A 283,008-nucleotide genomic window follows, 5' to 3' on the forward strand; every position below is an offset into this window, starting at 1 on the left:
CAAACGATAAAAATATCCCGCGCATGAAGTTCATAAAAACATTAACATTTTAAAATATATATTTTTCAATATTAAATAGTAACATTAAATATTATTTTTTAAAATGTATTGCGTCTTATATTTATCCGTTTTAAAGTAAAGATAATAAACTATATGGTTAATTAAATATTGAAAGCTTTAATTATATCCTAGCGAAAATGTGAATAAATATATTTCCTTCTCTAAAACTATATCAAATAATTAAATTTATCAACTTAATCAACTAGCATATACATCAATTACTAACAAAATTGGAATTTAACTCAATCAACAAGCATGTACACTAATTACTAACAAAATCAAAATATAAAACGTGAATATTATAATAATTGAAATACCTTTCCAAAGTTAAATATATCTCCATAAGTAAAAAATAATAGTGCAATAATAATTTCATTTCAAAACTTTAATAGATTATTTTGAGCTCAACAATTAGTGGTTATATTCAGTATAATTTTTTTTCCTATGATTTAATTACCATTGGAGTCTCTCACAACACAACAAATTCCTCTATTATTGTCTTTATGATAAGTGGAGTGATGAGATTTCTAATAATTAATTTTTTTTTTCTTTATAATATCGTCTTTGTTAAATAAAATATTATATGACAAAATTAAATTATACAATAATCTATAAAATGAAACAAACTTTCTCTAATCTCCTTCCCTCTTTGTATTAATATACATAGTGTATTGTCATTACAATGACTTTTTCTCCAATCTTCTTTAAAAAATAATGAAATTTTGATACATCACCAAATAAAAACAATAACATCAATAAGAATCTATTTGAATTGATTGTCTTATAAATTAAATAAAAGTTATAAGTTACTTTTTTAACATATTAAGCAAATCTTAATTTCTTATGATATTTATGAGCGTGTATAAATTATGTATACACCATATATTCATGTATACATAAACGTGCTGTATCAATATTATCAAAGTTAAAAGGACTGTAAAAATAACTTAGTACTTCTTAAAACATGCACATTAATGGCAGAAAAAATAGCGTATAAATAACTTTTAATTTCGGTAAAAGAAGAAGCATATTGCATGAAATTCAATTTTTAAAAAAATATATATCAAAATAACAATTTTTTCTAAAACTATCGTGCATGAGATGATTCTACAATTTTCTTGGTATGTATTTATATTATTCATCGACGTTATAATGATAAATAAATAGTAAATATTACAATAACTATAATATCTTTTTAGAGTCCATTCTCAATGTTACATGTTTGAATTTAATCGAATAAACAAGAAAAAATATCATAAAGTTACAAAAATGAAACCCGTTTCATCTCTTATTTTCCCTCCCATACAAATACACAATACAAAATAACGAACTTTTAAGACATCTTTCAACGAACATTTCACGTTAAAAGTGTGCACACAACTTTTTCTTTCTTCTCAAATTATACTACATTAGAAGAATCTCGAACCTCTTCAACATGCACCTTCACTCATTATCATAGATTGACAAATTATTGTAATTATTATAATAACAATAATATTTTTATAAAATCAATTTTAGTCCCAATATAGAAGAAATTGTTATATAAGAGCCAAATCCAAATTTTTATAAATAACTTTAAATTTCATAACAAGGTATACGATAATCATTTAATTTTTATCATCACTTCTTTCATTTGTTGTCTTAATTGTGAAAATTTTTGTCCATGACAAAGTGAAAAATATATATTTTTTATTTTATATTTCTTAATAAAAAATTATTTGACTCCTAAGAGTATGAAACCATATTTCTAAAAAAAAAATGGTTTCATTATTATGTGAATCTACAAAATTGAAACATGACACCTTCTTCCCTCTCCATATAAATACGCCGTGCATCTCAGTTGCGGCGGGAAACGCCATTCTCCCTTAATCCGCCGTTCTATCGAACCCTAGAAACCCAAATTCCAGTGCCAATTCAGTTAAAAATCTATCCTTTTTGACGGAATCAAAGAGAAAAATCAAATTAATTTGGTTTTGTGCATCTTTTTGTTCAATTATGGCTTTTCCGCTAACTGATTCAACTCTTTCGCCCAATGATGATACGAATGCTAAGCAGTTGTTGGAAGAGGAGGAACGAAATCAACAGGTGGATGGAGAGGATGACGATCGAGAGAGAGTTACTCCTTTGAGATATGTCCCATTGTGCGATGTGTACTCCGCTACTTCCCCTTACGTGGGCGCTAGTGGGTCGAAAAAAGTTAAAGCTGCTCGCAAAATCCTCCCACATTTGGAGACCGAAGATCACCACAAGCATTCGCTAACACATCACATTTCTTCAATGTCTGGAAGGGAACTCCCTATTATTCACTTCTACACTCGCCGTCGCAAAAGGAAACGACACGAACCTTCTTTTTACGACTCGTTAATCTCTCGATCGGTGAAATTAGCTAATGGTGACAGAGAAAGTGGGGTTGATGACGGTGAAGGAAATGAAGTGGGTGTGAAATTTAAAGAGAATCAGAGGAGAAAGGAGCGTTATTCAAACCCATTTTCTCCGCAGATGAAATTAGGGAATTTCTCCAATGGAAATAGAGAAGACGAGGGAAGAGACCATGAAATGGTTTTAAATAATAAGCAGAAGCGAAAAGTGGGCAATTCGAACCAAGTTCCTCACCCGAAAAAATTAGCCAATATCTTCAATGGAAACATAGAAGATGAGAGTGAAGACAAGGAGAAGCTTATAAAGAGTAGGGATAAGCAGAATAAGAATGTAGGAGATTTAAAGCTAGTTTCTCACTCTGTCAGATTAGCCAATTCTTCCAAGGGAAACAGAATAGACGAGGGGGAAACTGAGGACGGAGAAGAGGAAGTGGTTATTAAGAATAAGGAGAAGGTGGAAAATTTAGAAGTAGTGGATTTTTGCATCGAGAGTGAGCGGGATGACCATGGAGAATATGATGGAGCAGTGGTTGTGAAACATATTATGAAGAAGGAGAAGAAGAGGAGTAAGGTGGTTAATTCAGAGCTGGAAAAAAATTTGGGGGTAGAAGCTAATGTAATTAGTCTGTTGGATGAGTCTTGTTCGAGAGGAACTCGAAATAATGCTGGTAAAAATAAAATCGACACCAATCATGGTAGCAATTCCAAAGATTTTAACTCAACGGGCAACATGAAGGAACAAAAAGAACATTGTATTTTGGGGAATAGTTTGAATAAAAAATGCTTAGGGTCAATTCGGACAAAGAAATGGGTTTGGTACTTTTTTTTTTCCCTGCTCAATTTTGTGTTTTATATACGTGTGCTGTCATGAATAGAAGTGTTCTTTTATGTGTACTACAGGCTGAGTTTTGAAGGAGTTGATCCCAAGAAATTTATTGGACTACAATGTAAGGTGTGAATTGATCAAACTTGGAATAATTAGAATTTACTATTGTTATTATCAGTTTAAACAACTAATTGAGGAGTCTTATTTCATAGGCGTATTGGCCATTAGATGCTGTTTGGTACACTGGTCGTATAACTGGGTACAACTCAGAGACTGGACGACATCATGTAATTGATTTTCTGGTTCCTTTTTATATAAATTATGTTTGATCTTTTGATGGTCGAGTGTATGAAACATGTTCCGTGTTCGAGTCCATTGCAGGTGAAATATGTAGATGGGGATGAAGAAGATCTGCTCTTATCAAATGAAAGGATCAAGTTTTCTGTTACACTTGAGGAAATGAATCGTCTGAAGTTGAGACCCCGCGATACGAGTCCTGAAACTGATGTAATCGGTGTTGATGAAATGATTGTATTAGCTGCTAGTTTGGCTGATTGTGAAGCTCTTGAGCCTGGAGATATTATATGGGCCAAGCTGACTGGTAAATTATGGCTTCCCTTTTCTACTTCTGACTATCGATCAGGTCTTATTTGTAACTTTATCACATCCACTCGTGGTTATGCACAAATTAGATAGCAGCCTGAGCTCTCGAAGAAGAATTAATAACAAAGATAAAATCTTTTTACCAACTCAATTATGCATGATCTTTTACTTCCTGGAACATAATGGGAGATCAAAATCTCTCAAATGTAGCAACTATCTATTTTTTCATTGATTTTCTTTGTCAATACAGGTCATGCCATGTGGCCTGCCATTGTTTTAGATGAATCTTGTGCTGGCGGGTGTAAAGGTCTAAACAAAGTTTCAGGGGAAAAATCAGTTCTTGTGCAGTTTTTTGGCACGCATGATTTTGCTAGGTGTGTTAATTGGAAGTTTGTTGTGGATCTAATTGGAGTTCTATTTACCATTTAAGCAGCAGTATGCTCAGCTTTTCCTTGTGCGCTTATGAAACTTTATTATTGGATTTCAGGGTCAAGTTAAAGCAAGTTATCTCTTTCTTAAGAGGGCTTCTTTCTTCCTTTCACCTCAAGTGCAAAAAGCCAAAATTTATTCAAAGTTTGGAGGAAGCAAAAATGTGAGCCTTGTCGATCTGAATTCAATTTTAGTAGTTTTCCCTCTTTCAGGCCCTTTGCTGATTTTGTTGATCTTTCCCATTTTCTGACTGTCAATACTTGAATTGGGGGAAAAACTTGTAGAAATAATTGTCTCAATAAATAAACTGTATTCCTTTCCAGTGAGAGCTTTGATGATTATAACTGTGGTAGCACTGGTTGTATTTTTTGCATTGTTGATCCTTTTTTTTGATGACCATAGTGTCTCGTGTCCAGGCTAGCTTTTGTGCACCTCGACTAATTCCATGGGATACCTCCACCTCCCCAGCAACAAGTATGAGGTAACTTTGTCCACTAGGGCTGCCAATGCTAGGATAGATTGGAAGAATCACCTAGTGTTTGTTTTCTCCGCTAGGATTTTAACATGAGACCTCATGGCTCCGAACCACTTCATTAACCACTAGTCCACACCCTTGGGTGCCATTTTTTGATCCTTCTTTCTCACACACATTGAACTTTATGGGCCCAGTATACACTATTCAACATGATCTTAGATCTTAAGGTATCTAATTGGTATATGGATAGTATTATTCTTTAAATAAAGCGAAGCCAAATAATTGAATTTGTTTCTCGCAGAATAGTTAGGTCTTAGTTCAACCTTGATCTAAGCTCAACATAGCAATCCAAAACATTAAACAAACAGACAACATACCCAGCATAAACCGACAAATGGGGTCTGGAGAGGGTAGGATATACAGAACCTTACCCTACTTTTGTAGGATAGAGAGACTGTTTCGGATAGATCCGTGACTCAAGACCTCAACATAGCAACCCACTTGTACCAATTTTCAGATGTTTGTGTTATATAATTTCCTTCTGTCCATAAGAATGTATTAGAATTCCAGTCAAAACATTGTGATCATGTGCATTTTACTTGGAAAAACAAAATGTAATAGCACCTACATCTTTTGGTATTCTATTCTGGATTGCATAAAAAATTAGGATTCCCAAGGCCCAGTGTTATACATTTCTGATGTCTATGATGGTTTACTGAAATCAGCCCCTGGTTCACTGAAGTGGCAGTTTGTGGGAGGGTAGCTTGCTGCTATATCAATTTGCTGCAGGCCTTTGGCCTTTTTGGTTCTTCAACTTTGGACTGCTGCTCTTTGATAAACCAGGCAGTGAAACTGCTTGCACCTTACGGATTTTGTCTTTAACAATTCTTTGTAAAAAAATTATTTGACCTTAAAATTACACCCTCCGAGCATCCCTATTTGTTCAGTACCCTGGGAAGAAAAATTCTTTCCCGTTTGTTAAACACATTATTATTCGTTTCCATCTCCTTAAGTTCTCATGCGAAGTAGATATGTTACACCCATTCAGACCCAAAATCTACTCTAGAATCATTACTTTCCTCAGCTTATGGAGTTCAAGGGTTTCTTTTGTCCTTCATGAAACATGCTGTCTTATAAATCAAAGTTGTGATTGAAGTTTAGAGATTTGTTCTGCCTTTTCCTTTCTTCTGGTTGCAAAGAAGTTTCCTTTTACCTTCCCAGCTGAGGCACAAACACTAGGTGCTTTCTTCCCATTCGTTCAAGCTTTGATTAACAATGTTACCCAGTCCTTCTGCTGGTGGGGATAACAAGTAGCTCCTGGAATTAGTCAAGCTGTTGACAAGCTGGCTCGTACACCACAGTTAGTTTTTGATCAAGAAGTCCCTTTTCCCTGTATCCTGGTTGCTATGTTTGTTCTGATTTCATATTCTTAACTTTCTTGATCAGGTATCTCTCTGAACAAAAGCTCTCAGAGGGGATGCTGTGGTTGCAGAATAGTATTAATGCAGATAATAATAATGAAAACGAAGAAAATGAAGGCAGTTCTGATTCAGAGGATGAGGGGTTGAGGAAAAAGCTTGAAGAAGTCAGAAGTTGCCCACTTGAATTGGGGGACTTGAAAATAGTTAGCCTTGGTATTTTCTTTCTTCAAATCTAAGCTAAATACTGATTAGAGAGCAAAAAGAATGCAATAATATTCTATTGAAACACCAAAGTACTGTGGTCTTCATTTTTTTTCCTGTTTTGACGAGTAACATTCCCTATTGTCATAACTTAGGTTGATGTTCTCTGCTCACTTAATCAATAACTGTGATATATCAATTCTTCAATGTGCGAATGTCTTATTTAGGAAAAATAGTAGAAGATTCGGAGCTCTTTCGAGATGAGGAATTTATCTGGCCAGAAGGTTATACTGCTGTGAGGAAGTTGCCATCAGTAACAGGTGACTGTTTTCCATTTCTGCTGTGCCTTTGGTTGAATTTAGTGGTATAAAATTGATCATTTCTTCTACTCCTTAATTGAGTCAGATCCCAGTGTACGTGTATCATATAAGATGGAGGTACTGAGAGATCCTGATTTCCGGACACGACCTTTATTTAGAGTTACATCGGATAGTCGAGAACAGGTATTCTGCAATTTTATGATGTCAAGTGAAGTTTTTATTTTTCTGTATTCAATTTGATGATGTCGAATCAAGTTCTTATTTCTCTCTTTAATTACTTCAGTTGCTCACCTGTATGCTATATACTCCTTTGATTATAATTCAGTTTTTGAATGCTGTATAGTTCTGTGGTCTCTTATCTGACTGAGACACTGACTATATTATCTCATGTCTAATATTATAGCTCACTTATGGTAGATACAGATCAGATTGTAGATTTGATAGGAAGTTTGTAATTGACACTTTTTATTGGTGGCCAGCATGCCCTTAATGCTGAAGAATACAACCTTACCAGTTTTTTAAAAAAAGTAAAATATTATAGCTCACTTTTAAAATAGTGGGTTCCTTGTTCAGATTGTGGATATCCTTTCATGAAAACTTCTGCTCCATAGCTTTTGAGAGGAACTGTTCTTTTTCACATTTTGCTGAGAAATATTGTGTTAAACAAACTACTGCTTGTGATCTTTAAGCATTGGACAAAAGTTATCCTTGGATGTAATAAAGAACTAATTGAGCTATTGAAGCTCATTAAGGTTTTCAGTTAGATGGAAATGACACTGTACTGTTCTCTCTTATGAGATAGATGGATACCCAAAGGTTAAAAGGGTAAATCAAAACTACTTATAAAAGAAAGGGTAATTAAGAAACCAAACTGAAGTTTTCAAGGTTGTCATAAAAGTAGATAAATTGCATTGAACTATGATATGCTCATTTTCTTTTTGATAAGGTTAACTGTATATTCACACCAAAAGACCCATCAGGTAAAAACTGATGGGGTGGGATTTACTCACCCAGGGGTATCATCAAGATCAAAAACTACACATGAGACTTGATAATTGTCCCATGAAATCGACTAAACTATCTATCTCTCCCACTATATCCTCTTTACACCAAAAATACAAAAGCTAAGGCTCCTCATCTTGGTATTCTGGAAACTGCTGGCTATTCCATCATGACCTCTTTCATTTCTCTCTCTTCATAATGTCCACCAAATGCATGCTGAAATGCTCCTCCAGCAGTCTTCTTCTGGCCCTCTTCTCACCACTCCTTCCCAATTTTTCAGCAAATCAAAGGATCACCCAATTTATGCCTAGTATACAAAAGAACATGTTCCACAAATTTGCAGCTGTCCGGCAGTGCAAGAACAAGTGGCTATTTATCTGCCTTTTTCTCACACATCGAACACCTTGAGCAAAATAGGGTCAAGCACACTCTAAGATGAAATAAATGAATGCACATAAGCTGGCTTGAATCGCCATGGTGATAAAAAAATGGTTAAGGTGAAGGACTACACGATGGAGGATAAGACCAAATAGGTTGCAACAACAACAACATACAAGTGGAATCCCATAAGTGACTAGCGAGGGTAGAATGTATGCAAGCCTTACCCTGACTTTTGTGTGGCAGAGAGAGATCCTCAACTCAGAAGAGAAAACAAGAAATGGAAACAATTGGAAAAGAAGGAAGAGAGGAAAAAAGAACAGGAAGAATGCATGCATGGAGAAAATATATGACAACATATATAGCAGATATAGAGCAAAGGAGATTGTAAAACACATCACAAAATAATAAGTTATGCTAATCCTAAACAATACTACTATTGTGAAGAACTGTAGAGGAGGCTAGTCTCCTTCCTATCCTACCTAAAGTGTGACATTATTCAGCTACCTGCTAACCTTATATCTCAACCTTCATCATTTATGTTGCCTATCCCACATAAGACAAGATGAGTTACATTCCATTAAAATGTCAACTACGGATCTCAAGCACTTTGAGATTTCATAGGAATATCTGGAGAAGAGCATGAGTTCACTTTGTGTTCTATATAGGTATTTTTGATGAACGCTTAAAACTGTACTTTGTTTACCCTGATCCATATGGAGTAATAAATTCATTTATTTGGTTTGTACACATCTCATACGCAAAACGTTTCTATATCTAATCGAAGATATGACTCTCTACAAGTAAGACATTTTTATCTCACAGAGGTTTAAAAGTTAAAACCATATTTTTTGGGTAAGGGAAAACAATTTTCTTGACGATGGGAAGAAAAACTCATGTTTACAAGTGATATATCAAAAGATAGAGGATTCACAAAGAATATGATTCTCTGTGAAAGACACCCCAAAATTTACAGAAACTAGATTCTCACTGGTGCATCAATAAGAAATAATAGACAAGAACATATTACCTCAAACATAAAACTAGTAATCACTGCATTTCATGCGGTTATAAACATAGATAAATGAATTTTAAAAGCTCTCTTTATAATTTTAATTCTATAAATTGTGATATATTATATTTTTTTTGGGTTGGCTCTAACATTTCTCATATAATTTGTTTCACAAAAGAAAATATTGATATTAAGACTACATCAATATTATACATAGTAACTTTACATATACAATCACTAGGTGATGAAGTTTTTTTTGTTTTTGTTGTATAAGTAACAAATATCAACAATAAAGATACATTTGGCAATATTTTGTTGATTATAAATTGTGAAAGCCTTTTTCTTGGATAAATTAGTTAATGTTTAAATCACCTTATACATTTCTATAGCCCATGTGTTGTTGTTCTTCTTCAATGAATCATCATCAATAATTTACAACAAGACCCTTCATTTACTTTTCGATTACTAAAAGGAAAAAAAAGAGGAAATTTTACTCACTTTAGTCAAATTCATTTATAACCTAAGATTATAAAAACAATCTTATAATGGATAAACTTCGATCAAAATGTCTATATTTTGAGTTATTATCAAGTAGAAAATTATATCTCTAGATAAACAACTTTTTTGATGCATACTTTTTAAAAGTTTTTTAATAAGAAAATTTTAGCATTCAAGTTAGGTGTACTTCCATCATTTTTTTTGAAAAATTTTCTGAAGAGGGAATGAGGAGGATTAAAAGTCAGGAAACATTATTGTCTAGTAAAGGGTCTTTAAATAAGAGAAAGTAAGAAAGGACAAATTCAATTTGAAATCTTATCACAAAATGCTGGGATTAAAATGGAACAATAAATTTATATTTTGATGCCAGAGATATGTCGCATCATTTTACCAACCTTATTCATATATACACAACATTCATACATATATTGCTCTTTGTATCTTTCAATTTTCTAGTAGTTATTTTAGATGAAAGAGAATTACAAATTATGCCATCAATGAGGAACAATAATGGGAGGAAGTTTAAAAAGTGAAAAAAGAAAATTAAGACACAAATTCAAATGTTTCATATTAGTTAAATAAGGAAAAGAGAACTGTGTACACTCTTTTCTGTTTTGTATACATTCAACACATTTCCATCTTTCCTTTTTTTCTCTACTTTCCTTCTCTTTATTATTAATAATCATAAAAAAAGCTCATTTTTCGTTAACAAATAAAGATAGAGATGTAGTATGTCTTTAAAAAAGTGAGATAATTACATTTTGATTAGATGGAAAAAATTGAGCACCTCGACAACATCCCCACACATGATATAAGACATTTCTAAATTAAAGTTATCCCGTTAAGGATTTATCTCCCAAATTTACTTTTAAGTTTTATAGGATGAAGAGAAGGAATATTATTAACAAGGCAATTCGCGAAATTGGGAAGAAAATTTGAGAAAAGAAGAAGTGGAAGAAAATGGAATTTGGTTTGAAATTTAAAAGAAAGGAAATGGTGCGGCGTTGTAGTGAAATATGGAACCCCTTTCCGAAAGATTATAAATGGTACCTAATAATGAGGAAAGAGATAAATATTAAAAATTATATTAGGTGAAATTTAAGAAAACAAATTTAGAACTATAGGAAATTAGATAAATAAATGGAAGTTAATGCAAAAATCTATTAAATTAGATAATAGCAACCCTAGCCTAGGATAGTGCCTTCTCACATGGCCGAAGTCCTTTTATATAGATATATAGATTATTCTCTACCCTTTCAAAAGCTTCTTTATCTTTCTTTCCTGATGTCTAGCTTAACAAGTCCTTCTTGACATTGTTGGCATCACCCATTGCAAGCCAAATTACCTAGAGATTTTCCACCTTTAGTGAGATATTATTCGACAATGTAAAGGTGATGATCCATTGTGCATCCACACTCTTACACATAAAATACCAAATAAGATATGTAATCCTCAAATTCTTAATTTTCGAAATCATTGTCCTTGTTGGCAACCAACTTAAGAAACACACCTTTCTTGGAACCTTGGAGTCCAAATCGGTGGATAGGGAAAGGCCGACTGTTATGTAATTAAGAATTCTAGTTGTCATACTAGGAATTTATTTATGGAGCAATCGAAGTCTTGAAATTCAGTATTAGACTACTTCCTAGTATTAAAGGTTTCTTCTGACTCTTAAGTTTTGTTGGATCTCTTTCATGTAAAATCTGAACTACCCGTCGTAGTGTAGCCAATCTAGCATTGTATTCTGTAGATGTGTGAAACTTATAAAACAAAAAATGTTAGGAGATGAATCTCAATATGCATATACTCTACCTTAAGAAGTTATGCTACTACTAAACTCTTCACCACCACTTCAAAATATTGCTCCACAGTTTGCTCGCGAAGGGAAGTGTGATATTTTAGTCCTCCAACCCCCTCTCCATAATCTATGTTGCTCAGACTCCCCGAAAATATTGTGGCACCCATGTCTGATCCTCCAAAAGTCACTACTTTTGAAGGATCTGTCATTCACACCGTCAAATTTTTTGAAGAGTTCGAGCAACGTAGACCACAATCCCATATCTTTCTTTTATCACCTAGATCTTGATGCTCTATTTAAATCACGACATCCTTTTTCTTGATGGAGTCTTGTTAATAACCCATAGATCTTTCACCTTCACACTATCCAACTCTTTGGGGTCGTAATAGTCTCCTATGAACCAACTGCAACTTCTTGGCACTTTATATCGACTTCTACAAATAGTTTCTTTGAAGTCTTTTAATTTTCATTAAACAAATAGCTGGTACTTGTAACCTAAAGTATGGCAATTGACAATAGTGCTCTTAAGTCTTGATTAGTACTCCATTTCTCCTTTTGGTTAGTGGTATTGTCTATTGCTGCAAGATACAAGTAAATAGTTTTTTACAATTTCCATAAGATCTCAGGTTCAGATCCCAGTGGAGGAAAAAAACACTACGCGAGTGCTTTTCACAACACCTGTCAGTCTGATGTATTTCATGTTGTAAGACTATGAACAAGACAACTTATTCTTGCAAAACATCTGAGGCCTTTTTGGTTAATTTATATGGCAGCCTCTTCAGGTTTGACTTGGGTGTGCAAAGTGTCTCAGCTTGAACTTTGGAACTTGGAAGACTATTACCAGCTAAATTGTAGAAGTCTCTACCTTCCATCATCCTTGTTTGAAGTATTGGTTTGTGAAATGTTGAACCTCTGATGAATCGTCTAGTATCTACGCTGTCATATATCAACTTCTTGGCTCTGATGTCTTCTGCTCTTTTTCCTAATAGGGGTTAATTTGACACATTAGTGTGTAAGTTTTTCTTTTTTTTTTGATGAAGTAACTTTGTATTCATAAAAAATCATCATCAAAAGAATGATGAGTTGGGGCACTTACAACGCACAATGGGTGGAACACATCCTTTAGAAAAACTAAAAAGCTTTACAGTTTGCCTAAGAAATCAACTAGAGTTACTACCTCCCCCCACCATATTCTGTTTACACCAAAAAAATAAAAGGCTTAGGCATTTCATTTTGATCTTATGTGCATTACAGCTTTTGCCTTTAAAACATCTGGTATTCTTTCCTTCCATAAAGTCCACTAGATACAAATTGGAATGTTCATCCACCAATCTTCGCTCTGGCCTCTTCTTCCAATTCCCTTCCATCTGTTGAGTAGCTCCAGGTTTTTTTGACCTAGTAACATTTGTATTTCAGTCAGTACTTAGGTAGTACTGAAAAACCATATTTACAAAAAGAAGAAAAAGATTAAAGTCCTTCCAATGCGAAGCCTGGAACTAGATGGACCCTAAACCATCTATGATTGACTCAGTCTCATTGGTGTAGACATTTGTACACCAAAAACAGAACAACAAATACATTTAAGCTTGTCTTGCCTCAGGTTGTTGTCCCTATTTTCAAGACATCTATCATTTCTCTCTCTCCATATAGTCCACCATATACAAGCAGGGATCATCCTCCATCTTTCTTTGTTTGTACCCAACTCCAGCCTCCTCCCAACTGAAAAGAGTCTCATCAATCTTACTAGGCATCTTCCAAGAAATGCCTCTGAAATTAAGGAAAATCTGCCACAGATGGTCAGTGAAATTGCAGTGTACAAAGAGGTGTTTTACTGTCTCTGTATCCTTACCACAGCTCCAGGATGGTTTTAGGCATTACCCAACTTACTTCCAGAATACGTAAGAACACGTTCCACATATTTGCAGCTGTATTGCAGTGTAGAAACAAATGACTATTTACCTCTGTTTCCTGATCACACATTAATCACCTTGAGCAAATCTGTGAATCTTAGGATATGGGTGATAGATTTTGTTTTGGATGTCCCTTCATATTTTTGATGTAACTACTTAGGAGCACACTATTGGTGTACTTCCTTCTGTTTATAATACCGTGTTAACTTTCTCAAAAAAATCTGTGAATCTCTTCTTTGTAACATCTCAAGAGTTAGACATGCTCTTCTGATCATAAGCCAAGCGAAACATGGTCTCTACCGCATCAGCTTGTTACCATTTTCCCTCTTTAATTTGATACATTAGTGTCTAATTAACATTTCATGGTCTCTACCGCAATCTTGGAAAACCTAGTTGATCTGTTCTTTTAATTAGCTGGTATTTTTTGCTTAGACATTAATTTTAGTCCATTAATGTTCAGAGAAGTGCTAATGTTAGTCATTGTGGTGCACTTGTTTTGCAGTTTAAGGGATCTTCACCATCTGCTTGCTGGAATAAAGTTTACAAACAGATGAGGAAGACACAAGTTGACAATTTTGATGAATCAATATCTAGCCGTAAAAGTGAAAGGACCTTTGGATCAGGTTCTCATATGTTTGGCTTTTCTCATCCTGAAATTTCGAAACTTATAAAGGTATTATTAGTTTTCTTCTGTTCAACTTTATCTTTTGGTGGTTCTGTTCTTTCGATTTCTGTTCACCATCTTATTATTGAAAAATCCGAGCATGTTTGATATTATTAAGACCATTGACTTTGCAGTTGTCTTATTACAGTCTTATTTTTCTTTGAATACGATCTAAGTGATTATATTATCTTCTGGTTTGTTTCCTCATTCAACACTTTGAAACCGAATCATATCAATTGATAAGATGAGACAGACATTCTATAAACAAATAAGACCATTAAAATGCACTCTATCTTCAAGTGAAGCTGAATATGGTGGAAAGCATCAATTGACAAATGTTATGCCATATAACTATAATAGAATGTATGAAGAGAACAGACTATCCCATTATCTTGTCGCAATGGAAGGCAGCAGATTCTTGTTATGCCTTCGATGATGCATAAATCAAATATAAGTCTATCTTGAATATTTAGAGTTCTTCTTAAATGTGTCTTTATGTATGGATCACAATCTTTATAAATGTGTCTTTATGTATGGATCACAATCTTTAGTTGACCGACCTCAACTTGTTTGGGATTGAGGTCTAGTTGATTGATTGGTAGATAACTACCATATGTCTGCTTATGTACATACTTTTCTCTTCAGACATCGGACCATATGCTTTTTATTTGGCAGTTACATATCTGATTTCATTTTTTTGCGTGGAAAATCACAGTTTTTCTAGTAGCGCAATATGAACGGGAAGTAAGTCATGGTGGTAAAATAAAAGTTGGTTAGTTTTAGGGGAAGAAATGGCTTGAGATGAAAAAATGCAATTTTTTTCTAGAGCCTGTATGACGTAGTGCAACCTTTCCAAAATGTTGGGTCCTGTATTGGTTCACTGCTTTGTTTGGTGTATGCTTATCTTATGTAATTTAGAACCAAGGGTATGGCTGGTTCATTCATAATTGTTTGTTTCTATATGTTAGAACAGGAAGAGGTTTATATAATCGTATTGAAATAGGAATAGGTTTATACAATTCTATTAGAATAGGAATATGTTTATACAATCCTATTAGAATAGGAATATGTCTATACAATCCTATTAGAATAGGAATAGGAATACTAAACAGAATCCTTCTTGATAAAGGATTGTATCCTAGGGTCTATAAATAGGGTCTCAATGTAATAATGTAGACATAACAACAATTCAATAATATTCTTTTTCTATATTTCTCTCACTATATTTGTTGAGAACACTAATTCTTTGCTCATTTAGGCCTTGCTTTCACAAACCTAAGAGTTATGTATTGTTTCAGTTGAACATGTTTTATGAGGTTATTTCTGCAGGTGTTGACAAACATATATTTCTCATTGGAGCAATTTTTATAAGATGTTTATATTATATATATAACGTTAAGCTCACTATGATTTAGAAGCCCTTGAGATGTTTCCATTTGCAGTCGCTCTCTCTCTCTTTTTTTTTTTTTTGAAATTAGTTTCCATTTGCAGTCTTCTATTGATATATATAAGAGTTTTCTGGACATAATATGTTGCATTGTGAAGGTAGGAAGAGATGCACGGACTGAACAGATTTACGGATTTAACTTTATTATGAAGCGATTAATTATTAATTTGTGTCAGAATTATAGGGCATAGGTTCAGAAGAAGCTTGGTAGACGAATAATAACAAGTTGATGGGCATTTAATTCAGGATGTAATGATCATATGACTGTATAACTGTTGACTGGAGAGCGATTAATCTGTGCATGACTTACTTGTATCAGAAAGCTTTGTTCTATATTTTGCTTATGTTTTTTTCCAGTTTCTAAAGCTTATATTATGCTGTCAGGAGTTATCAAAGTCCAAGATTCTTGCAAAATCCTTGAAATTGGCGTCTTCAAAAAATCAAGACTTGCCGGCTGGTTATAGGTCTGTCCGTGTTAAATGGAAAGATCTGGACAAATGCAACGTTTGCCATATGGATGAGGTTAGGAACTGCTTTCATTACTTATGCTCTTTCTTTTTCAGCTTATGCGCTATTTTTGGAGGACTCTTTTACCTATTTTGGTGTTCTTGTTATATATTACTAGTGAAGTTGCATCTGGATAATCTGTATCTTTTTGACTTTGCCTAATTGAGTAGTAACTACGAAATAGTTATTTTGGATCATGCTGATGTAGGTTTATTTCTTACAGGAGTATGAGAATAATTTGTTTTTGCAGTGTGACAAATGCCGAATGATGGTGAGTGGACTCATCTCTGTCTCTCCATCCTTTTGGGACCAAAATGTAGTAGTATCTTCCTTTTCCTCTTTTGAATCAGGGTTTTTCCAGCTTGCTATTTCTCTTATCCACACATCTATTGTGCAGGATGTTTTAATTGTCTGTTTTCAGTTAACTCTGCATTAGTTGTTTTTTTTTTTTTTTACATTTATTGAGCAAAATGATTATTTACATTTTATGTCAAAAAGGCCTATTGGATGCTTCCATTTTGTCTCAACTGAAAATTAGGTGAGAACTTTCCTGACGTTAAATCCCTTCTTTTACCTTTGAGAGATTTGTCTGCATATTGCTGCACCTTGGCACTTGCACTTGCACTTGCACTTGCACTTGGTGGTCATAAAATTTTGGTGGAGTGATATGAATAAACTTATCTATGATTTGGTTTGACTCTGTTGTTCCTCCCTATGGATGCTAAAACTTTGTTGCAATTTTCTATGCTGGTTGACAATCTCTTTTACTTTTGATATTAGAGTGAGCTGTTTGTGTTCTTACTTCTTAGTAGAGTTTGAATATTTGGTTCTATTCTTCCGGTTCAAAATTCTTTGCTGGTGATGATGTGTTCAGGTTCACGCTAGATGCTATGGTGAGCGGGAGCCTATGGATGGAGTACTTTGGTTATGCAATTTGTGTCGTCCAGGGGCTCCAGTAGTCCCTCCCCCTTGTTGCCTGTGCCCTGTTATTGGTACTTCCTTTTGCTTGCATTTGTCACTTCATTTACCCTGCTTGTTTCCTGCTTGTGTATCTTACTTTAAATGTTCTTTTTTTTAAAGAATATCTTACTTTAAATGTTAATTAGGTGGTGCTATGAAGCCTACAACTGATGGACGTTGGGCTCATCTTGCTTGTGCCATTTGGATACCAGGTTATTATTGTTTTTCTTTTTTCACATTGCTGACTTGTTATTTTCGTAGATGGGTGAATTTCACTGATTTTCTTTACCATGATTCAGAAACTTGCTTATCCGACATAAAGAAAATGGAGCCAATTGATGGTTTGAGCAGGATCAACAAGGTACTATTACTGTTTTATTTTACTTTTATCATTGTCTAAACACCCCTCAGTATTGCCCTCTTCTGTTGTTTGCACTTCTAAAGGGGCCCAACCATGTTTTGTTCAGGAATCAAGTCATAGTTGTCTTTTATGACTCAATGATAATGCATGAATAGACTTCACTCTACATTGACAAACGTCTTATTTTATGTGGCTATACTACTGATAATGGCCAAGCCCCATAAAATAACTTCGTTAGTGTCTCATAATTATGTACCAGCTATCGTCCCTATGTTATTATTACCTTGAATAGTGATGAACTGATGATTCCGCTATGCCTACTTTACTATTTTTAGCCATTGTGCTCTGTTTCTATTTTAAAGATTTTCTTGAGATCACTAGCCATTTGCATTTTTGATTCTTAGCAATATATGTAAAAGGCACGATTTGTACCTGTCATTATATCAGATCTTGCTGATTTATGCAATTAGTTTTCATTGCTTGGTTATCAAAAGAAAAAGTCTTTTTTTTGTGGACCCTATCCACATAGATAGGGTTTGCCGCAATCTCTTCTGATTTTTTTTTTTTTTTTTTTGCTATTTTGTGAAGGACCGCTGGAAGCTCTTGTGTAGTATCTGTTCTGTTCCTTATGGAGCTTGCATTCAGGTAACCTTGTGGTTGTTTTTCATCCTAACCTCATGTAATGTTTTAGGAGATTACAATATAGCTGTAATTTTTTAATCCGTGTTCTATTTTTTTAGGATCATCTTTTAATAATTGCGCTCAAATATTAAAGAATAGCAATGCTAATTGGTAGTCTACAAATTTATTAGAAATGTTAAGTGCGGTTGGATGAGTTGTCTTGCATTCTACTGTGCCTCTGAAGAGAATCAGAGATGTACTTTTCAGAAAAAATAGTCATTAGGACTTCTATCAATTGATTAGTAAAAAACTTGATATAAATTTAGCTTATATACGATAAACAATGACTGATCAACGACCATTTATCTTTATTGAAATGGAGTCTCTGTTCTTTTTTCTGCATCTTGTCTATAAGTTCCGCCTTCTCGATTTCTCTCTCGCACTATCTTTCTTCCTTTCTTTATATCATTATTCTCTTCTTTTCGTTCGTTTCTATATACTATTAATTTGACCTTTTTGGGGAGGCACTTGTATCCATATCACAATGATTGAGTAGTACTCTGTATATGCTTATTCAACTGCTCGTTAATTTGTTGACCTTCTTATCTTGTGATGTAGTGCTCAAACCCTGTGTGTAGGGTGGCTTATCATCCTCTTTGTGCACGTGCTGCTGGCTTCTGTGTTGAGGTGATCTCTTCTTGATGTAGTGCTCCTTTTTTTTAATGTATTGTATGAATTCTTTTTGTTATTTTATCGCATGTTTGTTATGCTAACCTATCTTCTGTTGATGTTAATGTTTTATAGCTTGAGGATGAAGACAGATTGCATTTAATCCCTATGGATGACGATGAACTAGATCAGTGCATTCGGTTGCTTTCTTTCTGCAAGAAGCATAGAGCTGTATCTAATGAGCGTCCTGCTGTTGATGAGTGTGTGGGACAAAAAGCTTGTGAATATTCAGACTATGTTCCTCCACCAAATCCTTCTGGATGTGCTCGCAGTGGTGTGCTATTCTTTCTTGTTCTCCATTAGTATTTATGTGTCATTATTCTAATATCTGTAATTATATGAATGATTTTGGTTTATGCTTTATATTGATGGCATCTTTTTGTACTATTTTCTGTGTGCAAACTGTGTAACAAAGCATTTCATGATTCCTGATTTCTGGTTCGTTATTGAATAGAGCCTTACAATTATTTTGGAAGAAGAGGAAGAAAAGAACCTGAAGTCCTTACAGCTGCATCGTTGAAGCGATTGTATGTAGAAAATAGGCCATATTTGGTTGGTGGCCATAGTCAACATGATCAATCGAGCAACACATTGTCTTCCTCATGTGCTGGTTCTAAACACACTTTTGACCTTCAAAAGTTGAGGTGTTCACAGCTTACGTCGAGGAGCATTGTTTCAATGGTTGAGAAATACAACTACATGAAAGAAACGTTAGGCCAAAGACTAGCCTTCGGTAAGCTAAATATCTTGTAACCTTGTGTGAAGCAAAAATGAAAATTGTCTTGGTATATGGATGTGTTCTGTGTACAGCTGCGATCTTATTCTATCCTCTAATATTGCCTTTCACTTTTAGGGACTTCTGTCGTGTTATAACTCATGGTAGAAATAGAGTAACTGATTAAGTAAAGCTTAAAGTAGATCGATTTGAATATTCTGAATCCCTAACTAGATTATGTTGCTAGCTGATGCTACTTTGAGCCTCCTTTTGTGCTCTTGGTATCACCACTATTCCCCCTCTCTTACAGGTTATAATTTATTTTTGACATTGTCATTACCTCCAGGGAAATCCGGAATACATGGGTTTGGCATCTTTGCGAAGCTCCCTCAGAAAGCAGGAGACATGGTAATTTGTCCCTTTATCTTTTTATTACAGTTATATGATTTTGAGCAACTACAACATATTCCCTGTTATCCACAAGTAGGTTCTGGGGGTGGTGTTGTGTATGCAATCTTTCCCCTTACCACTTGTGTGCAAGTAGCCATATTGGTATATTCATGCTTATATTCTTTTGTTTGAGAGTTTCAAGACCAAGGACTGATAATTCCTTTATTTGATAGGTAATTGAATACACTGGAGAACTCGTTAGACCTCCTATTGCCGACCGAAGGGAGCACCTAATTTACAACTCACTAGTGGTAAGAACTATATCCTGGCTTATGATGTTTATGTGTTACTTGGTCAGTCTTGTGGTTTCTAATAATCCTTTTGATTTCCGTAGTAGCAGTTATTTGTGGTTATTGAAGTTATAGTTTTAAATACTGGTGGAGAGAAATGTAATCTTTATCACTTACAAGAAGTGTAAGCTGTAAAACACAACATTTGCCGCCAAATACACCTTCCTAACTTGAATACGCGGATTCCAAACACACTCACTATTATTGGGCTGTTATTGGGAGTAATTGATGGAAGTACCATTAATCGCTGCAAACCTCTATAATGGCATCTTCTCTGTTTCTTTAGCCACAGATAGGATACAAGTTCACTAATATGATGCGTATCAGAAGGAAAGGTTACATTCCATGAATACCTGCTGTACGAAAGCTGTTCGTTCCGTAAATAAACTTCTTCGTAAGTAAGGCTTGAAAATTGTACTTACAAAAGTAATACCCCTAAGTTCCATTGCTCTGCGTAGGACATTTAGTCACAAGGAATGAATTTTTGGTGATCATGTTACTTGTTCTTGTCAAAGGTCAATGCTTAATACCTAGTAGCTGGAGTATCTATTGAAGGAAGTTAGACATCTGTGTGCTGAGTTTGTGATAAGTACATACTTATGCACTTCATAGCCATCACTTTTCAATTTTGGTTGTTCCATTTTCTTGCACTAGCTTGATGAAGGATCTAAGCTGCCCCAGTTGGTGATTTGGTGGAAAATATATTGTTTCACCATATTATAACATGATTTTTACTTTCAGGGGGCTGGAACATACATGTTCCGAATTGATGATCAGCGTGTTATAGATGCCACAAGGGCTGGAAGCATTGCACATTTGATCAACCATTCATGTGAAGTACGATTCTTCCTTACCTATTTCCCTGTTCCTTGGATGGCTTTGTACCCTTGGGGTCAACTTTTGTCTCCACACTAGATGGAAAACACCCGCATTGAAAGGTTATTTATTATGTTGGGAGCAACATTTATCTAATAAGTCTTAAGCTTTCCTGTTGTGTTTTTCGGGAAAGCAAAAGCAAGAAGTTCATCCATTGATGTTGAAGTAGTTTCAGTACTTTATCAATTTTAGTTTCATGAGAATGCCACAGTGGGCTGATATATAAATCTTTGCCTGACATGTCAATTATTACTCTCTCCATTCCCTTATTATATGTCTCTCTTTTCTTTAAGTCCGTCCGAAAAGAATGTCACCTTTCTATATATAGTGACGATCTGACTTTAAACATTCCATTTTATTGTTGGTGAAATGATTAAGCCTCAAAAGTATCTGTTGGCTTTTAGGCCACAAATTTCAAGTCTTTCTTTCCTTTCAGAACTCCATGCCTGTTTGTTATGGGAGTGGCATCTAAGCATAATACATCAGATAGATAATCACATGTAGATTCCTCAGTGAGATCCGGATGTATATTTCATTGGCCTAGTCAATGAGTTTATTTAGAAAGAATGTTACAATTGAAAATGTGTTCGTGTTTTTAGTTGTTTGTACTTAAGAAGACATTCTGTGATTGAGCAACAATTCACAACTTGCACTTTTTGTGCAGCCAAATTGCTACTCAAGAGTTATAAGTGTCAACAGCATTGACCATATAATCATATTTTCCAAACGAGATATTGAACAATGGGAAGAACTGACATATGATTACAGGTTTTTCACTCATCTTACTCTAGACTAGTATTTCTCACTCCATCTGTTGGGTGCTAAATTGTATTTGTTCATGTTGCAGATTCTTATCTATCGATGAACAACTTGCGTGTTATTGTGGGTTCCCAAGATGCCGAGGTGTAGTAAATGATACTGAAGCTGAGGAACGAATGGCAAAGCTGTATGCGCCACGCAGTGAGTTAATAGATTGGGAAGGAGAATAAAAGAGGTTTGTAAATATCTTGATCTTCTTCTTTTTATTTATCATCATGAATGTACAGATTATCTCAAACTGTCTGATGGTGGTTATTGCTTTGTCATGTTATTTCTATAGTTTTACATGTATGTTAGTTCTGGCTAGTAATGATATACAAAGTTAGTAGCATGAAATATCAATTTGTTCGATTGCAGCTCTTTGAGAAAATTCTGTTCAGCTCGTTCTATTCTCTACCTCACAGCCAACTCACGGTACACCCCCTTTTTTTAAAATGCAATCGTGTGTAGAAAATATAATGAAATTCATAGTTGATATATCAATAGCTTGCCATAAAGCTATATAAAAGGGAACTGTCAATAGTGTAGGAATAACAGGAGACCAAAAGAATATATACTATGGTGGGTTCACCAAAGTTTGGTACTGTCTCTGTACGTGTTTACCCTTGTTATGCATGAGCTATCTAAAGAATATAGGATGAGGTCCCTATGGTGTATGCTTTTTGTAGTCAATGTTGAGTTAGTTTACAAAGTTAGCAAGAGTGTCTAGTGTCAACCAAAAGCTTGAACTATGGAAACTACTCTAAAGTTTTAAGTTAAGTAGAAGTAAAAGACTCAACATATGGATTTCAAGGTTAGCTAGCATAAGAAGAGTGAAGTTGAGGTGAGATGAGATAGAATTGCGGTGCATAAATGCAATCACTTCGGATGTTTAGAGTAGATGTTCCCAGAGGACGGTATGATGAAAATGGTACACATAGAATCAAGTAGGACTGGCAATGTGATGGGTGTGAATGGGCCTCTCAAGTCCAATATATCACAAGATAAGTGAAATGTAGATGTTTAATGACAACAACATCATGCCCAGTGTAGGTATAGTCATATAAGTGGGGTCTGGGGAGGGTAGGATGTAGACAAGCCTTACCCTGGTCTTTCTGTGGTAGGGAGACTGTGTCCGACAGACCTTCGGCTCGAAGGAGAAGATATCAAAGTAGTGATGCAAGAAAATATGACAACAAAAATAGCAAGGTGTTAGGCAAATGAAACAACAACAATAGTACACATCGGAGAATAAGAAACCACTGGACTGCTACATACTACTACTAAAAAGGAAGAGGGGAGATGAGGCTAGCCCCTGTCTCTCCCACATGAAGTGTGACAACACTCGGCTGCATGCTTACCTTGTACGGTAATCCTTGACCTCCACACCTTCTTGTCTAGGTTCATATCCTCACCTCAATAAGCTGATGTCTACAACTCTCTTTCACAATTTTACTTTTAATGATGGCGGTACTGTTCACGTTTGGTTGTGTACTCCTCGATTAATCCACCGAACCACTTACTACACCAAGAGATGAATGCATACTGTGTACTCAGTTAAGTATTCCTCTTTCTTCACTCTCAGTATCCCAAAATAAAACCGTGCCAGTTCTTGTTAGAAAGGTACATTTTGATTATAACATCAAGCAAGGTACTATACCATGTATTTATGACATATTTAGCTCTACAGAACGTAAAAGTTTTTCCTGTTTTCTCCACTTCCAATATTCCAATATCCACGGGTGCTGATCTCCTGCATTAGATTATAATATCAAGCTATGAGGCAGCATTCCAAGAGTTTTGTACGTGCCCTACTTTATACCAGAAGTCCTAAACACATTTGTGAAGTCTTGTATTAGAAACTTTTGAATTCATCTATTGTGAAAGACAGTCATTAGTAGTGCTTGAGTGGTGTAACAAACTAGAGGCACCTTTTGGAATTTAAGCCGGAGCTCTGATGCTTCCGGCTTCAATATGCTAGTATTTCCTGTAATGAGGGTGACATTATTGTGAAACTATAGGATCACCAAAAATGGTGATTAGTTTTTTTTTTTTTTAAAATTCCGATCTTGATGAGAACTACCCGTCCATTGACCTTCTGTACAGGGAACCATGTACCGGAACATTAGTGAGTTTTCTCTTTTCCACCTTCTGTTATCCGGTTTCTGGTGTCTTGTTTTTATTCTCCCAATTTTTCACTGTCCTTACCGGAGTCATATTCCGGTCTGTCTAACGCATCGATTCATGTGTTTACCAAGTGCCGGTTGTTGAAAGTAGCCTCATTCTTTATCTTTTAATCAGCTTTTCACTCATTATCATGATGGCGTTTCCCTTATACTAATAACAGTTACCTCTTGTGCAGAAGTCTTTCCCTCGAAGTGAGGTGCCTTTGGTTGCTTGCTTACTCTCGCGGCTTGCCTACTTCTACCAGTTCAGATGTCCTATTGCTCCAGGACTTGTAATTTTCTTCTGCCTTTGTACAAAGTCTAGTGTTGCTCTGGAGCTTCTTTTGCGGCTTTATAAATTCCTTCACCTATCATTCTGATCATGAATGTCTATGTACAAAATTGCCCAATTATTCTGTCTATACTTCCAATTCAATTTTTTCTTCCTTAGTACCCAATTCTCTGTAGAAAATTAAATGCAATGAAGATGCCATTATCTGAAGCTCGAGTTTTTTTTTTTGGGAAAGTGTTCATCAACCATGTGTACAAGTTATAAGCCTTAATTTTCTTCAATTACCATGAGCTAAGGCCTCCTTGTAGAGGGGAAAAGACTGGTTGAAGAAGATGTGTCTTCTTTAGCTCATAGTTCCTTGAATAATTGCCTTTCCCCTCAGAGATATGTAATACTGATGGGATGTTAGAATGTAGCGGGCTTACCTTAAATTGTAGTTCTAATATAATTCTGTGTAAATCATGCTTCACAAGTAAACATGCATTGTGCATGTAAAACTAACAAAATTACGTTTTAGGTCAAAACCATGACATTTTTTAAGGATATAGTGCCCTGTGCCTTGCATCATTTTGATGATGGATGGTTTTCAGGATGATCTACGGGTAGAAGTGGTTTGAATCTATCAGTTAATTGCTTTTGCATTGTACTGTTTTGATTAGTCTGCTGACAGGTAATTCTTTTGGGAAAAGAAGTTTGGGTGTGTTACTGTTTGTAACTATAGTCAGTTGGAGATGTATGCGTCCTCATTACTATGTTTTGTGCTAAGTTAATAAAGCTTAAGGATGTATAACAAGACCTGTTATTTGTTTGGGTTTCCATTTGGAAAGAGTATTAGAGGTTGAGTTGAGAAGTCGTGTAGTTTGGTTGGAAATCCTAAGCCCCATGACTAAGTTTTGTTAAAGAATATAGTGCTTGAATAGGTTAAACATTAAACTGCTAGTCAATTTTGGAACTATGAAGAATCTTACCTTCTTGCCAAATTGAGTAAGAACGTGTTTCGTCTGAGTTGATTGCAACCTATATAGTCAGACATTATTATCAATTGGAATCACATCTAGAACTTGAAGAATTTATTGCTCCTCTTTACTATCCACCCTAGTAGGAGTAGAATCTCTTTCATGATGCTTTTATTATGCTAGTTAACTTATGCATAACTAGGGTAAACAAGTAAGGGTTAATGTTGATCCTCAGTATAAACCCACAATTATGAGGAATCTTGAATTTTCTACTACTGTTTTCACATCAATAACATTCATATTTGTAACATGAATTCCTTTTGTTTGCAACATTCACCAAAGAGTTTTTCTTGGTGTTCGATCATATGCTTTTTCTAGGTAAATAAATGAATATCATCCATAGTTTGTTTTCCACTAGATATGTAAGTTCCTTCCATTTTCTTAGTAAGGATATGGCCTTTGTTGTAATTCCATCAAGGCATAAATCCAAATTGGTTCAATGTTACTCTTGTAGTGTCCTCATGTCTACACTCAATAAGTTCAATGCCATCATTATTTGCCATGCTTTGAGTGTCTCCATCATATATATTGGAATTAATGTGCTTTACTACAATCACCTCTCTGAGACACAGTTCTGAAGCTAAATGAGGGGAAGAAAGTCTAAATGGACCAAAGTGAGGTGCAAAAAGAAGTAAACCATCTGTTAGTTCTTTTTTGAATTTTTATTCTGATTTTTTACATATTTTTCAAACTGTCAGTCTTTTGGTGATTTTTATTATTCTTTTGTTATATTTCTTATGTTGATGAGTTAACAATCAATGTGTATTTTTTAGACAACTAATTTTCTAAGTCTTGCTTTTTAAACTTTTTTTCCATATCAAGTCAAATGGTGCCACATAAATTGGGACGGAGGGAGTAATATTTACCTTTATATGTACAAATTAGTTACTTTTATACAACCTTCACACAACCTTATGCTTTTAGCATATTTGTCGTCCTTAGGGTCATAATAGGGGTGTGAAATACAAATTGAGTTGAGTCCTAACCCGCCCAAGTTTACTTGGGCTTAAATGAGTTTTTTCATGACCTGCCTGGTTTAACCCACTTAATCTCAATAATTTTAGTATATTGTTATCTAACTTTTATAACCACAATTTGAATTTCAACTCAAGAAAATAAAATAAGAAGTTACAAAAGAAAAGATAAATCCTAGAAGATATAAAATGAATAATAATTTATACCTTCTATATAGGAACATATATTACATCAATGTAAAAAAACTTTGAAAATGGGTTGAAATTGGAAATTGGAAATTGAATTGGGCTCAATTGAAGATTCTTCTAAAATGGGTTAAGGCTTGAATGAGTTGATATTGTACCCAATTCAAATTATCTTGAGCTCAACCATAAGCTTTTGGGCGGATTACGTATATAGTAGCTAGCTCATTTTGACACTCCTAGGTCATACCATCCCCATAACCCATGCAATCTTGGTCATAGCTAGGGTCATCCTAGTAGAATGCTCTAAGCCATGATCGTCACACCAAGCATGTCCCCTTCACGTCTTCAGATTGATTGGACTGCCCCATTCTTTATATTGGTCACAAGAAATCTACCGCATCAAAGAGATTAACAACAATGTTAACTCATCAGAAGAAGAGCTCGCATGTGCAGAAAGATGAAGCTGCAAAAACAACAAACCTATTGGTCCTACAAGTGGGGTTTGGGAGGGTGTGCCGTACACAAACCTTACCCCTAACACGTGTCGTGGTGGAGTCATAAGCATGGTCCAAGCGAAGTTACAAAGTTTAATTTAAATAAATACCTACTAACTTAAACTAATATTGAACATGTATTGATATGAATTAAATATTATTAGAAGTTTAACCTGTGTCTTGATGTTGTCTTAGGCAGATGGCTTGAAAGCATTTCATTGATGGAAAATCGATGAATTTTAATGTATGCACGAACTATAAAACTATAAGTACTTCTTTGTAATAAATGATACATATTTTAATATGTATTTTAATCTTTAAAGACTAATTGCGAATCGACAGATAATCTACAAAGCAGTTGGCACAAATGAAACTCTACCGTCTTGCACCCTTCACATCTCAACCAGTGGTTTGGAAAGCGAGAAGCGGTAAAAAGCAATAAGGGTTCCCTTCGTGGAAGGGACAACCAAATCACACTTTTCTTTTTCAACTAAAGCACAGTTTCATACAATAATAAAAAAATATTGAACTCATATATATAAATAACCAAAAACTCTATAGAAGCAGCATAATAATCAAATCTTTAAAATTTAAAAATATTATGTAAATAATATATACTAGAACTAAATTAAAAAAGCTACAAATGTTCACTACAATCACTAGCAAAAAGATATTTTGAATATTTGTAAGTCACAAAAACAGAAAAAAACTAACAAAAGAAGAAATAACAAAGCAGAGCACAAAGAAGCTGCAGTAATCTAACAGAGGAGGAGGAGAGTAGAAAAAATTGAAAGGAGGAGAAGAAGTGAAGAATAGAAAAAAGAAGGGGAAAATATTGAAAAAAAAGGAATAGAAATTAGAGGTGAAAAGAGAAGGAGAAAAGATCAAAAAAAGGAGAAGAGAAAAGGAATAGAAAACAAAGGAGAACAAAGAGAGAGAAGAAGAAAAATGAAAAAATAGGAGAAGACAAAAACTTACCTTGATACCCTAGAAGTGGGGAAGAGCAGCAACATGGAAAATCAAGAAAATATGCAAGAATGTGGCAATTATTTTTTTAAAAATAGAGCTAAATGATAGGTTCCTTGTGAAGCTGTAGTCCATAGGATTGTTGGGTTTTTGTAATTGTAGATAGCATTGTCATGGTGCAGATCTAATTCCATATATATATACACACACACACACACACACACGCGCGCACACGCACACTCTCACACACACACACACGTTACCAGTTTCAAAAAATAAATAAATTAAAAATAGACCTAAAATATCATCCCCCATAAAAGCAATACTTTATGCTCCTCGCTTGCTTATTTTGCTGAACTGAGCGCTTTTTCCATCTCACTTGCGTTTGACCCTCGACTTGCATCATGTTTTAAGCGCTGAAACGAGCACTTTTAATAAGAGTGTCTCAACGTTGATTGTTTCTTCGTAGTACATATAACCCACAATCATCTATGTTGAAAGAAGCCCAATCAATGTTATTATGCAGATGGATGTAGGCATCTTGGTTTTAGTAAAAGAGTGAGCCAAGGTTGAGGTAGATCATGAAATGAGCCTGTCAGAGTCAATTAATTCGATAGGTTTGTTAAAATTAAGAGACTCACAAAACCTATCAGAGTAGACAGTTATGTGGGAGCGGCACATACATCATCAGCCTCATCAATTGGGCAATGATCATCGTATATGATGTTTTGATCATGTTCGCGTTCGCCACTATTTCTACTCTCGACACCTCCATCACGAGCAGGTGCCACCTCAAGTGCATGTCGGTATTCACTTATAGGAACATATCCGTGTCATATGTGAAAGCCACCCACCCTCTTACGTGGCTTGTGACTTCTAACTTGATCTAAGAATGCATAAAATCCAATTCATATAATAGCGTTGCAACATCTACTGCAACACTTTGTACTTGTAACACCTACACATTTAACCCTATCTAGTGCACACAAGTAGGCCTCTAGCATGCATGCATTTTGAATATTAATTAGTAATAGGAAATTTATTTTCTAAGACAAATACTAAGTGAAATTTAGTAAGTGAAATTTAGTAAACTTAATCCTCAATGACCCGATCCATGTGGTTGCTAATCAGTGTGTATTTTGTATGGCGATACCACACCATGTGGTTGTCCTCATCAACCATAAAGCTTACATGTTCGACAACATGCATGATTCTATCGAGCCTTGTATCCCAATTCAAGATCTACAATTCTATATCCCACTAACCTAGAAACTTATGATTAGCTTTCTATGGGATGGTGCGTGGTCAACTAACTAGTAGGGTTAGGTACACGTTGTGCATACTTGACTAGTTACAAGACACACTACCCAATGACCTCGATTGAAACTCTATGTATATTAAGCTTGGCATCCACACGTACGGAACATTAAATGATGCAGAGACAGTTCATTACAATAAGGGCAATGGTTGGATATTTGAAACTAGGTTCCTTCATTTTTCTTCTTGCAAGCTTTCTTTGCCTTCCTTTTCAGTTTTTGTCTCGATTTTTTGAGTTCTTTTTAGTTGTTATTCTTCATTAATCCAAATTAACTTTTTTTGCATTAATTAATCTTTGCTTTTTAAAAAATCCATTGCTATGTTGTTTTTGTTGTTATTAGAGTTGTATGGGTTGGCCTACCCTATCTGGGCTAGCCAATATATGCTTTAAAATTTGATGGGCTAGTCTAGCGTGACTCATCGTTTTGTGGGCCGAGAAATGGTTAGCCCAACCCATAGGTACGTAGGCGGTTATGCCGGGCCAACTCACTTTTTTAAAAGTATATTTTTTAAATCATGTATACATATGAAAGAGTAGTGTCCAGGGAAACGTGAAGCGGAAAAAAATCGATAAGGCTATGCTTCACGCTTTAAGCCATGAATCGCTTGCTTTAAGCAATGAAGTGCTCACATACTCATTCTAGTTTGTGAAGCGTAGAAGGCTCGCACTGCTTCGCTTCATCGCTTTAAGCGATGAAGCGCTCGCCTTCCTGAACACTGAGAATTCTAGACTCGCCTATGTGGCGCCACCACAAATGAGGATTTCCTTTTAATTTTTTTATTTTCAAAACTAGCATTTCCTTTTCGTGAAAAGTTGTAATTTTTATGAAGAGTTGCGATTTTTATGAGAGGTTATAACCTTTTTGAAAGGTTGTAACTTTTTCAAAGAGTTTGTGACCATTCTGATAAGCACAATATTATTTGTTGTCTATAAATAAAGGGAGTTTCTCTTATTTTAAAATAAGGAAAATTTTGCATTCTTTTTCTGCACAATTAAATATTTCTTTACTTTTCCCCTGATTAGTGGCTCACTGACACCATTGTTGTTTGTATCAGTACACTGGTGAATAGAATTATTATATCGTGGGAAGAACTATTCATTTAAACCTCGGGTACTAAGAGAGAATAATTTTCTTAAGGGGATACCGTGCATTCGTGGGGCTCGATTTTTTTCTTTGTTGTTTCATTCTATTGTTACATATCCTTGTATGTTTTTTTACAATCATTAATTTATGCTTATGTAATTAATTGTTGTTTTTGACTACATGTTTTAAACTTTGATGTTTATGTTTTTGAAAAGTTATTAGTATAAGTATTTGTTAGTACAAATTAAATAACACACCTTAATTGAGTATTTTGTGCAAGTTTTCTCTAATGAAATTGTTAAAAGGTATAAGAAAAGAACTCTTAACGATCTATACTACAATATCTTGAAGACTTAGGCCTGCCTACGTGGCACAACCACAAATAAGATTTTTTTTTAAATTTCCAAAAGTAGCCTTCCCTTTTTGTAAAAAGTTGTGACTTTTATGAAGAGTTGCGACTTTTATGAAAGGTTGTGACTTTTTTGAAGGGTTGTAACTTTTTCAAAGAGTTGTGACCTTTCCGATAACGCGCAATAAATATTTGTTCTCATTACCTTTGTTGTCTATAACTGAGGATTTCCTCTCATTTGAAAACAACGAAAAATTCTGCACTTCTACACAATAAGATATTCGTGTACTTTGCTCCTGTTGAGTGACTCACTAACACCATTGTTTTTGTATCAATACACTTGTGAATAGAATCGTTCTATCGTGAGAGGATCTATTTTTTTTTGAACCTCGGGTACTAGATGAGAATAATTTCCTTAAAGGGATATTGTGCATTCAATGGACTTAGTTTTTTTCCTTTTTGTTTCATCCTATTGTTACAACGCCTGATATGTTTATTACCGCCATTAATTGTTGTTTTTGAGTACATGTTTTAAACTTTGTTGCATATGTTTCTGTAAAGTTACTGTTATAAGTATTTGTTAGTACAGAGAGTATTCATGCAAGTTTTCTCTAGTGAAATTGGTGAAGGTATAATGAAAGAACTCTTAAAGATCTATACTACCATCTCTTGAAGATAAAATCCATATTTCGTATGTCATTGTAAGGTCATAAAGACCTTAAAAACTTTATCGCACCTTGATGTGTGAAGTGAATGGGAAAAGAAGACAAGAAGTATTATACTTTTGATATATGTTCAAGGATGTGTCAGATGACTTATACAGGAATATGATTAGACTTGAGCCTCTTTTAATCCCAAAGACATAGATAACTACACAATAAATTAATTGTTTATATTCAATGTGAAGTATGGACATATTTTTAAATTTACTGCAAGTTGTAAATACTTTTCTTGAAGTAATACATGTGTTCCTTGACATTGCAATTGGAATAGAAATAGAAGTGTAGTTTCAATTTGAACTTCATCACTTTGGTATGTTTTTTTAATGAACACCCAAATAAAGTGAATAGATTTGTATAATATTTATAATAAGTTGAAATGTTGTCCAATATGATACATTCTTTTAATTCTTCATTGTAATAATTACTTGTGACACATTTAAATGGGGAACTTTAAAATGATATATGTAAAGAAAAAAGTGAGCTGAACTTTCTACACGTTAGAATTAGAATATTTGTTCACTTTTTCAGCCTTTTAAAATTTATTTATCCTTCACCGACGATTATCTATTTATTAGAAAATTTAGTATCTCATGTTTATATTAATTTGGCTCCCCAAAAATATCAAATAGTAACACTTCCTTAAAGCAAAAGGATAAATTATGAAATCACATTAAAGATGATAGATTGATGGATAAATGAAAGATGTTATAATTATCATTTTACTTTACATTATTAATGTTTGTTACTACGTAATCTTGTGTGTAAGATAATATAGTGTTTTAGTTTTAATTGCGGATAGGTTTTAAGTTTTATTTTATAAATTTCGTGATATTGAATTTCCGCACGAGGCACGTCTAATTTTATATGTTAAATTATAATTTAAAAGTATTATTATAAATATTGACAAGATAATATTAAATAGTTTGGTGTTACTACTTCTTAATCCATGAATAAATTATCTTTATGATATTTATTAAGTTTGATTCAAGTAAAAGTATAAATGGCTAAGTTGAAATATTTACCTAATTGTTTTTTAATTATCATAATAAAACACAAAAAAAATGTTCCATATTTATAGCCTATGTAGTGATTCGCTGGAAATTTTAGAAAAAAATTATTTTATGTAGTACGTAGTTTATAAACATAATTTGTATTTTTTTTTCAAAAAAAAAAACATTAATTTTAACTTGTTTTTGATCTGTACAGTTTGCTTATTTATATCTTTATCTTATTGGGATCAAACTCCAGATGCAGCGTCAAGAACATCCATGTTTAAAGCTACAGGGTGAATCTGAACCAAGTGACTAGCCTGGGTGCCTCAGATTTGTTCATATGCTCAGGTGAATTGTCACACTATTTCATAATGTATTCATCTACTGAGCTCTTGTTGAAATTTAGTTTTGATAAATTATGTAAATCCACAAGACATGCATGTAAATATTGTAAGTGTTTTTAACTTGTAAGTACCTTACTTAATAAACGACAATAACTAAGTCTTGGTCCTAAAAAAGGTTGGAGTCGTCTCTATGAGTCCTCATTGACTATATTTCTCCATTTAAGGTCAACTCATGTCATCTTAATAAAAATAGAAGTGAAAAATAAATTAAAATATAAATAAATTAATAATATTATTAGAGTTGTTTGTATTGGAGTATAAGTCTGATAAAAATACGCCTAGATAAGTGAAAGGTTCAACATTAACATACTAACAAAGACTAAACCCATGTAGTATATGATACTTATTTATTTTATTTATTTTTGATAACATAAAGGGTTATTGACTAACTATCAAGAAGGTACCAAAATCAAAAGTTACAACAGACTGCTGGGAATATACATACAGTCAATTACAACATCTCCCTAGCAGCTCCAAATACTCCATATTTTGATCTATATTATCAAGGAAACTACTTTTTACACCAACAAAACAAATTATTTAAATACTTGTTTTAACTCTAGAAATATGGTCTTTTTGCCCATCAAAACAAGCTTTATTTCTTTGTAGTCAGATAGTCCAGAATATGCACAGTGGTATAGTTCTCCAGATTTGCTTCAAAGCTTTCCGTGTTCTCTGGTGCTGCCAACTCTCCAATAATTCCTTCACTCGTTGAGGCATGATTCAAGAGATCCCGCAAATATTGAAGAAAAATTCCTAACATGGTCTAGCTATTTTGCAATGCAAAAGAAGGGTATTCAGTCTCCAACTCTTCTTCACATAAGTAACATCTATTACTTAGAGCAAAACCCTTTTTCTGAAGATTATCCCGAGTAACACAAGCTCCCCATGCTGCAATCCAACCACAAGCTACCTTTATAGGTGTTTTAGTTCTCCAAATCCCTTCCAATGACCAACTAGTATCCCAAAATCTTGTTTTCTTCATTAGAAGGCTATAACACTTTTTTTACTTGAAAGGTTCCATCATTACTAGCTATCCGTACTAGTGAGTCCCATTTACTCTGATCAATGCAAGTGTAATCCAGTTGAAGGAGCAGTTGACAAAAGTCATCAATTTCCCAATCATTCAAATTCCTTCTATGATTCATTTGCCATCCCGTGTTGGCATAATAATCAGCCACAACTCCATCTTTGTTATTGTAACAACTGAAAAAATAGGAAACCTTGATTTCAAGCACTCATCACCTGTTCATAAGTCAATCTAAAATTTAATTTTTGCTCCATTCCCCACCTCCAATTTGGTGAATTGTTGAAACTCGGCCCATGATTTACAAATCCTTTTCCATACTCCCCTCTAGTGTATGAAATATTTGAAGGGGGATTCCGGCCTTGTCTGTTACCATAGATTGCTTCAATTATTTTGATCCAGACCTCCCCTTCCTTCCTGCTAAATCTCCAAGCCACTTAAACAACATGCTTTTATTGTGCAATCTCAAGTTTCTAATTCCCAATCCACTCCCTTCCTTTGCACTAGTGACCACTTGCTATCTAACTAAGTGAACTTTTTATTGCTACTATTTTCTTCCCATAAGAACTTATTCCTCATAAGTCATAGAGTTCATCTTTCTTTCAATTGCATCAGGCATAGCAAATAATGAAATGTTAGAAATGTTACTAAATACATTGAGAAGTATGAAATAATAAGATAGCGGTGTAAGACAATTCTTTCAGGCATTCACTTAGGGGTTGTTTGGTAACTAATTAGGAGAAATATTATACATACATTAGAGTCTGGTAGTTGGTTAGGATTGTGTATAGAATTTATGTGATGTTTAGTTTGCAATTAGGAACCTGCATAATTAATACATATATAAGTTATGGGGGAATCTATATATAATTTTATGCAGCATAGAAGATGAAATTGTTGATACACGAATAACTAAACCTTGCTTAAAATAATACTTAAATTTTCTCATAACTAATTCATTTATCACTAATACCTGCATAACCCAGCTACCAAATGACCCCTTAGTTTTTTTCCTCGTCTTGTTTGTTCATGGCAATAAAACTTTGGTGATGATTTACTTTATGTACATTTTATCAGCAATGTCGGCAAAAATCTTGCCACCGTGCAATTTCCTTTGATTGTGAGTGACTCTCGAGTTGTATTGTGTTTTGTGACCACAACTTTACAATTAGCATGTACTAGAGACTCGAGGTACAATAATTCATGCCTACACATGCATGTAATTGTTTGTGACTTCTCCAATATAAAGTGCCTCTCGCGTTGGCATGTCATTATCTTCTCTTACCGAATGTTGGTGAGCTTCTGTCTCAATTAGAATAAGATTCCTTTGTAAGCAGTAAAACACGAGAAAAATATCCGTCTCATTTTATGTGGTAATGTTTAACTTGGCGCACAATGTTTAAGAAAAAAAGGGAAGATGTTTGTGTCGTTGAAAATCATTTCATTAAGCGTAAAAATATTATTTTAACTAAAAAGAAAAGGGTGCCACATAAAATGGGAAGGAGGGAGTACTAAGATGCAAATCACATGATTACAACAACTCCCATTCATAGTTCTACTCTATCTTACATAATAATCCTTTTCCATACAAGACAATATATACATAAGTATTCTGACCCCTCACCTCTTCAAACTTGTGCATATAAGTCACATTTACCAAATTTGTTATTAATGTAACTAATACGAGGATCAATGAGAGACTTGACTTGATGAAATTATCTACAAGCTGATTATTTGACGTAAACGTTGTAACTTCTATGAGAATATCATCTTTTATCTGAGGAAGTGATAGTCCATTCAATTTGCTTAGTGCTCTCATGGAACACCGAATTTAACACTGTATGAATGACAACTTAATTATCATTCGGAAGTTCCATATGACTGATTTTCAGTTTCCTTAGCAATTTTGATCCAAACTAGCTCATATGTTGCGTTAGCCATTGCTTGATATTCTACTTTTGCATTAGATTTAACAACCACACTTTATTTCTTGATTTTCTAAGTCACCAAATTACCTCCCACTAAAACACAATATCTTGACGTAGAAGGTTATTAGAAGTTGAAGTTGCCAAATGATTTTGGTCCTCATAGTCCTTTGCATAGGGCTGATTGTGAGTACTAGAGAATGCAAACAACTACATCTTGCTGACTATCACTAGGAGAATCAATAAACTAACATACAATACTCACGAGAAATGAAATACGTGAGGTCAAATCGTTGTGAGATAATTCAACTTAACTATAGTCGCCTATATCTTATAGGATCCCTTAAATGATGGAAACTTGAACTCTGGGTCCGAATGAGTGTTAATGGGTCTACACGCCATTAATGTCTCCTTAAGAATGTCTAAAACATACTTCATTGTAAAATTACAATACTTGATCTAGATTGTGTGGCCTCAATGCTCGGAAAAACTTTATTCTGCCTAAATCCTTAATTTGGAAATGTTGACAAAAGTCCTATATGGTTAATGAGATGAGTGGATTCCTTATAATGTCTGGACATACCTCCTTCTTTTTGAACCAACTTATGTGGTGTGAGTTAAACCGAAGACGTAATTTTATATGGTATTAGAGTAGGACCAGTCTCACCTAATGTTGGAACCCCAAAATTAAAATTGTCAACGCAACAGATGCTAAGCACGGGGCATGAGGTGGGGTGTTGAAGAATGACAAAAGTTCCACATTGGTCGTTAATGAGATGAATGAATTCTTTATAAGGTTTGTGCAATCCTCCTCCCTTTGAGCTAGCTTTTGGGGTATGAGTTAGGCCTAAGACCTAAATTTGCAGATACTCTCAAGTAATTGCTCATAGATCTTATATCTAAACATTAACCACCTAATAAATACACAAATTGGGAGTCAAAGATGGATAAAACACAGAGTGGTCAACTTCACTACGACGAGTCATGCTAAACTCATGAATAATTATGCTTAACTTACCAAACATGGCTCATGGAGAATGTTCGAGACATTAAAATGATGTGTGCAATTCGAAATGTAAAACAAAATCAATGTGGTTGCTCCATATAAAATATAAACCTCAAAATTGCACTACAGAACGGATGAATATAGACATACATTCGATGAAAAACACAACATACCTAGTGTGGCTCTGGAGAGGCTAGATGCTCACAGATGTTAACATACTTTTGTGGACTTGTGATGCTTTTGATAGACCCTCGCTTCAAAAACACATAATGAAAATTCAAAATCATCTCAAAATAAAATAAACGACCTTTTCCAACTTCATTTTGTGAGCCTCAAACAATACATGTTCTTGTTGGGTAGGGTTGGGGGTAAGGTTGGGCAACGGAACGGATGTACCGGTACCGGTCCTGTTCGGTTGCCTACGGGATGGAACACGACATCTTGAATCGGGACACGGAACGGAACGGAGCCGAGGTTTGGTACCGGTGTACACAGTATCGATTTATCCGGATTTAGTCCGGTTCCGATTAATTAATATTTATTAATTAATTTATATTATATATTTATAGATTATAATTTATATTTTATATGAAATAATAAATACTATCCAATTAACCCAACTACCCTCTATTAGTATTACATTCGAGACTTAGTTGAAATAGAACCCTTCCTAGAAGGTGTCTGCGTAAACTATGCACTCTACTAATAGTTGTAAATTGAAATTGTAATTTGTAATACAAATTTAAATAAATTAAATTGATATTTTTTAATTTGTGTAATTATTTTGTATTGTTTATTTAATTTTTTAAAATTACAAATTTAATTTATTTAAATTACAAGTTATAAATATAACTTATAATTTATAACATATTAATAAATAATAAGTAATAACTTATAAACTTCAAAAGATTTAAATCTTGAAAACTTAATTAGACTTAACTTGCAAACTTATTAAGTGCAAAAATTTAAAAAATATCTTTAAGATAAACTTAAGTAAAAATTACATTATAAATTTAAAAACTATTAATTTAAACTTAGAAAAAAAATATTCATATTTTCGTAATTCGAAAAAATCATTTTCTAAAATAACTAGATTTGTCATCCCGTTTATCCAATCCTGTTCAATTCCGGTTCCATGCCGGTGTATATTGGAACGGGACGGAACCAAGTATCTGTCCTGATAATTCCGGTCCGATTCATTCCGGTACCGGTCAACAAACCGGTCAACTTGTCCCGTTCCGGTCCGATAGCGGTTCATTCTGGTCCGGTGGTCCCGTTCCGGTCCGTTGCCCAGTCTTAATTGGGGGTGAGGAGCCTAAATTTGAAACTCTTTAGAGCTTGAGTTTTTGTCTTAGGTATCTGTTCCAATATTTCTTCTGGTTTTTATATGGGTTCTTGATGTACCACTTGCTTCCTGCATTTGGATTGCTTTTCTAGATTTTATCACCTTATTTATGTTCTCTATCATCATCCACTTGAAGACTACATATATCAGCCAACTATTTGCTCTGGCTTCGAAATTGAGAATTGCAATTGAATCTGATATATATCTGCATAACTTTGAGTTTGTGAAAACCTCCAATCTCTGGGTGCCCCGTAAAATGCATTTTCTTTCTGCTTTTAGGACCTCAAGTGCATAATCTATTTGTATCACTCCATGCAAACCTTGTATTTGACAAACTGAACTTTTTCAGTTTGCATGGTGACTTGAAGAACACTAAGAGGAAAGATGAAGAATTAGCTCATGGAGTTAACATCATTCAGGTGCTCCTATTGTTCAATTTGTATTCCATTATTTGAGAGTGTCGATTCTGTAAGTAGATTACACATAAATGTGATTCAAGAGAAGTGTGTGTTGGTATCCCACATTGGGAGACGTATTATGTGTATCTAAAAGGATTCAAGCATAACACATTATCTTCGTTTTTCACTCTCAATAAAAGGATTCAAGCATAGCACATTGTCTTTATTACTTACTCTCAATCTACTTTTCTGTTTTACTTCTCACATTAAGCATATCAGTGGATCATGTTTCTGTAAAAATCAATTTCATATTCGAAATGATGATTTGAATAAACTCGAGAAGATTGTATGAAAAGAATGGTGTTATTGTATTGTGTCGTCTGGCGACTAGCAGATACAATAATGTTTTCTCCAAGTTAGTTGTTAGTTTGATAATTGTAACTAAAGTAGTACAGTGGTTAACCCAGAAAATTTGATAGCTAATATCGGTTTATTCGTAGTATAGATAATATGGTCAAGATTACGCCTGAAATCTCTCTATTTTTTGTTGCAAGTTTCCTATTTGAATTACCGTGTATTTGTGTTTTCTATTTAAACTATCACCAACTATTTATCAATTCACATTGGTGAGTATTTGAAAATGTGCGGTGTACACTTTTTTTTGTGGTTTAATAGTGGTGCCTAAAAGCATTGCTCACATATAATTAGCGACATATTCACATGATCTTTATCGAGAGATAAGAGCATTTGGTTGAATCAGTGAACTACACTTGTGTCTGGATAGATGTGGGACAAAGAGCTCGTGGTACTTGCTTCCCACCCTTCCTCTACTTTCAAATTAAAATTAGACATTATACATAAACGTGCCCTTTAACTTGGCTTCAGATCACAGTTATGCTCTTCAACTTTGAATGTGCACAAATAGACAGTTAATCTTGTATAAAGTTAAACAAATAGACACATATGTCCAACATGTCATTCTATATATCATTTTGTCTTATGTGGTGTTCTACGTGTATTATGTCATGTAGGACTCATGTATTTATTTATTTAAAAGTTGAATAGTTAAAGTGTATTTGTGCATTATGAAAGTTAGAGGTCAAAGTTAAAATCTGAAGCCAAATTTAGGATCCAATATATGTATTATACCTAAAAAAAAAAAGAGGAAAAGATAGTAGTAAATCACTTTTTGTGAGTTTCTAAACTGAATTATCACCATTTTTTTTAATCAAACCATACTTCAAAGATAATGAGTTAATTATCACGTAGATGAAGTTTTATAAGTAGATTAAGTTATCATGCATGTTCTGACGATTATATTCTAGCACTTGAGTTTCAAGATGTGTTTTCTTCTTCAAACTATTCTGTACTAACATGATGAGAAACCTAAGATGACTAATACCTTATCCTGGAAAGATATTACTATACGAAGATAGTGTGTATACGATCTATCCTTGTCTTGTGAAGATAAAAACGTTTTTTTAAGAAATACATTCAAAAATAAGTATGTAAGACAAAATAAAGAAAGCAACAAAGTTAATATTGTCAAAAGGATTTTACTTTTGCACACTATTTTATATTATGTTATCATGTGCACTTTTTGAATTTAAGAAAATCTTAAATACCAAAGGAACCGAAAGTTGAAAGTCAATTTGAAATAAAATGACACTTCCTTTCTCATAATTTATGTTGCATTTTATAAATTTCAATATGATGTTTCCATCGTAAATTTTTCACATTATCTCTTAGTATCTTCAAATTTTAATTATTTTAATCTAAATTTTTTTAACATAATTTTCAAGTATGTTAATTTAGTTTTCAAATTTTCAAGATCTCAATTCATGGTTTTAACTTTCAAAATTCAAATTATGCTACACAAATACAATTAAATATTAGTTTTGCATGAGAATATATTGTATATCTTTCTCTTCACGTTTAAGTTTGTTCCTCTACTTACTTTCTTATGTTCCATTTTGGAGTTCGTTCAATAATTTCAACTATCACCACCTCCCACTTATTCTACACATAGACCATTATCAAGTTATAGTTAAAGTGCGTGAAATTTATAGTCTAATCGTTGGTATTTTTCACAAAAAATTTAATATTACGAAATCCAATTTGAAAATAATGAGGGAATCGTTAAATCATCCATACAAATCAGATCAATGAAATAAAATAGTTATCTCTTGATGATCCAATAGTTTAAATATTTTTTTAACATAGAGCTAACTTTTCGAAATTAAGTGGACCTTTGAACTTGGCAACTTTCTGACAAATAATTAAACTAAAACTTATAAGCATTTTGACTAATAATGAATACCAAAGTGGATTTATGTATTCTGAGAAGTAAAGCAAAGATCTCAACAAAAAAAATAAAGTTTAATCTTACACTTTAAGTAGGGATATGTAGAAAAATTGCAACAACTTTTATCTACTTACAAGCCAAGCAATATAATACCTCCACTAAATCCTCCAATTTTCACCACTAAATACACCTCATATAAATATTAATACTATGGTTTCCACTTGATTTATCCAAAATCATAGGCAAAGAAACAAAAAAAAAAAAAATCACAAAACACTAATAAATTAAGACATAATGGTTAAGACAGAGACAAAGATAATCTTCATTGTGTTTCTTGTTTTTCTTGTGGAGTCTCTTGGAAGTGCACATGATGGTGAGAAGATAAATATTCTTGAAGAAAAAATTTTGTCAGATTTTGATGACATAATTTATAATGAAGATGAAGATGAAATATTTGATGTATGGAGAAATGGTAGAGGCAATAAAAATCTTGTTAATGTAGATACTTGTGGTGCAATTGGTGATGGAACTTCAGATGACACTAAGGTGACAAATTGATATTTTTTTAGCTTTTGGTAAAAATGATAATTATATGTACGAATGATATAAAAATGTCTTATTTTCGAGATTACTAATATAGCTTAGTCATGCAGTTTATGGTACTGAGTTCATATGGACTTAATACTTTTGGTCAATTTTACTTACCAATGCCAAAATTAATAGTTAATATAATTTAAATCTTGAGAACGTTGCTCATTGTATAATCTACTTCTATACAAATGGAAAATATAGTGTGTATAAGAGTCTATTATATAAATTAAATAATTGTGGTCAGATCCTTAATAAATAACATTTTATGAATTCTAACGTGAGTGTGACCATTATTTTTTAGGATCTGAGCAATATCTCCTTTCACTTTCTAAAATTTGGTATTATTATTTCAGGCATTTGAAGATGCATGGAAAGAAGCTTGTTCAAAACGGAGATCAGTTTTTATGGTCCCTTCAGGACTCACTTATCTAGTAAATGCAACCAAGTTCAATGGACCTTGTGCTAACGGATTGATCATCCAGGTTACTATCCGATTGATTTCACATATGATCATTGAATTTTATTTACTATTAATTGAAGTGTTACTGAACTATGCGAGTCTTAAATTATTTTTGTGATAAATTTGAAAATGTAATTTATTTTATTTAACAGATTGATGGAACTATTGTAGCACCAAGTGATCCAGAAAATTGGGATCCAAAGAGTCCAAAAGCTTGGCTTGTGTTTTCCAATTTAACAGGTGTTACATTCCAAGGAAATGGAATTATTGATGGATCAGGGAGCAAATGGTGGGAAGCATCATGCAAGAAGAACAAGTCCAATGTAATATAACATAACACATTATTTCCTTTTAACTTTTTACGCGAATCTAGGACTGGTTCTGCATGTTCAACTGAACTCGTTGATTTCTGTTTGACTATGTATACATATAATATGGTTCGCCTCTATTGACATACAACTATTTTTAGGTGACGTTCTAACTTTCTTTTTTGTTGTTGTCGATAACAGCCATGCAAATCAGCACCAAGAGTAAGAACATTTTTATTATATTTTTATTAGTACTCTTAACCTTTTAATCAACTTATAATGAGAAATTAACTTCAAATTTCAGGCATTAACCATAGATTTAAGCTCAGGTATAAGGGTGAAAGGACTTACATTCCAGAATAGCCAACAGATGCATTTTGTAATTTCGCGATCAAATTCTGTACGTGTAAATGGTGTTATGGTTTCCTCTCCTGAAGATAGTCCTAACACCGATGGAATTCATATAACTGAATCAACAAATGTTGTACTCCAAGACTGCAAAATTGGAACAGGTGACTCTTTCACTCTATGCTATGTTGCTCGAGCTCTTCAAAAATATCGTCAATACATGTCAGATCCTTCAAAAGTTATGCATTTTCAAAGGATCCAACATGAATGTTGCAACATTTTTGAAGAGTCCGAGCAACATAACCTATATGTCATGTTATTTATGTTCATTTTCCTTATTGCTAGTTTTGCAATTTTACAAGTTTCGCCTATATGATTTACTTGCAGTGTGTAATGAATATGATTGACTTGTTTTTGATATATGCATGTAGGTGATGATTGTATATCAATTGTAAATGCTAGTTCCAATATCAAGATGAAGAAAATTTACTGTGGTCCTGGCCATGGAATCAGGTAGTTTATTATACACATGTTCGCGTATTCATCTATTTTGATCAATCTCAATAAAACATGTTCTCAAACATGATTTTCCGCTGTTGAACATTGAATAGCTCGTGGACAAGATCATTGTGAAATATGTTTCATTTACTAATTTTGTTACATGATTAATCCCTGTCTAGCATTGGGAGCCTTGGTAAAGACGATTCCATCGGTGTAGTGAACAGAGTAGTTCTGGATACAGCATTCCTCAAAGGTACCACAAATGGCCTCAGGATCAAAACATGGCAGGTAAATTACACACAAAAAAAATGTAGTGTATTGTTCATATTGCATTTAGATTGAAAAAAGATAGATGTTTAGTCCTTAATTTTCATAGGGAGGATCAGGTTATGTTCGATCAGTTCGATTTCAAAATGTACAAATGGAAGATGTTTCGAATCCAATCATTATAGATCAATTCTACTGCGACTCACAAAAGCCTTGTCAAAATCAGGTAGATATACTTCCTCCGTTTCAACATGTTTGTCTTACTTCCCTTTTTAGTCTGTTTTAAAAAGACTTGTAAGAGAAGTATGACAAAATGTGTGTTGTTTATTTGACATTACAGACATCTGCAGTTGAGATAAGTGAAGTACTCTATCGTAACGTTAGTGGAACAACAAAGAGCAAAAAGGCAATGAAATTCGCGTGTAGTGACACTGTGCCTTGTAGCCATATTACTCTGGACAATGTTAACTTAGAGGCTAGAGATGGCACTGCTGAAGTATACTGTAACTCCGCCACGGGCATTATAGCTGGTTATGTTCATCCAGAAGCAGAGTGTCTCAACTCAAATGACAAGAAAATTGAGCAGAAAATTGAAGAATGTAATGTTCATGATGAACTATGATTTAGGTTCATTTGTCTTCAATATAGAATCAAATATTGAAGCCTATATTTTGATGATTACAAAGCAAATAGTATTGTAAGTATTCATTTGTGTTATCTCAGATTTATGAGATTCCTAGCTTAGATATAAGCTAGATAAATATTGTATTTTTTTTTCCCACTAAAGATGCCTTTTGAGGCTAATGTTTTTATGTAATATATACTTCTACTTATTGGAGTTATGTTTGTATGATTGAGAAGTTCTATAATGAAATTCAGATATATTTGCTAGAACTTTAGGCAAGTTTAACCATTTTTATTTGGAGTTTATACATATATGATTGAACTCAAATATATCACATATTCAACTAATTTTAATAAACTTCCGCTACATATAGATGGAGTACAAACATATTTATGCCATAAGTACATATGAACAAACTATTACCTAGAAACAATAATTTGTTATTCAAATTTCTAACAATAAAACATATCATTCAAGCGTAAATTAACTCTTGATAAGCACAGATTTAAAAATACAAGTTCTACATATCATAAAAATAAAACAAAATCGTAACGATAATGATAATTTACCGATTAATTTTCAAGTTTTCTCAATAACACCACTTCATTTAAAAATTAACTTTTCATAAACACACATTTTTGTTAGTTTTTGCCAAAACTAGCTGCAAATTAAATAATTTTTATTTTATAATTAAGTACTACAAGTTAAATAGTGTGTTTTATCCAATCCAATCCTTGTATTGCAAGGAGTGGGCTGGCCCATTAATAGTAATTGCCGCTTTCGTCTCGTCTCCTCATTTTGTTCCTCCAGCAATTAGGGTTTTGGATTTTGGATTTGCTTCTTGTAGAATTGCTCCGAAGTCGAGAAGCTTCGGATTCAGTCAATTTTCTGCTCAATTTCTATCATCATGGCAAATCGTACGCATAATTTTCCTTATTTGATTCTTTGCGAGGAATTTTTTGGGTACAATATGTGTAGTTAGCGATTAACCCCTTCAATTTGATTGATACAGCTACAGGACGGTCGTTTTTGCAAGTGGCAGCTACAGAGGAGGCTGTTGCGCCACCACTCAGAGTTGTTCAGATTGAAGGACTGGTACTATGCACTACTATCTATCTCTTTTTTTGTTTTTAGTATCTGTGCTGTCCGGGTCAGCTTATATGTGATTCCTGGGGTATCGGGTGCCTGATACATCCCATTGTGCTAAACGGGTAACTATGTCCACCAAGGTTTGGACAGGTGTGAAAAGATCAACTTTGTGTTTTTCTTTGGGGGAATTGAACTTGATACGTGATAGTTCCGTACACACTTTATTCACCTCTAGGTTCACCAATAGGTGTACTATCTCTTCATTTTTTAAAAAAAGATTTTTTTTTGTTTATGTGTATTTAGTTTGTGGAATCATAGATTAAGAAGTTGAGATTTCAATTGAAGCTCAAGAGCTACCTAGTTAGGTTCAGTGACAATCCCAGAAATCCAACTCAAAAGTAGAAACAAAAGGAAAAGAACTGAGTGATCTCTTGCCCTAATGGGGTGGTTTGCAGTCTTCTTGAAAATCAAGTTTCGAATCCCAGAACAGAGAATAATAGGTGAATTGTTACCTCTGCCTAAACTTGGGTGGATTTGATGTTTCTTCCCTGATGGGAGGTAGCATGTACCCTGTGTGTTAGCTTGCTCTTACTAATTTCACTGATGCTAACTGAACTAGCTACCACAACTTCCTGCTAATTGCCTAACTATAGCTGCATATTAGGCTATTAGCTCTTCTATTCCCCAACTATTGTTTGATATGCTGACCTTTCTCCTGTTCTTTCCTCCATATTCTTTAGATTATTTTTTTAGTTATTTATGCATCTGTACCATCCTTGTTGTTTACCCTTTGTTCACAAGAATGACCATTTGGCAAGAATACTTTTCGTCTAAACCATGAGTTATGCAATCAATCCTCAATGTCAATTGCTGCATTACCTTTAACCTTGATGTCTCCTACAAAATAATGTAGATAATTTCTTTGCAAGGATCAAACAAATTATACCCTGCATGCATACATTGCACCCACATAGTTGATAGAATTGTAGTCATCCCAAACTCTGCAAGAGGGGTACAAAAGACTCACAAGCAAAAGAGGGTGAAAAAGCCAATTGATGTAAGGAGCAAGATTGTGGGATGAACTTGCTGCAACTACTTAGCCGTACTTGTCTGTTATTTGTTGTTTCTAACAGCATCATTGTGAAAAGTTAGTTCATAGACTAGTAGAGGTTCTTAAGTATCCCGGGCATGCAGAGTTCTTCCTTATACTGATGTTAGCTTCTGCAACTTTCTTCTATTGAGAGAGGTGGAGCATCAAACCTTTTTCTTTTGATTTAAGTGGACACACTATTTTGGACAAACCACAAGGCATAGTTGGACATGTAAAAAGGGATCAAAGGAGTAATATTAATTTATGACCTTAATTTTGTATTACAATGTTCCAAGAGATGTGACGTTGCACAGCAATGGGTGGGAAAAAAGTGATTTGTTCTATCTTCTTAGAGTAATAAAATGTATCTGCATCCGTTGACTGCCTTCTCATGTGTAGTTTCCTGAAGTTAACTCTGTAATACAGGTTATTTTGAAAATAATCAAGCATTGCCAAGAGTTTTCACCGGCTTTGGTCACTGGACAACTCCTTGGATTGGATGTTGGAAGTGTTCTTGAAGTCACTAACTGTTTTCCTTTTCCGGTATGGTGAAGTCTGGTGTTTCTTGCTTCTTCTTTATACAGTTTCGATATTATTTGAACTAACTCTTTTTCACATCTATTTTACTCAGGTTCGCGAGGAAGATGAGGAGATTGAAGCCGAGGGTGCTAATTATCAACTTGAAATGATGCGATGCCTGAGGGAGGTTAATGTTGACAACAACACCGTTGGTTGGTAAGAGAGCTTTTTGACTATTAAGCCATCATTTAATCTGGTTAGAACTATGAGGTTCCTTCTTTCTAATTAAGAAATTATTTTTGTCTTTGTGCTAGTTCTCTATTATACTCATTGCTAACCTTTTATTCAGGCAAACATTCTTTTTCTGGGCTGGTGGTACTGTGTGATATGCATTTTCTTTCATCACTATTTCATTTATATTTAAGTATAAACATCTTTTTTCTTGAAATGCTTAGAATATGTATATCTATACCCTTAAGTCTAGAAATGGACAATGTACGACATTTGATGGCCTGATTGCATTTCCGCAGCCTAAAAAGTTACAGTGTTTAAATTTTGCCAGCTCCAAGGCAGTGAAGAGAAAGTTATTATCAAAAAAGGGAGTAACAAAACTGTCATACATGTTAACAATAATAAAACTGTCTTACTTGTTACACAGTAGTGAGAAAGACATGAAAAGCTTGCTCTACCTTTCTTTCCTACATAATTGTCATCTTAACTTTTACTATTACTAATTTGCTCATAATATGGACCTCATTGATGGTTATTTTCCAGGTATCAATCAACTTTGTTTGGTTCATATCAGACAGTGGAACTGATAGAGACCTTCATGAATTACCAGGTATCCATCTCTATGTCCATCTCTCATTGTTGGATTCTGAACTTTCAGTTTCTGCAGCGACCTTAGGTATAATGCACTTATCCTGCAAGTCATTTTCAGTTTAGATAATGTCATGTGGCAACCCCCTTTGTGCTGGCCCTAGGAAGAAAAGGGAGAAAGGATGAAATTAACAACACTGTAGAACTGTTTTTTGTAGTGATGCTAAATGAGTCCAAGGCATTCCAAACTGTGTTACCATTTTAGTAAAGTTTAAATACCTGGGCTCTATGCGTGATAGACCAGTGCATCATGCAAATGACCTGCAGATTAGCAAGACTAATGCCCTGAAGTTCTTTAACCACCCGTTTGCAGCTTAAGACTCGAACAAAATCTAGTGACTGATCAGACCGCCAACATATGTTAGGTAAAAGATAACTAAAACCTTGTTGCTCTAGTGGAATAACAAATGCAAAATGGTTTTTTTGTTAGCCTTTAATGAATGTAATTAGCTAAGGACAATGTAAATATACTTATCTTTCAATGGATGTAACCGTTTTGATTGGCAAGGATGAGGAAAAGCTCATGGAACCAGATCAAACCTATATGCAGGGAACGAGTCAAGTTTGAGTGTGAGCCTTGTAAATTTCAGATTCCAACAATCAATCATGTTGGATAGTGAACTTTGAAGAAATTAGAAAGTGATCATCCATTACCCAAAATTAGATAGTTTATGCCCCACACTTCAACAGGTACTGAAGGAGTAAATGATTTTTTTTGCGATAATGGAGGTATCTGGTTACCTAGCAAGGCAAGCCCCAAAGACAAGGATATGGAGTCCTTATTATTAAATGTAGCATGGAAATGTAGTTCATGTTGGAATTTGAGGGGTAAAATTGCTGCTCAAGGTCCACTGTGATCAATTGCTTGAGTCAAACATCCATGAATAAGATCTTAAAGTCAAATGCCACTAGCTGTTGTCAATTCTTGCCTGAGTTATTTATTATCCTTTGCATGGAAAACCTACTAGCGTTCCTCATTTGTTGATCTTTTAAATATATAACACTTGGTACTGTAAATAAAGTAATATTCTTTCTGATTTTTTTCTTAATCTTTTTTCTTAAGATGTTGGCTTGAATAGGTGCTTCTGTATTTTTCATTAGTTGGTATTGGATGTGAACAATTCATTGTACTTAGACTCTGATGTTTGTGATTGCAGGAGAATATAAAACGTTGTGTCTGCATAATCTATGATCCTTCTAGATCCAACCAAGGTGTCTTAGCTTTGAAAGCCTTGAAGCTTTCTGATTCTTTCATGGAACTCTACAAGAGTAACAACTTTACTGGAGAGAAGTATGTTTATTCTCGAGTTGCTCCTTTTTTACATTCCCTCTCGAAATAGTTGTTGGTACTAGTTTAAGTAAAAGTAAACTCATTTTAATTTCTGATATTTGTTTTTTGGTTTTAGGCTGAGAGAAAAGAATCTTTCATGGGTTGACATCTTTGAAGAGATACCAGTATGATTCTTCTAACCATTTGTATTCTGTTTTCTCTTTGGCACTTGCATCATCATATGTAGATTCTTTTTCAAGTGACATTCTCTGCTTCAAAACCTGTTACCATTCTGCATGTCAGAGACAGTTGTATTCGTTTGGAGATCGGTTGTTTGAGAAAATAAAAATATAGTTCTGATACATTAGCCTTTTTTCCCTAGGGGACCCTTTTTCTTTTTTCCTTCGTTGTGGTCTTGAAAATAGTTCTTCCTCCTTTAAGATTTGATACGTGCATTGCTGCCACACATTTTCTTGGTTTGAACATTATTTTGAGTAATACCATCATCATATAGTGATTCTACCTGCCTGGTGTTAGTATAGGTACATTGTTCATAGGTTAGTAATTCAGCAGAAGTCTTCAACTTTACTGCAGAAGTTAATTTCGTCTTTTTTTTACAGATAAAAGTTTCGAATTCTGCACTCATTAGTGCCTTTATGACTGAATTGGAACCCGATACACCTGTAACTCAGGTAATGTAACTTAAGTTTGGCAGAATACTGAATATTTATATATGTGGCCAATCTGTAATACTGACAATTTTCTTTCTTTTGTCAGTGTGATTATGAACGCTTACAATTATCAACCAATCCATATTTGGAGAGGAATGTGGAATTTTTGATTGAATGCATGGATGACTTGTCGATGGAGCAGCAAAAGGTTTGTCTTTCCTCTTCCTGGGTCAATCTTTCCTTTTATTGTGTTGTGATTGTTTACTAACACTAGTGCTTTATTTGCAGTTCCAATTCTATTACCGGAATCTTTCTCGTCAACAAGCTCAGCAGCAAGCTTGGCTTCAGAAGAGGAGGTATCTTTTTTATAATGGCATATTCGAGTAGTTTGTCACTTATTTAGATCCTCAGATGCTTTGTCACCTTGCGGTTAAGCTTGAATCTTTTGCTGTGCTATAATTCTGGCGAACTTTGTATATTATAATTCTTTATGATTAAAGATGCTTCGCTGTTCACATTTTGTACTGGCCTCTGTTATTTACAGGACTGAGAACATGGCACGTAAAGCTGCAGGAGAAGAGCTACTGCCAGAAGAGGATCCCTCTAATCCTGTCTTTAAGCCACTCCCAGAGCCCTCACGGTTGGATAGCTTTCTCATAACTAATCAAATTTCAAATTACTGCAACCAGATTAATGGGTAAGTTGCGGTCTTGTTTGCCATTATCTTTTCTGTTGCTGGGTTTTTTTTTCTACCCTGTGATATTTCGTTTCTTCTTGTATGAACTTGTTTATATGTTGATTGCAGAGTTGCGGGACAAAGCCTCAGTAGACTACATCTGATGAAGGCTTTGCACGAGAACTGAGCAAGTTTTGCGTTGGCAATTTGTACCTTAGATTTTTGTGCCTTTTTTTCAACTTTACTGATGTGAGAGGGAAAGAGAATGACCTTTATCTCTGTTAGGTGTCTTTAGTTTTTGCTTTTACATTCTTCTATGATTGGCAATCAAGTGTAGCCTACCTTGAATCATATATGTGAAGATTTACATCTAGTCCACAGAGAAGGAATAGGGATCTATGTATCGATGACCTTATTGTTTTTTGATCGATTGTGTGGAAATGGAAGATTAAAAATCTCTCAGTTACCCTCATTAATGCTGTGAGTAAAGAAGAGTGTTTTATATCTCATATGTTTTAAGCTTGCTTGGTCAAGCTTTTAAAATCCGTTTATTTTAGCAAGTTCTCTCTCGAAAATTACTTCCGCGGAGAAGTTATTTATGTTGAAATAATCAAATTTAAAATAACCGTTCGATCAGAAATTTTGAAGTGAAAAGAGAAGCTTGTTCTATTTATTTTTTTGTGTGTATTACCACGTTATAACTGTATTCAAAATTGTGATGTCTTGGCAGTAGTGTGTATATATATATATCAATCACATGGAAAACATACTAACTTATACATATTATAATAGTCAATGAATGATTATGACACCCAAATCTCAAAGTTTTGTTCTGCTAACAGCCAAGAGAATATAAAATCTACGTTCTTGGTGATTTCTGTCAAAGGCTTTAGGCTCAAACAATAAGGGGTGGAGCTGGGTGGTTCATTGGGATTTTATATTAATATATGATTAGTATTATTGTTATGCATAGTAGGTATTGAATTCACTTGGTTTATTCGATGTGTGTACTTCTATATATTTTGAATCCCGCAAGTGAAAGTTTGACTCTGCCATTACAAACAACCACACACACAAGTATATACTTCCAAAACATAAATGAAGTGAGAATGCATAAAAGAAGAACAAACATGATTGAAGTCATTGAACCAACCTCTCATATATTTCATCAAATGACAGAGAAGTACAAAACTCTCTCTATCACTATCTAGTCCAAAAACATCAGATTAGGAGGTTAAGATAACAACAATAGGATATGATAGAAAGTCAAAGAGAAAGGGAAATTCATCAAGTTTGTAACAAGTTTTAGTATGCTTCCATTCTTTGAGGAACAGGTGTTTTGATGACCTGCAAGATTTGAACCACTTCAGCCATTGAAGGCCTACTTGATGGTATTTGAGAAGTGCACACCAATGCCAACTTCAGAACAGGCAAAACTTCCTCTTCAGGATAAGTATTCATAGTTGGATCAACACACTCCAACACATTGCCTTGCTCAAGCAAAACTCTCACATGATCATTGAGTATCAACACATTGTCCTCTCCATACTCAACTGGCCTTCTCCCAGTGACAATTTCAAGAATCAACATCCCAAAACCATAAACGTCACACTTCTCATTCACCCTTAAGCTCTGGCATGCCAATTCAGGGGCTACATAGCCTAGTGCACTCTGGAACCTGCTGCTTATCATGTGCTTATCGAGCTTTGTCACTAGCCTTGCCAGCCCGAAATCAGATATTCTCGGGTTGAAGTTCTCATCAAGGAGAATGTTGCTAGGCTTTATGTTGTAGTGTATGATTGCTGGCCTAAACGCGTGGTGCAAATGTGCTAGTCCCTTGGCTGTTCCAAGCACAATGTTGAATCGAGTGGACCAAGACAGGGGAAGGGAAGTTGAAGACGAAGGCCTTTCGTGCAGTATGGCTTGTAAACTTCCTTCTGGTGCATAATCTGATACTAGAAGCTGAAGTTGAGGAGTCCAGTAATACCCTTTTAAGGATATTAGATTTGGATGCCTTGCTTTTGCTAAAACTCTAACTTCTCTATCGAAGTCCTCAGGATATTGGAGGATTTTTGATGTTACAAGCTTCTTGACAGCTACTATTCTTCCTTCCCCTCCCAATGGGGCTTTGTAAACAGTCCCAAAGACACCTTCACCGATTTGAGATGCCTTGTCTAGGATTGATTCAAGACTGCTATTAGTCCAATCCGGGGAAGATTTGGTGTCCAATAACACAAGTTTTCCAGTGGCTAGGGTCCCTGATTTAGAAGAACTTGAGCACATACTCTCCAAGGCGTTGTCTACGAACGTGATCCTCCTTCGAACAGAAGCATTGAGTAAGGTTATTATCATTACTCCAACCGCGATCACAGCTGCAGCAGAGATTGCAACAATGGATGAAACACTGAGGAATCTATGGTTCTTGAAACTTTTGTTATTGCTTCTTGAAGCTCCATCATCCCCGTTTTGACCTCCCCGGCTCTGGTTTCCATAAGCATAAGGATCAAGAACCAAAGGCTTTGGCACATTCATCTTACAAGGACCTTTCAACAAGGGTGAACAAATGCCCAAATTCCCTTCCAATGAACTCTGGTCTAAATTCTGGAATATACTACTCATTGGAAGGCGTCCCACGAGCCTGTTGTAGGATATATTAACAGCCAGAAGATTTTCTAACTTGCCAAGTTCTTGTGGTATTTCACCACTCAATTGGTTATACTCTAGCTTCAAAATCTTGAGCTTCTTCAACATTGAAAGGGACCTTGGTATTGAGCCACTTAAATTATTATGTGACAAACTCCTGCATTTAACAAATTTGACCTTCAATTCAAGAACTATAGGAAAATAAACAAAGCATAAGTGATACAGAACCTCATTTTCAGATTAACATGTCCCTTTCTACCTCTCTATAAAAGCATTGTTTGTTCCAATATTTTTTTGGCTGCTATAGCAACATGTTGTAATAGATAACATATAATATAACATAACATGAAATACTATAATGAGATAATCTGAATAAATATACTTACAACAAGTAGAGGGATGAACAATTTCCAATCTCATCAGGAATAGGTCCAGTGAATGAATTTCCATCAAGCTGAAGAATTCCCAAGCTACCAGAATCACATATATCACCAGGAATTGATCCAACTAAAGCACTGTGTCGAAGATCCAACACCGTTAGATTCTGAAAGTATCCAACCTCAGGAGGCAATCTTGATTGAAAATTGTTCCAAGAAAGATTCAAGTATCTCAGCTTGGAGAAGAGTCCCACTTCAGCTGGGATATTCCCAGTAAGATTGTTTCCTGATAGATCAAGAACTTGAAGTGATTCAAAGAATTTACCAGAACCAGGAGGGATTGAACCAGCTAACTCATTTCTTGAGAAATCTGCTTCTTCCAATCCTATACCAAACAATCCTTCAGGAATGCTACCAGTAAATGCATTTTCTTTTATCCGAATAGTCGATAAACTAGTACAATACACCATAGACTTTGGAATGTTTCCACTCAATTTGTTACCAGATAAACTCAAGTACTTCAGCATTTTCAAATCCCCTATAGAATCAGGCAATGCCCCTTCTAAACTATTGCCTGAAAGATCCAAGTACTCCAAGCTGCTCATGTTACTTATCCATTGAGGGAAATCTCCATTTATCATATTGTTTGATAAACTGAGAAAAGAAAGAGCATTCACCTTTTGAAGTGACATTGGAATTTGTCCTGTGAATTGATTATTACTCAAATCTAATCTATTCAAATGTGGACAATATCCAATATCAGCTGGTAAATCTCCACTGAAATGATTCCCTTGTAACAAACACTCTTTCAACTGATGTAAAACTGAAACACCAATTGGTACTAATCCAGAGAGTTCATTATGTGAAAGATCTAATGTTCTAAGCCTTGTCAATCCCCATATTCCCTCGGAAAATCCAGGGTCACCAGAAAAATGGTTTCTTGAAAGATTGAGATGGTTCAAACTAGTACATTTTGAAACTGTTTTAGGAAATGAACCTTCAAGATAATTCCCGGATAGAGAAAGATAACGTAACGAATCACTACAGTTATCAAACATGGTATCAGAGACAGGTCCAGATAACGCATTCTCAGAGAGATCAAGAAACTGTAAAGATGTCATTTTCGAAAAAGATCCAGGGATATTCCCTGATAAGCCATTATGACTAAAGTTGAGATTTTCAAGATTTGTCAACAAGGCTAACTCAGGGCTAATTGCACCAGTAAAGTTGTTGTTTGACAAAGATAGTACCTTTAAAGATTGCAACTTCTCGAGCCCCCTACCGATCTTTCCTGATAAACTTAAACCATTTAAGTTGAGCTCATTGACTCTACCATTCATTGGATTGCATTTGATGTATTCCCATGCACAAGGAGAGTTATCATCTTCACTCCATGATAAGAGTTTTGAGTAAGGATCAAGAAGAGCTGATTTGAACACAATGAGGCCTAAAACATCATCATTAAGCTGCATAGTAGTATCATCAGCTAATAAAGATCCATACAATAAGCCAAAATGAAGTATTAGAACTAAAAAAAGATTAAAAGATCTCATTTTTATGATGGTGTTTTTAGTTCCTACAACAAGAGAAGCAAACAAATGTTTTTCTCAGAGTAGTTAGAGAAGGGAATGGAAATGAAAAAGGGAAAAAGATGTGAATTTTAGGTAATGGAGTACAAGTTTCATTGGATGAATGTTGAGTTTGGGATTATTGTTAGATATTCATGTGTACAAGGTGGAAAGGAAAATGAAGTAACTGTATTTCACAAGAGTGATAATAGATAGAGAAATAAAGACTAAGAATGGTAGTGTAGTGGACTTGTGAGTTTTGTGGTGGTCCTTGTGAGTTAAAGGAGTGATAAAGAAAAGTTTTTTTTTCCTCTTTCCTTTTTGGTTTCTAGTCCCCCATCACCCCCACCTATTTTTGGATTCTTGGAAAAAGAGAGAAAGTGGAGTGAGAGTAGGGTAAGGGTTGGGGAGAGTAAGAGTTGGATCAGTATTTTCACACAAGGTGGAGTAAGGTTGCGTACACACTATTATCTGCAGATTATACAAGGTAGGAGTAAGGTTGCGTACACACTATTATCTGCAGATTATACTTATGTTGTTGACGGTATAAAGCAAGAATGTGCATTGTATCTACTATTATAGTTAAGTTTAAGGGTATGTACATACTAGACTTTCCAAGATTTGTTGTTGACCGTATAAAGTAGAAGGTAAATTATATTTATTATTAGAGTGTTAAGTCAGTGTACACGCTATTCACTTCAAATTTCACTTAATATATTGTTGACCGCAAACACACTTACAATTAATAATCAAATCTCACTGATATGTTGTTGACCGTATAAAGTAAGAAGGTAAATTATATTTATTATTAGAGTGTTAAGTCAGTGTACACGCTATTCACTTCAAATTTCACTTAATATATTGTTGACCGCAAACACACTTACAATTAATAATCAAATCTCACTGATATGTTGTTGACCGTATAAAGTAAGAAGGTAAATTATATTTATTATTAGAGTGTTAAGTCAGTGTACACGCTATTCACTTCAAATTTCACTTAATATATTGTTGACCGCAAACACACTTACAATTAATAATCAAATCTCACTGATATGTTGTTGACCGTATAAAGTAAGAAGGTAAATTATATTTATTATTAGAGTGTTAAGTCAGTGTACACGCTATTCACTTCAAATTTCACTTAATATATTGTTGACCGCAAACACACTTACAATTAATTATCAAATCTCACTGATATGTTGTTGACCGTATAAAATAAGAATTTATATTTACTATTAGAGTTTTTAGACCGCGTACACACTACCGGTCTCTAGATCGCACTAGATATTTTGTTGACCGTATAAAATAAGAATCTAAATGATATGTACTATTACAATGTTAAGGTCACATACACACTATCTTCTCTAGACCCACTGAATATGACGTCGTTGATCGTATATAATAAGAAGGTAAGTTATATCTATTATTAGAGTGTTAAGATCATATATACATTACCCTCACCAAACTTCATTAATGCATTATACTAAATATATAATTATTGATCAAAGAAAATAAGAATATCAGTTGTATATATTATTAGAATGTAAGGACTTTATATCATCATCAATTTACTTAGAGTAAAAAAAATATTTATACTAATGATGTATGTATAGATTAAACTTAGTATTTAAATTGTCACATCACCTGCTATCACAAAGATAAATTTAATACACTTTTTGTATATATATATATATAAGTTTCTAAATCCTAGTTCAAGTTGATTTTTCTAGTATAACTCAAATAGTACTATGTACATTAATAATTTATTTACTTTTTTCTGTATATCTTCAGATTGTTAAACACACACACACACACGCATATATATATATATATATATATATATATATATCACGTCAAGAGAAAAAACAAACATTAACATGTGTTACATAAACCATATATCTAAGATTCATATTACAATAATAGGAACAGACAAAATTATAACTTATAACAAAGAAGTAAAATTTGAAATTTGAAATTCAATACATGACTTAAGAAAAATGAAAATACAAAAACTCATTGGATTGTGGATATGTAGTTCAAGAAAGCACAGAGAATGTATAGATATGATTTCTTCGACGTTAATCAAAAGTTCTCGATTTAAGTTTTGAGACTGGACTTTCATGTGTAATAGGCTTTACATTGATACGAATTTAAATTAATTAGTATCCTAAAGAAAAATATGATCAACATGATATGAATTTAAATTTGACATTTTAATATATTGTACGCTCTCTATAATGGATTTTAATCTTTTATAGGACATGAATTTTTCTTTAAGACCTTAAAACAAATATCAAAATTTCTATTCAATGAATATTATATAATATGATTTTAATTTAATCTGAATTTAAATATTAAATATGAAACCAACCGACAAAAGAAAAAGAAGAATGTAATTGGAAAATATATAACTATTTTTATAAGATAAAGTTTGAAATAAAAAAGGAAAGATAAATGGAATCTAATGAGAATGTTATGGTTGTTTGTACAAAAAAAAGACACCAAGCTGTGAAAAAATGATGAGACAATCAACAATATGGTCCAATGTGACACATTTCCCCACAAATTCCCAAAGACTTGTTATTTTCACTCTTTTTATCTTCTTTTTTTTTTATAATTTTATAATTAAAAAAAACTTTTATTTTTGTATTATTGTTTAGGGCTTCTCAACCATGTGTCCTTTGTCACATCATCTATTACTTTGTCATTTCATTTTCTCTGTCAATAATTTTTCAAAAAATATGGAAAATACAAAATCATTTCATTTGTTGTGTTTCACATCCAAGAATATTTTATTTTTTTGATCTACTTGCACTTTTTAGAGCATATTTCGATGAAATAAACAATTTTACACTTTCTAAAACATGTTATTTGTCGTGATTAAACTTTTTGACCATCAATTAATATCTATTTGAAAGATGATGTTATATAAATAATTTTAATAAAATACACTTTCACATAATCACAAGAAACAAATGAAGATCACGGGTGCAACTTAAAATTTTGACTGTGATAGTAGGTCCCATGTTTTGTTCTTTTGTCATTATCATCTTTGTCTTAAAATTATAAATTAATAGTTTTGAAAATAATCCGTAATTTGAAGTTTGTTATTTGGTGTTTAATATTTGTATTAAGACATAATTTATATATAGCTTTGAACAGTAGTAATTTTATATATTAAAAGTAAAGAGCATTCAACTTCATACTTGAAGTTAGGATTTGATCAAATTCAAAATAATCTCTGATTAAAATATTTTATTATTTCATCTCAAATTTTGTTAATTACCTCAAATGACTCCTACGTGAACTTTAAGCTTTATGATTTATGCATATGATATATTATTAGTTGTTTTTTCCTTTAATTTCGAATTTATTTACCTCAAAAGAATGTATTTGTTGTCCGATAGTTCGATGTTTGATTCTCCAATTTACTGGGGTTATTATTATTATATATATACAATATTTCTTTAGTCTCTAAGCTTTATTAATGTAACTGTTTTATCTGTCTAGTATTATTTTTTTAAATTCATTTAACCAATTATGTAGTTTTTGATAAAGAGGCAAACTTTATAATACACTTTGTAGTCCGATTTACGTTTTTTTTGTTGATATTATATGAAGGTGAACACACAAGTTTAATTAACTAGTATAATATAGATAATTGTAAACTTTTATAATAATAAAAAAAAATAGTAGTTGAAAAGTAACATTTGAAAGACAATTATTCATGTGTGTGTTCATTATTTCAAACCTCAAACTCATGGCAAATTTAAACGTCAATTTAAAACGAATTCATGTATGCTCAGTTATAATACATTATTATAATATTAATTATTAACTTAAAATCGTTACAAAAATTTATATATATTAAATTAGTGACAGAACATCACAATATGTTGTTACTATGAAATGCGTAGTTAATTTCAATTTTTTTTGTTCTCTTAATGTAACGGTGATATATATGTGTGTGTGAGGGCTTAATATAATATAATTAGTGAAGGATTATTGTTAGGTTCCTATATATAAAATTAAATTTTGTTAGCTACGAACAAAATAACGATGAGTGATTGTGTGACATAAGGATTATTCGTAGGTTCCTAGCTGCTATACAGGCAGAATCTAAGAGTGATGGGTTGTTGTATATATGATTAAGATTTGAAGAATGAAGAATGGGTATCTTGTGACTCATTTTCATTTCTCATCTGTGAGTTTTTGTCAGCTTCGATCTACACAATACCTCATCACATGCACCTCAATATCCCCCGCACAACATCAATCAAACCGTTTGCGTGATAAATTTTTGATTATAATCGCAAATATATTACCATATTAAAGAATATTTGTGACTAGCGAGAGTATTTATTTTCTTCTCCGAAATTGATTCGAGCATAATATTTAATTTTTTTGTGAATAACTAAGTATATACCCAGGAATATATGGGATATAACTAATCTTTGTGTTGATTTTAAGTTTTTGCTTAAAGGAAAAAAGATTAACAAGTGTCATGTAGGTTTTTGTTTGTTAATTATGTTTAGCTCTAACATTATCATACTTTTATATTTGTTTGTTTTACATAAATATTCAAACATGTATGAAAATGGAAATGATTTTTTCTTCCAACTTTACCCCTATATTCTGATAATGCCTTGTGGCAACACTCCACTTTAGTTTTGGCTTTAATTGATTTCTTGTTTGGATGTGGTATGTGTGGACACCCTCAATTTTGGCTCAATCCTTGCTTGATCAATGAAACTTTTTGTTTTGCAAGATCTGTTAAGATTAAGGGCTTGAGACATTTTGCTAACACAACAAGTGAATGGGATTAATACATTCATTCAAATCTATATAATTCGATTTTTGTAAAATATTATGTCTTTGTTACTAGCGCGAAAGTATAATGAAATCTTAATACATTTCAAGCAAATGAACATTTTGCTAATTAATATATTTATTTTTATAGAGGAAAAAAAAATTTAAAAATTTCCATTTTCAGTAGCATACAAGACAAGAAAAAAAAAGTAGAATATAAAGTTTTGGAGTAAAGAATTAGAAATTAAAGTACACAGAACTTTAAGGTTAAGATTCGTCTTGTACAAATCATCAGAGGTACTTCAAATGCATATAGACACCAAGGCAAAGACAAGAATATATTACATTAGGTCACTAAAAATATTTTTTCTTTTTTCAATTTCTTGATTTTTTTTTTTTGTTTTCTTGTTTAATTTAGGTTAAAAGTTTTTCCAAATAAATCATTATTATCGGATTAATAATAATTCACTATTGCACGTTATTAAAGCGTATAAAGAGGTTCTACCCTTCTCTATTGTGAAATATGAAATGATTTTCCACTCATTCAAATAACAAGTTTATGGAGAATATTCTATTGAAATTCGAACAAAAGCTTTGATGCAATTTAAGTTGACAAATCGGAAGCAAAGAGGAAAAGGTTTCTAGATTTTAAGGGCCAAGTCTTATTTAGGGCCCAACCCAACATCCTAATGGGTCATCTGCTGAAGAAAATCTCAAAGGCCATTCACATAAATGGGCCTACTTTTGGGGTGGTCTTTTGAGTTTTGCTTGTCTTTAATTTTTATAACCTTTGATTGTTTTTAGTAAAGTAACAAGAAATACTCCTTTATATATGAATCTATGGCGCAAAAAAACCTATTTCTATTGCTTCTTCAAGTGTCGTATCTTCGATTTTGACAACCTATTCGGTTTGCATAAGCACAAGGATCAAGAACTAACGGCTGAGTCCAAGTCTGATTGTGCTCACCTCGACTAGTTCTACAAAATATATGTCACCTGCCCACCAACAAAACATAAGATGAAGGACTAAAGGTTTTGGCGGACTTTCATTATGGTCTAAATTAAGAAACATACTAGGCACCCCCCACAAGCCTGTTGTAGGATATACTTACACCCAGAAGATTTTACAACTTGCCAACTTCTTGAGGTATTTCACCACTCAATTGGTTATACTTTGGGCGTCTAACAAGTCAGTATAATAAACTTAAAACCCAAAAAATGGTAATCGCCCACACAGTAAATAGAAATCAGCAGCATATATAACCTAAGAGCAAGGTCGCATTCACATATAGACAACCAAGATAAAAAAAAATAAAATAGAATCTCTTGCATTGCACAATAATGTATAAATTGGCAAATAGACACTTGAATTCTCCAACCATAACAAGGTGCATCGTCATATTTAATATCAAATTATTTATCAAGGACAGTACAGGACACCAAGGACAACACAAAAAGAGAAAGTCTAGACTATGATAGAATTGGTTTAATAAACTTTTGCCATCAACACATGGCACAGATCATTTACAGCATCAAAAGCATGCATCCAAGAGACAGCAACAGCACAGAGCAGCCAAACTGCAAAAAAAAAAAATATAACAACCAATGATTAGTCCCACCGGAAATAAGAAATACAGCAAGCTCACCACTATATTCTATGAAAAATTAGGGTAGCCAAGACCACGTCCATTGTCTAATTGGTTCACTGGCACTGCGATAACTTAAACGTGTGATTAATATGACAATTATGTGATTGTTTTGCAAGATCAGTGAATTACTTATCTTACAGTGGAATGGAGCATCAATAAGGATACTCCCATGGTCTATTACAACGAAGAAACAATTAACGTGACAGTGTAGATTTCTTTGATAAGAGGTCATTATTGTCTTATTGCAGCAGCAACAGTGGAAAACCTATAGCTATAGACAAAGCAACACAAGTTATGTCTAGGCAATGCACCCACCTTCCTGTCTGAAGTAAGTTAGGGGGCGCGATTTCAGCAGCCAGAGATAAAATCGAAGGTGTGGCAAGGCCTGGACTATGTTTGCACATAGAGAAACATTCAGGCATTCTGATTGTCTCTCCTGCTCGCGTTAATGTTCAACTAGACATACAAATGATAAGGACCCCTTCTAGTTCGCGTCCAGAGCCATAGTTATTAAATACAAGTGCTCACAAAGTAAACATCAAACAGACCAATAATAATTCGAGAAATCATGTTTTGACAAGACACACCAAATCAACAAGAAACACACACATAGTAACAGATAAACAATCTCCTCAACCGCTCTACAAAAAACCAATATCAATACAGATCTCTCTCAAACAAAATCATACAAATTACTGTAACTGAATCATAACATATGAACATAAAAATTGAGTCTTTAAGGTTCATACCATCCTTCCATGAAACCAGTACCAGATTGCTGTTGTTGTTGATGAGGAGGTGGAGCACCATACTGAGGTGCATACTGTGGAGGGTACCCTTGAGGTGGGTAACCTTGTTGAGGGTAACCCTGCTGTGGGTACCCTGGTGGTGGGTATGCATCTTTTGGGTAACCTTCTGGTGGATATCCTACAAAAATTCAAAACCCCATCAGATCTAATCATCAAAAAAACATATAAAAACATCAACTTTACCAAAATAAAATCAGAAAAAAAGGAATTGAAGTGATTTACCTTGTGGTGGTGGCACACCAACAGGGGGTTGTTGTTGATTGTAGTAACTCATTGTTGAATTAATGAAGAATTTGGGTTGGATCTAACTGTAGAGAGAGTTTCTGTTGGTGCTTTTGCTTAGACACAAAGAAAGATAATGGGCTGCACAGTGGAGAAGGGATATTTATAAGGCAAATCAAAGTGGACACAACGAGGACCAGCAAAAAAGCGCATTCCAAGAAATCCTAATTTGATTTTACTGCCAAATCTTTTTCCGACTCAATTCAAATTTTATTCAATTTTAATCGAGCTGTTATATAAATATCGAAAAGAAATTGAATATTTTTTCAGTGTTATGTTTGTAAAAAAGAAATTGAATATTTCATAATTTTTTTTCAGCTATTTAACTTTTCATGTTATTTTAATTTGTTATTTTCATTAGTTATTGACAAACTGTTTACATCTTTTGATGATTTTTTAATTTAGATATGACCTACACTGTATTATTAGTTCTCCCAAAGAAAAGTTGATCAACGATTTTTTCTAGAAGAATTAATGTTTAACCTGTCTTTATTGAAATGTTTTTTTTTATGACCATATAAATAAACCTCCATAGTTTATTAAATTTTTTTAATAGCGATTGATGAAGTCATGAGTTTTGTTGGGATGCTATAGTGGGTGGATCTGTATAACTACACACTTAAAAAGGCATAATTTATGGACAAACAGATTTTAAAAATATAAACATTTTCTTCTTTTGTATATCTAAGTTTTTTTTATGAAATAGAGAAAAAGAAATTCACTTTATATCTCATCCTCTTTCATAATGCTATTTCTTTTGCTTTGTCTAAGGACTTCAAATCTTAGTGGACAACGCCTTTGGGAAGAAAAAAAAAATTACAAAGAAATAATGCTTTTGAGATGGATGAAAATTACTTTTAGAATTTGTGATTTTAAATATATATTTATTTATGCATTAGTAAGAATTTGATGAGAATTTTATAGCTCCAATGAGTCGATTATTTAAACTTTTATCTTATTAATGAGATTTTGATTTTTCATACTTAAATATTCAGATGCTTCACAATATATTTTATTTGTAAAAATTTGTTCCACATTATTTTAACTCATCCAACTAAAACTGATCGACCCTAATTTTATTACTTGTATAGTTAAAATTTGTTTTTATTTTGTACTTACTGCATCAACCTTTTTTTAAGCTAGATTTCAAATTGAATTTTGCAATAAGATGGGGTTTTTTGAAGTGTCTTAATCATAGTTAGACTTTGAGAACATGAAAACTTTTATTGCCATAAGCTATTGGAGTGGGAATGCATAAGAATGAAAAAACATGTCATGGTGCTCCACCCCTAGTCCCCTCTCCATAACTCAGCAGTGATACGGGGTGGAGTCAAAATTTTTAGTAATAAGCTTATAATATAATTAAATAACAAACGAACGAATAAGCTTACAAAAATTAAGCACCTACTATATGTTATATATTTAACAATTTGGATAAAACTTTTATTCTTATTCTAATAAGTGATTTCATAAATCGTTAATAAACTCTAAAATATACTATATAACACAAATTCCTAAAAATAATATACGACGGAGGAAACACTTTTTCTCTTCCTTTTCGATCGTGAATCAAATAATTTAAAATTTAATCAAACCTATAAAATTTTACTTCCTTTCTCAACAATATTATAAATAGGTAGTTTATTTTTATTTATTCAAATTTAAATAATTAAAAATAATTTAATTACTCATCTATAATATATTTTTAACTATAGAATTCTCTAAATATTAAATTTATTACTCTTTTTATACTTTATAAATAGATTTTCACTTTCATTATCATTTTTATCATATTAAAAAAAACTTTTATTTTTATTTTTATTTCATCCTCAATATTAATTAGTTCTTCTTCAAATCATTAATTATAATTTAAGTCTATGCACTGATTAATATAGAAAATTATTATTTTTATTTAGGAGTACTTATTTAGGTGAATATAGCCAGTCAATATATGATAATAAATTAAAATAAACATAAGAGTAATAATATATATAGAAAAATAATTTTCTGACACTTTACGCGCATCACACACGGGGTACTTTTCTAGTACCTATAACAACCTTGGAAAAGATCACATAATAAATTAATAAATTACTAAGGCCTTGTTGGATTTAACAAATTATCTCTGAAATAAATTTTAAAATTAATTATTTCACAATTACTGGATATAAGATAAAAAAAATAGAATAATTAATTTCAACTATATAAATAAATTTTGATTTTAATTATTTCTTATCCGTCTGTAGCAACAGAGTCGGAGAGTTTCTTGGAATATGCTGGGCTTAGTCCTTGTTTGACTTGCTCTATAAAACCTAACAAATAAACCCCATTTCTTTGTGCATAAGCAAAAACTCAAAACTCTCTTCAACAAGAAATTTCAATTATGAGTTACTACAATCAGCAGCAACCCCCTGTTGGTGTACCACCACCACAAGGTAAATTGCTTCAATTTCATTTTTTTTTTTGATGATTTATGGTAAAGTTCATATTTTTATATATTGTTTTGATGATTTATGGTGAAGTTGATGTTTTTATATGTTGTTTTGATGATTTGTGGTAAAGTTGATGTTTTTATATGTTATTTTGATGATTAGATCTGATGGGGTTTTGGGGAATTTTGTAATTAGGTTATCCACCAGAAGGTTACTCTAAAGATGCATATCCACCACCAGGGTATCCTCAGCAAGGGTATCCACCACAGGGTTATCCTCAACAAGGGTATCCACCTCCACAGTATGCACCTCAGTATGGTGCTCCACCTCCTCAACAACATCAACAGCAATCTAGTAGCACTGGATTAATGCAAGGATGGTATGCATCTTTACACTCGTGATGTTTTGTTATGATTTAGTTGTGTTGTTGAATTGTATGATCTGAGATTTTTTGGATTGAGTTGACTATGGATGATAAGGTGTGTAATGATTTGATTTTATCAACTGAATTGGGTGAGGTTGGTATCATCTCGGGTTTTGTTGACTAAGTTGCCGAGAGACTTGTTCATATGTGTGTGTTTTTCCTTGTTTGTTTCGAAAAGATCTTTTGATCATCAAAGGGGGAAAGTAGAAGCAAGGGGGGCTAGACCTCTAGACCTCCCCGGATCACTTTGTTGATTTTCTTTGAATGTTTTAGCGACCTGTGGATTCGATATAAGCAATCTAGGTATGTTTGGATGAATTTCTTGACCAGTTTTAGCCGAGAGAAGATCAGAGGAATTTGGACAAGAAATGTCCTTTTGGGGCAGAAGATCGAGCAATGGAATATCCCTCGTGTGTTACACATTAACACGAGTTGGAGATCCAACCAATTCTAATGCGTGAATATTTTTTATGTGCCACCATAGTCCGGTCCTTTCCATTACTGTTATCAACGCCCTTCATTTTGTCTCTTGTTTTCATTATATCTACTGATTCATCACCAGTAGCATGCAATGGAATTTTCAACTTGCTGCACAATATCATGTTTCTCATTAAAATTCTGCTCTGAATACACTGCTCAAATTGCCGGTTTAGACTTAACTTGCTTTGTCTATAGCTATTGTTTTCCAACTGCTGCTCCTATAGATAAAATAATGACCTCTTAGCCAAATAAGTCTAGAGCTAAGTTTGGCAAAGTAATCCACACTGCCGCCTTAGTTGTTGTTTCTACCTCCAATATCCTATATTGATGCTCCTTCCCATTGATCAAACCTTTAAGCTGTCGCAGTGCCAATGAACTAGTCAGACAATGATTCTTGATTCCGTGATGTTTCAGTAGCCCTTTTTTCTTTTAGCACTTTGTCATATTATTTCGAATTTCCAGTGGGACTAATAATGGTTTGTGGTATTGTTTTGCAGTTTGGCTGCTCTGTGCTGTTGCTGTCTCTTGGATGCATGCTTTTGAGGGTGTAAATGATCTGTGCCATGTGTTGATGGCAAAAGTTGATTGAATCAATTATATCATAGTCTAGACTTTTTCTTTCTGTGTTTTGTCCTATACTTACTTTGATAAATAATTTGATCTTTGATGTGCTGAAGATTCCAAAGTGTTTGTTTTGCCAAATTATAGGTGGTTGGTTATGTACAATGTGACGGATTCTATTTTTATTTTTTTCAATGTTTTGGACCTCAAATATTATATGTGAATCAATGCACCTTGCTCTGGTTACAAATTTATGCTCCTGTTGTATTAAATGTGTTGCGAACACAACGTTTGGGTTAAAGCCCCGATGGTTAACCCAAAAGTTCTTTTCGAATAAGAGTGTACACTAGGCACTATCAAATAAGTATAAGCTGAGCTGACGTGATTTTTGATAAATAATTAGTGATAATTTAAATACTTGAGAGACGATAAAGTCAGTTTGGATATAAAAGAATAAAATGAAATAAGACATTAAAAACCCCTTTTCTTTAAACTACTAGTATAAATGTGTATGCACATGGTGTGTTTTAACTTGTTTTCTTACTAGGTAATTAGTGAAGGGGTAAATAATAGGGGAGAAAATAAGTTAATTTAAGATTTTCGCACAATTTTATTATTTTTAGATGTGTTTCTATGCCTAAAACCTGAAAATCAAAAATGATATTTTTTTAACAGAGTAGTGATGCCACCAATGACGAGGAACAGATCATATAATAACACTCCACAGCCACATGCTATTGAATATTATGCTCAAAGAGCCACATGCTATTGAATATTATACTCGATATACACTATAACATATATCGGAGTATACCTAATGTTTGAAGCCATCATGTTATGTTATTCATGCTTCAAACGTTCAGACTTAATTATTTATTAATAGAGTTTTTTAGAAAAAGTGTAATGTATATAATATTGTGTACTTGCTAAGTAGTGTATATATCTTATGATGGTGCGTGCATGGAACCAACAATAAGGCAATTAAGCACTTGTGAACTCGCTCACATTGTCGATGATTTTAGAATGGAAAATTTAGCTAACTAGTCAAAAAAACCAACTTATTTAGTGATAACCTTCAGACTTTAATAATATTAGTAAACATGTCAAAAATGTCATTATTCTAAAAAAAAAAAAAATTGATACAAATCATGTTTTCTCTCTCATAGATTACACAGGCCCCTATATTTCGGTAATTTGCTAGATATTAAAGTCCTTTAATTATACTTTTTTTCAATTTCTCTCTCTAAGATTAATCCAAATAAAACGATCCACAGATTTTCAGATTTAATATATTTTTATGTTAGATTATTTTCCTTTGCTTTCGTTTCAAGATTAGATTTGAAGATTAACATTGATTTGGGTATTCATGTTTATCATATTCTTTATTATTTGCTTACTGATTTTACTGTTTTTTAAAATCTTTTTGATTTGTTGTTGTTCTTAAAACCTCTTTTAAGGATTGATAATCCAAAATTCTCTCTTTAATGGATGATTTCAAGAGTTAGTAGAGGTATCAGACAAAATAATCAAACTTCTTCTGATTTCCCATCATTTACTCTTTTTTTCACTCAAGAAATAAATAACAATGTAGGTTCCGCTTCTAAATCTATGGAGGATAGACGACGGGAAAAATTGTAGGACTCCGTCGGCGTGCAAAATCCCACATAAATTCATAACGACGAAGTTGAAGAAGATCAAATTGTTGGAGAAGAGATATTTTATTTTTTTTGCATGTTTTGTGTCTTGCATGTTTAGTTGAATTTGTTTAATAACTTTTAAGATTCAAATAAATACATGTTACAATGCGTTTGTACTATTATAGAATATATTTAGAAGTGTATATAGAATTTTGATTCTGTTATAGTTAGTATGTATTTATGTATTTCATAGATTTATTGTATTTTGTATTCTAATTTTTTTTTGTGTTAGTTATGTCAATTTAACACATATTTTGTGTAAGTGTATATGGAATTTTGATTCTGTTATAGTTAGTATGCATTTTTGTATTTCATAGATTTAATGTATTTTGTATTCATAGATTTGAAAGTGTATATGGTATTTTGATTCTGTTATAATTAGTATGTATTTTATATTTTATAGATTTATTGTATTTTGGATTCATAGATTTGGAAGTGTATATGAAATTTTGATTTTGTTATAGTTGGTATGTATTTTTGTATTCCATAGATTTAATGTATTTTGTATTCTATTTTTTTTTTTTGTGTGTGTGTGTCTGTGTTGCATAATTATAAAATTAATACTCCTCATATTATTTTTGTATTCAAACTAAAAAAGGTAAAATGTTGGAGTTATTAAATAAATACATTATTAGAGATGTTAAGAGTTCTTTTTGTATCCAAGTTAAAAAAAATGTATGCATTTACAATAGCCCTTGCATCAAGAAGTATAAAACATCTATTGAAACATGAAAAAATTTGAACAAAACTGTATTTTTCATAGTTCAATGTAGTCTGTCAACATTTATATATAAAAAATAAATATTGAACCATTAAAAACAAAACGGCCAATCAAAAATCTTCGAACAATCTATTATCATTTTTCGGAATCAATAACAAAAAAATTAAACAAATCCAAGGAAAATAATATTTCTTACGTCGTTCATACTATATATAATTTTCAATGATAACAGAAGCCGTTTACAATTATTTACAAATTTTAATATCAAAATTTTATAATCAATTAGAAAAAGATTAAGGATGAAGCAATTAACTAATACATGATCAAATTTGTATTCAATTAATTTAATCAAACTCCCGATAGAAAAATCTTTCTCTACGGTTGTTTGTCGATGATTTTGTTGTTCTATTTCGTTAAAAATAATACTCAACAAACTAATTTTTTAAAATTAAAATATATTAATAATCGATAATAAGAGTACTCATCAGCTATGGAGAAGACCGATTAGTGTTTAGATTTTAAATTTTGTAACCGCTGATATTTTCAAGCTATTCTTCCTTTTTTAAAAGATTTTTCTCCCCTAAATTTCTCCTTTTTGTTATCTAATAATTGTATCCATTCAATTAAAACAAATAATAAAAATTTAAATAAAATACATAATAAATTAAAATTTTGATATTTTTACTAAATACTGAAAGTGTTGACATTGATCCTATTAAATGTTAAAATATTAACATTTTGAAAAATTTCTCTTTTAGAATTGCAGCTCGCAATGCTATCGAAGCTGGTGAGTTTTCTATTTAATTATGTAAATATTCGTTTTATAAATTTGTTATTATTATTTAAAAAAATCATGAAATAAACTTTTTAGGATTCGATGGAGTTGAGATTAACTCAGCAAACAGCTACATAATTGAACAATTTTTTAATATTGAAGTCAACGATAGGAGTGATGAATATGGTGGGAGCATAGAGAATCGTTGTAGATTTGCTCTTGAAGTTATAGGAGCAATTGTGAATGAAATTGGAGGAGATAGAGTTGGAAGAAAACTCGGAAAAAAAGACTCGAACTCAGAAGCTCTGTTGACTTATTTGGCTAGTCAATTGACTAAGCTCGGAGTTTTATATCTTCATGCGTTCGAGCCAAAGGACGAACCTTGTCTTCAATTTATAAGGAGGTCATTTAAAGGAACGCTAATTGCTTCAGGTGGCTATAATAAAAATGAAGGAGATGTGGCTATTTCTGAAACTGTACTTGTAAAATTTCACTGGATATATTATTCGAGATTTGTGGTTGGTGTTATACATGTATCATTCCAGATATCATTTATCACTAACTTTAGTATCCCTGTAATAGTGACAGAAATATACTGTCCTTTTATATCACTTTGAACAAAAATTTCAAAGTACAAGTTTAGCAAAATGGTACATGAGAGAGATTGTATATAACCAGAAACAAAGTTCAATCTCAAGGTGTAACTGTACATAGTAATGCCAAGATCAAGAACTGATATAAAATAATCGGGGACGAATTTGTGCAAAATATTGGGACTCAATGTGAATGAACTGTAGAACCCTTGGGTTGAAGATTACACGAACGAATCAAGATATCTACAACTACGCCTTCTGTTGTATTCTAGCAAGCTTCCATATGTTCGATCCCAGATACCAATGTAAAGAGATTCGTCGTCTGGGCTCAGAGATACCCCTGATATCTCACCAAAAAGATCAATTTCCTGACGTTTCTTGTAGTCTGACTTGGTACCGTAGATATGGACAAAATCTGCAGGTTCAGCCACAACAAGGAACTGTCCATCGGATGAGAAACGGATAGATCGAGCAGCACCGATGTTTCCCTTCAGAATGGCTGTAGACGAGGATAAGTTTCTCAAGTCCCAAATTCGACATGTCTTATCTTGATTCCCAGTGGCAAATGTACGCCCATCTGGATGCCACGCACAAGCAAAAGAGTAGTCTAAATGACCAACGATTGAAGCCACCGTCTGTTAACAGTAAACAAGCTGCCTTAGATAAGATTTTGCAAGTTCAGCAAATGGGAAACTCATACGAAAGCCAAAATATGGAGAGACGTCTCTGAAGGAAAAAGAAATTGAACTTGGGAATAATTTTGCCAAATAATGGCCTCACCACAAATATAGTAACTATATTGACCTATCATGATTCAGACTTAAAAAACTGACAGGCTGTATTTACATAATCAAAAAGTTGAACGTCATCCGATTTTGCTGTAGATTCAGAATAACTGAGCTAAATGTATTCATTTCCCTCTGAATTTAATGATCAATACAACTATCAGAGTGAAACAACAGACTAAAGAAGGTAATGGTAAAAAAATTATAATACCTTTCCATTGCGGGAATCAACAAGTAAACCATCTAGATCATCCCCAACAACAGTAAAAAACTTGCAATCTGGGCTTACCGAGGTGTGCTGCATCAATTACCAGTGAAATAATAAATACATGAGCTCATGAAGGATGCAACTTCAAACAAAATTGAAATATCTGTTCACATAAAGAATGTAGACAGGAAGAAATAATTCTTAATCCGGATCAAAATTGGAGAGAAATGAAAATCTATTACGATATATCCCCTACTTGTTACTTTCTTATAATCTCTGAGGATATGCGATTCAAACTGGATGACGGACAAGGTCCTGAGTCCAATTAATAAAATCCTTGCTTATTAATTGCCAAATCTCATACTAGACTGAAGAAACTAGAGGAAGTTGAATGGAACTTCTTGATAGTAGACAACAGCCTGTGGGTTTCCACTATCTACATGCCAGTTCATCCCTCAAGTAGGGGGTATTATTATCTATGGACGTGATATTCTTCTATCAGTGTAAGCAAAAGAAGAGCTGAAGATTCTATAACAAAAGAAAACGCCACTCGCACTTGGCAACTAGAAAAAAAAAAGCTTTCTATTTATGATATGAATACCTGGTTGATTGAATCAACATATGATGTTGGCTTATAAATCTTAAAAGAGAAATGAAGTCCAGAGAGAGGCAGCTTGTTGATGATTGATCTCAACTTCAAATAAGAGGAAATATAGATCCAAAGGTGTTGTAACTACTTATATGAAGTACAAAAACTACTACTACAACAACAACAACATACCACTATGTGCGTTGATGATGACTGACTTCAGGCAAATGAAAAAACTTCAATAACCCATTGAAGCACGACAAAATAATTGCTCGCTAGAAACAAGTTCCGAAGTTAAATAGTAGATCAACAAATACAACCATGAGCAGCATACAAGTTAAGAATATGAACATGAAATTGAGCATAAAAGAGTATCTCAGGGGTATTCCAGAATGTCAGAGCAAAAAAGGCAATCATGTTGGCAATCTACTATATAATAAGTTGCACCATCAGCCACAGCAATTGTACTCATTGCAAATCTTTATAGCACTGCCAAATCTCAAATATTCAACCCCCCATAAATTGGTCCTCTAAGATGAAACAAATGAGAATGATGGGATTTATCTTCAAACGCTTGGCCTTCATCTAGCCTATCTAATCAACCAACAAACTCAACCTGAATGTATAAAACCCATTGAGGTCACTCAGATACTAAAAGCCCCTTGTTGGGATGTCACAATACAAGGTCGTACAAGAAAGAATTATTAAATAACCACTTCCAGCCTCAATTTAAATCAGAAAACTGCAGTCCATCTAAAGCCTCATATTAGAATTGCATTTGATTAAAGAAAGAACTTACACTAGAAATTCATGAAACCATTCTATCCCACTAACACCCAATACATGAGAATGTTGATGATGAAGAGGAGAATAATGACAATGACCAGTTTGGAACTTTTCCACAACCTGCCAGTTCTCTTATTTGAAAAAGCAAGTATATTTATACTTCACGGACAACCAAAACTACTCAGTAACTAATGATAGGAAATCAAAAAAAGCAAAGAAGTGTTATATGGTGGGCTATTTGGAAAGAGAGGAATTCAAGATGGTTTGAGAGCTTAGTGAACAGTATGCAGAAAGTTAAACTGAACTGATGCCTTTTTCTAGTTTTTTGGTGTAACCAGCTATACTCAAATGATACAATCTTTATTATTGATGTCCTAGCTCAATCTAGTCATAGTGAAGTGAAATTGGGAGTACATTTGTATATAAGGTTTCAATACAACACATATTGTTTTGTGGTATATTACAGAGTTACCAGGTTCAAAAAAAAAAAAAAAAGCAAAGAGAAGAGAACAAAAATTTGCAGCAAAAGCACGTAAAAAACTGACATTCACTGGCCAAGGGAAGCGGAAGTGGTTCATCTGCTGAAACTTCTCCATGTCATACACCCTCACACCACAGTCGTTGTTGGCTGCCATAAAACGAGGCCCACAACTGCACAATGTTCATACTTAATTCCATCAATTGAAGTTTCAAGCAAGCTCAACAGCTGATTATGACATTCATACTACCTGACGCTTTCATATATCTCAACGGCATTTGTGATAGCATTATCCTCATAAGTGGTCCTCGCACAGAAGCTAACCCCTGGCTTATCCAAACTCTGCAATATTTGAAATAAAGTAAAGAAAATACCACAAATAATGCAAGGATGAACATAATAATCAGTAAGACTAAATCGTTTAATAGCTCATAATGTTAAGCCAACCATTTAGTACAGACATAATAGCTTCCAGTAAGTTATAGCCACGTTATTTAATAATTAGATGGTGGGAGAGAAAAGTAGATTTTCACTTACACTGCAAAAGCTCTTTTTAACTGACTGGCTAGTCTCAGATATTAGCAGCCATGAAGAGAAGGAAAATACCCCAACTTACCTTACAAATGAGCTCTCCTTGGAAGCCTCCAGCAACCACAAAACGGTTCTTCACCGCCATTGTGCTGATTTGGGTCAGTGTCAGACCCTCTAACAAATTTCCTGCATATTTCTAGAGGACCAAAACAACAGAAAGTATAGGTAAAAACGAAACAGAAAGAGAAGAAATAGTTATAGACCTAATGAAGCAAAGAGAAAAATGTTTTAAAAGGAAAAAATGGGGATAAACTTCTTTTTCCCTCCTGTGTTGAGGCGGGGTACAGTCAGGGTATGTGTCTCATACCCCACAACAAAGCCAATAAATCAGAGTACTGAAAAGGCATTGCACATAAGAGACATTTTTTCCAGGCTATATCACGCATAAGAGGAGAGAAAGAAGCCAGAGCAAAGCAAAACAAAGTAAAGGACCATCACTAAATACTTTTCAATTACCTCTGTCGGTACTATACGTCCAGAGAAGTTGAGAACTTCTGAGAGGTTGCGGGAAATTGATGACCAATGCATAAGAGAATCATTTGAAATCAAGTACACATCATGTTTTGAAGTTGCCCAGACCAAGTTTCTTAGCTGCAAACAAGAGGCATAAGAAGTGTCATTGAAAGATCTCCGCATAGCAAATTGAACCCACCCAAACCCAAAAAAGTTAGGTGACATATATCACAGAAAAAAAATGAACTTTGAAACTATTACTAAAGATGCTAGCCCCCGAAAGCATCACATATGTTATCTAACCACTTACAAGATAACAATTGACATGAATAGCAAAATAGAGATATAATTCATTTGGAAACCTAATCACTCTTACGAGTTTATCTATCGCTGGAGGAACAAAATAAATGGCATCTTGTTTTTATTTGAATATGAAAGGAAAAAAAATACAACACAAGAAAACCGTGTCAGGCATAGAACAGGAAAATTTGTAAGAGTGATCTTTCTCTTTAACTCTTTTTCTTCTTCATGCTGATTCCCATAGAAAGAGTCCAAAATAAATCTCTGCTGTAGCATTAGGAATCCAGCGTTTTAGACATTTGGCATGTCAACTTTAAGTAGGTGAGTATAACACTAATCTTTTAAAATTCTAAAGGATAGAGAAACCAAAGCATCTTAATCTAAGATATTGCAGACAGGAAGTGCCCTGAGTACATCTGTTTTTTTACTCAATCAAGATGACAATGATGTTACTTCCACTAAAAAGTCTTCCTGAGTTATAAAAGCTAAAAGGAATTCAAACTGGAAGTAAAGTAGGTCCTACACAGCAACCTGAGATGAGTATTCATCGCATCTAGAAGTTAGGACAGGGTTACACAGTATATCCAGCATCTGCAGCACGGGCTTATCATATGGTATGCTTAATATACAGAATAAATGCAGACCTGAAAATGGAGTATCGTAGGCTTTACGGATCTTGCATTGTAAAAGAATTCGTAGTAGTTACCACCCTTCTCCACTTGTTCGCATACCTGAAAATGTGTAAATGACCAGCAATGATGATAATTTTACCCAAATGGAGGCCTTTTAGCTCAATGAAATATAGATATTGCAGTGCAGAGACCTTATCCACAGCTTCTCCTGACAAAGGGATGTTCTCATAGTTTCTGTACTGTTCGAGCCTCGTCAATCTGTAGCTTTGCCTGGTTACATTCAATCCCTCCCATGTGATACCTTGTATATCCTTCCCTTTTCTTGCTTGTGCAGCTGATGTATCAGTCACTTTTGTTGGCTAAAAAAAATATCAAAAATGCCTGATTTATCCCATAATGATATCAATACATCCAGGTAGCTCAAAATACAAATGATCTATCAAATATAAATAAATCTGACTTGACCAACCAAATTGGACAAATGAAAAGAAACATGATTGGGTCAATAGTTTGCCTACCTTGAGTGTTCAAGATTTGTAAAAGAGAAGAATATTCACAAACATGGACCGTTAGCGCAACATAAATATCAACAAGGAGACAAGTCTAAAATATGCTAAAGCAATAATCAGCTGAGCTACAAAAAACCAATGAGGAACTAATGTAGAACAAGAGAACATTTCAAGTTATGTTTTTACTAACCATATCATCGTCATCAAGGTTTATCTCCTCATTATCGAAGTCCCCCTCAAATTCATCACATGAATCAGTCCCCTCCCGGTCATCTGCCATGTAATCCAATTGCTCAACCCTTTCAATAGGCATCCCTTCCCAAACCTTTCAACCTGCATAAAAGAAAGTCAAATAAAACCCAATACATTGTTCCCAAATAGAACTTGTCGATTAAACTTCAAAGCAAGTCCCAAAAACAGAACAAAGGGCAAAGGAAAAAATGGGGAACATTGAAATTCTTCACAGGAAAATGCATTAAGAAATCCCGCAGACAGACAACCATGAAAAAGGTATAACATTAGCCCTCCCACCATCTCCTACCCCACCCCTAAAAACTTCTACAGTTAAACTGCTATGAAAGATTCTAATGCTGAGTTATCATCAATGTTAGTATCAATACATCTCTCTGAAATAAACAACCCTCACTCAAAAAGTTTCACAAAAATAAAAAGAAAAAAAGAACATTTATTTTAACTAACAAGAAACTCCTAAGAGTAAAAAAGCATTGAAGAACACAATGTTGTGACTATCATCAATTCTACAACCTTTTTTTTTTTTTTTTTTGACAGATTGCAAAAACCAGAAAACCATTCCACAAAAGAAAAAAAAATCTTTATATCACCCAGAGAAACACCTAATACTAAACCACAAAAAGTATGATGCTGAGATTACTGCTAATAGCTCCATAAACCCACGTTAATTTTCAATTCTACTAGTAATTACCTATCACTTGTCATACATAGTCAAACCCGGAAAACCATTCTACCAAACAAAATAGTAGAAAAGGTCTTTCTTTGAACTCCACAGAACCAATACACAAACAATTGAACACTTAAATGCTGAGATTACTGATAAAAAGTAAAAACTCCATAAATCCAAAAAACAAGAACACAACAAACAAAGAAATAGTAGAAGTAGAAGAAAATACCTTTCTTTGAACTACCCAGAACCAAACCAAAACCAATGAAAACTATAATGCTGAGATTACAGCTAAATCCTCCATAAACCCATAAAAAATAATAACAAACAAAGAAATAGCAAAAATAGTAAGAAAAATTCTTTCTTTGAACCACCAGAACCAAACCAGAACAATTGAACACTCTAATGCTGCGATTACTGCTGAAAAGCTCCATAAACCAAACAAAACAAATCACAACAAACAAAGAAATAGTAAAAACACAATCTTGGAATCTGTGCATAAGTAGGAAAACTAACCAAAAGATTGTCTTTTTTCTGGATCAAAATAGCTCGTTCGAAAATACCCAAAAAAGATTTTTTCTTCTGCTGCTGCAATGTATAACTATTATTATATATATGTGTGGCTTAATTTGCCGCTATGATGCATTTCTTCAAGTTTGGGGTATATAATTGTGCAAGTGTCTAGGCTTTTTTTTTTTCCATACATATTGCAGTTATATTAAGTATTATTTTTATTTTATTTAATGATAATCTAAGAGTGTTCATACAATACATTTTTAAGTATATTTTTGAGTTTTGACTCTATTTTATCTTTTTTATTAATAATTATTAAAGATCACAAATTTAAGTTACGATATTATATTAGACATTCAATAAATTAATTGAGCTACATACTTTTTAATATATTTTAGATAATTTTGATCGACTTAGTCTAATTGATGGCCTTTTCCATGATTAAATATTGGATTACTTGGTCCTTTGGTAATCAAGGAGTAAGTAAACACAAATGCATGACTATTACCTCTAATTTAGTGTAAACGAGAGAAAAGGTCCAAATTTGTCTCGGTGTAATTAGAAATTATTTAATTCCATTAGTTCTCTAAGTATAATCATGATTTTAATAAGATTTTTTAAAGTAACGTAACATAGTATCTCGAGAGCAAATTCCAAGAGTCTAGCTTTTCTTCTCACAATAGTTTGTTAGCAAGTCACGTATTTTTTGTTATTATCAAGACTTCATGAAATATATAACAAATTCTATTGTCTAAATTCTTCAAGGAAAAGAGAATAAATTTATTGTTTGGTCGAGATTAAAAGTTAAGGGTGCAAAATTAAGACACCAAATTTAGGTGCTATGAACATTTTTGTTAGGTGCTATGTACCATACTTATCAATCATACCAAAAATGTTGTCTAGCTAACTCATCATGAGTCATGACTAGTCTTCTCTATCCCCACACCACATATATACATCTAATATAGCAACACATTTGCCAGCTTCATTTGAAATATGATATGATTGACCCCACATTTGGGACTGCTAATATATAGTAGTAATTATTATTTCAATTCTTTAATTTGAGTGCAACACCTCTACTAATTATTGAAATGTTGCATATACAAATGTCATAATCATTTTGATGGTTGTTCTTGGAACAAAGGATTTATAATTGTATGGATGTAACCAGTAAGAACCTTAATAATGATTTTGATCTAGAAATCTAAGTATCACACTATCAAGAAAAAGAAAATTAGAGTTGTTTTACTTGATATAAATTTTTCATATATTAAGAGTATGTAATATGTATAAAAAAAATTTATCAACATAGTCGATATGTTAAGCAAAAGATAAAAAGCGCATATCAATGCAGTTATACCAAATGTCCAAACAACTCAAAAACTATAAGATATTATAAAAAGACAACACAAGAACAAAAGTGTCTACCCATATATGTTGCTAGAACACAACCGTCCATATTTTTGAAGAGTCCGAATTTTGCTCGTAAGATTATGTACAGAGATCTATTTACATCATGCGTTTTACAACCCAACTTCATATAAAAATGGAGTGGTCTATTAATTGTTCTATAAAGCAAACAAAAAGGCACCTTCCCAAGTTCAGTATCTTAGTTTTCCTGTCATCAGCCAATCATGTATGTAAAATATGCACACTCCTACTTGATATCCAGTGAATTGATGTGCTGTGTCCATACTTGAAGAATCCCTTTCAGTATAAATGCTTCTTAACCTGCTGTGTCTCAAGTACTGGAAGCAACTATTCATGTCAGCTTTCCCCGTTAAATAGTGAGTAGTGCAGCAGAGCTACTAATAACAACAAGGTTAGAGCCATTTGAGCAGTCAAACTAGAAGCACCAGAAAGGGAATGAGCTCCTACTAAATGTACTGAACCAGTAATTTCATCCTTCAATCCGATGCTCGACGAGCCTGTAGTAAACCACAAATTAGATTTTGATGAGTTGGTATGGAGACTAAATGTTGGAGGCAACAATATGATAGATCTCTTTAAACTCAATTTTCAAGCAGACCCGCAGCATCATTCAGTTTGTCAAATGTAAAGGAGTTACTGATATTACTAGAGATGGTTTCTGTAGTGACAGGCACTTGTCAATGTGAAACTCAGATCAACTGCACGAGTAGTTCCCGTTTAAAATTTCGTTTACAACATCGGAACCGGGAAGCAGCATGAAAATGTAATGAGAATCCCAACGCTAACCAGGCACAACCTATAGAACTGCCGGGAAGTATATTATTACCAATATCCCATTGTCAGAACTCAAAAGGCATGATTTTTCTTCTTTTCTGGTGCGTCTTTAAAAATGAACACTGGAGTAGCTAATTTTCCCGAAAAAAGTATGAGCTCATAACCGGAAGACTAGAATTATTGATCTTTTCTTTTTTAAAATACAACTATATTTATTAATCATTTGACCTCCAGATTAATCAATGAACAAACTACCCAAGTCGGAGAATTTTTTTTTCAGGATTAGCAGAAATCAACACAAACAGAGAAGCACGACATCTAATTGTAATATATCAAAACATATTTAGGAGTCAAAGTAGTACAACTTACAGTTATATTCGGTCCAACCAATGGACTGCTTTACAAGATCATACAACACTAGCTTATTTGAAAGAACCAAATCTGCAAACACCAGTTTACTTCAAGGCTTCATAAGTAAAGAAGACATCATTTACTGCAAATAACAATTATCATGTTTAAGTACAGAAAGGTCCAAGAACACCTAAGAGCATGATTGAAAGAAGTCACGTGCATCTTCAATCAGATAATCATAGCATACAATACTATAAAAAGATCTTGGAGAGAACCCGAGGTTAAAACACACTACAATAGAATGGAAAGAACGGCTACCAACAATGTCAAAATACTTACTTCCTCCCTCCAATTTGCCCACTCAGTCTATCCCAAAAGATTATTGTTGTAGGCCCAACTGGACAAGCAAAAATGGTTTCGAATAAAGGTATTTTTCGTTTTTTATGCATATTTAGCTTATGTAGATCTTCCTTTAATGTTAAATGCCACATCCAATTAAGTACCGCCAAACAAATTAGGACGGAGGAAGTAGAAATAGAAGGTAGTTTAAGATATCAATAGAGTTTTTACAACAGACAGCAACTGAGGTCTCATATGTTGGCATTCCCTCCACAATCATTTGGTAAACCACGAAGCGAACAAGTGATATAGCTATGTTTAAGTATCGAAAAGAAAATGATGACTCTGACAATGATGGTCATTAAACATCAATGCAACAAGAATGTTTCAACAGTAACAATTTCCCAAGAATTTGGAATGCATTGAGTTGCAAAAGTCAAAAAAACATCAACTAGGCGAAAATAACACGCCTTAAGTTAGCCATTAACCATGAAATTATCATCAGTAAAACCTAATAGGAGATATCAGAAGTACATAAATGGACGAGAGGTACAGCACAACCGAATTATTTAAACTGTCAGCGAGGATATTCGTGAAAGTACTGAGTTATTATACGCTGCCACCAAACTAAATGGAAAATTAAACCAAACTTCCTCCAGTTTAAAGACAGACGGATAATTTGCAATCAAAACAAAATGAGCAAGAAGTAGGAAAAACACACCTCCAAAAACCGTGAGGTTCCATTTGTCACGAGATAGACTGCCACTATTCTGCCATCCGATGCAAAATAAATCTTCCTAAAAAGAATAAATAGGAATCAAATCTCCTGTTGTGTCTAAACAAAATATATTGAAGTAATAAATAAGTGTGACCAACAATAATATGAAATGACTGGTGGGAAGAGCGGCAGTTGTATAGAAAAAAGGGATGATCCACTTTGATTCTATTACCACTTCCACCACCTAAACTGTAAATGCTAAATTTATAGAAAAATTGAGTGGCAATCAATTTCAATACAAAAATTACGCATCTCATTATACAAGAAACACATTATCTACACTAAATCAATTCATCGAAGACATGAATGTGTCCTGCTAAATTGGTTTTATCCAACATAACAATATGGAGCATGTAATGCCACAGTTCCAACTTTCACAATCTATCATAAGCAAAGAAACAAGCATCTTTTATCAATTATTGCAATAGATCAAATATCCCAACAAGATTCTTAGGTGTACTGAAAGTTCAATAGCTGACACCAAAGAAGGAATACTGCAAAGGGCTTTGCGCCTTTTGGCAACATCTCTAAGTACCAAAAAGCTCCACTTGAATAAAACTTTGCAAATTTGGAAGTGGATATATCTGTAATAAGTTACGAGGCGAGCATAATATAATCTGATTATCTCTCTTGATGTTGATAATTGAATTTTCCTTCTTGATGGGTGAAGATCTTGTAGCAAAGATGATTGAAAGATGGAGAATTTTCTTCGAGGATGATAAAATAGATGGCTTGCTGACCCCAAATTGCTTACGCTTGAGGTTTAGTTGCTGCTGTAGTTGTCGTATGTCAGCAGATGGCTATGCTTAGACAAGTTGATATAAACCTATGCTTCAGAGGAATTGTTTGCTTTAATTTACAGCTATTAGTTAGGAATACCGAATGGACTGAGGCGTATTGGTTGTAGATAGGGAAATAAATTGAAGCATGGAATCTGCCTATATTGCTAAGACATCATGTAACTGAAATATGTTCAGATGATAAAAGAGAAGTTGCCGCCTATTGCAGCTCAGTAATAAATACGCTCTACTGCTTTGGAATTATGCAACATTGAGCAATTGACAGTATATGCTTCCAACAATCTGTTATGGTCCTAGACTGATCATGTATTATAACTTGCCAAGTCTATTACAGAAAGACAAAGACTCCAAAGCCACTACATTAATAAGTACCAAGCAAAAATAGAATTTGAACCATTTAATGAGAAAATAGATGATTAGTAAAGTAAAAAAATACTTACGAAAGGGAATAGATACTCATGTGGACGAACTCTTAAAGAAAGAAAATTTTCAAAATGAAAATTGACTTGAGGGAATCCATCATCAACACTGCAAGTTGAACACCGAAGTTGTATTTAAGTTAATGAATTTGAAGGGCTCAAGAAACTGCACATACACATAACTGCAAGAGAAACCTTAGAAAGCATGGTAGCTTGTATCAAGTTGGTGCATGTTTTATAGATAATATACAATTATACATATGGAAACATAGCTTCTTTAGAATCCAGAAGTGCGAAAAAATTTCAGGGTAATGATTGGACTACATATAGACCAGGCTGAAAGAATGAAACGTAGAAGTAGAATTGAACAACGCTTCCATTATCATCGTATTTCCACTAAATAGATAATCAATGTGGCATTAACGTAAACAGCTTTATCTTGACTTGAGATAGAATTGGCAGTCACTATACTTTTAATCAGATAAAAAAATTAAGACCCATCTTTAGAAGTACAAATATAATGTAATTTCCAAATGCCACTGTTTCTGGATAAGCCAATGTCAATCATAAAGTATCTACCTATTGAACGAATTACACAGATAATCAGCAGACACAGCAAAAAAGCAAATCCACGCAGTATGCACCATACCTTCCAGAGTATCCAAAGCATGTATACTCATCATTAACTGTACGCAATCTCAGATCAGGTTGCCAGGACAGTATCTAATAATAATTTAAAATATACAAATGCAAAAATGTTAAAAAAAAACATTTATGATTCATTTTAAAAACGGAAGGACCTCCAATTGGATTAAGAGAGGATAGCTGACTACCTTTTTCACTAGTGGCCCATAAATCACCTCAGGAAGATAAGCCAAGGTTGTTCCACTGTCAATAATAACTCCCTTGTTCACTCCATTTGTAAATACTTCAGCAGAAAGGTTTAGAAATTGAAAACCAACTTCAACAGCTGTCATATTGACATTGTAGTGTTGCCTAAATTATATCATGATAATGTCAGTACAAAGCATTAACTTCATCTTGATTTTTTGCCGAACTAAAGTGCAGATAAGGTGATGCTGAATTACTCACAAAAATTTGAAAAGAGAAGAATGTTTACTGGGAAGAACAGTTGTAATAGAGATCTTATTATAGTTAAGGGTTTTGATAGATATACAGGGAGATAAACAAAAACGAAGACAGACTAACAGTTTAAGCCACATCAAGTAAACTCATTTATTGATATTTGCACATATAGGAGATTTAAAGAACCATGAAATAGTTCAAGTTACAAGGGTGTTCCTCAGACGGATCAAATGTACATGGTTCACACCATTGGAAGAAGCATAGAGGATATTACCTATCCACTCCACCATGGCTATAAGAAATTCTTTTAGTGAAAGTTTTTTACTTCGGCAAAAAGGATCTTACTGTATCTATTTCCTTGACTCTGAATCTAAACGCGAACCAAGTTCTCTGAATTCAAAGGACAGACAACAAGTAAATGACTTAACTAATTATATCTTCCAGTAGAAGGGAGTCTAAAAATAAGCAAGTTTCATAAAACAAATGTTCACAAGGTCCCTAGATGTTACTCAAAGTCAAAATCAAATTAGCTGGAATCTTTGAAGATAAACTATAATGCAGAATATAGTAGAGTAAAGGATCCTCTGTTTCATTTTTTATTTTGTTATTTTTTTGAATCCATTTAACACATATGTTGATTAAAATATTAAAATCCACAATATCTGCATTGAAATAACTAAAATATAATAGAACCTAGCAGGAAAATTCACATACTGGTTCGGTACTAATGGTGTCATGGTTACTTTTGGTTTGACAACGTTCCCAATGGCAAATATACCACCACCATTTACACCATCCAAGCAATGAGCAAACATTTTCTTCACTTTTCCAGATGAAGCCAGCTGGGAAAGCATGGATGAATTCGATTTCCCAAATCCCAAAACCCCATCAAGAGCGTCATCTGCGGACCTTAGATCTACAGATTGTGTACCCCCACACCTGCCCAAACAAGAGGAAGAATGTCAATAAACTAAACCTAAGAGAAAAATAACAAATATAAATGAAAATATGCCACTAGATATCAACCCAACATAGAGGTAGTTCAACCAAGCTTCTGATCTGTTTAGTTTGAAATGTACTTTTGTCAAATGTAGTTTGAGAAAAAGTACTGTAGAACTCCTGTTTAATATTATAACAGCAGTTTGCATTTGGACGATCTTTCTGGAAGTGTTTGAGTCAAATTACTAAAAGAAAAGAACATCTAAAGAATCACTTTTCAATTCGTACTAACAAAAAAGATGGTTTCAAATCTCTCCTTATCCACTCCAGGCCCACCAAAAATATCTCCAAATTCCTGAAAGGCTGAAAAAGTATAGTCTACAGAATGTTCTGCTCTGCAGAGAAGGAAAATAAGGCTAAATCCAAGTTAAATTATGAACAATTCAAGAATATAAAAGACGAGGGCATCAAGTAAAAACTGAAAACAGAATAAGACCGACAGCTAGGGTTGTTCAAAGTTTCTTCGTAGGACTTCTCCTTTAACTAATAAGGATCTAGACAGCAAGTTTCAGTTAAGGATTATATGATTTCAACAAGCAACTGAAGTTGGTCCAGTTCTCAGAATACATCCAACATACATCTTACCCAAAAATTACAGTTCCATTTGTTGAGTTAGTTTGGAGATCACCAGACACCAGATCATATTGAACAACGTCCTCCACAAAGTAGCCCATACTATAGCTTCCATCTCCGTAATTTTCATTAAAATAACATGAATTATTACCATAGCAGCCTGATACCGAGCCTCCATTTACGTCCTTGCAGAACTGGTGTCCACAAGAAATTAATTTACCAGAGAGAGAATCCTTTCGATTGTAGAATGCTAGCTCCAGCTGCCAAAAAATATGTTTACATTAAAAGGGAGGAAGAGCGCATAACACATCAAACTTCTCTTTTTTCTGGGAGCAAGTAAATCCATAAAGCTGAATAAGGATATACAATCAGAAAACGTAAGAAACGTACACCATGATATCCTCTTCTGGGGCATTGATCGCATCCAACACAGTTAACCCACATTATGTCGCTTCCGGTATCCACTTGCACATAATAATCATTTGATGGTGTTCCGATTCCAATCTTAGCATAGTAAAGCCTAAAATATATTAAGATTCAGATTACAACTACAATAGCACGCATAAAATGACCCAACATGGTAAAAAGGTAAGGTTTTCCAGAGAAATTTACTATATAAGTTATATAGTTTGTGTCAAACTGAAACTTGCACAAAAAGTCCATAGAATCATTCTTCAATAATTCAAGAACCAAGGTTGTAAGCCTTAGCACTGAAATACTATTTTCAACCATGGACTTCTATGCCTGCACAAGATTATTCAACATCAACCAACTTCTTAAAACTAATATTTCACTACATGAATAGACTTTTGTCAAATATTTACAAGCTAGGGAATTTAATCATCCGGGAACTTCAAGGAAACTTTGTCAAGTCAACCAGATATTCAAAATCAACAACAACAACGACCTACCCAGTGTAATCCCACAAGTAGGGTCTAAGAACAAGTGTGTACACATACCATACCCCTACCTTAAAAGGAAGAGAAATTGCTTTTGATAGACCCTCGGCTCAAAACAAGAAATTCAAAATCCAAAGCACTAATCAAGTTTCTACTAACATATTTAAGAAAATATTTCCAGTCACCACCAAAATAAGCATTAATATATCCCTATCATATCATTACTGGGAAAACATATATACTCAAGCAATTGCTCTTCAATGAGATGATTAGCTACCATGGTCCATGAACTCCAAGCTTCTCAACCAGTTACATTCCCACAATGTAGCAAGGTACAAGAAACCACCATCATACAAGTGCCAACTTGATGCTATTCACCAATAGAATTACAAATTGTGTTCAAAACTCCCAGAACAGTACAATAGTTCAATAGCAGTTTGGATACCATCTTTGCAATCCAAACTATTATTCTTTTCTTTTACAACTTTGCCACTAAACTCAACTAGACTTTAGAAAAACCCATGTTAAAAAATAAACTATTTTAGCAAATTAACTGTCAAATAGCAACAACTTGCAAACTCATTCCTATTTAACAAACCAAAACAATCAAAAGTATAACATAACATAATAGAAGTCTATAACTAAAATGGATTAGAAGACATGTAACACCACATTCAGGTTAACTTCCACAAATAGGAGAAAGTAACAAAATATAAGCAATAACACTACATGCAGTAAAGCCCAAAGTACAGTGCATCAAACTAACAGACTAAAGTAGATGTGTTATACTTCAGCCTCAACTATCAATATTACAGATACACCTTATATAACATGAAGTTTTCCTTTGTTAACTAGTCTCTTAACATGTGTAACATGCCCATTGCAAGGGCGAAGACAGAGGGGTGCGAGGCATTTCAATTTGTCAAAAATTATTATTTTTTTGAACAAGAAATATTATACTATGTGGAAAGGAAAAACTGATTTTTTTTCTTGCATATATATCTGTTAATGTATCCCTTTAGCATAAGTTCTTCTTTAATCCCCTTGTTGAATTCTTGGCTCTACCACTGCACATACCCATATCTAATGTACAAGTATACAAGCCTAACAGTACAAAATTACTCCCAACAAGTAAAAAGAGAAATTCTTTTTAATCCTCTTGTAGAATCTTGGCTCCGCCACCTCACATACACATACCTTATGTACAAGTATGCAAGCCAAAAGTACACACACAGAACAAAAGTAAAAAAGAAGTTTTTTTTAAATTCCCTAGTTGAATTCCTGGCTTCATACCTAATATACAAGTGTGCGGGCAAGCTTTTGGCGCAACTCGACTAACTACACAGGACTCCTAGCACCCACTAGTAATAGGTACCAGGTAATCTACACAGGCTACGCAAATGGGAAAAATCACTAAGTGTTTTTTGTTGTGATGGAATTAAAATCAAATACAGTTCTCTGGTGCATACCTAATGTACAAAATATGCAAGCCTAAAGTACACACAGTACAATAATTACTCCCAGCAAGTAAAACAAAAAAGTATATACATAAGAAGTGCATACCCGACGGAATCAGGACGGCCGGTGCCGCCGATAGGTAGGTCGACGCCGGCGAGAAGTCTGAGATGGCGCTTTTCATCATGGGCTTTTAGGGCAGTGAGAGTCCGTTCAGAACCGGAAAACTTGTAATTCACTTTGATTACTCCTTCAATTCCCCCATTTGCAGTTCCAATAATCAAAATGAAGAATAAAAAGTAACCCAATTCGAATTTCACCATTATAGCTACTCCCAAAAAGCTCTATTGTTGAAATCAGTAAGTGGAAAGTGGGATTGAAATTTAGGAATTGGGTGTTGACTGTTGACCTCTGATGGATTGGTGGAGGTCGTAGTCTTCTATTGGTTGTTTTCGAAAATGGAATTTTGGTACTAAAATCAGAAGAGACCTTTTCGTATTATATTTCCCAATATACCCCTAGTGTACCAATAGTTGGTTTTCTTAACATCTACGAAGCCCACAGAAACTCAACCCAAACCTCTGTTCTCCACCACCACCACCACCGGCGCCGCTGTCCCTGCTTCTGCCAGAACTGCTCTAAATCGTTGAGGCGGCAAATATGAAAGCTACTCGAAGCAAAAATCTTGACAAGTGGAAACAACAACCCAAAAAGGTACCTTTTTACCATAATTTCATCTAATATATTTGATACAATATCCTATAGCATTGCAAATTTCAGATTAGGTTTGGTCAATTTTGAATTTTTAGTTGGAGTTAAGTCCGTTAAATAGCTGGAGGATGGATTCGTTGTCAGAATTAAAAATTTCAGCACAATTTTTGATTTTTTTGTTAGAGTTGGGTTGATTAATTTGTTGAACATATCTTGAATCCTTTTGTTTGTTAATTTCTTTATAGTTGGTTTAGCGAAGGTTTAATATTTTAATGCTGATATTGCAGAAGTCTAACAAGAAGATGAAAATATCAGGAAAAAGAAGTAATGAGGAATGGAATTATGCAAATATTGACTACTTCAATAAGCTATCTGATGATGTTATAACCTTTGTTTTTCTGAGATGCACCCTCAAGTCATTATCCATGTTAAGATGTACATCCAAGTTGTGGAATAACTTTATTACTACTCCTTCTTTCATTCATTCTCACCTCACACAATCAACACAAAATGGCCCCAAACTTGTTTTTTTGCAAGAAAAATGTCTTTACCGGTCAAATTCGTCCAGGTTACAGTTTGTTTCAGTTGACATGGATGGAAGCAAGGAGGAGTTATACACAGTTACTGTCCCTGATATCCAACTCGTATGTTCCGTAATGGAAGTAAGCTTCGGGTTGGTTTGCCTTTCAACAGATTGTCGTCTATATTTGTGCAATCCTGCCTTGCAACAATTGTGTGAATTGCCAGAATATTCAGTTTCCTCTACCCCTGGATATAGACATTTTGGGTTTGGATATCTTCCCTCAAGGAAGGAATACAAAGTGGTGCATTTTTTCTATACTACTCCTACAATGACTAAAAGGTATTGTTATCCTGGCATGCTTCGGGTTTCACATCTAAAATGTGAGGTTCTTACCATAAACAAGTTTGGTGGTGTTTCTTTTAATAGATGGAAAGAAATTGCAGACCGGTCTCCTTGTCTTCCGCTATCTCAAGGACTGTTAGTAAATGAGTGTATGTATTGGTGCACTTATTCTTTTCCTCGTCTCCTTATTAATCCAATTCTTTCATTTGATTTTGAAAGTGAAAAGTTCCTAGTTATATCTCCTCCATCATCTTTTGAAGATTATGTGGGCTTGTCTATGATGGATTTGAAAGGGATGTTTTGCTTGCCAGACGTTGGACGCCTCCGCAAGAGTTCAATTCTAGACTTGTGGATACTCAAGGATAAAAAAAGTTGCAGTTGGGTAAAGGAATGTAGCATCCGTTTGATTGACTTTGGGTATAACAATATTAAGTCCGCCTGCAAGTCATGCAATGAAGAAATAATATTCCGACATTTGGATAAAGTGGTCTTCTATGACCTTAAAAAAAAATCCTTCAGAGAAATGGAAGCACTTTCACCTTCTTACAATCGTTATGGAATTTACTCAAAAAGCTTGTTTTCTTTAGGAACCATATAATAAAGTTCTCCACAAAAGCACTGGCCACCCTCCACTTGATTTTCTTGCCAAATCTTGATTCTCAATCAATGACCTTTATTAGTGGCTAAGCTTGAAATTAGCTCAAGTGTGTTAGAGCTAATCTTGGCTTCAGCTGGCATTTTCTTTTCCTAATTTAATTTCTTGTTTTCTGTTATATTATTTTGAGTACAAGTACTGAGCATAGCAGGTAGTATAGTCAGATACTTGTATTGCACCATGATTACTGCTAGTTTTCTCCCTAAACTGTCTTCTCAATTCTCATTTATTAATAGCAGCCATCTGCAGAACTAGAGCCAAACCTTGTTCTAAAATCGCTGTGATCACAGATTCACCTGCTATACAAGATGGTTATGGTGTTACAATGTGAGTGCATTTTCTTATACTAGTGAGATTGGCTTGACCATAACTTTTCAAGAGAACATATGCTATTAAAGTAGATATAAATTGCTTTTACGTAGGATCTTATAAAATTTAACATTCAAGTTAGGAAATATATATGTAAAAGAACGGGCGGAGCTACAACCTACTAAGGTTGGTCAAACAAACATCCTTCCTCTGAAAATTATACTCGATATATAGATAAATACTGTCGAATATCTGTATTTTTAATAAATTGAACACTATTACTCATAATAACATAAGTTGTTGGTCTGTATTTATTAATAAATTGAACACTGTTACTCATGCTAGTTTAGGTCTTTGAGGTCCCTGGTTCAATTCACTTCAAACACAATAGTTTTCTGGGCCAATTAAAGCCTTCTAAGTTCAGTGGTTCAATCATCCTTAGTTGCGTTGTTTAACACAACATTTTTTTAAAAAAGAAGTAGCACCCCACCCCCTCCCCCCATATCTTCTTTATGTTTTTAGTATTAAATTTGACCTAATAATTAACCTTAAATTTAATTAACCTAATAACTAAGATTTTTTAAAAATATATTTTCGATCTGTATTAAGTGAATTATTAGGTATAATACACTCTCAAGAAATTATTTTTAAAGATAAAATTAAATATCACTATCCACGATTATATCTTTTTTATTATTTATGAAATATTCTTTTAGAAAAATATAAAATAGTTAAGAATGTTACTAAAATAAAAGGTAAATATAGGGAAAAAAAGTTTCTACATTTTTCTTGAACTTCAAAATATTTAGTTATTATGTATCATAAAAAGGTAACAACATTTACTGAATATGAACCAGAGGGAGTTATATTCAACTAGTAGTTAAAATTGCTTTTTCTCCACTAGTTTAAATTTATACTATTTATAATTTTAAGTTTTTGTATAAAAAAAAAGTTCTTGTATGATCTAGTAATTTAGTATTATGTAATTTAATTCTTAAATTAGGGTTCACCCACTCATCAGTAAATACAAATATTTTGTGCACCCACTTTGCCAAAAAAATTATCAACTCTTTTAAAGTTTAAACACCCTTGACGGAATTTCTAGCTTTGCCACTGTTAATAAAAGATAGATAGATATAAAACAAATTGAACCGAACCAACACACCCTTTATTTTGGGTACATTTTGGTTGTCACGTGGATTTTCATATACTTATATATATAAAAAGGAAAATTTTCATGTATAACCACTTAAAAATAGTCTAATTACTCTCCATAGTTATAGTTTGATTACTATAATTTGTAGCTACACATTATATCGAGGAGAGAGGTGAGCGTACTGGGGGAGAGAGGAGAAAGGCGAGAGAGAGGGGAAAAGAGTGGGAGAAAGGTGAATTGTATATATATATTGGTTAGATAATTGTATACTATACATTTGTATTTGTATATATGAAAATAGAGATTGGGAGAGGGAGGAGAGAGGCGAGCGAGATCGAGAAAGGGAGGAGAGAGGTGAGTGAGAGAGGGAGGAGAGTGGGAGAGAGGTGAATTGTATATGTATCTAATTGTATATAATTATATGTTATACATATGTTAGTTGCAAGTGATAATTATACCAAACAATAGCTATAAGAAATATTAAATAGTATAAATTTGCTAAGTCCGTTAGCGGCGTAATTCCCCACCCCCAAAAAAAAAAAATTAATCAATTCTAAAGGTGTTTTTCCTTACACCGACCCGGTTACTTTATGGCCCAACCCGCACTCACCGACCCGTACCCATTTATGTATGCAAAAACCCTTTAAGTAAAAAGAAATTAGGGTTTTTCTCATCCTCTCAATCTCTTTCTCTGTCCAACCGTAGCCATGGTTAGTTCTCTAAGCCGTACAACAAATTCAACTTCATGAATCTTATGTTTTTCCAAGTTTTTACGATTATCTTAAGCATTATTATATACTGATGATTTTTAAATGTTTTTCTTTGTGATGTGAAAATTGGCAAACAACAGCCTCAGGGAGATTACATAGAGTTGCACAGGAAGAGATTTGGGCGTCGCCCTGATCACTTTGAGCGTAAACGTAAGAAGGATGCTCGTGAAGTTCACAAGCGATCCCAAATTGCCCAAAAGGTCCCTTTTTGTTCGAAATTACTCTAACATCTTTTCATTTTTCTGTTTTAATATTCTTATATGCTGTATTACATGAAATTTGAGCTAAAGTTATGTTCTTTTATGCTCAAAATAGGCTTTGGGTATCAAGGGTAAGATGTTTGCTAAGAAGCGTTATGCTGAGAAGGCCCAAATGAAGAAAACGTGAGTTTTTAATTGTGTAATTACTATTTTAGGCATGTTGGTTTGGATCTTTTACGAAGTTGTTCACTTTGATTTTAGTATGTTTGTGATCTTGTTGTCAAATGATAGTTGTGATTAGCACAGTCTAAATGTAGCTGAATGAATATTGTGTCATTTATAGTGCTGGCCTAGTCTAGTCAGGGTTGGGGGTTTGTTTTGTTTTATATACATACTTGTCTAATATATTAAATTGATTATCGAATATATAGGAACACTGAATTTTTAAAGAGTATGCTCATGCTACTCCATTAAGTTATTTGACTATTCCATAATTTTCTATTTGAATAATCAGAATTAGTTTCGAAGCCCAAATTGAATAGGAAGCATTGTCCATTATTGGTGACATAGTTCCTCTTTTGTAATATTTCTGAGATTTTGATATGGTAGTGAGAATAATTAATGCTCCTAGGATTGGTTGTTATTCAGAATTTCAGATTTGGCTGCTTGTTGGGTACTGAAAATATTGGGGCTTACTGAATTTTTCTATGTCATTGGTTTTAGTATTTGCTTTTGAGTTGGAAACAGAACCAACTCTTCTTTACGTTGCCAGCTTACTTGGTGTTTGTTTGGATCAGTAAAAAAGGTTTCCCACATCTGAATCTCGCGTTGTCGATTCAATTTAGAGAGTGATGCTCAGTCCATAGCTATTTGCAGTTGCTATTCTCTATACACATACTCTTGGTTTGAAACTTCAGATTTTATCTATATTGAAGTAGGGTGTATGTGGGTGTGGAGTGTGACTAGAGGTATAAGATATATATTGGTTGAACTGTAACTCAGGAGCAAGCAATTGCGTTTCTATTGACCTGTGTGAAAAAGGTTACTGAAGGATAGTCTGAAGGATCTACACATATTCATTATTTTCTAAGCTCAAGTGGATTCTACTTTCTCAAAAAAAGATCAAGTGGATTCTACTTTCTCAAAAAAAGATCCAAGTGGATTCTGCTAATTTGTTGTGGATTTGCTTTAGTAAATCACACAACTGAGCAAATTTTTTTATACCTTGAGGTCTCAACCTACATGCTCTTTAGCATGGGATTTTGAGTCTCGCTTTTCTTTATCATGGTCTGATGGGTGATGAAGTAAATCATTGGTTCACATCCAGCTATACATTGGCTGAAGTACAATTCATACCACTTATAGATAGTTTTAGACAAGTTGAATCCCTTTACTACTACTAATTGTTCCACTTAAAGGTTATTTAAATGTTAGACATAGTTTTTCTAGCATTTTGCAGTCGTCGATTGAGATAGTTTGACTTCTATCTTCTAATGAGGTTAGCTTTGATGTCAGTTAGATTCTGGTAGGTGTAATTGTTAGACAATTAATTCAGATAACTGTATGCTCTATATTGATTTACGTCGTATAGTAAAAAAAGAAGATAAGAATTAGGAAGTTTCAGCCTTTTACGGCAAAGTTACATCTCCATCCGACTATTGTTGTTGGAATGTATGGCTGATGCTATATATGGCGGGTTAGATTTTCTGAACTACTAATAGAATACTTGGTGCATTTATTTGGTCCTTATGGATGAGGCATGTGATAAACTGATGATTCTTTAGTCACCAAAGACTTTAACCGTTCCTAAATGATTTCTTTTTGAAATTTCTGATATTCTAGCCAATTCACATTTACTTTGTTTGCCTTGAATAGATTGGCTATGCATGAAGAGTCATCATCCCGGCGCAAGGTTGATGATGATGTGCATGAGGGTGCTGTCCCTGCATATCTGATGGATCGTGAGACTACCACAAGAGCTAAGGCATGTTGAGTTTGATGCAGTGTTGAACTTGTCGTTAGTTGTTCAATTGGTGGTACAATGACCATAGACTGATTATCCTGTTTTTAAATTTCAAACCTTTTATGTAGATTCTTAGCAACACAATAAAGCAAAAGAGGAAAGAGAAAGCTGGAAAATGGGAGGTGCCTCTGCCCAAGGTAAATTCAGAATATCCTTCATTAGTAAATTTTTTACCTTATCCAAAATAAAGAAGGTAAAGTTTGAATAACATGGTAGTTTTTGTCCTTGCACCATGTGTTTCAATACTATCTCTTCCTGCCTGTATGCTGGTTCTTCACTCATGTCCGTTGTGCACATAATTTTTGCTAAATATGTTTGTGTGATTGAAGGGTCACTCCCGTGTCTCTCTGTTTGACTGGTTACAAATAAGGATACTTCACACTTCAGTTTGTGCTCTTGAAAAAAGAACTCGTGGATCTAGGGACGATTCTTATTTGTTGGTCTTAGATAGGTACAGAGATTTCTCTGTAAATATATGACCCACAAAGGGTTGCCATCCAATATCATATGAGCATCACTGTTCCTTTTGTTTAAATGTTTATGATATTTTCGTTTACAGAAATTGCTTTCTAACAAAGATACTTCACCTACAGGTTAGGCCTGTGGCTGAGGATGAGATGTTCAGAGTGATAAGATCTGGCAAAAGGAAGAGTAAGTATCTTCAGTTACCTAATTTCGTTTTCTGTTGGTTAGCCTACATCTACAAGTTCTTAATTTCAGCTGCTTATGCTTGTCCTTTGTTGTATTATTTGTTGCCTTTGGGATCGTTAAGAGTGATTTCTTTGACCATTTTGATTCGTCTCATCTTTGCAGCCAAGCAGTGGAAGAGAATGGTTACGAAAGCCACCTTTGTCGGAGCAGGGTTTACCAGGAAACCTCCAAAGTATGAGCGGTTCATCCGCCCGTCTGGATTACGGTTTACTAAAGCCCACGTGACACATCCTGAACTTAAATGTACGTTCAATCTTGAGATCATTGGGGTGAAGAAGAATCCTAATGGTCCAATGTACACTTCTCTAGGTGTTATAACCAAGGGAACCATCATTGAGGTAATCTTTCTGTTTCAATAGTGCATTTTGAAGTTTATCTAATTTAGCTCGCATTCACTAATCATCTTGCTATAAAATCCAGGTTAATGTCAGCGAACTTGGTCTTGTCACTCCTGCTGGGAAAGTTGTATGGGGTAAGATATGCTTTACCTTAGATGTTACACTTCGGGGATTCTTTTGTCCTTCGAATTCTGATCATTCATTTTTTTTGTGGATGGTTGAATGCCAGGTAAATATGCTCAAGTGACGAATAATCCTGAAAATGATGGTTGCATCAATGCAGTTCTCCTAGTGTAGTACTTTTTAACAGAGAAGAAACTGTACCCTTTTTGTTTGTGAATCGAGTGCATAATTTTGTGTATCGCTTCGGTACACTGCTTGATGCTGGTTGTGACAGAGTTGTAGAATAGGAGAGGCGAAATGAAGTAGTGATTTGTTGGAACTTGCAACTGTACCGATGATATTAGTCTTGTTATGCTGTTGGCTTCCATGTTTATTGAATTCCTTGAGGTGGAACGTAGCAAGTAGATTCATTTACCAGGAAAAATTAAGTTATTCATCAGAAATGTCCCAAAACCTTTTTATTGCTATAATCATTAAATCCTTAAGTTGATCAACAATTCTAACTTTTAAGCATGTTGTAGTATATCATATTTTGTAACCGTAGCAACTCAAGGCTATTGCAAAAGTCAAGGTATACCAATTTCCTATTGAAATTGTTTGTACTTATCACACTCAATTAAGTAAACAAACAAGTATATCGTGGCCATAAAATCAATTTTGAAAATATGGACATTAAGTTTTTGACAAATAAAAGTGAAAGGAAGGGGTTATATGAAACTGTATTAATCAAAATGTTATTTTAATATATTTGAACTTTGATTAAATTTGGCCAAAGTTTGAACCTTTTTTCTGTGTTTAATTTTTTGAATTATAAAATCCTCCTCCTTTGTCCTTTTGGCTAAGTGGTAAAGAAAAAGAAAATGGTTTGTACGTTGGCGGGAGTCAATTACCTCTATAAATATGTCTCCATGAACTGAACCTCCTCTCGAAAATCTTCCTTCCAGCGAAAGCTGCTAGATCCAGATTAGGGCTTTTTTCTATGATGCTTAAAGGTAGAGAAAGTTTGATCAGATTAATAGGTCGGCGTCGGCGATTTCTCCGTCTCCGTTCTCTTATCACTTCATCTGTTCCTCAGGTACTAGTTTTTCCAGTCACCATTTTACACAATATGTCATTCTCTGTCTATATAGATTCACTGTTAAACAATTGTATCCGATGATTTACAGATTGGTTATAAAGAAGATAAGGATGAGGTAAACACTGAAAGTGGAAATGGAAATGGTGATGAGCAATGGGTTGATTGTCCTGTTTGTGGGGCGAAGGTTCGAGGTGAAGAACCTGTTATTAACTCTCATTTAGGTACGTACAAGTTCCTTCTGTTCTTGATGTTAGTATTTTAATTTTTTTTTTGAGTAGTTTAGGATACTTTCGTCTATACTTAGCGTAAAAATGGTATCTTGTTATGTTTTTATGTGTGTTGTTCAATTGTGCTTTGGATTTAAGGGAAGTGCTCAAGTTGCTGGAGAAGTTCTGATGGTGGAATTCAGTCAATCCAGTAGTTCTGTTTCAAAATCAATATGTGAAAAAAATCCACAAAGTTCAAATGATAAGATTTTGAAACCAGTGAATCAAATGGATTGTGGTTTAATTTTGAAATTAAACATGTTAAGTTTAAATTTTTGATCTGCTTTTGTGGATGTATTTGAAATTTTAAATTTCTTGGATACCAATTTGTCAGATGAGTTATGAACTTATTTCCAGAATGTTGATGAGTTGAGCTAGGATTGTGAATGCATGTGCTACTAATGGTACTGAAATTTCTTGCTTTCAAAATGTAAAAAATTCATTTTGAAATTGTTGAGTGAGTACTCCTTTTGCTGTGTTTATTTAATCGGCATCACAAAGAAAAGAAATCTCAAGAAAGAACATTTAAATTAAGAGGAACCTGTTCGCTACTTGGGCATCGTGTGAATTCAATGATTTGGCATTGCCACTAGACTACTATTTCTCATTTTTCCCAGTAGACATAAAACCCAATTTTACAAGGTAAAATACAACTGCAAAAAGAGAACCATGAAATTCAGTCCACTTGTTTACCCCTATTCCCTTTGTAAAGTGTACTAAGAAGCTTGTATTAGTTGCAGCTTTAGTGCCACGTTAATTGTTTTGTTTTTAATCTTTTCAATTAATCTGTTCTGTTATTTGTTTGACTTTTGAGCTATATGTAAACTTACAATGGAACATTATTTTTCAGATAAATGCCTTGCTAGAGGAACTAAACGCAAATTAAGTCAGTGCACCCTTTTCCAGTTGAAATTTTGCGCACGACCTAAAGTTACAGCCTCATTCATTGATTCAGACTTGACAAGGACAGAGTTCGGTTCAAGTGCAAATGATGGTAATATCCATGCTCTGGCTTCTGAAATGAGAAACTCAGATGTTTCAAAAAATAACGTCCAAGATGAATCCAGTTCATCTTCAGTCTCACTTACTTTGGCAACCAGCAGATCCAATATTCTCACAAGAAATAGTAGTCTCTGTAGTAGGGTTGATCGAGCGGAAAACTTAGATGGTCTCCCTGATTTCGATGATGAATGCAAATCTCTGTCTGGTGCAAAGTCGATGCAAATTGTGGGGCTAGAGGGTTTTCCTCACCACCAAATAAGTGATGATAAAATTGACAACTTCACAGGCTCACCTTTGTCACTTTCTGAAAACAGGACTCCTACATATGTGGAACCTTTGGAAGATGATGATAACTCTAAGATTTTGCTTGATACTTTCATTGTTGGCCGTAAGTTTGCTGATGACACAGAGTTAATTATTGGAGCAATGGTGATGCTTTCAAGAGATTCCGAGAATGTCAAGGATCCAAACGCAATCAAGGTTGATCTTCACGTACCTTCTTAAAAAACTTTGGTAACATTGTATCTCAAGACGTGGGTAAAAAGCATTGCTCGTATGTTCTGGCAGGTTTTAACAAAAGATACTGGTCACAGTAAAGAGCTAGGTTTTATCCCCAGGGAATTGGCACAATATGTATCTCCATTGATTGACAATTTCCAGATGACGTTTGAGGTAATAATACTAGACATTTTGTGGTCATATTCTAAGTTTTCCGTTTTCCATACAAGCTTCAACTTGTCTTACCTTTGCTCTTATTGTATTTAAATATGTAAAAGCATATTTAGTATGAGTATTTTGAAAGGACAAGTATATATGAACCATTTCAATGTCTGCTGAAGCATTTTAAAAATATCTTGGTTAAATAGTAGGACTTCTTGTGGAGAACTTTTTGTGGTAACACACAAAGAACTTAAAATATATAGGGTGATTAGCTATTTCAAATTTTATCAGTGGGGGATTTGGGAAAGAATGAGGAGTCCAACCATCAAATCTTGGTTTAATGGTTGTGATTAGCTATATCATGCTTGGAATATTTAGGGTTTTGTAAAAATAACATTCTGAATATTTAGGGTTTTGTAAAAATAACATTCTATGTGCCTTGTATGGATGGAAGTTGGATGTGAAAATTCCCTTGCAGGTGCCTTTGCTTTTGGAAGAATGAAAAATGATCAACTTTAAGAAGTAGGGTCTATATATAAGCACTGGTATTATATACTTAAGCGTAGTAGGGTCTATATATAAGCACTGGTATTTATACTGAAGCGTAGTTGTATGTCAGTTCATTCTGTCTGGCACTGAACAAGTATTCTGCATTCATCTGTAACTGTACATAGATTTGGTCTTGCACACTATTTGGTTCCAGCATAAAAACCAACTTACAAGTACAAATAATTATAAACCGTTTAGCCACTTCAATATAAACCGTTTAGCCGCTTCAAAATCAGCTACATTTATTTGCTAGTGAGGCTATTGGACCAGTTAAAGGTTGTTCAATAACCTTCCAATACAATAAAATGTATACAATATATAAGTAGCATTTTAACGAATAAAGAAAAGCAATGTGAGCTCCAGCTAGCTGTAAATTCTAGAAAATATCTTTGTGTTCTCCCGGCCGTTTGTATTCTTTTAACTATTTACTTGTGTCAATTGATATTATGGATTTTCGTAAGTATGGACTGATCACTAGCTTGCATGGATTTAGGGCCATATAACTTCTATTCCACGGCATCCTCATGCAGTTGTCCCAATTCAGATATATTCCTCTAGCATTGCTTCTTTTGGTGAAAAGGACTCCTCTAGTTTCCAAGAATTTAATTCCTTTAGGAAAAATGCTCTATGTGCTGCTGAATTCTCGAAGACTCACCCTCCTGTCCCTGCAAAATACCAGCATAACCTTCTATTATTACTAAAGGAGGTTTTGAAGATCAATGCACATCTTTTTGCTGAAGGCGAGAAGACCTTATTGAGTATGATCGTCTTCATTAATTGGATCATCCCAGATAATCTTTGATAAATTTGCATATATAACTCCGTTTTTATCCTCTGTTGGTACAGAAGCTTTTTTATCACTCTCAGATGATAGTCAGAGGCTCTTTGCTCGGCTTTATGCACGTAAAGGTATTCAACTTCAATAGCTCTTTTGGCTTGCAACTTTAATATTCTAGAGTTGGTTAATTTCTAGATCTTATCCACTTCAGCTTGGTTACTGCCACTTCTTGTAGATGACAAAATCTGTATTTATGGAGTCCAGATGTGCTGCTTGTTTATTAATCAAAAGGCCTTTCAATGTCTGCTAAAAGATTGAAATGTGAAACTCAGCTGTGCTTTCCATCTCATTGGAAATGACTTATTGCAGTGTTCTTATTTCTTGGTCTTTTCATGATAATGTTTGTGTGTGGGTCAGCTTGCCTCAACTATTCTACCGGGTCCTGGCGTCCTTCTATTAGAATAGATTTCATATAATATTGCTACCACGACTTGAGCAGATGTGAAAAAATCACCTACCTACCTTTGCTAAAATTAGAACCTTGGTCAACTTTGGTTTATTCCAGCTTCAGCTACCGCTAGATCACACATGTGGTTCAACTAGTTTCTATTTTCATGATACCATTTTTTTGTGGGCACTCCTTTTCCTGACTGCTAGAGACCCATAATGAGTAGTCTACCTTATATATGAGACCATGCTAGTAATGAATTGGCTTGTTCTACTTAATGTTACATCACTTACTCTACATTCACTGATAATTTGGTTGCTATCCAGAATCGTATTAGAAGGGCGTGGTTTCAAGTTCTTCTATTTGTACAACTAAAGCTTATCATGTTGTGTTTTTCTTCTTTTACTCTGTATTCATGAAAAATTGAATTATTCATTGCTGGATGATTCAAGAAGTTTCTTGATCTTATTAGGTTCATTGTTTTTTCTTAACTCAGGGCCATGGTTTCGGACAGCTAGCATATCATATGCTGAAATATGTGATTATAAAGAAGCTGTTAAGGGTCTTTCTGGTAGACAAATTCTATAATGCTGTGGTAAATTCTATATAGTCTTGCTCTAAGAGAAGCTGAATGCAACATCATTTAAGTCATCCTCTTTTACTTTGCAGAAGCAGAATGTGTTACTTTATTCGAATCAATTGATAAACTACAAATTGGTGACTTGAAGGAGGTATTGGATGTTCTAAATGTTGGTGAACTGCGGGACCTCTACAGTCTTAACAAGGTTCTTGTTTCTTTCTTTATTTTTTTTATGTTCCATACGCCTTGAAGAAAGAAGTGATTCTTTATGGTGAAAAACTTCATGTATTAAAACGAGGTTAATTTTGGAAGAATAAGATCAATTCCTTCTTGAAAACTAGAATACCACTTATTTTGAAACAAATGAGAAGGCTAAAACACCACCGCTTATTTTGGAACTGAGGGAGTAGTACATGGTGGAAACTAGAGCTTTATTGGAATATATTACTCTTAACTATGTAACACAAAAGCTATACAGCTTGAAAGATGGAGAGTTAAAAGATTGGGAACTAGTAGAATAGTTATTGAGACCAAACATGTGGGGGATTATTCCTTATAGAAAACCTTTTGAAAATTGTTGCAATTTTTTCTTTTTTTTTTCTATAACATATTAAATTTCCATCCACTCTTTAAGATAATCTATCCCTACTTCAAAGCTTATCTTGATACACATCATTCTCCTTTTGGTAATTATGTATTGACTTTCATCATTATGGGAGTTTCTTTTCTGTTACTGTAAGGTGGATGTTTAGTTAACTTGTATGTGCCTTGACATTGCTGATTTAATCTCCAAGCAATCAGAAGATTTATTAGATGAAATTCAGTCTTGTTAATGCATTTGCAATATCATTTAATATATCTTCCTAGTAGACTGTCTTGTGAGTTTAAAGAAGAAGCTATCTTTAGGTCATGAAAGGCTTGGAGCATTATGGAAGGCTCCTTCTAAATTTGACTGATGCCATAGTTAATGCTCCAATAACGAGATTGGCTTCTGATGACTACACAGAAACAGGATACTGTGTGGACAGATACGGGCCATACAGTTCTTAGCACTAAAAAAAGAATCAAGGTAAATAAATAACTAATCTTCCGCCACCCCAACTTTGGTGGTCAGCTATCACCAAAATTTTTTACTCAGATCTGTACACCCATTTCAGCATCATTTTAATATCGCCTTCTTATTTTTTTTCAATCAATCGTGTTTCTTTTCTTGTATGTAGATACCATAACATGTTTATTGAGATTCGTCCATCCTAATTAATTGGACCACTGAAACTAAGTCTTAAAATTGTAGGAATTACTGCTCTTGTATGTTTGTGTATTAATTGCTAATAACATGGTCACACTCTACTTACAATTGATTATCTGGATGATGTATGTTGCATTTTTAACACTTCATCAAAAAGGAAAATATAAAAAAGGAATATGTTGCCTTACAATAGGGGTTAAGCTTTGTTTTATTTTAAAATATTCTCAAAGTAGAAGGGAAAATGTGGTACTTTCATGCCCTTGTCAGAGCTTGTGCTTTGGCTTCGGTCTTCTCTGGATATGTGTTCAGTTCTTAATTTCTGTCTGACTAAGCTTGCTTTGCACAAGGAAAGAAGAGTAATTGTCTCAATGCAATTGAGGGAAGTGAAAAATGTAAGTTAAAAAGAAATAAATAAATAGATACAGTTAGGGTGGTATAGCAAAAAGTTCCATTTTGCCTCTCCACCTGCTGTCATCATAGCTGTGCTGCAAGCAATTTGACAGTTGTAATTTTTTAGTTGTTGCTTTTCTGAGGTGTTCCGTTGATTAATTGCATCTAGTGTTTCCTTCCAAAGATCTGCCAAAAAGTAGTTGTAGTCAGATCAGGATCTCTTAGAAGATTAGGGTTAACGGTTTTATGTGTCTCTACAACAACATGCCCAGTATAATCCCACTTAGTGGGGCCTGGAGATGGTAGAGTGTTATGCAGAGATTACCGCTATTTTCAATAGACACTCTGCCGATTTGATGCGTCTCTTGAAGTAAAAAATTCTAGATGCTTCCTTAGTTGTTCATTGCATTCTTCCCTTTGTTTGTGGGACTTCCATGTTCAATGATAATGGCCTTCCAATTGTCTTGTTTGAGTTACATACATCTTTCTTACAAGCGTGTTTTATTTTGAGATTTAGTTCAGTCACATAAGAAGATTGTACGGAACTCTGATCATGGTACAAGAAAGCAAGATTACATTGCTCGGCTTCTTGGTGCATATGAAAGTGGTTTATGGTAGGTTGTTTTTGAAGTTCTTTATCCCGCTGCTGTCACTCTGTACCACACCTTAATGCTCTTTCATGTAATTGCTCCAAAATGACATCACTGCAGCCCCAATCTTCAAAGTATGATTCTAAGAAAAACTGGAAGCTGTATCAGGATATCTGCATTGGCTGAATCTGTCTTTTGGCGTGCTGAGGTGATTTTGGAGAAATCTCTATTATGTCGTCTAGCCTTTTTATAATAAACATTGTTTGGCATGTACCCTTCTAACTTTTTCTTCCTTCAGAGGCTATTTTTTCTGAATGGAGAGCAGGACCTGTCAGCATTCTTACTTGTTGACTTGGGCATTGTAAAATATCCTGCTTATAACTGCATATTCACAGACCAGATTTTTCCAGACAGAAGTGACCTGTTGTCTTATGAGGAGGTATGCTAACTCTTGTGAAAAGATACTTTCTGCCCTTATTAGCTGCTGTCAAAAGAGCAAAAACTTTTTTCTTTATTTAGTTTGAATTTAATGCCCTTAGGCCATTGAGGTTGCACAAGTTATGGATGAGTCTCTTGACGAGAACAACAATGAGTTGGTATCAAGATGCATTGAGATTTCTGCCTCTCAAGTATCTAGCTTTGTGGAGGAAGATAGATCATCACTTTTGGGGTCGATGACTGCATTTTTATCTTGCTTTTCAGCCAGTTGGGTATATTCTAAGGTGATCCTGTTGGGTGTTTCTTTCCTGGAGCATGAACGTAGGTGAGGAGGTCCAACATGCTTGATTAGAAGTTAATTCTCTGATGAATCTTACATTTTGTGAACTTGCAACTGAGTTCATTCTTTCAAACACTAAATCAATAGTATTATTATTTTTTAAATAAAACGCTATGTCAATATTATCGCAGATTGTTCTGGAAATCAGCTTCATCCCCTAGTAAACTAAAGTTGCAATTGAGATCTTCCACGATCCACGAGGAAGAAGAATTTTACAGTATAGTGGCTAATTCTACTTAATGAGAATGTAATGATTATTTGAAAAATAAAAAATCTTCTAGAGGAATGAGACGATTAGAGAACTAGTGTTTTGCTTGTTCAGATGCATAAAACAAAAAAGACGCGGGGGGGCTTTCTATAGTGAAGAGAGTTAGTGCCCTCCCTCTTCTTGGGGTTGTCTTTTTTTTTTTGGCAGCAAAAGTAGGGGATAGTGGTGCGTGTCACGACTGAAAGTCAAAAGAAAAAGTTTTATAAGGTAACTGTTCGTGAAAGAAGAATATAAAATTTGTCACATGGTAAGATCTTGTAAATAGGTTTATGGTTTATGTTCAGTTCCATAAGCTGGTTAATTTCTGATATGTTGTGTTTCCATAATTGGGGAAATCAGTGAGTTGTATTTGGACAGTCAATTTTCGTAGAGGTTTGTCTTTCACTAAGTTGTGAGGAGTTCTCTACTTCATGACATCATACTTGTCTTAAAAGTTCAGTACTTAGATTTTTGTAAGTCAGTCTCATTCTCCTAAGATCAGGTTATCTTTTCTGGAACCTTCAAGTACTCATTTTGTCATCTTACTCACTAGAGTTATGGAGCACATATTCATTTATTTTATTATTTATTACGAGAAAGTCCAAATATACTCCCAAGTATTAGAAACAATTTATCCTTGAGTATCTCATTAATACACAGCAAAGATAGGAGTGAATCTATGAATCACACTTCTAGAAGGTTACACGTCTTATTGTCTTCATCATGACTGAGTTGGGTATTCTGAGGACAGCTGTTTGACATTCTTCAACCATTTTTTTCCTTCTATCGTTTGACATTACAGAGTTTAGTCACTGATATGTGTTGTATATCAATCAACGAAAGAGGGAAAAGAAAAATGGTAGAGGTAAAGCATAGATCTTTATATTGGTATTGTTGAACGTAGATATCATTTAATTGGCCCTTTCTGGGCGATAGATGCCATCTAATTGTCTTTAAAGTTGGAGAATACACTTGTCCCTCATTGATTGTGTAAGGATTACCAAAGGGGTTAGTAAAATCATGGGATGCTCTGCCCATTGCTCAAGGGTTTGGGTTAGTTCAATATCTTTCTCATGGTATCAGAGCAAGCTTTAGTGAATCCTACTCTCTCAATGCTTTCTCTCTTCATATTCTGTCAACTCAACCCATAAAGTTGTCTGGGCTTCTCTCTTTTATTTAGCAGCTCTTTGAGCCACTAACTTTGCTCCAAGTTCACTTTAGCCTGCTCGCTGTCCAGGCAATCTTTTCAGCCAGTTGAACATCTTTTCTACGTCAGGTCAGCTTTTCAATCTCCTCAAAAGGAAAACCCAAAAAAACAAAAACAATTCAGTGTTCACTCATGTGAAAACCCAAGAACAGGGTTACATGTGTGGGAGGGTGTTAGAGAATACACTTATCCCTTGTTGATTGTGTAGGGTTGCCAAAGAGGTTACAATGTCCGAGGCAGCTCCATAACTGCCTTATGGTCTTAGGTTGGATTCTGAGATTCTTTCAGAATATTTTACATCAATTCTTTCTAACAAGTGATAGTCCACCTTTGTGCATGTTTTCTCATTTGATCCTAGTTTTTTTTCTATAAATTGATTGCGGGGCTAGTAGAAGGACAGATTGATGATCTAATGAGGGCCAGTATGGTGAAATTGAATTGAGTGAATGGCCTGGGAGGTTGTCTTTATAAGTGGACTTATTTCAGATGATTTATGAGCCTCTGTTAATATTGTTAAACAGTGCTCAAGTTCATGTTATGACTAAAACTAACGGGAATACAGTCAGGTGGATCATGGATGTATGTTCACTCTTCATTGGACATTTTCTTGTGATGGTGGTGATACTGTTTTAAGTGAAGTTTCTTGTGTATTAAGCATTAAAAGTGGGGATACTTTTTCAGGTATAAAGATGCAATCGATTTGCTTAAGCTGCTGTTAGTTAAATTTAAATCTGATCGAAGAAGGGGATATTGGACTCTGCGGCTCTCAATTGATTTGGAGCATGTCGGGTGCCTTGATGAGAGTCTTGAAGTAGCTGAAAAGGGGTTGCTAGATTCTTGGGTTCGCGCTGGCTGTATAGTGGCTCTACAGAGGCGGGTTCTGCGGTTGGGTAAGCCCCCTAGACGTTGGAAAACTCCCAGTTTTTCGAATTCCATCAATAGGAAGATAGTTGAGGTATTTCATTCCATCTCTGGTTTGACCATGTTGCACATCACCCATTTTCTTAAAATATAAATATCATACTACAGTTTCGGATTCATCCTCCTCCATGATTATTTAGGTTCAGGTTCAGGGCAGACCAGTGAACTGCAAAACAGGGGTGAAGAATGTCTTTTATGGTGAGGATGGAGAACGTTGTGGAGTAGAAGATCTTGCTCTTCAGTATTATGCTGGAGAAGGAGGACGCTGGCAGGGTGTTCACACTGAGAGTGGGATTTGGTTGACTATTTTCGGGCTTCTAATGTGGGACATTGTATTTGCGGATGTACCAAATGTCTTCCGTACCAAATTTCAGGTATTTTGTTCTTGATGTTTTCCATATACTCAGGTATAGGTTGCCTTGCTATTGTCAGAACTTCCATTCTAAATGGGTGTGCTGATAAGTGATAACTCTGTTGATAATTCAGTTACACAACATGAAGCTATGTCTTAGCAGCTAAACACTAGCTTTGTTTAATGATAACAATATGCTTAACTTCACAATTAATGAGCAATGTGAAAGTGATGATTATGATTCTCATGGTCTGCCCACTTACACTAGGTTCCTTACAAGTTCTTATGATTCTCATGGTCTGCCCACTTACACTAGGTTCCTTACAAGTTCTGCACAAGTCATAATAGCATTTGAAAATAGGATCCAAATTGCTCCTCATATCCCCTTTATTGTCTGATGATGGTTGTTTATTTTTGTTTTCTTTAATAAACAATTATTTTAGGGGGTATTGCAAGACTAGAAAGCAACAAAAGCAAGGTATTATGATATCTTGGATCTACAATCACTGTTCAAACTACTTCAGAAAGATCTACAACCATTTACTTGTTTTTCGGATTGGCATTCATGGTGTGCTCAGTTTTTTGATCTGCAAGAATTCTTGAGAGCTAAGTCTTTTTCTTTTTGCAGACTGCACCTTTGGATCTTGAAACTGATAGCTTTTATGAAGTCAGAAAGGGTCTTGTAGAAGGTCTTCTAGATAAGATTGAGCATGGCATGGCAGAAGAGTTACTTATCATGTCATGGGAATCACATATGGGAACAGTCTGTAGGGGAGTTAAGTGGGACAAGCATTCTCTTTCTGAGCTCCGAGCAGCAGTTACATGCATCGGAGGTCCTTGTCTTGCATCAATCTGTCGGAATTTGGCTCAAGATTACAGGAGCTGGTCCAGTGGAATGCCCGACTTATTGCTTTGGCGCTTCCACGACGAGTACAGAGGTGAAGCAAAACTCGTTGAAGTGAAAGGCCCTAGAGACAGACTTTCTGAACAACAACGTGCATGGTTACTCTTTTTAATAGACTGTGGCTTCAATGTTGAGGTATGCAAAGTGAGTCATTCCCCAATATAGGTAGGGGTGGCAAGCCATACATCCGATAAGTAGATGGGTTGGTTAGAGTATATTCAACCATTTACGACACTCCAAGTAGAGATGATACTAGTTAACCTAGATTGAGTGACATGAAGCATTGGATTCAACTGTAAAATGAATAAGGAATGTTATATATTTTATTTATTTATTGATAAACTTACATACTTTAGTGGCGATTATTATATTGGTTGTGACCAATGTTTTCAAAAACGTGAAGCATCTGATTCAACTGTAAAATGAAAAAGGAATGTTACATATTTATTTATTTATTGATATACTTACATACTTTTAGCGGCGATTATTATATTGGTTGTGACCAATGTTTTCAAAAACATTTTTAGGAAAAGTCTCGGGGCGGGGTGTAAATTAAACACGTAGATTCAGAAGGTGTAAGTTCTAAATTTGAGGAGTAAGTTCTAAATGTAATGATATTTCTCAAATAGTAAGTAATATTTGAGGTTTTAACCAAACTAAGCCATTATATAAAACAATTCACCAAAATAATATGTTTTTCTAAAATTTTACAAAACTAGTATAAACGTATTTCACAGTAACGTTTTAGGACATATTTTATTTTTTAAAAGTTGATGGCGTCAGATTGATATACGTTACTCGCAGTAACGTTTTACTCCTAAAACGTTACTTACAATAACGTTTTAGGAGTAAAACGCTACTGAAAATAACGTTTTAAAAGTAAAACGTTACTTACAATAACGTATATCAACCTAATGCTGTTAAGTTTTTTAAAAATAAAATATACTTTAAAACGTTACCGTGAAATACGTTTATACTAGTTTTGTAAAATTTTAGAAAAATGTATTACTTTGATAAATTATTTTATATAATGACTTAGTTTGGTTAAAAATTCGTCATATTTTTTCCTACTTTTCTCAAATAAAATCATAATATAATTTTTGTATATTATAGGTTATTTATAAAAATAGATCTGTAAAATCATTGAAATGTTTACTTTTGCTTATTTTGTTAATAATAAAACTATAAAATTGAATATACATAAGCCTTATGCATGTTACTTACGTCTGACCTCTGGTTGCGACTATTATAGACTTGAGCGGCGATTTCTACTGCCACTATAACATACTTTTAGTGGCGGTAACTATAGGCTTTAGCGGCGACTTTACTGCCACTAAAACATACTTATAGTGGCCAAAAGGTATAGAATTTGGCGACGACTAAAACATACTTTTAGTGGCGAATACTATAAGTTTTAGCCGCGACTTCTACTGCCACGAAAATACACTTTTAGTGGCGATGACTACAAGATTAGCGGCAACTGGGATTGCCACTAAAACATGCTTTTAGTGGCGAAAATTATAGGATTTGGCGGCGACTGGTGTTGCCACATACTTTTTAGTGGCAAAAGTTATAGGATTTAGCGGCGACATGTGTTGACACGAAACATACTTTTAGTGGCGAAAAGTATAGGATTTACGGCGACTTGTATTGCCACTAAAACAAAATTTTAGTGGCGAAAAGTATAGGATTTAGGGGCGACTCGTATTGCCACAAAAACATACTTTTAGTGGCGAAAAAGAATAGGATTTAGCGGCGACTTGTATTGCCACTAAAAAAAGTATAGGATTTAGCGGCGACACTATTGCCACCTAAAACATACTTTTAGTGGCAAAAAAAATAGGATTTAGAAAGGTCGCAACCATTTGGAAAGGTCGCAATCTTTCATAAAAGTCGCAACTCTTCATAAAAGTTGCAACTTTTCATAAAAGTCGCAACTCTTTATTAAAGTCGCGACTTTTCATAAAAGTCACAACCTTCATTAAAGTCGTAACTTTTCATGACAGGGGAAGACTAGTTTTGGTAAAAAAGTAAATAGAAGGAAATCCTGATTTAGGGTGGCGCCACGTAAGCGGTTTTAATGTCTTCATAAAAGTCTCATCTCTTCATTGAAGTCGCAACTTTTCATGAAAAGAGAAAACTAATTTTATAAATAAATAAATCAACAGAAAATCTCGAATTCTGATAGTACCACGTAGACCGGCCTAGAGTTCTCTTTTATATATGATATATGATTATTATTCCCAGCCTTTGACTTATGTTTGTCAAATCTTCTTTGGTTTTGTTTACTATCATTCTTAGCCGTAAAAATCTGTTAATAGGGCAAAAACAAATGCAAAACTTGCACTTGTCTGAATAAATCATACGGAAATTAAAACAATATGCAAATTAATGCATACAAAGTGTTTAGATGAATAATCACTTTGTGTATTGCGGGCTCTTAAACAAGACCACCAATTGCAAATATTAATTAAGGTGAGAGCTTTCAAGTATATATAATATATATTCTATTTGGATATGATTCTTTGAGCATCATTTTGGTTAAGTCATCCAACATATATATATAGGAAAAATGAAACATATGAAAATTCTAATAACAATATCTATAAGTGTGAGTGCATACACATTGATTTTACGTAAAATATTAGAAGAAATTAACATCGTGAGTACCTGTTTTTAATAAATAAATAATATTTGGTTAATTGAATTTAGTTGGGATGATGAAATTTGCTTTAGTTAACTTTGATTAATCCCAATTCCTAGAAGGGAATATAATATAAGGTCACGTTAGGCTGCATATGTCACAGAATCAGCTGCTTTTGCAATTCCAATTGGAATTTTTTTTTCTACAATCCAATACATGCACAAATTAAAGGTTAAAAAAATATTCCTACCTAGTGTTTATTCAGATCGATAAGTGTATATCTTCATGAAATTAATATCCGTACCTAGTATTAAATTTAAATTTATATTTCACTTCATTAAATCACGTAATCATAACAGGTGAAATTCATGATTTGATACAAACACTTATACACGTAACTATTAATCACAATTAAATATTCACACACAAGAATAAAACTAACTCGAAGATAACAACAGTTCGTTATCCGGATCCTCTTTGCTAGAAATTCTCACTTTATATCAAAATTATAAATGTCGAATTTTGTGAAACCCGTGAGCTGCCCGCCCACCCACCCACAAGAATCTTCCCACATTTTTGGGAGAATCATTTATGTCATAGAATCCACTTTGAGAGGATCAAATCAACATGTTTCTTCGTTATTTACGAGCGGATTTAGAATTTTCATATAAACTTAATTTAATTATATATTATAAATAATATAATTTTTCATCGAAGGGGTTGACCCCCTTCTAGGAAGATAACTTCGCCCCTGCTTTTAATAGTTTACGTACATAATAACATATATCTCTCTCTACATATACACACACACACATATATATATATATATATATATATATATATATATATATATATATATATATATATATATATATACACTTTGCGAATAAAGAATATATATGTAACATACATATATTAGCTAGATTCTCTCTTAGCAACATGCATGCATATTAATTAATCAATTTAAAAATTAAAGTAGATTCTCAACAAATAGGAGTTCAAATGAGTTGGTTTCTACAACTTAACACAAAATTAAAATCTATAAGTATGAGTTAAAACTTTGGATGCATGCATAATTAATACTCACCATTCTAAGAAGATGTGTGACAAGAGTTGCAATTCCAATGGAAAACAATTGTGCCTTGATTCAACTAATTATTGTTTGCCAAATGAAAACTCCAAGGATTTGGAGAGTTTGGCTTATGATGATCAACATGTGAAATCCAACACCTCTTTTCTCCATGCTGTTATCAATATGATTGGAATGCTTATAGGTCAGTTGTTGTTGTTTCCTCTCATAAGATTTTTAGTTTACTACTCAAAAAAATAATCTAAAAAATTGTTTGTTTTATTTATATATGTAGGTCTTGGACAACTATCAACTCCATATGCTTTAGAAAATGGAGGGTGGATGTCTTCAATAATTCTTGTAGGACTTGGAATAATGTGTGCTTATACTTCCCATCTTCTTGGAAAATGTCTACAAAAAAATCCCAAATCAAAAGACTATAAAGATATTGGACACCAAGCATTTGGGACAAAAGGGAGAATCATAGTCACATGTTTTATATACTTGGAAATTTTCATGGCCCTTATTTCTTACACAATTTCTCTACATGACAACTTGTCCATTGTGTTCCTAAACACAAATTTAAAATTATTATTTCACTTATCTACTTCACAAATACTAACAACAATTGCTATTCTTATAGCTATTCCTAGCCTTTGGTTAAGAGATTTTTCTTCTATTTCTTTTCTTTCAAGTGGGGGAATTTTTATGTCACTTTTAATATTTGTTACTGTGGCATGTACTGCTATTTTTGGTGGTATAAAAGCTGATCATCAAATACCATTTCTTCATTTACAAAATATTCCTTCAATATCTGGACTTTATATTTTCAGCTATGCTGGACATATTGTTTTTCCTAATATCTACACAGCAATGAAAGACCCTTCAAATTTCACCAAGGTATATGTATGTAGTTTTTATTTTTTTTGAACTAATAATTAGTTGGTTTTTCTTTTTCATGCATCATACTCTTCCCATTTGTCCAGGTATTTCGTGGAATTAGTCGAGGTGTATGAAAACTTAGCCTGCACACCACCACGATCATAATTTTCTCTTTTTGGGTGGCATCATAATTTATTACTTAAAAGAAAAGTTATATAACATGCTAGAATATATATACTACTGCCTATTAATTCTGTTGTACTAATTATTTGTATTTTTATTGTGTTTGAAGGTATCAATTGTGAGCTTTTCATTAGTGACAACACTATATGTATCCTTAGGTTTTATGGGAGCAAAACTCTTTGGTCCACAAGTGAGTTCACAAATAACTCTAAGTATGCCCCATGACCAAATTATCACAAAAATTGCATTATGGGCAACAATACTCACACCAATGACAAAATATGCATTGGAATTTGCACCATTTGCTATTGAGTTAGAAGAAAATTTGCCATCTTCAATGAAATCTAAAGTCAAGATGATCATAAGAGGAATTGTTGGATCAATTTTGTTACTAGTAATCTTGATTTTGGCCCTTAGTGTGCCATATTTTGAACATGTTCTTAGTCTCACTGGCTCATTAGTTGGTGTTGGGATATGTGTTATTTTCCCTTGTGCTTTTTACATCAAGGTTTTCTGGGGAGAAATTTCGAGGATGAGTTTGATTCTTAACGTTGTTCTCATCGTTATTGGTGGGCTTTTAGGAGTTGTTGGAACTATTTCTTCTTCTAAGTTGTTGGCGAGAAGTTTGAAGAGGGCTCATCACTCGACTTAGAACAACTGTGAAATACACTCTTGCTCACGAATATATTGTTCTAGCAAATCAGTTAATATCCTTGAGAATAAAAGTGTCTCGAATAGGAGAAGATCGATTAAGACACGTTATAATTTCTCTAGTTTGTGTGTGATTGTATTTATTATAATATATATATCAAGGTGGGGAATCAAAGGATTGTTGCTTTTAAAAGAATGTAATGAATAACTGAATAAGGTATTATAGTATTAAGAATCTTTTTAATGTAACAACTTTCTACTGTGTTTCTCGATTGGACTTAAGTTGACATAATCCACATCATAATTTGATTTTAACTGACCCTCTAACTTTAAGTATACATATTTAAATATGATCCCGACGTATTTTTACTGTGTGTTGTGTTTGTTAAACGATTACGATCCTACTTATAAAATAATCATTTAAATACCTTCAAAATTCATGTGACACGTATAGACTAAATTAAACACCCATTCTCAAAGTTTGACATTTAATTAAGTTATATATATATATGCATTAGCCATGTAATTTCTTGGTCATACAAATGCAATTTAGCTGAATATTTTTTATTTTAAAAAACAAAGAATTTTGTGCATATGTACACGTCAAACCGTGTTGTATTATGAGATTCATGACTTGGTCATTGGCTGACTTTAACAGTCCGAAAATGTATATATTTTTTTATATATATATTAATATGTGATTAACATAAAATATACTTATTTTTTATATATATAAAATAGAATATATTTAATTAGTGAATATAAGTATTTTTGACTAGGACCAAATGTGTAACTTTCCATTATAAGAAGTCATCTTGTCTATACACAAACCTCAACAGGCATCTTATACACATTATATTTTTCTGGTTCTTTGCCTTTTAATTTAGTCTCTGCGCCTCTTTGGATTTATCGAAGGTACTCTCACTTTTCTTTTTGAGCTTCCAATGTAAATTAGTATTCTTGATGTTTCATTATAACTTGTAACACATATAGTAATTATACTTGGTTCGATGAAATTGTTTGATCTTAAATTTATGCAACAAATATCGCTCGTAAGTCTACTTGGATCTTGATGAGTAAGAACAAATGTTTTGGTTTTGTAATGGATATTTGTATATTGGTCAAATTTTTCTTACATTGAACTATTCCTACCAGGAGAATGGCTATTAGCTTAGTGGTAGAGCGGAGGATCCTTGATTATTATGTTGAATGTGAGGTGTTTCATTGTTCTTTTATTTAGGTACAAATATAAAGGATGCAGATATTTGTCAAATCACTCACAGGCCAGACCATGACACTAGATGTGGAAACCTCTGACACCATTGATAGTGTGAAAGACAAAATCTATGAAAAAACAGGGATAAAAGCAGAACATCAGAGGTTAATATTTGGTGGCAAGCAACTGGAAAATGGTACTGTGAAAGATTATGACATCAAAAGAGAGTCCACTCTTCATCTTGTTCTTCGCTTGCTTGGTGCAGCTACATCTTGAATTTTCTTACACTATGATTTTTGTACTTTATGTTTAAAGCTTTTAAGTCAACTCAGAAATGAGCAGATGAATAAGTTACTTGGATGTATATATGCTTCATCATTGTGTTTACTACTACTTGTCTTCAAACAAGAGATATGCTTCAGGATAATTTAATGCTATATAGTATTTTTCTTTTAAGGGGTGTGCAAAAATCTTAAAGAGACAGATAATACGAACAAAACAAAACATTTTTGAAGCAAGATTGTTTATGTTTTACAACATTTCCAGAATCTGGGGAATAGAGTGCTTTAACATACTATTGGGGAGTCATCCTGATAAAATTACTCTAGCAAAACTACAAATCTTCAGTCTAAGCTATCTAAGCTAGAACTCAAGGGGAAACCATCTAACAAAAATATTCATATAGTCTCACTCATCCACGAGTTTTACTACTATGAAAGTGGTTCATGTTCTCGAATAGAAGCTTCATCAAAAGGTACATCTCAGCTAGGGGACCATCGCCCATCACCACCATATGAGTGCTTAGTATGTGGTCTATGATGTTCTTCCTGATATTTAAGTCTCAGCAAATGGATCATCTGTTCTTGGCGACCATCTGTCATCTCCATGAGACCATGCATTGTGTGATTGACGGCGTTGTTCTCTGTACTTTGAAGTTTCATCAGATGAATGATCAAGACTGGGAGATTTCATGTCATGCCTGTCTCTGCTACTCTTTTGACGCTTCCGAGAATGTCTGCTTCTGTCTATTGAACTTCTATCTGATGAATAATCATGGCTGGGGGATCTTCGATCACCCCGTTTCCTTCCATGTGTTCTCTGTCTATGAGAGAAATCTTCCTTGTCCATGGACCTCTCCTGTCTTCCAGATGAGCGCTCTTGACTTACTGACCTGTCCTGTCGATGAGAATGGTTGCTTCTTTTATCATGCTTGTGAGAAGAGTCTCTAGCATCCTCCAAGCTTCTTGCTCGCCTGGGTGGTGATGGAGCCTACATGGGGTTAATTCAAGTCATCAGAATCACTAACAGATAAATTTAATTTACGTCCTGTATACCATCATTACCCGGACTCCACTTCCTCATTTTGACTTAAACAGTACTTTCTCCTGAGGATTAAAGTCACTTGTGTAGTCAGAGAACTTGAATGCCGTGGATAATGGTAAGAGCGAAACTAGAGGAGAGGAAACTATCATAAGCTACAGAACTAAGCTTCAGTTACTGTAGAAGTGTAGAGCGAACATGAACAATACGATTTTCAAGAGATCACCTATGTTCTTCCCAAAAGGCCAAAACCAAATGTCCAAGAACTGGATTACCTGAAACCGTGACATGTATCTTCCCTCAGGAGGAGGTGGTATACCAAGCCTCTTTAAATCATCCCTCGGAATTGGCCGTCTGTTTCCAGAAGTATCCTGAAGTTAGCGAAAAATGCATATACAAAATAGTAGCATGGAAAATAGTGCAATAGGAGAATGTCTTCAAGACAATGCCCTGTAGTAAGCTAAGGCTTTAAGCACTATTCAGACCTACGGAATGTTCCATTTTTTTAATTTATTTTTCCTCAACAAAACTGTGTTCCCTTCTGTTGAGGCACAACATAATTGTCACAGTCGGAATACCAGTACTCAACCGCAGATCAATTTAAAAAAAAAAAAGAATGGCAGAAAACAAATTGAGAGACATTGGGATTAATATCTGGGTTTGGTTAACTCATACAAGCAAATACAAAAGAATAAGCTGGAATATTTTAGTAATATTGGCAAGATCTTATTTGAAATATAAACGAGAGTGAACTTTGATAATCAACTGGGCAATTATACTACAACAGCAATCAAGGTTCTGTCAACGAATCTACAAAGTGCAGAAAGACAACCTCAAGTTGAGTAATGAAACAAACATCTCATAGCCATAGCAGTCTTTTGACAGGATGATGGGTTACCGGTGAGAGTAAGGGGTCGTTTGGCGTGATGGATGTAAATAAATAGTGATGGGATAAGAAAATAGTGATGATATAAAAATTGTATGTCTTGTTTGGTTGCCATGTTTGGGATAACTTACCCACCACCATTTATACCATAGTGATGGGATATACTATCCCATATACATAGTGGGATAAGTTATCCCATGATTGCTTATCCCCAGATAATTAATCCTAGGATAACTTGTTTCCAACCAAACGGCCCCTAAGAGTTTACTAGTGATGCGCAAGATGAGGAAAACAGAATAAAGATGAAGGGATTATGCCCAACTTCATTCCTCCTATTTTTACATGAGGGGCAACAGTTAAATTTTTTTGCAAGCTTACCCATTGAGACTGTAATCCTCTTCCCCTTCCCCTTTTCCCACAGACCTCCAAAAAATGGAAGTGAAAGGCCAGCTATGTTAGTTTGATCTGGCATAAGAACAGAGTATTCATCCAGCTTGACATACAGAAAGCTACCTCTGGGGGATAAATTTATCCTCTGCCTAATCTAATCCAGTATCCAGCAACAGCCAATCATAAGTATCAGCAGCCCGATAGCGGATTTTATTAGGATATAAGAAATTTATCCTACATTCGGTAACATTTAAATATTGAACTGGAATATTTTCCAGATTACACTACCTGAGAAGGGCTATTATTTATTTGGGATTACAATCTCACCGGATAAGCCCCCCAAAAAGTCCTTTGTTCATCCTCAAGTGTAATGGAGGTAAGAGCAAAAGCCTACTCATTACTCTCTTCCATCTTTTGTTATATTTTTCCTTCTGAATAAATTCATTACTCTCTTCAGTGACAGGTCACCAGCACACTGTCACTGAAGCAGGCTAAAGTCATAAATCTATTCAAGCCTTTCTCATTTCTACCCAAGTTTGGAGGGATAAGATTCCTGAGCTATCCCATATTGTTTTTTTATATGTAGGATATCCCCTTTATACCCTTCCCTGAGTTCATTATCCAAGGCCCACGGAAGAAAGACATGCAATTATGCTCAACAAAGCCAACCAAAGGTGTAAATGACCTTCACTGACTTTCCACTCAATCACTTGGAGCAATGTTATAAGCTTAACCAGTAAGCCCAAAGTAGCAAAGAGTGAAGTCCAAGTCTTTATTATGATACAAACTAAACTTCCTCAAAGACCTTATAAAAGCTTTTTGGCACAATCCTCCAACTTTATGATTAGGTATGATATTCTTCCTACAGCCCAAAAGGCAAGTTAGTCCATGTGAAACAAGATTAGAGGTTTTAATCTTACCAATAATTTTTCAAGGACTTGGGTAAGACAAGTGGGATTCTATCGGAAATCATATTCTTGACCTAATAACTCATAATGCTTGTAAAAGAGATTTTATTTTCTTTAGCAACTGAGAAATCCCCTAGGGCAAGTGATGCACAGCTCGAAACTCAGTGGATAATGGGCCTGTCCCTCTACCATTCTCCACATAATGCTTATTAAACTAAATTAACACCCTTATACTTCATAAACATGCTTAGCTTTCACAAGTAAAAAGAATCTAATGGATGAAAAATGCAAGGACGACTTTAGAGCGTGTAAGAATGTGAGACAATTCTCCAGTTCTCTTTTAGCTTAACATGAAGTAAGAATACTTACAGTGGAGCACGAAATGGTCTTTCACGACCTCCAAAACGAAGTTGCCCTGATTCCTTCTTTCCGCCAAGACCACCTCCTGTCAAATAGAATAATCTTGATAATAGGTTTAATAGCAAATTAAAACTTCAAGAAGAAGGATATCAGACTAAAGAAACTAACCTAATCTTCTTGGAATCCAGCCTGACATTAACCTTTGCCTGTTGTAATCCACTATTATTTCAGAATCATCAATAACCTTATGATGAGCATCCTGCAGTATGTGAATAACAAAATGAACAAGATAGGCAATGAGTTTGGTAAACGGGAAATTGAACGTAGATTAATTCAATTGTTTGTGTATTCCAAGGACAGTGACTCGTCTTTCTTATATAAACAGTTGGTATTTAAACAACTGTAAAATCAACGTATCCACACAAATTAGTTAGACATAACAAATCATAGTCTTCAATAACCAGTTCCCAATCCTAGCAACTTTTTTCTCGTGATCAGGAAGTAGCCTAGCTCCAGCAAACCACATTAGATACAGTAGCCAAGCACATTTCTATCCCTTTGGGTATTTCGGCAATTCGGAAGGGAGCACAGAGCTGTTAGGTCTTAAAAATCTTGTACATGTCACACTAAAGAAGGGTTCGCCATAAACATTTAATGCTGCTATTTCACATAACTAAGCTAACAGCTAGTACTGCTAGTGTTCGTTTTGATACTTAAAATTTCTCTATAGGTTTCTCTAGTACAATTACTCTACTTATTTTCCCTGTATAGTCCATTAAAACAGTGTACAAGCATCACACTATCTCCTGGTTGTGATATGCAGAAAAGATTGGCCATTAAAACAGTGTACAAGCATCACACTATCTCCTGGTTGTGATATGCAGAAAAGATTGGCCAGCATCTAAAAAGATTGACAAAATGAGGAAATAGGTGTCACTATTTTAGTGAGAACATATTACCGTGTATGCTCGACGCATTTCTCTATCAGTTTCAAATTCCACAAATGCATAACCGCGTGAAGCACCTGTTACTACAAAAGCAAACAAAATGTGAGAGAATTTTACCTCCTATCATATGCTCTCAAATCTTCAAAAAGTATTATATTTTCTTTTTGTAATAAGTGTCTATACCAGCAAATTGTCAATGATTTCCAATATATACTAAACCTCACAACACAAAATCTGAAACACCACATAAACAAGTAATTTTGGAAGAAACAGTCATTACCAATGTGTCTAACAATTCTTAAGTTCTTCACCTTTCCATACTTGTTCATTTCCTGCAAATAAACACAACCCAAAATATGCAACAACACCAATTAGACAATAAGCAACCAACCAAGAACAGCACAAGAGTTTAAAAAAAAGAAAAGATGCAACCTTTAAATCCAAACTAATACGGAAAAAAAGTTCACAGCTTCTCAAGTTAAGAAAAAAAAAAAAAACCCAGAAAAGGTTACCTTTTGAAGAGTGTGTTCAGTGGTCAAGTGAGACAAATGGCCAACAAAGAGAGTAGAATAAGGATCACCAATAGCCTTTGGGTCACCAAAAGGGTCATCTGAAAAATGGGAAAAGATGTGAAATTGGGAAGACGAATTAGGGGTTGAAGAAAAAGAAGGGTAAAGGTATGAAATGACTAACACAATCCGGCATTAGAGCCAAGAAGAGCTCTGTAAATGGCGTTATCATGTGGAAGGATGTCAGTGCCATCGATGCTTCCAGCTTGAATTGGATGGTATGATTCTGCATAGAATACTGAATTCAGATTGGCACCACACCTCTTTCCCTTCACCTCTTCTCCAGCCATTCAATCAATTCTACTTTTGGGGGCTACTTGGATTATATCAAATAATTGCTGAATTTATCCTCTTTTACATAATCTCAACTTAATTTTGAGAAATTGAGTGCTCTCTTGATATGAGAGTCTTGCTTCAAAACAAAGTAAAAAATGTTAAGGTATGCATAACTAATATCAACTTTGATCGACCAAATTACCAGATACACTTCTAAGAATCAAGGGAATTATACACTTAAAACATATCTTTCTAAATTTAATGTGTTTTATTTAGATTTTTGGTCTTAGTTATCCTTGTGTAATTATTTTTATCGTTTCTTCCTCAAATAATAACTGACCCTAATTACATCTTATATTCGACTTTTCTATAATAGTTACCCTCTCAAAATAAGAAAATGGTAATTATAAATATTATTCTCCTATTAATTATTTTATTTTCCAATTTGATTACTGTTACATGTCTTTTTTTCCTTTGCTTCAATAATCACATTAGTATTTGGTTGTTGGCTTGTCGCTATGACTCTCTTCTTCCGATTTTATTTGGACAACTTTCACACGTAGCAAACATAAAATTTATATTTGTATATTATAGCAAAGTTTGTACAAGTTCACCCCATAGCAAATCTATAAATGTATAATTCGCTATACATATACAATTGAAGCGAATTGTATAAAACGAAGTGTATAAAACGAGAAATAAAAAAAGACTTGGATAGAAAATTGTATAAAACAAAGTGTATAAAACGAATTGTATAATTATAAGTATATAGAACGATTATATACAATTTGAAATTTGTATAAAATGAGAAAGACAAAAGAAACTTGGGCAGGGAATATACGATTGAACCGAATCGTATAAAACGAGAAAGAGAGAAATTATATACAATTTGAATTTGTATAAAACGAGAAAGAGAGAAAGACAAAAGAAACTGGGCAGGGGAGTATTTATTGTGCAATTATAAATGTACAAGACGAAAATATATGTATTTGCATGCGTGTATACAATTTTCTCTCGTTTTACACAAACAAAAACACAATTTATGCATTTCGTTTCTGTTTGTATAAACGAGAGAGGTGAGGGTGGCGAGCGAGATTAAGGAGAGTAGCGAACGAGATCCGAGAGAGGGGAGAGAGAGGAACAAAATATATATATATATTTATATTTATACAATTTACTCTCGCTTTATACAAATAAAAATGAATTTTATATAATTGTGTTTGTATAAAAGCGAAAGGAAGCGAGCGAGAAAGGAGAGTGACGAGCGAGAGTTTAAGGGAGAGAGATGATTGACAAACAGTTTGCTACGAGACACAATCAAATCAAAGGATAGTTATAGCAATTAATTTAATTTATTAATTTGTCATTATATATAATTTTCTCATTTTAATTTCACTATATACTTTAATGGCCTATCCGTAACAACTTTGTCTCTTTACCTTTAAGGGATAGAAATAAAATTGTATATATACCATCTTTTTTTAATATTCATTTATAAAATTACACTATATATTCCTTTGAAGAGTATTAATATTGTTGGATGAGTAAAATTTTCTGATAAGCTTTAATCTTCTCACATTACTCAAACACAAACGTCTTTCAGAATAATAATTCAATGACAAATCCAATAAATGCACAATTATTTATTTTCCAAATTATATTTCAAAAACTAACTACAAAAATTGAGTAATTAAGTCAAATCTCAATATAATATTAGATAAAAAAAAAGAGCATTATTTTATATTACTTGACATAAAGTTTAAAAAATAAAATAAAAGATTTTATAATATAAAATAAATTTGAGATATTTGTAGGTGTACGTAGTAGATAATTAAGAGGTAAACAAAAGTAATTCACTTTATTCAAAACATCAAATTTACATGCAAACTTGAGTTGTCAAAGCCATTATAGGGATCTAACCCTAATTAAGGCAAAAGTAGTGAAACAAAACAAAAAAACCCATATGTATTTTATATTATAAGCATCCGTATTATTAATTTAATTCCCACATAAACTCTCTTATAATTATACTTTATTACATTAACGTGACTACGTACGTACATACATGTGGATGCTTTCTTCATTTCATTTCAACATACTCTTAATTATATATAAATTATATTAGTAACTTTTTATGGTTGAACTTCATTTTCATAATAGGCTTTTGCTTCTGCAGCTGAGTAACAACATTCGTAGCAATTTCCATATCTACCACGATTACAACATCCATATCGGCAACCTCCGCGTCGACCGCCACTGCCACGTCCTCCCCAACCACCACCTCCACGTCCACCCCAACCGCCACGTCCTCCCCACCCGTATCCATAACCATAACCATCACCATCACCGGCCACTACAACACTTTCTTCTGCAAATATATGTGACAGTGTCCAAGTCAGAATTTTGAATTTATGAAAAGACAGTTTACTCTGTTGTGAATAAATTAGTTAAGTGTATTTGAGCGTAAAAATATTTTTTATCTAGAGAGCTAATGAAAAATATTTCATCGAAGATATATCATTATAGACTAATAACTAATATTAGCAAATTAAATAGTTGCATAAAAAAAAACTTGTTTACATGAAATATATTACTTTTCCGCCCTTTTAATTTATATAATGTGACAATGTTTAAATTTCGATAATTAAAAAGATTGATTTAATTACGAGGGGTGCAACATTGCTGGCAACCACGTTTGCTATAACCGCCGCAGCAGCCATAATGACAATGTTCTCCACCGCCTCGGCCTCCGTGTCCGCCGCCGTTGTACTGGTTGCTTGCTTCTTTCACTTCATTAGCTGCAACAAATTAGATTAAAGAGTAATTAACCTTTTTTTAATTATCCTACTAATTTATATGTGAACATGAAATAATCACATTAAAAAATATTAATAGCTTATTATTAGATATTATGTTAATAGAATGAAAAGACTATTATTAAGATTACTACTTCAATTCATAATCATGGTATATTATATACATATATATATATATATATATAGTGAGTACAAAAATTGTTAATTATCACATAATAAATGTCCATTATCAGTTTAATTTGATACGAGTTTAAGTGATATAAAAGATCACTAAAGAACATAGTATATATACATTAATAGTGTTTTTAAAAATATGTGAAGTTTGTATCTTTGTAATACAATAGGTTATAATTTATTACAACACGTAAAATGACTCGATGGTAGTTGAAAATATAAAGTTATTACCATTTTTTTCATCTTGTGATGTTTCAGCAGCATTTACGTAATAATATGATAGGAGAAGAACTAAAAGCAAAGGGAAAATATAAGTCTTAAGCTTCATTTTTGGGTTTAAACAAACAGTATGTGGAATTATTGTGTGAGTAACATTTGCAATGTTAGCCTCTTTTTATAGTAGTAAAAGAATAATAATAATAGTAGTAAGGGATATATTATATAATTATAAATATTGTAATAAATGTTTTCAATATTTTCTCTTGTATGCCCACATATGCAAATGCTGTTGGCTGTTGAGGATTATTTTATGTATATCCTTTCTAAAAAATAATATTTCAAAATCTTATCAAAGCTAATTAAATTTTACCCTTGTTCATGCATAGCAACTATTTGGTCTGATGACTTGATTTAGGGCTATCACAACTGGGGCAGTTAAATGAAATTAATTAGTGACAGCTAATAAATAGAGTGAATTTTTTTTATTTGTTAAGCATTGACAAGTCTTTAGTGAAATTCATCGTTTAGGGGTGTGTTCATGTTAACTTAGACGCCACGATTATAAAAAGGAAAAATTATAAACTTTAAATAATTAATATTTAATTATGACATAGCTGAAAGAATAAGTCAATATATAAGAAACTCACATAAAAAGAAGACAAAAAAAAAAGTTCAGTTATAGTTGATCTCATCTTACTATATAAGTCAACTAATGAGGTTTGCATATTATCAAATTTTGGTTGACAAAATCAAAGATATGCTTCAAGTGAATCATTATATGATAAAAATAATTCAGGATAAGGAAAAAGAAAACAGAAATTGAAGGAAAGATGTTTCAGTCCAAAAATAATTTCTCCTCCATTTTAATTTATTTATTCAATTTTAACTTAACACAAAATAAAATTTATAATCTTAAATTAAAGACACATGCGAATATATCAAAATACTCTTTTTAATTTTGCGGTAGAATACTATTAGGCTACAGTCCAAAATTGAGACGTGGCAGTTACCAGAATTCAACAACGCATACCAATCAAATTAATTCAATCATATGAAATTCAAGTATGTTTTACAAGAAATTGATTTGGATAAAATGAAATGGTAGAAGATCATTAACATCAATTTCTATGGCAAAAATTGATAAAACTTATTTACAATAACACATGAGAATACATGTTATACTATATAATAATTAATTTTGACGTAACTAACAAAGTTATGACATGTTACTTATAACTTGAAAGTCGTGAGTATGACCTGTGAAAACAGTCTCTAACATAAATACAGAATAAGATTGTATATAATACACCTTTGTGATTTGATCCTTTCTATAGAGCTTAGTGTTCTGACGATAATATATGCAAGTTGCTAACATCTAGATTGCAATTAGTCTAGAAGACAAACTAGACTTGTGTTTCTTTTGAGAGAGGGGTGGATCCATTATCCAAGAAATTATGAACCATAGGAGATTTTGTATATAAAAGTAAAGTGAAATCTTTGTTAAAATACAAGAGTTAAATAGTGAGAAAACCAAAGTAGACTAGCTTTGGAAGAAAAGAAGCATCACAACCAACAAAACATATAAAAGTTAAAATGGTACTTAATAATATTAAGGATGATATTAGCAAAGGACTAAAGTTAAGACAAGAAGAAGTTCAAAATAAATGATGAAACAAACAAAACATAGTTTATCCCTATTGATCATAACAAATTTAAAACGGATTACTCAATGCTAATTAATATAATTAACTTAACTTTGTAATTCCCTCCTTTCACTAAGCCATCAAATGTGGCAAGTCATTTTCCTTATAATTCCCTTGCAAATCATTCAATTTTCTTGGGAGACATACAATAAGTCCCCAATCACATATTCGGGCTTAAGTTCTGTGCACTGACAACGTAATGGGGCATGTTGTGGACATAGGGAAGCCGATAAATTACACAGGGGGGCTCGAGTTCTCGAGCCTAACATACAGAGTGACAAAGAAGATGAAAGATGAAAATGGGAAATGGTTAAGTCAAGAAGTGGACTTGTTGCACCAGATAACAGGTTATGCACCAAAAGGTTGCATTACTGCAGTTATGGGCCCAAGTGGTGCTGGAAAGTCTACACTTTTAGATGGATTGGCTGGAAGAATTGCTAGTGGAAGCCTTAGGGGTAAAGTGTCAATGGGTGGGCTGGATATGAGCCCAAGTTTTATCAAAGGAAGTTCAGCTTATATAATGCAAGATGATAGACTTTTTCCAATGCTTACTGTTTATGAGACATTCATGTTTGCTGCTGATTTTAAATTAGGATCACTCTCTAGGACCGAAAAACAGGACCGTGTTGAGAGGCTCATTGAGAAACTTGGATTGTCTGTAAGTCGACTACAACTCATTCCCTCATGTTATACAAGCAACGTCGTTTGTGTGCTGCTATAGAAAAATGCTGTTATTCAGAACATATAACATAAAATCGATTTCATAGAAAACTTGACTGTTATAGTGTAAATGTTGTTATAGAAATGTTTTAACTGTATATTCGTCATGTTTCTTGAGAACCAAATATAGATAAATCTTAATGTGTAGATTTATTTAATTTGATCATCATTCTCGAGGACTTGGAATTTCTTATGTCTAAACAGTTGTATAGTTATGATCGTTTATTTGAATGCAGTCGACTAGGAACACTTACATAGGTGACGAAGGGACTCGAGGAGTATCTGGAGGTGAACGTCGTAGGGTGTCAATTGGAGTGGACATTATACATGGACCTTCATTGTTGTTCTTGGATGAGCCTACTTCAGGTCTTGATTCAACTAGTGCTCATAGTGTAATTGAGAAGGTGCACGATATAGCCCGAGCTGGAAGCACTGTGATTCTAACAATTCATCAGCCTTCACACCGTATTCAATTGCTTCTTGATCATCTAATTATCCTGGCTCGGGGACAACTCATGTACCAAGGAGCACCGAATGATGTGTCTCATCATCTTGTTAGGATGGGACGAAAAGTGCCAAAGAACGAAAGCTCGATAGAACACCTGATTGATGTAATTCAGCAATATGATCAATCTGAGCTTGGAGTAGAAGCAGTAGCTGCATTTGCACTTACTGGTATGAAACCTCCACCAATCGGTGCAGCAGCACACGAGATGTCAGTTTCCACTGTGCTTCCATCACCTGTCCGTCCATCACACCGTGCTAAACATCAGGTCGTGGAGGCACAAGGTCGTGACAAGTCAAGCAAACGTCTTCGTTTGCAAACCCATGCACAAGATGACACAGGATTCGATCACAGTGTTAGGAGTCCTTGGAATACATCTAAGTCCTGGAGTGCCAGCCGTAGTGGTGTCCTACAATCTATAGGCTTTTCACCAGCTAGGCGTAATGATCATAGAAGTCCAAGTGTTATGGGGTAAAAACATTCACTTCACTTCTATTAGAGATTAGAATCAAAACTTTTATACACTGATAATCTAAAATGGCACTAATAACATTGAAAATAAGACATAACATGTTGAAATGCTATGATATTGTAAAACAAATTATATTGTCAGTATATATAAGTTAAATCTAACGAACAATATTTGGGATGTCTGTGCAGTTCTTCTCCAGGATGCTATGCCTACTCTACAGAGATCGTTCAAAGTACTCCAACTCCGCATAGTAGTGACTACACTGTCAATGAAAATGACTATTTGACACCGAATGATTTTGGTCATGACATTAATCATTCTTTCCATGATCTTGGGCCAAAGTTTGTGAATTCTTTCTTTTCAGAGACATGGATATTGATGAGACGAAACTTTATAAACATCATGCGTACCCCTGAACTTTTCCTCTCTAGGCTTGTAGTACTATCAGCCATGGGAATTATGATGGCCACTATGTTCCTGCATCCCAAAGAAAACCTTCAAGGGATCACAAATCGCCTCAGTTTCTTTATCTTCACTTGCACCCTCTTTTTCTTTTCGTCCAATGATGCTGTTCCTGCTTTCATTCAAGAACGATTTGTCTTCATCCGCGAGACCTCTCACAATAAGTATAGAGCCTCTTCTTACACAATTGCAGGTCTGATTACTTTTCTTGCACTTATTACTCCATTTCAGTAAGTCTTTTTGAATGAATCTACTAGTAAACGTCGTCCTAATAAGTCTTGTGTACATACTGTGGCAGGTCTAGTTACTTACCTTCCATTCCTAGCTCTTCAGGCTGCAGTTTACGCAGTGATTGTTTGGTTTGCACTCTCACTTAGAGGGCCATTCATCTATTTCTTGGTAATTCTGTTCATGTCACTACTCTCCACAAATTCATTCGTTATATTTGTGAGCTCAGTGGTACCAAACTACATACTAGGATATGCAGCTGTGATTGCTTTCACGGCACTTTTTTTCTTGTTCTGTGGCTATTTTTTGAACAGCAATGACATGCCAAGTTATTGGAAATGGATGAATTATGTTTCAACAATGACTTATCCATATGAAGGACTTTTGATGAATCAGTATCAAACAAATGAATCATTTGGAAAAGACCCTCTTGGAAGAGATGTTACTGGTTTTGGAATCTTGAAGTCACTTAATATTTCACTTGATCCAACCAAGAAGTGGGAAAAAGTATATATAATGTTAGGATGGGCTGTTTTTTACAGGATTCTCTTTTATATTGCTCTTAGATTATTTTCAAAGAATCAGAGGAAATGAAATTATGTGTATGGAAAAATCCTTTGCAGTGAATCATGGCGCCAATCCAAAAAAGTCGGGAAAAAAATCTGTTCTGCTAACATACAAACTTCAATTGTATGATGAATAGTATCAATGTATTATCTCTTGTCAAACAGTTTTACAAAAGATTCATTTTGTCGGGCCACTCGAACTCATTAGTTAGCCCATTTCATCAACCATGAATTAGTTTTGATCCGTTCAAATTCAGGCCAACTTGGCTCATTAATTAAATTTCTTTCAATGATTCTACATATAATTTTTTTTTATGAAAAACCAATAATATATAAAAATTATATTATGATTTTTATTTGCGATGAGTATTGATACTCTATAATAAAGAAAAAAAGTATCATAATTATTATTTGAGACATATGACAAAACCCTGAAGACCAATGATAAGTGAACAAGTATATAATTACCTTCATAGTGTTATCAAATAGTAAATATGTGATACTACATTTGTTGTTTAGGTTATTCTCAATCTTGTTATCTTTATAGATTAAAAAGTTGTGTATCATTCATTTATTCAAGAATTAAGAGGGCCAACAATGTAAATTAAAAGATTTTAACACATAATTTGTGTAAGATCTGATAGGCGAGTCCCGAGCGTTGAGCATGCTTAGGACGTACAGTCCAGCGCTTAAGGCATAAGTCTTGTAGAACTAAGTCCCAAACTTGAGTCTCGAGGCATTTTGCTGGAGCCTCGCCCCAGAGTGAGCCCCGAGACGAGTCCTTTTAAAACACTGCTCCTACCTATACTAATGTCCTTTTAAATATGGGAACTATAAATCAACTTGAGAAGAGCTTATCTTCCTACAAATATAATCACAACCATTTGACTATGGAATTAATCATGTTATTTTGTGGTCTAATTGCATTATACTCCACTAATCTTTTTGTTTAATGATCTAAAACCGTTACCGTTTTAATGATGTCATAGTCTTTGTCAGATTGTCATAATTAAACACTTGTTTGACTAAAGAATGATAAGTAATAATTACTCAAGGAGTTACTAACCATTAAAAGTACAAACTTTTTTCTTACTTTCCATAATATTAGGGCCTGGACAAACCATCTTTTATTAAATCACACTAATCAGTTCTTTGACCAATTTTTTTTTTAATTAAGGATCATTTGGTAGATTATATAAAAATATATATATAATTAATCATACAAAAGATTTCAACATATGCATTAGATCCTCAAATCTTTGACCATCGAATAAGTTTGTGATACACGATAATAATACTCTTCCCGACCCGATATGATAATAATGAGAGTGATATGCAAAGAGAAAGTGTATAGTTGAAAAGGGTGATGTCAGGTAGTGGAGCAAAGAACGTAACCGTCCTTCTCACAGTCCCTATTTTGGATGCATATCATATCAGCTCACGCATTTTACACCACCTTGCCTTCCTGGCCCATTCACACACCATTCATGAGTAGTACTACTGGAAAAAAGAATCAAATTTTCTGATACTATACAGATTTCATTTTCAGAAACAGCCCAACTCTGAGAACCTCATCAGCGAACAGACCAGCTGCTGCTTCTTCTGAAAAGGTAGTGTTTTTTTTTTATTCTTTCTAACAACTCCATGTTTTAGTTAGTTTTTGTGGTTCTAAGTTTTTGGGTTTGTGTTTTTTTTGCTGATTCTTTCGTTACCTACTTGCCTACATTGTGATTGTGTTTGTTTGTGTAGGTGAAATTTCTTGTTATCTGGTTAGTTTCCATGTTGGTTCTATTTTTTTTGTGGTGGTGAGTGTAAATGATGAGTTTTAAGAAATACACACAAAGTGAATGGAACAGAATATCACACCATTGATGAGTGGTAGTTGGAGTAGTAGAATATCACAGAAGAATCAAATTTTCTGAATTCCTGGTTTTAGATTTACAGATTTCATTTGTCAGTTTCAGAGTTTTTGCTTTTGTGCTCTTTTCTTTTTGAGTTTTCGGTTTTCAAAAAGAGACCCCATTTAATTGTACGGAACAACAGTTGCTGGTTTTTTCTGTAGCTCTTTTTGAAGTTCTATTTTCTTTGTTTGTTTCCAAGAACTCCATATTTTTAACTCAGTTTTTGTGCTTTTAATTCTTTTGGAGTGATTTTCTGCTGATGCCTATTTGTTCTTTTAGCTCATTTGTGTAGCTGGGTTTCAGTGTTTTTGTTATGCTTTTTTCATGAGTGAATGATGAGTTTATGAGTTCTCAAAAAACACCCTCAAATCCCCATTAACAACATCTTCTTCTTCTCCTGAAAGGTAGTATTTTTATTTTCAAGTACTCCATTTTCACTTCCTTTCCTATATTTTTAGCTCATATTTGTTCATGGGGTGTATCTTTTTTCTTTCCTTTTTTGATTTTATGCTGCTGCTTTTCAAAAACTATCTGATTTGCATTGCCATCTATTATTAGTTCTTAGTTCATTTTTTGTTAATTGGGTCTTTTTTGTTGTACTTTCTTTTTTTCTCCTTTTCCATTTATGTGCTTTCTTTCCCTTTTTAGCTTGTTGAGAGTAATTTTTACATTTGTTGAAGAAAGTGATGTTCTTGGCAGTTTTTTATTAAGTATTTACTTGAATTTGAAATGAAAAAAAAAACATAAACAAGTGTTATGGGAGAGTCATATTTTTAATCATTTTAGTCACACATAACGTGTAGATTTATAAAGGTTTTCCTTTTATTGTATGGAACCCATATGTTTGTTCTCCAGCTTTTTGCTATTTTTAGCAAAATTTATGCGTGTGAGAATTGTTTAAAGATTTATGATTGGGAATATAACGTGCATATTAAATGTTCTTCAGATCTTTCTTGAGCCCAATGCCTAGTTGTATAAAGTTATCAGCTTTAATTTTCTGGAGGGTCTATTTTTGCTCCACAGTTTTGCCAAGCATAGCTTCCTATTTTCACTGATGTCTTATTAATTAAGAATAATAGTAGCTGATAACCTTATTTTGGCATTTTTCTTGGACGGTTTGCTTTGACCATGAATATTGTGAGTCTTAAACAACGTAGTAGTTTTTGTTTTCAAAATGAAAAACAGTATTTGAACTAATTGGAGTTTTATTTTATTTTAATTTTTGTGAGTAATTTGGACTGAAAAAAGTACCATCTTTGCTTTAACGACAGAATTATTATTTTTTAAAATCATTGGCCAAACGCACACTTACCTTTAGTTCTGCTGAAAAAATGACAATTTTTTACAGTATAGTATTAGTTGTTTGTACTTCGAATGAAGCATTAAATATTACCATGTTTGTGATGGATAAATAGTATGTTTAAACACAATATAATGATGTCTTTAAGCCTGTTTTTAATACTTTCCAGGCACTGTGAGCACACTGGTCTTGGACATTTACTTCTCATAAATCAATTCTTGACACCATTTCATAATCTCTTAAGAGAATATCTAATAATTCTATTATATGACACAAATAGATTTGAGATTTATTCTTTTTTTTTTTTTGCTTTAGTATAGGAAAGTTTCGTGCGGGTGTCTTTGAGTTTAGCAAGTTTTTTGGGTGATTGAGATGGTACATTTAACTTGAAGGTGCACACAACATTTCATGTAAAAATTGATTGAAGAATGTATTTTCTTCCAGCTTCTTCATGAACTTCAGTCAGTCAAATCTGCATATCTTTTTTTTTTTTGGCTGATTGTTGTTGATCGAAGAAACAATTTCCCCACTATCATGGCTTTACTAAACAAATGAATTAAGGTGTTTGTTTGTGTGTAGATTTTTGTTCATCTTGGTATGATGCATATTTGATTTCACTTTATAGCTTTGTTTTTCATCTTCTTCATGGAATACCTCGCAGGTTATTGTATGAAACTACAGTGAACCAGCATAATGACAAAGAAAGCTTCAAAATGGGAGGCTTGTGTACTAATGATCGTTCTTCTCTGCTTTACACAACAACCAGTAGTCACAACTGGCTATTTGGTCAACGACATGGAGTTACTGAAGGCTCTACGAAATTCTCTTGTCCTGAAAAGGGATGTTATTCCCAGATGGTTTGATACAAAGACTCCTCCATGCAATTGGACAGGCATAAAGTGTGAAGGTGAACGTGTCATCCAGATAGACTTTCCATGTACAGGATCACCGCTAAATGTACCATTTCCTGGAAATATTGGAAAATTTAGGTCCCTCAAGCACCTGAACCTCAGCCACTGTGCCCTCACTGGTACTATACCTACAGATGTTTGGAGTCTGGAGAATATGGAGACACTAGACTTGACTGACAACAGGTTAACTGGCGAGCTGCCTCCAACTATATCTAACCTGAGAAACCTGAGATATCTTGTACTCGACGATAATGGTTTCTCAGGCAGTTTACCATTAGCAATTTGTGAGCTCAAAGAGCTCAGGGAACTATCAGTTCATGCAAACTTTTTTACTGGCAATCTTCCAGATGAGATTGGAAACATGGAGAAGTTGCAGTCTCTTGATTTCAGTTCAAATTTCTTCTCTGGTAATCTACCTTCCAGCCTAGGTAATTTGATGGAGCTTCTATTTGTTGATGCCAGTCAAAACAACTTGACCGGATTGATATTTCCAGAAATTGGAAAACTAGGGATGCTTAAAATTCTCTCTCTCTCATCCAACATGTTGTCTGGACCTATACCTGCAACAATTGGCCATCTGAAGCAGCTGGAGATACTTGATCTCCGAAACTGCAAATTCACTGGAAGTATTCCTGATGAGATTTCTGAATTGAGTAATTTGAATTACTTGAATGTAGCACAGAATGAATTTGATGGAGAGCTTCCCTCAAGCATTGGAAAGCTAGAAAATTTGCTTTACCTTATTGCTTCAAATGCCGGATTGTCTGGAACAATCCCTTCAGAGTTAGGGAACTGCAAAAGGCTCAAATCAATAAATTTGTCCTTCAACTCATTTTCAGGGGCATTACCTGATGAACTTTCTGGGTTGGATTCACTTAAATCACTTGTGCTTGATTCAAACGGCTTATCAGGCCCCCTGCCTATGTGGATTTCCAACTGGACGCAAGTAGAGTCAATAATGGTGTCAAAGAACTTCCTAAGTGGACCTCTCCCACCACTGTATCTCCCTTTGCTATCTGTTCTTGATGTCAGTGCTAACAGTCTATCTGGTGAGTTGTCTTCAGAGATATGTGGTGCCAAATCATTGAGCGTGCTGGTGTTGTCGGATAACAACTTCACTGGTGACATCCAAAGTACTTTCGCGAACTGTTCAAGCCTCACAGACTTGGTGTTGTCTGGAAACAATCTCTCAGGTAAACTGCCTTCTTATCTTGGGGAGCTTCAGCTTATTACTCTTGAGCTATCGAAAAACCAATTCTCTGGGATGGTACCAGATCAACTATGGGAGTCAAAAACATTAATGGGGATCTCACTCGGCAACAATATGCTTGAAGGTCCAATTCCAGCGACTATTGCAAAACTTTCAACCCTCCAGAGATTGCAACTTGATAATAATCTGTTTGAAGGAAGCATACCGCGTAGCATTGGTAACTTGAAGAACCTGACCAATCTCTCTCTTCATGGTAACAAGTTAACTGGAGGTATTCCATTTGAGCTTTTTGGATGTACAAAGTTGGTATCTCTTGATCTTGGTGCAAACAGTCTTTCAGGTGAAATTCCAAGATCAATAGCTAAGCTGAAATTGCTAGACAATTTGGTTCTGTCTAACAATCAGTTTTCTGGCCCTATACCTGAGGAAATTTGTTCTGGGTTCCAGAATATGCCTTTACCAGACTCTGAGTTCACCCAGCATTATGGCATGCTTGATTTGTCCAACAATGAACTAGATGGGTCCATCCCACTCTCAATTAAGGATTGCATAGTTGTGACAGAGCTACTTCTACAGGGAAATAAGCTCACGGGAAGCATTCCTCCTGAAATTTCTCAGCTCGGTAATTTAACAATGCTTGATCTATCTTTCAATTCCTTGACAGGTCCAGTGTTTCATCAGCTGTTTCCAATGTCAAGCCTCCAAGGTCTCATACTTGCTCATAACCAGATAAGTGGATCTATTCCTGATAATCTCGACACTATGATGCCAAGTTTAGTCAAGCTAGACCTTTCAAATAACTGGTTGACTGGCTCATTTCCGCCTTCTGCATTTAGGCTCAAAAGTTTGACTTACCTGGACATCAGCATGAATTCTTTCTCAGGCCCCCTGTCTTTTAACGTTGGAACCTCCAGCTCGTTGTTGGTCTTAAATGCTAGCAACAACCAACTCTCTGGTGCTCTTGATGATTCTCTCTCTAATCTGACATCCTTGTCCAAGCTAGATCTCCATAACAACTCAATCACAGACAACTTGCCCCCATCACTTTCAGCTCTTGCTTCCCTGATATATCTTGACTTATCCAGCAACCGTTTTCAAAAGTCCTTTCCTTGTAGTATTTGTGGCATAGAAGGCCTTGTTTTTTCCAATTTCTCTGGCAACAAATTCATTGACCTACCCCCTGATGTGTGCACTAAGGCTAGGAAATGCATACCAAGTGAACCTGTTTTACCTCCCAGGGAAAACTATCCATCTGCTCCAGTTCTAAGCCATGCATCAGTCTTGGGCATTGCTTTGGGTGCATCGATCTTTTCTCTTGTGGTGCTCATTGTAGTTCTCAGATGGAGAATGCTGAGACAAGAAGCTGTACTTGTTGACAGAGGTAAAGGTAAGCATGGAAAGAAAACTGACCCCACATCTACTGATGAGCTTTTGATTAAGAAGCCAAAGGAGCATCTGAGTATCAACATTGCAACCTTTGAGCAGTCTTTGTTACGAATCAACCCTACAGCTATTCTCTCAGCCACTGAGAACTTCAGCAAGAGTTACATCATTGGTGATGGTGGCTTTGGTACTGTATACAAAGCCAAACTGCCTGAAGGACAGACCATTGCTGTCAAGAGGCTGAACGGAGGCCACATGCATGGTGATCGCGAGTTCTTTGCTGAAATGGAAACAATTGGGAAAGTAACGCATGAAAATCTGGTGCCATTGCTTGGTTATTGTGTCTTTGCAGATGAGAGGTTCTTGATATATGAATACATGGAGAATGGAAGCCTTGATTTCTGGTTGAGAAACCAAGCAGATGCTGTAGAAGCACTTGACTGGCCAACTCGTTTCAAGATTTGTCTAGGGTCAGCTGTTGGACTTTCCTTTCTACACCATGGTTTTGTTCCACACATCATCCACAGAGACATCAAGTCAAGCAACATACTCCTAGACAAGAACTTTGAACCACGAGTGTCTGACTTTGGCCTGGCTCGAATAATTAGTGCTTGTGAGAGCCATGTTAGCACAATCCTTGCTGGTACATTCGGGTACATACCTCCCGAGTATGGACAAACCATGACGGCCACAACAAAGGGAGACATCTACAGCTTTGGAGTGGTGATGTTGGAACTGGTAACAGGAAGGGCACCAACAGGACAGGCTGATGTTGAAGGAGGCAATCTTGTTGGCTGGGTGAGATGGATGGTTTCCAATGGCGAGGAGATTGAAACGTTGGATCCATTTATTTCTGGTTCAGGATTATTGAAGGATCAAATGCTGCGCGTTCTTTCCATTGCAAGGTTATGCACCAGCGATGAGCCATGGAAGCGACCATCAATGCTTGAAGTGGTGAAACTGTTGAAGGAGGCCAAGAACAATGGTGCTTGTGGAGTGTGATTGAACATCAAACACAAACATGACTAGCTTATTACAATTCACAACAAAAGGTAATGAAAAGGAAGGTGTAATATGATGGATTATAGTTCTCTTATGTTATGCAGCTATCTGTATTATGAGTTTATACAGGTCAGACAGATGTAAGTTGTGTTGGAAACAAACCATGTTGTTCCCTTTAATTTGAGATATAGAAGTTTATGCATGTGACTTGTAAATCATAATCTTTTACTAGGAAGGAGTCTATAGTCTTAATTTCTTCCTACAGGGGACAAAGAAGGAAAAACTTACTCCCTTGCTTGCTAATCCCCAAAATAAAAACTCAACCAGAATCCTTGCATTTTTATTTGTTATCCCATAAACGGCAAACCAAATGATGGATCTAACAGTTAATTAATCAATGGCATAACAATATAAAAATGGATATGTCTCTTGAGATCTTCATGCAAGACAAAATGGAGCGTGTTCACGAGATTAGAGTAGGTTTAATTTGTGGGGTCTGCTTAATTATTTGGACAAAATTAGGCACCTAACTATTACTACTCTAACCCAAAGGAGTACATATAAAAGTATATTTTACATATTTTTAGTTTTTCATGACATGAATGTGATGTTGAAAAATAGAAAAAAAGTACAAGTGACTTCTTTTAACGTACACGCTATGTCTATAGGGATCGAATGAATTTGGAATATCAAATTGAAGTAAATGATAATAAACCCTTTTTAAATAAAAATAACTTCGTGCCAAGGCAGACGAGGCCACACCATCTATCCTTCATGCTAGAGCTGGCAGGTTTTCACGAGCTGAATAGTTGTATTTGGACCACACACACAGAGGAAAGGTGGTTGTGTTTGTGGGCTCAACTTATTTTTCTTAGAGAAATGGACACCTAATCAGCCAAAATTAGGCACCACTAGCACTAGCAGCAACTGTTTAACAACCTAACTACTATTCTAACCTACCTAATTAACAAACATAATAGTAATAGACTATCAGTACATAAAACTTTAGAACTCTGTGTCATATTCAAAATCATTCTATCTTCTTTATTAAGCCACTTGGTCTCTCTTAATATAATCTCCATTTTATCTCTTTCAACTTTTGCTATTTGCTCATGTGATCTTTTATTATATACTTCCCAGATAAAAGAAGAAGAGATCCATGGAGAAGTTTGTTGTATTTCCATTTTCTTTAGGGTGTGTTTCTGAATCAAGTGTTCCAGTGGTCAATACCAACAAAAGCCACAACACAAACAATATTTCTCAATTAAATGATCACCTTCCAACAAGTATGTTTTAAGTACTTCATTATATTTTGTTACGTCTTAATAAAAATGCTGACTCTTTGATTTCTCTTGTTTTGTATGAAGAGAGACAAGTAGTTGGAGAAAAGAGTCCATCAAAAGTGAAAATAAATGGATTTTTGGTGAGACGACGAATTACTCAAGGAGTGGACACATTCAAAAGGAATTTCAAAGGCTTCTATCAATTATTTGGTAAGTATTTTTGTACTCATGATGTAACATATTTTGAGTAATTTCTTGATATTTTTTTTTGTTGCAGTGTACAAAGAAGAAATTGAAGAGATGGAAATAGGATATCCAACAGATGTGAAGCATGTAACACATATTGGATGGGATGGACCTACAAAAATTAATCCTATGATTAAAAACTGGGATAATTCAAAGGAATCTGATTTACCTTCTATTTCTATTCAACAATTTGAACTTGCTTTGGCTGGTGGATCCTCTAGGTTTTAGTAGTTGCAACTAATTTTCATTCCCTTTCTTTTTGATAAGTAACATGTCGAAATTTTTTATATTGAACCATAAAATGTTCTCTAACATTTAAAGCTCTTCATTGTTATTTTTGTTGTTGTTTTCTATGGAATTTAAATGTATATAATGTCAAATTAGTAGGGAAGTTGTCACTTTTTTCCCTTCTCTATTTCCTTGATGCAATTCAAATTCAAAGTACACAAAATTTATCTACAACAAAGAATTGTAGTTAAAGTAAATATTAGAAAGCAATTGATAATTGTTATTTTTAAGTTAAAACTTTAGTCTCTTTGAAGGGTTTGTGGTATTTGAGCTTCCAAGATAGAGATCTTATGATTGGAAGATTTTAAAAGAAAATAATATCATTGTTATTGTTTGAACAACGATCGACCTCTATTTCTAAAATTTAAAATAAAATTAAATAATTTCATATAATTTAAGAACACTTTGAATATTTTTACTTCTTACATAAGGCTTATGGTAGGTATTATTAATGAAAAGTAAAATGTTTAGACTAATTGCATTACAACATAGGTAATTATTAACATAAAATAAATTTAAATATTTTGCAAACCTTTAGAATATAATTTTACATTTTTCCTATATATAAAAAAAGATGAATTATTTATATTTTCATCTATTTTAACCCTATATACTTTTATTGGGCAGAGATTTTTTTTTCTTTTTTACTATGAATAAATATCAAATATGTACTTCTACTTTGGTTAGTTTGCACTTGGAGCAAAAATAAAATATCAAATATTTTCAAAATACTTTAATTTCTAAATCTAAATATATTACATTATTTTTTGGGAAAAAGATCAAATTAACTTTATTTTTACGATGAATATAAATCTAAATAATAAATGAATGTCGAAGGATATATTTTTCTTTTTTCCATATTTTTCAGATCACTGTTTCTGCTTCTCCTTCATCATCCCTATTTGTACAATTTTTTTTTTCTTTCTGAAAACCCATTTATAAAACTTCATAATCTGAAATCCTGCATAAAATCAGATTTGGTAATAAATTTTTATATATTTTTCTTGTTAGTATATTATATTTATTTTGTCCAATTTTGAAATCATAATGTTGTTGCAGAATTTGTGATATTGGAAGGAAATGGGGTTCGCGGTAACAAGTTTAATTTTTGTCGTGGTCGGAGTTATTGCATCCTTCGGTGCCGGAATCTGCTGCAATAGAGGACCTTCCACTAATTTGTATGTGAAATTTTCTTCAGATTTTGTTTGGGGTTATTGTTGTTCATTATTATGGGAATTGTTTGATTTAACTAGCTTTATAATCAGAATTAGTCTTTTTATTGGTGTATTAGAAAGTCATAATTTGGTAAAGTAAGTAACTTTTTGTTTCAATTCGGTGTCTCTTCTGGTTAAGGGTCAGCGTAACTCATGTTGGTCTTTTATATGCCTTTTGATATTGCATAAGTTGTCTATTTGTTCTGTGCTTACACTTTGTTATGTCTTGCTTAGATTGATTGGCGAAGTCTATCGAAAATTGTTTCTTTTACCTTTGGTGTTGAGCCAGCTTGATTGTACTTCTGTCGAGTACTTGCATCCTTTTAGCTATGTTGGTACCAGATAACTCTACCAACCAAGACTTTGGTAGATCGGAAAGGATCACCTTTTTAGTCTGTATCCATCCTTGTGGAGGATTTGAGCACAAGATTGTTGAAAGATTTATGCTGCTATATCTTTGATCTTCTGATCATCTATGATTTGGAGCAGTCTGGTAATTCTTGAATAGGGATTGAGATAACAAACAACCGGGATGTATTTATGAGAGAAAATGCCAGAGTATCGACTTCATTTACCCTTTTCTGAATATTGTGACATTGACTAAACCTTTGAGACTAAACTTTCATGAGATAGCAGGGTTTCGACAGTGCATGTCTGCAATGTTCACTCTTTAAGATTTCCCACCTTGATATTCCTTAAATTGAGGTCCCTTCCGTTTGTGTTCTAAATTAGTTAAATTCAACAAAATGCTATGTGATTTGCTTCCTCAGTTTTTGGTATACTTATACTTTGCTTGACTAGTATTAAGTGAATGATCAATGATCAATTAAATTATTTAAACATTTCCATTATAATCACTTCTCAGTTCCTTCGTAATGTTACGATTGCAATTTAAACAAAAGAAAAACACTATAAAGCAGTAAAGTTTAGACTTGGTAGAGTTCGATATTTGTTAAATCAGAGGGGTTTCAAATGCATCTACTCTCACTTTGAGTTTTGAATATCTGTATAGTCCTTGTAGAGTTGAAGATAGAATTGACTTGTGCTGGATTTCATTATTTGGCCAATTTAGATAACTGAGAGAACCAAGCACGTTTTAGCAAAACAGAACTGATGCCAATTATGAATATTTTGCTTGGTTTTTCTTTTACCATGAATTGTCTTATACATTACCACCATCTTCCAAGCTTTCTGGGAACTGAAACTTTGAGCTCTTTTGTGACATCTCTAACTGAACTTTGGTGATGCAGGTTACACCTGACATTGATTATCACTGCTACAGTGTGCTGTTGGATGATGTGAGTCTCTCTCTCTATCACACACACACGGACTTACACTCCCACCATAAAAAAGGAAAAAAAGGAAAAAAGAAATAGAATTACATACTTTTGGCATGCACAGGGTCAATAAAAGAGCAAGACATGGTACATATTGTCATATTGCTTGAATGTTAACGTATCAGTTCACATGTTTGACCTGAAACAAAAAACTAGTTAGTCTTAATCTGAATTTTCTTCATTATATTGTGTGGCTTAAATCTTTTGATATTCAAAAGGGTCGCATGGTTAATCACTCATTCATTGTATGTGTTATGTAGACTACTCTTTCAGGCTTTCAGCTTAGTGCATATTTTGGTTTACTAGTTGTTTAATATATTGTCTGCACTCTCCAAATTGCCTGAGTGTGCATAAAATATGCAGAGGGTTGTTCGATCTGTTTTTGGATATTCGGATGCTGCCGCGTGAAGAACATATAGTCTTTTAAGGAGTTGGCTGGATACGTAGTTGAGCCATGTACTCATAGTTCTAGGATAGATGACAACTGACGGTTGGCACTGTGAGAGGATTTACATGATGATTTTCTTTCTAGGATTCACTATGAATTTCCTCATTTTAGAGAGAGATGTTTTGGAGTTCATAGCTTCAGTTTCTATAGGTCCATCATATCCGTTTTTCTTCTGTTCTGCAATATTAAAGAACCCTCGTATGAAAAAAAGTTAAAGAAGGACCTCGTGTAATGTTAATCACTTTTCTGCATAAGCCACCAAAATTCTCCTCCTGCAGGGAGGCTATATATGTTGCTAGTTCTGGCTGTCCTATAGCAGTTGAGAATATCATTTCATAGTTCTGGCTGTCCTATACCCTTGGAAATAATTCCATTCACAATAGAAACTTCTAAAATTATATGAACATTGCTTCTTTACCTTTTCATCAAAATATTAGTTGAGTTGTTGCTACTCTGTCTGTTGAACCACAAGTTCTTTTATTTTGCCCATTTGTGCTGGCGATTGGATATAACAAGCGATAACTCAACCAACATTAGTGACATATCCATGGAACTTTGTAAATCTAATGATCAGTACATTACTCACAAATAAATTTCAATTCATTTTATGTTTTTACGGACAGGTGGGCGATCGTGTACCTTGCACAGTTGAAACCGCTCATTGTACCAATCTTAAGTGAAGGAGAGTGAGGATGCTGATGGAAGATTGATGAAAGCATTTTGAGGCATGTAGCAGCTGAAGATACTGTTGTATCAGAATTTCTGTCTACTTATATATATTATATAGTAACAAAACAATTTTGAAGTCATTTTTTAGATTCATAGTATAATGTTTTGAAATCCTTTCTCTTAGCTTTGGACTAATGCCAATAATAAAAGGTGAATGATGTAACTGGTAGCTCTTACTCTCTGTTTGTTTTGGAAATAAGCCTTTCTTTTTTCCTTTTATCATCTGTATTCTCCTTTCTGTTTGATGAAGATAAGTTTTCTAATTCTTGATTATAACTTACAAAAGTATAAGTGATGACATTTTAAGTTCTACGCCTAGTGATGACTGTTGATCACATTTAAAGCGTTATGTTTATGGTGATGAGAGGTAATAAGCACCTGCATAATTTGATTCGAATATTGACAATTTTAAAAATTAGTATAGTAAGTCAATGATAACCAGCTCACCTACAAAATATTTTGAGGTTGCTATTACTAAATTCTATTGCTAAAAGTAATTAGACACTAAATAAACTACTGTATGTTTGTTTGATTAGCTGTGAGAATGCAATTATACAAATTAAAATTGTTCAAAATAGTCCCATTCAGAATATAGTGCTGAAATAAAATATCTTTTTTTTTAAAGAAATTAAGAATAAAGAATGAGATTTGTGTTTGTTGTTGTAGGAGGCATATCTGTCTCCTAAACGACGATTGTTATGTCGAAAAAGATGATCGGAAAAATCTAAAATGTGGAATTCATTCATCTGTTAATTGATGTCTCCTCTTCTTCCTCTTTTACCCAATTTGAGGAACCGTTCAAAGGGATTTGGATTGGGTTTGAAATTTCCCAATTCATTCCGCAAAATGATGCCTTTACCGGCACCGGAATTGAAGAGGTTAAGGAGGTCGGCAGTGGTGTTGGGTGTTTCCAATGCCCTTATAATTATCATGGGAATTCTTATTGTTATCGTCGCCCATTCTACATGTGGGGAAAACGACGGTACTTCGCCCGTTATGGTTATGATTATGGTTTCTTTTATTAGGATTGGTGCTATGATCGGCACTGGTATTGCTCAGCAACATACAGCTTCCAGTATTTTAACTTCTCAGACAGATTTGCCTGATTCTCAGATTGCTATTCGACAACAAAGACGGGTATTTTTTAACCCTTTTCTTTTTCATGATGTGCACTATGGAACCTTTTTATATTATATGGAGGTGTTTTATAGGATGAAAAGAGTTGACTTTAGCTATAGCTGAAGACAGTATTAAAGTAGTTATTGAGAAAGTAAGTTTTATGGGGAACATTAAGTCAATAACATCATACCCAATGAAATCCCAAAAGTTGGGTGTGAGGAGTGTAGAGTGTAAGCACACAATACCCCTACCTTGTGGAGGTAAGGTGACTGTTTCTGATTGAGTATAATATATCAGAATAATGAAAATGGGGAAACAACATTAGAGAAACAAAATAACTTGTGAGGAAATAGTAACGATCACAAAATAGTGCGATAACCTAAACATGGCGGAAGCAAAAACAAGATACTATACGAAAATGGCTAAACCCTCAAAATCATGACAACGCTCCATAATTACTAACCTTCTACCCTAAAATGCGACCTCCACACCCTCCTTTATAATGTCATGTCCTAGGTAATCAGGAGCTGCGCCATGTCCTATCTAATCACCTCTCCCCAAAAGTTCAAAAATTTATGTTAAATGAATTTGAGTTCTTGACTATTGTTTAGGAAAATATGTAGTTCGAATTGTGTACCATGAAAATAGTGCTATATAAATTGAAACAAAAGGAGTTTTTATTTTCTTTTGTCATGACGTAAAGGGATGGGTGGTACTAGTTTCGTTCTTTTGTTAGTTAGTTTAGGTTCTCCTTGAATGCTGGTTTTTGTTAATCCTGTGATGCTAAGGTACATCATCGTTTAAAATTTGAATAATTAAATGAATGGAAGTCCTTGAAAGTGGTGCAAGTTTCCTATGTCCATTTGCTGTAATGGGCGTGTGATAAAATTATTCTCTTTTACCAAGTATTTCCTATGCTTAAATTTAAAATCATTAGAGCTCTCTGAATGACATGTCTTATTTGTGACTTACTTTTGAGTTTTATCCTGATTACAGAGGAAATATAGAAGACTGTTATTGTGGACTCGAATTGCCTCAGTAATTACAATCCTGCAACTTCTTGGAGCTGTTTTTCTTTTGTTCACTGTCACCAATCTCTTGCACCATGATACAGCATCAAACAATTGTCTGAGAGGTAATATTAAATTGTATGCATGCCTTTTTGAAATCTATCTTTCATGGGCATACTATTCAAGATTTTACATGCTTTATTGTCTATGATGAGCACCTGGTAGATAATCCTTTGCTACGATGTTTCGGTAATATGTGTCCTCTCTTCTCCTATTTTCTTTTTGGTGCTATGAACACGGTTTCGTAGATTCAACTTTTCTTAAAATGTCAAAGATTGTTAATGGGTGGACTGGTAGATGGTTGATTCTGTGAATAATTAGGCATTAAGGGGAGCAACATAAATATTACTTTTTGAATTTTGATCAAATTACAATATATTAATGAAGAAGTTGCATGTATCAAAATTGTTTCAAAAGCCTAATTTAGCTTTTAGAATCCTGTCTTTGCCTGTCTCAGATACTAGGTTTCAGGAAGCAACAATAAACAATTTCTATAACTAAGCAGAAGAAGAAAAGAATGAAAAACCTGTATGTTAGGGGTCTGCTGCGAAATCTTGGTGTATGTTGTGTTAAGACTTCTTTGTTAAGTAAAAAGGTTGACTTTTTCTTTAATCAAGTAATAATTTATTTACAACGGGAAAAGTAGAAAAGTTGCCTTTTATGTGTATGACTTGTACATTGGCGTTGTGCTTCACTAGTTATTAGAAGATATTAAAACACCACATGGATAACTCCATTTCTTATAATCATAACACTTGTGGCATACTTGCATTTAAAAACTTACCACCTTTCCTGTTTTTAACCCAACACCCCTTCCCTTTCACTAATCACAAATAACACAATTAACCAACATTTTTTTGTTTCAGTCATCAAAGTGAAAGTACTTATGAACTATATCTTGCAGGGATTCTCTCAAATGGTTCGAAGTGGCAACGCAACATGCTTATTCTTTTTATGGTTATCATATCTTATGTGGCTCCGGTACAATGTTTTGCTGGGGCTGACGTCTTGAGATGGAGGTCTTTCTATGCAACAGAAGATAATGCTTGGAGGGCACACTATAGGGAGGTATTTGATCATGGCATTCGTGAAGCTTTGTGCTGTCTGGGACGGGTCAAATACTTGTAGGCCTCTCTGCATATGTTGACCACAGGATTTTAATTGGTATTCAGAATCTTAACGAGCTTTCTTTGTATACTCTTTTTGCTGCATAGGACCGTGCTAGAGGAAGATGAGGTTTGTTCTGTGGCACAGTTACTTGGTGATCTTGTCACTTACCGGGCATCTGGAACAGGTCATTTAGAGCTCTTGGCAGGTTCGTGCTGATATATAGGGGGTCTGTGTACTTTACTTTTACTTATTCTTTATTTGATGGATATAATACACTTAATCATTCTACAGGAAGTGTGAAAGTATCTGGGTATTCAACCTAAAATCTTAAGACAATTAGTAGACTGATGCATCCTTCGGGGTAGTCCAGTGGTTTGGGCTTGTGATTTACATGTTGGAGGTCTCAAGTTCGAAACCCCTTGCAAGAGAAAGCAAGGGGTTTGCCTTCTTGGTCGAGCTCGTCGCACTGGGCTTGCTTATTGTCGGTTACCTCTCCTATGTGGTTTGCGAGCTATTGCATAAGAGCGGGAATTTTACCCTGCGCGCAACCAAAGGGTAGCGGCTGCGGGTTTCCCTTGTCATAAAATAAAAATAAAAATAGTAGAGTGATGCAAGACCTTAAATGCCTTTTGGATGCCCTTTTATACTCGATGTGGGACTGGGACATGAAAGGTCCTTAAAAAATCAAAGCTTTTCTAATATTGTATTATGTAGTCTAACATCTGTGCCAAAATCATGCTGGTTGTACATGCATCTGGAGAAGCGTATCCCACATTTCTTAACTAATGAGGGTACCTCCTTAGTATGTTAGGTGTATAGAGTGTAAGCATATCTGATAGTAGGGATGACATAGAAACATAAATAACCTTTTCTCACCCCCAAAAAGAAAGGACATAGGGTTATCTACACTTACCACAACTAGTTTAGGATATTTGGATGCTGCAGTTCTTTTTAGAAATAGATATTTGATGTTCAAGAGTGATTTCTCTAAGGAAAAGTTGGTATTGATTTAGAAATAGCTATATAAGAAGTTACAAAGTTTTATGTTGGAAACAAAATGGAAAAGAATTCAAAGTTCATTTGAAAAACTTAGAGATTTTAACTGCAAGGGGAACTAAGAGGATAATACTTATTGAATTGACATGATCAAGGTTTTCTGGATTGTTATGCGTTCACTTTGTTCAGTATAGTTCTCATCCAACATTACAGTCAAAATGATAGTCATGAATGCTAGAAGTGCTTTAAATATTGGATTTGTTTTCTATTTCCTCGATTTGGAAGTATTCACTTTGAAAACAAGCTCATCTCTTTCTATCAGTAAGGTAAAAGAAAATGATCTCTTCTTGATATTCAGGACTAGCTTTATTGCAGAATTCTTCTTCCTTCTCTAAATCCTATGAAGAGTCAAGGGTTGTACCCATTGAAAGGATGCGCAAGGCTGCTTTCTATCATCCATTTGCTGAAGCAGCCTACACGGTATGATAACAAGGCATTGTAATTTGACTTGATTATAGCTCTGCTTATTTTGATGTGGAATGGTCAATTGCAGGGTCTGTTACTTGATATAGGAAGAAATCCTGTACTTTTTTCTTGTTCATGGCTCTATAGGCAAGGCATTCTTGCTCCCTGGCTTTGGAACAGGTCAGACACCCACTGGTTTATCTTAGTTGTAAGATTACTTGGATTTTTAGAGCATGAAATGACATTTGCTTTTTTAAAGTTTAAAAGAAAGTGTTTCAGTGGAAAACCATACACGAGGCTGCAAGTTATACATCAGGATATGGATGAAATACATGGGAACAAAAGCCTGAGAATAAATGGACTCCTATGTGAGTTGACAGGATGAATTAATTGGAATATGGCATAGAAGATTCTCTAACTTTATGAGCAAAGGATCAACATATCAGACAAGTTGCCAAAAAATGTGATTGTAATGTTTTATGGTAAAGTTGCCTCCATGTGACCAGGAGGTCACAGGTTCGATCTATGGAAACAGCCTCTTGTAGAAATGCAGGGTAAGACTGCGTACAATAGAACCTTGTGGTCCAGCCCTTCCCTGGGCCCCGTGCTTAGCAGGAGCTTAGTGCACCAGGATACCTTTTTATGGGAGGAGAGTCTAGCTTTGTCGTATGTGGATGAAATAAACAAATGACTATTCCTTAAATAGACCATATACAAGCTCCAATTCTCGCTAGTAAAAGAAGTAATCTTCTTTTGATCACCTCTAAGAGCTTTGGCTTAAAGGAACTCTCTACTTAGCCCTCTTAAATCTGAAAGATCTTGCGAAAAATTAAGATGCTCATCACTCTTAAGTATCCAAGAAGCTAGTTAGAGTATCATACTTCCATACACGGTACAACCAGTGGTGCATGATAACTTCTTGCTGCCTTGCTCCAATCAGGGGACTTCAAATGCAAGTCCACTCTAGTACTGGTGGCAGGAACTGATTTTAAACATAAAAGGATGTAATGGGAACCTTGGTTCTTGTAGCTTTCTTGATTTATATTCAAATACCTGATAATTTAAGACCCAGCACAATCAAATGAAGATTCCTGCTAAGGATTATTGACTTCTTTAAATCTGTTTTCCTTAGAGAAATTCCGAAACCTTATTTCCGAGACACTTTGTCCTTTTCAAACTGTTATTTGATTGTTCGCATAGTCGCTTGATTCTTCTTTTCTTTTTGGAATCAAAATGTATTGTGTAGGCGACCTTTACTAGAAGGTGACAACTGGTGGCGAGGTCATGCAGCAGCCTTCTTGAAACATGTTCATTTGTCAGCACATATGCTCAGAAAAGGGCGTGTTAATCAAGTAAGTCTAGCTTTAGATCTCTAGGCTATTTTTGGCCGCAAATGTTTTGTGATGACATTCCTAAGTTCTGAACTGTGATCACCTAACTGTAATTCGTGACCTTGTTTCCGGTTATTTATTTGGTTCTATGTTTGTAAGGACATATTGGAACTATGTGATGTCCTACCCCGTGAACTGCATTTTTGATGTCTAAGTTATTTATAAACCATGTGAAGTCTGAACTGTCAGATTGTCATTAAGGCCTGTAATTTCACAAGTTTAAATTGGTTTGAGACTTCTATTCTAGTTCTGAAAAGCGACCGCTTCGTCGCGTGAGGTGATGCAAGGTGAGGGGTGATCGTGCTGGGGGTAACAGTGCAACTTCACCGAATTGCATGCTTAGATAGGAGAAGCTCAAAGCTTGAGATAGACAAACATTTTTGGTCTATATAGGAATGGCAATCGGGCGGGGTGGATGTAGGGTGGGTCTGATTTTACCTTATGCTGGGCAGAGTGTGTCTGTCTTTATGCGGGGGCAGGTAAAGATTTAGTTTTGGAAAAAATTGTGCGGGGCGGGACGGATACGGGGGTTGGGTTTTAGCGAGGAAGAGAACCCGTCCAGCAACTGTCCAAAGGAAGTGTTTTAACAGTGATTTTGATAGCTTAAATCGTCTTTAGTTAATTTCCCCATTAAATTAATTCTATTTAACAAATGTAGAGCTCTGCAATATGAATTCTATTTTTGTCACATGAATTTGTTTGGTAACACCTTATGTTATTGAATTTGTAAGCCTAGATTCTTGTTCATGCTTTTTTACCCTTTTCTTAAAAAAAAATTAACCTCAAAACAAATTGTTGTTTATAATAATCAATGAATCTCAATATGATTTGATTATATAGGCAAAGTTATCATTGATTCTGACCAAGAGGGCTACTATAATTAAAATAAATATTTTATTGCTTATGCTCTACCACTATTAAAACAGCAACAAAGTTTTTTTTTATAATTTTACATTTATATCTTCAGTTGTAAGTTTGTCATGAAGAGTTAATGTTGTTAGAAGCAGAAAAATGAGGTTTATGGGGCGCGTGTTCATGCGGGGTTCATGGGGAAGGGGGGGGGGGGGGGGGAGGAGTGGAGCGCGGCAAAAAACAAAAAATTATATAATACGGGGCGGAGCGGGGTAAAATCTTTGCTGGTTCGCCCCGCACCGCCCCATTGCCATCCCTAGGTCTATAGTAAAGCCCATCTCATCATAAAAAGTGTGGATAGATGTTTTGGGAGTAAACTCATCAGATTACAAACACCGATCATTAGAGAAATTATGATTTTGAACTGGCATGTGTGACACTGCAACTCCAGTCCACTTGATTGCAGATACTCTTATGCAATTTTTCTTCAGTCTTTGATACTTTCCTTCTTCTTGCCCTCCGACTAGATTTGTCTTTTAGTTTTCATCTTAGCTCTACTATGTTATTGAATTCTAGGCAACAAGTCCTTGACATCCCTCAAAAGCTTTTATATATATATTGAATCAAGTCAAACCATGAGCACTTTACATGTCTTATTTTGGATTTTTTTTTCTTTTTAGGCAGAAATAAGTTTTGAACTGTTGTGCTTATTGTATTTTAGGTTCCATCTTAGATCTTATATGTTATTGATATTCAGGCAACAAGTCTTCATCCCTCAAAATTTGCAGTGTATTTTTTTGGTTCTATATATATATTTTGAATCAAGTGAAACTATGATACTTCACATGTCTTATTTATTTATTAATTTATTTTGGGGGGTGGGTCGGGGGAATAGGTTTTGAACCCTTGTGCTTTGTGCTTATTGTCTTTATTTTTTCTTATCCAAAAAATAAATAGTGTCTTCCATTTTAAAAAAATAACAACTTCCATATCTCTTTTCCAGGGGAAGTGTAAAGCAGCATACTTTATTGTGGTTTTGCATAATGTGAAATCTGTTGTAATTGCTGTGAGGGGAACTGAGACCCCCGAAGACCTCATAACTGATGGTTTAGGCAGGGAATGCTGCCTTACTGAAGAAGAATTAGATAGCCTGCTAAAGTAATCTCTCTTTCTCTCTCTATTTTATTTTTCTGTCTCCTCTACACACTCATTTGGTTCTTGTTACATATGCACTTGCACTTAAATCTGCTTCTGGCATCCTTTGACTGCCTTATTTGTTGACATGACATCTCTGCATTTATCTTTGAAATTCCAGCTGTGCGTCTTAAGTACTTGTTGAGATTAGGTACTTGGGACCATTAAAATACCTTGCAAGTTCCCAATTGCCAGGACTCCTGGATAAATGTTTTTGGATTACCACCTCTCAACAGTCCCTTTCTCATGTCCGATTCTTAGGTTTTTGCAGATCATGGACCTTAGACTTGAAAAATAAAAAACCAGACCATCTTTTTTTTTTTTTTTGACAAGGAAACAAATCTGTATATGAATCACCAACCCAAAAGTGTTAACATACACAGTGTAATCTGTATATAGGGTCTCAATGTAATAATGTAGAGACACAATTCAATAACATCTTTTTTCAATATTTCTCACATGGTATTAGAACCTCTACGATGTTGGTAGAGAATCAAAGAACTTCCACTGCAGGCGTGCGGCTATTACCGATATATGCCACCTGTCTGGCCAACGATAAAAAACCATAGAAAGTTAGGAAAAATGATCTATACTCACATAAGTGATTTCTTGGGTTAGATTAAAGGAATCAAGAAGAGATTGAACTTTTGTTGTAGCAATATTTGTGATTTCTTTTTTGCTCTCATTACTGCCTTAATGTTCTGTACTTGGTTTCTGCATGGCATATAAGCACCACTATCTGACTATTCTCCATTTTTTTTGTTTCTTAATACATCAGTGGCAATCATTGTGATCCATACCTTCATCAAAGAGTGGTTTCGTCCACTCCACACTATGCACACTCCGGAGTAGTTGAGGCCGCACGTGATCTTTACATACAAGTAGATGGAAATTGTGGAGATGGTATAGTGCATTGCTTTCTGTATTATTTATTGATTTCCTTTTTTTCCCGTAGAAAAATTTAAGAGATTCAATTTTGTATTGTTTTTCCTTTCTTACGAGCACTCTCTTGCAGTGCTTTGGTGGAGGGCACTGGCTTATGCTTGTACTTGTTTATTTATGACCGGAAATCACTCGTAGCATCAATTTAGATGCTGAGATTAGTTACTAGTGCTAGAATTGCTGGTTGATATGCAGAAGTGTGTGTAGAAAAAGGCCCTTGTATAAGTTACTTTCCTGATGAGTCCATTTGCATTCTGTGAGCTCCAAGGATTTTTTTTTTTTTTGTATAGTTAGTGCTAGGGTGTGCTTTGTATTAACGGAGAATCTGAGAAAGAGGAGGATTACCTATGTTAGCTGGAGCTTTATGTGTAAGAGTGCAGGCGAAAATGTAGATCATCTTCTTTGCATTGTAGGTGGCTAGTCGGTAATATAGGGTGGTCCTCAATTTGTTTGGAATGCGATGGGTGATTATGGATACAATGAAGGAAGCTTGCATAGTTGGACTCATAGAAGGGGCAAGAGAAGCTCGAGGTCATGGTGTGTTGCCCCTTTAAGCATATATGTGGGTCATTGGAAAGACGGGAATAGTAGGGCATTTGAAGGGGTAGAACTTGATTTTGTAAAAATGCAAAGTAGTGTTTTGTCTCTAGTTTCTTTTTGGTGTACCAACGAGGTCCCTTTTTGTATAGAGGATTGAATCTCCTTTGTTGAGAACCATATTTTTGTCTAGGTTCTCTTTTTTGGTATATGGCTTGTATTTGTATACGGGGTTTCCCTAAATTGTTAATAAATTATTTGGCTTATCAAAAAAATATACACGAAGTCATGCAGTGAATTGGTTTCTCTTTCCCCTTATGAATTAAACCTACACATTTTCTATGATACTTTTGTAAATATATGTGTGCTTCGTCTATATCAGGTGGATTTCTTGCCTCGTTGCTTGGAGTAGGATGTGAGTGTGAGGGATATGGTGTGCGAATAGTAGGGCATTCCCTTGGAGGAGCGATTGCTGCAGTATTGGGAATGAAGGTAGTCATTTTTCTGATGAATTGCATTCCTGGAACTTTTCTTCATCATGTGTGGGCACTCTTTGTACAGGATGCATTGCCGTACCACCACCCCCACCACCACCCGCCCACGCACACACAGCCAAAAAAACACTTTTTCTTCATTAAACATCTGGATGATTGAATGAAATTCACTCATTTGTTTATCTGATCACATTATTACATTGGTAAAGAAGTCAATGTATTGAATCATACCCCACAGATAGCTGATGAAATCTATTGATAGCATATTTTTTAGAGCTGATTACTATCCATTAAAATATCAGATCAATAGAAAAGGCCATTGTGTTAATAGAAAATACAGTTCCTTTAATTGGTAAGTCAATTGGTGATTAATGCACCCTGATTTTATGAATAGACTAATTGTGTTAAAAACAATGGCAGATTAGTTCAAGCATAGAACCAGAGTTTTATTGTTAAATCTGGATTGAAACCCTAGTAAATATATTGAATCTTCTAATGATCACTTGGATCTTCCAAGGTGCCTATATATCTCCATGTATTATCAATCAGTTCTTCTCTAAATAATATATATTTCTGGAGTTAGTACATGTAGTTTATTTATAAATAAAAATTACTATATTGTGTTGAGCAGCTACGCAAACGGTACCCAGATTTACATGTATACACATATGGTGCTCTCCCATGTGTGGGTCTGGTGGTAGCAGATGCTTGTTCTGAATTCATTACCAGGTATTGCCAATGTGTGATTATCTGTGAGTCAATTAAGTGTTGCTGCTCATATGCTATAAAATTTACTTCCATTCTTGTTAACATCTTTTCAGCATTGTAAACAATGATGAATTTTCAGCGCGCCTTTCAGTAGCATCAATTATGAGACTTCAAGCAGCTGCACTTAAGGCATTGTCAGAAGATGGCACTATTGATATTACAACAATTCTTAAACTTGCTCAGCACTTTACTTCATTGACCGTCTGTCAGAAAAGCATGAACGACGGAGAATCGTCAGTGAATTCTTTGACAGCAATGTCAAGTTGTACAAACCAAATCAACCATGGCCAACTTGAAAATGGTACTACTGAACTTTTTGAATTTGCCATATGAATACATGCCTCATTAAATCATGTTGTGTCTGGTTAACTGTATTTGTCTGCAGCTTCTTCTAGTTGTAACTATTTCATGCATAAGTGCTACTGCTATTTCTGCAGGATTGGCAAAGCGTGAAGCAGGATCCTCTGTTTTGCATGACATAGATACCGATTTTAGGTGTGCTGATGAAATCGTTTCAACTGAATCATCAAATCATTTCAGCAGTCCTTTCAATTGCTCCACTTCTGATTCAAGTCCATTTAGTGATCCTTTAACCGAATTTATGGAGGCTGTTCCATCTTCTGAAAATAAATCATCATTGAGTATTCCAGAGTTGTATTTACCTGGTCTTGTTATTCATATTGTGCCACAGAAGGATGGTCTTCATAAACCATTGTGGAAGCTCTGGAAAAGTTGGGAGAGAAGATGCAGGTTCAGGGCGTATGTAGCGAAAAGAGAAGCATTCAAAGATATAATAGTATCACCATACATGTTCCTGGACCATCTACCTTGGAGGTATTTGAATTAGCAGATTCTTTTATATTTTTTTCAATGATTTTCCGTAGACGTAATACTATCATCTACTTCTTCAGATGTCAGACTGCACTTGAAAACATACTCAAGACTGGAGAACTTAAAACTCCAGATGATGCATCTGAAATTGTGTGATTCCTACACAAGCAGTGGGCTTTAGGCACCAAAAATTCAGTTACCAAAACATGACATATACGTACATAAAAGAGACAACCACATCTGATCAAGGCCATGTAAGATGTTATTAATTATGAGAGTACAAGAAACAAAATACCCCAAGTAGAGTGTTAAAAAAGTTATGTATTTATTGTTACTATTGATTAAAATTTTCTTAATAGTTTGTTGCTCATCTCTTACTAATTATTATGCACATACTTTATCAGTGATGTATGCCCTCTGTTAGTTTTAATATTATTATATGTTCGACGTGTCATTTAGATTTCAGATTGATTATTGTATTTGTTACATTTTTCATATGCTTGATTGATATTAGGCAAAAAGATGCATACAGTTAGTTGTTATAAAGACATCATGTTTTCTTTTGTCATTCCTTGATCATTATAAGAATTATTATGCATAATAGATTTGTCAGAGTTGATAGGCATGATTGAGTGACAATAGACTTGCTATAGGAGATTTAAAAGTATGAGTAAAAAACTTAGTAAATCACCAAAGATCGGATACGGTAATCATTGAGCTTAGAAAGCCTTTTTAAAAATTGAGAGTGCAAGAATTGGCCGTGCGCCGAGCTGCCCGTGCTGAGTACAGAAAAAGAGTTTCTGTAAAATTGGTCATGACATTATTTGAACCGAGAGTGGAGCATATGATCAACATTATGATTAGGTCAAACTTATTTAATGGCTCGCAAATGTCCAAACGGCCAAGACGACCCATTTCAAAGGTCAAACGAGCCCCAAAGCATGTAAACCCTCTATTTTACTGATTTTCTTGTACTATAATCCATGTATTTTTGGTGATCTGAATTTTCACGTCTTTTTTGTCCAAATTTTTCGTGGACGTTCGTTAAGACGTTAGCTATGGAGTCAGTTGGCCCTGACGGCCAATTTTCAAGGTCAGACAAGCCCTGAAGCATGTATATCCCATTTTACCGATTTTCGTGTACTATAATCCATAAATTTTTGATGATCCGAAATTCTAATGTTTTTTTTGTCCAAATTTTTCGTGGATATCCGTTAAGACGTTATTTATGGATCAAGTTAGCCCTGATGGCCAAAACGGTCCATTTTCAAGGTCAACGAGCTCCGGAGCAGGTAAACCCTTTCTTTTGATGATTTTCATGTGCTATAGTCCATGATTTTTTTGATGATACAGAATTCCAACATCTTTTTTAACCCAATAAGGTCCATTTTCAAGGTCAAAAGAACCCTAAAAAGGTATACCTCATTTTGTCGATTTTCGTGTACTAAGTCCATGAATTTTTTATTATTCGGAATTTTGACTTTTTTTTTTGCCTAAATTTTTCGTGAACGTCTGTTCAGACATTATTTGTGGATCCAGTTGGCCCTGACAGCCAAAACTGGCCATTTTTTAAGGTCAAACGAACCTCGAAGAAGTTTAACCCCTCATTTCATCGATTTTCATGTGCTATAGTCCACAATATTTTTCGGTGATCCAGAATTCGAATGTCTTTTGCTCAAATTCTTACTAGACGTCCGTAAGACGTTAGCTATGGAATCAGTTGGCCTTGCTGACCAAAACGGCCCATTTCAAAAGTTAAACGAGCCCCAAGCAGGTAAATTCTCCATTTTATTGATTTTCGTGTCCTATAGTCCATGGATTTTTGATGCTCCGAATTTTCGATGTACTTTTTGCCTAAATTTTTCGTGGACGTCCCTTATGACATTAGCTATAGAGTCGGTTATCCTTGACGGCCAAAACAGTCGATTTACAAGGTCAAGCAGGTATATCCCATTTTACCGATTTTTGTGTACTATCACTCATCAAGCTTTTTTCAGAAAATTATTTTACGTGCTCCAAGTCGTTAGATCCATGAGCTAATACATACAAAAACCAAGAAAGATGAGTAATTCATATAAATGCTATAAAAATGGTGAGACTATATGCAATGGTTCCCCAACTCATTACGGACGTCCTCAAAAAGTTTTTTCCGAAAAATATTTGGGTGCGCTGAGGCATCAAATCTTTAGGCTAATACACACACAAAAATCCAGAAAGTCGGATAATTTCTAAAAGTTGACTCATAAATGTGAAAATATGTCTTAAAATGGTGGAACTGTACACAATGTTTTCCTAATTCATTACTGAAGTCCTTTCTGATAATTTTTTTTGGGTGCTTCAAGGCCCCACATTCATGAAAATCTCGTAATTCCTTAAAGTTTGCTCATAAATGCGAAAATATGTCTCAAAATGGTGGTACTATATGCAATGCTTCCCTAACTCATTATGGAGTTCCTCATAAAAAAAATGAATTTTTTTGAGTGTTCCACGATATTCATGAACTAATACACACGAAAACTAAGGAAAATCGTGTAACTCCTAAGAGTTGGTTCGTAATTATGAAAATATGTCTTAAAATGATGGGACTATACGAAATGTTTCCTAACTCATTACTGAGGTCCTCAAATTTTTTTTTACTGAAGATTGTTTTGGGTGCTCCAATTTGCCAAATCTATGGGCTAATACACATGAAAAATCAAGAAAGTCACGTGATTCCTAATAGTTGTCCCGTAAATGATAAAATATGTCTTAAAATGGTGTAACTATACGCAATGCTTCTCCAACTCACTACGGAGTCCTAATAAAGTTTTTTCTCAAAAAAAATCTGGGTACTCCAAGGCGCTAAATTAATGGGTTAATACATACGAAAAAACAGAAAAAACCATCTAATTCTTATAAAATGGATCCCTAAAGTCAAATGTATGTGCAAAAAATGGTAAGGCTTCACATAATGCTCCCCTAACTCCCTACCCAAAAGGTTTCATAAAGGTTTTGCAAAAAAAATCATCGAGAAGTCAAATCACCAAAATATTCATTGGATAACACACATGAAAAATTGAGACCAATCGCCTAATTCTGATAAATGGCTCCTAAATTCTCAAAATATGTGCAAAAAATGGTAAGACTTCGCATAATTCCCTATATAAAGTTCGTAAAGGTTTTTCAAAAATACTCGTTTGAAAGTCATATCACAAAAATATACATTGGCCTACACATTAAAAAAAATTAAAATTCCAATAAAATAGATTCTAAATTCCCAGAATATGAACAAAAATGGTGAGATTTCACGTACTACTCTGGGAACTCCTACAGAGGGTTCCGTAAAGGTTTTACAAAAAAATCATATCACCAAAATATTAATGAGCTAACACACATGATAAACTAAGAAAAGTGTCTAATTTTATAAAAATGTATCATAAATGCCCAAAAATAGTGTAAAAAAGTGAGGCATCACGTACTCCTCCTGGCATGCCCTATGTAGAGTTCCGTAAAGTTTTTGCAAATAAAAATCGTTAGAAAGTCGTATCACGAAATATTCATGATCTAACATACACGTAAAATTAAGAAATCACCCAATTTCAGTAAAATGGCTCCTAAATGTCAAAAATATGACAAATTTGTGAGGCTTTACATATTGCTTTCCCAACTCCCGATGAAGATTTCCGTAAAGCTTTTGCAAAAAAAAATTATTTGAAAGACATATACTAAAATACTCATTGGTTAACACACACAAAAAAATAAAAAAATCATCCAATTCCTTTAAATGGATCCTAAATTTCCAAAATATGTACACAAAATAGTGAAGTTTCACATCCTGCTTCCTTTAACTCTTTACGGAGGATTTTGTAAAGATTTAATTAAAAAAAATTAAAAGCAGATATAACCAAAATATTTATGATCTAATACACACAAGAAAAATTGAGAAAATTGTCTCATTTCCTATAAATGACTTTTAAATGCCCAATATATGTGCAGAAAACAGTGAGACTTTACGTGTTGCTCCGCCAACTCCTTATGAAGGAATCTGAAAAGGTTTTGCATAAAAATCACTACGAAGTCATATTACCAAAAAATTCATATCTTGACACACACAAAAATTGAGTAAATCACTAATCCTGTAAAATGGATCCTAAAATGTCAAAAATATGTGCAAAAAAACTGATCCTCCAACTCACTACAAAGAGTTCTGAATTTTTTTTGCAAAAAAGTCGTTTGAACACATATTATTTAAATATTTACGGGCTAACACACAATTTTAATAAACTGACTTTTGAATGTCTAAAATATATTCAAAAAAATGGTGAGGCTTCATGTATTGCTTTCCCAACTCTCAAATGGTGAATTCCTTTGAAGATTTTGCAAAATAATCGTCTGGAAGTCATATCACTAAAATACTTACGATCTAGTATACATTAAAAAGAACCGACAAAATTGCTCAATTCCTCTAAAATGACTCGTAAATATCTAAAGTATATGAAAAATTGGTGAGGTTTCATGAGTCATTATAATATGTGGTGTTCTAGTACCGTAAGGTAGATTGGAATTCCATTAATAATAATGTCTTCTAATTAAATTTGCAGGGTTCTTTAAATTTATTTATTGCCTTTTTTTTGATATTCTTATATGAATTATTGTATTCTTTCTCGATAAAAACAAATTTCATTTTATTTCTCCATGTGTATATTTTCTTTAATTAGATCAGGATGATTGAACTAATTTTTGATCAAGTCAAAAGAAAAAAAAATTATATATTAAAAAAATGATGTTCACATCTGGCTATCTTATAATAGCATCATAGACTATAGGCTTCTTTTTGTATTTCCAATTATGTTACATGGGATTGGACCCCTTTGTTGAATCTTCTCCCTACACAAACGTGAAAATAATGCATACACCAGTTTTAAAAATAAAATTATGTTTCTTATGAACTCGACAATAAACAAAAACAAACAAAAAATTGTTGGTCGGTGTTCAAACTGTAACACGTAAGAAATTAATAAGAGTGAACAAAGTGTTACATTGCAGCCTACAATAACATATGTTAGTTTACTAAGTAGTTTTTCTTTGATTCGATATTTTAAATCCGTCTGATATCAATATCAGACGAAAATCTTATATGGTATTTTATTTTTGCAATTAAACCAGACATCAAACTGTATATTCAGTATTGTTTCATCGGATTTCGTCCTTTTTAATTATTATTATGTTTTCATTTGGTACACATTAGATATAATGTTTGTGGCAATCCAAAAGCAATAGTTAAAATAACACTATCTATATATAATTGGAGAAAAAGGTAATTAAGTTATTATTACAGTAGTTAGTTTATGATTACATTTTAATCGAAGAAGGAAAATTGAACAATCAAATTTTGGAGTAGTTAACTTTCTTTTTCATTTAAATTTCAACGAAATCGTCATTATATTTGGTAAAATAATTCTCTAGACCGGGCCCAATCCAATAATTGTGTTGTTTAATCCTTTTTTTAATTGCTAAAAAGCAACTTTTACTCAAATCTAAGATTTTGTCTCTACTCTCTATATTTGGTGCTTTGTCTGCTGCACTAATTTTGTTTTTCTCTTTTCGTTCGCTCAGTGTTTATATTTGCAAAGAATTGTTCATGGAATTACTATTGAAATTCTTCGAATCAAATTGACAATAATAACTCAATTGTCATTAAATATGTATGCAATTAGTATTCTTTATATATGTTTCTAAAACTTTAGCAATATTATACCTAATTACACTTAACTAATATTAAGCACTGTTTATTATTGTGTTTATTTATTTTTGTTGAAAATGATTTAGTCTGCTGAGCTAATTACACTTAACTAATATTAAGCACCGTTTATTATTGTGTTTATTTATTTTAGTTGAAAATTATTTGGTCTGCTGAGCTAATTACATCTCAAAATTCAAATAGTATAGTGCACTGTTTTGATGGCAGAAAGAGCCAACCGAGTCCAGAGGTAGACAAGTGTGTTTATGATGTATACTATTAGAAACCCTTTAATTTTTTTAACTGAGCGTAACCCTTTATTTTATTGATTTACATTTTAATTATTTTATCGAGTATTTGATGACTATTTTTCATCAATATAAATATTAACTAATTTTATTTGTCAACTAACTTAGGTAAATAAGAAAAAATCACATATAGATAATACATAATATAATATTAAATATAAAATGAGCTTACAAGTATTTTGAAACAAATCAACGTCAATATTTTCTCTGAGGTAGAAATATGAATGGTCCTATAATTATTTTTTTCTAAATCGTGTTACACGGCACAAGTATAAATATATTCCTCACTGAAGTCAGATTATTTAACCAACTTTTGTCATTTTCAAGTTCCAAATGATATAGAAGCCCAGTGTCTCATTAATTGATTGTCTTAACATATATTATTACTATATTTTCTTAGCTAATATGTTCTTTTCAGACGAAATAAAAAAACTAGATAGAGAAATACAAGTACAATGTAGTAGGTATTTATGTTTCCAATAATTAATTCATGGCTAATTATTGGACTATATATATATAACTATATGATAATTTTGCAAAATTATATTATATTAGATATTTGCATTTTTATACCGATAAAACTGAAAATTTACATGAGCCAATCGAAGAGCAACTATATTCATTTATATATGTTTAAGAAAGAATATATATTTCTAATAACTTTGATGGTGGTAGTAGTAGTATATACACTCCCCATGCTATAAATATTTGTTTTTAGTACTTCCACAACCACACAATTATTGTAATCTCGATAAGTTTTCAAATTAAATTATCTGGCACGTCAATATTGATATTAGTGCATGTAGAGGCTAGGATTTAGTTTATAGTGACGGAGTCAAGATTTTCATTAAAAGAGTTTTAAATATAAAGAAGTAAATATATGAAGAAGTCAGAAGGGGTTCAACATTACTGTATATACATTTTTTTCAAAAAAAAAAAACATGTATAAATAGTATAATGTCTTGTCCACAGAAAATTTGTACCAACCTCCTAAGTACACCTTATCGGTGCCTGTCACTATATATATAAACAAATTTTGATATGTTTGGTTCATTATTTAGAGAACTAATTAAGGAAATACGACAATTTTGAATTTAGATGAGACTCTCTATAACCTCATCATGATGAGGTACAAGCTACATCACCATATTATATAATTTCAGAGCATTCTCTATTATCAAATATATTAAAGACAATCTAATATACTCTCAAATTAAACGTAAGCGCCATATATATATAGAGAGAGACGGTTCATGTTTTTCTATTAGCGATTCTACTTCAATGATATTCTCGTAATACATAGATTCTCTCTAATCTATAGAAATTATTATCGTAGTACCGATCGATGAAGATCTTTGTTTAAAAAAAAATTGGATAATAAGAAGTAAGTGTATGATCCATTTAGTATTGACACTTGATACTATTGGATCTAAAAATCACTGAGTCTGAAATTTGAAATTGCAATATATAATCTTAAAGCCTAATAATTTGTTACCTTTCCATATTATAATTCTAGCTTTCAAACTTGAAAGTCTAGTTCCTTGTACCTAGTCTGCAACGTAGCATGCATGTATAAACTTGCAAAGTCCATTTCCTTTAACTAAAGGAGATTGTATCAGTTTTAAGTTCGATAATTAAAAATTTTATCTAGTATGTATAGATAATCCATTCAATTATAATCAATAAGAAAAAAAAGTGATTTAAAATGGGAGCTAAAATTTCTTATTCTGTTACTCCTCTTCTTCTTTTTTTTAGGTAAAATTTGCTAGCAATTATTATTGGGTTGGTCATTTTTCATTTGTAAAGAAAGTACAAGTTAAAAAAATGATGATGGGTACATCTAAAACTCGTGTTTGGGTGATAAAAATGTATGGATTCATGTCACTCAAATCTCAATCTTGAAAGAATAATAAAATATAGAGCTGCTTCTTTTTTTATATATATAGATACATGAATATACTAGGTTTCTTTTTTTACCCCAAAAAGAGAAGTAATGATTTTATTTATTTATTTTAGTGAAAAGGTAGGGCCATACGTGTTGACTTTCTTACGAGTAAACTCCTATAGACGAGAATTATCGCATTGACCATTTATATTTTTCTTATTAGTATTATTTTACAACTTACTATAAAGATGATGTGAGTTTATAAAATTTAATAAAGCTTAATTTTCATCCACGAAGCAAGATTAATATTAGTATTATTTTTTTCCTAAAACTTTTATAAATTTGATAGTGGTAATTTATTGGAATTCTACATTTATCAAATTTATATATAGCTAATATCCACAAAAATAAAAAAGCATTTAAATTTTAACGACACCAAATATTATACTATATCTTAGGTTTCATCATCAAAATCAATTTAGTGCACAACTAACTTAATATCCAACAAGTGTATGATTATACTAAAGACCATTTATTTCATTTATCAATTGTGAATTGGTCCTACATTAATTAGATTATGGCATATATGGTGAAACTTTCCTTTTTAGGACATATCTTTTTTTCATACTAAGATACACTATAAAAATAATAGCAAAATTTTAGGGATATAAAATAAAAATAGAAAACACGCAAAAATTCGTCCACCTAGGAAACGCACCTTTGAAAAAGTCAACCACTTGAAAAGAAATTAGAAAAACCGTATTTTTATATTATGTTATTTTGCTTTATTTTATTTGCAGCCGCAAAAATTAAAAAAATAATTTTAGCCTAAACCGACCACTTAATTTAATGCATTTTATGATATTTTTCCTTGCTCAGTCAAAATACTCGCCAAACATGTCTTTATTTTCTTCATTTTTTCCCCTATGCTCTCTCCATACCCACCTCAACAAAACCTTTTTCAATTCTCATGACCATAAACTCAATATATAAATAAGTAAATAACCCTTGATATATAATTCATCTAGAGCTCTCACTCCCTCTCCACTTCTTCTCTTAGCTCTTAAATATTACTAATCTTTTTAAATTCATACAATGCTTAGGTTACCAAATATTCCAAATCTAAACTTTCCTACATTTTATGAAGAGTTTTTGCCTAAGCCATGTATGGTAAGACCAAATGAAGGTATCTCAATTGCACCTTTGACATTACAACAACTACGTTTCAGTCCCAAACTATCCTCCACAAAGAACATTGCTAGTGACGATATTGCAATGGGTCGTGGTCGTTGTAGTAGTGGGAGATTATTGTCTTCCATGTGGAGAGAAGTTCAAGGGTCAAAAAACTGGGAAAACCTAGTAGATCCATTGGACTCTCTCCTCCGATCAGAGATTATTCGCTATGGAGAGTTTGTGGCTGCTTGTTATGATGCATTTGATCTTGATACAAATTCAAAAAGATACTTAAATTGCAAGTATGGTAAGAGTAGGATGTTGAGTGAAGTAGGGTTAGGTGAATCAGGGTATCAAGTGACAAAATACATATATGCTACTCCAGACCTAATCATTGGTAGCAATAATATTAGTATTGGTTCATCCTGTGGGAAATGGATTGGTTATATTGCAGTGTCAAATGATGAAGAAACAAAGAGACTTGGGAGGAGAGATGTGCTTGTTACCTTTCGTGGAACGGTCACTAGCCCTGAATGGATAGCAAACCTGATGAGCTCATTGACTCCTGCTCGTCTTGATCCTCATAATCCGAGACCTCAAGTTAAGGTTGAAGCTGGATTCTTGAGTTTGTACACTTCCAACGAGGACAAGAAGTTTGGGCTTGGAAGTTGTCGCGAGCAATTACTATCTGAGATTGGGAGATTAGTAAATAAGTACTATAAACAAGAGGATATGAGCATAACTATAGCTGGACATAGCATGGGGAGTGCATTAGCCCTCTTACTAGCTTATGACATTGCAGAGTTAGGGTTGAATACTCATCATCATCATCATCACATGACTACTGTAACCGTTTTTTCCTTTGGAGGGCCAAGAGTTGGAAACTCAGGCTTCAAAGAGAGGTGTGAAGAGTTAGGTGTGAAAGTCTTGAGAATAACAAATGTAAATGACCCCATAACAAAACTTCCTGGGGTTTTTCTAAATGAAAATTCTAGGGTTTTGGGTGGTAAGTATGAGGTACCGTGGAGTTGCTCATGTTATGCACATGTTGGAGTTGAAATCTTGTTAGATTTTTTCAAGATGCATAATCCTTCTTGTGTACATGACTTGGGTACTTATCTTAATTTGCTCAAGTGTCCAAAGAGATGTTTGCAAGTTCAAAGAGAAGAAGGTATTCATCATTTTATCAATAAAGCAAAGGAGTTTGTCATTTCTGGATTAAACTTCAATCCACCCTTGCAATGGAAAAATGTTGCAATGAATATGGTGAACATGGTTCAATCCCAAAGGACTTAATTAGAAACATCCATCATGGTCTAGACTGATGTTTTTCAACCTACTAGTTTTTTTGGTTGAATTATATTTTGCATCCCTCTACAAATTAAGATCATGAGGTTCAATTTATAGTTTGTAATACATATAATGATTGTAAATAATGCAAGATAAATAAACTCAAAATCACAATCTACATTTGTTTAATTTTTATTTCGCAATCGTTTGATTTCAGTACATATATCATGTCTTGACTACTACGTATTATCAATGTTTGAATTTTGTTACCACTATGTACTTCAATGCTAATAAACGAATTTCAAATAAATATAATATATGTATACATATTTAAGTAAATTTGTAGCACAAATATAAGATTTAATTAGGACAAACTAAACCTGCCTTGTGGGTTTAATTGAACCTACCTAGTTAGAGTATGGAGTCACCGACCAAAAAATTTCCCAAAACAGAAAACAAGAATTAGAACAAAGGGGATATTGGATCATATGGTGAATATATATTAAAGTTATTAATTATTTCATGATGATTATGATTATGATATGATATTTACTAGTCACTAATAGATTCTTAAGACCAGGTCAATAGACAAAAAAAATAATCTTAACAGTTATTCTTCCGTCCAAAACTTATGTTCCTATTTAGATTATGAGTATTTTTTTTTTCTAATTTAATTGAACTCAAGTTCCATAATGTTATATATCTATATATTCACGCTACAATCATACTAACTTGTACATCTTATATATGTCACCACATCAATGTAACACATACATTTAAGATATTGTTACTTATTAAAATGTTATTATCAAAACATATCACTTTTATATGAATTTAAGTTATATATATGTATATATATTGATGTCGTGATAAAAATGAAATTCAATAACTTAGGTGATCAAGTATACTCAAAGCAAGGGAGGTTGACTCTACAAAGATGTAAGAATATTTTGAAGATGACAAAGACGGTTACGAAATATTGAGAAAGAAGAAAAATAGTGGGGGCAAAAAAATCAAGAAAATGATGAAAAACAAGATTCAATATTTTTCAAGATCTTAAATTTAGATATCTCTATGGAAAATTAGACAAAGGAATTCCAAATAGGATGTGGAAGAATAGATAGGTCAAGAGAAGAAATTATTGCACTCATCAACAACTTTAGCTAGAATTTGAAACTTGTTGACATTCTATTCGTATATTTTCAAGGCACCTTCATGTCACACCGAAATAATTTACCGTGAACCAATTTATCCCTAATTAATTGTTCTTTACAATATTGTTATTGTAATCTAAAGTCATTGTTCCGTTCCGAGTGAAATGGTTGAAATTCTATGAGATAGGTTATGGTTTTCTCCTCCCTTGAGCAACGATTTTTCTCATATAAAATTCAGTGAAAAGGTTGAAATCCTGTGAGATAGGTTCTGATTTTCTGCTCCCTTGAGCAATGATGTTTCTCATGTAAAATTCTTATGTCTGTTTTAATTTAAGTCGCCTACTTTCCACACTTTTATTCTATCAAGAAGGGATTTGATCGATTAACGGTTAGTGAACACATACATTCCATATATCAACAAAAATAAGAATTTGTGATAATATATCATTAATTCGTATTTAAATAAAATTAGCAAAAATTTATTTTTGTTGTTTATTTATAAATTTATTCGTCACTGGCTAATTCCTATTTATTTTAGTGGTGAACAAGTATAAAAAAAAAAAAGGAAGGCCATACATTTTTCTTCCTCCTGCCTAATCATCCCTTCGACTTTAATTTGTACCTACATATGCTATTAAACAAGTTTCAATGAAGCTTCCTGATTTTGTTTTTTAATTTTATTTAAAATGAAAACACGCAACTCTATTGATTTAATTAAAATATTTACAAAAATAACTATAATTTTTTTATGAGTAATTTAAATAGAAAAAGGGATAATGCCCAAGTACCCCCTCAACCTATGCCTGAAATCTCAGAGACACACTTATACTATACTAAGGTCCTATTACCCCTGAACTTATTTTATTAATAATTTTTACCCCTTTTTAGCTTACGTGGCACTATCTTGTGGGCCCAACGATGGTTGACTTTTTTTTCCGAACTAGTGCCACGTAGGCTAAAAAGGGGTAAAAAATTACATATAAAATAAGTTGAGGGGGTAATAGGACCTTAGTATAGTATAAGTGTGTCTCTGGGATTTCGGGCATAGGTTGAGGGGGTACTTGGGTATTTTCCCATAGAAAAATAATGATTCTTTCAGTAGCGATAAATTTAAATTAAAAATAATTTTAATATTAGTGGACTTTTGTGAATTGTCGTCGTTGAAGTTACACGTATATGAATTATAATGTAAACGTCGAATTTCAAAAAAGAGAAAACGATAAACTCCAGGAAAAGGTGGTTTACCAAAAATTGGTGGAATTAATGAATAGTAAATTGTTGTGTTCTATTCACACAATATTAGTCAAGTTGTTTGTAGTCATAATATTGTTCAATGTTTAAATAGCAAGCTCTAGCTACCTTCTCCGACCAAAATAAAATTAAATTGACCATGGGGATTAGCAAAAAGAATATGTTTTCATAATTTGTTGTTTTTCTCGCTTTTAAATGTATTTTTAATTATTATTTTATCATCATTTATATTTTAAGATGTAATTTTTCAGTATTAAATATTCACTCTATTATGATGTTTATAGCGTTCAAAATAATTAATTTTATCTTATATTTTTGAAATTACGATAAATAATTTGAGATGAAAAACGGAGATCCCACGAAAGAATATGCAAGAGTACGTAAATTATTGTAAGGCTGTCATGCTCATGCATGGGTGACAATATATTGGAAGATAACAATTAAAGTATTACATAAGGGGTAGTGTAAACATTTTAAAGTATTTTATATTTTCTCATTCTCTTTTATTGAAGTACGTAACGTATACTGGAATAAAAATATAAAAGTACGTGGTCTTATTATATAATTTGTTGAGTCTCTAATTCTGTGTTTTCATTCATGGTTTGTCCTCAATTAGCTGCGCTATTTTCTCTTATCAATTTCTAAAATGAAAAAGAAAAAAATTAATGCTATCGAACCACATTTTCTCTAAACAATATTCAATGTCTTTCAAAGTTCCATATTTGTATCTGCAATATAATACCGTTATCATGTAGAAATTACTGGATCTAGTTGTATATTAAATATTCTTGTCAGCATATATGAAATTAAAGTATTTCAATCAAGTGGCGAATATAGAATTTTCAATAAATTATATTTAATATTTAATGCAAACTAGCGAACACTTGGTTGTAGTTGAAGTATTGTCTTCAAAAGACAGTACCGCCTAAACTATATTATTAGTAATTAACGAAACATAATAATTAAGTATATTACTATTTGCAATGAAGTTTAAAGGGGTGGAAAATAAACTAAAATCACAAATAAAATATGATATAGCGGAGACGTGATTGTGCTCTCCTAGTAAATTTCACCATGATTGATGGATCGTTAATATATAGCATATTTCTCAAATATAAGACGACATGAATCTTTTTCTAATAAATCTAATCGTCAAGAACATTATTCTAAGATTTTATGAAATATTTGAGATATTTTTTTATAAATATTCAAGATTTCATTGAATATTTGAAATTTAGATTTATTTATATATATGAATGCTCAATAAATTATGGGATACTGAAAATCTCAATTTATTTATGAATATCCTAAATTTTATGAGATTTTCGGGATAACTCTCAAGGAAATGTGTGTTCATTTTTACAAGTATGAGTTGTAGAATTTAAGGTAAAGTAACCTCAAAAAATTTTAACAGAGCTAATTAATGACTGAGTGGATTGAATTTGCCTAGTTGAAATCTATTTTACTTCAATTATAATAAAATTTTAATGTCTATAATTACAAACAGATCTTTTGGAAAATCTATTTTTAAAAATGTTAGTAAGACTGGTCTTATTTTACCTTTTAAAGTTGTATTTTGCCACTTTAGTAATATAATGTGTTTTTAGTTATCTAAAAAAAAATGTTATTCATGGTAATCTCGCTAGAGGTGCTTCTAAATAAATAAATAAATATTCAAGACACTAAAATGAGCTCCGCCTATAGTAATTTTACTGTTAATTTTTAAATGTAAGTAGATTAGGATTTGACTACGATATAAATTGCGATGGAATGGTTAAGTTATTAATCAAAAGTACTGAGTTAATTAGAACTTTCGAAAATAGAAAAAAACTTATTGAGAGCGTGGTCCCAAAAAATAAGTCTTTAAATGTGCGAATACAAATTTAATCAAACTACTATATGAGTATCAAATATCAAACGGAAAAAAAAGATTAGGATTCAATTTCTATTGACAAAAAATTTGAGACATCTAACCCTTGATCATGATTAAGACGATGCATCGAATTGGCCTATAATTAAAATATTCTATTGCAGCAATTTGTACAGTAATTTAACATTAAAGATCTGATTAGGGACATAATCGTAGACTTATTAATTAATTAGGTTGTATTTAGCATTATTAAATAAAAGTTGTCTGGAGATTAATTGTATGCAGAGATGACGATGCTAATGGAAGTCATGGTCAACGACTTCAACATAAATTATTAACTCGAAAATATGCATGATCACCTTAATTATGGAGATCCATACAACACAAATGTACCAAATCAAGAATAATTAACTTATTTGTCCTATGTTAGTACACCTCTGGGCTTTAGTCATTTTTATTTGTCCAATTAAAAAATAAAGAAATATCAGGTTAATTAATTTTTAATTTTCTCTCATTATTAAATATGGTTATTTTTTAAAATATATTTTTCAAAATATTGGATTAGTATATTTAAAGGGGTGATATAGTAAATTTATCATTTTATTAATTATTTCTTAAATGATGTGTCAATCAATCAAACATGAATAAATAAAAATGAACAAAGAGAATATATTTTTTTCTAACCATCTTGGACTTTTAATTTATTGACCGAATAACTAATTATTATTCAAATAACTAATTATTCACATCATACTTTCTAGCAATTAAATGTTTACGAGGATAAAAATTTTGAACTTAAGAGTACTAAAGGACAAGAACTTCAAGTATTATTATGTTGAAAATTTAAGTTTTGTATATACTTTATGAATTTTTAAAGTTATTAAATTTTAATTTGTCGAACACATATAATATAATGGTAGTTGTTGATACAGGAAAAGCTAAGTTTGTACTAAAACTGTTGAGGAATACATGTTTTATTCCTTTAAATGATTGCCATGTACAGTGTGAAAAAGAATATAGAGAAGTTGAATATATTTACAAGCAAAGGTCAACTAACACGTACATACTGTTTTTCTTCTTGTATGATTGAATTATAAAATACTTCATAATATATATATATATATTGTAGCTAGAGTATGTTTCTCTTAAAAGTATAAGAAAGAACTAAACACAAGGAAAGTATATTTTTCACTTTTTAAAAATGTTTCATGATCAAGGTTAAAAATAGATTGATTAAAATTTTTGATGCATATATAGAAATTGTGCCAATTAATGAACCTTATGACATGTGCATGCAAGTTTGACTAAATGATATATATATATATATATATATATATATATATATATATATATATTTGATCACAAATTTTATATGATTTGACTATATATTTACAGATTTTATATGATTTATTTCACGGGAGAATATATTTTTTTCTCTTGTTAAGAGATACGAGATCATCATCATTAATATATATAGGGATAATGCCTAAGTACCTCCTCAACCTATGCCTGAAATCTCATAGACACACTTATACTATACTAAGGTCATATTACCCCCCTGAACCTTTTTTATTAATAATTTTTTACCCCTTTTTAGCCTACGTGACACTATCTTGTGGGCCTAACGATGGTTGACTTTTTTTTCAAACTAGTGCCACATAGGCTAAAAAGGGATAGAAAATTACTTACAAAATAAGTTCAGGGGGTAATAGGACCTTAGTATAGTATAAGTGTGTCTCTCTGGGATTTCGGGCATAGGTTGAGGGGGTATTTGTGTATTTCCCCCCATATATATAACATGAAAAATGTTTATGTGATCATGTTTTCCTACTTAAATTTGGATAGGTTTGTTATGTATGGGCCATTCAGAACCCTAGACTAGAGGCGATAGCTATATTACTTTTATTTGAATTATACATATTATTACATTTTATTTTATTTTTCTAAAAAAAAGATGTACCTATATGATGACTTCACACGTATAGTTCAACCGAAAAAAAAAGACTTCACATGTAATTTCAATTTCAAAATTATGAATTACTTTAGCTGAGGTATATGAGAGGACAAGAATGGATGTTGATTATATCGGCATATTGCAAGTCAAAAAGAAAAGATTTTGTCAATGAATTGAATTTTGAAAGTGAAAACTAATATACAAATCGATAAATGAGAAAATATTTTTATGGTAAATACTTCATTTATTATAAAATATTTTATAAGAAATAAATAGATTTTTTTTTTATTTCATATATAGTATATACACTAATACAATAGGAGATGGAGGTGGAGGTGGGGGGTCAATGTATAAATGAGGCATTTTTTAGGCTCCAAATTTGAGGCCTCAATTATTATAAGTATTTTTTAATAATAATACATAAATTTATTATATTTTACTTTTAATTTATTTCAAAATATTGAAAAATATTTCTTTTTTTTATCAACTTTTATTAAAATAATTATTTTCTTCATTCTTCTTCGGAATAGAATATTTTTCAAAAATTTTGATTAGAACTCACCCGATTGTTTTAGTAGTTTAGCAGCCAATTAAGTAGGCAACTAATATAATTGCCTAAATTTTGAAAAAAAAAAAAAACTTATCACGAAAATGACGATAGTAATATTATTTTTCTTTATTCAGAAAGTTAAATTTTTGGAAGTTGTACCACTTATAGATTGAATATTGACATATAAAACCACATCTTAATTGATGGGATTTTCATTGTCTATATGTATAGACTTTTAATTCCTCTTAAAGTTTTTTCAATAATCATTTTAATTTGTTCTTTCCTACTACGTACTATGAGGAATTTTTAGACTAATTTTAGGTACAAATTGAAATATGTGCCACCAAAATAAAGTTTAATTAACACTCAGTAGCTACTGAATCATAATTCGACTTGTAATTATCAATTTACGTCTACTTTCTAATTAATAATTACTTTTTTACACACTATTTCACTAAATACATATATCTATTCAATTAAAATAATCTTCAAAAATTAATTAATCATATTTTCGCTTAATATAATGACAACTACATTTAATTTGAATTACTAGATGCGTCATATTATTTTCATTCAATTATTTGGAGGAATTTTATGTACAAATTGGAGTACTTTTATGTACATAGGTACTTTTTACGGTGATAGAACAATGATCACTCCAATTTTTTTATTTCTAATTTTTCTAGATGCAATTTTTTAGTCCAATTATTTCACAAAGTTTTAATACGTGATTTTTGTTATTTAGTAGCTAGCCTGTTCGGTAAAAAGTAATTCAAAAGTTGCTTAGTTACTATGCAATGATACAAGTGTTTCTTTTAAACAGTTAATTTCAAAACTTCATTTCACAGTAGAATAATAATTTATATTTGGTAAAAATTTCGAAAGACTGTACAAAAAAGATTTTTAAAATATTTAATTTCTAAAAATGTGGTGAAACACTTAATTCACTACAATAACTTTTTTTTTCAAAAAAATAAATAAATAATCATATGTTTATTTGGATCTGGTTCATTATAATTTTATTGTTCTTGATTCGTTACTATTATTTGGATCTGATTCATTATAATTTTTGGACTAAACAATATCTTTTTAACTTGTATCACCTATCTATCTAGTAATTTCATAAATCCTTAGCTCATAAAGCTTTAGAAAGGGTACCAAAACTTAATATAAATCTCTTCACAATTTAATAAAAACAGTATTATCCAGAACTTCACAATTCAATAAACACAGTAATTATATCTGGAAATCAGAAAATTATTCATGATTTTGTCTCTCGAAAAGAGAGTTCGTTTGAATTAACTTAAAAATTAGTTAAACATGTCATTAAGTTCTTTTTAAATAAATTTTTTTTAAAAAAAGTTTAAAAGTCAAAAGTAAAACTTTTCCCTACATTAAAAAAAATTGACTTGTCGTTTAAGTTTAACCAAAAAAATTGACTTGTCGTTTAAGTTTAACCAAAAGTATTACTTTTTTTAAAGTCAATTCAAATGAACTCTAAATAGGAAATTTTTTAAAGATTAATATTGAGCAAAATTACCAAAATAACCATCACTGAGTTTTAGTCAATTTGAACTACCCTATTTTGCTAGAGCTCATCATATCCATTAAATGAAAAAAAAAACTTCAAAATTAAACCGTCCTTCCCCACTTTAGCTAAACATAATCTCCTCCTTTAGGTAATTAACTAATTAATAATTATATATGGACACTACATTTAATTTTTTTTACACTTTTTCCCTACACAAAAAGAAAGAATATAAAATATATTTGACAATCTTAAATACTTCTATATATAGTAAATATATAATTATAATCAGAATTGCTTAATACATACACTTCTAATCCAAAGTATATAGAACCTTCATGATGGTATCATAGGCAAAAATTGTTAGCAAATTTCAACCTCCAGAGTCTAGACCCTTGGTGAATCAAGTACTAGTGGTTCGTGATTTATTCAATTTTATAATTTTTAAATTCATTTATTAATATATGTATGCATCTAACATTTCATTTTATCAATATAATAATTGTGTTCTGTGTATCCATTTTATAATGTTTGCGTGAAACTTTCTTATATAGGTGATGAATCGAAGGATTATACAACATTTTTTGCTTCTACTCTTTCTATGTTTGATGAACTATGAGGGGGTTCGAAGCACAAAAATCCTTAATAAGCCTCCAATTAAAACGATTAAGGTATATAGCTAATTTGATGTGTATATAAATGAAACAATAATTTGTTTATTGTGTTGAAAATTTTACAGACTGAATATGGTGATATATATGATTGTGTGGATTTTTACGATCAACCTGCATTTGATCATCCTTTATTGAAGAATCACAATTACCATCCCCAGGTCACCGATACATCCTCTAACCATCAAATTTTATAATGAAAAATGAACAAACATTGAAAATTTTATTGGATGAACAGATGAAGCCCTCTTTGTTAACGAGAGAGAGTATTCCAACTCCATCGAGAAGTGCTACGTTGCAGCAAATGGGATTATCCGTCGAAGGTTGTCCTGCTGGAACAGTTCCTATTAGAAAATACACTAAAGAAGATGTTATTAGACAAAAGCTTTTACCGCCACCAGAAGGCACCGTTCACGTTGTCGATCCTCCACTTGCTAATGTAAGATTTTTGTTGTTTCGATTGATATTTAGTTTTTCCAATTAATACTCAAAATGTTCATATAGCAAAATTATATATATATATAACATCTCTTGTAACATTATCTTACTTTTGCACAGAGGGACAACTTCAATGATTCCAAATCAAGAAGGATTAAACCTTTGAAAGGGTACAAGGTAAGTAAATATTACTACCTATCTTTATATATAGATTTATTTATGCAAATTAAATCACAAAATTGAAAATAATTAAGTTATGGATCCTAAGTACTCTTTTATGAAGAATAATTTATAGTAATTATTCTTTTCAGCTGGCTATTGTTTCAACAGAGGACAATCCAAATAACAAGTTTGGTGGAGCTTCGATGATAGCTGCTATATATAATCCGCGTAGTACAGGTCAACAACATAGTGCATGTCGCTTGAAACTTATTAAAGGAAAAAATATTATACAAACGGGTTGGAGAGTAAGTCGGATCAATTATACATATACCATATTTTTCTTTATATATATAATAATTATTTTTCGTTTTACTTTGTTAGGTTGATCCTACTCTATATGGCGATAACAGAACTAGATTATTCATACATTTCGATGTAAGTTTCCAACTAGTAATATTGTATAATTTCTTAAGATTTGTCCCTCAAATTAATCATCCTATATTTTTCAGGATGGTACAAATTCTTGTTTCGATTTGTTATGTCCTAGCTTTATAATTGTAAATCAACAAATCACTTTGGGTCAACCATTTAATCAGACTTCCACCATTAATGGGAAACTCTATGACATGGCATTTCAGATAAAATGGGTAATTTTTCTTCCTTTATTTATATAAGAAAAGCTTTCATTATTTGTATGTTGTTCCTTTAGTTATTGATATGTTCCAATTTTAGTTCATATCAAATGTTACTCAAAATATCATTATGGTCGTATATCAAATCCTTCAAAAAAAGAATGACTATCTTGTTAGAAGGATCCGACACGCATTAATTAGTAAGAAAATAGACCTCAAAGTAGAAGCACCAATATTACATATCTTTGACCATGTTTGTTTTATAGGATCAAGAGAAAGGGAATTGGTGGCTATTGATTGACAATGTAGCAATTGGTTTTTGGCCAAAAGAAGTTTTTGATGATTTTGAGAATTTTGCAACAACAGTTGAATGGGGTGGAGTTGTGTATAGTCCAGCTGGGGTACTTGAACCACCAATGGGTTCAGGGCTTTACCCTCTTATGAGAAGTACAGCAGCCAATGCATATTGTAGAGTTATTACACTCTTAAATGACAAGGGTCAAAACATTGATCTATTAGGTTCTAAGTTGCCAACATTTTCAACAACTCCTATGTTGTATGTTGCTGTTGATGTTCCTAATTATCCAGGTGTTGATTATAATCATACCATCCTTTATGGTGGACCTGGTGAAATCTAATTATTAATTCAATAATACAATATGTAACGTACGTGCATTTAGGACATCCATTTTTTTCTTTTTACTTTTTTCAAAGTTATGTTGTTTTGAGTAATTTGCAGCACTACATATATGATTTGATTAATCTTTGTATGTGTTGTGAAGATCCTCTTTTATCGTGTGAGGTTATTAAGAAAAGGAGATATGTGATGATAATTGAATCGAATCGAACTCACCAATAAGGTGAATGTTCAGATGGTCTCTGAACTGTGATATAAGAGATACAAATAATAACTAATTACAAACATACTATATGAATTGATTATAATTAAATGAGCACACAAATGGATGTATAAAGTTGTTTTTTTAATTGTTAATGGACATTTGATACAAAATTATTGTAGGTAGATTTATCATTATCTTACTAATTAATTAGAAGCTAAAATTTCACTAGCTAGTAAAAGGAATTGTTATACAAAAACCTATCAATTTTAATATTGATGATAGTTTAACAGAAAAACCATGTATAACATCAAATGTGATAAAAATTAATTTAAAATGGTACATAGGAGAGGGACGATAAAGAATGTCATTATTATTAAGAGAAGCAATAGATAAAAGGGCCTTTTTTTTTACCATAATTATAAGCATTTTACCACTTAATTACTTTAACTTTATGCTAAATTTGTGATGGTAGATCATGTTTGATGATAATATAGTTTTCTAAATGGTTCAATATAACATATTTTTCACATACTGGACAAATCATACATTTTAATTAATTAATAATTAGATATATTTAAGTCATTGTATATCACTAGAATAAAAAAGCATAATTTGTTCACATCAAATTGAGAAAGATTCGTTGCGACATTATTACCACACATATGCACAGAGGGAAAACTCACCAATCCAAAAAACTAAATAACACAAACATTTAATGACTAAATAATAAATTACCATAACTCATTGATGAGTTTTATTAATATAAAATTTGACTTCTTGAACTTTTCTTTTCTAGAGGTCAATCAATTAATATCCAATTAAATAGAAAAAAAAAAGATCCAAATATTTGTTCACATTAATTAAATAATTATTCTCCTTATCACACAATATCTATTTTTAGAAGCATTTTTCAAAAATAATTTTTAAAAAAGTGCTTTTGAAACAAAAAGTTGTGTTTTTGACTAATAATATACAAATATAAAATAATAAGAATTATTATATAAAAATAAAAAATAAAATTCTTGTGTGAAACTTAACCAAATTTATGGTTATGCTAATTAATTAATAAGAGATACATTCAGTGGCGGATCTAAGATTTCCATTAAGAGAGTTCGGAAAAAGAAGAGTAGTGCTAAAGATTTGAGGTTTGAATCCTCCAACACTAAGCCAACCTCTAATCTTGTATTCAGAAGCTTCAAAATCAATATATAAACATAAAAATTCTTTAAAATACCTTAAATATACAACATAATTTTTTACAAACTCTAAGTCCGTCTCTGGATATATTGGTGAATATGTATATACGAGAGGGGTATTTTAATTTTCAAGAAATAATTCTTTGCTTCTGCATTTTTTTTAAGAAACATAAACATTTAGCTTCTTCCCGATAGCAGAAAAATTGTTTCTGCTTTAATTTAAAAGAGTTTTCAAAATTTATCAAACACTAATTTTTTTTTTGGGGTGGGGGGGGGGGGGGGGGTGTGGGGGGGAATATTGAAGCATTTTTCACCTCCTAACAACAATGTCAAACAGACTCTAAATTTATTCACACTTTTTCCTCCACGAAAAGCAAAAATATAAAAACAGAAAAGTATTTGATAATCTTTTTAGTAAGTAAATCATATCCTATACGGTGAATCTCTGAATTAATTTCTCTAATGTAATCCAATTAAGTATAAAATCAGTAGTCTAGGCAAGAGTTGCTAGAAAAATTCAACATCAAGAAATTTGGTGAATCAAGTAAGTGATATCAGCAAAAAGATTATTAATATCCTCATATTTATGATATATATTTTTTTATTTTTTGGATGAATTTGTTTTTTGTTTATATATGTAGAAAATGATGACGAATCAAAGGATCATAGATCATTTTTTGTTAATGGTCTTCCTATGTCTGAGTTATGATGGGGTACGAGGAACAAAGTTGTCCAAACAAGAAGATAATTTGGAGTTGGAGAAGCAACTAAAAGTCCTAAATAAACCTCCAATTAAAACCATTAAGGTTTGAAAATTGTGTCTCAATAGCCAAAAAAAGGTTTCTAATACTCTTTGTCTTTCTAATATAACGTTAATCAGTAATATTTTGTTTTATTTATTAACAGACTAAATATGGCGATATATGTGATTGTGTGGATTTCTATAAACAACCTGCATTTGACCATCCTTTATTAAAGAATCATAATTACCATCCTCAGGTTTGTCCTTTATATGTGACATCTTATTTACAATCAATTTTTATCATCAAATCTTAAAATGAGTAATAATTTATCAAAGAAAATTTGGATAAACAGATGAAACCATCATATTCTATGATAGAGAGTGTTTCAACTATATCAACAAGTAATTACAAGTTATCAAAAATTAGATTATCTGATGAAGGATGTCCAGTTGGAACCATTCCTATCAGAAGGATCACCAAAGAAGATCTCATTAGACATAAACTTATGCCTGCATCAGAAGATGTGATGTTCAACAATTTACTCAATCGTGTAAGATAGTATATATTTATTTATTTCTAAGTTCAAAAAATGAATTTGATGAGTCATGTTTCACTATTTATCATTGCTAATTTAAACTATAACTTTAAAACAAACCACTAAAAATTCATTGTCATCACAAATTAAATTTAGCATTTTATTATAATAATAATAATATATCTTATATTATTACCTTACTTTTGCAGAGAAAAAAACCTATAAAAGGGTACAAGGTACAGAGAAATATGTTTAAATTAATCCTATATCTTTGGAAAGAATTCTCAAATTTAACTTATGCTTGTGTGTGTATATAGTTTGCAATCCTTCATACTGAAGACTCTCCCGATAACAAATTTGGTGGAGCTGGCGTAATAACTAATGTCTATAATCCTCACGTCGAAGGTGAACAACATAGCGCATGTCGATTAAAAATGATTAAGGAAAAAAATATTATACAAGTCGGTTGGTTAGCATTTCATAAATAATTAATTTCAATTGCTCAATTCTTCAACCATATTATAATTTTTTTTATTCATATTTAATTTTTCAGGATGGTAAAACTAGTGGTTGTTTCAATTTGTTATGTCCTGGATTTGTTCTCCTAAACACACAAATACCTATAGATGGAGTATTTGAACCCGTTTCTAAATATTATATTTTTATATATTTATCGACGACTCTTACTTGCTAATAATTGAAAATATGTAGGATCAAGAAAAAGGAAATTGGTGGTTGTTCTCTACGGAGTCTAATACACCATTTGGTTTCTGGCCTCGAGAAGTATTTGATAACGATTTTGCATATTTTGCAACGAGAGTTGAATGGGGTGGAGTGGTATATAGTCTACCAGGAATACTCGAACCTCCCATGGGTTCGAGTTTTTTCCCTATCGAAAACATTAGTTATGATGCATTTTGTAAAAATATGACACTTTTAGGTTATAGAGGTGAACGTCTAGAAAGTCAATTGTCCTCATTTTTATCTGATAGTCATTTGTATAATGTATCGACTATTCCTGATTTGATGTATTATGGTGGACCCGGTGAAAAATAGGTATTAGTAATATTTACGCCTATTTATCAATTTTATAATTAATAATAATATATTTTTATTTATATGTCTTCTTGTCATTTTTGTAATAACAAGGAAGCATGTTTAACTTTTAAATAATTGAGAGGTATGTTTTTACTCTTTTTATGTCGAAAATATGTTAAATTTATTTTTATTTTAGAAATTAAATGTATTATCGCGTTAAATATATATATATATATATATATATATATGAACTTAACATATATTATATATACAAGTGGAACAGTAGATAAATTTGTGAATATTGTTCAAAAATTAAAAGATGCACTTTTCGACTAATTGCAAGTTAAATATATTTCTTCAAATATGGCAAAATTAGAAATATTAACCAACAATTGAATGACCAAAAATGCTACTATGAGCAACAATTTAGAGATTCGAAGTCACTATATATATCAACTTGAGCTATAACATAATTAGGGGGTGACAATGAATAAATTGCTCATTTTAGATACTTTAAAGTAATTTTAAAGTGTTTTGGATAAAATTTAAAAAGATGAATAAGAAGATATTTCAATTTATTAGTAATTTCTTAGAAGTAACATGATTTTAAAGAGGCTATTTGTGACAACTCACAACGCCCATTAGAAACTACATGAGACATGACCATGCACAAATCCTTTTTTAGTTCATATAATTTTTGTAAATTGTGTGTAATATTGTTCAAATCTTATAATAAATAGATAATAATCCCTCATCTCTGGTATGCTACGCGGTTCGAAGGTTTAATTTTTTTGAGTTGACTATATATATTGATTTAGTGTAAGTAATGTTTTAATAGAATCTCTACGTCTAAAAAAAAATGTAAATGACCAAGTGCTACATTCTAAAGCAATATCGTCAATTGCACCTCTAAAGTTAGTGACAAGAATACCTAGCTTAATTAATATATTGTCATTTTAAGAGTATTATATCATGGTCAAATTAAATTCCTCCAAGATTCAAATTAAGTAATATATTGACTATATGAATTATGTATCTCTCTTATAAAATGAGTAATAATAAGTAAAAAGTAATACTCCAATTAATGCATTCTCATTTCAAATCAAATTTGTTTTGTTTTGCTAAAATGACATTTTGAAGGGATCCAAATAATTTCATCTTAACTAAAGATGTGAATTTTCGGAATTGAAGAGTATCCAACTAGGTTTGCAGGCTATAACTGCAAGTACTTTGTTCACATACCAATAAATGAGGTGTTGTAGTAGTAGATAATATATACTCCCTCTCTCTTTAATGAATCAAATTCGTATATATATATATATTGCACTCTCCCAACTTCTCATTAATTGCAAATCAAGATTTCATAAAGTTATAAATACATCTACTCACAAATTTAAGAAAAATGAAAATGCCCAGATCAACTCAGAATTTAAGATTTATAAATTTATAATAATCTCAAATTATAAATAAAAGGAAAGATCAAATAAAACGTTATATGCTTTTTTGTAAGGAACAAAAATAAGAAGCAAATTTTTTTTATATATCTCATTGAATTCTCAATAGATATACACCAGCGAGTAAAATCCAAACTTCATAACTTGAATTCGCCCTTGGTAATTGATAGGAAATATAAGAATAGTGATATATAAAGTGTGAGTAAAATTCAAACTTCGTAACTTGAGTTTTCCCTTGATAATTGATAGGGAGTACCAGAAAAATATACTCTCAGTATATATATATATTTATCGCCCCAAATTATCGATATACTAGCTAGTAACATTTGTTATGTTATGTATATTGTGAAATTAGAAATCCTCTTTAATTTGTCATGGAGCGTGATATAGTTTGTGTACCACCAAGCAATACAAATACAATAAATTTTGATTACACTACACATATATACTTATCAAAATAAATAAAATCAATGTTTTAAGACGATAAGTTCTCTATTTTTTTTTTCTAACAAATGTCAATACCGTTAGGATAGACGTCGGGTGTCATTATAGATTCCATCCATTTTTATAATCATCAAAATTTTCATCCATCTTGTGTAAATTATATCATGATTTAATATAAGGATAAATCAATATCGAATAACTTTTTTTTTGCCTCCTCAATTATATCATGATCTATTATAAGGGTATGTATGAACGAGTTTCTGCCTTCGTCCTTATTATTTTTTATTATATGTCATTTCAATTTAATTTTTTATTTTTAATTTAAAAATTATTTTTAAAAAAATCAATCCAAACAAACTCTCAGTCTAGTAATCTCTTGCTTTTAGTTAAGGTTTGTATTTACCTTCATTATTCCTGAAACTAAAATATTACAAATTTAATTGAGGAGAACTAGTCATATACTTTTTTTATTATTACTATTATTAGTTATTTGTTGAATATTATTAGTTGTTTGTTGAATTTTTTTGGGGACATTCCTCACTAGTATTGGTATAAATTATTATTTTTCCATTTCATGAAGTTCATCTCTTATTCACATGATTTTGTATTTTAGTAAAACATACAATTTTTTAAAGGTTCTAGTATGGTTTTCTCCCATTTAATGCCTAAAAAAATGGTGATGAATCCACACCTTTCTAATGGAGGCCTTCAATTAACCCCTCCATTTATTTTCAGCACTATACATTGCATAAAACTTTAACTTTTTTCATTCAAGTTATCTTTTGGTTTTCTGTTATTTTAATCTCATGAACATATACATAAATGAGTTTGGGATACAGAAAAGTCTCTTTAATAATTTAAGATATTAATTGTAGTGTCTTAATGAATGAACTATAAGTGAGATGAAGGTGGTAGTTAAACTGATTTTCAAAATTAGATACAAACTTTATATCCACCATATTTTATTTGTCCATATATATTTAATATTTTGATTTGAAATGATAATTTTACCGTATTAGCGTTGGTTAGTAGATGATAGATATTTCTTCCTTCCAATCATAAGATTGTGAATTAGTCACAAGGGTACAAAAAGGTGGAAGCTTTCTAAATTTTTCTTTATCTAATTAGTACAAGTCATCTCGCTCATTGAAAATATATATGAAACAATTAGTATTAACTTCGTCCAAAATAAGTGTACTAACTTCGTCCCTAAATAAGTGTCATCTTAGAAATTCAAATTGTAAAAATATTTTCTAACTATATTCTCATACTATTCATCTTCTTAATAAAATTCAATTGGAAAAAAAAGAAGATAAATTATAAATGAATATTGGCTAGGAAAATAATAAATGTTACTTTTGGCAAAGGGTGTGAATTAAAGGAAATAGTTGAAATGGAAACAGCACAATAAATTGAGGTTTTAATGTTTCATCTGTAGATGGGGGGATTTTAAATGCCAATATGAGAGAGTAGTAGTAGTAGGATTTTGGGGCATTAAAGTGCTATATCTACTTGTTTCATTAAATGTTTGGCCTGACCCTTTAAATGTGTTTGATGAACCCAATTTATGGTCACTAGCTTTTAAGTAAACTCACCTTCTTGCATGACCCTCTGCCAACAAAAATATAAGAATTTACTTCAAATTTTTCCTTCATATATAAAACACAACAATTTCTCTACTACTCAATATATAGTCATGGAATTCCCTGAACTTTCATTGGCTCCTTCTCATCTTGCCAATTATGAATCTCATCAAATTAATCTTCCCATGAAGAGAAAGCAAGAAATGATTCAAGCTAGTGTTGATCTTCAACTTAAAGATCCTCTTCCTTTGGATTGGGAGCAATGTCTTGATCTTCAAGTATTATATCCTTTCTTTCACTTCAAATTTTTAGTTATAATACGCACCGACATACATATATATATATAAAATCTTTTTGATACCATAGCAAAGCTAAAGTGTATATAATACAAAGTCAAATCCTTTTCTTATAGTATATGTTTGAACTAGGTGAAAAATTCTGTGTGCTACTATAGGGTGCAAGAAGATGATCGAATTCATTACTGTTTTTGTTTAACTAATGATGTTTATTTTGCAACAAACTTGCAGTCAGGAAGAATGTATTACCTAAATAGGAAAACACTGAGGAAGACATGGGATTGGCCAAAGGATCAAAAGCTAGACCTTGAACTAAACATGTCATCAAGGTCAATTCCAATGGATGATGATCATGATTATGACTACTACTCAAAGAAACACAACAGTAGTGGGAGCAACAATATGATAGCATTGCCATGTTCAAATTGTCATCTATTAGTGATAGTGTCACAGTCATCACCATGTTGTCCTAATTGCAAGTATGTTCACTCTCTGGTACTTTCCAACAAAAACAATGCCACCACCTCTACCCCAAAGTGTTATGACACTTTGAGCCTCTTGAACTAGCTACCCTCTGTTGTTGGTTGGAAAATAGGTTATTAATGTGGTGGTTATAAGACATCATGTAGTGTTCTTTTTTCCTTGTGTACTTGAAATAGTAAATAACTTTCAAATATCACTTTAATCTTCAGCAATTTCTATTTAACGCTCAGAATGTGAAGTTTAAATCATTGAGATAATACGGAAAAACCTCCTGATATTTCCATTAATTTTGCGGAGGTTCTACTACTACACTAATCCATGTAAAAAAGTATTACTGGCCATTTTTTTTAAACAAAGGCATTTGTCACGTTGATAAATTCAGTACTAGACTGAATTTTGAACCAAACTATGTATTACATAGTAATGTTTTAACTCGAAAAGCCAAAACAGATGATGCGAGAAGAAGTAACAACTTCATACTGTATTCATGAATACATTGTTTTTATCACAACAGAGGATTTAATTTTTTAAAAAAATATAAAATTACTCATTACATAATTTTATAAGATAAGATAGAGAAAAAGAAGAGGGGGGGCTAAAGCCTTACTTCCAAAAGGTGGTTTTAGCATGAGTTATCTACGGTTTCTAATTTATTATTTGATTTCAACATTAATTAATGGTAATTGGTAATTAAGTTTATCAAAAATTGACCGTCGTGTTTTATATACTTTAAAAAATCAAACCATGAAATGTCATTTCTTTCAATTAAAAGGGCACAATAAAATGATAATTCTAATAGTAAACCGACAATTGATAAAAGGAATGCAATTTTAAAAAAGTCAATAAATGTTTAGTAAGCATATGATGAAAAGTAGTTGTAGACGATGCAAATTGAAATCATGTGGTTTGCTAATAAGAAGAAAAAGGACTTTGACGATTATATATCCTTGTTTGAATTTAAATCTCATTCTCTTTTCATTGTTGACAATCTAAATTGGAAGTTGGTGCATCATTACTCTACTTATCTCAATTATAAAACATATAGGTCGTGTACTACACTAATAAAAATAAATACTAGTAGAAATAGGCATAATTAAGGGGAAGATGAAATTATAATACTCTTGTCACATCCATCCATTCTTTGTTACAACTTACACCTCTCCTTGTCATTGATCTCTTACAAAAAAAAAAAATTAATTTCCCCTCCTTGGCTCCCCATTCTTTTGTATCAGATCTTGTATTGGGAGCGAGGAGTATCCATCAGGTTCTAATTATTACATCTCTATCTTTTCATTCATCTCTAATTTTTGTATTACCAATTTTTTGAATTTTTCAAAAACTAACAACAATATATAATGCTTCATTTCTGTTAATGTTATGATTTAATTTCTTGTGTTTAGGTGAATTTTATAAAAATGAAAAAGGCCTTGGGTCAAACTGTGAGAGACCTGTAAGTTCCAAAACGGATTTTTATGTATGTATGTATGTATGTATATGTGTGTAATTAATTTAAAATGATTACAGCAAGAGAGGGGTGAACAAGAATGTTCTAAAGGTCCCTTCCCTCGAGCAAAAAGTAAGTTACATTCATACACACAATATTACATCTTCTATATATATTATAATATATTTTATATATTGCTAGGTGCTTGATGCAACTAGCAATGACCCTTGGGGTGCTCATGGATCACTTCTTGCAGATATTGCTCATGCTTCAACAAACTAGTAATTAAGCTTTATTTTATATAGTTATGCTATTTCTTTATCCTCCTTCTAATTATTAACAAGACTCAAATTTTTCAGTCATGACTACCAAATCATTATGCCTATAATTTGGAAGCGTCTCAATGATAGTGCAAAAAACTGGCGCCATGTTTACAAGGTTTGCATGTCTTATATATACTGGAAACCCATTTTCTATGTTACAAAATCTTTATCATCTTTTTTCAGGCTTTAGTTGTTTTGGATTACTTAGTAGCCAATGGGCCGGAGCGTGTTATACATGAAATAAGCGAACATTCATATCAAATATCTGTAAGTCTCTTGTTAATTTCTTTTTATATATCTGGGAGATAATATCTTCTTTTATCACAGATGTTATCTCATTTTCAATACATTGACTCTACTGGAAAAGATCAAGGAATCCATATTAGGAACAAATCTCAGGCTCTTCTTCTTCTTGTCAATGATAAGGAGAAGATACAACAACTCCGCCTAAAGGCAGCTACCAACAGGGACAAGTAACTACTCTTCTTCAATTTGTGACATATATATAGAACGAATGGTTCATTCACATGGACAATTGATAAATGAAATGAGTGATAAGATTTAACTTCAATTTTTTCTCATCATCTTCATATAGATTCCACAACACATCAAGGGGTGATATGCATCGACCTGGTTCATATTCAACTTCAGGACAACGTTATAGAGACAGAAATGAATACGGGAGAGAAATAGAATGGGGTTATAGAGAGGAGGAAAAATATGGTAGACATGATGGGGATCGTAGCCCAGATGAAAAAACAAATGATGATCATGTCGGAACAAGTCAGAGTGTAGATGACTACAGTAGTGAATCAAGATATGACAACACGGATGATGGTCAATACTCTCCTAGGTTTGTCTTCTCACCTTTTCGTATGATCTTTGAAGGCATAGTTTGTTATGACGTAGTGTAACTTTCAAATTCTGATAGAAAACTGAATAGGTTCTTTTCGAGCACCCCATGATCTTATTCCTGTCATTATTCTGAAATTTGATTTGTAGTTTTCATCAATTCGATAAGGTTCTGATCTTCTTCACTAGTACTAATGCGTTACTATTACCTATGACTAATAGAGAAAGCGGTGCAAGGGCTGAGGATTACTCTCAAGATGGAAGGTGATATTATTGACTCTTTCTAGTTTTTTCTCTGAAGTTCTGTTATTGGACGTTGTATATGATTTCTCTCTTGTATGACGTAAACCTTATAGATAAAATAATGTGTATGTGTAGCATTAGATGATATGTACACACACATATACAGCATTAGACTTATTAGGGTATTTTTTTTTTCCTTTATAAAGAAATTTACATGTTCAACTTCAGTGTTAACGGTACGCAACATGAGAGAAGGTTTTCTGAACAAAACCTCGATCTACCTCCCAGTTTTGAGGAATCCATTGGTGCATCACAAAGCCCCACACAGAGTGAGAGGTAATAGTTGTATGAGAAGATTCTTAACCCAACTTTCTTTTCTAGTAAATTTTATATTGATCTTTATTTTACATTTGTAAAAGGAATGTGGAATCAACTTCAACATCTGCTCCGAAAGCTTCCTCGCCTCATGCAATTGAAAGTCCAAACAAGGAAGCCACCCCTGCCCCTGCACCAGTTGCTGCTTCATTGTCCACTCCACTTTCAGCTACTACTCCACCAGAGAACAAGGATATTGAGAACTTTGATGATTTTGATCCTCGGGCTTCTGTTTCAGGTAAATGGACCTACTTTAACAATCAACAGGCCAAATATACTTCTAACCTGTTTAGCTGACCTTCTGAAAGGCCAAAAGTGTTATTTTTCTTAAAAGCATTTATTTTTTGACCAAACACATCCATTCTTGAAAGTAATTGCTCTTTTTTAGTAGAGGCGGACAGAAATTTTCTCCCAAAAGTAAGTTCTTTTGATTTGTTTTGGAAAAGATTACCTATATCAAATTCTTTTACCAAATTAAAAGTAGTAGTAGTATCTTCCTTTTTCGTAATTTGACATCCAAAACAGTTTTTTGAAATATTGGCCAAACACAAACTACTAACAAAAGCATTTCTCAAATGATTTAGTCAAACACAAACTGCAATCTCAAATAATTTGATTTCTGCAGCTTAGCCAAACATGCTATTAATGCTTAAGTATATTAGTTTGTTGTTGTCTTCACTAGCCATGACCTTCATAGTGTGAACCATGGTTGTGTCGGTTATCTACTTATCTCTGTCAATGAAAGGTGTTACTCAAGCGTGTTTAAGGTTATTGTACTATGACTGTGGTTGATGATAAGGACCTGATTCTTTGAATTTCTATTGTTTCGTCACTAGTGGTAGAAACTGTTGAACGTGAAATATACTTTGCACATGTTAGGTAAAGTTAGAAACCATTCTACAGAGGACAACTTAATTTAACAGAAAATTCTATGCAAAATATATATATGCTGATATAGATATACTCCTTTGGTTTTAATAAGCATGAAAATCTTCCTCCTTTTGTCTTCAAAAACAATGATAAGTTTCTTTAGAAGAGAAAAAACAATTTAAGATGGTCAGTTTACCAGAAAGAGAACTTCTGTGGTTCACTTCTCACTCAAACAATCGTCTGCTCTCTTATTTGTAATCTTACCTCTTTATTCCCTTGTAATCTTTAAAACTTGCTCAATCACATGTAGAGTCTTTGTTTGAATTGGAATAACAAAGTATGAGGCAATTTAAGTATGTTGAAGCTTCTATACAAAATTCGGATTTCTTCATATGTTGATTAGTCATATTTATAAGTAAATCTTCATAGGTAGGTCATTTTCCATGTCATATTGGATTATTTGATACTTAAATTTGCTATATATTTCTTATTATTGCATATCACAACACGTGTTAGTTAATTTGCCTGAGCTAATAATTTCTATTGTTGGCTGAGCAGTGGCCAGGGCTCAATCAAACAATCCTATTCCAACTACTTCCGTGGGCACTGAAGTGGATCCACTTGGCTGCTTATCTGATCCATTTTCTTCAGATTCGTTAGTCCTTGCATCAACAGCTACAACCACGTCTGAGGTTAATGCTTCCAGGACTACTGTATATTAACAAAGGGCATGAAACACCTCCCATACAAAAAAGTTTAATCAAGTATTGTCATTACTTACAGAATGCAGATTTCTTGCAGATGTTTGAGGACCCTTTTGGTGATGGTCCTTTCAAAGCCGTACCAACATCAGACATAGTTCAAAATCAGCCGCTGAACATTTCTCCTCAATCGTTCCCTCCTAACTCAAATCTAAGTCCTGAACTGTGTGCTGGTATCCCGAGTATAACATATGCAGCAACCAATTATGCTCATCAGGAGTTGTCCACATCCAACCATGATATTGATATATTGGCTGATATTCTCCCTCCTTCTGCTCCTTCACCTTCTCTGCATCCCTCTAGTGACCATGCAATTTCAAGTGTCCCATTTATAGCGCAGACAGGTTTTCCACCTTACACTGGGCTAGCTGTACAACCAACAGGTTATACAACTACCCATGTTCAGGATGCTTCACCCACAGGTTTTGCAGCTCAACCTGGTTTACAGTTACCACAGACTAGCTTTCCTGTTCACGGGCAACCTTTATCTCAGATTGGGTTAACTGGTCAAATGAGCAATTCTTCACCATATTTTTGTGGTTATTCACTTCAACCTGGCCAAAGACCACATACAGGTTTTGGTCCGCAAAGTGGCCAATTTGCACCTCTTAATGGCTTCCCATTTGCATCAGGTTCCTTTCCCCATCCTGAAATTCAAGTAGCTGCTGGTCAGTCTCCGCAGACCAATGTTAACTTTGGAGGTTACAGCACGGGATTGGGAGATACAAGTTCAGTTAGAATGCAAATGGGTCAAACTCCTGATGGACCATCTTTCCTTGCGCAGGCCGCTACTGCATCCCATATGCCTTCACAAATGAATCTTCAATATTCACAAAATCAAACAAATAATGTGTCAATGTCCATACTCTCTACTCCAGTTTCAACAGCTCTCATCAGCAGCAGTCAACCAGCCAAAGACAAATTTGAGACAAAATCTACCGTGTGGGCGGATACACTGAGTCGTGGATTGGTCAATTTAAACATTTCTGGCTGTAGGTTATCGTGCTTTTGCCTTTTTGTGGTATCTTTTATTTTTCCTTCATCGTCATAACATTGCAATTTTTTGTATGTAGCTAAGACAAATCCTTTAGCTGATATTGGAGTTGATTTTGATGCTATTAACCGCAAGGAGAAGAGGATGGAGAAACCTAGTATAACAACCCCTGTGACATCAACTGTTACAATGGGTAAAGCAATGGGTTCTGGTTCTGGTATTGGCCGTGCTGGTGCAGGTGCGCTAAGGCCTTTGTCAAATCCAATGGCAGGGGTTGGTATGGGCATGGGTGTTGGTGCTCCTGGAGTATATGGAGTAAGCCAGCCTATGGGCATGGGGATGTCTAGACCAATGAACATGAACATGGTTCAAGGAGTACAAATGCAACAACCAACTGGTGGATCTACCATGCCAGGAGGCTACAATCCCATGATGGGCAGAGGTAACTATGGCCAACAACCATTCGGTGGTGGATACAGATAAGCTTAAGGCTGTGAATTTGGGAAACTAAAGAAGATCAAAAAACTACGCCATAGAATGTATTCTAGTGAATAGTGTTGGCCTGTTTAGACCACCATCTGTTGTAGAGTATGTTTTTGGATTAGCATTTGTATAATTTTAGGATCACCTATCTCAGGTGTCCTTTTTTCTCAGCTTGATCCATTGGAGTCATTATGTTACACTTGAGTTTGGACAAAATAAGTGTATTTCACGATCGAGTTTCACCATGTTCTTCAATTCCTACTTTTCACTGCAAAGTTTATTTGGTTTTGAATGATGTTTTTAGACACAAGAAAAATGATACAATGATTTTCTATTCCTTGTAAATTTCAGCCCTTTTGTTCAGATTAAAGGTATGCCCAAAAATATCTTTTAGAAACTAGGGACTTTATTTATTTTTTTTAAATACAATTATAACGTCATCACATTTTCTTCTTCAAACACCAACCAAAAAATTTCTAATAAATTTAAAACTAATTGTGGCTAGTGACGAGGGAGGATTCAATAGAATCGATGAAATGAATTATAAAAATAATATTTTTAGACCTAGACCATTCAAGAAACACATACGCAACTAGAAACAACTTTCATAAAAAGATAAAAACAAATTTAATTGGAAAAAAAAAGAGGAAAAAGTTAGGTTGTGCTTAGAAAAGAAGAAAAACAAGAGTAAGAGCGCAGCTGAATATCATTTGCGGGGAACCCATCTGAATTGTTGAGAGAAGGTGGTGAATCTAAGTGGTAATTTTCTCTTCTTCACCTACAATCAAATCGCCGATTTTATTTTATTTTTCTAATTTTGGTTGTCGATGACAGATTAGTATGCAAAATCTAAAAAATGGAACTTGGAATGTCTTTATAAATTGAATTTAGAAAGAAAACAGAGAAAAATTTATGCATGAATTTTTAGTTTTAGAAAAGATGGTATGCTAATGTTTTACTTTGTTTGGTAAAATAAAGAATGAGGTGCTTTAATTTGGCCGATCCCATCTGAACTCAATACACGTGGCTGTAATGAATTATTCGTAACTACTATAACTTAAATTCGAAGTCTACTTTTACATTTACATTTATGCTAATCATTTTTTAGGAAGATATTGCAACTCTGATTTCAGAAAGAGACACACTAGCAGCGAGATGACATATGAATTAGATGAACAAAAAAGTAAGCAGATTTCATTTTGTGCTCAATTTGCATGCTCTTATGATAAACTTTATCTTCCAAGAGCCATAAATGCACTCTGTTTACTAATATAGTTTGGCATCTCACCTTCAAAATTTTATAAACCTTGCAGAGGTTGGGTTAGGTCTCATTGGATTTGGCATCTTTATCACTTTTCTTGCCATAATGTTGTTCTTCGACAGGGGTTTGCTTGCGCTGGCAAATGTAAGTAATCTGTAGTTATCTTGATTTATGAAACGAACAACTAATTTCTTCTTCTTATCTTGTCCTAGATACTTTTGTTAGCAGGTGTAGCACTTCTGTTGGGTTTGCGTTCTACATTACAGCTCTTCAAAGTAAACTACAAGGTAGGGGCATTTGTGAGGAATACATCCTTTTGTCCTGTACTCCTGTTATAATTCACTCAATGCGTAGTAATAACATTTTCTGCTGCTTGCATTAGCAATTTCCTGTATACAAGAGCAATCTCATATTTCTGTGGAGTAGTTTAATAGATCTACCAGGTTTATCTCTTCCATGTGATCGATTTAGCATGTATCATGCTTGTTGCAATAACTAATCCTTAGGCATTGCTAAAGCTATGATTGTTAAATTCGAACACAATGTCGCGGTGTGGCTTAAATGCGACTCTGAATACTAGTTGCTCTCTAGCATGAGGTTATTTTGTTGTAAGCCGGCCCCCTTAAAAACCTATTACTAGTCTTTTTAGATTGATTTTCAATTTGTCTTCAGAGCCAAAGTTTCATTTTTCCTTTCTATATAAAAAAATACTGAAGAAGGAAAATTAAGAAGTTCAAGAATAGGTCACAAAGGAGCAAACCATGATAATTGTGTCTCCTAAATGCTCCAAAATTTTACAAAAGCATCCTTTAAGGGATGATAAGAGCACAAAATTTTAACTCATTATGTCTTAAAATATACTGAATGAAAGGCTACCAAGGCAAACCTTCTACTACTCTAGGAAAAGATTGTTAATATAAAAATGTCTAGTTACTAAGAGATATATCCGGTATATATATATATTAAGTGATTCAAAGGTTTCTTTTATTAGTTTTAATAATAATTTTGTTTAATTTAATAAAAAGAAGTCTATTTTGTACTCTATCTGTGTATTCTTTTTTATTCCTAAAAAATAGCAGATGAAATAGAAGGCTTAGAGGGGAGATAATGGAATTATGTGATTGGGTCTTCCAAAAACAAAGGAATAATCCGTTTTTCCATTAACTGATTTGATGGGTCCAACAAACAATTAATTATAACAAATATCTAAATTCTACATTAAAAAAAAAATACTAGACTAAGATTCTAAATAAAGGATAATAAATAAAAGGGGTCCTCTTTTATTCGAAACGGAGAGGCTCCATTACTCTTTTGTGAGGCAAAATAAACTTCTTGTTTTAGTAAAGGAAAGAGTAAAAAGGTTCAATGCTCACAATCTCCCATATGTATTGCAACAACAAACCTAGTATAATCCCATAAGTGGGGTATGGGGAAGGTGGTGTGTACTAGGCCTTATCCCTACCTTGTGAAGATAGAGTTTCCTATAGACCCTTGTCTCAAGTATAGCACATCAAAAAAGGATAGTAGCTAAGAATCTGAAGAAGCATATCAATAGCTAGAATCTAAAGAAGAGAATAGTAGCAACAACTAATATGATAATTGAATCAAAGGAAACAATAGGTAATACTAAGATCGAAGAATAAGATAGTAGGAAAGCAATAATAATAAAACTGATAACGGAACTAGACAATGTTCGACTACCAACTAACCTTTATCCTAATTGCGACCTCCATATCTCCCTATCTAGGGTCATAATCTTAGTAAGCTGCAATTGAGCCATGTCAAGTCTTATCACCTCTGCATATCTCCCATACGTATTGATATTCTGTAATTTATAAATTACATCTTCCACAGATGTTTCTGGTTCCCACAAATGCAACTTAAGATAGTTACATGTCGAACTAACAGTTTAGCTATTAATTTGTTTCCAACTTCTTCTTTACTTGATCAGTTACAAACCCCACTGAAGTGTTCTTATTGCTCCCTGTTAGTTCGACTTATTTCTTTTGAGCTAGGTAGATAATGTATCTTCCATCTGTAGTCTATGATATAGACCTTTAGGTGGCTTAATTTCCATTTCTTGTGGTCATGACAACTAGGCTTAAGTTAAATCACTTAGCTCTTTCCGAAAAAGTACCGGGAGAAAGCACGTCAGGGGTTTGAACCCCACCATAGACCCAAAAAAAAAAAGTAGGGAGGGGAATTGCCGAGGGCTTCTCTTCTATGTGGTTCTGCATGATACTTGCGTTAATGTTTCAGAAGTGTTATTTGTAGTTTTGATGATGTAACGAACTCAGGGACCTTATGAAGGTACCCTGTTCTCAATATGAATCGTTCGTTGACTGTCAGCTGGAGAAAGTACAGAAAGTTGTGTAACCGATTTCCTTTTGCTTGTGAAGATTAGTGAAACGGTTGTGAAAATCCTGTGAGACAGGTCGTGGTTTTACTCCCTTGAGCAAGGAGGTTTCCACGTTAAACTCCTCTGTTGTTAAACTGCATTTACTTTCTGCTATATCCTTATTTGTGTGTCAAGGGACCTGGTCCATTGACTAATAGTGGACGCACGGATTCTAACAAGAAGTTAACAGCTTAGAACCTTCCGCTTTAGTACAAAACTTTCTAACCCATCTCTCAAGGGCTATTAATTCTCTAGGCAATGCATTCTCAACCTTTGTGTTGTTTTATCCATCTTCTATAATCTCGCTGCTGGACCTTAATGCCTTATGTTCTTAATTTTTACTGTTTTAGAATGAAATGAAGACAGTAATGGTCTTTATAATGTGAGGGAGAGACTAGGGTGGAGGGTCTCTGACATGCAATGTCTACCTTGCTTAAGACATAAATGTTTCTTTACTCTGTATCTTTCTTTGACTGAAACTAAACAAGTTGCATCACATCAGTTTTCATCTTAGGTCTTTTTTCTCTTTTACTCCAGGGCACAATATCATTTATGCTTGGGCTCTTTCTCATATTTGTTCGCTGGCCAGTTGTGGGTATCATTGTGGAAATATATGGATGCATTATTCTCTTCAGGTGAGCACCTTTTGGATAGATAACACTTCTCTCATATTTCTCCTCATTCGCCTTTCCTCGAGTGACATAAGATTTTGATTTTGATCTTTTCCCTGCAGTTGTTTCTGGCCATCCATCAAGGTTTTTCTTTTCCAGATTCCTGTATTTGGATGGATTCTGCAGTATCCTGCCCTGGTGAGTTAATACTTATGCCTATCTCAAATTGGTATGGCTTCATTGGAGATGGAAGGATATTTAAAGCTTTTGCAGCTCCTTCAAGCCATTTTTCCTTTAATTAAACTGATACATGTGGTTGAATTTTTTAACCCAAAATAAGGGAAGTTGTGTTAAATATTGTACTGAGGCATGCCTGATTTTGATTTTGGCTATGGTCATGTTTGTTTGTTCTTTTGATTGTGGTCCTTGATGGTTGTCTGAAGTTGCAATTTTGTCCTCAATACTTTGGGTTGTGCAACTCGCACTCCTATATGTTAATTTGTGCCCACGGATCCTGATTTTATCACATAAATGGCCATATTTTTTAAACTCACATATGATAATGGTTAGATGAACACTATTGTATACCAATCCATAGGGCGTCACTTTTTGGTTATGGTCAAATTTATGTCATAGTCTACTCTTTGGGAATAGAAACTTATTAAATCCGTTACGTTGGTGTTATGTAGTGCCTTGAACCTTCCAGCAAACCTCACTTTATAAGTCCAAGTCATGGATGTGCAAAATTTATATTATATCTATAAGAAGAAGCTAAGGTAGGTATTAGTGGATGTTTGATCTGGACCATGGCTAACAAGTGGCCATTATGGTGTAACTTGAAGGTTTAGATGATTGACAGCAAACAGATATAAGTTTCAGTTTTTGTATCATGCTACCTAGGTTCTAACATCTTCCCCTTTGTTTTCAGCTTCTTGACCGCTTTCGTAGCTGACTGACTGATTTGTCTACTCCAGTTATCCTGTTTGTAAAAGAGGAAGAATATACTGAGCTAGGGTTGTTTGTCATGTGATGCAGATTGCTGTCACCTTTATCTTCAAATGTATATTAGATGTTGATTAGGATTATAATAATCATCAGTTCTGAAGTAGCAAATCTTGTTATCAAGTTTTCTTATACTATCCTATCCCCTGTTTTCTCTACCATTTTCTTAGGGAAAAACTTTTTGACATATAGTTTATCTGTCATATTTTTTATATTTAGAAGAAGAAAAAAAATGAACTCAAAAGTCATATTTTTATCCTTTTTAGTCAAGCACGTTATTGGTTACCTTGCAATCCCAATATTATTATGATGATTGAGAGACTTTCTGGGCTTTAATATGTTTGATAGTCAAACTAATAATATAGTATGAGGATGATGATTTTGTCCTCATAATGATGGGATGGGACCTCTTTTATCTATATCGTTAAAGCCTTGCTCCATTTTTCACGGTATAATTGATAACAATTTTAAAAAATATTTAGTAGTAAATCAATTCGATATATTATTTAATATGGTCCGAACATTCCTCCACAAAATATCTCTTAAATTGTGGAATTTGGATTATTATACACACAACTGTGATTATTATAATGATAATAATTAACCTACTACTACTTTTGTTCCTAATGATTATTTCTCCACCCTCCTACAACTATGCACTCTCTTGTCCCTAATAATTTTCACTAAGGAATCAAAATACGAGAAGATTCTTGAGACTAATTATATTTCTAAATTTAACATAATCGATCACTAATACATTTATAATTTCAAAAGTAGTCGATTCAATCTCCACAACATGTTACAATCCAAGTATGATTTATATTCCAAATTTAGTACAGTGCCGCAGCCACAAGTGACCAAATTAAAGGAGCAGTTGAGTTGAGTTAAAGTAATCGTCGAGATGCTTTTAGTGATATGTAAATATATAATGAGTTGGCAGGCGGCTATTATAAAGGAAACAATGAGACAAAAAGTTAAAAGGGAATCGAAACATCTAAAAGATGAGTTTATATTATACAGAAAGAAATATCAATTGGTATCTATAAATATATATATAAACTATTGTAATTTGTTTCCATATGTATATAACTCACTTGTACACAATATTAGTGCTAGTCAAACCTATCACATCTTTGCATTGATGTTTGCCACCAAATTTATTATAATTATAAATAAAAATAAATAAACTCTATTAATACACTATATTCAAATTACTTAAATGTTTTATTTTTATATTGATCGATTTAATCATTTAAATTAACTAGAGTATATAATTATAATTTAGAAGAGGACAACATGTAATTAGTTGTTAGTGGGATACACGATCCCAAGCACATGCATAGATCTTTTGTCATTCTATGATTGAGACATACTTTAATTATTAATATCCGACAAAAATGAATTCATTTATATTATCTCATTACAACAAAAATAGCGATATTTAATTTTTATTATCGCTAAATATGAATTTTTAGCAGTTATTGTCACTCTTTGTATATGTCCTTAAAGCCTTTAGCGACATTGATTTTAAAGATTTAACACTCTTTATTAGTATCAATATTTAATGTCGCTAAAAATTATTTTTGTTATAGCGTATGCATTAGATCGTATAATACAAAGTAGTAAATGTTAATTATATCCCCATGCCTTGTTGACGTAGTGTATACGTCAAAATTTCAATTTGTAAATGGATCCTTATATTAATTTTTCATGCATAAAAATAAAAGAATTCCCAATTATTGAGGACAAAAAGGCTGCTACTCGTCAATTCATAAATCATAATGTAGGGTTTATATACTTTTTCCAATGTGGCATGTGATGTGTGTTTGGGACCAGCAACCAAAAGCAATATTAGCAATGAATCCAAACAAAGCTAGCTATGTACAGTGACTAACTGGAGAAAATGTTAATGCCATACGAGAACGACACCAACTAACATTTACAATCGAATTGTAAATGTATCGGGATGTATTCGAAATGAAAACGTAATACATAAGACATTTTTGGATGTATTTAAGATTTCACCAAAGAATTTTTGTAATTTGAAATAAATTAAAAATATAATATAATTCGCTCGTAACACCACACTATAAGATTTATGTAAAACAAATACAAAAATTTGCCACAAAAATCATATCTGTAAAACGAAAAAAGCCTATCCTAAAAGGAACATTAGAAACCAACTAATGTTATGTGAGTATATATCCGTCTATCGTTTCTTATTTAATTTTCTGAGGTTTTTGGGAAACAATAAATTATCATCACATGTTATGAAGAAGAGGAAGAATATATATATATATATATATATATATATATATATATATATATATATATATAATAATTATCATCACATGTAATGAATGAAGAGGGTTGTATTATTTATCGATCGGTCTTTTTCAGGTAAAGAGAAAAATTGATGGAAAAATAAAAGCAAAGTGAACAAAATTCATCTCTTTATTGATTTGGTGCACAAAAGCACAAGTAGGCACTAGGAGACGGCCAACAATAATTAAGAGCAAAACGAATCAAATTACAAAGCCTATACATATAATAATAATAAATTATTATTACTATAAAGAAGCAACATATGAAATTGTACACTAGATGATGTATAATTACTATTTCCAACTATTTAAGCCACTTTCCACGTGAAGACACACAGAGAACAATGTGTAATAAGGAAACCAGAGAAGCAGAAGCAAAGTGGTCCAAGTCACTAGGAATCAACCTCTCAATTGCAAAGTTGAACATCTTATTAATTGCATTTGAACATGGAACTATTAATCTTCTCCTCAAGAACCCATCACTTATTTTGTGACTGAAACTGAAATCTGCAAACAATTGTTGATATTAATTAGAGACCTTTATCTTAGGTAAAATTAACAAAGACATTTTAAATTAAAATTCAACTTACTTGAGTGGTTGTGGAAAATGGCCAAGCTTTTCCAACTGCTTAGTAGTGGACTGGTGGTGGCGGAGAACCATAGATGTATACTGGAGGAGGAGGTGATTTTACGGGTGGGGGAGGTGAGCTGTAGTAGTATGGAGGAGGAGGAGACTTCACGGGTGGAGGTGGAGAGTGATAGTAGTAGGGAGGGGGTGGTGATGGTGATGGGGGTGGTGGTGATTTGTAGTAGTATGGTGGAGGAGGAGACGGTGATGGTGGTGGTGGGGACTTGTAGTAGTATGGTGGAGGAGGAGATGGCGATGGTGGTGGAGGAGACTTGTAGTAATAGGGAGGTGGAGGTGATGGGGATGGTGGTGGTGGTGATTTGTAGTAGTATGGAGGTGGGGGTGATGGTGATGGTGGTGGAGGAGACTTGTAGTAGTATGGTGGTGGGGGAGATGGGTCTGGTGGTGGTGGAGACTTGTAGTAGTATGGTGGAGGAGGAGATGGCGATGGTGGAGGTGGTGATTTGTAGTAGTATGGTGGAGGAGGAGATGGGGATGGTGGTGGTGGGGACTTGTAGTAGTATGGTGGTGGAGGAGATGGCGATGGTGGTGGAGGAGACTTGTAGTAGTAGGGAGGTGGAGGTGATGGGGATGGTGGTGGTGGGGACTTGTAGTAGTATGGTGGAGGAGGAGATGGGGATGGTGGTGGTGGGGACTTGTAGTAGTATGGTGGAGGAGGAGATGGGGATGGTGGTGGTGGGGACTTGTAGTAGTATGGTGGAGGAGGAGATGGCGATGGTGGTGGAGGAGACTTGTAGTAGTAGGGAGGTGGAGGAGATGGTGATGGTGGTGGTGGGGACTTGTAGTAGTATGGAGGTGGTGGTGATGGGGATGGTGGTGGAGGAGACTTGTAGTAGTAGGGAGGTGGAGGAGATGGTGATGGTGGTGGAGGAGACTTGTAATAGTATGGTGGTGGAGGAGATGGGTCTGGTGGTGGTGGAGACTTGTAGTAGTAGGGAGGTGGGGGTGATGGTGATGGTGGTGGAGGAGACTTGTAGTAGTAGGGAGGTGGGGGTGATGGTGATGGTGGTGGAGGAGACTTGTAATAGTATGGTGGAGGAGGAGATGGTGATGGTGGTGGTGGAGACTTGTAGTAGTAGGGAGGTGGAGGAGATGGCGATGGTGGTGGTGGAGACTTGTAGTAGTAGGGAGGTGGAGGTGATGGCGATGGTGGTGGAGGAGACTTGTAATAGTATGGTGGTGGTGGTGATGGTGATGGTGGTGGAGGAGACTTGTAATAGTATGGTGGTGGTGGTGGGGACTTGTAGACGTATTTAGGTGATGGAGGAGGAGGGGACTTGTAGACGTATTTAGGTGAGGGAGGTGGTGGGGACTTGTAGACGTATTTAGGTGATGGAGGAGGAGGGGACTTGTAGACGTATTTAGGTGAGGGAGGTGGTGGGGACTTGTAGACGTATTTAGGTGATGGAGGAGGAGGGGACTTGTAGACGTATTTAGGTGAGGGAGGTGGTGGGGACTTGTAGACGTATTTAGGTGATGGAGGAGGAGGGGACTTGTAGACGTATTTAGGTGAGGGAGGTGGTGGAGACTTGTATACGTACTTTGGTGATGGAGGAGGTGGGGACTTATAGACGTATTTAGGTGATGGTGGTGGTGGGGACTTGTACACGTACTTCGGTGATGGAGGTGGTGGGGACTTGTAGACGTATTTAGGTGATGGCGGAGGTGGTGACTTGTACACGTACTTTGGTGATGGAGGTGGTGGTGACTTGTACACGTATTTAGGTGATGGAGGAGGTGGTGACTTGTACACGTACTTTGGTGATGGAGGTGGTGGTGACTTGTACACGTATTTTGGTGATGGAGGAGGTGGCGACTTGTACACGTATTTTGGTGATGGAGGTGGAGGAGATTTGTAGTAGTAAGGAGTTGGGGTTGGCTTAGGCTTCATGCATTCTTGATATGGAGTTTTTGGAGCATAAGCAAATGGTTTAGCAGAGAGCACAACTTCATAGTGATTCTTTGATTTCACTTTGAGTTTAGCACCCTTGATGCCCCAATGAAGATCTGTGGCGATGTTACATTTTGAATCCTTTGGTGCTTTGTGGAGTTTAGCCTTGCATGCATCTGCTCCATATTTGGCATAATCAAATCCTTCAACAGTTATGCTATATTTTCCATTAATCTTAGTGGTACCATAGCTCTTGATTTTCTTGTCACCAACCTTGCATGTCACCTCAACAACAGCACCTATACCAAGTGTGAAAAATTAGTTAGTACTTAATAATTGTACGTGTCATATAGACATATATTAAGCCTATTTTGCCCACTAGCTACAATAATCAACTTTGTGTTCCTTCCAGCACATGATTAAAAGTTCATTATCCACTAATTCATATTTTTTCCCCTTTTTATCTAATAAGAAATTCAAAAGTCAAGAATCTATCCATCTGTCTCCAAATACTGCTTTTGGTGAGCCAATGAAGACTTTTTTTTAACCATATTGTATATTTTAATATAATACAATACCACAAATAATTGAACAATCATGTAATAGAAAATCATAGTATAGTATACCACAAATAATTGCACAATCAATGAATGTATATCTCAGGTTTGCTTTTTGTATGGTAAGCATAATTAAGTGAAAATGCTTTCTTACTTTTAACTTTGATGTTTTCTCATGATATATTCAGTTGTGAAAAACTCCTCCAATGGTTTTAAAGACATTGTTTAACAAATATATTTAGTGCATTCATCAACTTTCTCATCTTTATGTAGGGGAATATGTATAATTAATATAATAAAGAGTTGAGCTAATTCTTTAAAGTAAGGAGATCGAACCACATACTTGGGATAAATAAATAAAAAATATTTTTTTATGAATTCAACCTTAACATTAATTAACTCTCTATACAAGATTTACTTAAATAATATCACTTCCATTTTGAGAATCAAGTGTTAATAGTCCTTCACTTTCACAATAAATAAATGTAGAATAATGTTGGTTAAATAAAATTTAAGTGTCTAAAGGCACGAATAAGGTGGTGCCTTCAAATTCAAGCATGTATCATGCATGTATGGTATATTATTAAGCAGGCAAGACACATTAATTTCGAGCAAAGAGAATAATATATTCACAAACAAAAGATAATGCAAGAGAAAATGTGTGTAGTAATACCTTTGAGGTGCTTCTTGTCATGGGATTTCTTTGGGTATTTCCAGTCATAGCATCTGTAGCAATAGACTTTTCCGACAACCTTAACGATCAAGGAATGATGAGGAGGATAGTAAGGAGTAGGTGGTGGAGGGGAAGTGTAGTAGTATGGTGAAGGAGGTGACTTAACTGGTGGTGGAGGGGAAGAGTAGTAGTATGGGGGTGGTGGTGACTTAACTGGTGGTGGTGGAGAGCTGTAGTAGTATGGGGGTGGAGGTGACTTCTTGGGTGGTGGAGGAGAGGAGTAGTAGTATGGTGGAGGAGGTGATTTCTTGGGTGGTGGTGGGGAAGAATAGTAGTATGGTGGAGGAGGTGATTTCTTGGGTGGTGGTGGGGAAGAATAGTAGTATGGTGGTGGAGGTGATGGTGAAGGTGGTGGAGGAGACTTGTAGTAATAAGGTGGAGGTGGTGATGGTGAAGGTGGAGGAGGAGACTTGTAGTAATAAGGTGGAGGTGGTGATGGTGAAGGTGGTGGAGGTGACTTGTAGTAATAAGGTGGAGGTGGTGATGGTGAAGGTGGTGGAGGAGACTTGTAGTAATAAGGTGGAGGTGGTGATGGTGAAGGTGGAGGTGGAGACTTGTAATAATAAGGTGGAGGTGGTGATGGTGATGGAGGTGGTGGAGACTTGTAGTAGTAAGGTGGTGGTGGTGAGGGATCAGGTGGTGGAGGGGACTTGTAGTAGTATGGTGGTGGTGGGGAAGGTGATGGTGGTGGCGGAGACTTATAATAGTAAGGTGGTGGAGGAGATGGTGATGGAGGTGGTGGGGATTTGTAGTAGTAAGGTGGTGGAGGAGATGGTGAGGGTGGAGGAGGTGATTTATAGTAGTAAGGTGGTGGAGGAGAGGGAGAAGGAGGTGGTGGGGACTTGTAGACGTATGGTGGTGGTGGAGAAGGTGATGGTGGTGGTGGGGACTTGTACACGTATGGTGGTGGAGGAGAGGGAGAAGGAGGTGGCGGGGACTTGTACACGTACGGTGGTGGAGGAGAGGGAGAAGGAGGTGGCGGGGACTTGTACACGTATGGTGGTGGTGGAGAAGGAGAAGGAGGTGGTGGGGATTTGTACACATACGGTGGTGGTGGAGAGGCATATATGTAAGGGTCAGCAGAAACAATATCAACAAGAGCCAAAATGGCCACTAAGATATGTGGCAAATAATGACGACCCCGGCCGGGGCCGCCAGCAAAAAGCCTCATTACTAGCAGGGATAATGCACCAACCACCAGTTCCTCAAATTTGGGGGATGTACAACAAGACTCTTTGGAATTAAGAGCCAGAAAGAGAAGTAGTGATGGCTAAATGAGAAGCAATGGGCAAAATATTTATAGTAACACTACCAGTCGTTAATGTGGAGCTGTCAATTGCCACCAATTCGATTTGTCTGATTGTGTGAATAAAGACTATTCAAAATATGAACTCTATACAGCTGGACTTACTCTATTTTTATTTTTTATTATTTTTCTTTTCCATCACTAGGAATTTTCCATTGTCTAACAAGTGGCTACCTGCTACATAGATTTATTTACAAAAAGAATACAACACAATTAATTATTATGTAATAATAGGGGGAAAAAACTATTCTTGTTTTAACTTTATTTTTCACTGTTCAATATATTAGATGATTCTATTTACAAGTGAGATCATACAGTTTGGTCTTTATTGTTGTCTTCTATTTGCTAGCCGCCGTGGTGGGGTTGGGGTTGGGGTATCCTATGAGATAAAGGTAGGTAGAGTTGCCTTTAATTTGGATATGTTTTCTAAATTGGTGTTCAAAGGGATTAATAATGAAACCTCACTTTTTTTTTTATTGAAGTGCGAATTGAAATTTTGATTAATTTGAATTGCGATTTATTTGATGGCACTTGGAGATCAAATAACTAATATACGTGCGATCGCAAATTAAAGTTAAAATACAGCACCTTCACCTTTATATTAATGTTAAGATATGGTAAATAATGTTAACTAAACAAGAAGAGATCTTTCAGATATTTAGGCATTTGAAACTCATTGAAGTTTAAGGCATATAAGATATATACATTAATTCACTTTAGGTAAACAAAAACAAATATTTTCTTGAAAATATATAAGCCAGTGTGTTGAATGTTGATGGCTATAGAACATTTTTATTTGTTTGCCAACTGGAAAATAGTCCACAAGAAACCTTTGAATACGACATTTAGTTTGACATTAAAACATCTCAAGAATTCCAAATGGCATTTCCTACGTGATAAATAATAAATAAAATTAATGTTTCTTCATCATCAATTAGAGAAGCATTTTGTTCACTTGAGAGCTAGATAACTTAAAAAATAATATATAGGTTCAATATAATATTCAATGCAAGAAATTAAAACTTGTTTAAAGAGACTTGGTATGCATTACTACTAATTCAAAAATTACAATACCGCGTTTATTATGTAATTCAAAAGATTCATGTTTCTTTATTAGTAAATTTTTAATTTTATTTTTATTTTGTATCAGAGAAGAAAATGACTTGGTATAACCTACTACTACTAATTCAAAATTTACTTAATATATATGTATATATACTTAATTAATTACTAATTAGTTGACTTTACTTTGCTTATAATATAAACCGTTACGCCACTTTTTTTTTTTTTAACAAATTGTTAAACCTTTCAGAAATTAAATTTCCTTCTTCCTTTAGTTAAAAATATATGTTTGCAACAGGGATAACACAATCTGCAAAAAAACAGACATGGTGCGTTTTAATTATTATTTAAATATATGTCCTTGTAAAACTAAAATTAATATGTATTAAAATAACGAAATTAGAGAGACTTGAGTTGTAATTTGGAGAAGTTGACTGAGTCGATAACGTTTCTTTCTCATCCAATAGGTAATCCTTAATATAGAGTTAGTGGGTATATTCAAAATTAATCTATACATGTTCATTTATTTTATTTTCATGCATATTATATAGTTAATAAATTCGATTCTAAATTCACGTCTACTTTTAAGAATTTCTCGTTTTCTTTCGTAAATTAAGAATCATATGTGCCCCTTTATGATCCGATCCCACTACTTCTCCACAATGGAAGAGTACTTGTTATAGTATATAGTTTTCTTTTCGTTATAATGCAATGATATGAGTATAATTTTTGAAGGTGCATGTGATATCCATGATCAAGTTGCATGTGGAAGCAATTGGTGATCTAATTAGCCAAAAAAATAACACCTAACATATAACAATTTATTAACACGATAGAAAGAGGTAACCAAAAGGGTATTTTATGCCTACCTATTACCATTTTGTTGTTCCATCGTTTTCAAACAAACAAAAATAAACTCACTCTATAGTTTCTTACATTCCAAATTAAAGCAACTCCACATTCATATGTATATTATATCATTGTGAGAATTATTGTTCATAAACAATGCTTCAATATATACAAAAAAAAATAAAAAATGGCAGTTTCAATGTATTATTTCTTTTAATCTATAGGAGTAATATTTGATTTTTCTTAAGATGCACAAATTTTTATTTATATAGTAATATATTTTTATTATTAAGCAGACAATAAATATAAAATCTTTCTAATACGTTGTTTATACAAAAACATAACTTTAATAACAAATAACATGATTTCAAAATTATGATGAAGAGATAAATGATGATTTTAATTTCTACGTCTAACGGTCTACAGAATACTCTAATTTAGTGCATTAATTAGGCTTGAATCTACGTGCCATTTCTGACGGATATAAGTTTGAGTTATAAAGAATATTATTAAAATCTTGAAACTGCATATATACATTAATTGTTAGAAAAACAATTGAAATTTTATGAACGATACACATATATAATATTATATTAATTTATTACTGGAACATAATAAATTATATATTGTTTGAGGTAACGGAAACTAATTTCACGCTCCCCAAGCAAATTATATACTATTGTTTTAGCTATTTCGATAAGACAGACATATACTTTAATTTATTCATAAATTTAATATGTTTTTCATCTTTAAATCCTTAACTAAAAGTAAATATCACTATTTCTCTTTATGTTCCCACACTTAAAAGAACGCAATTTGTTCGAACCGAAATAATATGCACAATAACATATGTAAAAAAATTTAAATGAACGATACAGAGTAAATTAGATAATAAAGTAAAATAAGAGTATATTACATATATTGGTTAAAAAAGAGTTTTTTTCATAAGAGAAAGAAAAAAAGAGAGGAGGAGATTCAATTTATAAAAGTCCAGAGTTATTTCCTTTAAGAAAAACAAAAAAATTATTATATAAAATGTATTGCGCTTCCTTTCCTTGAAGGAAAAAATAATGCAAATAAGGTAAAAAAAAAAATATTATGATTTTTCATCCATTGATTAAAATTTTGTATCCAAATAAAAGTTCAAATTTAATAGTACATAATTAATTATATCATGTTTTGATGGTTGATTCCTTTGAATGTGGTGAAATTATATATATTGATATATTTTGGAGAGGATACTGCTAGAATAATGCTTGGCCATACATTGTCCACCTCTTTGATTTTCAACTGAAATTTGAAAAATATAAAAAAAAATTATTTGAAGTAGGATCACATGGAGGATCATGTTTTATGTATTATTAATATCACCTTCGTAGAAGGCAATGTCTCACTAATTATATTATTTGTTGTTCGTCAACTATATATCTTGTATGGTTACAAATAAATAAACAAACAAGCATGATCTACATGTTTGGTCGGTAATTAATTTGGTTTAAGACTTTTTCCATAATTTCAAAATATAAGTGAAAATATTAAATACTAATAATGAAAAATGAAAGAAATAGTGTTAAAAATAACCGAAAAGGTTCACTCATGTAAATATAATATCCTAGTGGATAGTGCACACTAGCACTCCGGTGGGGGAATGGTAATCATTTTTAGTTAGAAATTTCTCATTTTAATATTGATTATGAAATCGTTTTTATATGAATTTTTTATCGGCTTGAATTGTAATGTAGATTCTTAAATTTATAAGTGCCTAAAAATATTAAAAGATGATTATTTTACTTTACTAAATAAAATACTCAGTTTACATTTACAAATAATGCATAAAAAGTTTTGTATTGACATCCTTGCATCTTAAAAAAATAATTTTATTTAAAAATTTGAGTCAATATAACTGTCCAATTATATATATATATATATATATATATATATATATATATATATATATATATATATATATATATATATATCTGATTTTGAAAGAATAATGGAGGTTATATTTTTAAAAGAACCTATTAGTCATACAACTAACATTAACCTACTAATTGATATCTCAATTAAAGAAAAAACTTGTCTAGAATTATCGTTGAATTAATTTTATTTTTCCATTTCCATCATGACCCCATTGTTTGTCACATATATAGAGCATGCTTCTTCTTCAAACAAAAACAAAAAAAAGAACAATTTCATTTTTTTGAGCGCACCTAATCCATGTGGAAAATATTAATGCAAATTACTCCTTTTTTTCTCCTCCAATATATTATAGATTTGAAAATTATACACTGGTAAGAACAAAATCACATGGGGTTCTACTTTCCCCCCTTCTTTTATAACAACTCATTGCTTAAAAAGGGACTTAATTCCAAACCTAATAATCTTATCTAAATAAGTATTTAGAAATCCTAGTTAATAGAGGTGTCACTTAACACGGAATTGACTAGTTTTGTGGGGGTGTGGGGCGAATTGTTTTTCTAACGCAAAAATAATGTAATTTGTAATATCTCTAAATACTGTTTTGCCTTATTCTTCGACTTCATTTGTTTGGATTTTATAGAATATGTTATTGTTATACTGTTTTGTTAATAGTATTATATTTTTATAAAATGTGAGATCTATCACATTATGTTCTTGGATGGAACATGGTTATTATATATGTAAGCTTGGAAATAAAGATTAATACACATTTATCAAATTAAATTACGAAATAGATCAAGTATGGATGTATGGTCCAATCTTTCATGACGGGTTATATTATATATATACACACGACTCATATGTTAAGAACATTAATTCTCCGCAACGCATTTTTGATAGATTGAATTTAACGACTTATCAATTTTCTAGCTTTAATAGAACTCATAACGTACATTGAACATTTTCTATCCCGTTTGAACATTAATGTAGTACTCCATTCATTTCTGGCAAAATGAAGAGAAAACAAAAAGTTGAAAGAAGAAGAGATATATATAGTCACGTAAAGATTATTAGATTATTAATTAATACAATTTAATAAGATGATAACTAGAATACCCAAAAAAGAAAAGGGGGAAAGAGATTATATTACTACATCTATATAGATGGAAGTCCAAATAATTAAAGCCATCGATGAGCTTTCAATTTTCACCTAACACTCTTCCAATTGGCTTTAATTAATTATATTAGTAAGAAAATGTTTTTTTTCCTTACCCTTTAATTTTGCATTCTGATTGGACCATGGGAAACGTTTTAAAGGACGTTAATACTATAATTACTTATATATAAATATATATAGTTGATTAGACTGCTACCTAGCTAATTGGTTGTATGAGGAAATTGATCCATCTACCATCCTATAATAACTTTTTTCTTGAAAATTGACATGCATGTATGCTTCTGTTTCACCAACCTAAAAATATTATAATTATCGAATGACCTCGAAATTAAGCAGGGTTAATGTATTCTATCACTATAACAAAAAAAAAACACTTATGACAATATTTTTAGTGGAAAAATTGCATGTATTAGTACAATTTAATAAAAAATTAGCAACACGTTATTTATTAATGTAGCAATATTATGTTAAATCTGCAATGTGTATTAAAAGTGAATTATGTATGCAACATATATGAAATATAATTGTTTTTTGAAATATATTATGTTTGTTTGGTAAAAATTTGTATTATGAGTATATCGAAATGTGTGATAAATGATTATCCATCATTAAAACTTGTATTATATGTGAATAACAAATTGTTCTTTATAATATGTATTAAACTTGTATTATAAATGAATTAAAAAGTGATCAAGTAAAAAAAATATTATTGCTATAAATGGTAAATTTATAGTATATTTATGTAAGTTTTCCTATTTTAATTGCCGATGAATATATTTATTTAGAAACAATTAGCACTCTTAGTAAACATTTTTAAAAGTGTATAGCAACATTTGATTCAATGACAATTAACTAATATGGATAAAAATTTAAAAACTTTTTATCAATATACATTTTTATTGTCACTAAAAATTATTTTTGATGTAGTGTACGTATTTAATTCCAATGTATTTATGATTCCCAAAAAACTGTCATCCGGCCCAAACAAATTAAATGTTGAGTGCAACATTTTTCTTATATATACATACGTATTCATCTTAAAGATTCATGTTACCAATGACTAACCACAAGTTATTTAATTCACGCATGAATATATTTTTGACTCAAGCTATGAACTACATGAAATTTGAAATTTCAGTAAAATTTTAAACTTCAACACCGTACCAGTTGATGCAATTATTCTGTGTTTTAGCTAGGAAGATTTAAAGTGACTACAATTTGCAAATCAATTAACTAAAACATTAAAAATGACAGCTTCCAAATAATTTTACTGGTCAACTATTCTTTTTGTGGGCTGGCTCATGTATAAATTAAATAATAATAATAATAATAATATATTCCTCTTAGAGACTATTAACTACTAGTATTAGTCTTTACCGATCCATTTGGCTTTACTACCGCTTTTTACTACCTAACGTAACCTACAATTATTCTTTATCATTGTTTATTGCCAGAAGTTTAAGTGAATTAAAGGAGAATTAAGGTAAACCATAAAATTGATAAATTAATAATCCTTTAAATATATTTATGTTGTAAATAGGAAGACTTAGATCAGCAGTCTATAAACTTGGGGATTTTTTTTTCAGAGGTAAATCTCATAGTTGGATAGGACCAAAATCAAAATGAATATTGGATATGATTATATACTGTCATAGAATGGAAATATTATGCCCTAAATCTGCCCTCCGATGATAATAGTAACTAAATTATATGTGATTTTAGTATTGATGCATCACTTGAGAGCCATGAAATGAGCTTAATTAGGTAGTATAGTAGTAAACTTAACTACTATTTACAAAACAAGAAACAAAATAAAATATGGATATAAGTTCATGTTATATTGGCATGAAATAAATTAAGCACCATCTAATTAATTTTTATATAAATATAAAACACCTCCTAAATTTTAGCATATATATATATATATATATATATATATATATAATTTTAGTGATAAGAACCTCCCACCTAATGTTAGTTTGCTTCTACAACAAGGGATTGGATCACATTAATTAGTTAATTTACTCAACAAACACATTCAACGTCATGGTCATGTGTTTGCAATATTTAGATTTCGAAGAACAATTTTTTTTTCACAATTAAGATGTGTTTATAATGTGCGTATATATATATATATATATATATATATATATATATATATATATATATATATATATATATATATATATATATATATATATATATATATATATATAACTTGTAATAATTGATTTTATTTAATAAAATAATAATGTTTTTCAGAATAAAAATGTTAATTCTATTGAGTAAGCTAGAAATGATTATGAAAATAGAAGGATCATATATACTATATAGTGCATAGATAAAATAAACTGAGAATGAGTAAAACATGTATATATATATATACGATAAGAGTCGTTTTCATATTTACTTGAAATGGGGGACAAGATCTTCTTTAGCATATTTTCCTCTTCAATCTCCATCCCTGTCTACAAAATATATAATAAATACAAACATTATATCAAAACTAATATATATATTCACTAAGCGGTAATATATCTTAAGCTATACTAATATCTATTTTGATCCTTCTCAATCGTTTTTCTTTTTTAAAAACTATCTTAAATCATGCAAAATAGGCACACTATTGACTATATACTATAGCTATATGTGGAGAAGCGCGGTAATAACCTTTTCTTTTCTTTTGGTAATTTTTCTATCTAAATTAATATGAAGTTTATGTATTTTTTAATAATAAAATCTAGTGTTTTTTTTTTCCTTCCAATTTAACTAGTATAATTGTTTTATGTTCAAATCTTTTTTATTTTTTAGGGGATGGAGTGGAGTCGTGGACATGTGAATAGCCCAATACTGTTTCTCCCAATAAATATAGATAAATGGGCTATCCTGGCCCAACTCCCCTTCCATTTCCAAATTAGATAATTAATTTTGATCCATTTTAATCAATACCAGATTCATTTTTGACATATAAACTTATATCAATCAAAATAAAAATTGATAATCAAATTGTAATTTCCTATAAGGGTATTGAATTTTCGCAAATTACAAAATTTAAAAGATAAATATAATGATTTCATTCACTTTTGTATTTTTTTGTGTATATAAATTTTTCGTGACTTTTAACACTTATTATTTTATCTTTTTTCTCGTTTACTAATGTCTGTCATTTTTTTTAAAGAAAAAAAGTACTATCTTTTTATTAGTATTATTGAAAAACAAGTTAGTAGAGTTAAAATGATTCTCTAAATAATTGGAAACAAGAATATAGAATGTTTGAAAATGAATGAAAAATAGAAGACCATATGAATGTGACAATAACTTCACACCAAATGAATGTGTTTTACTATGGAAGCAAAGTGAAGGAGCCCTTTTACAACTCTTAATACAACCAAACAAACTCTTTCACAATTCCCTTCCTAAATCTCCAAATTTCAACTTTCACTCCACTCGTCTCAGCTCAACTCCATCCGTCGGTCGGTGAGCCGGACTTATCTGGATCTGGCCGGAATATTTGTCTTCCCGCCAATTCTCTCACAGGTCACTTCTTCTCTTTTTGCTTATGTTTAATGTTAAAATAAGTTTGATATGTAGATCTATTTCATGTATGGATGCTTGATCCCTCTCAAATTCAATACTATCTGTTGTTATCATGCAAAAAGATTTCATTTTTTTATCCCTTGGATAGTGAGATCTGCGCTTTCTAAATTTCGCATTTTCATCATCTTTGGGACAAGTGAAGTCAGGACTTATTCAGCTGCAGCTGCACTAAGAATTCAAAAAGAACAAGTAGGTATCTTTGTGTATCCATTATAGATGTGTGCATGCTATCAAGTACCTCACACCCGTGTTATACCCATTTGACATCTAGGGGATGAATGAATGATACATGCAATGTACATATTTGTTATGCGGTTTGGCTTGATGGTAGTTTCATATCAAGGTTGAGAAAATGTAGGATCTGGATGACTTGTGCATGTACTTCACTTGATGTGTTAAAGCTGTTTGACCAGTGTAGCATTAAATGGCATATGAGATAGTCTTGAAAAGATGCAAATCAGCTGATATAATTCTGATGCTTAAATAATATTTGACAATCACACTGCCAGAACTTTTTCTTACTCTATTGCCTTACTTAAATTTTTTGTTTGTTTACCCTTCTATATTTCTGTTCTGATATATGGTTGCAATCAACATGTTTCTTGTATTTAGGTGAGCTGAAATACTAAGCAGTTGACTCATGAAGAAAGGTATGGCAGAATGCGCTGTCTGTCATTCCAAGCTTGTTTCTCCATCTGTAAAAACTATTTCAAGGGCATATGATCGACACAGAAGCAAGATTTCATCAAAGCAACGTGCTCTCAATGTCCTATTGGTTGTAGGAGATTGTATGCTGGTTGGTTTACAGGTAGCGGTCCTTTTCAAATGTTCTAATTGTTTATTTGTATTCTTCTCAGTTATCAGAAAAAAAGTTCTTAATTTTTGCATGCAAATGATAATATTCTACCAGTAAAGTGTACACTCACTAAGCTTCTTGATTTTGTGTGGATCGGTCTCTTTCCATAACAATCACCATTGATTTTTTTTTAATTTAAAAGTAGCTTCTGCTTTTCTATCGAATATAGTTAATTATAGCTGTCACCTCATATCTTTTACCACTTGTTTCCATCAGCAAAACATTTAAATTTGCTGCTTAAAAATGAGAAAGACTTGTCTCACCCGGTATTTTATCCCCCTTTTCAGCCTGTTTTGGTATTTATGTCGAAAGTGGATGGAAAATTCAAGTTTAGTCCCGTAAGTGTCAACTTCTTGACAGAGGCGACAAAAGTCGTCTTTGCAATAATAATGCTTTTAATCCAGGTACACTATTTTTATGTTTTTTGTTTACTTGATTTTTTTTTTCGATAGTTCATTTTCATGTTTCTTGTTGGAATGTTTCTGCAGGCCAGGCATCAAAAGGTTGGAGAAAAGCCACTTCTTTCAATATCCACATTTGTCCAGGTAAAATGTCATTGGTGTGAGTGTTGTAACTGCTCTTAGTTCTCCTGGGTGGGTTGAAACCTAGTTTATTGCTCATCATGTCCTTGTAATAGCAAGATTCTTGCATATGTTCTTTATGATAATTTAAAGTTTGTAAGTGATGTAATATCTGAGGAGCCAGTCTCTAAATTGAGTCCTCTTCTTACATGATTAACCTATATTCATGTATGACACTAAGGATTTGAAAGATGCCTACCCTGGATGACTGTCTTGGACAAGAGTATTGTTGCTGTTGGACGCAGAAAGCTTTAAACAGCTTTCCGAAGCATCAATTTAATTTCTGTGTAAGATCCTGCACAGAAGAAAGATATCATGAGTTAAATCCCACTGGAAACAAAATCATTAGGTGGTTTCTTCCCATTGTCTGCCAAAGTTGTTACTGATGGGTGGTGGGAGGTGGCAGGTATCCCGTGGAACTAGTCGAGGTGTGCACAAGCTGGCCCAGACACCACAATTTATTTTCCCTAAAAAATAGATATAATGAGTTGTATAAAAGGGAAAAGTTTTACCACACCTCTTATGGTGTTCGCCAAATCTCCCAGGTGGGGAACTACACATACAAGAAGGAAATTTGAGCTTGATGCAAATGGATGGGTGTCAAGAAAGATAGGATGTTATGGTTTAAGGGAACAGCCATCGTGAAGATCTGCTAATGATATTATGCAGTAAAGAAAAGGTGCAAGCTGGACATTGCACTTGCTTGGGGCATGCTTCGTATAGTTGATATTGGATAAAAGAACTAAATGCTTCTCTTCACTGGTATAGTCTGCTGAAAAGAAAGTCCAAGAACTACTGCAATTCCTCTTGTGTATATCAGGACACCTTCATTTATTCATTCCACAGACGAGTCAATATGTTGCTGTGAGTTCTACCTTTCTTCATATCAAGATCCAGGCTCTAAAGTATGAGTATTATCTCCATAAGAGTGAAACAGGAATTAACATAAGTGGAGAATAATAGCAATCCTGCTCTCTTCTTTTCGGTTTCTGTTTGTAAAGTTCTTCATCAGCATTTTTAGATGCTGATGTTTTCGGAATGAATGCAAGTTACCTTATGAAAAAGAAAACATAAGTCGAGAACATGATTATATTGAGTTGATCCAAAATGTGGAGAATAAGGATGAAGACACTGAGTTGATCCGGAGATACAGAAACTTTTATAGTATTGTCAAAGAATAGTTTTATTGGGACAAATGCAAAAACAGGCTGAACATTGAGATAATGTGAAACGACCTTGGAAATTAAAACCTTCTCATATATCTACATACTGTTCGAGCTGCAAGTTTTGCCGTGTCACGACCCAATTTCTCGAGTCATGATGGCACCTACTATAACCCACCAGTAGGTAAGCCGACCCGTAACCCGGAACAACGCACAATGGGTCTGAGGGTAGAAACTAAACAAGAGTAGGCAAAATTTACTACTCCCTCCGTTTAAAAAAGAATGTCCCTATTTCCTTTTTAGTTTGTTTCAAAAAGAATGTCCCTTTCCTTTTTTGGCAACACTTTATCTTTAACTTTCCACGTGGCATGTTTAAGACCACAAGATTATATGGCATTTTGGTACATTTGATATAACTTTAATTTAGAACCACAAGATTAGAAAGTCTTTTTTTTATTCTTAAACTCCGTTCCAAGTCAAACTAGGCTATCATTTTTGAAACGGAGGGAGTATAACAATATAAACAGGCGGAAGCAAACCAAAACATATATACAAATAAGGATCCCTCCCAGAACCTGGAAGTCACTAGTACAGATCTACCAACAAAACGAGTACAAGTCCCAAAAGTGGACCACTGAAACTAGACTGTCTCGAAAGGTAAAAGACAAGTCTATATATATACAGATGGAGACTGAAATAGTACAGAATGTCGTGTGCTCACCCCCGTCTCCAGATCAGACTGCTCCAAACTCGATCAACATTGGCTACTCATGCTCGAACCTACATCACGAAAATAGATGCAAAGCATAGCATGAGTACCAAACACTAGGTACCCAGTATGCATCATAGGCTGACTAAACTTGAAAAGTAAAGCAATATGAAAAGAAGGAATAACACAACTAGAGGTCAAGAACGAAAGTCTAAGTAACAATGGAATGCACACGAGTGTAGAAAGAACTAACTAAAGTAATATATAAGCTAACTACACCTAACTGGACCCCCCATAAGCCCAGAAGGCACACTTGTGCGCAAGTTTAAATAAAAACTCAAACGGACCCTCATTAGCTCGACGAGTACAGAGAATAACTATAACTAAGGAGAATAGAACCCAAGGCCAAAGAACATCGAACTAGATGCTCAAAACCAATAAGTAGAATCTGAGGGTACGGAGGTCCGGACACTCACCAAAATTACACGAGTAGCCAATCACAAATATAAGTAACTGAGTCCGTACCTCTAACCGGATGCTCCGCATAAGTATGCGGATGGTCGAGGCCAAACTTTGAACCGGATGCTCTTCCAAAATTATCAATGAAGTCAAGGTCGAGCCTTAAATCCGGATGCCCGACAAAGGTGTCAACTTTGAATTGCGGAGCGGAACTCATTGTTACTGATGTAGCTTGTGAAGCCGTAACATCAATGAAGTAAGGATAACTATTGCCGGAGCGAACTCCTAGTCTAGCTAAGGCCCAAACTATCAGCCTCTAGTCTGCTACACCAGTCTACAAGGATTTAAGCCGACCGAGCGAGGTCGGGGCAAAACTAAGTCCTGCCGGTTTGCATTTCTAAGGCAAGCTCTAGTCAAACCTAAACTAAGACCCAACATACTTCCAATTAAACCGTACTCCAGCATACAAAGCATACAAGTACTCCACATAGCAAAGAAGGTCAATTAATAACATAAAGCATGCTCACAGTTACTCGATAGTTCTCAGAAATAGTTGAAAACATGATTTTTAACACGTATGCATGATTCAATAACTACCCAACCCAAATCTCAACTAATCAACATGCATTCACATGTTCGAGTTCAATCTAAGAGAAGGAAATCGTAGCCTACCTGTAGGCAGATCATGCGCGCTCCAAAAATCACTTCTTCGAAGCTTTCCCTTTCCGAATGGCCTTGAAACGTTGACACACTATAAAAAATAGTCACAATGTTATTACGGTCGTTTAGACACTAAAAGCGCAAGAAACTGAGACGGCCTAATTTCGCGGTTAAAACGGGAAAAGTGGGACCTGCATTGAAAATTCCAGGATTAACCCCAAATATAGGTCCTAAACAGCTCTCGGAACTTGTGTTCCAAAGTGGAACACAATTCGGGGCTTGAAACATTCCCAACACGAACATGCAACCAAAAACCCAATAATACGCTAAAATTCAACAACAATGACAGCAACTATTTACAAGAATTTACCAGAAACGAAGGTTCAACTGCTAAAACCAATCACACCACGACGATCCTCACGAAATCCCCCACAATATACGCTCTTGAATCACCAGATTCGGACCTAAAATGGCCAAGAAATCTTCTTCTAAAAGTTTCCCAAAAGTTGAACTCGAAAATGAGCTATGACAGCAGTTAAAACACAATTTTTTACCTTTAACAAGACTTCAAATGTGAATTCTGTCCACGCCAACACGTTCTCCTCGAAAATTCACTCAAGTTAGCCTCCTGATCGCCCAAATCGGACCTTTATAGCTCAAGGTATCACACTTTTAAGAAGAAGGCTTAAGCTGAGTTGGGGCTTTAATAAAAGACGAAACTGGTCGCTATTAACCCCAAAATTCTGGTCCCTAAAAGGGCTGCACCAGATTTCAGCTTTGGCTAATTTCTTCAAAGTCTCCGACGGTGTGCTCCGAATTCGTTCGGAACCTGATAAAAATAAAACAGATATCTGCCCTACTAAATTCGACATTCCGGACTCAACGGCGCAGTCGAAATTTCCATCAGAGGTCATATCGATAAAAAGTGGGTCCCACTTCCATCGTCCATTTTAAGTCAAAAAACACAAAATGGCTCGAAAAAATATCGGCAACCTCAGGACACAAAAGAAGGGTCATACTAGACCAAACTCGACATTCCGGAAACCTCAGAATGTTGACTAAAGTCAAACTTAGCCTTAAACTTAAAGTTAAAACGCCTAATCGCACCAACTCATACTGAAAACTTTGGGAGTCGTGCCGACCATGCTACTAGCCTAAAATGACCCTTTCGGAGCTGATGAAATCGTCAGAATTGGATTCTGATGTCATCTTCTTGAACTTTTGATCGAAAATGATCGTTCAAGGTTTATAAGCTCCAAAAACACTAAAACTCACACAATAACCAAACGAACGACCAGCTGACCAAACTGTCAGTCCCAGCAAGTCATAAATGACTTGGGATCGCTATAGGAACGCTCTAAACGACGCACAAAAGACAAAACACAGAAATGACCAAGAGGGTCATTACATTACCTTTGATCGACCTTGGAAGTTGGACCCTATTCATATTTCTATGTAGTGTCAAGCTGCCAAGTTTTGTTGTAGATGAGTTTTGTCTTCTGTATTGACAATTCAAATTTGCACTTGGCTGGAAAAGGAAAACTTCAACCTTTTTACCTCGCTTTGCTCCATTTCTTTCAGTTGTCAGTTTGTCTGATGTGAAATGGAAACTCCACTTAGGTGACGAATTGATGCTTGCAGATAACTGGTTTTCCTCTTTCTTAAGCTTCTATGCGACCTAAGGTCCATAAACAACTAAACCGTGTCAGTGAGGGGCAGAGAGGAAAAAATAGGAAAAAATGTATGATATTTATTGAAAGATCTCTAGTTGATGTCACTTGGCAAAAAATAAGAATGGAGCTCCAGTTGTTGCTTTTCACAAGTTGTATATATGGTTGGCAACTTGATAAATGCCAGTAAATGGCTCTGCTGAGTCATTGAAACAATTTATACATACTTTGACACCTGCTTGGTGTCTAGTTATGAAAATTTTGACTTACCAAAAAAGATTCTAAGACTTCTGATACCTTGTTGCTTGCTGACTGTGTGAGAGCTTCACTTTTCTTTGTTGTACTGTCAGTTCCATTTTAAAGTTGCCTAATTCTTATCTGCAATCCTGGTTAAATTTTTTGTCCTTCACCATTCTATTGAACCACTACTTCAGCTTCTGAGAGAATTGAAGTTGTCAGCCTTTCTATAGATTTCAGATTCTATGTTGACTACTTGATGGCTGTTGTGTGTGACTGATTGTTTCAGTCTTGACATGCATGCGTTAGTTAGTTTCCATGTATTGTTCTGCAACCATGCTACCAAGTCATTCAACAGGCTTTCTATTAATTGGTAATTTACATCCATTTTTTTTCTTCAGGCTGCAAGAAACAATGTCCTTCTCACTGTACCAGCACTACTCTATGCCATAAACAACTACCTAAAGTTCATCATGCAGGTACTATTTGTTGAGCTTTTCTGTGCTTGTTAGTTCTCTGAGTAATTCCCATAGTTTTGTTATTTCATCCAGCATCTTACATTTTGCCTCTGCATTTTTTCTTGTACTGTACAGAGCTACAAAGTTGGAACATTGTCTTGCTTCATCCCTGGTATTCATAGAGAATTACAGATCTTCCATGAGAAAAGTTGCTCTCAAACTTTACCTGTTTGTCTCAAAACTTGGGATATATCCAGTACTAGTTTCTAGGTTACATATTGACTTCTGAGCTAGGTAGTTGGATTTATATCCAGTACTAGTTTCTAGGTTAATCTGAATGCTGCTTGAGTACATAGAGTGATGATTCCATAGAGATTGGTATTTGTTAATAACTAATAACAAACTTCTATCTCTGGTGTCAATGGACTATTGTGGTTTTACAAGAATGCTTCTGTGCACGATATTTTCTGCTTGCTGTCACTTTGTCCTTAGCACGACTAAGAATTCTAAATAAGGGAGGCTGCTGACTAACCAATTACCTTTGTTAGATGCCCTACTGGGCGAAGGTCTGGCATGTATAGACAAGTAGACATGCCATATCATGGTGCTGTCGAAGACAAGTGATGTCTTGACTCTTCCCTCTCACGGCTTAGATGTAAATGAAGAATTAAATTCATTTTTCGTAACTCTGTATCAGTTTATGGGTTCTTTTCTATACATCCCCATTCACTTTATCAGTTATTGAGACACCTCTATGAAACTTGATTCATGTTTGGCTTGGAGTCTACTGAGTCATGAATACATATTTGATTGACTGTTCTACTACTATTAAGATCTTTTCACTGTCCAATATCACATTTAAGTCACAGCTTGCTAGCTACCAGGCTATACACTGGATTTTCTTTTACCACAGTTCTCCTTTTTCTCACATTTTCCCTCAAATATTTTGTACAGTTATATTTCAATCCAGCAACAGTGAAGATGCTAAGCAATCTGAAGGTAACTGCTATATTTGAACACTTCTACAACGTATTATCTGATTGTGTTTGCTGCTTTTGCCGATTTTCTGCTGCATTCTTCAATTACTTTATTGACTCTGGCTCCTCTTCTTTCTTTTCATCATCTGCTACATTTTGATTTTTTGTGGGATAGAGTTACCTGGTCCTGTATTGGTGGGAGGTTGTAGGAACTCTATGGAATTAGTGGAGGTGCGCTCGATCTGGCCAGACACCACATTTGTAAAAATACAATGTCGCTAAATTCGGTTAGCACAATCCAACTTCATCCCTGTATTCGCCATCTCTGGATGAAACCTAAATTTGGATTAACTTCCATACGGTACGAATATCTCCCCAGATCTTTTGGGATTGAAGCGTTACTGTTGTTGCCGTTGTTTCTTGATCCAAATCTGTCTGGATTAGATTCCACAATTTTTGGTTCAGGACTCGACTGAAATTGCCCCCATCTTAATCTGTATTATGGAAGCTGCCAGTGCATAGAACTATTTTCTTTTTGAAATTTCAAGTAATGTGGATTGAAGTCCATGAAGTACTCTTTGTTAATAGCTTGCATTCTTTAGCTGGTGCTTAATCTAATGAAGGAAGTTGTTTTAGCATCTTTCTAGAATGTCCAAAGTTTTCTGTTAACATCCTTCTTACAGGGCAGAAAAAAAGGACTACTCTTTTTTGTTCACTTGTCTCTCTATTAACCTAAATCCAAATAGTTTTATTAAGGTGGTTATTTCTTTTCAGGAGCCTTAGATGTGCTAAGAACATGGCCCCTTGGATAAATGGGTATAGGCTTTAATTATTTGTGTGCTGGACGGAATTCCTACATGATATTTGATGTCACCTTTTCCCATTCCAGGGAGTGTTGAAAAGAAGTTCAATTCCATTAGAAGCCAGTTCCTTTGGGAAGGAAATGCTAACAGGAAAATTTTGATTTGATCAAATGGCATGAAAAAAAGACAATAAAGGAGGTGGATTGGGTGTTAAAAATTTTAAAGCATCATAACAAGAAGGGGTATTCCTTTGTGTAGTTCTTCTATGAAATTCTCAGGAATGTGCCGAACACCTTTTTATTCATTGTAATGATGCAAAGCAGATATGAATTCTGTTCCTAACTCAGAGTGATATCAGGTATGAATTAGGTGATGCCAAAGAATGTGAGTGATCTATTGAATTGTTGGCAAAATCAGAATGTTGGGAAAATGAAATGCAAATCTGGGAAATGATACCTCTTTGCATCTTTTGTACCCTTTGGTTGGAAAGGACTACACGATGTTTTGAGAATTGGGAGAATCATTTAGCTAGCGTTAAGAATAGTCGTCTTCTTAATCTTTACTTGTGGTGTTGGGTACGTATGGCAGAAGACTTAGATCAGTACATGGATTTTATAGAAGCTTTGAGAATGTAACAGTTGCAGTTGTGCTGTAGTTTGTATGCTTTTAGTACCTTCTTGGTACTTATCGGGAAAAAAATGTGGTTATTTCTTTTTCGATACCTGAGACTTTACATATCAGTTGATGATTTCTCAGTTTCGACATTATACACCAAAGGATATATTTCAGAATACTTTATTGAATATGATGCTATGGTAGAGCTTTTCTTTAATATTTGTTTCTTTGCTGTCAATGTGCAGGTTTTGGTTATTGCAGTGCTGTTGAAATTTATCATGAAAAGGCGATTTTCCGTAATTCAGGTTAGTTGTTTCAAACTAGTAAATTAAGCTGGAGGTGCAATATTGATTGTAGGAGCAGGAAAGAGCAAGGCATCCTGTATAAATTCTTGCAGGATGGAAGTTGTATACCCATATAATAAGAGTTATTATGTTACAGTGGGAGGCTCTTGCTTTGCTGCTAATTGGGATAAGCATTAATCAACTTCGATCCCTTCCTGAAGGCACCACTTCTTTGGCTCTTCCAGTTACCACAATTGCCTACATCTATACACTGATTTTTGTAAGTGATTCAAACAACCTAACAAGCTACTACTGATTCTATTTTGTTTGTTATTGGAGACGGCCTTAGTAAATACCTGGACATCATTTAAGATACTAGTTTATTACTGGCTAAAGGAGGGGTTTTCTTTTACACAGGTAACTGTGCCTTCTATGGCCTCAGTATTCAATGAGTATGCTTTGAAGAGTCAATATGACACTAGCATATATCTCCAGGTAAATTAATCATGGCTAATTATCATTTTTCTATTTCTGTATCATCAGAATGTTCTGTGGTTAGATTGGCTCATTATTTTCCACTGCTTTCTTTCCTGGGACAACTATTACTTTTGAATGGATGTATAACTTTTATGTTCCTATACTTGAGGCATTTATCAGTGCCAGTTTACTGCAATATTGATTCTTAGGAGACTTGGCTCATTTAAGAAATGTCCAAGAACATTTGTCAACGGTAAATTCTGACTTCGAATGCCTTGTACAAGGGAACAAGGAAGATGTATCACAGTAATTTTATTAAGATTCAATATGAAGAGCAGGTCTCTCTTATGATAAAATGTAACATTGTAATTTAGTTACATTTCCATATGAGAGTACTTGGTATGATGAACATATAAAGGATTTCTTTCAGTTTCACTGTTTGTGCTAGCTTTTTCCTTTCCTTATATTCTAATCCGGCTTGTACTAGGATCTTTATCCTAGAGCAGCATCTGTTGTCCAGTTATAGGACTTCAACTGATGCATGTCAGGTCTTGTCTCTGTAGCAACAGAGATTATGCTAATTTCTCCATTCGTAGAGGACGGTCGGGACTTCTATCAGCACTCTCTTCCTGAACCATCTGACATGTTACAATTTAATTCGCAGAACTTATTTCTCTATGGTTATGGTGCTATATTCAACTTTCTAGCCATTCTTGGGATTGCTGTATTTAAAGGTAATGAGTTGATTCTGAGGGTTTTCCTATGAATCACAATTTTTAGTACGTGACAATGCAAATTATAACTGACTAAATAAAACTGCACTTGACTTTACTAATTTGCCCATTTTGTTTAAAAAATAACACTCTTTCTCTGCTATCTTAATATCATTATAGTTCGTAGGTCCCTTCTTTTATGGTTAATCTTCAGACTTCAAGTAAACTGTTACAGTTATAAATACCACATTATTACACTTGCCTGGATTAGAATGTACCGCCTGGAGAAAACCTGCAAAATTGCAAATGACAACACTTCTCTGTTTTAGTGTAAATCATGTTACTGTAATGTCATAGTGGTTAAAGATCTTATCGTACACCTAATGACAAATCATAATACTGAATCTCTTAATGGTAACACAAATGTTTTTAGTTTGGGAATCAATCAGGTGTGTATATATCTTCTCTTATAGGAGTGGAGTGGTCATTGGGAACCTTCATGATGACATATATGTCTATGCTTGTAACCTGTGTGAAAATTCTGTCCTCGTTTTAAAAAGTTTGTCCATGGTGGTATCAAAAAAATGATTCTGTAATGTTTCCTCTGAATTTTTCAGGTCCTGGTAGCTTGGATATTTTTCAGGGGCATTCGAAGGCAACCATGCTTCTAATTGTTAACAATGCAGCGCAAGGAATTCTGTCGTCCTTTTTTTTCAAATATGCTGGTGAGATCATTACTCAGTTTGCTCCACCTTCTTTTCGCTCTTTATATCCTCTATTAATGGGGGTTGTTATATGTTTCTACTTGGTGCTTCTGTGTAACTATCTCACTTTTAACTAGAAATTTTTTTCCTTTATGGTATTCTGCTGTATAACACAATTTGTTTGTACCAGATACAATTCTGAAGAAGTATTCTTCGACCGTTGCAACAATATTTACAGGCATAGCATCTGCTCTGCTGTTTGGTCATACACTGACCGTAAACTTTCTTCTTGGGATTTCTGTTGTTTTCATTTCAATGCATCAGGTATTAAAATTGAGAGAGTTCTCCCTCTGGTATTTTCTGTTTTTTCTCTAGGGGCTGATCATTTGATTTTGATACTTCAGTTCTTTTCACCTCTTTCAAAAGTTAAAGATGATCAACAAAACGGGACAGTGGAGTTGATTGACGTCCGGGAGAACCATAGGTATTTACTTGTTTAGTGTAAAGCAAAACTATGTCTCAGCCCCAAGTTAGTACTTGTTTTGTGTAAAGTAAAACTATATCTCAGCCCCAAGTTATATTTCCTTGTCAGCTACTGTTCTTAGGATACTGCTTTCTGTAAACTAATTTAGTTTCTTATATATGCTGAGAATGTGATGGAAAGCAGGATTCTGATGGCTTGCTCCCGGTACATCCATTCATTGAAAATGATTTGTGTCTGCTGAATGAGTAACACGATAATCCAACTATATAGCCAACTTTTCTTGTAGCAGATGTAGTTCTGCATGTAATTCAGCTTCACAAATTTCTCATGGCTGTGACTTTTATCATGTCATTTAAGTTTATATCGTATCATTGGATTACTCTTGTCTTTATTTATGTATTTCGAAGTGTCAAGGTCCAGATGTAATCAGTTTAGAAAATGTGTGAATTTATTGCTTTCCTGCATAGCTGATGGGTTGCTTCTGTTTCTTTTGTTTCTATTTATGAAAATAGTACCTCCTTGTCGCTTGATATGATGAATGCATGCCTTTTTTCTTAAAATAATATTTAAAAGATAAGTTACAAGTTATTGGCATAAGGTCCTTTGCTGTGCAAGATAAATACTACTTTCAATTACTAAGACAACAAGTCATACTTACTATTGGGTGATGATTGATATTAGCCATACTATGTACAGAAGCATTTAATAAGTTCTTTCTTGATGCTGGTAAATACTTCGTGAGACCTTAATTGTGCAAGTTTCTTTTATTCCTTGCTGTTTTCCAACTATAACATCAAATCTATTTATTGAAAAATGGATCTGAAATAAATGCTAATCTTTTAAGGTGTGTATATCATAGAGGTGCATCTTCACTCCCTTCACCCGTCCTTTTGACCCCCCACCCCACCCCCACCCCTCACCCCAAGTTTAAAAAGCTGTATCTGTTAATACTTCCCTCTTGTATTGTTTTCAGCCCTAAAGATTCATCCTTTGTAAATATGGCAGCAGGAGCAAATGAGGAGGTATGGATCTTTTCTTCAGAAATTTTTAGATACAAAGTTTTTGCTGTATTTCCTACTTAAACTTGGATTGATTTCATGTTAATTCTTTTCCAGGCAAGTCATCGAGTAGGACCTGATGAAAGACAGCCACTTCTTCCAAGATGAAGCTACTTGAACTGTAAGTGTGCTAAAGTTTCTATACTTTCTGATGATCTGATCCAAGTTATTAACTTGGATACACATAAATTAAGACAATGTTCAAACTTTTTATGGGTTATGGATATCTCTTGGTTACACTTACTCAAGGGAAACATGTGGGAGGACAAAAAAGAAGACCAGGAGAGTTTGGTTGGCACCTTGATCATCTAATGGGATTGTATATCATGTCCTGTTTCTCTTTTTATTTTGATATGTATGAAAAGAATTAATCAACAACAACATATACCCACACAGCGGAGTCTGTTCTAGAAGAATAAACAATTTCACCATCAACAGATGCCATTAATATTGTTTTATATTGCACTTAATTAATATGAAGTAGTTTCCTGTCGGAGTAAGTTATGCTATTTTCAGTTATCAATGTTATGAGCTGTAGATATAGACACCAAGAAGCTATGCTAAAACGATTCCATGTATGTTGAGTGATTTACAACTAAAATGCACCAGATTGACGTGAGAAGTATATCGTGCATTTGTTGGTCTGTAAAACTCAGTTCCTGGATATGGTGCCTTGTTATCATACATTTTGGTTACCTGAAAATTGTTATTGTAGGTCATTTGTAGCAGCAGATATTGTGGTGGAGAGCATTTACAGTTCATTCAGTGTAATATGGAGAAGAAACAGTGTTGTTGTAGTCTCTCTTTTCTTCTCTCTCCAAAATGTGCTTCATGGGATTGTTTCGCTTGGAGAGAAGGATATGTGGATGGAGAAGTTTTAGGTAGACAACAACAATAGAGTTGTTTTGCAATACGAATACGAGCTGTTGTATTATAAGTTACAAACACATGAATTTTATTGTAAACAATTTAGAGTTATCAATTCTTTCATATATTCTTGTAATCAATTGAATTTTGATGATACACCCGTGGATGTGTTAGATTAAACATTTCTTTTTGTAATTTCAAGCAAATTGTACTTGAATGGTAATTCATTTCATATATCTTCTTCTTTATTCATTTCATGTAGATTTTCAACTGAGTCAATTTCGTTCTCTTCCATTATATTTTGTATGTAAAAAAAGTAGTAGTAGTAGTATTTTGTCACACAAATGCCATGAACCTCTCTCTCTATAACATCTCTCTCTCACCTTCCAATTCCATCCGCTTCACTTCTCCAAAACGATGTTGTCACTACCACGTCATTTCTCGCCGAGTCTCCCCCTCCCCTAACCGTCGACGCCATCTCCGCCGCCGCCGCTTCCCCTTTCTTAAAAAGTTCTCCCCGGAAGACACTCCACCGTCCGATCAAAACCTCCACTTTGTCCTTACCGTCGATAATTTGCCTACCAAATCCTTCTACTCAATCAAGGACCTCATCCACTTGAAGCTCCGAGAATTCCTCCACTCAGGCCGAGCTGCCATTGAAGACTTGCAAACTCTCATCCGTATAGATACCGACGCCGGGAGAGTTTCCTTCTCCTGCACAAGGTCCACCGTTAAATTCCTAGCAACTCTACTAGTTTCAACTTTCCTACTTATTTTCACTCTTAGGGCTATTCTTAACCTAGTTCGGCGGATACCACTCAACACTGGAAACAACAACGTTGAATTAGTCTATAAGAGAGACCGTAGTTTAGGTGGAAGAGAAGTACTTGTTGCTAAAAATGAGACGCCTACGCTTGATAGGAAGAAACCAAATGTCTTGGATAGAGATGAAGGAAATAGTAATTGGGATTTGGATACTCCAATTAGCTTTTCCAGGAGGCGAAAGAAGAAGAGTTCTGTGGAGCAATTGCCTAAATGGTGGCCTGTTTCGACTTCTGGTTCCGATCAAGTTGGGACAGAGAATCAAGAAGAGTATCAGAGAATGGCCGATAGATTGATTCGAGGTAATTTTATTTTCTAGGTTATTGTTAGGTATGCATCTGTTTTTAACTTCATAGTTGTGCAACTCTTCTTTCATGTCTAAATTGTCTTATTGTTTAATCCATTGAAAGAATGGAAGACATGAATGATTGTTAGTTATGCACTTCCTTTTAAATCACAGTTTACAAATTTGCTTTCCAGCCATCTTGGACAATAGAATGACGGGGAAGGACATTTTAGCGGATGATATAATTCAAGTCAGTATGTTAATGGCTTCTTAGTTTTCACTATCTTTATTTATATACAAATGTGAATTGTTTGCATAGTTACTTAGTTTTTTAATTTTGTTTGCAGCCCCCTATATTTATGAGTTTGTCACACATACCATTTTAACTTCTTTTGCTCCAAGTAGCCCTTTGAGCACACAGATTTGCAACTTTATACACATAAATATATGGAAATGCGAGCTCCATTTCAGGAAAGGAAATTATAAGAATGAAGTAACCCCAATATCAAAGTCTTTTATTTTGAGAATAGTAAGTGTGTATTATATCTAAAAACTATAGTTAGATAGCCTTTTCATTTTGCATGGTACCATCTCAGTTCCTCTTTTCCTTTTCAAAAAATCTGTTACTTCACTGAAGAAAAGTATTAAAGAATTGTTCAACATCATTATAATTTTTTATATTTCAAGTTCAAAAAAAATATATGATTTTTTATTTTCCAAGAATATAAGCTATACTCAACTTTGTGCTAACATGCTGGTCCATTTGTAGTTACGACGCATAGGGAGGATATCAAACGTGAAAGTTTCATTTGATACTGAGAATGCACGTGATACCCTTTTTCGCGTGGCAGTCGACTTTATTCTTAATTATTGTGAAAGGTAGCTCATTTAGCTTGATGACTGATTGCTAGATGCCCTCTTTTGCATCTTTTTACCCTCTTATAGTTTCTTCTTCTTTGCTCTTCTGCAGCACTGCAAGTCAGTCAGCTTTTGTTCTAATTGATGGTGAAGAAGCACAAAACTTTGTTGCTGGGCTTGCTGATAATGTTGGACTTGAGAGTACTCGGGCTGCAAGAATGGTGTCTGCAGCTGTTGCTGCACGCACTAGGTCAAGGTTCTTGCAAGCTTGGGTAAGGTTTTTCTACTACTTTGAATTAAATTCATTTTTTGCATTTGGACTTCTTGAAGCAGGCTATGATATTAAAAACCTTAATCCATCCACAAAGAGTATTGCATTAATCTACTTCCTTTTTGAAGCTATCATATCTTCTTTAGCATTATAGTTGGGAGAATTTGTAAGCCTAGGAGGATTATGGCAGAACCTATCACTTCTTTTTTAACAATAGACAGATGTGACCCAATTGGATTATTTAGGCCAAGTGTTTACTTGGTTCAAGTGGTGTCAGGATTTAAAATTAATTCAAGGAAGTGTGAGATTATGCCCGTTGGGGATGTGGAAGACATCCATCAATTCCCAGGTTCTAAGTTGTAGGGTTGGGGCTCTCCCAACTACCTACTTGGATTACCTTTAGGTGCTTCGAGATCATTGGGTGTGGAATCCCGGTCTTCAGGAGTGACAGGTGGCAGAAAAGATGCTTGTCCAAAGGCAGGAAGGAAGTGCTTATCAAGAGCATATTATCAAATATCCTCACTTATATCTTTTCTTTGGTTCATGCTCTATCTTCAATCATAGAAAGTTGGGAAGGATCCAAAGAAATTTCCTTTGGGACGCGGCGGATGGGGCAAGGAAGTTCCACTTGGTGTGGTGGAAGCCTGTCATGTCTCCTAGAAGGTAAATGTTTTTGTGGAGAGGGTCAATAGTCCATAGATATGGGGCTATGGAAGGGAGTGGAAATCTAGAAATGTGTATGCATTTTGGGAGGGAAGTTAATTTTTGGGGTCATAGGTGGTGTTAGAATAATTAATGAAATACATTTCAAGCTTGCACAGAGCATCTTGCCAAAGAGACTTGACAATACAACAATTTAGGGGCTTGGCTAGCTACTAGATGGGCGATTAGAAAGCGTAAGGTTATTTGCGTTAGCTGGTGTTATATTTGCAAGCGGGCAGGATATGGATTCATCTTCTTCTTCATTGTGGTCTTACCATGAGGATATGGGGGAACATGGTTTATTGGTTTGGTACTTCTCGGGGCTATGCTAGGGACTATGAAAGAGTTGATGTTCAGTTGGAAGAGCGGGAGAAAGAGGAGAAGACTCAGGGCTTGGAACATGGTTCCACTTGCGTTAATGTGGTCGGAGAGCTTTTGAGAGGGTAGAGTTGAGCTTTGCTTAATTAAGAGTAGCCACTGATCCCTTATATTCTTTTGGTGCACCCATAAAGTTCCCAATTGTATAGAAGATTAGTTGAAGTTTGTAGAGAATCATTTCTTTTTGTAGATTATATACCTTTTGGTATTCCTCTTGCATACGGTTAATTTTTTGCCATGTTTATGAATGAAAATATATTTACTTGATAAAAAAACTATTAAAACCGAATTAGTTGGTAAGCCCTCCTAATTAGCAATTTCATATCTTCTCATACCCTGAAATCTAAGGTATTGTCTGCGTCTTAAGCCCTTTGTTCCTGGTCCACTACTATCTCATAGGAGCCTTTTGCGGAAAATTACTTTAGTGTCTAGTCGCATATGCTATAGTTTGTTTATCATAAAAATAAAAATCAACAAAAACACATCCTAAACAGGCTCGGGAAGCATCACAACAACAACAACAACAATCACAATCCTCTCAAAATAATTCTAAACTCAAATCACAATCCTCTCAAAGAAGATTGAATTGGATCAAGTTAGGATGAGAATTGTGTGAAATTAACTTCTATGAACTGGAATATCGCACAAAATAAATGGAGGAGTGGATGTCTATTGTACAGCCTCTTCAGTTTACATCTTCCCAATGAAGCTGCTTCCACACCTCAAATTTTGTGTGAAAAGTCTCATCATAGAAATGCAAGGGAAGACTCTTGTGTTGTACACTTACTCTCCACATACTCTTTACCACTTTTGTGCATGGGTAAGCCCCTAATATAATCGATTTAGCAAGGAAAATGGAAGGGACCTAGCAAATAAACAGTTGCTAATCATTGCCATCTTCCTCTTTACCTTAATAAAGGAAGAACTTAGGTCTTCCATAAAAATAAATCCCTCCAAGATAATGGGATCCTGGAGCACAAAACATGCTGCATTAGCAGCTTCCGAGGAAGTTCCATACCACAAGGGATGTGAAATAGACAACCTACCCAAATGTAATTAGTGGCTGCTTCCACGGCTCGAATCTGTGACCTTATCGGTCACATGGAGACTACTTTACTGTTGCTCCAGTTTCCAAGATGAGCTAATAAAATAAGCCATCAGTTCTAAAGCCCCTATAGATTAATATGTAAGTGTAAGGAAACTAAATAACTGTTTTAGGTCCTTGTAATTTAACTAATCTATCAACTGCTCTGGTAGGCTGAATGAATCAGCCAGTGAACTTATGTATATTTCGCCACGGATTTGGTGATTGAGAGAATTATTATCTTGGAAAAGAAAAAAGCTCGTCTTCCATCTTCAGTTTCCCTCTAAAATAAACTGTTGGCATGATGAAACTAATGGATGATCAAGAATGCAATATAGTTTGCTTGTACTAATGCTACTATGATCATTTAATTTTCAGGCCTTGGAAATACAGGGAAAGCATTCTGAAGCTGTGGTGGAACTGTTCAAAATATGTGTCATCCACCAGATATTTCCTCCTGAAGAGTTCTCGGTTTGTATTTCCTCATCTTGCCTACTTCTGTAAAGTTCGTGTGATTTATGCTCTGATTGTGTATCTCAAGGTGTGTACTGTATTAATTCTTTTAGAAGTGCCTTAACATTGAGCCATTGATATTTTAAAAACCCAGGAAAACTAATTGACAAACTTTTCCTGATCCAATTTCTGATGGAGTATGATTATGGACTATTTACTCTTTGTGGTAATTTTCCGAGTTGTCGCTATTTCAAGGAGCCAATGCTCTTTGCATCATAGTGTCAGACTATTTCATGTCATTTGTTGTTTTATTGGCATGTCTCTACAGCCTGAGATGGAGATGGTGGCTCGTGGACTTGAGAAACACTTAAAAGTAGACCAAAGGGAGTCCCTGATGAACAGTCTTCTACAAGTGTGTGGTGATGAGACCAGGAGAAGTGTGGCTGAAGCTTTGGGTCTGGTATGCCTAGTTTATTACTCCCCTTCCCTATCTAGAAGATCTGGAATTTGTTGTTCATTGTTGTTGTGCTTCTATTGAGTGACATTTCAATCGGAAGTGGCGTCTCCTGTCAACTTCGCTTGTTCTTGTGCTTTCTGAAAGAATTTTGCCCTTCAGCTGTGTAAAATAGATCTTAACCGACAGTGCGGAGAAGACATGAATTCTATCCTCAGTCTTGTACACTGTCTTGCTCCCATTTCTATTTGTTCTTTTCAAGCTCAACTCACACAACAGGAGTTTGTTGAATGTTTCCTAAATCCTTAAATCAATACAGATTCCACCTTCACCTCTCCAACCTCTGGGAAGTTAACTTTTTTCTAATATCACTACTCTGGCAGTGTGAAGAAGTATCTTATTACCATGGATGTTATAAAATTGTTGGATTTTCTCTTTAGAATTTGTAGACAAATCTGAGCCAAGTCTAGCTAGGGCAGGGACAGTCTGGACTACTGATGCAATACTTATTGCAGAGGTTATCTGCTATTGTAATTGGTCGAGTTATCCTTTGAAATACAATATGGTCTTATTACCTTTGTGGTATTAAAAGTGACATTTATTTTCTACACAGATGTGTATATTGATATTGATGTTTCCTTTATTTGTTGGTTTTTCACCATCTATCTGCTTCTTGTTGATTTATTTTTACTTGTTCTCTTCTGCAGATGTACATGAAGAGTAACATTGCTCATCAACAAGAAAACAAGTATACATAGATCACTAATTTATGCGTACAGGAATTGATTTTTAAAGATGAATAATGTTTTATGCTCAAAAAGTCATTGGTGTACAAGTAGTACTGCCTGTATGCAATAACCTTACGAAATGCTTCAAGTGGATTATTGGATGTATCATGTAAAAGGTAATGTTATCTGCTAGAAGAAGGTCCAATGCACATCCTTCTTTGTTCTCTTAATTTCATCAGCATAGCTATGAAGTTGAACTTCTTTAGTAGTGATCTCAAAACAATGAAGCTTACATGCTGAGACCAGATATCTATACATGTTTTTATCTTCTTTTTTCTTTTCTTTCTTTAAATGGATGATAGTTCCTTCTGTTTGGATCTTTGGTTAGTCTTTTGATAGAAAGGTTAACGGTTTCTAAGTGAAGTTGCGTTTTGCCAAATGATTGTGGTTGGAAAGATTGATTTCTTCAGAAATAGGCTTTATAATTATGTTATTTTCGGCAAAACAATGATAGCTCCGTATCAAAGTATGGGTAACAGAGATGTTTGCCTGGGGATGAAATGCAACAGGACAGTAGAATTGCAGTTTTACAAATTACAACATAGAAGCTTCACATTACATATATATATATATTTATAAATCAAACCATGAACATAAAAAAAAAAAATGCAAGTCCAAAAATATTACATGATAGAACAACTAGAATGGCAATTATGATTCCCAACGTTTATTGTATGGGCGGGGCTAAAGTAGGATGATCTCAAGAAGCAGCAACAGCGGTTGGGTTAAAAGGTTTTTGTTCGGCGCAGTTGAGTACTTCGTGAGGTCCTGCTTCCTCGCGACCAACCCCCATCAAGTCAAGGTAGTAGAGGTAATGGGAGACGATGTTGTTCATTGCGTCAACATCACCTTGGCCACAAACACCATCACCATAGAGAATATTCATGGTGGTACCGAAACCAGGAACTCGTTTAGACAAAGTATCATTCTTTGTGGGCTTCCAGTTGCCAACAAAGGCATCATGAGCTGAAGGCTGACCCTTCTTCATTGGGTTCATCCACCTCCAAATGGCAGCCTGGAAAGCCATGGTAGCATTTTGTTCAATGTATTCAGGATGATCCAAGAGATTAAGCTTGAGGGCTTCACCAATAGCTCCATAATTGTAGTTCCTTTTTTGAAAAGAGAAGAAAAATTCTTAGCAATCAATCAGATGCAGATCTAATAATATATATGGAAATTACCAGTAGATAGGCAAGGCACCACGACCGTAATATCTGGCTCCAGGAGTGCATGGGTAGGTTAATTTGAAGTATTCATCACAGTAATCTTGGCTGGGACTCATTTCTTTGTTATAGCATAGACCATAAGCGAGTGGTCCGCCAGTGGCGACACCATAACCACCTGGATTTGTAATTAATACTCTTAATCTAATAATAATAATAATCATCATAATAACAACAACAACAAATGAATGAACTTACAAGAAGTTTTGCTACCGACATGTCCAAAAAAAGCAGCAATCTCCTTCATCTGCATTTTCTTACCACCGGTGGTACCAAATCCAAGAGGCTGGTAAAGTGCTGCAGCCCTAATGAAAGATCCATAATCCCAGAATCCAACAGCATGAGCTACGGGTGAGTTCCTCTTAGTGAAAAGGAGCTCAAATTGGTCAACATCCAGATAATCAGTAATTGTCAAATTACAACAAAATTTAGACAATTTGTTGCACTCCCAATCCTTCACACACATCTTGGTACCCTTCACCGTCTTCACTAGTGTGGGTTGCTTCCTGAATGACTCATTCTCATCTCCATGAACAAAACCCCCAATGATTACCAACAGAAACAAAATCATAATCATCCTCATCTTCATTTTCTTAGTAGAAAGTGAATAGAATAGAAGAGAGAATGAATTTTCTTTGGTACAAAAGAAGCAAGAGTTAGATGGAGTATCTTTTTCAATAAATATGAGCTTACGGTGGAGATTGTTTGTGATGTGTGAATGGACGGTAGAGATTATTGGGACAGCCTGGATTTGGAATCAAGCAAAGCAATGGAGGGTGAACGCTGACCTACTTAAGCTAATGCCACTCCACCGACACCTTACCATTTTTCATTTTCATTTTCATTTTTGTGACAGCTAACCACTATCTACCTTTCCTTATTAATTTGTTCATTACAAATTAAGTAATGATAGTTATTAGTGTCTTCTTTTTTTTAAAAAAAATCTACTCTGTAATTAATATATTTATTTTATTGTGTTATTATTAATATCATGAATATGTAGGTATTTTAGTAATACAATTGTTTTGATGAGGACAATTAAAGACTCAGTCCCTCAGAATATTTTTTTATTTATGTACATGCATGTTATTATATGATGACAAACTAATAAATCAAATTAAATGTTATAATCACACTTTGATTATATTGTCTTGCAGCAAACTATTTGTTAGTTTTTTCTCTCGCTCACCGCCTCTCACTTTTTTTATCCATTTGTGTTTGTATAAGCGAGAAAAAAATTGTATATATACATATATTTTCGTTTTATATATACACAAATTATACAATCATTTGTATACAACAGTTTTATATATATATATATATATATATATATATATATATATATATATTAAATTACAATTGATTTCTTTATATATGTATAGCGAATTGTACATATTTATGTTTGGTATGGAGTACAATTATGTAAATTTTGCTATAACATACAAATATGAATTTTGTGTTTGCTATATGTGAAAGTTGCTCTTATAATGTACCAAATTAAACAACACATACAAATAATTTATGTATAATTAATGCAAGTATTACTAATATATTTTATTTTAACATTATTTTTATACACTTTATCGAAGAAACATTTGTTTTTGTTGCACAAATTTTTCTTATAGAAATTGATATTTTGATGTATGACATCATATTTGCTATTTTTTTTCTTATAAAAATTGATACCAAGGAGCAAACAACATATGACATCATATTTACTATTTTTCTTGTGAAATTTGTCATTTTTTAAAAAAAATTAGTAATAAAATAATTTTTAGGCAATATGTGTATAACTCATCAGGCAATTTATATATATTCTCGAAGATATACCTTTTAGGTATTAATGTAGTTAAATAGGCGATACACATAAGATGTATAAATCTTGATGATTTTTTGAGCAATTTTTATATAATTTCGTAAAAATAATTTATCAAATTAAGATTATTAATTTATAAGGATGATTTAGATAACGAAATTTTAAATTTTTAATTTTTTTTAAAAAGAGTGAAAAATATTTCTCGATCAGTAATAATAAAAACAAATAATTATTGCATTAAAAACGAACTCAAACAATTTGAAAGGATAGATAACTCTATATGTTTTGAGAGACCAAAATTTCTAAAAGAATGACTTCATATCTCTTTACATATATGAAATGAAACTCAAAAGTGTTTTTCGTTTTACCGGTTTTCGGTAAAAAACCGTTTCCACCCTTGTTTGAAAAGCATTCATTTTAGAGTTTTGGCTCAAAATTCCGATTGATCGGAGTGAAGGCGCAATCAAGCTGTAAGCTTACCTCTTTGTTTGTGGATTCAGAAACCCTAAATCCCTTTTAGTTTAACTATCAGTTATTTTGTAGGAATACTTTCATATTGTTTGATGGAACTGGGAATCGAAATCCTCGTGGAAAAATGGTTATTCGATTTCTCTTAGTTATGTTATATAATACTAAGTAGTTGTAAAAGAGAATTCTAGAGCATACGGCACACGTAAACAATACTATTGGATGTGTTGGACTTTACCTTCTTTTTAGTGATCTATATTTTCAAATGACTTTGTTAATTCTGCATTGAACTTGATTTAGTGAAAGAAAGAACAACCTTTTATTTCTTTGTCAAGTTTGATTAATTGCAAATGCCTTATTTTACAATTGCTCAGTTTTTGACCATGTTATTCAAGGTTTAAGGTCATTGCTATTGTTTTTGGGGGTCCATAGTTAGTCTATTTATAAAGTGTTTCAACTGATTTATAGGTTTCAACTTGTTTTACAAGTTAGTTTTTGGATCTGCTTAGTTATTTTGTCATGATTTCTTAGGAAATTGAAGGAGATCCTTATAAAATATAAATATTCAGTTATTCCTTGATTCAAGAGGGAAAATAATATGATTCAGTCATCTTTTTTTACCCAAAAAGGAATTAAAGGTATGATTTGGTCATTTTTTGTTGAGGTTGTCTTTCTTTGTAAAAGTAGGCGCATAGAAATCTGGGGGATCACGCGCTTCACGTGGTATTTATTAGGATTAGAGCTGACCCAAATTATGGCTTATCTCATACAACTCAACACGGAGCATTGCTTTTATCGTCAACAAAGAGTGTCTCTCGATAAAAGAAGTCAGCTTTGGAAAAAAAAATCAATTTTGTAGCCAAAACCAGACTGTCAGATTTTATTTTATTTTGTGTTTAAATATCTTTGAATTCAACAATAAAAGGTGAATTGGGTATAATCTCTTGCTTTTCTTCACTAAGTTAGGATCTCAAAAATTAATATAGTTATGCAGTCATTCCTAGATCTTTACTTTCTGCACAGGCTTGCGTTTGTTTGAACTATGGATTACTCTCTGAGTATTTCTTAATCTTTGCTTATGTCTTTAGTTTGTATTTTGTTCCTTAATTCTCTGTTAGAATCTTTATCTTTGTTCATCATCCTAAAGCTGGATCTATCATCTTAAGGCTGAAGTTTATATTGCCTCTTATAATAGATGGAGCAACTTTTATCTCCTCTCGTGTTCAATGGTTCTACTGTAGAAGCCATCACTGAAGCCAAGCAGAAGAAGAAGCTTTTTGTAGTTCTTGTTTCAGGTAACCTGTTTCTAATTCTCTTCAGTGTATTTATGCTATAAATTCCACTAGTGCGTCCTAAAAAGAACTTGTCGTAAGATAGATTTGGGTGATGTTGCAGCAAAGTTTATAACATTGAATAACAATAGGTTCCGAAGTATCTCAACTGGACTCAAGGGTAACTGGGGAGTAGTTAGACTCATGATAAGTGTTCTTGACTAACCCGGGGAAGCATATTCTCTCACTCAACCAAAAATGGAAGCATTTCATATGATGATATACGGAGATTTTCAAAAGAATTATTTGCTGATTTTACAAGAATCATAATAAGAAATTAGTATCTATTTTTCCCTTTGCACATACTGAGAGATCACTTTGATGCTTAGGAAATAGATAAGTCTTTAGACTTGTCATCCTAATTGTATTTCTTGCAAATTTGTGTCCTAGGTGGCAATATGGAATCAAATCAATCGGAAACATCAACTTGGCTTGACCCAAGAGTAAGTTTATCCTTACACTTCCTAGAATTTTACTAGGTTTGATGTTTTCAGCCCTTCAATAGTAAGTCCACTTTCTCATCTTTCTTCTAATTACTCAGGTTGCTGATTCTATATCTAAGTACTGCATTTTGTTGCACATCCTAGAAGGAAGTACTGATGCCAGAAACTTCTCAGCATTGTGTATCCTTTGCCTGTATAAAGTTTCTCCCCCCCTCCCCCTTGAGATACTCTATTCCTCGTCTAATTTCTTTTGTTTCTTTACACATCCCTCTATCAGTGCAGGGAGTTTTGTTTTCTTTGTCTATTAATTGCGCGTATTCTGAGAGGGTGAGGGATCTTTCTCTTCTGAATCACCATGAGCTTGGAGCTCATGCTAGATATCATAAACAAGGAATTCTAGGACCTGATATATGGAAATTTTCTAGCTGAAATTTTGTAAATGGAGTTGGTTAAAGAAACTTCAAGCAGAGGTGACGCTTAGATGTGTTATACAAAAAATTCATCTAAATGGAAGCGAAATAAAACTATATTTTGGGGCAAGTGTAGAATTTATAAACAGAGACAATTGGTGCAAGGGTCTCCCTCTGTCTAACAGAAGAACATTCATCATCCTGCTGGCGACTTTCCAGGGTAACCGGGTCAATGTCAATACTGACTGGCTTTTTATATCAATCATACATTTTGATTGGTTACAGAGTGGTGGGAGGTTCATGTTGTATGGGGAGGAGTACTAGCAGTTAAGAACTCTCATATTAATAGATAAAGAGTTGCGGAAATGCATATGTTGAGGTGGAAGTGTGTACATACTAGAAGAGGTAAGATTAGGAATGAGGATATTTGGGACAACATGAGGGAAGCGTGACTGAGATGGTTCATGCACGTGGAAGAGGAGGAGATGTGCAGATGCCCAGTCAGGAGGTGTGAACGGTTAGCTTTGGTGGGTTTAAGGAGAGATAGAGGTAGCCCATAGAAGAAGTATTTGGGAGAGGTGATTAGACAGGTTATTGCACATCTTTAATTTACCGTGGACATGACCTTAAATATTGGGATATGAACGTTGCAGATTAGGGTAAAAGGGGTTAGTATGTGCTGAACATTGTCTTGATATCTTGAGGGTTAGGCTTGGTAATAGTTTGGTAGCATTATTTTTTTTATCATTTCTTGTCCTATGATTTCTATTACTACCTGCCATTTCTCGTGCTTCAGTTATCGCATTATGTAGCTGTTGTTATTGTTCTTTGTTCTCTGAATGCATGGTAATGCTTTCCCTATAATTTTCTATGTGCTCTTTACTTTTGTATTTCTTTTTCATCGCTTGGACACTCTACCTCCACAAGGTATAGGGGTAAGGTTTGCATACACTCTTACCCTTTCCATACCCCAATTGAGGGGTTACACTGGGTATATTGTTATTATTTGAAGAAACATACTGAGAGAAAGAAAGAAGAGGGATAGACTAGGCTTGATTATCATCTCGATGAACAGTATTGAGTAAGCAATTGTGTCTTTGACATAGTGAGGCTTAAATGGTACATGCCTAGAGATACTAAAAGTTTCTAGAGTGCTGGAACATCAGGGGAGAAACAAGAAGTAGAAATCGTGATACACTAATCCCTGCTTGTATATGTTGGTTTATTAGGTGGGAGAGATATGCAAAATGCTTTGAAGACGAAGAGAACTCTATGAAGAAGATCAAGGAACATTTTACTTTTATTTAGTTTTTTGGTGTAAACAGAATATCATTAGTGAAGCTGAGAAAGTGATCGACTGGATAGGATCTCTCTTGGAATAGACGGGACATACTTTTGCCCGACCTTTAAATACTTTTGATCGCACCTTCTTAATAATAGAATACCCATTCTAAAAAGAGAAACAATTGATGAAAGAACATTGAAAGAGGAAATGATGACTTATATAGTAAAAAATTTTGATAATACTTTCTCCGATGTGCTAACGTAGGTGGGCGTTCTGCACGAGGTCTGGTAAATAAAATAATTCAGGTGCATAAATGTAGAAGTTATTTCTTGTAACTGCGCATAATGTACTTCTCTATTCACCTTATTTTTGTATTCATATTCAAATGCATCTTTGTCAAGTGTGGAATGATTTGTATTTTCCAGGTACAAGTTCATCTTCTTTAATTGGATTTTCAGTATTCTAACTTCGAAGGGACAAAGACAATGGGAGAAGTAGAAAAAATGTTCATACATGGAGAGTTTCCGAAGTGCAAGTACTTCAATATGTATTAGAAATGCTCCTCTCTTAATAAATGTAAAACCTGCTTTAGTATGAAAACTAAGGATAGTATGAAAACTAAGGAGTTCAGTAGTTAGTGTGATCTACAATGGTAGTGTTCTCGAAGCCATTTAAAACTTTGTGAATTCTTTCTTGGTTGATGAGTCTTATAATTCGGAAATCTTGCTGTCAATGCCATGCTGTCTATGTGCACTTTTCATGTAGATATACCCTTACATGAGCTACATAGATCCACAGGAGGCTATCCCTTGTATTACAGTTATTGGATACAATGGTGTTCAACTATGGCAACACGGTATGGATCAGCTTAATCTAATGTTTGGTAATAAAAAACATGGCATGATTAGTTGTTTGAGACGTAACTGAGTTGTTGCATCTCTTTCTTATCTCTTAATTATGTATCTAATTTTAGGGGGTTTTGTTTCTGCTGAAAATCTTGCATCTAGTCTTGAGAAGGCGTGGTTAAGTCTTCATGTTCAGGTATTTCTTATGTCATATGCGTGTTCTCCATGTAATTTTAATTCTGTCCCGGAGACATGATTCGATTTTCCTGATTTTGTTCCCATTAGTTATGATGAATTGTTTTACTAGGAAGACTATTAGCTTTATGTTGAGGAAATTGCAGGGGATCACTTGTTTTGCGCTGTTCTTTTAGACTTTTTAGACCACTAGACTTTGAGTGTGAGCAATTTCTAGAATTGTGACTAGTGTCAGATAACAACATACCCGGTGTAGTCCCACAAGTGAGATGTGGGTAGGGTAAGATGTACATAGACTTTATTCCTACCTTTGCGATGTAGAGAGTATCTTCCTGATAAACCCTTGGCTCAAAAGAGAAGATATTCAAAGCAGGGTTACGAGTAAATTATGGGAACAAAATATCAAGATACAAACCAAATGAAGCAATATAATACTAAACGACATTGAAGCATAGGAACTACACGATTACTAAATGTTATTACCACTAATAAAAGGCTGCAAGTAGGTTATAGGTTATAGGGAGACATAGAATCTTTTATTGATGTTCTAGGATTTCTATAAGTAGGTTATAACTTAGTACATTTTCCTATATTTCCTTGTAAATATGGACAGCTGTAGTTTTTATGCAGCAAATAGTTATACAGAAAATGTTACCTTCTAAAAAGAAAAGGGTTGCAAGGAGATGGGGCTAGCCCCCAGCTTCTCTCCTCTAAGGAGCGACAAATCTGTGCTATCTGCTAAAAAAAAAAGCTTCCCTTTAAATGGGATAGGCAAAATTATTTTTGTGCGCCATCCAGAGTGGATTGTAGACTCTACTAGCTCTAAATCTTCAATGATATATGAAAGTTCTTTTACTTCTCTGAATATTCTCTTGCTGTTACTTCTTTTCATTGTATGTCTAGTGACATTAAAATCTCCATAAAATACTGAGGATTCACCAGATTCCCCCTTCCCCTAACAACAGCCACCTCACCACAGATGGACTCAAAACTGTGGTTTCTTTCTTCATCCTAGAGTTTACTTACAATCAACTTAAAACTGTGGTTTCTTTCTTCATCCTAGAGTTTACTTACAATTAAAATCTTTCAACCTACTTGTTTGAGATTTTGAGGATCCTTATTGGTATAGCTGGAAGAGGAGGAAATAATGGTGGGTATGCAATTAGAAACATTGAGTATTTGAGAAAATGTGCTGAAGTTGTTTGTAGAATTGAACTTCGGATGGTCAGATATTAGAGACAAAGTGTACCTTCTCTCTTATCATACACTATGCATCTCCAAATGTCCAAAATTTCCAGCGACAATCTAGTTGGACATAGTAATGCGTTGAATCACAAATGAAACTTTGAGCAACTAGTTGGACAAAGTAATGTGAATACAAATGAGTTATCATGTTCTTATTAAATTGTTTTCTTTTGCAGGCAGAATTATTCCCGTTTCATAGATAAATTTTTAATTGTTTCATAATGAAGTAAGGTTGTGGGTTCAAGTCACCAAGGGAGAAACTTACCATATTAAAAAAAGTTATGTGCAGCATATGAAGTAATAATATATAAAATAGGCAGTCTGGCTAGTGGCTTCCAGGGAATTCAAGAGTCTAGAGTTAATTTATTCTACAACTCTGGTTGTTCTTTGGTCCTTCATGAGGTTTTACCATAGCCAAACATTTTATCTATTGTAGGTGCAATTTTCAATTACCAAATACTCTTCACTTCAAGAGCTTCAATTTTGTACAGTTTTTACCATCCATGACACACTATAATCTGTAAAGCCTTATAACCGTGGCCAAATAAAGTCTTCCTTGAATCAAAATCTACAAAGCTCTTGACCATCAATCGAGTATTGCAATATAACAGAATTGCGGTTAGGGGTAGAATTTTCTTGAAAGATCAATTTCCCTTCTTTGGTTACAACTTTCTGCAATTCAGCTACTAAGATGTCTAGAGTCAGCTTCTAAGTTGCTACTCGTCTCCCTGCTAAACCAAAAGTAAATAAACCCGTCACTCTCTTGCCTCAGTATTCTTGTACCTCTTGTTTATCCTTGTCTCCTTTGCTGCTGTCTATCAGTTCAACCATTTGTTGGCAAGATGGATACTTGCCTAAGTTTCTCTGTGCCATTTTTCCTACTCTGTCTCGGTAATTTGAAGGATATTGAAGGATGAAAAAGTCCCACATTGGTTGAGGAATGGACTGGTAGTTTGCTTATATAGACTTGGGCAATCCTCCCTCATGAGCTAACTTTTGGAGTGTGAGTTAAGCCTAATAGCTAAATTTACATGATAACAGAGCAGGACCCATTTCGCCCAATGTTGGGCCTCCAAATTAAGTATGCCCACACACTAGATATCCAGCCTTTGGCGTGAGGTGAAGTGAGGTGTTAAAGAATGAAAAAGTCTCACATCAGTGGTTAATGAGATGACAGGTCTCCTTGTAAGGCTTGGAAAATCCTCCTTCCTTTGAGCTAGATTTTGGGGTGTGAGTTAGGTCCAATACCTTATTTTACAAAGGAAAAATGCGAAGGTTGGATGTCGTTTTGCTAGCCGTTCAATTTTACATTTTATTACTTCATAAACCTTGATTAGCACAATCTATTAAATTTGATGCTGAGATAATCCAATCAGATTTGGGTTTAAGCTCATGGATTTGTTGTTTAGTATGTTAGGAAGCACTGTATTTCCTTCATATAGATATACAGTGTTGTCTGCTTCATGAATTTGGGCTACTACACTTAGTATATTGTGTTGGTCCTTGAATTGTTTCAATCTTACCTTGGTTCTTTGTGTCAATTATTTATGGTTTACTGCAGGATACAACAACTGCTTTGTTGACTGCTGCACTTGCTTCAAGGAAAGATCTTGTATCTGGAGCTTCTTCTGTAACATCTGAAGTAGGGAGTTCTTCAAGTGCTCAAGTTTCACCAGCTCAGGCGATTACACATATTCAATCTCCATTGGCTACACTGTCTAAAAACTCTCAGATAGTAGAGGGAGAGGATCCTGGACATGCTGCTATGGTAAATTTCATATACTCACGTTCAGACCTCTGTTCATTTATTGTCCAGCGTAATAGTCAAATTTAACTACTTTGCAGGACATAGATTCCTCGCTGATTGACATGGATTCTCATGGATCAGCAGATGCCTTTGAATCTAGAATTGGTGACTTCAATGAGTCTACCACTGTGATCACAACAGCAGAAAAACCACTTGATATTGTAGAAGTAGATTCAAACAAGGGTAAAGATGAATGTTCAATGTCAAAAGAGAATCCTGGTTTGCGTGATCAACATTTGGACCCTAGTGATGAAGCTCCTAGAGAGATTGCAAATAAAGCAGGGAAAGACCCCGAGATAAATATAGTTGAAGATGCAGCTGCTGAGTCAGATGATTCGTCAAATATATTTCATGATGTTTGTTTAAACATTAGATTGCCTGATGGTTCAAGTTTACAAGTGAAGTTTCTCGTTGTAGATACTTTAAGGATGGTCAAGCACTATGTTGATAAAAACCAAACAAGCAGCATTGGTTATTATGATCTAGCAGTTCCTTATCCTCGCAAGGTTTTTGGTGATGAAGGTAACAGAGTATTATATATGTACATATATATTCTTTTTTGATCAAGTAAAAGTATTTTCATTCATAAACGTTACCAAAACAGCCGTATTCAATATGCCAAAAGATCAAAACTCTACAAAATATAGTACTTCGCAAATCTACCCAATCATTTTTACAACAAGGAACTTTCTGCTTACACCATAAGAAAATAAGGGAGTGGAGGCTACTCAACTGCAAGAAACTCAACTCGTGACCTACAAAAGTTCGCATATTTCTCTCTCCGAACTACCCACAGTAACCAATCGGAACCATGTTCCAGGCCCTTTGTCTTCTCCTCTTTCTCCTGCTCTTCCAACCGAGCATCAAATCTTTCACAGTTGTTGGTATTAACCAAGGAGTGTGAAACCATCTAAACACATTTCACCATATTGTCTTTCTTATTACGATCCTTATCCTTTTTGTCATTGTTTTGGGTGGCAATACATCCTCCATAGCTACCTCAAGTCAAGTGCGAGTAGGCAACTTGACAGTCTGAGTTGCTGACAGCTTGGTACATCAACGTTCCACTTTTATATGTGATAGAGACTTTTTCCTTTGGTTGACACACATTTTTAAGGATTTCTAAATGTTGGTTTGAAGCTGTCAGGAAATGCATCAGAAGATGTGGTTTTGTCCGAATAGTTTGATGTTGGCTACAAATAGTGTCATTTGCCGCCTGTAATTGCTTTAGCACATATGGGATGATTTCTATTCAATAGTCTGAGTTCATCTTGTTATAGCCTGTCTCAACTAGTCTGGAATCAAGTCTTGATTGAGTTTGAAACATAGAGGAATAATAGATGTTTTAACACTAGGAAGGAAAACATACTTAATATTAAATCTAGGTGTTTGAAAAGTCTATATTTATGGTGTAGGAAGAATATTGCATTTAGGGGTGGTAATTGGGCGGGTTGAGTCAAATTTGAGTGGGTCATAATGGGTTAAGACAACAATCGGGTGAAGACCCAACCCAACCCAAATCAAATTTGCTTGGGTCAAAACGGGTTATGTATTGGGTTATTTAACGGGTCAAGACCGGACCCAACTCAATTTTTACTGAAGGTTATTGTTTTATATGTTCTTTTAAACTATTTTAGTAATTAATAATTCTTTTTTCTTTATTATGACTATATATAACATATCAAATTGGAAAAAAAGTTCTTTATAAATATCATGACAAGATCTAACATGAGCATTAGTGTAGTCAAAGGCGCGCTTAAGCCTTGAAACGAGGCTCAAAACGTGTTGACTGCTTTGCCTCGCTTTATGTGAGCTCTTCATCAAGGTTTATAGGCAAAATTTTCCTTGCCAATGAGCCTCTTTAAAGTGACACTAAATATTTGATATTTCATTTTATCATAGAAACTTCCAATTTTTTTGGTCATATATTTGTCATTCATGTTTATAATTATTTTCTTGGACTAAACATAGATATTTGTAATTTTTTTCTCTTTGCGCCTTTTTTCATTAAAGTTCATGCTTTATTTGCGCTTTAAAGCCCCACAAACCTTAGAGCTCTTTTGTGCCTTTTGCCTTTGATAACACTGGAGCCAATTCAGGTTACATATCAACGTAAGTTTTCATGAGTTGAGCTAATGAATGGGCAAACTTAAGCGGGTTGGGCAGGTTGGACGGGTTGGGTTTGATTTTGTCAGCCTTAATTGCATCGCATATGAACTCTTATATTAGATCTTTTGCATTCCTTCAATATTTAGAAGGAAATATTCAGTTTGTACTCTTTCTTGTACCTTCTTGGTACTCTTTAATGAAATCTATTATCTTTTTCATTAAAAAAGTATATATCAGTAACAACTAGTTTGAACTGATAAATTCCACATGCTTGCTTAGGATCTTCTCTAGAACCTTCATATGGTTTTTGTCAATTCCAGCATATGATCCATTAACCGCTATCAAACGTAGTTCCTTTTTGTTGCTTGCTGCTATTAATGACATTTACTTGTTACCTCATACTTTAGAGATCAATTAAATTACTATTATACCTTATAAATGCTTTTTTCCCTTGAAACGTGTCAACAGATCTAGATAGAACATTGTCAGATTTGGGTTTACACAATAGGCAAGCACTGATAATCGTTCTTCGTAACAAAGTGGATGTTACATCATTGCATGGTCTAAACAATCCGGCTGAGAGTAACCATACAACAATTGGAGGCGATGCAGGATATTTTGCTACGATCAGAAAACTCTTTTCGTATGTAAATCCTTTATCTTACCTTGGTGGAAGTTCTAACACATCAAACACTGCTCGAGATAGCATATGGCAATATGGTAGTTTCCTTTCCTTTCTTCTTGACCTCTGTGACAGCTTTACTGCTAGAGAATTAGAAATTAAGGATACGTTCAACAGATTGTATTACTTGCACTTTCTAAGATCAGCTTTTGAGTTGCTTGAATTTTTTTATAAGACTTGCATTAACAGGCACTTTACACCATCATGTTTTTGCTAATACAACAGCGTCGTTTCCAAACATGTAGGGGTTGGCTATATGAAGCATTGCTGGCTATTTTTCTCCATTTTGAATTCATCTAAGGACAAACTTATGCAAAGTGAATAGAAAGCACTAGAAGTTCTTTTCATTTTCTCTAGCATTATTTGAAGACACCTTTTCCCTGATTTAGTGCCTGACTTTGGACTGTCAGTGTAATTGCTTCTCCATGTGCTAATATCGTACTTCACACTAGCTTTTACAGATTAAATAAAGCAATGAGTTTGTAACTGAGCTTTTCAAGATCCATTATCAGGTGTATGGAACTGAGTATTGTTAAAAATGTTCTATTTATAAATGGATGAGATAAGGGCATAACTCATTGACAGTGAGGTTCAGAAAGTGCTTTATCTTATTATCTTTTTTGAACCCCTTGTAAATTTTGGGTTGGTCATGCTGATATATTCATGTGTCATGTTAATTTGTTTTTGGTACTGTGTTGTCAATTTATTGCCTCTGACATGTAGGTCCAAACTCATCCACACCTCAAAATAATCAGAGCCTGGTAAGTAAAACTTCCACAACTAATAACAGAGGTAGAAAGCGAGCGTCATCTAGCTTTGGGAGCAACATCCACACCCTGAAACATGATGAAGATGAAAATCAGTCTGGTGACAAAAACACATTCTGGAATGGTAATTCTACTCAGTTTGGTGGAGATGAATAAGACTTTGATGTGTGTATAAATATTCTTCCCGTTAGTCATTGTAATAAGTTTTGGATTGAAGCCTGTTCCTTTACAAAAAATGATTGGCTTAAGCATAAACTGAGGAGATGCATTTTATGGTTAGAGAATATGGATGATGTTTTGAGCACAAATAGGTCTTGTATTTGTTATTCTAACAGAAATTTTGCTCCAAGTCCATCTATTATTGATAGAGTAATGTTCTAATTTTAGCCTAGATTCAGTATTCCAAAGTGCAAACATCTAACTAGTTGTGTATTTTTTAAGTCTACAATCAGCTAACGTCTTTCGCTATGTGCTCTGCTTTGCTTAGTATGGGCTCCTTCGCTTTGAATTTTTTTACATTACTCCCGTGTAATAAATTTATCAACAAGATTTAGCTATGTGTATTTGTCTGACAATAACTAAATGTTTGTCATCTATAAAATTTCTGATTGTTTATTTAACCAACTCTATACAGTAACAATAACAATAATTGATGAATTCATGACTTGAGAGAAAATAATAAGATTAGTTGCAATTTCTGAATCTCTACTTTAGCTTTGCATATTTTGGTAATTATTTTAGAAGATAGCTTATTGGATAAGATGCCATAATAATATAAATTGTTATAACTTTATATATACATTCAATAGTTGTTCAAAAAAATATAGAGTAGAGGTTTGGTGTTTGAATTCAAAATCGAATTTTAAATTGAGCTCTCTACTCGGATTTAGATCAAGTGTCAAAATTACAAGTATAGTCTAAATTTATGATCGGTTAGGGTTAAAATTTGGATGTCGAGTCGGGGGTATTAGGATTCGGAAGAGAGTTTTTGAGAATTGTTTTATATTTTTTTTAAAAAAAGTTGGAGGAAAATATATTTTACTCCATACGAAGCACAAACCCTATATGATTATTACGTGCCAAATAGTCTTGTGTTTGTATAATATATAACCCCTCGAAAGTCGAAATGGCATAACCCCAAACTCCAAATTACCATCATGGCAGACGATTTCGGTTCTCATGCTTCTTCTGAGTTCTCCAACACCAGAGTCTCTGAAAATTCTAAGAAGCTTAATGTGTGTGCCTCTGAAACTCAAGAATCCAATACCCATGATGAATCCATCAAGAAAAATGATGAAGAGAAGAAAGATGATGGGTCTGTGAGGTGTTCACTCAAGATTGAAGTAATTGATGATACTGCAATGATTGATATTTCTCAAGTTGGAAAAAGTTGCTCAATTGATAAAAATTTTGATGGAAAATCTGGAAGAAATAGGAAGAAAAAGAATGCAAATCAAATGGTTACGGTTAAAGCAAAAGATAGGAAAATCGAAGAAAAGAATGTGAATGGCGGCTGTAAAATAAATGGAGGAGAAGAGAAGAGGGTTTACTGTAGAAAGGAGTTGGAAAATTTGAGGTTTGTTGGAATGGAACAACAGAGGAAAATGTGGGTTGAGCTGTACTGTGGGCTTGGTGATACCGTGCAAAAGGAGTATGATGGCCTCGTTGACTCTAATACGCAAAAGCACATCCGCCTGTCTCGAAGTCGCAGGCACATTGGTAAAGAAAATACCCCCGTCATTTCTGGTGCGTATTTTTGTCTTCCTTGTTGAATAGTGGTGGCGACCAATGCTGTTTTTTGTTCTTGATAGTATAATTTGCAGTGTTTCTGAAACTGACAGTAAAGATAACAATAATGGAGAAAAACAACTTATAAGGAAACAGTAGCAACCACAAAATAATGTGATACCCTAAACACAATCAACAAGAAGTGATGGTGGAATTAAAAGCAATAAACTATAAGAATATGGCTAACCCCTCGAAAATTAAGTCAACAATCCATACCTACTAACCTTCTACCCTAATACCAACCTTCAGGCAAGTGCAAGTTTAGATGCAACTTTGGTGATATTGTGGATAATATACTCTTGACATCATGATATGCTACAGCGCCTACACCTTTTGTGTCAAAATAATTACTCTATTTCTTGCCTTCATGCATTGTTTGCTTCCCTACACATTCTGTTGTGGTTGTTTCAATTTGATGGGTTCCTAAATTTCTGTTGGCACAGGTGTTTTGGCAGCAAAAGAACGAGGAAAACATATGAAAGTTTATACACAAAGAGGCATGACATATATGAATCTGCAGAACACTTTATGTTTACCTGGCCATTAGGTCTTTAGTATTGTCCCCAGTTCGTGATAAAGGGTTGAAGGAGGAAGCATTTCTAACCATTGTCCAATACCTCTGCTGTACAGAAATGTTTTGGGATGAGCATTGATTTCTTATTTGCTCATTTCTCACCACAGTGATGAATCTGATTGTAGATAGTTAGCTCTTGTAAATGGATCACTGATACAGTGGCTAGATAGAGTGATGCTATGTTTACGTGTATCGTTCATGTAAGTAGAATGTAGTACACTGGAAAATAGACTACTGATGTAGATGTATGGTCTACTTTCATTGTAAAGTGACTGAATTGATGAATTTCATTTGCATTTGAAATGAATAAATCTCTCAACTTGAAATTTCCTTGAGAATGATATGTTAGTTAATTTTGTGTTTTTTCTCAAACCTCTGTACTTAGAAGTAGTCGAGTGTATGTGAGTAATCATTCATGCCTTTCAGGTAACGACCATTCAGAGCTCTTGGATGATCAAGAAGGGAATGTAGACTCTAAAAATTCTCTTTCGGCATTTCCTCCCAGTAGAGATGATGGCATCTCTTGTGAGGGTGAAAACAATGTTTATGAAGAAAGTGATGATGATTATAGTAGCATTCAAAGACCCGCCTTTAAAGTTACAGGAGAGCCTGATTTTGATTCTGGTCCTCCTGAAGATGGGCTTGAGTATCTTAGGCGTGTCAGGTACCATTTTTCTATCTGTGTCTAAAAGGGTTGCTCTTAGCCTATGATCGGATAATATTATGAATGTTGCAAAAACAAAATGAAGGCTTTTTAGTCCATCTGGATGATAAGTTTTGTCTGAAGCCTCTTATAACAACAGAACATATACCCTGTGTAATCCCACAAGTAGGGGCTTGAGAAGATAGAGTGTAAACAAACCTTACTTTCTTACCTTGGGAGGTAGATACTCAAGCCTCTACCTTTTCATAAAAAATGTAAATTGTAGCTTATTATAACATTAAATAACCAAAGCACTTCCAAACCATTATAGGAATGCCGTTTAGACTACATGCTCTTCTAATGTTCATGTTCTTTTAATGGCATCCCTAATATTTGACAGCCTGATTCTACTAGTGTGGCTAAAGGCAGATATGTATGGAGATTGATAAAAATAGCCTATCAATTTCTCTTTGATCTCATTATCTCCTATCAACATTAGTTGAGCATTGCCGTAATATGCTTCACCTGGTTTAAATCCTTACTCCTTATCTCTCTCCGTCCTACTTTTTAACCATTTCTTTCTTCCTCCTGTGTCATTAGTTTTTGGTACAAACTACTAAGGGCTTCTTCCAAGCTATTAGTTAGGCCATATATGGCTTCTGCTTTTGTTAACTAATAGCACTATCTCTTAGCTCTAATTAAATAAAAATATAAGTTATATTGGGTTTCGATTTGATTGTCATAGTAAATAGATGAGACAACATTTATTAGTTTGCCTTGGTAATGAAATAAGTTATATAAAGAGATGAATTAATAAAAACTGATTTGAGTTGGGTGGGTGTGGTTATGATCTATGTTTTGCTCGGACTCTTCAAAATGTCAATGGGTGTGTCGGATTCGCCAAATGTAGTGTATTTTGGAGAATCTGACACGGGTGCAGCATCAAAAGTGAAGAGTCCACGCAACTAAGGTTATGATCTCCTATTTAGCTTAAATTGACCCTAAGTTGCTCAGACTTGGGTCGACCTTGCCATATAAAGCATAGTCTGTCGACTACATTCACAGGAACTGGAAAAAGGGACACCATGTAAGTAGGTACTAGGTAGAGCATCTAGAACAATATTAACAGAGTGACCCCTCCCACCTAAAGACAAAGATTGGCTTCTCCAATTTGCCAACTTCTTTTCATTTTCCACTTCATTCCAAATACAGTTTTTTGCCCCAAGAGGCATATACCCAAATAAATAGTTGGTAACTCCTATTTTGCCACCAAGAATATTCACCCTATCTTGGAGATTGATCAGTTCATATACTGGGTACAATAAGCATTTTTCCGGTCTATGTGCAACTCTGATATGACTTAAAAGAGGATGAAGCCATTTCAGTTTTAGAGAACAAGCCCATAGGAAACCCAAAAAGATGATTTCAATTGTGAACATGTCTTCTTCTGGTGACTAGTAAGCTCCCTACATGACTTGGCTCATCTGGTAGCACCAACAGTTTGAATTGACCCCTTTCTATCCATCTTAATTGCTTATGGTTAGATACTCTTAACTCAAGGGGGATATATCCACTGAGAATATAAGGTGCCTTGCTCCTCGGTGGAATTACTTTTGGAAGTAAACTCATACTTTTCTGAAATCAATGACTCCCCTCCCTAGATGGGATCACTGAGAATATAAGGTGCCTTATTCTTTTTTTTATCAAGTCAATATATTTTCGTTATTGACATGAATCCCAAACGCAAGTGGAATACCAAAAAACTTAGAGAACCTACAAAAAGGCATGAATCTTTACAATTAACATCCGGTCTTCTATACAACAAGGAAATATTTCTTCTAATTCTAAATTATTATCTTTTTTAGATTTGCTAATACCACAAGGCATAATCACTTGAAGCCTCTGCAGCAACTTGTCAATCGTAAAAGAGAAGAAGAAGAGAACTTTATTGATACTGATGACAAAAATGAAACAAGTAAAAAATAGGAAGGTTTTCCTAATCCCTGGGTAACCAACTTACCACCCTGAACTATGTACAAACATCTGGTAGAATGATTACACTTATTCTCTGCTGCCATAATCTACAACTATGTCACTTATCACATCCCATTGAAGCTTCATGAGATAACTGGCATAACCACAACGCTCTCCTACTAACACAGTCATACAACGAGTGGAGTTTTTCGTTCTTTCAACCCAATTGTACCATGCTTCATTGCATAAATGTTCTCCAAATGTCACAAGACTTGTTGCAGGGAATGGAATAAATTCTTCTTTCCATCATTGATAGCTCATTTGTAGCCGATTATCTTAAGTAAATGATTGGAGAAAAACAAAGAAACAGTAATCTGAGAAAACTGTCCTACCTGAACCTTCACTAACTTTCTACCGAATTTTAAAAATAAAGAAAAAGTAAAAAGAAAACAGGCCTCTCGGAATTCTTGAGGGAAGTGGATATTCTCTGACTTCCACTTTCATATTTTTCCATTTTTTCATGTGGTCAATGGCCTTCTTATGAACTCCACCTTAATGTTATGTTTGTATTGCGTCCGAACGCATACGTAGTCATACAAGTAATATATGATTTTGAGTCCAGATATCGTACCGACATGGACTTGTGATTTAGATATTTACTAAATTAGCTTAATGCTTATTATTTATTCAAGTGAAAAAATATCTGGTTATTATTTTGAATTAGCTAAACAGGAAATAAAAAGAAAATAACTAATGAACAATCAACCAAATGAAGACCAGATTTTTACATAATTAATGAGATGAAATCGATATAGGGCTACGGATTCGCTAGTATCATGTTGAGTAATCACTTGAACTGATTACTCGATATGTCTCTTCTTTTTTATTGAGTTACTTGTTGCAGGTTGATAGTACTTATTGAGTATCTTGCCAACAACTCTTAAGACTACCCAACTGTCCCTAATGCGCGTATATGGTTATGGTCGTCAGCTAATAGTGAAGTGCATGTATATTTCTTCTATATCAACTGTGCAAGACTAAAGGGTATCATATACACATTAACGAAACGATTCTCCTTCCCTAGGAGGTTCACGAACAAGCTCTACTTCCTCTTATTACGCTCGCAAATTTCCCCTTCCTAGTCCAAGTAATGAGTTAGAAGATACAAATAGTATTTGAAAGGTGATCAAACAATCAAATAATTAAGCTGAAGAAGAAGTAAGTAACAACACGAGTTGGAGCACGGCGATAACTATCTTAACAAGTCGATCCAAGTTCATACAACAACAGTCATGCAACTACCATAATCCTAGAATGAGATGTTTAGCTCCACGTAGCTCCTAAAAATAAATAAATATGGAGAAGACATGATAAATAAAAATTCTTTGGGGTTGTAAGTTACCTTTGTCAAAAAAAAAAAAAATTCTTTGGCCTTTACGGCGGCTCCTAGCTCTTCTTAGGTCAAAAGTTATGTAAAACCTGCGCTTAAGGACCATTTATATTGTTGCAGAAATCCCAGACAAAAAAACTAATCCAAAATAATTTGGGAAAATCAGAGTTTGGTTTGCCTGTCGCAACGCGGCCCGCTTAGCACGACACTCCGCTCCTGGGCAGTTGTCCAGTGAACTAATATTTTACCCATCCCTTTGTTATCTTTTGCTTTTATTTTCTTTTTGGCTTTTGCATGTGTAATGATTAGACAATCATATGATATCATTTGGATTTCTCCATCTGCACGTGAGCCTTTTCTCCTTATTCTCAATTCTCACTTTTTATTCACATTCTGATTCAGTTCTCTTTATCTTCACATTGCTTTATTCCTACACTTCAAATATATCATACTAAGCACAAATAGTATAATCAAAATATTCAACGACAATGAAAAGTACTAAAATGTGAGGCAAATAGTGGCTAAATATATGTATTTTTGGCCTCACATCAGTTTCCTTCGGTTAGGAGCAGGGAAAAAGGGGAGTTACTGTGTTTATTGTCTTAGCTGAATATTCTCATTATCTTCCAATTATTTATTGTGGTTGCAAGTGACGTAAAGGTTTTTTTATTCCTGAACAAAAAGGGAAGTAAAGAATTTTTTTTAGTTTTTCGTATGTCCAATTTTTGGGGTTGAAGAAGCTGATGTGGAAGCCAATAAAACTTTAAATTCCATGCCTTCCATTTTCTACCCGGACAAGCAAAATGGACATCAACACTCCTGTTACCGCTCATCTTGTTAGCTCAACCTAAAAAAAGACATTTATAAACTTGCCCATGGCCAGTTTGGTACTCTTCTTCAGAGATTTCAGCTCTGCTGCCAAATTATCCATGCTTTTTTCTCTACCACAGTAGGAGACTAGGCTACACATCTCTCTTGTCCTGCAAAAGGCATACTACTTGTTACCCTTCAATTTTTTTCAGTTCTAGTTTCTTGGTCACCAGTAACGTACCTGATGTATTGTTCACTTATGCTCATGCTTAATGAAGCTCTAATTCTAGTTATAGAACAAATGATAGCATTTCTTAGCTAAATTTTAAAACAAGACCTGGAACTGGTGGATGTTTTTACGAGTTAGCTAGACATTGTGTTTCAAAATTTCTTCATTTTCTGTAACCCGTTCAACTAGCCATGACATGAAATTTGCGCTGAAATTATATGGATGCTGAATTTGTCCTAGATGGGAAACATTACGGTTGCCCAAAGTGAAGGTTGCAGCGGTTCAAGGAAGTAAACTAAACAAAGAACAGACATCTTACATGCCCCAAATTCCTGATATTTCAAGCTGTCTAGAGCACTTGTTGCCTCTCAAGAAGTGGGAGGAAGCATTCCTTGCTGATTTTTCAGAGCTAAGACTGGTATGTTCTTCTTGTTTGTGTTGAAGTACTTTTAGAATTGGAAATGAAATAGCTCAAGTCATCAAAGTATCCTGTTACAAGCTTTGCTCCTTTTCCCTGAAAACATGATCAGAATTCAGAACTTAAAGTTGCATGATGGATGTGGGTTGGTGTCATTATTGGTTTTGGAGTAGGTAGTGCTCCTGACCTATGTTTTCTCTTTTGAAGGAATGTCTGTTTTGTTTCAGGCTTTGTCACGTTTAGAAGCTAATATCGGAAGTTCTAGGCAGCTGCTTTCATCAACCATGGTTACCTATGTTTTTTCTTTTGAAGGATTGTGTGTTTTGTTTCAGGCTTTGTCACGTTTGGAAGCTAATATTGGAAGTTCTAGGCAGCTGCATTCTTCAACCTTTGTTGATAAACCACACTCTTCTGATCAGCTTCCTGAAAACATTGTTCTGGATAAGTTTGATGGTTTGATGTCTGGAGAAGACGAGTCTTCTATATCAGATGCTGGTGATGATCCAAAGTCATCTCCTGCCAATAGCCCTACCTTATCTGTTATCTTAGGAATGGATGCTGTAGGTCGAGTTTCAATGTTAAGGAAGCAAATTACAGCTGTGCAAAGCTTGAGCGCTCTTACAATGGATGACTGCTTGTGGCTGTTTGCTCTATGCGCTGCAGTTGATACTCCTGTCGATGCGGATACATGTGCATCCCTACGGTCATTACTCCGAAAATGTGCAAACTTGAGAGCTGACAAGTCCAAACTTGATGATGAAGTTATTATGCTTAATATATTGGTCACAATATGTGGCAGATATTTTGGACAGTCCGAACAACGACAATTTTGTTAGGGACTTGAACAAAATGTACTCCCATCACTTTCCAGATTTCTTCGGTCACAAGTAATATTATTATTATTGTTGCAGTTGTAGAGTATTAGATTCATGTTTTGTTGTCTTTGTAGTTTTTGTTTTTCCATCTACTTGTATTAGATTCATGATTTAGTGCAAGATTTAGATTGAGTACGCACAAAGACATACTCTATAAAAAGAATTTTGGTTATAAATGAAATTTGAATGCACCTGCAAAGGATGAAAACAGAACAATTCTGATCTTTTCTGTGGTTAAGCTACAATAGACGAAATGGAAGTCTATAATGACTCATTTGATATTTTATAAAGTTAACTATCTATCTACCAGGACAAATTTGTAATTCTTTGGATATATATTGCTAATCCAATCATCGGTTTCCGTCCTTCTCTGATGACGAGTGTCTTTACAAGTAGTAAAAGCTGCTATTGACTGAGAGGTGATTTCATTCAGTCTCTTTATGTATCCAGTCTTGTGCTGTTATGTGTTGTATATAATGGGAGAATGAAGTTTTCATTTTTTAATGAGTAAAGGTATTAATATCACATTCATGGATCAAATTGCCAGTCCACTTAGGAGTGATCTCAACCAATTATTTAAGGGTTTAATGCAACCATTGGGTTGAGGATTTGAAGGTATTTAACATAAACACTTTTGGGTAAATGGTTGTGGAGGGAGAAGTTTATGAAGCGGATGAATATGGAGAAATGGAAGTGTAGCGAGAACAAATAGGATGATCACTTTTGGCTTTTGGGTGTGGTGTGTGGAGGAACATTATGAAGCTTTGTATAGGGTTTCTTGCCAAAGGGAGTTGTCTGTTCAACAGGAACTTTGAGGCAGAAAGAATTTCTAGAATTGGAGCTTTAGAGACTGCTAGTTTTATTTCAAAAGCAATGCAAACCAAATCTTGCTTAGAGTTGGGAATAACCAAGTGTTCTCTGACCAGTCCTTTTATGAGTAGGGTGGAAGAGAGTTTCCCATGTGTTTTTGTTTGGATACCTCAGGTGTCTAGGAAAGTCTGTTTCTTTGCGTGGTTAGCTACTAGAGGGGTGATATTGATGATGGAGAATCTTAAAAAATAAAAGGTTGTCTTCTTGAACTAGTGTTTCCTTTGACGTGGATCATATTCTATTACATTGCAAAATAGCCACAAGGTTATGGAGATATCTTTGTATGGTTTGGCATTTCTTGAGTAATGCCAAGATCCAGTGAAGGAGTTGATGTACGATTGGAGGAGCAGAACTAGATGAACAAGGCATAACTGCATAAGGTGTGGAATGTAACTCATCTTGCTCTAATATAGAGATGAGCTTTGCTCGATTCACAAGTATTCTTCAATCCCTTATTTTCTTTTGGGTTCCCTGCACCCATGTAGTTCCTGGTTATATACATGATTGGGTCTCTTTTGGACAGAACAATATCTTGTAGGTCTTTTCCTTTTTTTGTTGTACTCTTGTATACGACCAGGTTGACCTTGTTATTATCAATGAAATCATTTACTTGATTAAAAAAAAAAGAATATCAAACCAATAAAAACAGGTGAATGTTATGTCTGTCAGTTGATATCGTTGAGCACATACTGAATGCGGAGGAAAATTTCTTGCATTTTGGTAGTTTGATGAGGATATGAAATGAGCTTGACAAAGTGTTCTCTTTTGGCTTTTAGCTTATTTTCATACTTTTTTGGTCTAAAAGTAAGTGCTTAAAAATATTTTTATCTTTCTCCAAACACCCAAAAAAATAGAAAAAGAGCTTGAAAGCTAAAAACACTTTCGACAAGCCAATTCAAACACCCTTTTTGGTTTCGGTTTAATACCTAAAGCGGCGAGGAAGGTGTGTTTCTTCCTGTGGTTAGCTACTAAAGGAGTGATTTTGACGATGGATACTCTTAGAAAATGAATGGTTGTCTGCTTGAGCTGGTGTTTCATTTTGCAAAGAGGCGGGTGATGATGTGTATCATATTTTGTTACATTCTGATTTACAAGGTTATAGGGGGACATTCAGATGATTTGTTGTTTCTAGGGAAATGCCGAAGTCTGTGAAGGAGTTGATGTTCAACTGGAAGAGTGGAACCAAAAGACGAAGGCACAAGGCGTGAAATGTTACTCCTCTTGCTCTAATGTGTATCATTTGGAAGAGAGACATATATAAGATATCTTTTAAAGGGGTGAAGATGAGCTTTCCTCAATAGGGAAGTAGCCTTTGATCCCATATTTTCTTTTATAGAGGATTGGGTGTGTCTTTTGGAGAGAACCAAATTTTGTAGGTTTCTCCTTTTTCTTATACCTATTGCATACGACCATGTTGGTCTTGCTAGTATCAATGAAATCTTCTACTTGATCAAAAAAGAACATAGTGAAATTTAAAATGAACTTCCCTACTTGTTTGGGACTGAGGAGTAGTTGTTGATGTATACTTGTGCGATGAGTCCTCCTGTTATAATTGGTCAGGTTATAGGTAATAATCATTTCCCTTGATATCAGAAAGGGACAAAAGCATCGGTTCCTGCCAAGGCTGAAGTGCAGAAAGCAATACAAACTCTAGAGGTCCCTACATTGTCTTTGGATAAAATGAAAGAGGAAACTGACAATTTTGGATCAAAAGCATTAGTTGGTGAAGGATCTCATGGAAGAGTATACTATACTAATCTAAACAATGATAAAGTCGTGGTTGTGAAAAAGCTTGACTTCCTGAGCCAGGTAGTCATATTGTCTTAATGTAATTTTTCCTCTTAACGTCTCTATGGTTTCAAGATTGAAGCATGAAAATCTGGTGGAGTTGCTTAGATACTGTGTGGAAGGGAACCTTCGTGTAGTAGCGTATGAGTTTGCAACATCATTTACTAGGTTGTCACGAGTAGATTCACAAAATTTGGGGTCAAAATCGAATTCGTAAGCCACAAATTGAAAATTTCAAAACCGAGACACTCAAAAACTGAGAGAAGTATGACTTTTTGTTTAGTGACCCCAGTGCAGGGATGACAATTGGGGTGAGGGGAGGGGTGAGTTTTTAAGCTATGCAGTGTGGACCTATGTTTGCTCCCCTGGAAAAATTTCTAGTTTGTTTCGGGCCTCGTTTGAACCCAAAAGGTTGTATGATATGAGCGTTCGATAGCTTTTTGGCTAAAAAATCTCTATTTCTCATATTGGGCTTTGTTTGAACTTGAAAAAATTCTACGTTTTTCGTCCGATCTAAAAATCGCAGGTGCATATATCACAAAAAATTTATAGTCTATTTTAGGGGTCGGTTGGTTGGGGGGTAGTTTTTCTTTTTCTTCAAAATAATTTTATTTTTTGTTTCTGAAAAAAATAGAAATTGATTTTTGTTATTGTTTCAAGCAAGTTATTATTAAGAAAGTTACAAACTTTAACGGCTCACATAACTTTTGCGAAAAAATACATAACACATATTTTAAATAATCGAGCTCATATCTTGCAAGTTCCATCGCGTTCTATTAAAAATACTAGTTAGAATTTAGAAAAAAAATACAAAAAACAATCTTATTTAGTAAAACAGTAGCAATAACTCCATTTAAATTTTAAAATAAGTTATTTCCTTTTTAATAATCTTGCCACAATCAAAACTCTGATCATGTTAAATAGAAATTAAAATTTCAAAATTCTTAAAATATTTCTGTCGGTTACATATTTTTTCCTCGCAGCATATATCTAAAGTAACATTAAACTCTCAACTAAATTCAGATCACACGCTATAAAATGCATTTGTTAAAAAAAAAAGGGAGAGAAAGAAAAAGGGTTTTAACTTAAAATATTGAGGTATAAATATCTTTATCAAACGTTTTCTTTTTTTAAAAAATAATCGTGTAATCTTAGGCTGAAATCTCCGCGACTGGAATATATCTCCCTCTCTCTAGATTATCTCCTTGCCATTTCGTTGGCTCTCTCTCTCTCTCACTCATTCGCTCGCTAGCTCCACCATTGGCTTATCCTTCTGCTCCCTGATTTCTCTGAATTCCACAATGTTTGCCTGACTGCAATCGCAGCAAGCAGCTCTGAATGCGAATCATCTTTTGATTACCTTTCACTCGCTGTGATTTTACTCTCCGGCCGAATATGTTTATGTATCTGCTGCATCTTTGTGTTTCCAAACGAGCCAGTTTTTGTTCCGGTTGGCTTGAATTTCCTTAAGTGCCTGCGTTTCAATTCTTCTTCTCTACTGTGTACCGATGCTTTTGAATAGACATGGCTTTTGCTACTTCAATGTCAGGTAATCACTGCGATTATGAATTTCATTTCATTGTGCTAAAATGGTGTGTTAATCAATTGATACATACACCTTAATAATGATTTAGTCGAGCTCAGGCTATTTAGGTTACCTAAAGTTTATTTCATTCTACTGCTAAATAATTTGTGTTGCAAGGACAAAATTAGAGGTTTACAGTAGCTGGAGGTTCACTAAATATACTAATATACTTCTGGAGCTAATACGAATGATGTGTGAACATTCACGTGTCAGTCAATTGATACATACGCCTTAATTGCAAAATAGTTGAGCTCGGGTTATTTAAGTTATGCAAGTATATTTCATTCCACTGCTATACAATTTGTGTTGCAAGGGAAAATTAGAGGTTTTTCGTCTCTGGAGGTTCACTAAAGCTACTTATAATTACTCGCAGAGCTAACATGAATGAAGTTGATCCATTTATTAGTTTCATTTTGTGTGAATGGTGTGTCAATCAATTGATATATACACCTTAATTGTGAATTAGTCAAGCTCAGGTTATTTAGTTATGTGAAGTCTATTCCATTTGTTTTCATTCCATTGCTAAATGATTTGTTTTGCAATGAAAAAATAGATTTTCTTTTTGTAACTGGAGGTTCGCTAAATATACTGAAATTGCTCGTCAGACATTGGAGTTTACGTGAATGATGTATGAATTTGTTAAAATTTCAATGCAGTTTCTATCGAATGTATGAATATATGTAAGTCTTGGAAAGGAGATGTGAGTGGAAGACTCGACTGTAGTGTGTTATCTTGTGCCTGGAAGGCGCCAAGGGCCTTGACTGGGTTCCTTGCCAGCACAACTCATCCTTCTCAGTGTTCCTCTACTCCTTTTGAGCGATATGGAAGAACAGATCGTCTCCGCCGATGTGTAAGTTTACTCACCTCCCAACTTACACCTGTCTGAAATTAATCTCATTGTGTGAAAGAAAATTTGAGTCCAAAAGGCTTTATTTTAGTGAGAGTTAATGGTCAAAAACACACTTAAACATTTTGAATGAGTTCCGTACCTCAACTATCCATTGTTCTCTTTGTCTACCTAAACTATTTGTCCCTTTGTATGAAATCACACCTCAACTCTTAGTTGGCCAAATATTTGTTCCCAATCGACAACATGTGTGTGTAGACCAACTCAACATCGAGGTTGGTTTTAATAAAAAGGAGTGATGGTTAGGGTATGAAACTATCGAATAGATGATTGTTTAGGTAGCTTCATATAACAATGGATATTTGAGGTATGAAACTCGCGAAGAAGTAATATCTTAGGTGTTCTTTTACCATTATCCCTTTAGCTTCAGATGCTTTGCTGCCTTGCACTTCAATAAAACTTGTCGGCCATTCACGTTTTGCCTGGGATAGTCACTTGTTTCTGGCGAGTCAGAGGATTGATTTGCTATGAATTGGTCTTTTTCTTTTTATGTTTGCTTTTGTTTATGGTTAAATTAATAGTCTTTGCTAGAGGAGTGTGTAGGAAATTTGGTGGTAACTGCAGCAGGTTTCATTCATTTATAAATAATCTTTTGCAAATTTAAATCCTTTATATTGCGTTACTTATCTGTGGAACATGTGGAGAAATCTGAGAATCCAATTCAGAACTTTAAGGCAACGGATGTAGTTGCAAAAGATTTATAGAGACTCACTTTAATGTCTTTGATACCCATTGTGGCATGTTTCTATATAGCTCAACAACCTTCCATATGTAACTCAATTTGGAGTTCACATGTAGACTTGAATTGGGACTTACAAATGTAAGATGAACTTCGTAAAGGTTGAGTTTGATATCATATAAAAGATTTTAAGCATCTAACTCGAAACCTTAAGGAGTCGTTTGGATTGTGCACTCATATATTCCTCGTGCGGCCTTTGGTTTTTTCTGTTTAAACCTAGCTAGGCTTGATGAATGAGGTAAGAAAAGGTAAAAAGAGAAGATTCTGTATCTTAAGAATTTCTTTTGTTGGTTAAAGTTTCAGTGGACCTTAATAGAGTGTTTTGTATGACAGAACTCATTTAATGTACCCCAACCAAATTGGAATTGAGATGTAATTGTGTGAAAGTTTCTGATATACAACATCTGCTCTTCTTCAACACTAATGCCTAACATAGCCTAGTGCTAAATGTCATAGAGATTCATAAAATGACACGTTAGAGAAATAGAAATGGGTATACTGTGCAAATACATGGATATGCCTTTGATTTTGGACCCTATATAGTTTGCCAAAACCCTTTTCTCGATAGCTGAGTTAATGAGTTTAAGCTTGATTCACGTAGACATGTATATTTTTCTTTGAGCACACATAATATATGTTTTTTTTGAGAAGTTATACATAAATGTTTATAGTGATTTTCTTGAGAAGCAATGTTATATCTATCACATTCTTTTATCTTACTAGTTTTTACTTGTGGCAGAGATGTTATACTTCTGATATGGATGAACGCTACCCTGTTGAAGTTCTGCGAGGAGTCCCTGGCTCAATGCTTCTACTATCTGCTTCTAGCAACTGGAAATTGTGTTGCTCTTCATCATTTTCTTCAGAGTCATTTGAAGAGATATCTCCTGAAAGTTTGTGGGAGGTTTGTGATCCTCTAGCTATAAATCATCTCTGATTCCTGGCATCATCGACAAAGCTTGGCTAAATATTTACTCTCCGTCATGATGAAAAGATCATGAATTGTGATAAATAGTTACTTTTGTTTGAAACTAGGATTTACCAGTTGTGAATAAGAAAAATTTTTCTGGAAGGAATCAATGGGAAATTTTAAACTGCTAAATGTTCTGACTAGAAGTAGAAAGCCCAATCCAGTCTCAGAACATGTAATTCACATTCTAATGTTGTTCTTTTCCCATACATAAAACTTTCATTTCTTTCAATGTTGAATCTAAAGCAGGTGCGGTCTTTAGTGTGCATTTCTTACTACATTAATTGAAGATACAGAACAACCTCTCACTTCTAAGTGCTTGAATTTTATGGTCATTGGCTAACAAGTGTATGCTATGTCAGTATCTTGCTAATGTCAGTTATCAGTTGTGCAGGATCTTAAACCTACTATTTCATATCTTTCTTGCAAGGAATTGGAATTGGTTAATAAGGCTTTGAATGTAAGTATATTCCCATATCATCAACATTCAACATAATTGATCTTCTCCTCGGCTTTGAATTCCTTTCTCCTTTTGTCTTTGCAAGATAAGCATCTGTTACCAAATACTTGGTATGCCATAATCTCTATCTAAATCACTATATTAAAAGAAACTCTTATCTACCAGTCATTATTACAGCTTGCTTTTGAGGCACATGATGGTCAAAAGCGTCGTAGTGGAGAGCCCTTCATTATTCACCCAATTGCAGTTGCACAGATCCTTGGACAGCTTGTACGTTGTGTGGAACTATTGTACTCTTTTGGCTAGGAAGGGATAAACTGACTTTGACTTTTCTTTTCTCTATTTTGAGGAATTGGATTGGGAGTCGGTTGCTGCTGGGCTATTACATGATACTGTAGAAGACACAGATGTAGTTACTTTTGAAAGAATAGAGAAGGAATTTGGTGCAACTGTTCGCCGTATTGTTGAAGGGGAGACTAAGGTAGTTTCTCAGAAGATATAGTTACTATAGAATCTTCTTCCATCTTTTTTTGTGTGTGTTGATTTGTTTATGTAGGTAACAAATTATAAAAACTTGATTTGATGTTAATGGGATTGATTTGCTAGGTATCCAAGCTGGGAAAGATCAAGTGCAAGGATGAAAGCCATGTACAGGATGTCAAAGCTGATGACCTTAGGCAAATGTTTCTTTCCATGACAGAGGAGGTAATGCCTCTAATAACTTGCACAAATTTTGTTACTTTCTTCACAATCCCTTACTTCAAATGTTTATGTTTCAGGTCCGTGTTATAATTGTCAAATTAGCTGATAGATTACATAACATGCGCACTCTTTCACATATGCCTCCACACAAGCAGGTATATAGATGGTATTTTTTCCTTTTTCTGCCTGTTTCTATCTAATCTCTAACAATCTTGCTGCTCTATGTCCCCTTCAGTCTGGAATAGCAACAGAGACGCTGCAGGTTTTTGCTCCTTTGGCAAAACTTCTCGGAATATACCAAATCAAGGTTTCTCCTTAGTCTTACTTGCTTTGACATGCCTAAGATATGTCCCAAACTGAAAATTCCTTTTCTTCTTCCTTCCTTCTCGTGATTGGTTGTGTGGCCTTTAGAACTGTATAGCTGTTAATGTATATGAAGGATCTCATTTTCTTAATCTTTTTGCTGGATCTGCTTAATGATAGTAATGCTTGTGCATATTATAAGTGCTATGTAATCAAGATCTGCGAAGAGACAGATAATGCAGCTCAAGTGATTTTCATTCTAGTCCTCAGTTTATAAATTTTTGCATCTGCCATCTAGTAGCCTCCTTTATCCTAGATGGAATGGAACTGTGTTTCTTTTGCCTGGTGAGAGAGTTGGGGCTGGGTGGGTCACTTCCTTTGGAAGTTAAAGACGCTTGACATTTTGGACTAACTGTTGCTTGTTTCATTATGTACGGTTACTTTTCTTCCAACAAATATTCTAAACATGTGACTTCTCATCATGCAGTCAGAGCTTGAAAACTTGGCATTTATGTATACAAATGCTCAAGACTATGCCAGGGTGCAGCGCAGAATTGCAGAACTTCATAAAGAACATGAAAAGGAACTCAAAGAGGTACCTATCCCTTACCCTTCTGAAATTTAATTACTTGAAAACCTCAGTAATCCCACCATCCATGCTGCGACATGCGACTTTTACTTATAAGCTGAGAAGTGAGAACATTATCTGTTATCACTGTGGTGTTTATGGAAACTCTTGTGTAGTTATCAGTTACCTCCTCCTAATTGCATGGGTTTCTTTCCCTAGGCAAAAAGAATATTGATGAAGAAAATAGAGGAGGACCAATTCCTAGAACTTGTGACTGTGATGACGGAAATTCAATCAATATGCAAGGAACCTTACAGGTTCTCAAATTCCTATTTCCTGCTACTAATTTCATATTTAGTTTGTTGTTTATTTCCATCTCTGGCATTCTTGCAATTTTCTTTCTCTTTCTAGATTCTCTTATTTGGAGTAGTACTTTTTTACTGGTGGGGGCTCCCAGCCTCAAAGGAAAGAGTGAAATTCTACTATCTGTCTGATCAGAAAAAGTTGCTCCATCATCAGGTTTACTATTAGCTGATAAATTGCTGATTAATGACAACCACTGGAATCTGGATCAGCATGTTTCTCTTCTGCCTTGAGGAGTGGTCCCTCTTTCCTTTTTTTTTTTTGATTTTGCAATTCCTCATAATGGTTGTGCATTTTGGAGTGGAAAGAGAAGAGAAAGTTATACAGTTAGCACTCCTGTTGGAATCTAGGGAATATCTAGTACTGGACCTACAAGTCATTTTCTCCAATTTCTTTCCAAATCTAATGAAGCAAAGTATGACACTTATCTGCAATATTATTCAGACCATATTGATCTTTTTCAATTTATTGGATCCTTTTCCGTGTTTAAAGTGTCTATGGTTGAACTGCATAGATGCTTATTCCAAACTTAGGCATGGCCTTTGGGCTTTGGGTGCTAGTTTGCATTTTACATAGCAAAGCTATTGAAGAAGTTTCCGGTTCTTCTGGTCTTAATTTTTTTTATTCATGCTAGAAATATGTCCCTGTTAGTAACATTTGTATAGGTAAGTATTTTGTTGTTGGAAAGATCCCATAGTTGTCCTCTTAGCTCGAAAGCAATTTTCACTTAGACACCTCAGGGCTTGTACCTATTGAGCAACCAAACTCAAACCAAATTATTCCTATTAAACCACTTTATACTACTACTAACAGAAACACAGTGTGTGAACTGCTGCACACACATTGACTTGCAACACTAACAAAGCATTTGGCTTTTGAGTCTGAGAAGAAGGGGTTTGAAGTAAATAAGGGGAAAAAAACTACGCTTTTTTCTCAAATGCATTTTCCTGGAACTCCCCCGCTGCCCACCGTGGTCGCTGGCAGTGATGGTTCTCTATGACTGACTTCTCTAGCTCCTTTTGAAACCATTTTCTCCATTCTAGAGTGATTGAGATGAGCTCAACAAACAAATGAATTAAGAGGTCTTAAAAAGTTGAGTCCATCAGTTCTTGAGGTGTAATAAAGCAAACTCTTGGAGTCGGAGCGGAGACAGAAGGCCCCTACTTACTACTTTCAGATGGATTCACTGACCCCCCACCCAAAAAAAAAAAACAAAAACCAACACACAGCCTCTGTCACCTGTCGTGGACCCACAATATTTATATATGGTGTCTTGTTCAAATTTGAGAAACCTTATATGGGAAACTCGAGGTGTCATTCAAATATGAGAAACTAAAGTTTATATTGGAAATTCAAGAATTATCTTGAGCACAACCCTTAAAATGCTGGGTGGGTTACCTATATTTGGGTTCATTTTTGACACCCCTATTCTAGTATTAACTGGATAATTATGTGAAAAGGTTCAGGAAAAATCAAAGGAAAAAAAAAAACAAGAGTCGGTGACTGGGAGAGAGCCTACTGCCTAGGGTGGATATGGTGGTGACTGGAGATTATGCTGTTTCACGCGCTCTATTGTAGTGAAATTTAAGCTCTATTTCATGTCAGTGAGTTGTGTCTAATAGATACAATTTGGTTTGAATTCAGGTAGGTACAAGCCCCAATTGAGGTGTCTAAATGGAAATTGCTTGCAAGTTTAGAGAGCCTTATATATGTTCTGCCTTATTATTGTCATGGTGAATATTGTCTCATCAGCTTTGGTGATTTTATCTGCAGCATCTACAAAGCAGTACTCAAATCTAAGAGTTCAATAAAAGAAGTAAACCAAATTGCACAGGTCTTCTTTTGTGATAAGCCTGATAAATATGATAGAAAATGTTGCTTTATGTCTACTGGTATGTGTTGACTTTTATATATTTGGAATGCCAGCTTCGAATTATTATAAAACCAAAGCCTTGTGTCGGAGTTAGGCCCCTTTGCAGTGCACAGCAGGTAATGTGTTATGACAATGCCGATACAACTTTCTTTTGAAGTTGAATACTTTATTTGGTTTCCCGAAACTTCTAAGGTTGTCTTTTTTTTATTGGTAGAACTTGTAAGGTTGTTTATGACGTATATTATTCAAAGTTCTAGTGGATTTCAATTTCGAAACCTTTGACCAAAACAGCGGGAAGTGTACAACTTGTATTTCCTAACATTAAAGAGAAAAAAGGGCGGTGGGGGTGATGGTGGTATGGCATTTTGTTTGTGGAAACAGAGTTCATTAGATGTCACTTTGTGATCATGCATTTTGGTTTGAAATAAGATCGCTCAATAATGTGTTGTAAATCATATACAAATTGTACCTAAGTTTTATTCCTTTGGAAATTGAGCAGAAAGAATTACTAGTATAAATTAATAAATCAATACTGATTTTTGCACTTCTTTCTGTATACAGTATAGAGGTATCTCTGACATGTCTTTTCTGTATAGATATGCTATCATCTGCTTGGACTAGTACATGGAATCTGGACACCTATCCCTCGTGCTGTAAGTATTGGATAATGTATCTGCATCCCTTTCCTCTGTCATATGCTAATGGACTTTTGTCGCTCTATCTGTAACATTTTGCCACAGATGAAAGACTACATTGCCACTCCAAAGCCTAACGGCTATCAAAGTCTTCATACAACGGTGATTCCATTTCTTTATGAGAGCATGTTTCGTTTAGAGGTTCAGGTACACTCACAGCACCCCCAAAACTAAGGAATAATAAATATATCAGTTACTCCCTCTATTCCAATATGTATGTCCCACCTATTTAATTATGTACCAAAATGTTTGACAGCATTCTATCTCTACAAAATTTCAATTTCAAGAATCCAAATACATTGCACTCTTCAAATTTGAACTCTCTTTTGATGTTCCCAATCAAACTAATGTTTCAGTCATTATTGTAATATTTTACTTTCTGATTTTATGAATTTGCCTCTGGTTCATTGACAAGTCAGCACTTATTTGTTTCTGATTATTGTCGAGCAACTTGATTATACTTGCATAATGTTTGGCAGATTAGAACTGAAGAGATGGACCTCATAGCTGAGAGAGGCATTGCTGCACACTACAGTGGGAAAGGTTTTGTAAATGGTTTAGTTGGGCATGTTATAACCAATGATAAAAATTCTGGAGGGAAAATAGTCTGCCTTAACAATGCCAATATTGCTCTCAGGGTATAAAGTATATTGTTTTGCTAAACTGTCTAGTGCCTTAATAGCTGTGTGTGCTTCGTTTATAACTATTATTATGGGATAAAGTTCCTTTTCTGATGTAGATTGGCTGGCTGAATGCAATTAGGGAGTGGCAAGAAGAGTTCGTTGGAAACATGAGTTCGCAGGCTTGAATCTTGCATAGTCTAGCTCTATGCTGATCTGCTTGGACAAATCTTGCGCTCCACGCATGTTGGTTCGAAAAGGCAAATGTGGATTTCTTCAAATTCAAACGATGCCCAAAATGAGAAGTAGAGATTTTAAATCAAAAAGCTATCGAACAATCATATCACACAACTTTTTCAGTTCAAATGAGGCTCCGAAACAAAAAAAATAGGAATTTTCCAAAGGGGCAAATGTAGGCCCACGCCACATAGCTTGAAACTCATCCCACCCATTGTCATCCCCATGCATTAGTGTCACTAAATAAAAACGCATACTTAATTTTTCGAGTCTCAGCTCTGAAAATTTTAAATTGTAGTTTACTGATTCGATTTTGACTCTAAATTTTGTGAGTCTACTCGTGATAACCTAGTGAATGATATTTATTACTTCTAGAAGACCAACATCACTTTTTTATAGTTTCATGTCATAAAAATAAATTCAAACTTATCTCAAATTTTAGTGTTTCCATTTTTTTAACCCATCGTGCCAAGTGATGCACGCGTTGGAGGAACTACACCTGTGTTTGGTCTCTACATCGACGCTACAAGGATTGAGGGTACGGTGACAAATGGTTGGATTGATTCAGATTTTGATGGATTGAATATGAGTTGACCAAAAATGGTTTGGATTACAATCCACACAAATAAAATATGACAAATATGGATTTGATCAAATATGATTTGGATAAAATAGTTTCAACTTACCCCTTCCCCTCGGGCACCCCCTCTCCCCAGCCCTTCTCCCGACCTTCCACCAACCGACCCCTAAAAAACTTACCCACTCCTCGGGCACCCCTCCCGGCCTCCCCCCAATCTTCCACCAACCTACCCCTAATTTTTTTTGTTTTCTAAAAAAAATAAAAAGAATCTGTTTTTCAAAAAGAGAAAAAGATTTAGCCCCTTCCTCCGTGCACCCTCAACCCCCAATCTTCCACCAACCTATCCCAAAATATTTTTGTTTTTTAAAAACAAAAAAACTATTTCATTTCACTTATACGAGCTGAATATAGATTCTCATGTTAACCCATTTTGTCCATATTTATATGAATTTAAAGAAGTTGAAAACCATATTAACTCTTTTTTAAAAAAAAAAAGAAATTCATTTAATATGAGAAAACTTATTTCATTTGAGCTTGAAATTTTTTTATTGCCCGAAATCGACCGTTTTGGAATCCGTTGAATGGTAATTACTATATATTGTTCACCATGTTATTATTATTTTCTTTTTTAGAACTTTTAGCGGACAAACACAAATCTAATATAGTTACTTACAGCTGCCTAAAGTTATACTGTGATTTAGGCTACTGGTGTTTTCCCTCCCCAATAAATTGTCATCCAAGAATAGTGAACTATAATATATGATAAGTACATATTATGTGGTATATAGTAAGATTATTTTATTTTTAATTAGATTTTAAATTTAAATAATGAATATAAAAAAAATGTTATTAGAAGCGTTTGATCGAAAGAAATTTTCTCATGAATGACCAAAACATCAGATTGACATGGGATGAAATAATTCTACAGTCCATTTCTGGAGGGAGATAAGAAGTAGGTTTATTTTATTCATTTAATAAATAAGTTGATCGAAAATGGCACGTGTAGAAAAAAATAATGGACATTTGGCAGAGCTTAAACAATCACATTATTATAATTGTTATTATATTATAGGCCGAAAGTTTGGAATGGACAGATGTCAGGTTTAACAACAGTTGAGCTGCGACCACGACAGCACAATGAATTTATTCAAACCACGATGATATAACAGACCAGAAGGGAAGAAAATATATAAAATAATTAGAGATAATAATTTCTACACAATTTTAGTTCTATAAAAAAAAACTTATTATAAATAATAATAATTAGACATATTCATGGGTCACTTTCTATATTATATTATATTAAAAAGAATTTATTAAGAAGGTGGTGTATTCAGTATTCTATCTATTTTGTTGTTGTAATTGGAAAATGTCGAATCCAAAGTTGTCAAGAATACCTAGTATGAGAGAGAGAGTTGAGGATACTCTCTCTGCTCACCGTAATCAGCTAGTGGCTCTCCTATCCAGGTAGGTACTAATTTGGAGATTTTTCTTTTTTGATAAATTAGTTGAGAAAATTTGGAGATTTATTTAAAAAAAAAAAAAAAGATATGTGGCGCAGGGGAAGGGGATATTGCAGCCTCATCATTTAATTGATGAGCTGAATAATGCTGTATGTGATGACACTGCTTGTGAAAAGCTGAAAGAAGGCCCCTTTTGTGAAATCTTGAAATCTACTCAGGTTGTTTCATTTGATTTTCTGTTCAGAATTTAAACATCGAAATTCGTTTACCTGACATCAAAATATATAGGAAGCCATTGTGCTCCCACCATTTGTTGCTATAGCAGTTCGTCCAAGGCCAGGTGTTTGGGAATATGTTCGTGTGAACGTATATGATCTGAGTGTTGAACAATTGACGGTTCCTGAATATCTCCGTTTCAAAGAAGAACTTGTCGATGGAGAGTAAGTGTTGTATTGCAAATATGTTACATAGGAAACTTGCACAAGTTTACCTTGGTTTCAACTGTAGGGATCATAATCATCTTTTTGTGCTTGAGCTGGATTTTGAGCCATTTAATGCATCAGTTCCTCGTCCCTCACGCTCTTCATCCATTGGAAATGGAGTACAATTCCTCAATCGTCATTTGTCCTCAAATATGTTTCGCAGCAACGAATCCCTCGACCCATTACTTGATTTCCTTAGAGGACACAATCATAAAGGGAATGTAAGTACCCTGACCGGTTTTTCCTAATTCTGCTTATCCCTGATTGTCTCGGTACGTGCAACCATTATCCGCTATTCTACTTGTATTGCTGGACACCATTACTTTATTGTTTTTCCCACTTGTTCATCTAACTGTTCAACTACTTCTATTTGTAAGATGGATTCTCTATCTACGCAGGTCTTGATGTTGAATGAACGTATACAGCGAATCTCCAGGCTGGAGTCGTCTCTTAATAAGGCAGATGATTATCTCTCAAAGCTACCACCAGATACACCCTATACTGACTTTGAATATGCGTGAGTTTGTACATATTTGTTTTGTCTTCTTACAAGTGTAAGAAAATTAAAGATATATAGGAGCTGAAATCTTGTTCATGGAACCATGTGGATGCAGATTGCAGGAAATGGGCTTTGAGAAAGGTTGGGGTGATACTGCAAATCGTGTTTTGGAGACTATGCATCTGCTTTCTGACATTCTTCAGGCTCCTGATCCCTCAACCTTAGAGACTTTTCTTGGTAGATTACCAATGGTGTTTAATGTTGTCATATTATCTCCTCATGGATACTTTGGTCAAGCAAATGTCTTGGGTTTGCCGGACACTGGTGGACAGGTAATAACAAGGTGAAAGGGGTCTTGTATTATGTAAACTCGTTTGCATACAACTCCAATTTTTTTTCAGCATATTCCCTTTAAACAGTTATCTATCATCTACTTCATCTTCCCCACAAACATTGTCACCTAGCTTTTCCTACAATCTGAAGAACTGGAGGAAAAAAAAAAGAATTATCTTATCTTCTATTTAGTATTAACGGAGAAGACTTATCTTTGTTGGAAATTCTGATTCTTACATTTGGTTTATTTCCTCTTCTTGCAAATTATACTGCTGAATCATCCTGAGATATGCCAGTTTACTTTGGATGTAAAGGTTAATACGGGACCACTCAGTTCTTTCTTGCAGTAGACTTGAGCAGGCACACTCTATTGCAGTTGATATATTTCGTATAATCTTGCAGAAGCTAGAGCAGTGTTGTAATGTTACTGAAGTTTCATCCATGGTTTCCTTGAATTTGTTCTCCTTTTGGTGATTCACAGGTTGTCTATATACTGGATCAAGTGCGTGCTTTGGAGGCCGAAATGCTTCTTAGAATAAAGCAACAAGGACTCAACTTCAAGCCTAGAATCCTTGTTGTGAGTACATGTATGTTATGCAAACTCTAATTTGGTTTCTGGGATTGTATTTGACATAAATATGCTTTCTTTGATTGCAAAAGGTCACCCGACTGATACCTGATGCTAAAGGAACCACGTGCAACCAGCGGTTGGAGAGAATTAGTGGAACTGAATACTCGCATATTTTACGTGTCCCTTTTAGGACAGAAAATGGAATCCTTCATAAATGGATATCTAGGTTTGATGTATGGCCTTACCTGGAGAAGTTTACTGAGGTAACCTCTTTGTCTTTTGGAAATCACCGTTTGTTGCTGATGTTTGTTCAGTGTGCTAAAGCGAACGATGGCAACTAGTACAAATTGTGCGAACTTGAAGCCAACTGTTGTGTTTGCCAACATGTTGATAAATGGATAACTTTTGGTCATCATTTACATTTTTTGGTTTAACATACTGGATAACACACTTCTCGTGTCTTCCTGCGTATATATATTGGAAAATGACAATACTCGCCCTTCTATAATTTTTTAGGACCTTTCTGTGTACGGTAAATTTCCCAGCTGACATTTCCAAGTCAATTCTTGACCAGGACGTGGCAGGTGAAATGTCTGCTGAGCTCCAGGGAGTGCCTGATCTGATTATTGGCAACTACAGTGATGGAAATTTAGTTGCCTCCCTGTTAGCATATAAAATGGGCATCACACAGGTAGGAAAGACGTGATTATTTACCTGGCTAGCACAATGTCTTGAGGCTGTGTATCTGCAATACTAATTTAATACTTTGCTGCCACCTTTATTTCCCAGTGTACCATTGCTCATGCTTTGGAGAAAACAAAGTATCCTGATTCTGACATCTATTGGAAAAAGTTTGAGGAGAAATATCATTTTTCATGTCAGTTTACTGCTGACCTACTGTCAATGAATCATTCAGATTTCATAATCACTAGTACCTATCAAGAGATTGCAGGAACGTAAGTCATCTTAATTTGGCCCTGATTTTTTATTGAGTCCATTTTTAATTCAATAGCATGATTTGAGGAACTGTGATTGGTAACCTTGTCATATCTGTGAATTGTTCCACAATTTTATTTGTTATTGAAGAAACGATTTGAGCTTGTAATCAGATATAATTTGTCATGTTTGAGCTAGAACTTGTTTCATTATCTGTCGAGAGGATGATACTGTAACTATATTTTGTGTGTGGCAATTTACATTTCATCCGTCTATTTTTTATATATGTTTGGGCTTTTCTTCCTGCTGATCATGTTTACATGGCTGAAACTCAAAAAAGATATATGAACGCCTAGTTGATATTGTTGGATGCTTAAGAATCAGTAGATGTTTTGCTCCATGAATGACTAATGTTAATAAATAACAAGTGATATATATAGATGTGAATCATCTTGTAAGCAAGCGAAAAATGAACAGAAAAATGTAACATCCTCAATGGATTGTTCTGACTTGTAAAAAATTGTATCTAGAAATTGTTTCAGCTTGTAACCATATGTATGATGTTCCATACGGATGTGAACATTGATGTGCCATCGATCATGATCTGGATACTGAATCCTATATTGTAAACAATTTGGCTTGGCCATAATATTGTCTTTATAGTTCACGCAGATTGCTTAATTACACCACTATGTTTTACACGTTTAATATTCATGCGGCATAATGATGTTAAACATTAGATGGCTTGCTTGGAATCTGATAGCGGCTTGTTTCAGGAAGAATACTGTTGGTCAGTACGAGAGTCATACTGCTTTCACTCTCCCAGGCCTATATCGTGTTGTCCATGGCATTGATGTCTTCGATCCCAAATTCAATATAGTGTCTCCTGGAGCTGACATGACAATTTACTTCCCATATTTTGACAAGGAAAAGAGACTGACATCTTTGCATCCCTCGATTGAGAAGTTGTTATTTGATCCTGAGCAGAATGAAGTGCATATGTAAGTGGCCATTCATGCAAACTAATAATTTGGAATATATATATAATGATTTGTATAAAATGAACCCAACACCGCTACATTAGAAAAGGAGGGCCTGATATGATTATCCACAAATGAACTCCTTATATTTGCTCACACTGCCCTGGATATTGAAAGAGAGGAAGTACCACATATAATATTGTATTGATTTTTTGCTCTTTGCTTCTGATGGGCAGTTTTTTGTGATCAGTAAATTGACCATTGATTGATGTCATTACCTTTTTTTCTTTTTTAATTACAGAGGCAGCCTGAATGATCAATCAAAACCGATAATTTTTTCGATGGCAAGGCTTGACCGGGTAAAGAACATTACCGGATTAGTTGAGTGCTATGCTAAAAATGCCACACTCAGGGAACTGGCTAACCTTGTTGTAGTAGCTGGATACAACGATGTAAAGAAATCCAATGATAGAGAAGAAATAGCAGAAATTGAGAAGATGCATGCTCTTATGAAGGAACATAACTTGGATGGTCAATTCAGATGGATATCAGCCCAAATGAACCGGGCACGTAATGGTGAGCTCTATCGCTATATAGCTGACAAGAGAGGTATATTTGTTCAGGTATGATGCTTGTATCGTATTGTTTCGATCATCTCCACTTTCATTCTCCTAGAGGTAGGTGGTTATCATGAAAAATATATACATATCTTCCTTTTAGCCTGCGTATTATGAAGCGTTTGGACTGACGGTGGTTGAAGCTATGACTTGTGGTCTTCCAACATTTGCAACTTGTCATGGTGGACCTATGGAGATCATTCAGGACGGTGTATCCGGGTACCATATAGATCCTTATCATCCCAATAAAGCTGCTGAGCTCATGGTAGAATTCTTCCAACGATGCGAACAAAATCCTACTCACTGGGAAAATATATCTGCATCTGGCCTACAAAGGATTCTCGACAGGTTTGTAGTTGTATATATTTGAATGGAAGCATTGCTCACTTTCTAATATTCAAACCATATTTAAAGGTATACATGGAAAATTTACTCGGAGAGGCTGATGACTTTGGCTGGTGTATATGGTTTCTGGAAGCTTGTTTCAAAACTCGAGAGGCGTGAAACTAGACGATACCTCGAGATGTTCTACATTCTCAAGTTCCGTGAGTTGGTGAGGTCCTTTTCAGCTCATATTCAATCAAAATAGAAATGCAGTTCAAGTGGTATATATACGCCGCTTAAACATGTCTCCTTTTTCCAGGTAAAATCTGTTCCTCTAGCAGTTGATGAGAAGCAGTGAGGATTTTGCAAAGGAATAAATAACGTGGAGCATACCACTCTATCTATGATAATTTTTTTTTTGTTCTTCTTGTTTGTTGTGTAGTTAAACTAATTAAGTGCACTGAGTTTCTAATAGATCTCAAATAGCTAAACGTTACTATCTCCTATTTTAATAGCGCTATACTTTAATTTGTCAAATACAAATCAGTGATCCAATATGCTGAATTTATTTAGAATTGAAAAAGGATGTCATCTTCATCTTGATAGTCTTAAACAGGCAAGCACGGTTGATTTTCTATCTTAACTATATAACCATTCTTTAATTAAAAAAATTATTATTAATGTCCCAAAACCGATGGAAAAAATCAATAAGAACGCAATAATTACAATTGAGATAATATAATATCTATTTAATTTGACTAGTGTAATACAATTAAAACAAACATGATCGATTAACAAGAATTTTCAACTAGATGTCCGTATGAACGTTGGTTTTCATTTCTGTATAGCATTCATTTAGTTGCTGAAAAGTCGGAGCCTTCTTGAAGCAAACATATGCTAGGTTTTATTTTTCTTCACATATATATAACAATAATAAAGTATGTCACTATTATCCAATTTTACGACAATTTCTGCCAAACGGTTTCATCACAATAATTGTCTTCTTCTTGCTTATGGATTTTCTTCTCTCTTTCAAATGGTAATGTATTGTTTTTTCATTCCAACAAATGTATCTTAGAAATTTTGACATTTCAGATCATATTCAATACTTTATTGCTTATTCCTCTCCTTCATTTTGCAAAACTTGTGATTCTTCCTTTTCTTTTCATGTTCTCGTTCGATCATAAAAAGCATTTAACGATATGATTTATATTTGTCACAACCAAAATGTTTCCATCTTTGTGATGCATGTAAAAGCAATTATTTTTGAATTCCTTCGGCAAAGAGTATGATCAGGTCATTATTTTATTGACCTATGATAAAAGTAGGTTGTTCATTCATTTATAACTTTAGTCTGTCTGCTCTTTTTAGTCGATCAAAAGTAAAGTGAAATTAATATATTTGTTTATTTAGATTGGCAATAAGAATGACTTGCTTCATATTCTAAATTTTGTTACATAACTGAAAACATGCTATTTCTTTTTCTTTATTAGTTAATGTTTTTGGTAGAAGCGAAAATTTTCGTAGATAGAAATGTCAAGAATTAAATTCATCATCAAGCAAAAACTTTTAACAATATTATTGATATCATAATGGACACCTTTTTTATGTGATTCAACTAAATATATTTTAAACACTAACACAAAATAAGATTTATTCCATTTACTTCCTGGTACATTGAATTTTATATTATATCGTTACTTATTACGCATTATTATTAAAAGATATAAATTATATTCCATTCTGCTAATTATTTATTTTGAATGTTCAAATTGGCGCACATTTTAGTTTTTACTTATATTAAAACATAACCGTCATTTTCCATTTTAATCATTTTCAGACAGTCAGCCTGACTTTTTTGTTTGTACGTAGATTAAGTGGTCATAATGGTTTTATTCTCTTTTTATTGAAATAATATATATATTTTTTTATATATCATCCAAAATCATTGTGCTACCTCTAATTGTTATGCTATTGTGCAGTACTTTTGTTGATTTGCTTATTTCCGTCTTTTCTCCCTTTATCAAGACTCATTAAATATGTCATTCAAAAAGTCGCAAGGAGTTGACTTGTCTCTGTCATCTACAGAGCAACAAACTAAGGTTCACACTCTATTTTTTTTCCTATTCGAATCATTTATTTTTATTACTATTATTATATGCCTCATTTCATAATAATTAAGGAACTAGAGTTTGATGTACTTTGAGAAAGTTGAAATACTAAGCTTTTATGTTTGACTAGTAACAATAGAATAGAAAAGAAATATAAAGTAGTGTTTTTGTAGCTTGATATATATGCATGCATGTGTTTAAAATGTAATCGTAATTCATTTCTTTGTGATATTCGTCAGATCAATGAGGTGCGAAAATTAATTGGTCCTGCTCTTAACAAATTTCCAACAATGTGTTCGGATGCATCAATTCTAAGATTTCTGAGAGCACGAAATTGGCATACAAAAAGGTCAGCCAAAATGCTCAAAGAAGCATTAATATGGAGATTAGAAAACAAACCAAACATGATCCGTTGGGTACGTAATTAATATACAAAACAATTAATGAATTATATACTCCATGTTAATTTTTATGTCTTATCATATAAAAATAATAGGATGATATTGCTAAACAAGCAGAACCTGGAAAAGTTTACAAAGCCAACTATTTTGACAAGTATGGAAGGACTGTGCTTGTCATGAAGCCTGGAATACCGGTACGTATGTATCTATAATATATATAGGAAGAAATACATAGTATTTTTATTTAATTTGTTGATGATGATGATATATATATATATATATATATCTCCTATTCAATTGAATTCAGAATCCTTACTCCGTAGAGATGCAAATGAGATATCTAATTTATTGCATGGAGAATTCTATATTGGATCTAAAATCTGGTCAGGAGCAAATGGTTTGGTTGATCGATTTTGAAGGATGGAACATGTCTAGCATATCAGTAAAGGTGACTAGGGAAACAGCACGTCTTCTGCAAGATTGTTATCCAGAGAGGCTAGGTCTTGCAATCCTTTATAATCCACCAAAAGTTTTTGAGTCCTTCTGGATTGTAAGTAGCTAAAAGAAATAATTACGTTAATTTTAATTTAAATTTTTCACATGATGAATTCTTTACATTGTAGTTGGTAAAACCATTCCTTGAGAAGAGGACATACAAGAAAGTGAAGTTTGTGTATCCAAATGATGTAGATACTCAAAAAGTTATGGAAGATTTGTTTGATATGGAGAAGCTTGAATCATGTTTTGGAGGAAAATGGACACATGATTTTGATTATGTCACTTACTCTAATCGCATGAGAGAGGGGGATAAGATGATGACTGATTTTGTTATTTCTGGTGCTCCTTTGCCCTCTGACCAATTCCAATTGTCTACGGATGAAACAACATCCAATTTCAAAACTTCACACGACACCAGTGAAAATCATCCAAATATTGATGACATAAAACAAACCGACTAAACAATCTTCATACATTCATTATCTACTTGTTGTAATTTTTGTACACACACATTATATGAATCTCAATTTTATTTAATTCATCTTCTTTTTTTTTCCCTTTAATTCTATCAAAAAAAATATTCAGATGATCCTAAAATAAAATATGCAAAACACTCATATATATATATATATATATATATATATATATATATATATATATATATATATATATATGCGCGTGTGTGATTCATTTGTCAACTTTTCATTTACAAAGTCACGTAAACTACTATTGTATTTCGTCTTTTGAAAGAATTGTTTTAAGGTTTATTTTCAGTATTTATTTGACATAGTTTATTTGGTAAATTCTAGTTTCAAATGAAGTTTCAATAAATGTAACGTTGAAGGGGTTTTTGTGAAAAATTTGAAATTCAAACGGGCATAAAACGTGCATCCGATATACGATCGAGACGATTTCTATTCCAACTTGATTTTTTTTTTATATCTACACGAAAAAGAACCACACACTACCATATGATTTATAGTTTTACGTTTATCGATTTTTTAACCATATATATCGCAAAATTATAAGGAATAAATGAAAGTTAAATCAGATAAATGGAATGAGTTTACACATAGATCTCAAAATAATAAGCAACTTTTAAAAAAGAATCGCCTCCAAATGATACTCGAACAAAAAGTTACAGCCATTTGAAGTTTCAACAACTGTAATGTTAAAGGGGTAGTTGTGAAAATTTGAACTTCAAACTGAACGGACGTCCACAAAAAAAATTGGCATTTTTGACGTCGGAATCCGGATCACCCAAAAAATGGTTTCTATAGCACACGAAAATCGTCGAAATGAGGGGTATGCTCGCTTGGGGGCTCGTTTGACCTTCAAAATGGGTCAGACGGGCCGTGAGGGCCAACCGGATGCATAGACAAGGTCTTGACGGACGTCCACAAAAAAATTTGGCATTTTTTGTATTTTTTATTTCCCGATCATTGGAAGCAATCTTCACAGGCACAAGGATCTCCTCACAGCAACCTCCACTACGATAGAAACTGACAATGACGTTGGAATCCGGATCACCCAAAAATGGTTTGCTATAGCACACGAAAATCGTCGAAATGAGGGGTATTCTCGCTTCGGGGCTCGTTTGAACTTCAAAATGAGTCGGACGGGCCGTGAGGGCAAACCGGATGCATATAAAATGTCTCTACGGATGTCCACAAAAAATTTGGCATTTTTGACGTCGGAACACGAAAATAATCGAAAGGAGGGGTATGCTCGCTTCGGGGCTCGTTTGACCTTCCAAATGGGTCGGAAAAGCCGTGATGGCCAACCGTATGCATAGACAAGGTCTTGATGGACGTCCACGAAAAAATTAGGCATTTTTGACATCGGAATCCGGATCACCAAAAAAATGGTGTGCTATAGTACACGAAAATCGTCGAAATGAGGCGTATGCTCGCTTCGGGGCTCGTTTGACCTTCCAAATGGGTCGGACAAGCCGTAATGGCCAACCGTATGCATAGACAAGGTCTTGACGGACGTCAACGAAAAAATTTGGCATTTTTGACGTCGAAATCCGGATCACCCAAAAAATGGTGTGCTATAGCACAAGAAAATCATCGAAATGAGGGGTATGCTCGCTTCGGGGCACGTTTGACCTTCCAAATGGGTCGGACAAGCCGTGATGGCCAACCGTATGCATATACAAGTTCTTGACAGACGTCCACGAAAAAATTTGGCATTTTTAACGTCGGAATCCGGATCACCCAAAAAATGGTGTGCTATAGCACACGAAAATAGTCAAAATGAGGGGTATGCTCGCTTCGGGGCTCGTTTGACCTTCCAAATGGGTCGGACAAGCCGTGATGGCCAACCGTATGCATAGACAAGGTCTTGACGGACGTCCACGAAAAAATTTGGCATTTTTGACGTCGGAATCCGGATCACCCAAAAAATGGTGTGCTATAGCACACGAAAATCGTCGAAATGAGGGGTATGCTCGCTTCGGGGCTCGTTTGACCTTCCAAATGGGTCGGACAAGACGTGATGGCCAACCGTATGCATAGACAAGGTCTTGAAGGACGTCCACGAAAAAATTTGGCATTTTTGATGTCGGAATCGGGATCACCCAAAAAATGGTGTGTTATAGCACACGCAAATCGTCGAAATGAGGGGTATGCTCGCTTCGGGGCTCGTTTGACCTTCCAAATGGGTCGGAAAAGCCGTGATGGACAACCGTATGCATTGAAAAGTTCTTGACGGACATCCACGAAAATATTTGGACTTTTTGACGTCGGAATCCGGATCACCCAAAAAATGGTGTTCTATAGCACACGAAAATCGTCGAAATGAGGGGTATGCTCGCTTCGGGGCTCGTTTGACCTTCCAAATGGGTCGAACAAGCCGTGATGGCAAACCGTATGCATAAACAAGGTCTTGACGGACGTCCACGACAAAATTTGGCATTTTTGACGTCGGAAGCCGGATCACCCAAAAAATGATGTGCTATAGCACACGAAAATCGTCAAAATGAGGGGTATGCTCGCTTCGGGGCTCGTTTGACCTTTCAAATGGGTCGTACAAGACGTGATGGCAAACCTTATGCATAGAAAAGGTCTTGACGGACGTCCACGAAAAAATTTGGCATTTTTGACGTCGAAATCCGGATCACCCAAAAAATGGTGTGCTATAGCACACGAAAATCGTCGAAATGAGGCGTATGCTCGCTTCAGGGCTCGTTTGACCCTCCAAATGGGTCGGACAAGCCGTGATGGCCAACCGTATGCATAGACAAGGTCTTGACGGACGTCCACAAAAAAATTTGGCATTTTTGACGTCGGAATCCGGATCACCCAAAAAAGGTGTGCAATAGCACACGAAAATCGTCGAAATGAGGCGTATGCTCGCTTCAGGGCTCGTTTGACCCTCCAAATGGGTTGGACAAGCCGTGATGGCCAACCGTATGCATAGACAAGGTCTTGACGGACGTCTACGAAAAAATTTGGCATTTTTGACGTCGGAATCCGGATCACCCAAAAAATGATGTGCAAATAGCACACGAAAATCGTCAAAATGAGGCGTATGCTCGCTTCAGGGCTCGTTTGACCCTCCAAATGGGTCGGACAAGCCGTGATGGCCAACCGTATGCATAGACAAGGTCTTGACGGACGTCCACGAAAAAATTTGGCATTTTTAACACGGAATCCGAATCACCCAAAAAATGGTGTGCTATAGCACACGAAAATCGTCGAAATGAGGCGTAGGCTCGCTTCGGGGCTCGTTTGACCCTCCAAATGGGTCGGACAAGCCGTGATGGGCAACCGTATGCATAGACAAGGTCTTGAAGGACGTCCACGAAAAAATTTGGCATTTTTGACGTCGGAATCCGGATCACCAGAAAAAATGGTGTGCTATAGCACACGAAAATCGTCGAAATGAGGCGTATGCTCGCTTCAGGGCTCGTTTGACCCTCCAAATGGGTCGGACAAGCCGTGATGGCCAACCGTATGCATAGACAAGGTCTTTACGGACGTCCACGAAAAAATTTGGCATTTTTGACGTCGGAATCAGGATCACCCAAAAAATGGTGTGCAAATAGCACACGAAAATCGTCGAAATGAGGCGTATGCTCGCTTCAGTGCTCGTTTGACCCTCCAAATGGGTCGGACAAGCCGTGATGGCCAACCGTATGCATAGACAAGGTCTTGACGGATGTCCACGAAAAAATTTGGCATTTTTGACGTCGGAATCCGGATCACCCAAAAAATGGTGTGCTATAGAACACGAAAATTGTCGAAATGAGGCGTATGCTTGCTTCGGGGCTCGTTTGACCCTCCAAATGGGTCGGACAAGCCGTGATGGGCAACCGTATGCATAGACTAGGTCTTGAAGGACGCCCACGAAAAAATTTGGCATTTTTGACGTCGGAATCCGGATCACCCAAAAAATGGTGTGCTATAGCACACGAAAATCGTAGAAATGAGGTGTATGCTCGCTTCGGGGCTCGTTTGACCCTCCAAATAGGTTGGACAAGCCGTGATGTCCAACCGTATGCATAGACAAGGTCTTGACGGACGTCCACGAAAAAATTTGGCATTTTTGACGCCGGAATCCGAATCACCCAAAAAATGGTGTGCAATAGCACACGAAAATCGTCGAAATGAGGCGTATGCTCGCTTTGGGGCTCGTTTGACCCTCCAAATGGGTCGGACAAGCCGTGATGGCAAACCGTATGCATAGACAAGGTCTTGAAGGACGTCCACGAAAAAATTTAGCATTTTTGACGTCGGAATCCGGATCACCCAAAAAATGGTGTGCTATAGCACACGAAAATCGTAGAAATGAGGTGTATGCTCGCTTCGGGGCTCGTTTGACCCTCCAAATGGGTCGGACAAGCCGTGATGGCGAACCGTATGCATAGACAAGGTCTTGAAGCACGTCCATGAAAAATTTAGCATTTTTGATGTCGAAATCCGGATCACCCAAAAAATGTTGTGCTATAGCACACGAAAATCGTCGAAATGAGGCGTATGCTCGCTTCGGGGCTCGTTTGACCCTCCAAATGGGTTGGACAAGCTGTGATGGCCAACCGTATGCATAGACAAGGTCTTGATGGACATCCACGAAAAAATTTGGCATTTTTGACGTCGGAATATGGATCACCCAAAAAATGGTGTGCTACGAAAATCGTCGAAATGAGGGGTATGCTCGCTTCGGGGCACGTTTGACCTTCCAAATGGGTCGGACAAGCCGTGATGGCCAACCGTATGCATATACAAGTTCTTGACAGACGTCCACGAAAAAATTTGGCATTTTTAACGTCGGAATCCGGATCACCCAAAAAATGGTGTGCTATAGCACACGAAAATAGTCAAAATGAGGGGTATGCTCGCTTCGGGGCTCGTTTGACCTTCCAAATGGGTCGGACAAGCCGTGATGGCCAACCGTATGAATAGACAAGGTCTTGACGGACGTCCACGAAAAAATTTAGCATTTTTGACGTCGGAATCCGGATCACCCAAAAAATGGTGTGCTATAGCACACGAAAATCGTCGAAATGAGGGGTATGCTCGCTTCGGGGCTCGTTTGACCTTCCAAATGGGTCGGACAAGACGTGATGGCCAACCGTATGCATAGACAAGGTCTTGACGGACGTCCACGAAAAAATTTGGCATTTTTGACGCCGGAATCCGAATCACCCAAAAAATGGTGTGCAATAGCACACGAAAATCGTCGAAATGAGGTGTATGCTCGCTTTGGGGCTCGTTTGACCCTCCAAATGGGTCGGAAAAGCCGTGATGGCCAACCGTATGCATATACAACGTCTTGACGGACGTCCACGAACAAATTTGGCATTTTTAACGTCGGAATCCCGATCACCCAAAAACTGGTGTGCAATAGCACACGAAAATCGTCAAAATGAGGCGTATGCTCGCTTCGAGGCTCGTTTGACCTTCCAAATGGCCCAAAAAAGTCGTGATGGCCAACCGTATGCATAGAAAACGTCTTGACGGACGTCCACGAACAAATTTGGCATTTTTGACGTCGGAATCCCGATCACCCAAAAAATGGTGTGCAATAGCACACGAAAATCGTCAAAATGAGGCGTATGCTCGCTTCGGGGCTCGTTTGACCTTCCAAATGGGTCGGACAAGCCGTGATGGCCAACCGTATGCATAGACAACGTCCTGACGGACGTCCACGAACAAATTTGGCATTTTTGACGTCGGAATCCCGATCACCCAAAAAATGGTGTGCAATAGCACACGAAAATCGTCAAAATGAGGCGTATGCTCGCTTCGGGGCTCTTTTGACCTTCCAAATGGGTCGGAAAAGCCGTGATGGCCAACCGAATGCATAGACAACGTCTTGACGGACGTCCACGAACAAATTTGGCATTTTTGACGTCGGAATCCCGATCACCCAAAAAATGGTGTGCAATAGCATACGAAAATCGTTAAAATGAGGCGTATGCTCGCTTCGGGGCTCGTTTGACCTTCCAAATGGGTCGGAAAAGCCGTGATGGCTAACCGTATGCATAGACAACGTCTTGACGGACGTCCACGAACAAATTTGGCATTTTTGACGTCGGAATCCCGATCACCCAAAAAATGGTGTGCAATAGCACATGAAAATCGTCAAAATGAGGTGTATGCTCGCTTCGGGGCTCGTTTGACCTTCCAAATGGGTCGGAAAAGCCATGATAGCCAACCGTATGCATATACAACGTCTTGACGGACGTCCACGAACAAATTTGGTATTTTTGACGTCGGAATCCCGATCACCCAAAAAATGGTGTGCAATAGCACACGAAAATCGTCAAAATGAGGCGTTTGCTCGCTTCGGGGCTCATTTGACCTTCCAAATGGGTCGGACAAGACGTGATGGCCAACCGTATGCATAGACAAGGTCTTGACGGACGTCCACGAAAAAATTTGGCATTTTTGACGCCGGAATCCCGATCACCCAAAAAATGGTGTGCAATAGCACACGAAAATCGTCAAAATGAGGCGTATGCTCGCTTCGGGGCTCGTTTGACCTTCCAAATGGGTCGAAAAAGCCGTGATGGCCAACCGTATGCATAGACAACGTCTTGACGGGCGTCCACGAACAAATTTGGCATTTTTGACGTCGGAATCCCGATCACTTAAAAAATGGTGTGCAATAGCACACGAAAATCGTCAAAATGAGGTGTATGCTCGCTTCGGGGCTCGTTTGACCTTCCAAATGGGTCGGACAAGCCGTGATGGCCAACCGTATGCATAAAAAACGTCTTGACGGACGTCCACGAACAAATTTGGCATTTTTGACGTCGAAATCCCGATCACCCAAAAAATGGTGTGCAATAGCACACGAAAATCGTCAAAATGAGGCGTATGCTCGCTTCGGGGCTCGTTTGACCTTCCAAATGGCCCAGAAAAGCCGTGATGGCCAACCGTATGCATAGACAACGTCTTGACGGACGTCCACGAACAAATTTGGCATTTTTGACGTCGGAATCCCGATCACCCAAAAAATGGTGTGCAATAGCACACGAAAATCGTCAAAATGAGGCGTATGCTCGCTTCGGGGCTCGTTTGACCTTCCAAATGGCCCAGAAAAGCCGTGATGGCCAACCGTATGCATAGACAACGTCTTGACGGACGTCCACGAACAAATTTGGCATTTTTGACGTCGGAATCCCGATCACCCAAAAAATGGTGTGCAATAGCACACGAAAATCGTCAAAATGAGGCGTTTGCTCGCTTCGGGGCTCGTTTGACCTTCCAAATGGGTTCGAAAAGCCGTGATGGCCAACCGTATGCATAGACAATGTCTTGACGGACGTCTACGAACAAATTTGGCATTTTTGACGTCGGAATCCCGATCACCCAAAAAATGGTGTGCAATAGCACACGAAAATCGTCAAAATGAGGCGTATGCTCGCTTCGGGGCTCGTTTGACCTTCCAAATGGGTCGGAAAAGCCGTGATGGCCAACCGTATGCATAGACAATATCTTGACGGACGTCCACGAACAAATTTGTCATTTTTGACGTCGGAATCCCGATCACCCAAAAAATGGTGTGCAATAGCACACGAAAATCGTCAAAATGAGGCGTATGCTCGCTTCGGGGCTTGTTTGACCTTCTAAATGGGTCGGAAAAGCCGTTATGGCCAACCGTATGCATAGAAAACGTCTTGACGGACGTCCACGAACAAATTTGGCATTTTTGACGTCGGAATCCCGATCACCCAAAAAATGGTGTGCAATAGCACACGAAAATCGTCAAAATGAGGCGTATGCTCGCTTCGGGGCTCGTTTGACCTTCCAAATGGCCCAGAAAAGCCGTGATGGCCAACCGTATGCACAGACAACATCTTGACGGACGTCCACGAACAAATTTGGCATTTTTGACGTCGGAATCTCGATCACCCAAAAAATGGTGTGCAATAGCACACGAAAATCGTCAAAATGAGGCGTATGCTCGCTTCGGGGCTCGTTTGACCTTCCAAATGGCCCAGAAAAGCCGTGATGGCCAACCGTATGCATAGACAACGTCTTGACGGACGTCCACGAACAAATTTGGCATTTTTGACGTCGGAATCCCGATCACCCAAAAAATGGTGTGCAATAGCACACGAAAATCGTCAAAATGAGGCGTATGCTCGCTTCGGGGCTCGTTTGACCTTCCAAATGGCCCAGAAAAGCCGTGATGGCCAACCGTATGCATAGACAACGTCTTGACGGACGTCCACGAACAAATTTGGCATTTTTGACGTCGGAATCCCGATCACCCAAAAAATGGTGTGCAATAGCACACGAAAATCGTCAAAATGAGGCGTATGCTCGCTTCGGGGCTCGTTTGACCTTCCAAATGGCCCAGAAAAGCCGTGATGGCCAACCGTATGCATAGACAACGTCTTGACGGACGTCCACGAACAAATTTGGCATTTTTGACATCGGAATCCTGATCACCCAAAAAATGGTGT

At 34.3% G+C, this 283,008-nt stretch overlaps 30 protein-coding genes and 4 long non-coding RNA genes across 74 annotated transcripts; 26 read left to right on the forward strand and 8 right to left on the reverse strand.

Annotated features, from left to right (window-relative positions):
- Positions 1-604: 604 nt before the first annotated feature.
- Positions 605-38,618, forward strand: LOC100736465 (trithorax). 7 transcript variants are annotated; one of them, XR_743351.4, is made up of 27 exons: positions 605-3,254; positions 3,339-3,390; positions 3,477-3,551; positions 3,646-3,865; positions 4,118-4,241; positions 4,355-4,459; positions 6,218-6,405; positions 6,621-6,713; positions 6,799-6,896; positions 13,814-13,984; positions 15,807-15,944; positions 16,153-16,200; positions 16,804-16,921; positions 17,036-17,101; positions 17,189-17,250; positions 17,839-17,895; positions 18,490-18,558; positions 18,676-18,874; positions 19,055-19,333; positions 19,662-19,723; positions 19,939-20,016; positions 20,797-20,892; positions 21,596-21,699; positions 21,779-21,925; positions 24,092-24,187; positions 32,502-32,635; positions 38,344-38,618. XR_743351.4 is itself a non-coding variant. In XM_010328625.4 (25 exons), the coding sequence occupies exons 1-24, from the start codon at positions 2,056-2,058 to the stop codon at positions 21,918-21,920; spliced, it is 3,843 nt and encodes a 1,280-aa protein (XP_010326927.2). In that variant the 5' UTR covers positions 605-2,055; the 3' UTR covers positions 21,921-21,925; positions 24,092-24,396. The 7 variants fall into 7 exon arrangements, 1 of the variants encoding a protein (XP_010326927.2); XR_743353.4 differs by having other exon boundaries at positions 32,544-32,635; XR_002028573.3 differs by having other exon boundaries at positions 32,544-32,635; positions 38,274-38,397.
- Positions 38,619-40,814: 2,196 nt separating this feature from the next.
- LOC101248050 (probable polygalacturonase At1g80170) lies at positions 40,815-44,066 on the forward strand. The gene is made up of 9 exons (XM_004247992.4): positions 40,815-41,243; positions 41,642-41,770; positions 41,901-42,071; positions 42,258-42,278; positions 42,361-42,568; positions 42,836-42,917; positions 43,085-43,193; positions 43,282-43,398; positions 43,513-44,066. Exons 1-9 carry the CDS (start codon positions 40,992-40,994, stop codon positions 43,792-43,794), a joined length of 1,371 nt encoding a protein of 456 aa, XP_004248040.2. The 5' UTR covers positions 40,815-40,991; the 3' UTR covers positions 43,795-44,066.
- Positions 44,067-44,510: 444 nt separating this feature from the next.
- LOC101259786 (eukaryotic translation initiation factor 3 subunit H) lies at positions 44,511-50,467 on the forward strand. The gene is made up of 12 exons (XM_004247946.4): positions 44,511-44,714; positions 44,810-44,892; positions 46,403-46,519; positions 46,608-46,711; positions 47,270-47,336; positions 48,532-48,665; positions 48,781-48,829; positions 49,265-49,336; positions 49,422-49,523; positions 49,604-49,671; positions 49,860-50,012; positions 50,121-50,467. The coding sequence occupies exons 1-12, from the start codon at positions 44,705-44,707 to the stop codon at positions 50,176-50,178; spliced, it is 1,017 nt and encodes a 338-aa protein (XP_004247994.1). The 5' UTR covers positions 44,511-44,704; the 3' UTR covers positions 50,179-50,467.
- A 658-nt stretch (positions 50,468-51,125) lies between these two features.
- On the reverse strand, positions 51,126-55,018 carry LOC101259486 (probably inactive leucine-rich repeat receptor-like protein kinase At3g28040). The gene is made up of 2 exons (XM_004247945.5): positions 53,021-55,018; positions 51,126-52,791 (listed from the first exon to the last, which is right to left on the reverse strand). The coding sequence occupies exons 1-2, from the start codon at positions 54,562-54,564 to the stop codon at positions 51,297-51,299; spliced, it is 3,039 nt and encodes a 1,012-aa protein (XP_004247993.2). The 5' UTR covers positions 54,565-55,018; the 3' UTR covers positions 51,126-51,296.
- Positions 55,019-60,698: 5,680 nt separating this feature from the next.
- On the reverse strand, positions 60,699-62,422 carry LOC101259197 (cysteine-rich and transmembrane domain-containing protein WIH2). Its single transcript, XR_183151.5, has 3 exons — positions 62,069-62,422; positions 61,787-61,964; positions 60,699-60,966 (listed from the first exon to the last, which is right to left on the reverse strand). It is a non-coding gene; the product is annotated as a cysteine-rich and transmembrane domain-containing protein WIH2 (long non-coding RNA).
- A 1,783-nt stretch (positions 62,423-64,205) lies between these two features.
- Positions 64,206-66,275, forward strand: LOC101258900 (cysteine-rich and transmembrane domain-containing protein WIH2). Its single transcript, XR_183150.5, has 3 exons — positions 64,206-64,563; positions 64,756-64,939; positions 65,962-66,275. It is a non-coding gene; the product is annotated as a cysteine-rich and transmembrane domain-containing protein WIH2 (long non-coding RNA).
- Positions 66,276-69,856: 3,581 nt separating this feature from the next.
- Positions 69,857-76,809, reverse strand: LOC101258599 (uncharacterized WD repeat-containing protein C2A9.03). The gene is made up of 10 exons (XM_004247944.5): positions 76,578-76,809; positions 75,333-75,475; positions 74,825-74,992; positions 74,646-74,732; positions 73,705-73,839; positions 73,274-73,384; positions 72,908-72,999; positions 72,725-72,830; positions 70,808-70,894; positions 69,857-70,446 (listed from the first exon to the last, which is right to left on the reverse strand). The coding sequence occupies exons 2-10, from the start codon at positions 75,453-75,455 to the stop codon at positions 70,033-70,035; spliced, it is 1,323 nt and encodes a 440-aa protein (XP_004247992.2). The 5' UTR covers positions 75,456-75,475; positions 76,578-76,809; the 3' UTR covers positions 69,857-70,032.
- Positions 76,810-77,943: 1,134 nt separating this feature from the next.
- On the reverse strand, positions 77,944-86,804 carry LOC101258307 (aspartic proteinase 36). 4 transcript variants are annotated; one of them, XR_011211530.1, is made up of 10 exons: positions 86,590-86,804; positions 84,518-84,647; positions 84,140-84,387; positions 83,270-83,494; positions 82,303-82,465; positions 82,119-82,192; positions 81,491-81,578; positions 80,194-80,265; positions 79,152-79,275; positions 77,944-78,505 (listed from the first exon to the last, which is right to left on the reverse strand). XR_011211530.1 is itself a non-coding variant. In XM_010328621.4 (10 exons), exons 1-9 carry the CDS (start codon positions 86,802-86,804, stop codon positions 79,200-79,202), a joined length of 1,239 nt encoding a protein of 412 aa, XP_010326923.1. In that variant the 3' UTR covers positions 77,944-78,505; positions 79,152-79,199. The 4 variants fall into 4 exon arrangements, 2 of the variants coding, with proteins under 2 accessions (XP_010326923.1, XP_004247991.2); XR_011211529.1 differs by having other exon boundaries at positions 80,194-80,269; XM_010328621.4 differs by having other exon boundaries at positions 79,152-79,223.
- Positions 86,805-87,055: 251 nt separating this feature from the next.
- Positions 87,056-88,919, forward strand: LOC101258007 (putative F-box protein At4g38870). The gene is made up of 2 exons (XM_010328623.4): positions 87,056-87,195; positions 87,480-88,919. The coding sequence occupies exons 1-2, from the start codon at positions 87,142-87,144 to the stop codon at positions 88,653-88,655; spliced, it is 1,230 nt and encodes a 409-aa protein (XP_010326925.2). The 5' UTR covers positions 87,056-87,141; the 3' UTR covers positions 88,656-88,919.
- A 1,859-nt stretch (positions 88,920-90,778) lies between these two features.
- On the forward strand, positions 90,779-94,785 carry LOC101257709 (uncharacterized). Its single transcript, XM_004247941.5, has 9 exons — positions 90,779-90,887; positions 91,028-91,147; positions 91,263-91,330; positions 93,023-93,131; positions 93,239-93,307; positions 93,764-93,821; positions 93,984-94,219; positions 94,302-94,353; positions 94,449-94,785. The coding sequence occupies exons 1-9, from the start codon at positions 90,885-90,887 to the stop codon at positions 94,514-94,516; spliced, it is 783 nt and encodes a 260-aa protein (XP_004247989.1). The 5' UTR covers positions 90,779-90,884; the 3' UTR covers positions 94,517-94,785.
- Positions 94,786-94,934: 149 nt separating this feature from the next.
- Positions 94,935-106,696, forward strand: LOC101247756 (fanconi-associated nuclease 1 homolog). 4 transcript variants are annotated; one of them, XR_003248161.2, is made up of 15 exons: positions 94,935-95,417; positions 95,509-95,641; positions 96,537-97,168; positions 97,256-97,360; positions 98,391-98,655; positions 98,744-98,806; positions 99,620-99,694; positions 99,793-99,908; positions 101,865-101,956; positions 102,053-102,140; positions 102,231-102,371; positions 102,472-102,695; positions 104,846-105,054; positions 105,226-105,459; positions 106,066-106,696. XR_003248161.2 is itself a non-coding variant. In XM_010328617.4 (15 exons), exons 1-15 carry the CDS (start codon positions 95,322-95,324, stop codon positions 106,504-106,506), a joined length of 2,979 nt encoding a protein of 992 aa, XP_010326919.2. In that variant the 5' UTR covers positions 94,935-95,321; the 3' UTR covers positions 106,507-106,696. The 4 variants fall into 4 exon arrangements, 2 of the variants coding, with proteins under 2 accessions (XP_010326919.2, XP_069144983.1); XR_003248162.2 differs by having other exon boundaries at positions 105,232-105,459; XM_010328617.4 differs by having other exon boundaries at positions 104,846-105,119.
- A 3,228-nt stretch (positions 106,697-109,924) lies between these two features.
- Positions 109,925-112,022, forward strand: LOC101257409 (amino acid transporter AVT1H). The gene is made up of 3 exons (XM_004247940.5): positions 109,925-110,259; positions 110,350-110,954; positions 111,229-112,022. The coding sequence occupies exons 1-3, from the start codon at positions 110,085-110,087 to the stop codon at positions 111,769-111,771; spliced, it is 1,323 nt and encodes a 440-aa protein (XP_004247988.2). The 5' UTR covers positions 109,925-110,084; the 3' UTR covers positions 111,772-112,022.
- A 461-nt stretch (positions 112,023-112,483) lies between these two features.
- Positions 112,484-113,442, forward strand: LOC101257113 (uncharacterized). Its single transcript, XR_743350.4, has 2 exons — positions 112,484-112,685; positions 113,011-113,442. It is a non-coding gene; the product is annotated as an uncharacterized lncRNA (long non-coding RNA).
- Positions 113,443-113,474: 32 nt separating this feature from the next.
- Positions 113,475-118,970, reverse strand: LOC101256810 (U11/U12 small nuclear ribonucleoprotein 35 kDa protein). Of its 2 annotated transcripts, none has more exons than XM_004247938.5 (8): positions 118,491-118,970; positions 118,310-118,407; positions 118,078-118,129; positions 117,810-117,880; positions 117,019-117,109; positions 116,860-116,935; positions 114,582-114,660; positions 113,475-114,255 (listed from the first exon to the last, which is right to left on the reverse strand). In XM_004247938.5, exons 1-8 carry the CDS (start codon positions 118,654-118,656, stop codon positions 113,821-113,823), a joined length of 1,068 nt encoding a protein of 355 aa, XP_004247986.2. In that variant the 5' UTR covers positions 118,657-118,970; the 3' UTR covers positions 113,475-113,820. The 2 variants fall into 2 exon arrangements, with proteins under 2 accessions (XP_004247986.2, XP_025888604.2); XM_026032819.2 differs by having other exon boundaries at positions 117,810-117,874; positions 118,491-118,806.
- Positions 118,971-120,481: 1,511 nt separating this feature from the next.
- LOC104649436 (late embryogenesis abundant protein M17-like) lies at positions 120,482-122,019 on the reverse strand. Its single transcript, XM_010328615.3, has 3 exons — positions 121,864-122,019; positions 121,309-121,440; positions 120,482-121,010 (listed from the first exon to the last, which is right to left on the reverse strand). The coding sequence occupies exons 1-3, from the start codon at positions 121,958-121,960 to the stop codon at positions 120,775-120,777; spliced, it is 465 nt and encodes a 154-aa protein (XP_010326917.1). The 5' UTR covers positions 121,961-122,019; the 3' UTR covers positions 120,482-120,774.
- A 1,617-nt stretch (positions 122,020-123,636) lies between these two features.
- ABCG24 (ABC transporter G family member 24) lies at positions 123,637-126,638 on the forward strand. Its single transcript, XM_004247990.3, has 4 exons — positions 123,637-124,212; positions 124,511-125,250; positions 125,440-125,906; positions 126,012-126,638. The coding sequence occupies exons 1-4, from the start codon at positions 123,754-123,756 to the stop codon at positions 126,533-126,535; spliced, it is 2,190 nt and encodes a 729-aa protein (XP_004248038.1). The 5' UTR covers positions 123,637-123,753; the 3' UTR covers positions 126,536-126,638.
- A 1,029-nt stretch (positions 126,639-127,667) lies between these two features.
- LOC101247164 (leucine-rich repeat receptor protein kinase MSP1-like) lies at positions 127,668-134,429 on the forward strand. Of its 2 annotated transcripts, none has more exons than XM_010328614.4 (2): positions 127,668-128,117; positions 130,370-134,429. In XM_010328614.4, the coding sequence occupies exon 2, from the start codon at positions 130,402-130,404 to the stop codon at positions 134,212-134,214; it is 3,813 nt and encodes a 1,270-aa protein (XP_010326916.2). In that variant the 5' UTR covers positions 127,668-128,117; positions 130,370-130,401; the 3' UTR covers positions 134,215-134,429. The 2 variants fall into 2 exon arrangements, with proteins under 2 accessions (XP_010326916.2, XP_025888658.2); XM_026032873.2 differs by lacking the exon at positions 127,668-128,117 and adding an exon at positions 128,678-128,812.
- A 420-nt stretch (positions 134,430-134,849) lies between these two features.
- On the forward strand, positions 134,850-136,055 carry LOC101256525 (CRIB domain-containing protein RIC4-like). Its single transcript, XM_004247937.5, has 3 exons — positions 134,850-135,500; positions 135,582-135,707; positions 135,775-136,055. The coding sequence occupies exons 1-3, from the start codon at positions 135,374-135,376 to the stop codon at positions 135,969-135,971; spliced, it is 450 nt and encodes a 149-aa protein (XP_004247985.2). The 5' UTR covers positions 134,850-135,373; the 3' UTR covers positions 135,972-136,055.
- Positions 135,825-139,978, forward strand: LOC101256222 (V-type proton ATPase subunit e1-like). Of its 2 annotated transcripts, none has more exons than XM_010328613.4 (4): positions 135,825-135,964; positions 137,091-137,209; positions 138,496-138,543; positions 139,654-139,978. In XM_010328613.4, the coding sequence occupies exons 2-4, from the start codon at positions 137,112-137,114 to the stop codon at positions 139,718-139,720; spliced, it is 213 nt and encodes a 70-aa protein (XP_010326915.1). In that variant the 5' UTR covers positions 135,825-135,964; positions 137,091-137,111; the 3' UTR covers positions 139,721-139,978. The 2 variants fall into 2 exon arrangements, with proteins under 2 accessions (XP_010326915.1, XP_004247984.1); XM_004247936.5 differs by lacking the exon at positions 135,825-135,964 and adding an exon at positions 136,728-137,011.
- Positions 139,979-140,277: 299 nt separating this feature from the next.
- LOC101255926 (uncharacterized) lies at positions 140,278-151,982 on the forward strand. Of its 2 annotated transcripts, none has more exons than XM_069289145.1 (14): positions 140,278-140,896; positions 141,875-142,013; positions 142,853-143,016; positions 143,163-143,263; positions 144,413-144,534; positions 144,608-144,699; positions 145,766-145,871; positions 147,766-147,920; positions 148,735-148,859; positions 149,818-149,927; positions 150,561-150,658; positions 150,751-150,998; positions 151,135-151,531; positions 151,609-151,982. In XM_069289145.1, exons 3-14 carry the CDS (start codon positions 142,976-142,978, stop codon positions 151,682-151,684), a joined length of 1,671 nt encoding a protein of 556 aa, XP_069145246.1. In that variant the 5' UTR covers positions 140,278-140,896; positions 141,875-142,013; positions 142,853-142,975; the 3' UTR covers positions 151,685-151,982. The 2 variants fall into 2 exon arrangements, with proteins under 2 accessions (XP_069145246.1, XP_004247983.2); XM_004247935.5 differs by having other exon boundaries at positions 140,280-140,896; positions 142,853-143,072.
- A 7,357-nt stretch (positions 151,983-159,339) lies between these two features.
- Positions 159,340-162,098, forward strand: LOC101246867 (galactolipase DONGLE, chloroplastic). The gene has a single exon (XM_010328659.4). The coding sequence runs from the start codon at positions 160,536-160,538 to the stop codon at positions 161,907-161,909; it is 1,374 nt and encodes a 457-aa protein (XP_010326961.4). The 5' UTR covers positions 159,340-160,535; the 3' UTR covers positions 161,910-162,098.
- Positions 162,099-170,527: 8,429 nt separating this feature from the next.
- LOC101246568 (protein neprosin-like) lies at positions 170,528-172,797 on the forward strand. The gene is made up of 9 exons (XM_069288870.1): positions 170,528-170,626; positions 170,765-170,881; positions 170,950-171,042; positions 171,120-171,320; positions 171,440-171,496; positions 171,631-171,786; positions 171,863-171,916; positions 171,991-172,128; positions 172,380-172,797. The coding sequence occupies exons 2-9, from the start codon at positions 170,768-170,770 to the stop codon at positions 172,749-172,751; spliced, it is 1,185 nt and encodes a 394-aa protein (XP_069144971.1). The 5' UTR covers positions 170,528-170,626; positions 170,765-170,767; the 3' UTR covers positions 172,752-172,797.
- Positions 172,798-179,805: 7,008 nt separating this feature from the next.
- LOC101246284 (uncharacterized) lies at positions 179,806-180,920 on the forward strand. Its single transcript, XR_011211751.1, has 2 exons — positions 179,806-180,226; positions 180,476-180,920. It is a non-coding gene; the product is annotated as an uncharacterized lncRNA (long non-coding RNA).
- Positions 180,921-181,860: 940 nt separating this feature from the next.
- LOC101255632 (clathrin interactor EPSIN 2) lies at positions 181,861-187,417 on the forward strand. Of its 3 annotated transcripts, none has more exons than XM_010328610.4 (14): positions 181,861-181,991; positions 182,128-182,177; positions 182,252-182,303; positions 182,373-182,452; positions 182,531-182,609; positions 182,678-182,761; positions 182,822-182,967; positions 183,090-183,347; positions 183,569-183,610; positions 183,818-183,925; positions 184,009-184,202; positions 185,393-185,526; positions 185,618-186,587; positions 186,669-187,417. In XM_010328610.4, exons 2-14 carry the CDS (start codon positions 182,143-182,145, stop codon positions 187,070-187,072), a joined length of 2,586 nt encoding a protein of 861 aa, XP_010326912.2. In that variant the 5' UTR covers positions 181,861-181,991; positions 182,128-182,142; the 3' UTR covers positions 187,073-187,417. The 3 variants fall into 3 exon arrangements, with proteins under 3 accessions (XP_010326912.2, XP_004247982.2, XP_019071346.2); XM_004247934.5 differs by having other exon boundaries at positions 185,636-186,587; XM_019215801.3 differs by lacking the exons at positions 181,861-181,991; positions 182,128-182,177; positions 182,252-182,303; positions 182,373-182,452 and having other exon boundaries at positions 182,577-182,609; positions 182,862-182,967.
- Positions 187,418-187,449: 32 nt separating this feature from the next.
- Positions 187,450-192,588, forward strand: LOC101255337 (vesicle transport protein GOT1). The gene is made up of 7 exons (XM_004247933.5): positions 187,450-187,831; positions 188,181-188,255; positions 188,386-188,477; positions 188,546-188,620; positions 191,269-191,366; positions 191,465-191,540; positions 192,271-192,588. The coding sequence occupies exons 2-7, from the start codon at positions 188,228-188,230 to the stop codon at positions 192,292-192,294; spliced, it is 393 nt and encodes a 130-aa protein (XP_004247981.2). The 5' UTR covers positions 187,450-187,831; positions 188,181-188,227; the 3' UTR covers positions 192,295-192,588.
- Positions 192,589-194,780: 2,192 nt separating this feature from the next.
- On the reverse strand, positions 194,781-199,986 carry LOC101245993 (extensin-2). Its single transcript, XM_069289147.1, has 3 exons — positions 198,439-199,986; positions 195,259-197,507; positions 194,781-195,175 (listed from the first exon to the last, which is right to left on the reverse strand). The coding sequence occupies exons 1-2, from the start codon at positions 199,667-199,669 to the stop codon at positions 195,298-195,300; spliced, it is 3,441 nt and encodes a 1,146-aa protein (XP_069145248.1). The 5' UTR covers positions 199,670-199,986; the 3' UTR covers positions 194,781-195,175; positions 195,259-195,297.
- Positions 199,987-208,040: 8,054 nt separating this feature from the next.
- On the forward strand, positions 208,041-222,439 carry LOC101255035 (CMP-sialic acid transporter 2). 6 transcript variants are annotated; one of them, XM_010328605.4, is made up of 17 exons: positions 208,091-208,352; positions 208,555-208,601; positions 209,025-209,220; positions 209,556-209,672; positions 209,757-209,813; positions 215,149-215,226; positions 216,160-216,204; positions 217,846-217,905; positions 218,042-218,164; positions 218,302-218,379; positions 219,026-219,095; positions 219,692-219,799; positions 219,969-220,102; positions 220,183-220,262; positions 221,236-221,284; positions 221,378-221,441; positions 222,036-222,439. In XM_010328605.4, exons 3-16 carry the CDS (start codon positions 209,053-209,055, stop codon positions 221,426-221,428), a joined length of 1,218 nt encoding a protein of 405 aa, XP_010326907.2. In that variant the 5' UTR covers positions 208,091-208,352; positions 208,555-208,601; positions 209,025-209,052; the 3' UTR covers positions 221,429-221,441; positions 222,036-222,439. The 6 variants fall into 6 exon arrangements, with proteins under 6 accessions (XP_004247980.2, XP_010326909.2, XP_010326907.2 ...); XM_010328606.4 differs by having other exon boundaries at positions 208,138-208,352; positions 208,559-208,601; XM_004247932.5 differs by lacking the exon at positions 208,555-208,601 and having other exon boundaries at positions 208,041-208,352.
- A 26-nt stretch (positions 222,440-222,465) lies between these two features.
- Positions 222,466-228,559, forward strand: LOC101254735 (uncharacterized). Its single transcript, XM_004247931.5, has 7 exons — positions 222,466-223,311; positions 223,490-223,545; positions 224,065-224,174; positions 224,266-224,425; positions 226,967-227,059; positions 227,370-227,501; positions 228,203-228,559. The coding sequence occupies exons 1-7, from the start codon at positions 222,537-222,539 to the stop codon at positions 228,251-228,253; spliced, it is 1,377 nt and encodes a 458-aa protein (XP_004247979.4). The 5' UTR covers positions 222,466-222,536; the 3' UTR covers positions 228,254-228,559.
- A 220-nt stretch (positions 228,560-228,779) lies between these two features.
- LOC101254426 (chitinase-like protein 1) lies at positions 228,780-230,457 on the reverse strand. Its single transcript, XM_004247930.4, has 3 exons — positions 229,705-230,457; positions 229,465-229,624; positions 228,780-229,392 (listed from the first exon to the last, which is right to left on the reverse strand). The coding sequence occupies exons 1-3, from the start codon at positions 230,093-230,095 to the stop codon at positions 228,984-228,986; spliced, it is 960 nt and encodes a 319-aa protein (XP_004247978.1). The 5' UTR covers positions 230,096-230,457; the 3' UTR covers positions 228,780-228,983.
- An 869-nt stretch (positions 230,458-231,326) lies between these two features.
- On the forward strand, positions 231,327-243,258 carry LOC101253939 (plant UBX domain-containing protein 11). 11 transcript variants are annotated; one of them, XM_019215675.3, is made up of 11 exons: positions 231,588-231,792; positions 231,866-231,920; positions 232,986-233,085; positions 233,512-233,564; positions 233,663-233,744; positions 236,050-236,142; positions 236,233-236,300; positions 239,106-239,312; positions 239,390-239,873; positions 241,929-242,180; positions 242,866-243,258. In XM_019215675.3, the coding sequence occupies exons 2-11, from the start codon at positions 231,918-231,920 to the stop codon at positions 243,063-243,065; spliced, it is 1,542 nt and encodes a 513-aa protein (XP_019071220.2). In that variant the 5' UTR covers positions 231,588-231,792; positions 231,866-231,917; the 3' UTR covers positions 243,066-243,258. The 11 variants fall into 11 exon arrangements, with proteins under 11 accessions (XP_004247977.2, XP_010326904.2, XP_069145263.1 ...); XM_069289158.1 differs by having other exon boundaries at positions 236,050-236,115; XM_069289161.1 differs by lacking the exon at positions 242,866-243,258 and adding an exon at positions 242,388-242,778 and having other exon boundaries at positions 236,050-236,115.
- An 808-nt stretch (positions 243,259-244,066) lies between these two features.
- Positions 244,067-251,801, forward strand: LOC101253626 (uncharacterized). 2 transcript variants are annotated; one of them, XM_026032750.2, is made up of 4 exons: positions 244,067-244,655; positions 245,698-245,935; positions 250,558-250,735; positions 250,963-251,801. In XM_026032750.2, the coding sequence occupies exons 1-4, from the start codon at positions 244,067-244,069 to the stop codon at positions 251,569-251,571; spliced, it is 1,614 nt and encodes a 537-aa protein (XP_025888535.2). In that variant the 3' UTR covers positions 251,572-251,801. The 2 variants fall into 2 exon arrangements, with proteins under 2 accessions (XP_025888535.2, XP_004247975.2); XM_004247927.5 differs by having other exon boundaries at positions 251,068-251,801.
- A 3,599-nt stretch (positions 251,802-255,400) lies between these two features.
- Positions 255,401-264,667, forward strand: LOC101253322 (putative GTP diphosphokinase RSH1, chloroplastic). 5 transcript variants are annotated; one of them, XM_069289153.1, is made up of 17 exons: positions 255,401-255,817; positions 256,510-256,703; positions 258,239-258,403; positions 258,864-258,929; positions 259,107-259,199; positions 259,279-259,410; positions 259,536-259,634; positions 259,709-259,786; positions 259,867-259,938; positions 260,422-260,529; positions 260,722-260,819; positions 262,639-262,699; positions 262,792-262,854; positions 263,335-263,391; positions 263,479-263,580; positions 263,913-264,071; positions 264,173-264,667. In XM_069289153.1, exons 1-17 carry the CDS (start codon positions 255,793-255,795, stop codon positions 264,239-264,241), a joined length of 1,641 nt encoding a protein of 546 aa, XP_069145254.1. In that variant the 5' UTR covers positions 255,401-255,792; the 3' UTR covers positions 264,242-264,667. The 5 variants fall into 5 exon arrangements, with proteins under 5 accessions (XP_069145254.1, XP_069145253.1, XP_069145255.1 ...); XM_069289152.1 differs by having other exon boundaries at positions 255,402-255,817; positions 259,095-259,199; XM_069289154.1 differs by having other exon boundaries at positions 255,402-255,817; positions 259,095-259,199; positions 263,913-264,078; positions 264,173-264,313.
- A 639-nt stretch (positions 264,668-265,306) lies between these two features.
- SUS4 (sucrose synthase) lies at positions 265,307-271,740 on the forward strand. Its single transcript, NM_001331183.1, is given in 16 exon segments — positions 265,307-265,454; positions 266,208-266,337; positions 266,419-266,551; positions 266,622-266,773; positions 266,841-267,036; positions 267,214-267,332; positions 267,430-267,646; positions 268,129-268,224; positions 268,308-268,481; positions 268,793-268,909; positions 269,008-269,174; positions 269,931-270,155; positions 270,436-270,757; positions 270,855-271,099; positions 271,166-271,304; positions 271,395-271,740. Coding segments are annotated over 15 exon segments (2,439 nt in total). The 5' UTR covers positions 265,307-265,454; positions 266,208-266,239; the 3' UTR covers positions 271,434-271,740.
- Positions 271,741-271,878: 138 nt separating this feature from the next.
- LOC101252724 (uncharacterized) lies at positions 271,879-274,626 on the forward strand. 3 transcript variants are annotated; one of them, XM_069289164.1, is made up of 6 exons: positions 271,879-272,114; positions 273,104-273,177; positions 273,426-273,602; positions 273,683-273,781; positions 273,895-274,137; positions 274,211-274,626. In XM_069289164.1, the coding sequence occupies exons 2-6, from the start codon at positions 273,115-273,117 to the stop codon at positions 274,544-274,546; spliced, it is 918 nt and encodes a 305-aa protein (XP_069145265.1). In that variant the 5' UTR covers positions 271,879-272,114; positions 273,104-273,114; the 3' UTR covers positions 274,547-274,626. The 3 variants fall into 3 exon arrangements, with proteins under 3 accessions (XP_069145265.1, XP_010326959.2, XP_019071164.1); XM_010328657.4 differs by having other exon boundaries at positions 271,885-272,114; positions 273,058-273,177; XM_019215619.3 differs by having other exon boundaries at positions 271,886-272,114; positions 273,058-273,177; positions 273,976-274,137.
- Positions 274,627-283,008: the final 8,382 nt, after the last annotated feature.

The sequence above is a fragment of the Solanum lycopersicum genome, chromosome 9, assembly GCF_036512215.1.
Source record: "Solanum lycopersicum chromosome 9, SLM_r2.1".
NCBI lineage: Eukaryota > Viridiplantae > Streptophyta > Magnoliopsida > Solanales > Solanaceae > Solanum > Solanum lycopersicum.

Coding starts and splice junctions, on each gene's coding strand:
- LOC100736465 (XM_010328625.4), top strand. CDS start 2,056: ATGGCTTTTCCGCTAACTGATTCAACTCTTTCGCCCAATGATGATACG. Junction 3,866..4,117: donor TATATGGGCCAAGCTGACTG/GTAAATTATGGC, acceptor TTGTCAATACAG/GTCATGCCATGTGGCCTGCC. Junction 18,559..18,675: donor CTGCTGGCTTCTGTGTTGAG/GTGATCTCTTCT, acceptor AATGTTTTATAG/CTTGAGGATGAAGACAGATT.
- LOC101248050 (XM_004247992.4), top strand. CDS start 40,992: ATGGTTAAGACAGAGACAAAGATAATCTTCATTGTGTTTCTTGTTTTT. Junction 43,194..43,281: donor TCAGGATCAAAACATGGCAG/GTAAATTACACA, acceptor TAATTTTCATAG/GGAGGATCAGGTTATGTTCG. Junction 43,399..43,512: donor AAAAGCCTTGTCAAAATCAG/GTAGATATACTT, acceptor TTGACATTACAG/ACATCTGCAGTTGAGATAAG.
- LOC101259786 (XM_004247946.4), top strand. Junction 46,712..47,269: donor GACAACAACACCGTTGGTTG/GTAAGAGAGCTT, acceptor GTTATTTTCCAG/GTATCAATCAACTTTGTTTG. Junction 48,830..49,264: donor ACATCTTTGAAGAGATACCA/GTATGATTCTTC, acceptor TTTTTTTTACAG/ATAAAAGTTTCGAATTCTGC.
- LOC101259486 (XM_004247945.5), bottom strand. CDS start 54,564: ATGAGATCTTTTAATCTTTTTTTAGTTCTAATACTTCATTTTGGCTTA. Junction 52,792..53,020: donor TGTTCATCCCTCTACTTGTT/GTAAGTATATTT, acceptor TGTTAAATGCAG/GAGTTTGTCACATAATAATT.
- LOC101258599 (XM_004247944.5), bottom strand. CDS start 75,455: ATGCCTATTGAAAGGGTTGAGCAATTGGATTACATGGCAGATGACCGG. Junction 70,895..72,724: donor GCTTCCCTTGGCCAGTGAAT/GTCAGTTTTTTA, acceptor TAATTGATGCAG/CACACCTCGGTAAGCCCAGA. Junction 70,447..70,807: donor TTGATTCCCGCAATGGAAAG/GTATTATAATTT, acceptor TACTGTTAACAG/ACGGTGGCTTCAATCGTTGG.
- LOC101258307 (XM_004247943.5), bottom strand. CDS start 86,804: ATGGTGAAATTCGAATTGGGTTACTTTTTATTCTTCATTTTGATTATT. Junction 80,270..81,490: donor ATGAGTATCTATTCCCTTTC/GTAAGTATTTTT, acceptor TATTCTTTTTAG/GAAGATTTATTTTGCATCGG. Junction 79,224..80,193: donor GAACCTCACGGTTTTTGGAG/GTGTGTTTTTCC, acceptor TGGTGTTTGCAG/ATTTGGTTCTTTCAAATAAG.
- LOC101258007 (XM_010328623.4), top strand. CDS start 87,142: ATGAAAGCTACTCGAAGCAAAAATCTTGACAAGTGGAAACAACAACCC. Junction 87,196..87,479: donor GGAAACAACAACCCAAAAAG/GTACCTTTTTAC, acceptor CTGATATTGCAG/AAGTCTAACAAGAAGATGAA.
- LOC101257709 (XM_004247941.5), top strand. Junction 91,331..93,022: donor AAGGCCCAAATGAAGAAAAC/GTGAGTTTTTAA, acceptor TGCCTTGAATAG/ATTGGCTATGCATGAAGAGT. Junction 94,354..94,448: donor TGCTGGGAAAGTTGTATGGG/GTAAGATATGCT, acceptor GTTGAATGCCAG/GTAAATATGCTCAAGTGACG.
- LOC101247756 (XM_010328617.4), top strand. CDS start 95,322: ATGATGCTTAAAGGTAGAGAAAGTTTGATCAGATTAATAGGTCGGCGT. Junction 98,807..99,619: donor TCGGCTTTATGCACGTAAAG/GTATTCAACTTC, acceptor TTCTTAACTCAG/GGCCATGGTTTCGGACAGCT. Junction 102,696..104,845: donor TTCCTGGAGCATGAACGTAG/GTGAGGAGGTCC, acceptor ATACTTTTTCAG/GTATAAAGATGCAATCGATT.
- LOC101257409 (XM_004247940.5), top strand. CDS start 110,085: ATGTGTGACAAGAGTTGCAATTCCAATGGAAAACAATTGTGCCTTGAT. Junction 110,260..110,349: donor TATGATTGGAATGCTTATAG/GTCAGTTGTTGT, acceptor TTATATATGTAG/GTCTTGGACAACTATCAACT. Junction 110,955..111,228: donor ACCCTTCAAATTTCACCAAG/GTATATGTATGT, acceptor TTGTGTTTGAAG/GTATCAATTGTGAGCTTTTC.
- LOC101256810 (XM_004247938.5), bottom strand. CDS start 118,656: ATGGCTGGAGAAGAGGTGAAGGGAAAGAGGTGTGGTGCCAATCTGAAT. Junction 116,936..117,018: donor CTGGATTCCAAGAAGATTAG/GTTAGTTTCTTT, acceptor TCTATTTGACAG/GAGGTGGTCTTGGCGGAAAG. Junction 114,661..116,859: donor AGACCATTTCGTGCTCCACT/GTAAGTATTCTT, acceptor TTCTGGAAACAG/ACGGCCAATTCCGAGGGATG.
- LOC104649436 (XM_010328615.3), bottom strand. CDS start 121,960: ATGAAGCTTAAGACTTATATTTTCCCTTTGCTTTTAGTTCTTCTCCTA. Junction 121,441..121,863: donor ATCACAAGATGAAAAAAATG/GTAATAACTTTA, acceptor AATTTGTTGCAG/CTAATGAAGTGAAAGAAGCA. Junction 121,011..121,308: donor CCAGCAATGTTGCACCCCTC/GTAATTAAATCA, acceptor ATATATTTGCAG/AAGAAAGTGTTGTAGTGGCC.
- ABCG24 (XM_004247990.3), top strand. CDS start 123,754: ATGGGGCATGTTGTGGACATAGGGAAGCCGATAAATTACACAGGGGGG. Junction 124,213..124,510: donor TTGAGAAACTTGGATTGTCT/GTAAGTCGACTA, acceptor ATTTGAATGCAG/TCGACTAGGAACACTTACAT. Junction 125,907..126,011: donor CTCTTCTTACACAATTGCAG/GTCTGATTACTT, acceptor ATACTGTGGCAG/GTCTAGTTACTTACCTTCCA.
- LOC101247164 (XM_010328614.4), top strand. CDS start 130,402: ATGACAAAGAAAGCTTCAAAATGGGAGGCTTGTGTACTAATGATCGTT.
- LOC101256525 (XM_004247937.5), top strand. CDS start 135,374: ATGGAGAAGTTTGTTGTATTTCCATTTTCTTTAGGGTGTGTTTCTGAA. Junction 135,501..135,581: donor AAATGATCACCTTCCAACAA/GTATGTTTTAAG, acceptor TTTTGTATGAAG/AGAGACAAGTAGTTGGAGAA. Junction 135,708..135,774: donor AGGCTTCTATCAATTATTTG/GTAAGTATTTTT, acceptor TTTTTGTTGCAG/TGTACAAAGAAGAAATTGAA.
- LOC101256222 (XM_010328613.4), top strand. CDS start 137,112: ATGGGGTTCGCGGTAACAAGTTTAATTTTTGTCGTGGTCGGAGTTATT. Junction 137,210..138,495: donor AGAGGACCTTCCACTAATTT/GTATGTGAAATT, acceptor TTGGTGATGCAG/GTTACACCTGACATTGATTA. Junction 138,544..139,653: donor ACAGTGTGCTGTTGGATGAT/GTGAGTCTCTCT, acceptor TTTTACGGACAG/GTGGGCGATCGTGTACCTTG.
- LOC101255926 (XM_004247935.5), top strand. CDS start 140,516: ATGTCTCCTCTTCTTCCTCTTTTACCCAATTTGAGGAACCGTTCAAAG. Junction 143,264..144,412: donor TCATTTAGAGCTCTTGGCAG/GTTCGTGCTGAT, acceptor CTTGATATTCAG/GACTAGCTTTATTGCAGAAT. Junction 149,928..150,560: donor CTGCAGTATTGGGAATGAAG/GTAGTCATTTTT, acceptor TGTGTTGAGCAG/CTACGCAAACGGTACCCAGA.
- LOC101246867 (XM_010328659.4), top strand. CDS start 160,536: ATGCTTAGGTTACCAAATATTCCAAATCTAAACTTTCCTACATTTTAT.
- LOC101246568 (XM_069288870.1), top strand. CDS start 170,768: ATGAATCGAAGGATTATACAACATTTTTTGCTTCTACTCTTTCTATGT. Junction 171,321..171,439: donor TCGATCCTCCACTTGCTAAT/GTAAGATTTTTG, acceptor ACTTTTGCACAG/AGGGACAACTTCAATGATTC. Junction 172,129..172,379: donor TGGCATTTCAGATAAAATGG/GTAATTTTTCTT, acceptor TTTGTTTTATAG/GATCAAGAGAAAGGGAATTG.
- LOC101255632 (XM_010328610.4), top strand. CDS start 182,143: ATGAAAAAGGCCTTGGGTCAAACTGTGAGAGACCT. Junction 182,178..182,251: donor GGTCAAACTGTGAGAGACCT/GTAAGTTCCAAA, acceptor AAATGATTACAG/CAAGAGAGGGGTGAACAAGA. Junction 185,527..185,617: donor CAGCTACAACCACGTCTGAG/GTTAATGCTTCC, acceptor CATTACTTACAG/AATGCAGATTTCTTGCAGAT.
- LOC101255337 (XM_004247933.5), top strand. CDS start 188,228: ATGACATATGAATTAGATGAACAAAAAA. Junction 191,367..191,464: donor GGATGCATTATTCTCTTCAG/GTGAGCACCTTT, acceptor TTTTCCCTGCAG/TTGTTTCTGGCCATCCATCA. Junction 191,541..192,270: donor TTCTGCAGTATCCTGCCCTG/GTGAGTTAATAC, acceptor CTTTGTTTTCAG/CTTCTTGACCGCTTTCGTAG.
- LOC101245993 (XM_069289147.1), bottom strand. CDS start 199,669: ATGAGGCTTTTTGCTGGCGGCCCCGGCCGGGGTCGTCATTATTTGCCA. Junction 197,508..198,438: donor TGACAAGAAGCACCTCAAAG/GTATTACTACAC, acceptor CACTTGGTATAG/GTGCTGTTGTTGAGGTGACA.
- LOC101255035 (XM_004247932.5), top strand. CDS start 209,053: ATGAAGAAAGGTATGGCAGAATGCGCTGTCTGTCATTCCAAGCTTGTT. Junction 216,205..217,845: donor AGATGCTAAGCAATCTGAAG/GTAACTGCTATA, acceptor GTCAATGTGCAG/GTTTTGGTTATTGCAGTGCT. Junction 217,906..218,041: donor GGCGATTTTCCGTAATTCAG/GTTAGTTGTTTC, acceptor ATTATGTTACAG/TGGGAGGCTCTTGCTTTGCT.
- LOC101254735 (XM_004247931.5), top strand. CDS start 222,537: ATGAACCTCTCTCTCTATAACATCTCTCTCTCACCTTCCAATTCCATC. Junction 224,426..226,966: donor CAAGGTTCTTGCAAGCTTGG/GTAAGGTTTTTC, acceptor TTTAATTTTCAG/GCCTTGGAAATACAGGGAAA. Junction 227,060..227,369: donor TTCCTCCTGAAGAGTTCTCG/GTTTGTATTTCC, acceptor ATGTCTCTACAG/CCTGAGATGGAGATGGTGGC.
- LOC101254426 (XM_004247930.4), bottom strand. CDS start 230,095: ATGAAGATGAGGATGATTATGATTTTGTTTCTGTTGGTAATCATTGGG. Junction 229,625..229,704: donor TGTCGGTAGCAAAACTTCTT/GTAAGTTCATTC, acceptor TTACAAATCCAG/GTGGTTATGGTGTCGCCACT. Junction 229,393..229,464: donor GGTGCCTTGCCTATCTACTG/GTAATTTCCATA, acceptor TTTTCAAAAAAG/GAACTACAATTATGGAGCTA.
- LOC101253939 (XM_010328600.4), top strand. Junction 236,301..239,105: donor GGTTAAGTCTTCATGTTCAG/GTATTTCTTATG, acceptor GGTTTACTGCAG/GATACAACAACTGCTTTGTT. Junction 239,874..241,928: donor CAAGGTTTTTGGTGATGAAG/GTAACAGAGTAT, acceptor ACGTGTCAACAG/ATCTAGATAGAACATTGTCA.
- LOC101253626 (XM_026032750.2), top strand. CDS start 244,067: ATGGCAGACGATTTCGGTTCTCATGCTTCTTCTGAGTTCTCCAACACC. Junction 244,656..245,697: donor AAATACCCCCGTCATTTCTG/GTGCGTATTTTT, acceptor CATGCCTTTCAG/GTAACGACCATTCAGAGCTC. Junction 245,936..250,557: donor GAGTATCTTAGGCGTGTCAG/GTACCATTTTTC, acceptor AATTTGTCCTAG/ATGGGAAACATTACGGTTGC.
- LOC101253322 (XM_069289152.1), top strand. CDS start 255,793: ATGGCTTTTGCTACTTCAATGTCAG. Junction 259,411..259,535: donor TTGTTGAAGGGGAGACTAAG/GTAGTTTCTCAG, acceptor TTGATTTGCTAG/GTATCCAAGCTGGGAAAGAT. Junction 263,392..263,478: donor GGACACCTATCCCTCGTGCT/GTAAGTATTGGA, acceptor ATTTTGCCACAG/ATGAAAGACTACATTGCCAC.
- LOC101252724 (XM_069289164.1), top strand. CDS start 273,115: ATGTCATTCAAAAAGTCGCAAGGAGTTGACTTGTCTCTGTCATCTACA. Junction 273,782..273,894: donor TCATGAAGCCTGGAATACCG/GTACGTATGTAT, acceptor AATTGAATTCAG/AATCCTTACTCCGTAGAGAT. Junction 274,138..274,210: donor TTTTTGAGTCCTTCTGGATT/GTAAGTAGCTAA, acceptor TTTACATTGTAG/TTGGTAAAACCATTCCTTGA.